This window comes from Cupressus sempervirens, chromosome 10 (assembly GCF_028749045.1).
Source record: "Cupressus sempervirens isolate cs-2001-9-10 chromosome 10, ASM2874904v1, whole genome shotgun sequence".
Taxonomy (NCBI): Eukaryota; Viridiplantae; Streptophyta; class Pinopsida; order Cupressales; family Cupressaceae; genus Cupressus; species Cupressus sempervirens.
In genome coordinates this window covers 14,359,637-14,647,994 of record NC_143127.1, presented here as the reverse complement: position 1 = coordinate 14,647,994, position 288,358 = coordinate 14,359,637, and the positions used below count along the sequence as shown (strand labels likewise).

Below are 288,358 nucleotides of genomic sequence, written 5' to 3'. Positions count from 1 at the left end.
AAATAAGATGCATGGATGGATGGAGTAATTAAGACCCTCAAATTACAACATACATCATGTATATACAATAGAGAAGTATGAGAAGGACAAAAACCCATGAGAGAAAAAAGTCCCACCCCCCCCCCCCCCCCCCAAATGTAGAATGTCGATCAATGATAGGTACTCCAAGATGAATGTAGAAGTTGATCCATAATTTTTGGATAATGTTCCTCCCTTTAGGAAGAAACAATTGCATAGGCACATATAAGATGCTTCCCCAATATGTACAAAGAATTTTGAAGATGAATGGTGTCTCTAAAACCTACTCAACTGTCCATCTATCGATACTGACAATCACTCCTTCCAACATTGCTGAAAAGAACAAGTTTGGATCTAGCAAGGATGGATGTAGAATATATCCCAAAGAACCAACTATCTCCTCAAATGATAAAGAGACCTCCTACAACTATTGTACATAAGGATCCACAATCATATCAACCTTGTAAGATTGATCATGTAGAGAATGGACAAGAGGGTCAGAGTGTTCCCTCGCAACAACTGAAGAAGGATATTCTTCAGTAAAGAGAGATGTATATCATCAATAATGTCTCCCAAATCTGCTATTAGGACCCCAAAAACAAGCCTAAAATATCTATTATGTAGTAATCCCTTGATTCTAGAACCAGAAGACAAGGTGTACCCAATTGTATTGAATTACATGGACCTATCACTATAGCAATGTATGCATGTGGAATGTGCTGATGTTGTGACCTTATCCTACATCTATCAATAGGATCCACGTATCTAAACTTATTGAATCACTATCACTATTGTCACTATTAGTTTCTACAATGTATGAAGTATGGAGAGGATTCGAGGATAAGCTAGGTGAACTTTCCTCAAAGTGAAAATTCCTCTCTATGAGTATCTCATGAGTCTCAAAATCCATAAGTCTATATGCCTTAACACTTTCATTATATCCAATGAAAGTACAAGGTCGTCGTCGTGGTGCCTTGTATTCCCTTGAAGATATGTGTGCCCATGCTGGATAACCAAAAACTCTAAAGTGTTTAACAACTAGCATTCTTCCATACCATGCCTCAAAAGGAGTCATTCCATTTTAGACATTATGAGGATACTTATTAAGGATGTGATTCGCACTACTTATAGTTTTGACTTCAAGTGATGGATCAAGAGACTTAGCTTGAATCATACAACTTGCCATTGACTTAAGAGTTATAATCCTCATTGTTGCAACACTTGTCTTTTGTGGAATAAATGCTACTAGATTCTAAAGATTAATACCCTCAAGTTCATAAAAGTCTCTAAGTCTTGAGTTCAAATATCTACTTTCATTGTCCATACAAAGAACTTTGATGGCTTTACTTGATTGCTTCTCAACATGACTCTTGAAGGCTAGAAACTTATCAAACACTTCATTCTTGTAATTAAGAAAGTAGACCCATGTGTAGCGTGAAAAGTCATCAATGAAAGTGAGGACATTAAGACTCATGCTAACTGATGTCACTGAAAAAGGGCCTGCTAGAACCGTGTGAACCAATTCAAGAAGAATTGATGCTCTCCAAGACTTCCCTTTGTCATACTTTTATTCTAGATGCATATCCATTGAACAAGTTGAATATTTACCATTAGGAAAGTTGATTGTAGGTAGACTTTTGACCATATTTTTTGAGCTAAGTTGATGAAGATAGTGGAAGGCAAGATGTCGATATGGCTCATGACATAATTTACTTTGTGATTGTGAATGTGTCAACAAGGCATGTGAGGGAGACTTATGAACAAAAGTTGGAGAAGTGTCATGATTGACTTTACCCACTGCAACTAGTGAATCATCCTTAAGATTTTGCACCATTACTAAATAAGGAAGGAACTCAACTTTATTGCCACCTCCATAGTGAGTGATTTAGTAAATTGAAAGGAGATTAATGCTAAGGTTAGGAACATAGAGAACATATTTGAACTCTCCATTTTCCATCTCAACTTTTCCTTTCCCTTCAACTTCCACTTGTGTATCATTCCCTACAAAGATGTGAGGTACCTTACACTGCTTCAATGAATAAAAGTGTCCTTTTGAAGAACCATATGATATGAGGCACCAAAGTCAAGAATCCATTACCCTGAAGAATTTGAACTTGCAATAAATGCTTGCCCTTTTCCCTTTGAAGTGGATGGATTTAAATTCTTGGAAGCATTTGGCACATTGATTTTGTTCTTCCTAAGTAAGTTTTCCAAATCATCTATTCTCTTAGTCTTTCAATGATGCTCATCATGATTTTGTTTCTTGCAATATGAACAAAATAGTTTATCCTTCTTGTTGTTTTTCCCTTCTTGTTGGAAGAAGAATTGCCTTGTTGTGAGAAGGAAAATTATTGTGTCTCTGATTGTGATTTTGGCTTCTACTACTTTTTCTTTTTGTTGGTAAAACTTTTGCCATCTTGATTTGTTTGGTTCTCATTACTAGCCACCAATGTTGTAGACTTGGATGAATTGAGAATTCTCATATCTATCAACTTAGATTGTTCCAACATCAAAATTTCTACAAATGCATCAAATGAAGGCTTAGTGAAGGCACTTCACATGGTCAACCTATGAGTTTTGTAACTTGAAACAAAAGATGCATACTTTGAAGGTAGCCTTTTCAAGATGTGACAAAACAATCTATCATCCTTCATGGAATTACCACAATCTTTAAGTAGTGTTTTCAATTCATTGGCTTTGCTAACATAGTCTTGAATTGTGTCAAAATTCTTAGGATCCAATAGAAGTATATCATCCTCAATTTGGAATCCCTTTTCCTCATCCACCTTACCAAAAAAACTTTCAAGTTTCTCCCAAGCACTCTTGGCATCCTTATAGCTAGAAATGTGGAAGAAGAGATCTCTATGAACACAACTCCTCATAATTCTTAAAGCTTGGTTATATTTAACTTGCCAATCAATTTGTGTAGCAACATTAGTGGGTTTTACACTTGTACCATCAACATATAGATTTAAACCTTTTTCCATTAGTCTACTCCATATAATATCTTTCCATGTAGTATAATTGTGTGAAGTTAAAAGTGAAGTTTTAGGTGAACCCGTTATGTAAACAATTAAAAGAGCACAAGAGAGAGAGAGAGAGAGAGAGAGAGAGAGAGAGAGAGAGAAGAACATAAGACATACACCTCGTATTCACTTAATCAAAGAAAACCCCAAAAATGGATGCTTTTGGCACTTTATATGTAGTGAATTTACAATAGACCACTTGTCAAAATGGACTTATGATTTTTCTACTTACAACCTCCTCTTGGAGTTCAAATCTGGTACTTAGCAATGTAGCTCAGATATACAGCAAATTTTAAGTTTAATCAAAGCAATACAATGCAAAAAAAAGGACTTTTTTCTAAAATTGATATTTCTATCTACACAAGCCTATAATCTAGTTATAGATCTAGAAAATAGACGAAAAAATATTCATTTTCAGAAAAAAGGAACTTGATTATGTGTCCAGATGAGCCCGTACTAAGCCTTTGAGGTTGAAAAATTAGGATTTTCAATTTGTAGAAAAAATTAGGAACTAAGATCTCAAACATCCTACACCAATGTGTAGATCACGAAATTCTACCCCAAAACAAAAAAGTTGCTCAAAAAAAGGATATTGTATGAGGGATATTTCGTTGTTTGAAAATCACCTTTGTAATTATTTTTCCTAAATCACTATTGTTGCACCTCCAAAAATCAATTGACTCTAGATTTCACCTTAGATGTCTAATTTTGATGAAAAAAAAGTTGATTTGGGGTTTTTTTGACCTTCTGAATATGATACCAATATCTAATTTGCACCAACAAGCTCCAATCTTGTCCAACAAAAAATCTCTCCTACTAGCCTAAAAGGCCAATTTTATCACAAAATTTTAGAAATAAAATGCAAATCTGAAAATTAAAAATGCAGAGACACAAAAATATTTAGATCTAAAAAATTAATTGCACAGATCTAAAAATTATCATACCAAATTCACAAATTAGGCCTTTGGGTTCCAGTTTGCAAAAAAAATGGCCTCAAATTTGACTATGGCCTATGGTAGGAAAATTTATAGCAAAAATTTACTAAATCGATCCTCTAGACACAATGGTGAGGTCTACTTTGGCTCTAGACACTCCCAATAACTATAGATTCATTGAATCTCAATCAAGGTCCTTTGAGAGGTGAGGCAAAAATGTTCTCCAATGGCTATGTGAAGAGAAGCTCCCTCAGCTCTAATAACATGTAAGAAATTGCCTTAGGAAAAAATCACCCAAGATCAAGAAGCTCAAGCACTAGCACAATATGGACCAGTAAAGTATGATCAGAATAACAATATGAAAATGAATTTATGTACATATACACTAGGAGTGTTTGTATATAAAGGCCTCTAGACTAACTAGGAGTTAGCAAAATGATAAGACTCACAACTAAGAACATGTCCACCAAGAGTGGATTATCCTCCATTGAGCACAGAAGTTAGTGTGATGATGAGAGGATAAGCTTACATAGGTGTGTCACATAAAAAGATGTTGTAAACACCATGTGGTTAATTAGAGTGTGAACAATTGTGTTGTCTACATGACAACTCAGATAAATATGAAAACTCCTATGTTATAGACACCATGTGTTAAAATAGAGTTGCTAACTCCTGTGTTGTCAACAAGACAACTCATATGAGTACGCATACTCCTAGGTGTCTAACTAATAAATAATAAACTAATTCATTAACATAAGTAAAATGTAATAATAATTAATTATTTACACTAACAATATGAAACTACGTATGGTGGGTCCAAATAGCTTAATGTCATTTCAAAAATATGATCATAGAAAACATCATTTTCTACAAAAAAAGCCATGGGATTATTAGTCCAAAACAAGTTATGTATAAGTAAACTACAATTACATTGTAAATAATAACAATTTTAAAGCACTTGGAAGCTTGGTAATTTTAAAAGAAATATATTTTTCTTGTTCAAAAATAATGTCCCTGCAAATGAACCAGTACTAGTCACATGGGTTGCTTTAGGAAATAGTTCAGCTTCACCAGTAGTGGTCTCTATTGTTCTATCAACTATAGGCATATCTATTAGTGCACAAAATAGGTCCATGAGTATAAATCCACCCAAAAAAAAAAAACAATGCATGATTAGCACATAAAAAAATATAGAAAAATAAGGTTTTACCAGTTATACTTGGTATAGTCAAAGATGTATGCAAGCTCCTTGTTCTCAAAAATGCAGTCAACAATATCAAAGCAGTGATCAAAGGAGGTGTCCACACTTCATCATGACCTAAAGAATACATTGTTAGCAAATATATTTGCAATGGATGAAGATCAAATGGGATACCAGCTAGAAGCATCTGAAAGGTTAAATGAATGGTTAAAGGTTTAAGGATTATTTACATGAAGGTTGTGTGCTATAACCCTCACCATATTGACCACGTAGTCTCACAGGTGTCAAAAAATCATGTAAGAAGAATACATAATATTTTAGATTATAATCCATAAGATAATATAAAATATAAACATCTATTAAACTTTTAGCATTGCTTAAATTAATTATTGTTTACCTTCAAAGAATTGAATTTAAGTATCAATTATTCTTTCAATGCCTTTGTCTCCTCAGTTATGTTTCAATCAAGGACAAGGTTAATAATTTCATCACTATATTTATTTTTAAGCTTACAGGCCATGAAGCCAGAGTCAATGCTATACACGATGTCATCTACAAATGTCGCCTGAGTTTTGGATCACATTTGATTTGCTATCATTTTCACTTTTCCCTATCAATAAGTATCAAGTTGTGACATCAATATCAGTAAAATTCCATCAAAATAAGTCCAAAGCAATAAAAAAAAGAACATAATAATATGACATTTGTTTCTATATAATTTATACAGTTACACTAATTAAGGTTTACCTTTGCTGAGGTAGGTGTGTAAGGTACATCCCTACCTATACCTTGTGGTGTATCCATGTCACCCTGTGAAAACGATTAGTAATTCTTAGCAATCAATAGTGAAATGAAACTAATAGGCTTACCAAAAAATTATAAAAATATACAAGTCAAAAAAAATCTATGAATAAATCACTCCATCAAACTTGATGTTGATCATATGCCAACACACATTTCATTGATCATCATCTTCATCCATGTCATCATCATCATCACCACCATCAGCATATTGTCACTTTGATCATTATCATCACCACCAACACCATATTAATCATTGTCATCATCATCTTCATCACCATTATCATGACCATCATCACCTTGATCATCATCATCTTTATCACCATGATCATGATCGTAATCATCATCACCATCATCATCAACATCACCAGAATCATCTTGTTCTTCTTCTTCATCACCATTGTGTAATAGTCATATGTGATCATCATTTACTTCATCATCTAATTATTTAGTATCTTCTTATTCTATCACATTACAGTTTACTGACCTTCCTCTTGGATCACGTCTAACAAAAAAGGACCAACCTAGTTTATGTGGAATGCTAAAGTAAAACACTTATTCACATTGGCTTGGAAGAACATAGGGCTCATCTACAATTGGCTCATGCGACCTTGTATTAATCATTGTAAATTCACTATCATGTTCAATAATAAACCTATCAGGATCATTTTGATTTAGTCGTAGACTGTATCATTTGATGACAAATAGAACTAATTTGAATGAATTAAAGTCACACTCAAGTATATCATCCAAAATGCCATAGTATCAATTTTCAAATTGTTGAGGATGTATTTCATTTCTAGATAAAATATTGGTGACCTAGAAGACTACACTTATACTAAAATTACAACTTTTCTTCATTTTGACTAACTTTTTTATGCAAAATTTATGGCCATGGTAGTACATAGCTTTGTCGTGTTTGATATGCAATTATTCAAACATGTCAAGATTATTTGCATTGATTCATGAGTTGATATTAAACTTATGGATCATGATTAGTGATCTTATATGTACCTTTCTATTTGTTAAGCCATATGCTAGATCAAGTACGATTGGCATAACATTAAGATCTTCATTATGATGAGCTTCTTTAACCAATGATGCAACATCATTCCATGTTAATGAGCGGCCATTTTCTTGAGACTTTTGAATCTATATCATCATCCAATCAAAGATTGTTTGCAATATACAAATGTAGTGCATCCCACTGACAACCAACTATAAAGAAAATAACTAGACCAGTCAGAAACAACTTATATTAACGATGGATAAGAATTAATTAACTAAAATAACATCTTATAATTATCTCTCACTTTCCTCAATCTACCTTTCACCATCAAGTACTCCCTTTTGAATTTGTTAATGGAGTTGGGATCCCAAATGCAATCTACATGGATCTTTGATGCAAACTTGGGAAGATATTTGCTAGTGTACACCATGGTCTGGTATACCATATATACCTCTACCATAGAACTCTTAGGATCTACTCTTTGTCAAACCAAGTCTTTCATAAATTTTAAGTGCCTCTCAACCATCCACATTGACCTAGTTTGTACAAGTTCACACAATTGAATCTTCTCAACTTGATGTATGAGGTAGTGTTCTTGAGTATTGAAAAAAATTGAAGGTAGATAATTTTTCATTTCACACATAAGATGGGAAATTTTTCTCTTATAATACTTTATATCTTTTTATGAATTTCTTTAGATGATAACCACCTAAAAAAGATTAAACATGCAAGAACATATAAATGATATTTTATATAAAAATATACAATAAATTACATAAAAAGTAAAGCAAGTCATAAATATAATATACGTACAATAAATCTAAGAAATAACACTTCTAACCTCATGTATTTTCCAAAATCATATATATAACTTATTAAATATTGTTGTCAAACTAGTGTGGGAGGGATAGAGGCAAGATGTACTGCAATCATTAAAAAATGATATTTTCAATATATTATAAAATGATACAATAGGTAGTACATGCAATTTTAAAAATATATTGTAAATAGAGAACATGATTTACCTTGATGAAGCTATGCCAATCATGTGTTTTCAACCTTGGTCCAAAATCACCTTTCTTTGATACAAAATGTTAGAAATGTTTTGGAATAACTGAGAGGGGGGCTGAATTAGTTATTCAAGGTCCAATATATCCAATTCAAACTTTTTCACTAAGTGTAGTGAGCTCATTCAACCATACATTCATCCAAGCTTTAATATTCCTATTCAACAAGTTATTGTAAATCAACATGCAAGCATAACACATAAAAGATCAACACATAGCACAATGATTTATGTGGAAACCCAATTTGGGAAAAACCACCGGTAACATGCTACTCAATTCTCACTCTTCTAAAGTGATGCCCTGTGAAAGGCTTGCCTTGTTAAAGGCTACAACACTCTATTAAATGTGACCTAGTTAAAAGATTTAACCACCCTGTTAGCAGTGAGTCTGGTTAGAGGACTTTAGAACATTCACTTGGAACGCCACCCTGTTAAAGGATTTACAAATGGCTATTAGGCCAACCTAAGTCCATAGGATTTTCCTTCTATCCTAACTAATACAATTGCTAGAGAGTAACAATTAGGGATTTTGACCTGATTACAGAATACAACTCAACTTGCAGATCTTAGATCACTTCTCAGCTCTTCTTCATCTACCTGGCATTTAGTCTCTACAACTCTTGATAGCTTGCCCTCCTTTCAAGCTTAGTCTCCTTGAGTCTCCATGTTCAATGTACTAGTACAATCATCTCTTCTTGAACACTTGTAGAAGCAGAGTCTTTGTACTCTTTTCTCCCTTCTCCTAGATGTTTTCTCCTTAACACCCTTCTAACCACTTTGCAATTTGGCACTCTAATAGCTCTTGCTTCTTGTTCTGTAACTTCTTAAATAGAAGTCTTAGAGTTCCTTTTTTCACTCAATTCTTCTCTCCTTTAATTTCAATTCATATGGATTAGGTAGGATTTATTGTATCTAACCCATGTTATGTTTCTTCTAGAAACATCATAAAGAATCTTCTTGAATTCACTCCAAAATGGTTTACATAGAATTTTGTGCCACCTGCCCATCATCCTTATCCTCCAAATGGTTCACAAAATTCTAGGTAACAACTATGTCATCTCAGATTTGATGAATCTTTGATTTTTCAATAATGCAGCATCTCGGCACTATTGAAATCCTAGTGCTTGGCACATACCGTGTTACTCAACATCAACTATATTTTTACTGATGCTCAGCACTTGAATTTCACTCGACACCAACTAAGATTTTCTAATGCTCGACACTTGATACTTTGCTCGGCACTTGAACTTCACTCGACATACACTAGATTTTCTTTTTGCTCGACTCTAACTAAAAATTTACTTGGCTTCAACTAGCTTGCTTGGCATCCACTGATGAACTTAGTTTAAGTTTTGTAGTCAACCTTGTTACAACTTATTCTTCTAATGTTTCTAAGTGTGACCAACATCTGTATCTTTGAGTATGTTATCAATACATCATTTAACCATTGTCTTGACAAATCCTTGCACTTCATTACAACATCATAAGTCAACTTTTCCCTTAGGTGCTTTTGTTACATCTTGTTGATCAAATACTTTTCATCAATGAAATAAGTGATAGTGCTTGGATCTTACAAGAAAATGTCATTCCTACAAATAGTAGGTTTGGTATCAATGACAAAACAATGATTGAAAACATTATGTTAACAAAAATCTCCCTCTTTGATCAATCTTCTTCATCTTCATCAATGATCTTTTCAATCAGATTTCCAACAATCTCCCTCTTTGGCATTGATGGCAAACCAAACTAATCAACCATTAGACCAAACTATTTAACCAATTTATCAACATGCTAACTAGGTTAGAACAGTAAGTCAAATTCCAAAAAATTCCAAAAATTAATTGTGTTACCATCAATTTTCACATCTCCCTCTTACTTTTTGTATCATTTTTCTTTCTTTTATGCCCTTCTTACATTTTCTCCCTCTGTATGCACTGCTCTTCTTCTGCTATTCTCTATTTTGATAAGCTTCTTCATCTTCTCCTGTCAACTATTGACCAGTTCTATTATTTCTCTCTCAATCTTTATTTGATTAATTTTTGCATTTACTCCCTCTTTCTTCATTCTTTATCTTCTCACTAGTTGATTTCTACATTTACTCCCTCTTTCTTCATTCTTTATCTTCTCAATAGTTGTTGATCAGTTTCTTGAAATTTCTCCCTCTTTGACAACAATGCCAAAGACATATTAGCATCTTATCATGCAAGTGTAGCATTTGCAAGTTCATTCAATTTCTCCCTTTGTCACCTTGCTTGTGACTGATTTGTAACTTCTACACTTTGATTACTTCAGGCATGAATCCTAAAGTAAAAATCCTTTGCATCAATGTGTAATATCTCAACAATCAACTCATTTTGATGTAGGGCAATCTTGCTTTTACCTCAAGTAGCCTTGGTTAGGGGTATCACCCTAACTTACCTCTAAGATACTCAAAAGCATCATTAGGTAGTGCTTTTGTGAAGATGTCTGCAATCTGTTCCTTTGAGCTAACATATTTCATCTTCACTTGTGTGTCTTCGACCAATTCTCTTACATACTAATACTTGATTGTAATGTGTTTGGTTTTAGCATGCATTGCAGGGTTCTTTGATATGTTGATAGCACTTTTATTATCACAATATAGTATCATAGGCTCATTTACTTCTTCCTTCATACCTTGCAACAAACATTTGATCCATACAATACTGTTACAATTGATAGCAGCTGCAACATATTCAGCTTTTGTAGTGAACTGTGAGGCACAACTTTACTTTTTGCTGGTCCATGTAATCAATCTTTTTCCCAAGAAAAGTGGTACTCCACTGGTGCTTTTTCTATCATCAATATTACCTCTCCAATCTACATTAGTGTAGGCTTTTAGTTCAAATTTTTCACTCCTCTTGTAGTACAAACCATAGTCATTAGTTCCTTTTAGATACCTCATTATTGTCTTCACTTCCATCAGACAATTTTCTCTTGGATTTGCAAAAAATCTTGCCACTATTCCAATAGCTAATGCAATGTCTGGTCTACTATGTACAACATATTGCAACTTTCCAATCATCGATCTATACAATGTCTAATTTACTTTAGTAGACTCATCATTCTTGGATAGCTTATGTCATATTGCCATTGGCGTGCTAATTGGTTTTGAGTCTTCTAATCCAAATGTTTTGAGTATCTCCTTGATGTATTTTGATTGGGTCACAAATATGCCATGCTTCAATTGATGTACTTGTAATCCAACAAAGAATTTTATTTCTCCAAACATTGACATCTCAAACTGATGCTTCATCGGATCAGAAAAATCTTTGCATAGAGCATCTTTTCCTCAAAATATTATATCATCAACAAAGATTTCTAATATCAAAATGTCTTTACCTTTTTCTGCCTTAATATACAAGTTGTTATTGTTATCTATTCTCTCAAATCCAATCTTCACAAGATATTTGTGCAATCTCTCATACCATGCTCTTGGTGCTTGCTTCAAACCATAAAGTGTCTTATGCAGTTTGCAAACCATATTTTTGTTCTTCTCATCAACAAATCCCTCTAGTTCTTCTATATAGACTTCCTCTTTCAGTATACCATTTAGAAAAGCAGACTTCACATCCATCTAGTAGACTTTGAAACCTTTGTATGCAGCATATGCAAGTAATATTCTTACTCCTTCCATTCTTTCAATAGGGACAAATGTTTCCCCATAATCAAGTCCTTCTTCTTGTGCATAGCCTTTACAAACTAGTATGGCTATGTTTCTAGTTATCTCACCATTCTCATTAAGTTTGTTCCTAAACACCCATTTGGTACAAATTACATTCTTATCAACTAGTCTAGGAACTAGGGTCTAGGTTTTGTTCTTCTCAATCTGGTCTATCTCTTCTTCCATATCCTTATACTAGTAATCATCGTGTAGTGCATCCTTCACTATTTTAGGCTCTACCTTGTTGAGCAGACATGGTTCATTTCTTAGTCTATTCCTTGTCATTGGTCTTGTATCCTTGTCACCAATTATTTTCATCTGTAGGGTGATGTCTTCTCACATACTTGGCTAATCTTGGTTCTATCCTTCTTTCCATATTTGATCCTTCAGCTTCAGAGTCATTTTGCTCTTCTTTATCTGGTGCTTCATCATTTCTTTCATGTATACTATTTTCAGAGTCAGAATGTGCATTTTTGACATTCTACAACTCAACTTCTAAATGTAGCTTGGCATTCACTAGCTATGACTCGGTTGATATTGAGTTTGTTGTTGATTCCCAACTTGATTGGCAACATTATCTTCAATAGTCATTCCTTCATAGAAGTATACAAAATATCTATAATCTTTTGATTGTTTAGTTCTATCAACCTGAACTTCTGCATGCTGATCAAAATTTACATTTGCACTCTCCACAATCTTGTTAGTGTTAGTATTCAAACACTTATATGCCTTACTTCTAGTGGAGTATCCCAAGAATATCCCTTCATCACTTTTTGCATCAAATTTTTCATTTCTAGTATCTTTAAGAATATAGCATTTACAACCAAATACTTTGAAATGTTTTACATTAGGTGATTGACCATACCACAATTCAAAAGGTGTTGCATTTGTACCTTTCTTGACTTGGACTCTATTCAAGGTGTAAACAACAGTACTTAGAGTTTCTCTCTAGTACTTTAGTGAAACATTTTTCTCCATCATCAAGGTCCTTGCACAATCTATCACTAATCTATTTCTTCTTTTAGCAATTTCATTCTATGGTGGAGTTCTTGGTGTTGATGTTTTCCTTTTGATACCTTTGTCATTGCAAAATACTTCAAATTCTTTTGATGTAAACTCACCTCCTCTATTTGATCTTAGGCACTTTAGACTCTTTCATGTTTCCTTCTCAACTCTGGCCAAGTACCACTTAAACATTTGAAATGTATCAGATTTTTACTTCAAGAACATTGAAGTCATCATCCTGGAATAGTCATCTACAAATAGCATTATGTATTTATCTCCTAGGTAACTTTGCACTTGTGTTGGACCACATAAGTCTGTATGGACTAACTCTAGTACTTCTTTGGAAGTGTATGTTTTTCTTTTCAAACTAGACTTAGTCATCTTACCTAGTTGACATTGTTTGCACATTGTGTTTTCAGGTTTCTTAAATTTGGGCAAACCTCTGACTTTATTATTTTTGTCGATGCTAATCAGATTGTCAAAGTTAACATGACACAATATTTTATGCCACAACCACACATCATAAAATCTAACAAAAAGACAATTTGTATCTTCCATATCTAGGTAAAACAAGTTACTCCTAGTTTTTTCACCTTTTCCCATCAAATTTCTATCAATGTCATAGATCTTGGCAATTTTGTTTCCAAATTCTACTTTGCAACCTACATTGCCTAACAGTGATACACTTAACAGGTTGTAGTTCAATCCTTCAACATAGTATGCATTATCACATGAAATTTCCTTTGTAATTTTAATTGAACCTTTCCCTTTGATTTGACATGGAGCATCATTACCAAATCTAACACTATTTCTGTTATATTGAGTAAAGGTAATGAACTTACTTTTGTCTCCTATCATGTGATGTGAGCATCCACTATCTATAATCCACTTGTCATTCTTGTTCACACAGGTTACCAATGTTGTTGCTTCATCTTCATCTTTATATGATTCATCCTTCATGGCCACATAGACTACTTCATCATCATTCTCATCAAAGTCTTCTTCAACAATGTAGCATTGTTTGTCTTTTTCTTTGTAATCTCTACTATCATCTTCTCTCTTGTTCTTGTACTTTTTTCCTTCTTTCTAGTTCTTCTTCTATGTACATCTTGCAGAAATATGACCTACTTCATTACAATTGAAATATATGATAGGGAGCTTACCTTTGAATTTTCCTTTGCCTCTATAGAATCTCCTAGCCGATAGTGCTACTAACTATTCCACATCTTCTTTATCTATACTGCTATCACTGGATGCATGTTTTCCTTTTCTTCTCTTCTTTTTTGATATCTCCTCCTTAATGTCTTTTATTGTCATCTTGTCCTTGAAAGTAGATTCAAGGTTCCTAGGTCTATAGTTGTTAAAGTTGGACAATTCAAATGCAGTAAGTCTTCTCACTATTCCTTCAAAAGTTAGTATGTTTCCTTGTACACACCTCAGCTCTTAGATGGCTAAAAATCTAATAGCATAGATAGGAAGTAGAGTTCTTAAGTATTTTTTGTTGACAATTTCTTCTTCCAATTGACCACCTGGACTTCTTATTGCACTTACCACTTCTTTCATTCTAGTAGCATATTGAGCAGCATTTTCTCATTCCTCCATTTTCATGTCATCAAACTTTCCTCTGAGGCTTTCTCTCTTTGATCTCTGGACATTATAATCACCTCCATAGATATCTATTAGGGCTTTCCACATCTTGAATGTAGTGTCACAATCTTTGATATTATCATATTCTGCATAGCTGAGTGTAGAAGCAATCTCCAATATTGTTTGATTGTGCTCCTTCCTTTTGTTCAAATCATCTATAGTAAGAGGTCCAGTTGGATCTACATGTTTTGTTCCAATTGAGTTTTTTCCATAATCACCTATTGATCCAAGGTGCAATTTTATTAGACTCTTCCATGCAACAAAATTGTCTTTGTTGAGCTTGAGAACTTCTCTCTTGGATATCTTAATCTTCTTGCTTCTAGTACCTTGAAACTAAATCAGTAGATGGCTCTGATACCAATTGTTAGAAATGCTTTAGAATAACTGAGAGGGGGAGTGAATTAGTTATTCAAGGTCCAACATGTCTAAAAGTTACTATAAATCAACATGCAAGCATAACACATAAAAAATCAATACATAACATGGTGATTTACATGGAAACCCAATTTGGGAAAAGCCACCAGTAACATGCTACTCAATTCTCACTCTTCTGAAGTGATGCCCTATGAAAGGCTTGCCCTATTAAAGGCTACAATACACTGTTAAATGTGACTCGGTTAAAGGATTTAAACATCCTGTTAGAAGTGAGCCTAGCTAGAGGACTTTAGAACATTCACTCAGAATGCCACCCTGTTAAAGGATTTACAAATGGCTATTAGGCCAACCTAAGTCCATAGAATTTTCCTTCTATCCTAACTAATACAATTGCTAGAGAGTAACAATTAGGGATTTTGACCTAATTATAGAATACAACTCAACTTGTAGATCTCAGATCACTTCTTAGCTCTTCTTCATCTGCCTGGCATTCAATCTCTGCAGCTCTTGACAACTTGCCCTCCTTTCAAGCTTAGTCTCCTTGAGTCTCCACTCTCAATGTACCGATGCAATCATCTCTTCTCGACCACTTGTAGAAGCAGAGTCTCTGTGATCTGTTCTAACTTGTTGATCAAATCCTCTTCATCAATCAACTAAGTGATAGTGCTTGGATCTTATAAGCAAATGTCATTCCTACAAATAACAGGTTTGACATCAATGACAAATAAATGATTGAAAACATTTTGTTAAAACCAATTTCCCTCTTTGATCAATCTTCTTCATCTTCATCAATGATCTTTTCAATCAGATTTCCAACACAAGACTACTTATATTCACAAAAAATCCTATGGGAAATTTTTTTTTTTGATGACTTCTTTTAATGCATCACTTTGTTGCTCCATTAATAACCAAGGAAGGGCACTCGCATTTACACGATCTCCATTGCTATTCGATTCAATGAAATTTTTTAGTGCATGATTGGATTCATGAATGTCATTACAAATGTTGGCAATTTTTCCTATGCCTTCCATCCAATATTTTCCATAGTGTCTTTATTACATTCTTTCTAATATGCATAGCATCAAATAAATCCATGATTAGGAGATCCTTTTAGTACGATAACCTACTAAATTAAGTAGGATAATTTTTTATTTCTCTAGTAAGTTGTTCATTGATTCCTTGATGACCTTCATAAGCATCAATTGCATCATTACTAAATAAAAGACAATATCAAAATATAAATTTCAAACTTTGGATCACAAACTAGACATTACCTCGACGATTTAGTTCATCGTAATTCAACTTCCATAGGCAAGGTGTCATTTTTCATGGCCTTGATGTAGTCTCTTCTTTCCCATAAAAAATGGGTTTTTTAGTAATTTGATACTTATTATTATTGTGGATAAAGTGCCTAAATTGATCGAACACCTACATTCCTAAATTTATTAAATGACCAGAATTTTTTGGACCACAAACTAGAGATGCAAATTTTCCCTCTGTTTGAATACCTAAAAGATCATGTATAAGTTAAACAAAAAATAATAATGTGTAAGCACTATAACAAACCAAAAATATGTGACCTTAACAATATAACATACCTTAAAAATGAGTTAGCCCAGGGGCATAATGTATTGTCCATACAAGCATTGCATAGAATTGAAATTATCTTTGTCCTATTAGTCTAGAGATGTTATACGTAGTGACCTCATTCCATAACTTCAAAAACTCGTCAATAAGGGACTCAATATACACATTCATATCTTTAACTTGGTACTTACCTAGTAATTGAATGAATAGAAACATTACATAATTATTATGACCATTTTGATGCATGATTTATAAATTAATTTAGATAACTATTAAATGAAAAATAACTTGGTCCAATTATTGACAACATTATGTGCCCCCTGTTTATGGACATCCAAGGAGGAATGTTATTGTTAATAACAAAAATAGGCCACACTAAGTAAACAGATCTCTTATCTCTAAATGGATTGATACCGCTCGCTGCCATTTTTTTTATGTCTTTAAATGTAGAATCATCCACAAGCATTTGTATAATGTCATGTTGACTTCTATTGCATGCATGGTAATCTATAAATTGTGCCAAGCTAGTGTACCTAAATAATCATTCAAGATGTGGAATAATGGGAATATACCAAAGAACCTTGCGAGGTACCATTTTTTGCATTTGGTCTTATTGATATCTACTAATATGACAATTAGGAAATTTTGTTACAAATTCATGTTGTTTATGACATAGAATGTGATCATTGGGACACACATGTATTGTTTGATACTTCATTCCAATTTGATTCATAATGGTAGATAATTCTTAGTATAAATGATGCAAAATGTTTGATGATGGTAACAAAAACTCACCTATCAACCTACAACAAAAAATATAAATTGTTAATATAATAAATAGTAATGGTATGCTAACATTGAAGATGATAGAAATGACATACCTTAGTGTTGTCACAAAACTTTTCACACTTGACTAAACTTTTTACCTGAAGGAAACCTTGTGAAACATGAAAACAACCTCCAAGTTGTGGGACTTGAATAACGAGGTTGAGTCTTCAGAGAAGGTCAACTTTCTTTGCTATTAGGATGCACCTAAACTACACTTGGAGAGGAAAAGGGAAGAAGGCATGTATGAAAAACTTACCTAATCTATCCTGGGTGATGCACCGAAATAGAGTGTTTGACCCTGTCTCCACCCATAAATGCATAGTTAACTATCATGACATCAAAATATACAGATTCAAACTTGTTCAATCAAAAAATCACATGCAGATCAAATAACTAGATAAATGACACAAGGAAGAAGAGTTTTATTATATATCATTCATAGGCCAAAAGAGATACAATCATGCAAATGACAGACAACCACAGTACATTGATTAGAGGAAAATGAATCCCACACAGTACATCAATGGCTAAAAGAGATAAAGTAGAATGTCATGAAGTTCAAAGGAAAAGAAAATTTACAACATGCATGCCAAAGAAATTCCAAAGAAAATAGAGAAGAATCAACCTTTTCAAAGGCTTCAAAATATGCTTTTATAGTTCAAGCATAACTCGTAGATTGCTTCACAACTTCATTCATGCATTTAAGACTGTCAAACGGTGACCAGCTCAGATCTGCATGATAGATTTAATCTAGTATAGTTCTAAAGGCATGAAAATCATCAATCGTAACTGAGAGAAACCCTAAGGGTGAAATGAAATGGTGCTATTAATGCTAGAACTCTTCAAATGGACAACCAATTGGCAAGAAGTGTGTCCTTCACATCTTTTTAGCATGGAATTCATTCAGGAGTGGTTGGGATTGATCATGGAGATTAGATCATGTATAAAAACTACTTGCTTCCTTCCCTGGCTTGGCAAATCATCAAGAATCAGTAGTCAATTGGGTCAAGAAACTAGGATGAGCCACGCAGACCAATGATACTATTTCCTTTTTCCATCTCGCAAAGTCTTCATGAATTGACCACACTATCCTTGTTGTAGCTTTGCCACCCTTCTACTTTTATTAACTATTCATGGTTGGCTTTGACTATCCATTGTTCATGACTTCAAAACTAAAAATCCTTATTAACCGTCTGACCCTGCGAAGCCATGACCTCATCATCTAACCTTGTGAATGATTCATCAAGACATTTACATCATCGCAACCATAACCCAAGGTAACCCTAAACTCTATGTGATATTGTGACCAAGGCATTTTTTAGTTTCACAAAATTAACCTTGGGTTATCCTTAATCACTTGCAATGATGTGAAGACAATCCTTTGACTATTTGATGCTTGAAGAAACTTAACTACTTTAAACTATGCAACATTGCAAATGCAGTTATCTTTACCTTATTACTCCATCAAAACCCCCAGTTGACTTACTCCATTAACCATTGTGAATGAGTAAAACCTCTATATAGATCATCATTGCATCATCATGACCTTAACTCTAGTTTACATTCAACTCCATGTAACACTGTGAACCAAGAGGATCACCACTTCATTGCTTTGACCCAGGGTTGAGATTAATCCTTTGTAATTATGCAATGAAGGAAATTTCACTAAGGCATATTGACTTTGCAACTTTAACTTTAAATCTTTTTTATGGAGAACATCAATTAAAATGATCCATCTTCATTCGATGAGATATTCTTGACCCTTGCAATGATGTGGATAAAGCGATTCACAACTTTTCCACATTGACCATTGGTTAGGCTTGATACATGCAAAGATGCAAATAATATTTAACTTTACCATTGTTGTAGATCTCTATAGCCTATAGCGATAAGATAATCTCCCGCTCATTCTGTAAAACTACCTGGCTAGCTTGAGCGGGAACAAAACTACACATTATTTTTTACCTACGAATGTCAAATGAGCAAAAAAGTATTTGTTCCATAGCAAACTCTTTCGACACATGAAACTCCATTATGTTCTTATGCACTTAAGGATGCCTAAAATTGCACAACTAATTTTTGGCCAAAATTGCAAAAAATGCATCATTGAGTGCCTAAAAACTACATAACTCATCCCATGGGAGATGTCTTTGATCGATTATCTATGATGGGATCAATGATGAAAAAAATTGTGAACATTTCTTGGTGACTTAGAGGGGATTCTTGCCTTCTAAGAATGGACTAGTGGCCTTAAGCAATCTATTGGGCTATAGAGTTACAAAAATGAACCTTATCATCTATCTACATTTTTCAAAAAGAAAACTCTGCCTCTTCTACAATTGCAAAACCTCAAAATTATGTTATTTCCAAGAAACAACTTTTGGTCATGCACTAATTGAAAAAACTAGAAAAAAGGGAAAGACACCTACTCTACTATATACAAGAATTTACACTTATAAAAGCTAAACAAACCCATTGACTGGCTTGTTGAAGTAGCTTCCTTTCCTTAACAACTAATTTTTTCTTTCATGTGCATGGAAAGCTGAAAATGGCAGCAAGCATGACAAGCATTTGGTTGCAACTTGAAGCATCTTCCTCCCAATGTTGAGGACAACAAAGCTCTCTAGCACTAGGACATTACTTTTTGGAGAGAAAAAACTTTCTCCTCTTTGTGATCTTCATCCTCATGCTTTGGAATGAGCATGACTGGGAGTAACACGCACTATTGTAGAGCTAGATACCTGATGGGGCATCCTGTTGATGGCACTGGGTCAAAAAATTCATCCTTGACTATGTTATACTCTACAATGGTAGCATCCAACTAGTTTGAAAGTGGCTCTCCTTCCTATGAAGAAAAAATCTCCACCTTTCTTCATGTTTTTCATGAACCACCTCCTCTAGAGCTACTAGTATGGTGTCATTCTCCACTTTTTGTGATTGTAGAACATGCTTTTCATATATAGGAGATGATAACCCAACATCTATGGAAGAGCAAATAGCATCAAACTCATCCAAGAGATCATCCTCATCATCAATCTCCTCCATTGTAGTTGTAATAACATGCATAGTTGAGGGGCAACATCATGCATGTTTTCATGTCCTTCCTCAAGGATAGATCTATCCTTGGGACTCTCTCTTTCATCCTTCACATCATAAAGGGTTTCCTGCAACATATGTTCCTCATTTGAGGAAGATGATCTATTAGATAGGCACGGGGCCTCAAGTTCATAGAAATTAATCTCCCTCATCCATTGTGATATCCTCATGTCATAATAGTTTCTATGATGGCTTGAAAAAGAGATAAAATCTTCTTCTTGGATGGTATTTTTTTTTGTGACATTGCATACAGGCTAGGAAGAAGCCTCATGCACATTGATGTGTTCCTCCTCAATGGCAGGGACTTCCTCCATTATTTCCTCTTCCTCAACCTCCTATTGTAGCACATGTTTTTCAATTGGTAGCTACTCATTTGTTGTCTCTAGTGTGGGTGAAGATATATCCACTTCTTTATTAATAGCAACGAAGGAACAATAATCCTTTTGGGGCTCACCATCATTGACATATAAAGGTGTATGAGCTGTAGGATGAGGTTCAAGGTAGCTTGGGTAGAAATCTAGGGAGGGTTGCTTTGTCTGAAGCTAGAAGAATTCCTCCTTGGAGGCTCTTGCACTTCAGCTCTCTACGCTTGGGAAAGCTTAACCTTTTCCTCCTCTTCAAACTTCTTTTATTTTATTCATCTTTACATTGTGACAACTGAGAGAACAGCTCCTAAGCCTTGCTAAAAATATCAAATACCTTAGACGCCATGGTGAAAACATGAGGATCATCCTCCCACATCTCCATCTCACCACATAGATCATTAAGCCAAGAGGACATAATGAGAATAACATAAGCAGAATATCCACCGGCTGTATCCTTATAAGGATTATGAATGAATTCAAAAATCTTGTTTATGTCAGAAAATCCTTGGCCCAAAAAATTTAGGCTATCATAAAGCTCGCTTACCTTTGACCTGAGATCACTATAAGGCTCTAAGGAAGATTGGACAGGTTGACGAAGAAGCTCTCCATAACATATCTGAAAGTAGGTATTTCTATGAGGGGGATCCATGATAAAGCTTTTAGGAAAACAACTTCACAGAAATACTGGGGAAACATAAAAACTAAAAATCATACCAATACTTGGTCTATTGAAACCAAAAGATGCATAGATTTTCCATCATCTTAGATGAACACCTCCAAAGTTTGATGGCATTAAGGAAAATACCCAATTTCTTAGTGAATGGAGATCAACTGGCTAACCAATGGACTTATAAAGTTGAATCTTCTTGTCCCACTGGGTGTGCCAAAAATTGTGGTATGATCGGTGGAGGTATTGAAATTGATATGAATCCTTGAATATTTGTCCCATCGGGCATGCCAAAAATTGTTGTCACAAAATTTTGCACCCTTGTATAAAGTTTTTAGCTAAAGGAAACTTTGTAAAAAAAGGAAACAATCTCCAAGTTATGGGACTTGAACAATGAGGTTGAGTCTCCAAAGAAGGTTTCCTTCCTTTTCTATTAGGATGCACCTACACTACACTTGGAGAGGAAAAGGGAAGAATGCATGCATGAAATTCTTACCTAATCTATCCTAAGGGGGTGATGCACCAAAATAGAGTGTTCATGATGCAGAAGCATCTAGAGGTATAAGGGCAATCCTGTGTCACCCAAAAAAATATACCTAGACATAGTTTCTATTTCATGTCTTTTCATTTCTAGATACCCATTTGGGTCAAATAAAGGTTCCAACTCTCACAGTTCCACTATTAGTATTCTGAGCTAGAGTTTTTAAGCACCTTGGGATATGTGTAAATGCCAAAAAAATAAGACTATGTAATTGAGCCATAATTATGGTGAGTTAGAAGGTGTAAATTGGATGGATGATTATAATTGTAATTTAGAACATTCCAAAAAAAGAATTAGGTTAAAAAGTTGCACGATTTGAAAGTTATCACAGTTTTTTAGTATCTGGAGACCTCTTAAGAATGCTTCAAAGTTAGGTTTGAGGCACTGAATGACCTCTATGGGCCTAAAAAATGGGGGATGAGAAAATCTACTCCATAGGGCTATAGAGCACTCTGAGAGCTTTTTGAAAATGTAAACGGTTTGTCAATTGGAGCTACGATTCAAAAGTTATGCCTCCCAGAAGTTCAGCTACCATTTTTGGATTCTTTTAATTTTGCACCGACTTCTAATTCAACTTCTAGAGCCTTCTATTTTGGTGGTGGATGCCAACTAGCACTTTCTAGAATGTATTCCTAATCCTTAACCCTTTGGGGTCTATTTAAGAACATTTTTGGCATTGTAAAAGGTAGTTCAGACTGGAGTTTGAGAGAAGGTACTAGGAGAAGAAATTATCTCTAGACTTATACTATTGTAAGCCCATAGGGCATGTTTTGGAGTTTGTTTTCTTTGTAGTAAGTGTATTGGCATATTTTCATAGTTAATAAAGTTTTCCCTTTCCTGTTGTGACCATTCTGTACTTGGGTTTTGTCTCCATCAGTTCAACCCTGCATTTGCCCATACATGCATAGTTAACTATCATGACATCAAAAAATATAGATTCAGACTTGTTTAATCAAACAATCACATACAAATTAGATAACCAGATAAATGACACAAGGAAGAATATTTTTACTATATATCATTCATAGGCCAAAAGAGATACAGTCATGCAAATGAAAGACAACCACAATACATTGATGAGAGGCAAATGAATCTCACAGAATACATCAATGGTTAAAAGAGATAAAGCAGAATGTCATAAAGTTCAAAGGTAAAGGGAATTTGTAATGTGCATGCCAAAGCAATGCCAAAGAAAATAGAGAAGAATTTATCTTTTCAAAGGCTTCAAAATGTGCCTTTATAGTTCAAGCATAACTCATAGATTGTTTCACAACTTCATTCATGTATTCAAGATTATCAAAGGGTGATTGGGTGAGATATAGATGATAGATTTTATCTAGTATACTTCCAAAGGCATGAAAATCATCAACCCTAATTGAGAGAAACCATGAAGGTGACATGAAATGGTGCCATTAATGATAAAACTCTTCAAATGGAAAACCAATCAGCAAGCAACATGTCCTTCACATCTTTTTAAGCATGGCATTCATTTGGGAGTGGTTGGGATTGATCATGGAGATTGGGTCATGCAATAAAACTACTCTCTTCCATCCCTAGCTTGGAAAATCATCAAGAATCAATAATCAACTAGTTCAAGCAACCAAGATGAGCCATGTGGACCAATGATATTATTTCATTTTTCCATATCGAAAAGACTCATGAATTGACTACCCTATCCTTGTCATAGCTTTTCCACCCTTCTACTTTTATTAACTATTCATGTTTCTCCTTGATTGCCCATTGTCCACAACTTTGCAACTAAAAATCCTTGTTAACTATCTAACCCTATGAAGCCCTAACCTCATCATCTAACCCTGCAAATGAGTGATCAAGACATTTTCATCATTGCAACCATAACCCAAGATAACCCTAAACTCCATGCATATTGTGAACAAGGCATTTTGTAGTTTCATAGCATTAACCCTGGGTCAACCTTACTCACTTGTAATGATGTGAAGACCATCATTTAAATTTTGATGCTCCATCACAACATCATAGCTTAAAGAAACTTAGCTTCATGAAACCATGTGACATTTCAAACATAGTTATCTTTACCTTATTACTCCATCAAAACTGCCAGTTGACTTCCTCCACTAATTGTTGTGAACTAGCAAAACTTCTATATTGACCGCCATCGTGACCTTAACTCTTGTTTGTATTCAACTCCATGCAATTCTCTAAACCAAGAGGATCATCGCTTCACTGCTCTGACCCAGGTTTGAGCTTAATCCTTTGTGATGAAGTGATGAAGGAACTTTGACTAAAGCCTGTTCACTTTGTAACTTTGTGACTTTAACTTTGAAGCTTTTTTATGGAGCATCAGTTGAAATGATCTGTCCTTATTTGATGGATATTCTTGACCCTTGTGATGATGTGCACAATGTGATTCATAACTTCACCACCTTGGCCATGGGTTAGGCTTCACTACATGTGAAGATGTAAAGAACATTTAACTTGACCACTGCTATAGATCTCTATAGCCTATAGTGATAAGCCAATATACCGCTCATTCTATAAAACTACCTAGCTAGCCTAAGCGGGAATGAAATTGCACAATGTTTTTGACCTGCTAATGTTAAATGAGAAAAAATGTGTTTATTCAATAGTAGACTCATTCAATGCATGAAACTTCATTGTGTTCTCATGCACCCAAGGATGCCCGAAACTGCACAAATGATTTTTGGCCAAAAATTGCAGAAATTACATTATTCAGTGCCTAAAAACCACATAACTCACCCATGAGAGATTTCTTTGATCGGTTATCTTCAATGGGATAAATGAAGACAAAATTATGAACACTTAGCATACGCAAAATTGCTACATTGGATGAACTACTCATAACCTTCAAGCTCACCAACAACATTATAGTAGAATAGATTTGTTTGGGAGCCCTTGTATAGGGGCATGTATTCCTTCTCAAGTATAAGCATATCAAGACCATCTTCATCATCATTATCAAATGCACTGGTACCATCATTTTGATCATCTTCATTAGTTGCACCAATACCTTCGTCTTCAATCATGTTCTCTGGAACATTATCATCTTTTGTGGGAACATTATCCTCAGCTTGGATATTCACACCTCCATGTTCCTCCAGTTGGAAATTCACATTCACCAGTCAATGAAAATCGTGGCCCCCTTCAACATGACCATGTTTCCTACAATGACTCTAGGTTTTTGTGATTATAATTCTTTGATTCTTTAAGCCATTACACTTTTTACAAGGACAATTACATTTATCAACTTTTCTTTGAAATTGAGACCACAATCTAGCAATTGTCTTGTTATTTTGTTCTAGGTTCATATTGCCAAGTGTGGTCTTTCTTCACAGGAAAATATATCTACAAAAATATTGGACATGTCTTACTTAATGTTTATATCTGCACATATAGTTTTGAAAGAATAATTTGGTGTAATTAATGTGTATATCTGCATAAATACTAGACATGTTGTACTTAATGTTTATATCTGCACATATGGTTTTGAAAGAAAAAATTGGTCCAATTAATTTGTATAATATTGGACATCTTGTACTTAATGTTTATATCTACACAATGACTCTGGGCTATTGTGATTATAATTCTTCGATTCTTTAAGCCCTTACACTTTTTGCAAGGACAATTACATTTATCATTTTTTCATTGGAACTAAGACGACAATCTAGCAATTGTCTCATTATTTTGTTCTAGGTTCATATATTTAGGCATAGTCTTTCTTCATAGGAAAATATATCTACAAAAATATTAGACATGTTGTACTTAATTTTTATATCTACGCATATGGTTTTGAAATAATAATTTGGTGTAGTTAATGTGTATATCTGCAAAAATATTGGACATGTTGTACTTAATGTTTATATCTGCACATATGGTTTTGAAAGAAAAATTCGGTCTACTTAATGTGTATATCTACAAAAATATTAGACATGTTGTACTTAATGTGTATTTTTTTAAAAAGAAAGACAAGTGAAGCAACATTAATTGATGGGAATAAAGAAGACAATTAAAAGAGGCATAAGGGTTAAAAGATAAAGAAGACAATTCAAAGAAGCAAGATTGAATGTCAAAGGCCTCAAGTAGATTGAACTTCTCTTAATCTGCATGCTATGGCTCAAGATGTTCCTAATGTTCTAGCCAAATAAACTTCTGACGTCACAAGCTCACAAAGTGTAAAGTACCTTGACAATTTTTGAAGTTTTATCCCTATTTTTCTACCTTAGGAATTCTGTCAAACACTTCCCTTGCAGCCTCATTTTGCTGATGTTTGTTGTTTTGCTATGATTTTTGAATGCCAATGATATTGATGAATACAAATGATTGCAAAATAACTAATTGGAAATCAAAGTGATATGCAACTTTTTTTATTATTTTCCAAATGCAAGTACATGAAATTCTGATGTAAAATGCACACCTACAACCAAGAGGTATTTTCACAAACACTTGGCATGCATCCTATGAATGACTATGCAATGAGACATTTTTACAAACATTTGGCCTACAAACTAAATAGCTTAATTAAGTTGATTTCCCTTCAATACTTCAATGTTTACAATGACTGAATACTTTGGTAACAAAAAGACATATATTATTTGTCAAATGTATCCATCTACAATTGCCAAATGTAAATACCAAAAGAACCTGGAATAAGTAGCTAAGATGACATGCTTTTTGGCTTTACTATTTTTGGATTTTCTTTTTCGAACTGCTTTTTCAGATCTGCTTTTTCAAACTGCTTTTTCGGGTCTTCTTTTTCGCTTTGCTTTTTCATATCTTCTTTTTTCGACTACTTTTTTGGCTCTGCTTTTTCAAATCCGCTGCAAAAACTAAAACCTTTCTCCTTGCCAACTGATGTCAAAAATTAGATGCACGAGCTAAACAAAAATCACTAAATATTATCTCCCAATTAATCACAAATGAATTGGCTAAATACCAATTCCTCCACTCCCAACTAGGGTTGATATCTCACAACCGAAATTGGCACCTTAGAGTCTTCAAACCCTCAGGAAAGTATGCAAGCACTAAGGCTCTTAGCACAATAGATGAATATGCAACTCAAGATGTGTAAAATGACCCCCCAAAGGCTCCTTATAAATATTTCACAAGCAACTCCAAGAAGCTTCTAGAGGAATCCAACACTTTATTCTTTTAAGTGACTTTTGATATTTTATTATCTTAGTCACTTTAATATTAAATCAATTAAATATAAAGTTACTCTTTAATATTTCATTTTTTAGTAACCTTATAAGTAATTAATTTAATATATCTTTTCCCCCTTATTTCTTCCTTTTTAGCCTCTGAGGAAAATAAAGGCTAAAATAAAATAAGTAATTAGTACCTATCAAAAAGGGGACATTACAATCCTCCCTTCCCGAAATTACTTGTCCTCAAGCAATTGCAAACTCGAATGCTGTAAAATCTACTCATTCTCCCATGTGGCGTCCTTTGCAGACAGATCCTTCCATCTCACCAAGTACTCTTTAATCACTCTATTTTGCAATTTCCTCTCTCTAACATCAATGATCTCTTCAGGCACCAAGACCAAATGTCCCTCCTCATCAAGTGTTGGAAGATCCATGGAAGAGATAACCTGCTGACCTAATACCTTCTTGAGGAATGAAACATGAAATACATTATGAATCTTGCTGCTCACAAGTAGCTCTAACTCATATGCTACCTCCCCAATCCTCTTGGTAACGCTGTATGGACTGTAAAACCTTGGTCTTAGTTTCTCTGCTCCACTCTTTTTAAGAGAGGACTGTCTATAGGGTTGCAATCATAGATATACCATATCACCAATCTCAAAGCTGTACTCAACCCTGTGTTTATCTGCATAAGTCTTCTGCTGATTTTGTGTTATTACTAGATTATCCTTGAGTGCCTTCAATATATCTTGGCTTTCTTGAATCCAATCTTTTGCTTTAGGTGCCCTACTCTCACCAAAAGCCATCTCCACGAATGAAGGTGCATCATACCCATACAAGGCTCTAAAAGGACTCATTCCAATGGACATATGGTGTGTGGTATTGTAACAATACTCTCCTAAATGCAGCCACCTGATCCAAGCTCATTGTTGTCCTGCCACATAATTACGCAAGTACCCCTCAACCCACTTATTAAAAATTTTTGTTTGCCCATTAGCTTGAGGGTGATAACTAGTATTGGGTGTTAACTCAGCACCTATCAGTCTAAACAGCTCCTACCAAAAAGCATTCATAAACTTGTTATCTCTGTCGCCGACTATGTTCTTAGGTAGCCCATGCAATCTGAAGATCTCCCTGAAAAATAGCTCAGCCACCTATGAAGCCCTATACTCTATCAAAATAGCAAAGAAATGTGTGTATTTTGTGAGCCGGTCTACCACAACAAAGATGTTGTCTCTCCCCTGTACCTTGGGTAGGCCTGTGATGAAGTCCATCGAAATGCTCTCCCACTTCCGCTTAGGACTTAGCTGGATGTGTATGCTCAGACTTATTCTACTGGCAAGTCACACACTCCTTCACATGCTTCAACACATCATCCTTGAGGCCTTTCCATGAAAACCTCTCTCTAATCTGTCTATAAGTTTTGAAGTAGCCTTGATGGCCTGTTAGGGGTGTATCATGGCAAGATTGTAGTATTTTCTCCTTCAATTTTGATTCTAGTACTAGGTAGATCCTATCCTTGTAGTAAATCACATCATCAACTATCCTATACATGTCATCCCAAATCAATCCATCCATCAACTCACAAGCAAATGTATTTTTGGAGTACTCCACCAATAAGATGGATTTCCAATCTATCGAAATCTCAAAGAGTGAGCAAGTTGAAGGCCTCCTAGAGAGGGCATCTGCAACAATGTTCTTCTTCCCCTTAACATACTCTATGTTGAAATCATATGCCAGTATCCTGCTAACCCACTTTTTCTATCTCTTGTTCAAGTCCTTCTGCTCTAAGAAGTATCTAAGACTATTATGATCTGTCCTCACCACAAATTTTCCCCCAACTAGATACTGTCTGAACTTCGCCAAGGCATGCATAATGATGAGCATCTCCTTATCATAGATGGAGTATAGTCTCTCAACTCCCCTCGACTTACGGCTCTCAAAGGCAATAGGTTGTCGATTATGCATCAATACTACACCAATACCTTCCCCTAAAGCATCACACCCTAGAATGAAAGGCTGCGTGAAATCAGGAAGTGCCAACACTAGATAGCTGCTCATCAACTCCTTGAGCTTATCAAAAGCTCGATGTGCCTCTGTTATCCAACAAAGTGCACCCTTCTTGGTCAAATCTGTCAAAGGTGTCCCTAACTATGAGAACCTCTTAACAAAATGCCTGTAGTAACTACACAGTCTAAAGAAGCCTCGTAGCTCTGTAAGTGACTGTGGTATGGGCCAATCTAGAATAGCCTATATTTTCTCTTGGTGCACTTGGACACCCTTTGCATTGATCACATATCCCAAATAAAGAATCTCTCTAAGGCCGAACTCACATTTCAAAGCCTTAGTGTACAAGGACTGCTCCTCCATGATGGTAAGGATCTCATCAAGCTACTCAAGTGATCTTCCCAAGTTTTACTGTATACAAGAAAATCATCAAAGAATACCAAGAGGAACTTATGCAACTGTTTGTTGAAGATATGATTCATACAAGACTGGAATGTGGTAGGTGCATTAGTTAATCCAAATGGCATCACCAAGAACTCATAGTGCCCATAGTGGCATCAAAAAGCAGTCTTATGCACATCTTGTTCCCTCACTCTAATCTGATGGTAACCCGATCGAAGATCAATCTTTGAAAAATATACTGCCCCATGTAACTCATCGAATAACTCATCGATCTTGGGTATCAGGTACCTGTTCTTGATTGTTTTCTTATTGAGGGCTTGGTAATCTATACACATTCTCATGGTCCCATCTTTCTTCTTCACCAAGACCACTGAAGAAGTGAAAGGGCTAGAGCTAGGACGAATGTATCCCATATCAAGCAATTCCTTGATTGCTTTCTCGATCTCATCCTTAAATTTCTTAGGATGGCGATAAGGGGTAGTAATCACTGGCTTGGCCCCTTCTTCCAACTCAATAGCATGCTTGAAGCCTCTGTCCAGTGGCCTCCCTGGGGGTATCTCACCAAAAACCTTGTCATGTTTTCCCAATAGCTCCTTGATGTCAATGTGGACTGGGTGTCCTAAATCTGTAGATTCCTTAGGAGTGATCACACACTCTGCTGCCCAAACTATGTCATCATGCCTGAAAATACTCTCCATATGTCTAGTTGAAACAATATTAGGTGCTTTAGATGCCATGCCTCTAAGCACCACTCTACATCCATTAGCATCTCTGAACCTGAGTTCCATGATTTGGAAGTTCTGTGAGTACTTCCCTAATGACTGCAACCATTGGACCCTAAGTATGGCATGGATATCACCCAAGTCAACCACATAGAAATCATCTATAACTGTGTGGTTTCCCATCATAATAAACAACTGTGGAATCCACTAAGTATAAGCTATCTTACGCCCATCAACCACCATCACATTGAATCTCTCAAAATCCTTTAGAGGAATTTGTCACTTGTTCACCAATGATGCATCAATGAAGTTATAATTAGATCCACTATCAATCAATATTGTTATTTGATGACCTTGTAGGACCCCATGAACTTTGAAAGAGTTGAACTTAGGAGCACTAGAGATAGAAGCAATGATCTCATCATGATTTTCCCCATCTGAACTATTATTGTCTTCCCTTTGAGGTTCCTCTTCCTCAAAACTACTCTCATCATCTGATATCACCTCAATTAAGTGAGCCTTGTCTTTTCCTAGGCAACAGTGTCCACTAGACCATTTCTCCTTGCAATGATAGCAAATCCCCTTAAGCTGACACTCCTGTCTATAGGCTTCATCAAAGTTCTCCTTATTACTTTTTTTTTGGAATGGCTTCTTCCCCTTATCCTTATGGGATGTGAAAGGCTTGTTAGGAGCCCTAATGCTAGATGTAGAATATTCCATGTCTCTAGTCTTCATGATAGCATCCTAGAGAGAATCTAGTTTGAAGGCCTTAACCCAACCACGAAGAGGCTTTGTCAATCCCTCAATGAAGAGCATAACCAACCATTGTTCTGAAATATCTATCACCATAACTGCCAATCGTTGGAACTCTGTGATGTAAGCATCCACTAAATTAGTCTGCCTAAGTTGTGCTAACTCCCTAAAGTGGAGTTCAAGATCCTTACGATCAAATTTGTCAATGAGCTTCTGGGTGAATTCCAAATATGAAGTAATGTTGGCATAACCCAAGGTGACAAGTCCATAGTACCACCATTCATGTGCTTTTTCGGATCCAAAAACTAAAACCTTTCTCCTTGCCAACTGATGTCAAAAATTAGATGCACAAGCTAAACAAAAATCACTAAATATTATCTCCCAATTAATCACAAATGAATTGGTTGAATACCAATTCCTCCACTCTCAACTAGGGTTGATATCTCACAACCAAAATTGGCACCTTAGAGTCTTCAAAGCCTCAGGCAAGTATGCAAGCACTAAGGCTCTCAGCACAATAGATGAATATGCAACTCAAGATGTGTAAAATGACCCCCCAAAGGCTCCTTATAAAGATTTCACATGCAACTCCAAGAAGCTTCTAGAGGAATCCAGCACTTTATTCTTTTAAGTGATTTTTGATATTTTATTATCTTAGTCACTTTAATATTAAATCAATTAAATATAAAGTTACTCTTTAATATTTCATTGTTTAGTAACCTTATAAGTAATTAATTTAATATATCTCCCCCTTATTTTTTCCTTTTTAGCCTCCGGGGGAAATAAAGGCTAAAATAAAATAAGTAGCTGGTGCCTATCAAAAAGGGGACATTACACAAAGTTGAGAACAAGGCCCAACATATAGAATATATAAGTATCATTCCTCAACCTAAGTTGGTGTGGTGCAGGGAACCTATACCTATATCCTTTTTCAAGAGTTTTCTTTTCATTTTTTGTTGGTGTAATAATGATTTGATGTGTTGAAACTATTCATTGTGTGTTGGTTTTATCCTTTTGTGTGGACAAGGATCTTTGTGGTCATCTTATAAACCAAAAGAATCCTTAGTCCACTAGGATGTGTTTTGTTGTTTTGTGTGTTTTGGAGTCTAATAATTGCAAACAAGTTGTTTTTCCTTAGATATGTATTTTTCACAATTCCTAAGGGTTTGGAATCATTTGGTATCAATTAGGAGTCAAAATGCAAAATGTTGTCATATTTGGCAAAAATTGCTAATGCAACTTTTTGAAAAGTTGTCATGAAAATGTATTTTAACTTTCCAACATTCATAACCACCAAGAGTTGGTTTGAATTAGTTGGTTGAAGATATTTAAGGCATAAAACATCTTTCCATAAGCATATCATCAAATTGTATGGACTGTAGCAACATTTTATGAAAGAAAAATCTATTTTCTGGAAGGAACTTGTTTTGTACAAAATTTTATAAATTGGTTGAAGAAAATAAAGTTTATGTGAATTTGGAGCTGTAAATCAGATTTAAATTTCATCTAGTCCTGATCAATTTGGTTTTGCATAGAGGAAGTTACAATATTTTGTGTGATTGTAGGTCTAAAACCCTCAAATGTAGGGTTTGAAATGGAGATGTGGCCCTAACATGCAAGATGAACATTGGAATTGAAAGCCACTTGGTGAAATTCAAGTTAGGGAAATATAATTAATAATTCCAAAAGGTTGGGATAGGGGAATCTTTTTTGTTGGTTGTAATTTGATGCCCTAGGCTAAATAAGCCCATGTATTTAGCCTGAAAATGAACTATTTGAGCGTGGTAATAGCATAAGGAGGTTGTGAGTCTTAATATTTTGATGTATTAGATCAAACTAAGTCTTTAGAAGGCAACAAAACCATTGAATCAATCTCATGCACCCAACTTGAAGAATTTATATCAAGCCATAGTCTAACTTGATCAATTAAGCTAAAGTGTTGTTTGCAAGTGTTTTGTGTTGTAGGAGTAAGATTGGTACTTAGTGTTTGGGGAAGTGAAAGTGTTACATTTGAGTAGACTAAATCCATCTCAAAATTTCCTAAGTACATTGTCTTACCCTTTTTCTAGAGGAAAATTGCTAGGAGAGACCTAGTTTGCAAGAAGGCTAAAAGCCATAAAATTATAGTTTGTGTGTCCAACTTAATAAAGTATTTTGATTGTTGATATTTAGGATAAATACATCATTTGAACAATTCTAGAGTGCCCTAGGACTTGAATCATCACCTTGTGAGTTCTATCTTCAAAGGAAGGTAAACCTAGGAGTAAGGAGTAAACTTAGAAAAGGAAGAGTGAAAGATTGAATCAGTATTGAACAACATATTAGTGCATATTGGAAGATTTACCAAGGTCACCCAAGTTTTTGTTGTGTGTACTTTGCATCATGATGAAAGAAGATAACCTAAGAAGATGATTTTAAAGAAATGAATGGAATTGTGTTTTGAACTTTTCCCCTTTTAGAAATATCCTCCAACAAGGTCATAGAGTCTTTGTTCAACCCTTTTGAGTTGAAAATTCATACAAATTTTGGATTTCTCTTTCACTCGTTGTGAATTTTGGTTATATTTTTATTAGATGTAGAGTAAGTTTCTTCTTCATGCACAAAATACAACCAAATGACCAAGTGCCTGAATATGACTAGAATATAAGTTATGCTCTAGAATTAAACCTTACATGTATATCAACTTCCATTAGATTTTTATTTATTTGCATCTTCTAGAATGTACTGGAGAAATGATTTCATAGAAATTCAATGTTATCATGCATATTTGTGTACCTCTTTGTATGCTCAGAGTGAAACCACAATATAAACATGACTTTACAATATTGAAGTGACATAACACTTAAAAGGAAGCCAAACAAATCTACACGCTCTGACTTTTTGTCATATTGGTTACCATGATGAAGGTTTTCCTTATATTGTCTTCATAATCTAGGTTCACTTTGTTGCTAAACCTTCTTAGCTAGGGTTTAGGAATCTCATACCCCTTCCCACTAACCAAAAGTGACACCTTTAAACCTACATGTGACTTTTATGACAACTTCTTGTGACCTTGTATGCCCATAATTGACATTTGGTTATGATGATAAAATACAAATAAAAACATGGTATTCCAGGTATAAACTTGTAATAATGTGGGGAGAGAAATAAAGTCTTGACTAGAGCAAGTTCTCAATTATGTGAAGTACTTGAAAAACAATTGAATCCATTTAATGAGATTTCTAATGTTATAGAAAGAACAAGAATAAAACTCTACCTGCATGAATAGACAATAATACTAAAGAAATGTGCACCAAATGTGTGAAGGGAAACATCTTCAAACTCATGTCACTCATAGACCTAGCTACAAAGTACACATTCATGTCGTCTCTATTGGGATTAACACATTTGAATCTCACACTCACAGACCTCCAAAGCATGCATTCACTTCTTCTCTGTTGAGATTGATTAACATAGTTGAATCTCACACTCTTCGATACATGAACAATAATCCAAATCTGATGGAATATTTTGGCATCAATGTGATTATGGGTGAAACATTAGAAATTCACCCCAACGAGGCCAAAATTCCCCATGGCCCATCAACTTCTTCACCACCCCACCCCCCTCACAAGCACTAGAAACTCCCCTCCCTCCCCCCCAGAATCAAAATACCTCCCCTATCTCCAAGTTTAGTTCCCTAGAATGCAAACCTCCAAAGTGCGCAGACCTCCAAATTATCTCTTGCCCAAATTGTGAAATAAATCTCACTTGCTCCTTCTTCTTCTTTTTATGAGCTTTATTTGGTTGAAATTTTGACCAAATCAGGCTCATAGACCAAAAAAAAGAATTGAGAAAGCAAAAAAAAGGCCTTGGTTGAAATTAAAGGTCAAAATTTGACCTCAAATATAGTAGTGAGAAGAGATGATTAATGAAAGACAAGAAGGAGAGTAAAATTAAGCATGACTAGGTGATAGTTTTACTAGGTCAATGAAGAAGTTGAAGCATAATCTAAAGGAACTTAAGAGATATCTAAGGAAAATAGCACAAGATGAGTGTTAGTAACAGTCGCGCAAGATGGAGAGGAAAATGAAGAAGCGACCAAGTGCAATGAAGACCAAGCAAGCTAGTATAAGCCAAGTGAGATTGAATAGTAGATACTGGGATATCCAATGATGATCAGGATGAAGAACATATTAATGACCGAGTATAAGAAAAATAATAGTTTTTCAAAAAATCTAGATTTGAGGCCAATGTAGTTGAATTTATGAATTGGTCAAAATATGTGAATGATAAGGATAGATGATCTAGCATATTTAATTCATGAATTAAGAAATCTAACGTGTGGATTCAAGGAGAATTTTCTAGAAGTTTCAAGGAAGGAGTAGAAGGATAAAATGATGGACAGATTCAATGAATATGATCAAACCCTAAGATCTACCATGATGTTTAAGAGACAAAATATCAAAGCTACCTATTTAAGGAGGGATAAGAGATATTTTATTGTTGTTGATTGGAAAAATTATGAAGAACTTGTGAAGAAAAAAGTAGCTAAAAAAAATTGAGAATATTGGTGAAGAGTGAGTGCTTGAAAGTTTGCCAAGTAGATCAGAGATGAGGTATATGATGGAATCTAGTCAATGAGCTAGGAATGAGCTAGATGGAGATCTGAATAGGCAAAGTGAGTTGTATTTTATTAGATCAACCTAGTTGTTACTTTCTAACAATTGTGGTACTAAAATCCTTTAATCAATGCTGACCTAACAATCATATTGTAAATCCTAATATGATGATTTAAATCCTTTAACATGGTCACATCTAACAATGTGTTTTGTAACCTTTAACAGGGTTTAATCTTAATCAAGCTCACTTCAGAAGAGTGAAAAAGTGGTAGCATGTTACTTGGTGATTTTTCCCAAATTGGGTTTCTACATTAAATCCTGGTGCTATACATGTGTGAATGTTGTTTTCATGTTTCATGTCATTTATTGTTTTATATTTCTATTATTCAACATATACTAGACAAAGAACTAATTGTTGGATGAATAAGTTGAATGGTTGATGAGTTTCTATATTGGTTGAGTGAAATATGAGTTTGAATAAGTTATTTTAAATAGCTAAATGTTGAATTGGTACATCTAAACTTGAGGATAATTGATTCAACCCCCACCCCATCCCACTCACCCTCTCATTTATTATAATCATTCTAACAATTGGTATCAAAGCTATTAGTGCTTTTAAGAAAAGTTTGAAGGGACTTAAAGCTTAATATCAAGATGTACAAGAGAGAGGTACTCAAGATGAACAAAGAGAACTTTCTAGCATGGTAATACCTAATGAGATTGCATCTATTTGGAATTATAGATTCTACATTATACTACTTGGATAATGAATACATTAAAGTTCCTAGACCCATGACTATTGAGAAAATAAAGAAAAAGTAGGAGCACAATCACATGTTGAAAGATTTGTCATCTTCCCTAAGTTATGCTAAATTTGATGATATAAATGATTGCACTACTACAAAATAAATGTGGGATAAGTTGGCACAAATCCGTTGAGGAGACAAAATTGTGTTGAGTGCTAAAGCAAAAAGTTTGATAGCACGAGAATGAAAAAAGGAGAAATTTTTGCATAATATTGTGGCCAAATCAAAGGGGTTGTAAATGCAATTAACGGAACTAGAGGATACATATCTTATGAGACTATGATCAGCAAGGTACTGAGAAATTTACTTCCTATATATGTTATCAGAGTATTTGTAATTCAAGAACTTAGATGTACACCTAGTAATGATCTAACCTTGGATAGTCTAATTAGTAGACTAATTGCATTTGAATTGTCAAATTTTGATAATTATAAACCTTCTAGTGTTGAATGTGTTTTCAAGTCTCAACTAACCCTTGATGATTCCAAAAGAAGAAAAAATTCAAAGAATAAGCCTATGGACAGTGATAGTGAATTAGTGATGATCTCGATGCATTATTGGAAAGAAGGCTACAAAGAGGAAAAGGAAAATACAAAGGTAAAATTCCTATTATCATTTTTATTTGTAATAAAGTTGGTCATATTATTGCAAGACGTCCTCATAGAGATGAGCGGGAGGAAAGGAAATATAGCAAATGAGAGACAAATGAGAGACAATAAAGACAACTGAGGTGATAGAGACTACAAAAGGAAAAGGTCCAAATTATTGTTATATTGTTGAAGAAGATGGTTCTGATAGTGATTCCGATGATCATGATGAAAAAGTTGTTTATGTTGTAATGAATGATGAATATGATGATGATGGAAAACTTGAGAAAGCTTCTCTAATCTTGCATGTTAGTAAGAATGATAAATGGATGATTAATTGTAGGTGGTCACACCATATGACTAGTGATACAAGTAAGTTTAAGAAGATAGAACACTAAAACGGTAGTTGTGTTAAGTTTGGAAATGATGCACCATGTTATGTGAAAGGTAAAGGATCAATTATATTGAATGATAAGATCAAATGTGACAATGCATATCCGGTTGATGGTTTGAAATATAATATGTTGATTGTGGCACTGTTGAACAATTTAGGCTACCAAGTTGAATTCCAAAACAAGAAGGCAAAAATATATGTTGATACTAGTGAACTAATTGGGAGTGGGAAGAAAACAATAGGTAACTTGTTCTATCTAGACCTATACAAAGATAATTGTCTATTTGCACAATTTGAAGATATTTGATTATGTGAATTTTTATAATTTGGTGAACATTAGCAAGATGAAAGGAGTTAGAGGAATACCAAGATTGAGAAAAGTTGATAAAGCGATGTGCAAACAATGTCAAATGGGAAAAATGACAAAGCCCATTTTCAAGAGAAAGACTTATTTTTCTGACGATGTTTTGGATTTAGTGCATAGTGATTTATGTGGTCCTATTGGAGTGCAACATTATTATTGTGTCATATATTTTATTCTATTTATTAATGATTTCTCTAGAATGATGACTAGTATGTTTCTTAAAGAAAAATTTGATGTTTTTCAAATGTTTAAGTGGTATTTGGATAGAGTTAAAAAAGAAACATGTAAGAATTTGAAATTTTTACGATTCGACAGAGGAGATGAATTCATATCAAATGAGTTCAACATATTCTACAATGACAAAGGAATTAAGAAACAAATGTTTGCACAAAAAATGGGACAACATCAAGAAGAAATAGATCAATTAGGGATTGTGCAAGAACACTATCATGGAAAAGAATGTTTCACAAAAATATTGGAGAGAAGTTGTAAGTATTGTTGTTTATACAACAAATTGAGTTCATGTCAAGAAAGATATTTAAAAAAACCTTTTGAGTTATGGTATGGTTATGCACCTAATATCAACTATTTAAAGTTTTTTGGGAGAAAATGTTATATATTGAAGGATGCAAGGAAAGGAAAAATTGATGTAAAAAGTGATGAAGGTGTATTCCTAGGATATTCCACTAGAAGCAAGGCATACAAGTGTTTGAATTCTAACACTAACAAAATTGTGGAAAGTGTAAATATTAGAGTTGATTAATTTGCAGAAAAGAATAAAGAAGATTGCAAAAGGAAACCAAAAGATTACATAAACCTTTTATACATCTATGAAGGAGAACCTGGTACATTACCTGAACTTGAGAAGGACACTTTTCAGCACTAGGAGACTAGCATTGATGAGCATCAGTAGACAAGCTCTGTTGAGTCTCAGCATGCTACCAATCATCAAGTTGTAGGAGTTGAGTCACATAGAGAGGAAGTTGAACACCAAATAGAGAATGTTGAGTTGCAATAGGAGACGCATGTAGAAGATGAGAAAGGTTGACCAAGTGGACTACCATAAGAATAAAGAAGATCTGAACCTATATTAGCAAAATATGTGAGAATACACCATACACCAAATCCAATCATTGGAGACAAAGATTTAGGATTCATGACAACAAACAAGTTGAAGAAAAATACATGTTTACTATGTGAGTTTGATCCAAGAATAGTCAAAGATGCATTGGAGAATGAATATTGGATTAAATCAATGAATGAGGAGATTGATCAAATAGAGAAGAAAAAGAAATGGACACGGATACCTAGACCAAAATACAAGAATGTGATTGGAACAAAGTGGGTACTCAAAAACAAGTTGAATGTGAAAGGTGAAATCATAAGGAATAAAGAAAAAGTAGTTTATAAGGGATATGCACAAGAAGAAGGAATTGACTATGGAGAGACTTTCGCCCCAACTGCAAGGTTGGAAGGAGTAAGAACCTTACTTGTATATATTGCTTACAAAAATTTTAATGTATATCAAATGGATGTCAATTTTGTATTTTTAAATGGAATCTTGGAAAAAGAAGTTTATATTGAACAACCTTAAGGATTTGGTGAACCTGGAAAGAGAAACATGGTATGTAAGTTACACAAAGAATTATATGGTTTGAAGCATGCTTCTAGAGAATGGTATGAAAGGTTACACACATATTTGGTAAAAATTGGTTTTGCAAGAACTAATGACAAGAACAATTTGTATTTGAAGAGTGTATATGAGAATAAGGTATTGCTAGCTGAAATTTTGGTTGATTATATCATATTTGGAGGACATTATTTATTGGGTAAATCATTTGCTAGTGACATGAAGAAAGAATTTAGGATGTAAATGTTTGGAGAGATTAAATTTTGTGTTGGTTTATAATTTTATCAAATGAAAGGAGGTATATACATTACACAATCAAAGTATATCAAGGAGATATTGAAGACCTTTAGAATGGAATATTCAAGACCAATTGGAACACATATGGCTACTATACATAAAATTTCAAAGAATTATGCTTCTGCAAAATTCAATCAAACATTGTATAGGTCAATGATTGGAAAATTGCAATATGTTGTTCATAGAAAACCTGACATTGCATTAGTTGTTCATATTGTTGAAAGATTTTCTCCTAATCCTAGGAAAAATCACCTAATGCTTTTGAAAATAAGACTATGGCATATGGTACAAGAAGAATGACAAATTTGAGCTGAAAGTTTATACATATGTTGATTGGGTTGGAAACATCGATAATTGAAAAAGTACGAGTGGAGTATCTTTCTTTCTAGGAAAGAGATTGATTTCATGGACAAGAAACAAGCAAAAATATATTTTTTAATCTACGATAGAGGTCAAATATGTTGCAGCAGCAATCAGTTGTTCAAACATTGTGTGGATCAAGAAATTGTTGGAAGGTATGAAGGAAGAGATTATTGAACTTGTAGTGATATATTGTGATAACATAAGTGTTATAAACATATCTAAAAATCTTGTGATGCATACAAAGACCAAAAATATTTCTATTAAGTACCACTGCTTGAGAGAATCAGTACAAGACAAAGAAGTGAGACTGGGTTATGTGAATACAAAGGAACAAATAGCTAATATATTCACTAAGGCATTACCTAAGGATGCATTTGAGTATCTAAGAGGTAAGTTAGGGGTCATTCCCTTATCTAAAGAAAACTAAGAAGAGATGCACCATTGCATCAATTGTTATGAACACAATATCTTACATATTGATGGAAACAGTCACACTTTAGGAGCTTCTTAAATGTATAAAAAAAGATGTGAATAGAAGGAGAAAAGCATGAGTGGATAAGGCTACAAGTAGAAGATGAAAAAATTATTCAGTACAAAAGTTGATGAAGAAAGAGAATGTATACATGATGTGTATAAAGGATGATAGCTTTGGCATTATTGTCAAAGAGGGAGATGTGTGCTTCAAGTTACCATCCAATATGTGGAGACCAAAGAGGAAGATGTATGATAGTTACCATCCATTATTATGAGGAGAAGATGAATATCTGAAGATGTGTAAGGGAGAAGTATGTCAAGATACATGAAGATATATGAAAAAGGGAGCTATTACAATTATATTCAACATGAAGAATCATAATTGGAATCTTAGAAGGAGAAGTGCAAATGATGTTATAGATTGCATGGATGCTCAAATCAAAATGAAACTAGGGATATTTATGAAGATTTGATATAGACTACAAAGGGCTTTTATAGTGAAAATCATGAGAAATGTTTTTCCATTGTATTTTAAATAAAGGTGTTTCCATCAATGCCAAAGAGGGAGATTCTGGAAATTATAATTGGAACAATTGTTATGTTGTCATTATTGTCAAACCTTACAAGTAAGACATTTACTAATAGTTTAGAGTTCTATATCAGTTGATTGATGAAGAGGATTTGAAAAGAAGAGATAGCAAGTTGAGCTAGTAGAGTTGTTGAGTAAAGAAGAGTAAGTATGATGAAATTATAATGGGCACTTTATCAATTAGTCTTTAACAAGATAATGTGTTGTTTTATCATTGTATTAAGTGGAGAAGACAATTGAGTTAACATCTAGAAGAGATGATTGATGAAAGATAATAAGGAGAATAAACCACTAAGTATGACCGAGTGACATTTTTATGAGGTCAGTGAAGGAGTTGAAGCATAATATTAAGGAACTTAAGAGATAGTTAAGAAAAATGGTACAAGCCAAGTATTAGTAATGGTTGAGCAAGATGGATGGGAAAATGATGAAGACCAAGTGAGATGGTGTAAGCCAGGTGAGATAAAATAGTAGAGATTGAGCTACCCAGCGATGAGTGAGTTGAAGAACATAGTTATGGTTGAGTATCAACAAAATAACAATTTGTGGAAGACTCTAGATTTGAGGTCAACATAGTTGAATTTATGAATTGGTCAAAATGTGTAATGATAAGAATTGATGAGCTGGTGTATTTAATGCATGAATTGAGTTTGTTAAGCAATCTAAGGGATGGTTTCAAGGAGAAGTTTCAAGGAAGAAGTAGAAAGACAAAATAATAGACAAATTCAATGAATCTGATCAAACCCTAAGATCTATGGTGATTTTTAAGCATAAAAAGATCAAAGCTACCTATTTAAGGAGGAACAAGAGATGCTTTTGTTAGAAATAGATAATACTGAGAGGGGGGGGTGAATCAGTATTCTACAAACTTTTGCCCACAACTAGATATTATTAATTGCTTTACAACATGGAAATGAAAGTAAACCAATAATGCTAAACAATAAATAAAACCATACACAAAGAGAACTCATAACACCATTATTTGTTAACTAGGGAAACCCTGGCCAAGGGGGATGGTACCCACAAAATGATCCACTAAATAAAAGAATCATGTTAAGGATATTGACCTTGTTAGAAGTCTGTCAAACACATATTTGTCTTGATTCCTTGCTAGAGGACTAGGCCCTATTAAAATCCTCAACCCTATTAGGAGTTGGTAGAATAATGACAATGTATGCAAGAAGAGTGCACTACCCTAGCATGCATTATACAAATAGGTTTCTTTGCAAGTATAGATATACATATAATATTGTCTCACTGTTGTACTTCACACTTTCTCTAATTATTTATCAGATTTCACATCACACATAGCTCACATATCAAATATACTTCCTTTACAATAGTTTACATCACATGTTTCATTCTCTTTAATTGTGCAAGATATGATCTTTACATATACCTTGTAAATTATCAAGACTCTTGATTAGTCAGCTTTGAAGCTTCCACACACTTGGCTAATTATTAAAATAGTTTGGGTTAACATCTAGGATGTCAACCCATCATAGTTAAGTAATTATTTTGTTACCAAAATAATTCCTTAAGCTGTACAATTTATTTTAATCTTGTGCTTTGTTCTACTAAGTCAATTACCTATACTGGTAATTCCTCTATAACAATCATTGTATTGTCTATATAGATCTACACATTGACATATGTCATCATGACACTATCAACTATCAATCCTTAACTATGCATGTGTTAACTTGGACTCTATCATTTGTACATACCGAATCTATCTCTATGTTGTTGCAAACTATCCAATACTTAGACAATTTTATGTCTCTAATTCATAATAAAATAATAGAATATATATGTTTCCATAAATGACAACATCACTCATCTTCCTAGCCATATTTTCAAAAATCTCCCCCTTTGGCATTGATGGAAATATTTGGGAAAATTGGCTAAGTCCCAAAATCATGTCATACAAAAATAATAATAAATACAAAAAGATACTACTCAAAACTGGCCTTCAAAGCTTGAAAATTGTATTCATGTCTTGATGGATCATTACATTCCTTATCTCTCATTTTAAAATGATTTCCTATATACATGTCTAAGCTCCCCCTTACATATATATACATTCTTATAAAAATTTCCTTTACATTCTTCTCCCCCTTTGACATCAATGACAAAGGTGTCCAAAATTATATAGTCAAAACAAAATTTTGTTACCTTACTCTATTCTAACTTGAGATTCTTGGATGCAATCTACAAAACCAAGTTTCAGCTTCTCAAGATCCTTCTTCCAAGTCTCTTTTATTGTATCATATATATTGATAAGTGTGCACAATGCATATGATGCAACTTCTACTTTGCTCAAATCTGTGTAGGCAATTTTGTCATAGGATGTCTTTGTCGCAAGACATTCCTCCAATTGCCTCTGCAAAATGATAACTTTAGGGGATAAATATTCTCTTAGGATAGAGAATATATTGATTACCTTCTGCTTTTCAAATTTCATGCCTTTGATAGAATTGTGAAATGTCTCCATCTCAGCTTCAATATCTTCAATGCTCGTATCTAGCTACTGTAATCTGATAGTGAGTGTTTGAAGCTCGCTCAATTTTCCTTTTATCAAGTTATCAAACTCTGATAAGTAATTGTATGACATTACACATTGTCCATACAATTTCTTTCCTTCATCTATTCTCTTCCTCAACTCCTTTATGCAAACATTTAGAGGTTGCAAGTCATTTCTGACATTTGTGCATACTATGTCAAACCATGATGCTTCATGCTTAGTTTGAGCTTGCATTGAAGAAATATTAGAAAAAGTAGTGAAATATTCATCAAATGAACTTATCATTTCCTTTTCCTTCTAAATTTTAGGCTCTACAATAGTAGTATGTATTGTCTTTTGCATTCTTTCTGAAACTCCTGCCAAAGTTCTCTCTAAAGTCTTAACAAACTTGTTCTTCTCCAAAAAAATTCTTAAAGAAGTCATCAACCCCTTTTGATCATCATCCTCATTAGATACTATAGGAAATTTTTCTATTGGGGCAGTTGTTGTAATAGGTGTAACTACTTGAAGTTCAGTAATTTTCTTCTTTTCTTCTTTCATCTCTTTCTCCTTCTTTTTGTCTTTCATTATTTCTTCCTCCTTTCTCTTCTCATCTCTAATCCTCTTCATTTATTTTTCTTGCTCTTTTCTTTTCTTTTCCTCTTCTCCAACCATCTTCTTTTTAAAATTATTCTCCTCATCATCCTCTTCATCTAAACTAGAATAGGCAATAATATTGCCAACAATCTTAATCCCATACTCTACAAAAGGATTTTCTTTATCATCTACAGTTATATGAGTACTATCCACTTGCATGGATTCAGTCCCAATAACTATATGTGGAGGTGAGTCAATTTTTTGAGTTTCCTCAATCTCTTCTTCACCATCAGTAGGTGTACTAGCCTCAACATACACTGGGCTTTCTCTTTCTAGCTGCACACTCTCGTTAGTGGCTTTTGGCATAGAAGTCATATAGCTAACTATGGATCCTTTAGTTTCCTTGTTTATCTCTTCATAATTTCCTCCCATAAGAAGAATTTCTCTTCTCTTTTTTCTTAACAAAGGTTTGATACCTTTCAAAATACTTTCTACATCATCATTTGTGCTCGCTTCCCATAATTTCTTAATCAAATTTGTTCTTAACTTCATATCTTCTTCTACAACTCTTCTCTTTCTGTTCAATAGCCTATTATACAAGTCTTCAGGGATCTTATTATGAATACTATCAAATCTCTTATTTCTTAGAATTGTATTCCTTACTATGGAATTCTTTAACTACCTTCTATCCATGTTACTATTAAACTATAATATTTATTTAATTGAACAAAACTGTCATTCTCAATGATCTGCATATTCAGATTTTCAACCTTAGGTTTCCAAGATTTCTTACCAATTGATGTCCTACCTTCACCAACTACTTTTTCCATGACCTTTTCTTCAATCTCTTCCTCAGACTCGTTAGATTCACTGATCTACAGTGTTTTCCTTCTCTTTCTTGGACCACTAGTCATTTTCTTGGTCCTCTTCTAGGGGATGGTGTAGGTTCTTTCTTTATCTTCATCAACCTTCCAAATTTCCTGTGCACATATGCTATGACTACCACATCTTCATCAGGTTTCTTCTTTTGTCCAGATTGCTCTCTGATAGGTTGCACTTTTGCAACTATGAGATAGGGTGTAGTAGGTATCTATGTAATAGATCCTTCTACTATCACTCCCTTTGAAGGTGTTGCAATGGTAATAGGAGTAGTTTCCAATACCTTTGTTTGACCCTTGGCCTTCATTTCCAAGGCTATACCCTTTATCTCATTAAATTCTTTTCTTCTCATCCTAATTCCTTGAGAATAGATTCTATCGTTTTCTCAACATTCTTTTTTATTTCCTTGTTGTGAAGTTTGGAGTGAACTTCCTTCATATTTTATTCATATGTTCCCCATCTAGAAAATTTAGTGTCTCTTTCTAATTGAAGTATAATCTTTGCATAACCTTCAATCAGTTCTTCACTCATTTCATAACCCATAGGTTCTATGAATTTAACTCTCGGTTTGACTGTCTCCATAGAGGCTATATCAGTTTCTACCAGGAAACACATTTCATTCTTGTAATTTTCTAACATAATAGGAGGGATTATGTGTCTTTGTTTCATTTCCAACTGAAAATTCTTCATCATTTTGTCTATGTCTGTGTCTCTAACATCTTCAAGTCTGGCCCTATAACACTGAGTGATCATCTTCATGGTGCACTCATTGCTATCCCAACTTGTCATTCCAGGGAATTACTTGGTTGCATGTAAAAAAAATAGGTCATTAAAGACTTAAATCTAAAAATTGCATTCTTAGATTTCTTCATCTTTGCAATGTTATCCAACAATTACACTCTGACAATTTTGCACATGGTCACCTTTTCTTTTCAACAACCATCACATATGTTGCATGTAGAGATCATGTTGGCACATAATTTACCCTTGAACTATAATTGAGCTTGTATCCAATAATCTTGTTCAAAAATCTAACTCCAATATCCTTAATTAGGTCAACTCTTATATTTCTACCACCAGATTTAGTCTTCAAATTAGTTTCAATAATCTTCCTAATGTTTCTGTCATTTATTGGATTACAACCTTCATTGCTTAGTTCAACGACCTTATGAATTAGGTCATTATCAAATTACAATGGGTATACCTTCTACCCAAAACATTTCTTCATTTACTCTACTCAAAATAATCCTATTCCATTCGTGATTCTTTAATTTTGTACAAAACATATACTTGATTAGGTTCAATTGATTCAAGTATGAAAACTCGAATTTCAAAGTTAGGTTTCCATTGCACATTATAACTAAATCCTTTTGAATGTCTTCATCTCCAATACTCCCAAATTTAAAGTGAATGTAACTTCTAACATCTTCTACATGAAGTACATTAGGTGGGATTTGTGAAAATGCTCCGAAAGGATCATCAATAAGAGAAAAAAATAAGTATTTCTTAAATTTGTATGTTGGTCTCTCACTAACATCACATATAGAATGGATTACCATTATGATAACTAACTATGCTCAAAATTCCAACTAAAAGCTTCGTAAAATACCTTGATTATTGTGTATTAGGGCTTCTACAACTTCGCACTTCAGATGCTTCAATTTACTCTTAATTCTCTATCAAATCACTCATAAATACTCCAAATTATTTACATGAACAAATGATGCTAAAAATATTGTTCACTATCCTTAAATCATTTCAAATTTTACTCCACATTAAATGTGTATCTACTTCATCTTCAAAAGTTGTTCCTGGTTACTAGTAAGATTGCTTACTTCCGTACAACTTATTATGATCACAAAAAAGCATGTGCACTTAACCATAGCTTCCTTACTATGTCCTCTACCTTCTGTTGACTGCACAACTTCTGATTTTCTTTCTACCATCAATTTTGATCAACTGATGCTTTGCTTCTACTAGAAATGCTTAATTCAAATAGGATGAGGCACAAATAATTGTTGACTTCAATCTTCCATCAGATGCATCATAATACTACTCTTCTAAAATTGTATGAGAACTTTCTAGATTAATAACTTTCACAAATGCTTCTTTGAATTCATCAACATGCTCTTTAATTTCTTCCTTCTAACTATTATCATTACCAATATCTTTTTTTTTGTCATTTTTGTTGTTGTTCCTTCTGAAATTAAGATTTATGTTGAAATTCCTTCTATCCATTCTATAAAATCTTGTTTTGTGTCCAAAATTATTGCATAAATGACACACATGTGCATTCCTTCTCTGATTGGTTCCATTTTGACTATTAACTGCTCTATAATTCTTTGCATTATGTTCAAGGTTGTTACATTTGTAACATACAATCTGATTCCTTCCTCCATTAGGTATTTCTCCATCATTGGATTTTCTTTGTGATCTCCCTCTTTCATTACCTGCAAGGTTAGTATTCATAAACATTCTACTATTTCCATTACTACTATCAAACTTAGGTTTCTTACAATCTACTACTTTATGACCATAACCATGACAATTATAACAATAGAAATTAGTGAGGAGTTTAAAGGACTTACCTGTGTAATATCTCTTCATATGACCAACTTCATTGCATCTAAAACATCTACCTCTGAATTCATGTCCAACTTCCTTAGGTGACTGTTATGTTTGCTTTGGTTCATCATGTTTCTCAGATGGATTAATTTTATTTGTTTCCTTAGGTTTGTCATGTTTCTTAGACAAATCAACAACTCAATTTCTTTAGATACTTCAGTAGATATGCTTGATCCTATCCTACTCTGATCAATTTATTTAGGCTTAGGGGTCTCAACAATTGGATCTGGTTCTTTCCTAACTTAAATTTTCTTGGCTGACTTTTCTCCAATAAGATATACAAGGCCTATCTTATCATAAGAAGATCTCTGGTAAAATAGTTTTTCATCTATTTTCTCACTACTGGAATAAAGCTTCTTTAACTGTTATTTGGCTTGTGCGAATTCTCCTTTCACAATAGTATTGTAGTTTTCTAGTTTTGCATGCTCTATCTTAAAATAATCTAATTCAGGTGTTACTTCAGACAACTAGGATCTTAGGTTTGCATTTTTAGATTTTAGATCTTGTTCAATCTTACTATCATCCTTCTTCATACTTAACATAAGTTCAACAATTTTCAATTCATGTTTCAAGATCTCACTTTATTTCTTGAGAGTTTCTACTTCATCATTATCACTAATCTTCTCTTTTGGTTCCTTCCTAGATTTCATATCATCAATCTTATCTTTCAATTTTCCAATGTAAAATTTCGCATCTTCGTGCCTATCTTTTAGGTTATCTCTTTCTTTAGTAAGAAGATCAATTTGCTTGAGAGCTTCTTCAATATTTCTCTTTAACTGTTCCATATCCATAGGGATCTTACTCAAGTTGTTAAGCCTCTTCTACGTAACTAGGCTCTGATACCAATTGTTAGAAATAAATAATACTGAGTGGGGGGGCGAATCAGTATTCTAAAAACTTTTTCCCACAATAGGATATTATTAATTACTTTGCAACATGCATATGAAAGTAAACCAATAATGTTGAGCAGTAAATAGACCATACATAGAGAAAACTCATAACACCATTATTTGTTAACTAGAGAAACCCTGGCCAAGGGAAAATCTCGGTGGGGATGGTACCCACAAAATGATCCACTAAACAAAAGAATTTTGTTAAGGATATTGACCTTGTTAGAGTCTATCAAATATATATAGTAGGCACTATTAAAATCCTTAACCTTGTTAGGAGTTGCTTCAACCCTATTAGGAGTTGGTAGAACAATTACAATGTATGCAAGAGGAGCCATAGGCCCTAACATGCAATATACTTGTAAATAAGTTTCTTCACAAGTATAGATATACATACAATATTGTCTCACTGTTGTACTTTGCACTTTCTCTAATCATTCAATAGATTTTGCATCACACAAAGCTCACATATCACATATACTTCCTTCACAATAGTTTGCATCACATGTTCCCTTCTCTTTAGCTGTGCAATATATGATATTCACTTATACCTTGCAAATTATCAAAACTCTTGATCAGTCACCTTTGAAACTTCCACATGCTTGACTAATTATTAAAATAACCTGAGGTTAACATCTAGGATGTCAGCCCATCACAGTTAAGTAATTATTTTGTTACCAAAATTATTCCTTAAGTCATACAATGTATTTTATTGTTGTGCTCTATTCTACTCTCTTAATTACATGTATTGTTAATTCCTCTGTAACTATCAGTGTACTATCCATACAGATATGTGCATTGACATACATCATCATGACATTGTCAACTATCAGTCCTCAATTGCACATGTGTTAACTCAGACTCTATCATCCGTACATACCGAATCTATCTCTATGTTGTTGTAAACTATCCAATACTTGAAAATTTTATGTCTCTGATTTCATAATGAAATACTAGAATATATATGTTTCCATAAATGACAATACTCACTCATCTTCCTAGCTATATTGCCAACAATTTTATGGTTGTTGATTGGAAAACTTATGAAGAACCTATGAAGAACAGAGTAGCAGAACAAAACTGACAAGATTGGCGAAGAGTAATTGCTTGAAGGGTTGCTAAGAAGATTAGAGATGAGGTATATAATGAAGAATCAATGAACTAGGAATGAGTCGAGTGGAGATCTGAACATGCAAAGTGATTTGTATTTTATCAAATCAACCTATCTCTTATGTTCCAACCATTGTGGAAATAAAATCCTTTGATAAAGTTGACCTAACAGTCATATTGTAAATCATTTAATCAAGGTGGCATTCTAATGGAATGATCTAAAGTCCTCTAACAAGGCCATTCCTAATAGGGTGAATAAAATTCTTTAATAGTGTCACACCTAATAATGTGTTTTGTAACCTTTAACAAGGTTGGCTCTTAATCAAGCTCAACTCAAAAGAGTGAAAAAGTGGTAGCATGTTACTTGGTGGTTTTTCCCAAATTGGATTTCTACATTAAATCTTGGTGTTATACATGTTTGAATTTTTGTTTTCATGTTTACTATTATTTACTATTTTATATTTTTGTCATTCGGCATATACTAGACATAGAACTAAGTGTTGGATGAATAAGTTGAATGGTTGATGAGTTGTTATATTGGTCAAGTGAGTTTAAGAGTTTGAGTAAGTTTTTTAAGTGGTTAAATGTTGAATTGGCACATCTTGACCTAAGGATAACTGATTCACCTCCCCCCCCCCCCAGTTATTCTAATCATTCTAACACATATAGTTGTATCGAATCAGCAAAAGATCTTGAGAGTGGATTGAAGACTGAAGTGTTTCATAATTTCAGAGGTGGAATCAAACATCAAAGGATGGAGTAGGTTGACAATTATAGTGATTGCAGAGGCAAAGATAAGTGGATGTGTAAGATTCATCATAGAAGGGATAGTGGGACACTTGATGGGGGAGGTTATTCTATGGAGGATCTATTGAAAAATTGCATCAATAGAAGTGGTAGAAGTAATGGAAAGAATCAAACAGTAGTGGTTCTTCAAATGAAGAAGACAAGTGGGCGAAGAATGTTTATGGCATCTACATTTTGAGCATTGTCAAATATTCATAGATTACTTTTCCAAAACATAGGTTCTATTCACCTTGGGCATCTAATGCAAAAGTGTCCTTGGGTCGTTGGCAATCTTGCATCACCCAAAAATATTTCCTTTAAGCTTGTCTATTTCATTCTTCACTGGGACAATTTCCTTTTATTTCAGCTTGTGATTGATCCAGTTGGATTATTTCCTTATGTGACCCTTATGGGATGACCTAGGCATCATGGACTTTTTATATCTAGGTTCACCATCATGATCTAATATGTTCATGTGAAGATGTATTAAGATTGGTTTGGTCCTATTATGTCTTTCATGTTCCAATGGCTAGATTGATGAGATTTGTCTTGTGATGGATATTTACAACTTCCAATGAACACAGTGAATTATTATATATCTTAACACATTTAATGAACCCTCTTATATGTTCACAAGGCATGGTATATTCAGATGGGGGTTATTCTTATATTTGGGTCCTGACCTATATGTTTGTAATACATTTCCTTTGTCTTGGAGATTATTGATCGAATAAGCCAACTTGTGGTCGGCGATCTTGTATATATGTGGGGTAGGAGCTCATTTTAGTGGTGCAATGATGGAATTCAAGTGCAAGATAGAGCTTGGAAGTGCAAGGCTATAACACGAGTTGTGTGACAAAAGTGATGGATTATTGAATTTAGTTTGAAAGCAATTGGAAGGTTGGGTATATAATTTTGAGGGATAATCAACACTAGACTTGCGTCAATTGTATATGACAATGGTGATGTAATGAAGCTACTCTCGGCAGACCAGCTTGATGATATTTCAATGAATTTCTTCCATATTATGTACTTTGTTCTAAGTTTGTTATATATTTTTGTCGTTGTTTACTCTCGGTGCAAGATTAGACATATCCCTTAGGGATTCTATAATCTTGGTTGTGTCATATTATATTAATATAAATCAACATACAAATGAGATATTTTAGAAAAATCATTAAAAAAATATAAGATATGATGAAATATATGTCAGAATATTTATAGTGGCATGATGTGATAGTTAAGTTGTTGTGTTATTATTAATGTCATCAAGGTTCAATTCACATTGGGGATGAAGTCCCCATTAGACTAGAATTGCATTTCTTTACTTTGTTGTATGCATTTAGTATTGCATTACTGATGAATATTTTTCAAAACTCTATTTAATAGATGTCTTGCCTCTTGTTCTATAAGAGAATTTAAAACTATTTTGTGATCGACCTATCATCATTATTGTTATTCAAGTGTGTTCCTACACATAAAAAATAATAAAGAAAAACTTTTACATTTATTATATATCTTACCATTCTTTATTTTCAAATGAATCTAATTGCTTTACAAAAGAACATTATTTACTCTCCCATTAACATCCTTTTAATGTGCTTTTCAAAAATTATAAATTAGGTTCAAATTCATGGTTATAGTGACACAAAGGCCATGCATGATATATTTTAAAGTTGACAAGAGGTGACATAAGTAAAAGTTAAAGAATTCAATTTTTTTTTAGGATCAAATGATCAAGCTTGTTGGAATATTTATTATTGTCACATGTTACACTTTTCTAAATACTTGAAAAGTTTAGTATTTGTTACATACACATTAAGTATTTTAATTAGATTATTGATGAATATAATTGCATATCATAATGTCACACATTTTCAATTTTACTTAATATATATCTAGCCTCTTATTCTATTAAGATAATTTGAAAAATTATGTATAATATATTATTTTGTGTTTAACCTATCATCATTACTATTTATTTGTCCACCCACAAATGTAATAAAGAAATCCTTTATATTTATTATATTTCTTACCATTGTTGAATTTCAAATAAATATAAATGTTCTTCCTAATATAAAAGGAATGTAAGTAAAAATTCTTTGAAACCATCAAATCTATGTTGGGAATAGAAAGGCTTTGTATGTTCTATTTCAATAGGTCACCCGAGTACTACCTAATGATTATCATGTCTAAAACGTGCAACTAATTTATTGAACATTATATACGGGTAAAACTGTTCATCCGCCGTCAAATTTGAAATGTGCCCAAGATCCGTTGCGTAACGGATAGTCAAGTGAAGATGCGGGGCGGACCACATGTATATATTTTTTATATTTTTTATTCTGTCTCGTTGCTTTATACCTGGCCTGTTATCATGGCATTAACTTTCTCGTGAAGAATATATTACTTCAATATTTATCTTCACATGGAACTTGGTGCGCCCTTTTATTTTTCCGTTTTTTTAAAGGAAAAAAATGGTGGTACCCTTCTTTTTTCTTTTATTTTCGCCGGGTGCCGCGGAGTGATTTTGCACCTAGCACGCAGCGAAGCGAGTGATTCTGATTATATATGGAATTTCGCCCACACAAGAGAAATGCACGGAAAGAGCACTGGTATAAAATAATAATAATTTTTTTTGAAAAGGGCAGTCCATACCTACCCAGAGAAAACAAAAGGCAAGACAAGAGGACAAAGGAGCCGAAAGTGCCCTACAATTTAATCTACTCGGGGGACCCAGTAGCGAATAGTCTTAAGAATATGGAGTTTGGAATTATTGAAAGTTCTTTAGTTTTGAACTCTCGTCTTGAGTTATTTACTTTCAATTAAAACATTAACTAGCAATTGCACATTGGCATCCAATGGGTATGAAGAAGTGTGAAAGGTCAAATAGAAATATAATCTATGAATGATGATGAAGTTCAATTGCCAATATGCCCAGGTTATGTTTGTAATAGTGAAAGAGAAAGGTGACATAAGAAATGTAGAGGGAGATATAGAGAGGAAAAAAGATGTAGATATAAAGATCTAAGTGAAGGTAGAAATGAAGAAAGAGCAAAGGAGGAAGAGGGAAAAATATGAAATGAGATAGAGAGGTAGAGGGAGATGTATAAAGAGAGGGAAGAGGGAAAAAGAGTTCTTGGATGGAGGAGTTCTTCAGATTTTGTGAAGTTGTATTTACCAACTTCTATAAGGTGAATATATGGAGAGCGGGTGAGGGGAAGGAGTGAGAATGAGAGGTTGTGTGTGTGTGTGTGTGTGTGTGTGTGCGCGCGTGTGAGAGAGAGAGAGAGAGAGAGAGATTTATATCTTCTCTTCATCTTTGCATTTGCATTTCTCATTATCTCTCAATCTTTCTTTCTCTCTCTTAGCAAGATATAGAGGATTGAGACACCTCATATGTCATTGGGGTAACTTTTTTAGACCCATATGCCCATTATATCCATCTTAAATATTAAATTAATTAATATTTTATGTTCATCATTAAAGATAGTTCTTTTAAGATTTTCAAAGTGCTTGATTTTCACATGACAAATGAGATTAATATCTTTGTGGTTTGTTGTATCAACATAAATTATTCATCAACAATATCAGTTTTCCATAAATTGCAATTGTTTAAGCCTTTAATATCATCAATTTTATTATATGATTAGAGGTTTTTAATTTTTTTAATAATTTATCAACAATAAAAAAAGTTGAATTGAAAAATTAATCAACCAAAGATAAAACCTAGACTTAAATCTAGTCCAAAGTATGTGTGTTGTGACTATGAATGAGAAATGACTCGTTACAAACCTAAATATTGGATGGGTCATTATGATTGGACTTATAACTTGGACACATGGATTTACTAGGTCATAAGTGTGAATTGGTGTCATGGTTAATAAGGGTGAATATTACTTAGATGTAAGATGAATCTAACATATAGGGCTAAGTATATCTATGATTAATTATGAACTAGGGTTAAGTAAATTTAAGATTGCTTGACTATGATTAAAAGGGATATGTTTGTGTTAAATAAGGTTGAGTTAAATCAAGGTCAAATGATCCTAGGGTTAGTTTTAGCCATGGGCTAAATGGAATATGGTTAAGTCAAACTTAGGTTTAACAAAACTTACTTGAATTAACATACAATTAGATAAACTAAGGTTAAGTAAAACTTGGGTTGATTTAAAGTAAGATTGTGTAAGCTTGAGGTTATTTGTTTATGGTTGAAATGGACTATGGTTACATTAGACTATGACTGAGTTTACTTGTATTGTATTGACTTGAGTCAAACTAATGTTGTAGAGAAAAGCTAGGGTTAGTTGATTATGGGTTTGATAAACTACACTTAAGTTGAATCAAGGTTGTCTTGATCTATGACTAAGCTTACTTGAGTTAAACTAATTTGAGAAGAGTAAAGTTATTATTAGTCTGCTATGGGTTGAATGATCTAAAGTAAAATTTGGGGTTTGAGTTAAATGAAGGTCAAGTTAATATAAGGTTAGTTGACTAAGAATTGGATGAATTGTGTTTATGAATTTAGTTATGGACTTGGTTTGTGGTCCTATTGTTTTTAAGTTTGGATTGAGGTCATGCTTGTTGACCAATATGTCAATCATTGCCTACACTCAAAATGGATGATATTCCCCTTTGGATTAGTTTGAAGCGGGGAAGGTTTATTTAAACATTAAAAGACACATAATACATATTATACTTGAAATATGGACCAAATATTTATGATTAAAAAAATCCAATTAGAGATGCAAAGATCATTCATAACAATCAAATCCAGAAAATAGATACTTTTATTTGATAAAACAACAAAGATATGAAATAAATGTTTCACTAATCTAAAATGGTAGATGAATTGCACTCGTTCTTTTTATAGATTTATTCAGGCCCACCAACATTTTTTAACACAATATTTCTTGTACTAACAAAATATTTAGGTAAATAACAAAGAACTAATGATCTACTCTTTTGACCCCCAAAAAAAGTGATATTAACTTTAAAATTCAAATATGATTTGAAGAATGAGATATAAACCTTGAATAAGATGAAGGGATCACAATAAATTAAAAAAGAACGTGGAGAAATACATCTATTACTACTGTGAGTGTTATGGGTCCTATTTATTGAATAAATTTTCTACATAGGAACCTTTCTTATATATCATAATCTACAATATTTATGGCTCGACTATTTGTTAAAGATATGCACAACCTTGGAATGCCTAGATTGTTATATTTGAGCATAACAGGTTCATTTGAAAATCTTCAAGTTTCACTTTATGCACCAACACTTTCATGACCAGTCTATATTTTGAATGAATGGATGAAGAAATGAAGGAAATTTAATGATGTCCATGAGAACAATGGTCTAAGGGACCAAGAAAAAATTGATTATTATGCATTTTGAATCTTATCTATTGTTTACCCTTTTGTTGTTGATTTGAAGTCATAAATATATTATTTTTTGTAATCTTGCATCTTTAAAGAGTCCATTAAAATTGTTCACTATTAAGTTGTCTTTGTATTGACTGCAAGTATCTTCGTATGATGCACATTCTTTAATCTCCATGCCTCCCAACTTAGTGTAGGGCCCATTTGCCGTTGCACCAAAAGCCATGACTGTTAGTGAACATGGAACACCACATAATTAACCACCTGTAGGCAGGGGAGCGCATCACATCACCCAACAATCTCCCCCTCGACGCGCATACCAGGTGCTTATGTGGGTCAGGAAGGCACTGGGGAGATTTGAACCCATGACCAGGCCAAAACCAAGCTCTAATACCAATTGTAGGGCCCATTTGTCGTTGCACCAAAAGCCATGATTGTTAGTGAACATGGAACACCACATAATTAACCACCTATGGGCAGGGGAGTGCGTCACATCACCCAACACTTAGTCTATTGTAGAAATCAATTATTAGATATTTGGACTCATCCATAATATCTAAAGAGCTTCCCTCAAATATAAAAGTATTTTGTTACTATTTATTTTTCATAGAAAATATTATGACTTTTGTCTCAGTGGTATTAGCTTGAATCTCAACTTCTTGGCAGAAGAGCTTCAAACATTTAAAATGTTCTCTCAGACCCTAACTAGAATTATCAATAAGAATAAGTGCAAAACAATATTCTAGAGATTGATTGTGAGGATATTTTTATCATCATTAATTTTGATCTGAAACATTGATGATGACAAAAATATCTCCACATTCAATCTCCAAAAAACTATTTTGAATTTCTAATGGATTGTGGAAATTTTATTATGATAATAAGAATAAGGTCATCATTATATAAAAGTAGTTTCATCACATACCCTACCCAAAGGCTTCCTTCTCCATTAGCCTTGTTTAACTACTCTTCTACTTTATCGGTGTAAATAATAAACAACGTAGGGGATAAAGGTGATAAAGGGTGTTCCCCTTAATACCACAACATGCGAAAGAAACATAGAAACAACACAAATTGAGGGAAAATAATATGGGCTTCTTATCATCCTCACAAATGTATAATTATAGAATTACAATATGCAAGCCCACATGGGTGCCTTCCTTATAATAGTGTACAAGATAGAGCTACCACTATCACCCAAAAATATGATAGATAACCTATGAGGCTACCTTATATAGGCACTTTTACTGCCCAAGAAGGTTCTAGACACTAAGCCTTAGCCCTTGAAGCTGACCAACCTCATATTATACTATTTCATTACACTTTATTATGTAGTATCGACTCAAGACAATTTAAAATTTACATTTTTAGATAGGTCCCCTTCTGGAGACCATAACTAGCAAATCATTGACCCAAAGGACTATTATAACCCCATTATAGAATCCTCAAATAGAAATCTATAGTTTTTTTTATTGTGCAAGCATTCATTAGTTGGGGTTTTGCCTCATTTTGAAGCTATTTAGGCCTTCATCGTTGGACCTGAAGTTTGATAGCCAAAATTCTTATAAAAAATCTACAATAATTGCACTAATATATATGATATGACAGTGAAATATATCTGGTAGGCTAATTTCTAAGATGAATCTCCACATATGAGATTGGAACAATCCAAGCACATAATACCAACTTACTAAAATTAGAAATCTCCCTCAAATAGCAACTCTGCACAGGAATAACCCTTATTAAAAACATAAAACTAGAAAACTAGAAATAGAAATATTTTGGGTGATGCAAGATTGCCCATATACCCCGGATGCTCTTACATCAAACACCTAGGGTAATTTGAGAAGTGACCCTACTACATCTTAGGAAATTAGAGGAAAACCAAGATGATAAAACTCCTCATGCACTAGCCATGATGAATCCTCCACTTGCTTCCCTTTCCATTTCACCAGATACTCTTCGTATGTTATGTTCCTTGTGTTTCTTTCCACATGATTGTCCAATATCTCCTCAATCTCCTTTGTAGCTAAAGTAGATGCTAAAATATTGCATTGTGTATCCACAACCCCATCTCCATCTCATCCTTCATAATATTTTGTCAAATCTCAAATAATAAATACTAGTGAGATATTTAGTTCAGTAGGCAACTCTACTTCATAAACATTTCTAGAATCATGCCTTTTCACTATCTTGCATGGTCCAAACTTCTTCATTTTTAGCTTATTATATGTACCCACTAGAAACCTCTCCTTCCTTAAATTAACCATGACTTCATCTCCAATCTAAAATTCCTCTTAACTTCTTTTCACATATGCCCTAGCCTTATACTGTGCATTCACCTGTGTAATTTTTTCCCTCTCCTCCTTATGGATGTCCTTTAAATGTTCAGAAAAATCTTCTACTTCAGCACTACTTATCTCTGCTTTATCCAATTGCCTCAATTTGGAAGCATTTCTGGGATTGCTCCCATACACAATCTAGAATGGTGATTTACGAGTACTCCTGTTGGCAGAATTATTATATGCAAATTATGCCTATGGTAAAATCACATCCCAACCTTTTGGCTTATCTCCAACCAAGCACCTCATTAAATTCCCCAAGCTCTGGTTTACCACCTCTATTTGTCCATTAGTCTTTGGATGATGCGATGAACTAAACTTCAAAATTTTCTTCAATTTCTTCCACAATGTATGCCAGAATTAACAAACTTGGTATCTTGATAAAATAAAATAAAATGTTCTTCGATACCATGTAATTTCACTACTTCTATGAAAAACAACTCTACCACATGAACAACATTAGCAATCTTCTTGCAGGGAATGAAATGTGTCATTTTAAAAAATCTGTCAACCACCACAAATATTGAATCATGCCCTCATTGTGTCCTTGGTAAACAGAGAATGAAATCCATTCTAACATCTTCCCATGGCTTCTCAAGTAAAATTAATGACCTATATAACCCTATATTTTGCTTCACTCCTTTCACCATTTGACATACTCTTCAACTCTACACAAAATTCTTCACATCTTGTTGCAACTGTGGCCAATAATAATTCTCAGCAATCAAAGAAATTGCTTTATCTCTACCAAAATGTCCAACCAATCCTCCACTATGCTTCTTCTTGATGAGATTCTCTCTTATAGAACTTATCTGAATGCACAACTAACTTCCCTTGAACAACGTGCCATCTTAGATTATGAAATCCAACCACTTTATCCTATCAAGTGTAACAAGTTTTGTACAAACTTTCCAAGCTTCACCAAAATTAGGATCCTCTAGATACAAATTCTTGAGTTTCTTGAACCCAACCATCTTACTTTGAATATTTGTCAGCAAATGTTGTCTTCTACTAAGAGAATATGCAACTCTATTAGACTTCTCAATCCTATATTTCAAAACAAATGTATAACTCTGCAAAAAATCAACCCATTTCAAATGCCTTTGGTTCAATTTTTCTTGACTATTCAAATATTGCAAAACTTGATGATTAGTATACAAAACAAACTTCTTATGAAGAAGGTAGTGTCTCCACTTATGCAATGCCCAATTTATAGCATAACATTTATGATCATAAACATAATACTTTCTTTTGGCATCATTCAATTTCTCACTGAAATAAGAAACATGTCTACCTTCTTGGCTCAAAATAGATCCTATTGTAGTACCACTAGCATCACAGTCTACTTGAAACACCTTATTAAAATCTAGAAGTGCTAAACTAAGTTGCTTTGTAACTTTCTATTTCAACATATTAGAACTCTTATTTTCTCCTACGGTCCACTTAAATTATTTCTTATCCCCTCTCATTATTTCAATCAAGGTTCCATAAATACTGTTAAAACCTCTAATAAACTTTTTGTAAAAACTAGCCAAACCATGAAAATATCTTACCTTTGTTGCACTCCTTGGAGTGGTTCATTCGAGCATAGCCTTCACTTTCTCAAAATCCATTTCCAGACCTTCTTCTTATAATACAAATCCCAAGTACACCAACTCCTTCAAAAAACTACACTTCTTCGAATTTATCAGCAACTTTCCCTCCCTCAACTTATCAAGAACCTTATGAATGTGTATCAAATGCTCCTCCAATGTCTTACTAAAGATCAAAATATCATCTAGGTAAATGATGACAAACTTACCCATAAAATCCTTTAGTGCCTCATTCATGAGCCTCATGAAAGTTTTAGTGTATTAATTAGCCCAATAGGCATGACTAACCACTGGTACAATCCTTCCCTTATCTACAAGTCAGTCTTCCACTCATCTCCTTCTCTTATGTGAATATGATGGTACCCACTCTTCAGATCTATCTTTGTGAAATACACAACTCCACTTAAACAATATATAATATCATCCATCTATAGCAATGGAAATTAGTACTTGATTGATCTTGTTGACAGCACAAGAATATATACACTTCCTTCATTCTCCATTCTTCTTGTATGCTAATACTTCTAGTACAACACATGGACTCAAACTTTCTCAAATTAACCCCTTTTGCAAAAACTCGTGAACTTGTTTGTTCAAATCTTCACTTTCAGCTAGTGTTATTTGGTGTGTTGCCTTGTTTGGAAAACTGGCTTTGGGAATCAAGTCCATCTAGTGACTAATCTTCCTTCCTAGGGGTAAACCATGAGGTATATAATATATGGAAACTCTTCCAACAAATCTGAAACTTATGCAGGTGTCTCCTCTACTTCTTCTTTGCCATATTTTAGAATTACAACAAAACACATATGCTCACACCTCATACCCTATAGGAAATTATTCCATCAAAAAAAATGCCCTAGTAGCACTACATACCTTTTCATCTACATAATTCAATGGATCCATATTATGTTTCACTCCATCCTTTGTTAGAGTATAAGTATTTGTATGCTCATCATGTACAACATGCCTATAAAAATGACATAATGTACCCAACAACATATGACATATGTCCATAGGTATGATATCACAAAGCACCTCATATTGGTAGCTTCCAATCTTGAACTTCACTAGGCACTACTCATTGATTGTGACCTTGTGGTCATGCTCATGCACCCAGATAATACGATATGGATGTGAGTGTTTCTTCCTCTTGAGGTTAAACTTCATGACTATTGTTTCTAACACCAGATTGTCAATACTTCCACCATCAATAATCACATCACAACACTTATCTTCATATTTTCACATTGTGCAAAACAAACTCCTCCTTTGATCAAGTTCATTCTCACAACTTAGCAAAATTGTTTTGTTAACTAGGACTTTTCCTCTTTTAGCATCTTTAGATTGTGAGGATTTGGCATCTTCATCAATATACATAACTCTGGCATGGCCTTCAATTCTTCTATGAATCCTCCCTTGGCACTGAGGATACTTAAATGCTCTATGCCCTTCTTCTCCACAGTGAAAATAGGTTCCACAAAAACCTCCTCTGACATATCCTTGCCCTCTTCCCCTTCCTCTCTAATATCTATTATTATGTTCATGGAAATGATTATTTACCCTTTGATTCTAATATCTACTACCAACCTCATCCTTCTTATTTTGATCATCATTTTAGCCTCCATAAGACCATTTGCTAGATCTTCCAGCATGACCTCTATCATTATTTTTGTTATCAAAATTTTTGTTCAACTTTTCCTCAACTCTTAGGGAAATTGGATATGCTTCCTCAATACTCGTCATTCAAACTAGACTCAACTCCTTCTAAATGCTTGGCCTCAACCCATCAAGATAACATGCAACTTTCTCCTTATCAACTTCTGCATGGTCAGTTCTAATGAGAACTCAGTAGAACTCTTTGATATAATCTTGAACATATCTTCCCACTTGATTCAATCCTTGAATTTTCTTTATTATATCAAGCTTATATTCCATAGGACTTAATTTTCACCTCATTTTATCCATCACGTGATCCCATCTGGTGATTTATCTTTCCCTCTCCTATTTTACTCAAATTGAATATCTTGCCACCCGATCTTTGTATGACCTTTCAGTTTGGCCTTTACAAATTTGACCCTATTTGGATCTTCAATATCCTCATACTCAAAGTATTCTTCTAATCCATTGATCTAATCATTCAATTCTTCCAAGTTCATATTTTTTGAAATGTGGGAACCTCAAATCTGGGTCTTTTCTAAAGCTTGGAAATTGCCCTAAAAAGCTTTTCTTCATCTGAGTTCAAAACTTGCTCTTCTCATTGATTAATATGTTCTTCTCATGCCAAGGTAAGATAAAATTATCTACCTAAGGATTATGAAATCCAACTACATAGGGGGAGACAAATTTTAAGACAAAAGGAGCTAGATGTCACATCCTATACTGAAGAATTCCAAAAAATTGAATGTAAGGGAAAAACAAAGTAAAAGTGAAAGTGTGAAAGTTGCTAGATACCTCAATGGATTGACGTTGAACATTCAAGAAGGAATTATTTTTTTGTTTCCTAATACAATTCATAAATGTTATCAATTAGCATTGAAGATGGAAGCCAAATTGAAGAGAAGACAAGAGAAAAACAATAGAGGAAGAGGTAGAAATCAAAGGGGAAGAGGAAACTTCCAAGGAAGAGGGTAGAACCATGAAGAATATAAAGACACCAAGAAAGAAAATAGTTAGAATGAAACAAATTTTAGAGGTAATTCCAGTTACTTCAAGAGGTAGATTTAGTGGTAGAAGGGTAGGCTCAATAACTTGCTTCAATTGTAACAAGGAGGGACACTATGCATCTAGATGTCCAGATAGAGCTAGTACAAGTTCAAAAGGTGAAAGAAGAGCATATTTGGTACAAGATGATGAATACTAAGAGAAGGAGACAAATGATTAAGATAGTGTTCCTGAAAGAGGAGGAAATTTGATGATGAGAAGAACATTTTTGAAGGTACGTAGTACCATGGAGCCACCATAAAGTAAGACCATATTTAGGACTGCTTGTAAATTAAGAGGCAAGGTATCTAAGGTCATTATTGATTTAAGATCTACTGAAAATTTAGTTTCTCTTAAGATGGTTCGAAAATTAAAACTTAGGAGAGTTCCTCATCCTTTTCCCTATAAAGCTTCATTGCTAACAAAGGGTCAACATACTCTTGTAAATGAGCAAGCATGGGTTGATTTTCATATTAGTAAGTATAAGGATAAAATGTTGTTTGATATTGTTGATATGGATGCATACCACCTTTATTTTGGCTTGGCAATTTGATTTTCAAGCACAACATGATGGAAGATTGAATGTGTACACCATCAAGAAGGATGAAAAGGTGATTAGATTAATTCCATTTGCTGATCATGAAGAAGTGGAAAGGAACAAAGAGAAGGAAGCCAAAATTACGATGGTAGGTAGGAAGAATTTTTTGCAAGATATGAAGGATGAACTTAGGCCTTGTTTTTTTTTTTTTTATCCAAATCACAACAACAAGAACCAATTGAACATGAGAAGAAGAAGGCTAAAAAAAAGAAGGCAATTCCTAGTGAAGTGAAAGCACTCTTGGACATGTATGAAGGTCTGATTTCCAAAGGTGTGCCCCATTCTTTACTACCTATAAGAGACATTAGTCATTGCATTGATTTCATTCCAACAGCTACTTTACCAAATAAGGTTGCATACAAGATGACACCTTAGCAAAATGAGGAGATTGCTAGACAAGTGAAGGAGTTTCAAGATTTTGGTTTAATTGCAAAAAAATTAATTCAATGCATTATACTTGCTATTTTGGCACCCAAGAATGAAGGAACATGGAGGTTGTTCACTGACTTAAGGGCCTTTAATAAGATTGCAATTAGATACAGGTTTCCAATGCCAAGAATTCAAGATTTTTTTGATTTCTTGGGAGGTGAAAAGTATTTCTCCGAAATTGACTTAAAATAAGGATAAGGGTTGGAGATGCGTGGAAGAACTTTTTCAAAACCAATGATGGATTGTATGAGTAGAAGGTAATTCCATTTGGACTCTCTAATGCTCCTAGTACCTTCATGATACTTATGAATAAAGTGCTCAAAAACTTCAATGGTAAGTTCATCATAGTATATTTGGATGACATATTAATTTTCAGCAAGATAAAGGAAGAAAACCTTAAACACATTAACATGGTTTCGGGAAGACTTCACGAGGAGAAGTTGGCAATAAACTTGGAAAACTGCTTGTTCATGCAAGGGGAGTTGACATATATTGGTTTTGTGATCTCCCAAGGTATCTTGAAGATCGATAAAGATAAGGTAAGTGCTATACTATCTTGGCCACCTTCTAAAAATAGTTGGAGATGTTAGAAGTTTTCATGGTCTTGCTACATTTTATAGGAAAATTATAAGAAGTTTCAATCATATATGTGCTCCTATGTTAGACACTATTAAAGGTGGAAAGAAATGTAAGTTTGTTTGGAGTCAATTAGCTAATGAAGCTTTTGAATTTCTTAAGAAAAAGGTTAGTGAGCAATCAATTCTTGTGTTACCTTATTTCAACAAAGTTTTTCAAGTAGAGTGTGATGCTAGCAAAGTTTCTATAGGTGTTGTTCTTAGTCAAGAAGGAAAACCAGTGACCTTCTCAAGTGAAAAACTAAATGAAGCCAAGAAGAAGTACTCTTCAGATGACTTAGAAATGTATGCTTTGGTTCAAGCCATCAAAAGGTGGAGACATTACTTGTTTCCAAAGGAGTTTTTTTGTGTATACAAACAACCAAGCACTTAATTTCCTAAATAGCCGAGATAGGCTAAGACATAGGCATATGAAATGGGGAGATTCTTTCCAAGCCTATACCTTCACCATCAAACACAAGAAGGGAATAACCAACAAAATAGCTAATGTACTTAGTAGAAGGAACATGATTGTCTCCCAAATTCAACTAGAAAGTGTAGGAATTGAAGCACTAAAGTACATGTATGCAAAAAATCTAAATTTTGGTGAAATCTACAAGGTATGTATGTTAAGTTATTTGATTTTATGATATAGGACAAACTTCTCTTTAAAGGAGGGAAACTATGTGTGTCTAGATGTTTTATGAGGTCAAATATTATCAAAGAGAAGCATGGTGGAACCATGGGTGGACACTTTGATTTGGATAAAACCTTAGAGTTGGTTAGAAGATATTACTATTGGCCTAAACTTTAGACCGATGTTAGAAACTTTGTGGAAACATGTATTTTTTGTCAAAGAGCCAAAGGGAGGATTACAAATACAGGGCTCTATCAACCTTTACCAGTACCATCTAGACCATGGGAAAGCATAACAATGGATTTTGTGATGGGGCTGCCAAGAACACAAAGATGGAATGATAGTGTATTTATTATAGTTGGTACTTTCTGAAAGATGGCTCATTTCTTTCCATGCAAATCAACTAATGATGCTTCACATACAACATATTTGTTTTTCAAAGAAGTCACAAGGATTCATGGACTACCTCTCAACATAGTTTCAAACAAGGATGTGAAGTTTGTGGGACACTTTTGGAGGAATTTGTGAAGAAAACTTGGCACACATTTATCCTTCTCATCATCCTATCACCCTAAAATGGATCAGCAAATAGAGGTAGTTAATAAAACATTGGGAAATTTGTTGAGTTCGCTAACAAGGCAACATGGAGAAAAGTGGGATGCAGTCATACCTCAAGTTGAATTTGCATATATGACTCCATCAATAGGAGTATAGGAAAGTCACCATTTCAAGTAGTGTATGGAATTCATCCTTAAGGGATCCTAGAACTGAGAGACACGAGTTCACAAGAAAAAGTAAGTGCACAAGGAGAGGAGTTTGTTGTAGCGACCAGAGAAATCCATGATTAAGTCAAGGCACAACTTCAACAAAATTTTGAGAAGTATAAGAAGCATGCAGATTAGAAAATGAGACACTTGGAATTTGAAGTTGGAGACTTATTTTGGCTAACATTAAGAAGGAAAGGCTGCCAAAAGGTAAGCATACCAAGCTCATGTTAACAAAACTAGGTCCTTGTCAAATAGTGAAGAAGTTTGGAAGCAATGCCTATGAGATCCAATTGCCACCTAAAATTGGAATCTCTCCCATATTCAACATAGCATACCTCACTCCATTCAAAGTAGAAAATTAACAAGTTGATATAGGCCAGATTGCAAATGAGTAAGACATCAAATATCTACTAGTAAAGGAAGCATGAAAACTAGAGAGAATCCTTGACACAAAAGTGGTGAAGAAGATAAGGAAAATAGTATAAGCAATATATGGTCAAAATTAGAGGATATTCAGATGTATATGTTGTATGGATGACAGAGGAGGACATCAAGAAGCATGGTACCACTCTACAAGAGCTCATCTCAAGTGGGCTCAAGATAAATTTGCCCGGGGTGTATGGTGCAGGGGCATGTACATGAAGAATTTATCTAATATTTTAATTTCTACATGTAAATAGGCCCATATTTCATTAGGATATATCATTTTCATATTCATGCATATTTAGTCTGGCCATGTCAAGTTTTCAAGTCATTTTGTTTTCATTAAATGTAATAAAGGCCTAGTTTGTAGGACATTTCCATGATTCAACACACCTATAAGCCTTAATGTTAAAGTTATCATTGAGTCTATGAGTTTGAATTTAATTCATCTAAAGGTTTTTAAAAAGTCACACAAGTAGGTATGCATAGTAGTTTTCATATTGAGTGCATTTTGAAAAACAATTTACACTTTTGGCAACAAGGCAACATTGCCAAATTTGGAATCCTAAGAGTCTTTTGTGTATGCAAGGCCTTAAAATCCAAAAGTGACATTTAAATAGGAATTTTGGATCATGCAAGATGAGAAGAGAAAAAGGTGAACAACTACAAAGAGATTTGGGTTAAATTTAGATATAGAAAAGAAAAGAAAACTCTATTTTTTTCCATAAATATTGTTACTTTTTTGCTTCCCACTTGTATGTATGGAATGATTAACATCTAAAACCACCATGGATGTTTATATGGTCAAGATAGACTTAAAATGAATCTGTTTTGAGTCTTTTTTATGGAAATTGAGTGAGTTATGTAGATTTTTCTGATAGTGCCCCATTTAGAAAAGTATTTCCAGAATAAGCGGTTAGAAGAAATTTTAGCATAGCTTTGTATGATCATCTATAGACCTAAGTTTTTTTAAGAAGATAGATTATTATGTTAGGAAAAATTTCCTTATTTTCATAAAAAAATTATATTATCGTTTGAGGGGTCAAATATATAAATCTTAAAAAAGTGTTTTGTATTAGTGGTTTCTTGTCATAGTTGCTAGAGGAAATAGGCCCGTAATGAAGGAAAATTTTATGGTTGGCTTGAGAAAACAAATTTAATGTTTGAAACATGTTATATGAGATTATTTGATACCAAAAATAAATTTTTAAAACCCTACATGCAGCTGAAGGTGTATTTTACTACTTGGAATAGTAACCGACAAGGTGTTCTTGAAGCAAACTTAGAACTAGTGGTTTGAAAATTAATAGCTTTGCATCAATAAATCTCATCTCTTATAGTGACATTCATTCCTCTATGCATCTATTCTTTCAATGCTTGAATTTTCCTCTAGAGGGCTCAAACCTTTGGTTTAACACCTCTAACACAACACTCTCATCATGAAGGCATTTTTTGCGCTTTTGCTAAAATTTAGTCCAAATTGACTCACAATCGTCAATTTGTCCACACACTCAGCCTAAACCAAAGCCTTGGTGCAAATTGCCTCCTAGTTGGTGTTTTGTTTACACATAGAGGAACTCCTATTCTAATACCACTTAATGAAAGGGTGCTCTCTTTAGTATCACAACACACAACACAAACATAAAAACATCACAAATTTAGTGAACAAAATAGGGCTTCTTATTATCTCTACAAATGCAAAATTATATAATTACAATATGAAAACCCACATGGGCGACCTCCTTACAATAGTCTGCAAGATAGAGCTATGACTATCATCTAGAACTATCCTAGACAACCTACGTGCCTACCTTATATTGACACTTTTACCACCCAAGAAGGTTCTAGACACTAAGCTCTAACCCTCGAGGTCGATAACTTCATATTATATTATTCCATTACACTTTATTACATAGAATCGACTCAAGACAATTTACAAATTATATTTTTAGATGAGTCTACTTCTGGAGACCATAACTAGAAAATTATTGACCCGATGGGCTATTATTATCAGGGATTGGGTTAAACACATCAAATCTTTGTGTTTTGTGTTCTCTTCTTGTGTGGTTTATTATTTTATTATATTTGATTATATTTGTATGTAATTGTTATTTCTGTCTCATTAATCCTAACACTTTCATACTTCCTTGATGTGATATTGAGTTTAGTATTAGCATCTCTTTATCTCCTTGAGTTTTGCTAATCTAACTTGAATTGTATTGAGAGTTATGTTTGGAAACTCCTCTTTCTCTTGTATTGAATGACTTAGTGTGAAAGTGGATAGTTAATGAATTCATCTCATCTAATTAACATTGTTAATGCCATTGCATCTATTTTCCCCTAAATAGAACTAAAGAATACATGAATCACATAAATGAACATACAAATAAAATTTAGACTTGAGGTTAAAATGCAAAAATATAAGAATGAAATGAAATCATAGCAAACCCTTAAGGAGGGATACAAGTTAATAGTTAACTCTAAAATTTTGCACCCTTCTCAAGTCACAAAAGACTTGACATCTCAAAGCAACACAGGATCTTTCGTAGGCAATGTGTCACCTAAAAAATGGAAAGAACCTCTAGGTTCTAGGCTGATTCCTATTTGATACTGAATGATGCTCTACCTAAACTCTAAAAAACTTTAAAACTTGGTAGGAAAAGGGATGAAGGCTGAAAATAATCTAAAAATGCTTAAATGGAAAAGAGGTGATGCACCAAAATAAGATTAAGGACTTGATATTTAAGTAACACAATGATGGAATTATAACAACAAACTGTAAGACACAACTTTGATGAAAATTCTTTGCATAAAACTGTTTCAAAAGATGGCTTTAATAAATATACCAAAAGGATATACATTGCAATCAATATATTTTCGTTAACCTGCACAACTTATGATCTATGCACAATAATTTACTAACTTAGACATGTGTATAAATGAGACATAAAATTCAAGGTTCTTAAGGAAACACAAAAAATAAACATCTATCACCAATTATACACACAAAAAAGAGTCACAAAGTAGACCAACACTAGTTGTATTATACTCTCAAAGGCTAAAGAACATCAACTCCCATAATACAGTCATTTAATAAGCACAATGCATAAAGTAGTCTCCTTCAAAGGCTCTTCTCTCAAAGATCCCTTTTATTTCATCAATTGATAAGTAGGAGATATTTTCAATAGTAATTGAAATTTTGATATAGCTACGAGGATTTAACTAAGTAGTTTTTGAAGCATACTCATTGCCCCATGTTTCATGAGTAGTGAGTGGTTCACAAGAACCCATCTTTAGTGAGAATGAATGAAACACTTCGCATTAATTGCCTCAATGTGATACTTATAGAGGTGAAGCATTGGGCCTTCATGGGAGGTCACTCATCTTAATACTACTTCAATTCAAGTGTGCTTAACCATGATTGATCCATAAGGTACAACACTTGTTGAAGGTTTTGCAAATGGGGTAGCAAGCTAAGTGGACTTAACTTGGGAGGAAACTCCGTAGCTAATCACACTTGACTTAGAGTAGTACTAGAAATGACAACCTCTTGGAAAGGGCTAGTGCTCAACCTTCACCTTTATGAGCATCACTTAGATGCAATGAGTATTAAGTGTTCCATTCATTCACTTAAGAGATGGATTCTTTTGAACTACTACTCACGAAACATGGGACAATGAGGTTGACTCAAAAACCCTAATTATTTGAATCTAATAGAAATATTACAATTTGACTTAGTGTAGAAAATATCTCCTACTTATCAAGAAAATATATTTTAGAAAAAATTAATTTGATTCATAATCAATTCAAAATCTTTAATTCTAAAATTCTAAAATTATATATTTATAACATTAATAAAATAATTTATTTTTAATATAAATAATATTTATTAGTCTCACCAATAAATAGGTAGGATAACTATAACATCAATAGAGTTATATTTTCTTTTTCTTTTTATCTAATCATCTTTGTGAAGTTTGCTCAAAACTTTATTTTTACTAATGTTTCACTTATTTAGTAATTTAAACAATTTCTTAAAAAATATTTATTCCATTATCTATTGATTGGTTCTTCTTTGAACATGCATAATTATTCTATCTGTATGCTTTATGCTTTTCATTGCATGACAAGAATGTTGATAATATATAATAAAGAGAACCCCACAACAAATCTATAACCAATACAGACATATCTTTTTCATATTGAATGTCAATTGTTATATATCTTAAATGTATTATATATTGATTTATGAAGTCTTCCAACACTAACATGATATTAAAAAAAGTAGCAAAGAAAAAAAAAATCATAATAAAGAAAGATACATGTTGGAGTGGTCAATAAATTATATGATATGATATAATTTAATGTCACATATTAGTTGAAATGGAAAATAATTATTCACCAACAATGCATTATTTTCAAACTTCCACATTTTTCTTACATGCTTCCTCACCTATCCACCATTAATAGTCCATCAATTTTTTTTGATCAACAACAACTTTGAATTTAGTATGCATTATGTTATAAAAAATATGAAGGTAATACGAAGGGGACGTGGGGATCTATAAAGAAGGGGAAAAAATGAGAAATATCTAGAGAAGTAGATACCAAGAAGATTAAGGTTTTGTAAAATCATTTTAAAGTTCCAAGCATCTTTATCTCATCTCTTAGTTCTCATGATTTTGTTGTCCCTTGATGCAATTATTATATTTATATTTATTAATTCTGACTCATTTGTTCTTTTACACTTCTTAGAAACAAGATTATCTCTGTCCTTAGAATGTTGTTTAGAAGTCTTGATATAGTTTCCCTTATCATTACACAACCCGATAAGAAAGTCATTTTCCTCTTCATTAAAACCCCTAGTGGTAAGCATCTTTTTCTTTTGTACGGATTTTGGAGCATTATGCTGCTCTTTAATGTGAGTGGCCAACCTGAGATAGGGTTATGGTCGGACTTTAGTTCAATGGGCATTCCTCTAAAAACATGATCTTTACCTCGTGTTATTATAAACATGGATTAAGGGGCAATCATAAAACTCCGTAGACCAAAAAGAAAAATTTCTTAATTTACGCGAACGGTTTAAAGTGAAAATTTGGCGTCATTAACAAACTGTTTCCTGGAGACAGCTGGCCGTCAAATTTAAGCAGGATCGTGAACGTTTTTCTTATGATGAACCGCGTAACTGCGCGCCGCAAAAGAAAGATAAAAAACAGCGGCCATTGTTGAGGACAAATTGCCAGGCTGGAGCTTCCGTCTTGGAAGGAGAATCTTTAGTTTAATAGGACTTCCGTCGTCCGGAGGTTACCGGTTCGAATTCCGCTGTTATTGTCACGACGGTAGCGCTGTCCTCGCCACCACACAGAGTCAAAATGAAATAGAAATAATTGGAAAATTATCAGCCATCGTTTTCCAACACCAATTGACATAACACGCCGACATCGTCAGATACTCCTTAACATGCATCTATCCTAATCCTGAAATATTGCGGAGGGCCATGGCCAGTTAGTAGTTGCAGTAGCAGCAGTAGGAAGATAAAACTGCAAGTGGAAAAGAGCGGCATTAATGGCGACCTTGGGAGACATTACGGTTTCTGCAGTGATAAATCTTCTGGCATCGTTTGCATTTCTAGTGGCGTTTGCATTTCTGAGATTGCAGCCCATAAACGATCGAGTGTATTTCCCGAAATGGTATCTGAAAGGCGAGAGGCAGAGCACCTCGAACGCGGCCAGAGGAATTGTGAGCAAGTTTGTCAATTTAGACTTCAAGGCTTATGTTCGATTTCTCAGTTGGATGCCTCAGGCGCTCAAAATGCCGGAGGATGAGCTCATTGATCATGCCGGCCTTGATTCGGTTGTTTACCTTCGCATTTATCTCCTCGGGTAACCATTTAGAACATCCTTTATGTATCTATTTATCCTGATGTTCGTGAATTTTCTGTGGATTTGGTTGGTTGTCTTGGTATTTATCTCCTCGGTCATGTATATTATATTTATGTTGCTTTGGGTACATTTTCGATGGAGCAGCTCGGACTTGCTGTTCTGGCGAGTGTGATTGTAATCTTCAAACTGTCTTGGAGTCTGGACAAAACGATTTATGTTTGAACTCGACTTAAGTCTTTTTTTTTAAAGCAAAATTCTTTGCTCAGCTGTTCTAGGATGTAATGTATTCAAATGATCTCAGCCATATACTTTTTGTCAATCTAAGTATTCAGACGGTGAAATCCTTTGTGGTGGAACCAGTTTAGTCAATTAGAGGGGCCAAGCTTCCACAGTTCATCAAATTGTTAAGAAATATGTTTCTTTATGAAAACCACACGGGAATGTTTGAGAGCTATCTTACCATGTACTGGCCTAGTGCAGTTGATACCCGTAACATGGCCCAAATAAAATGACGAAAATGTGACACAGTGTAAGGCGGGAGAAACCCCAAAGGAGATGTCCAAGCTCCCAGCAAACACCCACACAGCGGAAACAACACAACAATACAAGAACAATGCAAGATCTGATACCAATCACAACTCTTTATTCATATAATAACTGATTACATGCAATATGCCCAGCTGTAAGGCCTTCAGAGTTAGGGCCGAATACAAACAACAATTACAAAATCAGTTATGCAAGATCCAACAAGATCCACTTACAAATCCAATCCCAGCTAGTCCAGATACACAACTGGATAAGAACACCAAGAAGAATCCACACTTATACCCTCAGGCTATGTCACAGAGTTTGGCGAATTTCAGCTATCAGGTTCGAAATTCCGTGAACTTCAAAACAGCACAAAAAATTCGTTAAAGTTCGCCTAATATTCGGACGGATATATCAGGTAGTCTTTAATAAAATGTCATCAAGGGTTTTCCGTATTTTCTTCCGTGCCCGCAGAGGCATTAATCCATGATTTGTCCTTGCCCGCGTTTTAATCGTTTGTTAGAGCGCCGGGTTTTTGTCCGTGTTCTTATCTTAATTTCAGTCGGGTATATCTTATATTTTTTATGTTATTCAATTCATATATCTGAAGCACACTTCGAATTAAAATATAATTAAAAGTGGTAAATATTATTTATTTATATTATAGTTTTATATGTTTAGATAATATTATTAGTTTTATTTGTGATATTTGTAGTAGACTTTAGTTTTTAAATTTTTTTATTACAACATTATTATTATTATTTATATAGTGTTTTTATAAATAGATAATATTATTAGGCTTTAGTTTTTTAATTTTTTATTACAACATTATTATTATTATTTATATAGTGTTTTTATATTTCGATAATATTATTATTTTATATGATAAATAGTAGTATATATAATTTATCAATTTAAATTACAATATTTTCTTGTATAATATTTATCTAAATTTAAATTTATTATTTATAATTTTTAAAAATTAATTTTATAAGCGAATTTAATGTCAAATTTTTTCGATTTTTTTGAGGTCTCGAATTTTATCCTAATTTCATAGTTGCCGAACTCGAATTTGAATTCGAACCTTGTGACTTAGCCCTCAGGTCCACCAAGCAATCCTCTGGTTCTCACGCGACAGCCCTAGCTCTTTAAATTTTGCATCTACCCTTCATCCCGTTCTCAAAGTTGGAATGAGACTACTACCTAAAGACTCCACAAAACCCCTTACTTATACAATTAACATCGTCAGATTTCCACAATCCATTTGTGAAAATGAAATTATCTGGATTCGATTGTGTATGCTTTTTTACCATCAACGTTTCGAATCATACTACATGATCCATCATCAAGATGTGAAAGAGTAGGATAATAGAGATTGAAAGAGCAGGATAATAGAGATTGATCTCTATTATCCTGCTCTTTCACATCCTGATGATGGATCATGTAGTATGATCCGAAACGTTGATGGTAAAAAAGCATACACAATCGAATCCAGATAATTTCATTTTCCCTTACTTATACCCAACTAAACCACAATTTGACCTAGCTCATTACAAACTAAATTAAATCCCTTACATTAAATATAGGTTGAGCCACAAGTCGGCTACAACAATAAATTAAATACCCATACATAAATTAAATGCTAAAGTCGGCTCATAGACAACTCGGCACCAACAGAAACCAAGACCAAGCCAAGCATAAGTAAATTTCTAAGCAAAGCCGAGCTCCATAGACTATGTTGAGTTCTAGACCATGCCAAGAAACCACAGACCATGCCGAACTCCCAGACTATGCCGAACACCAGTATCTGCCAAGCTCCACAACACTTAACCAAAATCCCTCCAAACATGCAAGATTGCAAGCAAACCCAAGATGCTCCTGCATCAGACACCCTAGGTTTGAAAAGATGTTCTCAGTAGCTGGAAGAACATCTTCTGGGATTTAACACATAAATCCCAAACTGGTTCTTCACATACATATCCGCGAAGTTTGCAACTTGTACACTCTTTCCCTTGTTCTTCTTCGGCTTCTATACATTCATCTTGGGTGTGCTACAAGTATGCTTTCCATGCTACTCTCCAACCTTCTCAAAATTTGCCAATGCAACTCGCTTGCCAATACTCAAGTTCCTCCTACTGAGTTCTTCATTCTGCAAAGGAATCAGGGAAAACTTCCTGCCACCTTTCTCAATAGTAAATACATTCTTGACACAATCATGCACAACCTAGCAATTATACTGCCAAGGTCTACCAAGCAACACATAATAATTGTTCATGTCCACAATATCACACAACACTTGATCTTTATACTGCCCAATCTGGAAATCAACAAGGTATTGCTCCCTCACTTCCAAAGCATGTTCACCTTGCAACCAACGAATCCTATAATGATAAGGATGTTTCGCTCTCTTCAAACCAAGTTTCTGAACCATCTCCTCAGCAACAAGGTTATCAATACGACCACCATCCACAATCATCTTGCAGACTTTACCACCAGACTTACAAGTCGTGGAAAAACTAGTCCTCTGACAAGAATCCAATGTCCTCTCACCAACCAGTACTCACTAAGCCAACAAACTTTCTACTTACTCAGGTTTACTGTCTTGAACTACAACCTCACTTACAATAGCAATTGTCCTACCAAGTGGACATTCAAAGGATCTATGTCCTTCTTTTCCACATCTAAAACAATTACCTCTGAAGCCACCTCCACCTGTTCGCCTTTTTTGATCAACAGGTTTTGGTTCACCCTCTGCACTCAGTTTAGCTTGTGCCAAGCTATCCTGCTTTTCCTTCCCTCTAGCATTACCTTGACTTTTCCTTTTCAACTTATGCTCTGCCTTTAGGGCATACTGATAAGCATCCTCAACTGAAGAAATATTCAGCATACCAACCTCATCCTAAATATTGAATCTCAAGCCGTTAATGTACCGAGCTACCTCTTCCTTTGACAATTCCCTATGACCAGACCGAATGGTCAATTTGTAGAACTCCTCGGTATAATCTTTCATAGTCATATCTTTCTATTTCAGATTCTGCAATCTCTTAAACAACTCAAGTTCATAATCAGCTGGAATGAACTTAGCCTTCAATTTAGTCACCATCAATCTCCATCTAGAAATCTTCATTTCACCTTCCTCTTCTCTATCTCTTTGCAGTTCCTTCCACCAAAGAGCAACATGTCCTTTCAACTTAGTTTGTGCCAACCTCACTTTGAGTGGATCCTCAATATCCTCGAGCTCAAAGTAGTCTTCCAATTCACTAGTCCAATCAATTAGGTCTTCAGGAGTCAAAGTACCTGAGAAATTAGAAACCTCCATCTTATGCTTCAATTTCAACTAAGATCCAAGTCTAGCAAACTGACTAGCCCTAGTTCCAATAGGTCTCTCCACATGATCAGTTCTATCCCCACCACTAGATCCAACAACTTCAAAATCTTCGGCAACTTCCTCATAACTACCTTCAGTACCCACATGCCTAGGTACACCACCTAAAGCACTTACAATTTCAGCGATCATGTCACTCTTCATCAATGCAATCTCAGATTTGAACTCTGCTCTTATCTTCTCTGAGATCCTTTCTTCCACAACATTACTAAGATAATCAATTGCCCTAGGGTCCAATCTTCTTGGAGGCATCTTCCAAAATTTTAGCAAACCCTAAGCAACATATCCGCCAATCCAGAAGATCAATCAGCCACAAGATCAACCTTCTTTGCAAGTCTTGGTGCAAATTGCCTCAGTTTCGACGATTTGTCTACACACTCAGGAAAACCTTCGCTCTGATACCACCTGACGCAGTGCAAGGCAGGAGAATCCCCAAAGGAGATGTCCAAGGCCCTAGCAAACAACCACACAGGGGAAACAACACAACAAGACAAGAATAATGCAAGTTTTGATACCATTAACAACTCTTTATTCATATAATAACTGATTACATGCAATATGCCCGATTGTAAGGCCCTTCGAGTTAGGGCCAAATACAAACAACAATTACAAAATCAGTTCTGCAAGATCCAACAAGATCCACTTACAAATCCAATCCCAGCTAGTCCAGATACACAACTGGATAAGAACACCAAGAAGAATCCACACTTATACCCTTAGGTCCACCAAGCAATCCTTTGGTTCTCATGCCGCAGCCCCCTAGCTTTTTAAATTTCGCATCTACCCTTCATCCCCTTCTTAAAGCTAGAATGATCACTACTACCTAAAGACTCCACAAAACCCCTTACTTATACCCAACTAAGCCACAAGTCGGCCCAACTCATTACAAACTAAATTAAATCCCTTACATTAAATATAGGTCGAGCCACAAGTCAGCTACAACGCTAAATTAAATACCCATACATAAATTAAATGCCAAAAATCAGCTCATAAACAACTCGGCAGAAATAGAAACCAAGACCAAGCTGAGCACCCATAAATTCCTAAGCAAAGCCGAGCTCCATAGACCATGCCGAGTTCCATACTATGACGAGACAGACCACGCCGAGCACCCAGACTATGCCAAACACCAGTATCTGCCAAGCTCTACAACACTTAACCAAAATCCCTCCAAACATGTAGGATTGCAAACAAACCCAAGATGCTCCTGCATCAACATGACACCTCTACCTTAACACAGACCTATTACCCACCTATACACAAAGTTACAAACTGTATGAATAATTTACTTTGAGAACTCTGATCTGTCACACTTCGTGATTTGTCATCGAGATGAATGATCTATAGGTTTGATCTGGAAGTTAGGTGTTCTGCATTTATCCAGAAACAATTTCTTGTTATCTATTCATCCAGTAAATGGTTTCTTGTTATCGCCACATTTTGGTGTGCTTTTGTTGTCCTTAAATTGACCAAAGCCACATACAAGGAGTTGATACTCTCTAAAGATTCACGTGAGACTTGAACCCCTCCTTACAAATAGCTAAGAGTACTGTTTTAAAATGACATACTAACTGTATAAACAAGAGGATCATATCGAGCAGTGATTTAGCATAGGTATAACTGTCATGGTTTCCTTCGACTGATATTTCAGAAAATACTCTTCTTACAAATGGCCGAGAGTACTGCTGTAACATGACATATTGGCTCTATAAACAATAGGGTCATATCTAGCAGTGTTTAAGCATGGGGGTAAATTTCAGGGTTTCCTTTGATTAATGTTTCCAAAAAATACTAAGAGTTGACAGGATGATAGAGAAATTGCTTTGCTATTTTCTGTTATCCAATACCCTAGGAATTCTATTTAAGTTCACTCTAAACCATAGTAACGTGAATCGGAATCGTATCGGAATCGGCACGGCCGAATCGAATCGTGAATCGGGGGTGAATCGCCGGTGAATCGGCAAATTTGAAAAAACCCTTTAAATGTAAAGATTTTAACAATTTAAGACTTATTTCATGCACCCTTTATTGAATATAACTTAAAAACACTATAACATCATCAAATAGAATCTAACATACATAAACATGAAACATAAAATCCATCACATACGTAACTATGTTATCATTATGTACTAAAATGTAAATTGTATGCTAGCTGAAGTAAATAAAAATCAAATGATCATAATGATTCAAATCATAGAATCAGTAAGATGAAATCATGAAGATCTATAAGACATCAAATCATAAATGTATGTATAAATCTAAGATGAAGATCCATGAAAGTTTGAAACATATGTCTATCAGTGATTTAGTATCACTATCAATATCTATACAGTGTAAACAAAATATAAAAACAAGGCTCCAGCTCAAGCCTCATCATCCTCATCATCATCTTCTAGCTCTGCTGCAGCCTCAACCTTAGCCTCTGAGTATCCAGTTTGCCTATGAGAAAGGCGTGTAAGGTAGGTCCTAGAGGACCGCCGAGCCATGTCCCCTGCATGGGCGATGGGCTCATGAATAACGTCGCTAGGGCCTGTGTCTGTGCGTGCGCGTGTGCGTCTACCAATGCCTGAACGTGCTCTAGCTGCCTCCTCTGCCCTAGCCACAGCCTCAGCCTCTACATCCACCTGGTCAATCCACACGCGGTCTTCCTCAGTGAAGACTGGGTCCACGGTCTCTGTGATCTACTCTGATTCTGGATCAATCTCCTCTAGAATGATCAGAGAGGAGTCAGTGCCCAAAATCTGTCTAATCCTAAGACGAAGGTTGTAATGAACAAAGACAAGATCATTCAACCTCTGCACTGTCAACCTGTTTCTCCTCTTCGAGTGGATGTGCTCGAACATGGACCAACTGTGCTCACATCCAGAAGCGCTGCTCGGCTGACTCAGAATGCGGATGGCAATTTTTTGAAGGTTTGGGGTTGTGGCCCCAAACATTTGCCACCATCTATCTGAAATAAGGAAAAAACCTATGCTCCACGGGGACGCGTTTCCTGCCTCTGTACCCTAGTACCCGTACCGGGTACGAAACGGGGACGCGGGTACGGATTTTGGCCGTACCCTGCGACGTCCCTTTTTTGAAGAATTCAGAAACGTCCCCGAAACGGCCAATTTTTTTGGGCAGGAAACTTGGGGACGGCCAGCAGTATCGGGGACAGTTTTGCCGTCCCCTATCCGTCCCCGAAACTGCTGGCCGTCCCCTTTTTTCCAATCAATCTGGTAAAGGCAAACCATCCCCAAAAAAATATTTTTTCCTAATTTTTGTTGTTCGTGTGGCCCCTAGTCATCTTAAAGACATAATAACAATATGCAACCCATATTTGGTCCATTAAAACACTAACTCTTCTACTTATTTTTCGATTTAACATACTTGCTAAGAGGAAGGAAAAAAACATAAGAGCAGTAGCAGCAATGAGCAAAGATTGTGTTTAGTGAGGCAAGACTGCGTTCGGTATTTACTATTTACCAACTATTTTAGTTGGACTTCTCTTTATTTCATTCTGATTTCAGCATGATACTTGAAGCCTTTAGGCATTTTAATTTTTGCTATATATGTATGTGATATTGTTATAATGGAAGCACTTAGTATTTGCCATTTGATAATATTCCATGTATTTATCTTCTAAAATGTCTATGGTGAATGGTTTATCAATGTTATGATATACATATTTGAATTTTGTCTCTATAGTAAAAAAAATCCCCTATGTTTTTAATCGCCGTCCCCTGATGTCCCGTCCCCTAAATTTTGGCTTCGACCCGTACCCGTACCGGAAACACGTCCCCGTCCCCTAAAACGTCCCCGTCCCGGAAACTCCGTGGAACATAGGAAAAAACAAAAACAATTAGTCTCATTTACAAATTACAACTCTAAAATTAATGCATTATATAATCAACTTTAAGTTTAGAATCTAGATTCATGAACATTGAATATATTATTTAATTTTTACCTGGCTGTAGTGTTGTCTGAGCATTTATGGCCATCCTGCCAGAGAAAAGTGGCCCCTCCTTATTGTTGAACTGGTCTAGCTCAACAATCGCAGCAGTGCTATTTTCATCGCTACTCAATCTCTGAATCACTGTGTATAAGCCAGTGAGAACCTCCGCATCCGCCTTGAACTCAGGATGGAAACGAAATGCCGGATTCAGATAGTAAGTTGCTGCATGGATAGGTCGATGGAGCTGATTCTGCCATCTCCTATCGATGATGTCCCAAATAGGGCCATACCTCTCCTGCACTCCTGCATATTGGGCTTTGATGGCCTCCTTGGCCCTATCCATGCCCTCATAAATGTAGCCCATAGAAGGCTTCTCCCCATCAGCAGTTCGTAGCAAAGCTACAAGGGGTTCAGTGACCTACATATAAAGTAAAACAAAAAATTTGAGTCAAAACTTAAATATAAAATAATATAACTTAAAGTAAAAGCAAAATACTAAATGTTAAATTGCAATAAATTTACCTTAAGGATTTCTCTAGCGGGTTTCCAAAAACCATCCTCATCAAATATGCAATCCGCCACATCTAACCCTACAGTGGTCGTAGCATAGGAAGAGCAAATCCACTCCTGCCCAACAAACATGCTCCTCAATCCATCCCTTGATGTCAACAAGGACTGCAAGGTGATGAAATTCGAGGCAAACCTCGTGATACCTGGGCGAGCTAACTCCTTGCCTTTTGTGTACTTCCTCATTGTGCTAAGGACAAATGCATGATTATAAATGAATTTGCATATATTTTTTGCCCTTTCCACACATGACTTGACAAACTCAAGTTTGCCAATTTCCTCCAACATGAGGTCAATGCAGTGTGCCGCACAAGGGGACCAAAATATGGTGGGGTGCCTCTCCATCAAAAGTTTACCTACAACAATTTTAAGTCAATTAGAAACTCAAATTTCAAAATTCAAATAAATTTATTTTCAAAACTTGCAAAGTTAAAAGTTTACCTGCTGCAACATAATTTGCTGCATTATCCGTCACCACCTGGATCACATTTTGTTCTCCCACCTCTGCTATAACTTCCTCAATAGCCTCACATAAATATGTGGCATTTTTCACATGTGCGGAAGCATCAATGAATTTTATGAACATGGTATATCCTACAAGTAACAAAACAACAAATTATAATATTAAATGGATCATGAACGAATTAGCATTCAACAAATCAAAATTTACAATGTATGTAGGAAAGTAGAATGATCAATCACCTCCACAGGATACAAGAAAATTGAGGAGTGTTCTATTCCTCCTATCGGTCCAACCATCAGTCATGATGGTGCAACCCTTTGCAATCCATTTCTTTCGGTTCTCCTCGAGGTCAACCCTCATGTCCTTTACCATCTCATCCAGGAGGTATCCGCTCAACTCAGCCTTAGTTGGGCCTTTAAACCCCGGACCATAAACCCCGGACCACAAATAGCAACCGCATCTATCATATTCTGCCAATAAGGAGCCATGTCACAAATAAAAGTTTAGATGTCAAAGACTCAAATTATAAAACAAGTAGATATAATTAAAGTTTTACTTTTACTTTTAATTTTAGCTTTAAAGAAAACAAAGAAAAAAGAATCAATTACTTGGCTGCAATAAATGAAATGTTGCAAAAGTACCAAAATTTGCATATCTCCTTTCTGGCAGCATCGTGAATCTCCTTGTTCAAACCCATGCCCTCAAGCGTGGGTTGGGAACCAGGAGTAGTGCGGGGCACAAAGTAACTATCCATTCTGTTTTTCCGCACTCTAGGCTGCAATAGGTTGGTGTGGGACTCCATCTCAGTATGTGACCGACTAGCACTAGCACTAGCACGAGCAGAAGAACTAGGATAAAAAGGAGGCCTAGAAGAACCCTCTCCAACACAACCTGTGGATGCGGAAGCTGATGCAGATGCAGATGTGGATGCGGCTGCGGATGCGGGAACATGGGAGCCAATACCCCTTAACCTTTCAACTTGCATTTTCCTATTTGCTTTGTCTTTTTCAATTTTTTCTAATGCCATTAAGCAAGTGCGTTTTGCCTCAGGAGTTTGGTGAGTGCAAACTGTAACATCATGTCCAAGTATAGCAGCAATGTGGAATTTCAATCTATAAATACCCCCGGAAGTTATTTTTTCTTTACAAAACATGCATTTTGTTTGATATTTGGTTCTTCCAGGAAACTCTTCATTATATTTCCAACATTCATCTTTTTTATCCATTGGAATTTGCGAAAAATGAGAGCAAAGGCTGCTGCAATAATTTTTTTTATGTAAAATATCAAAGTTTGAAGCTAATAAAAATTAGAAAACAACAAACCCTAGCTTGCAACTTAGTAAAAATAAAGAGCATTCAAGATTTACACTAAAATTCTTGAAAACTATAGAAATTTAACAAAAAACGCATAATACACTAAAATTTTAACAAAAAATGCATAATACACTAACATGCAAGAAAAAAAAAAGCACTTACCTCTTGCAAATGAGTTGAGGAGTGTTGATATTGGCTCCTTAATGCTCCCAAAGCAATTAATGGGCTCCCCAAATGGCTTGCTAATCTCTTTGGTGCTCCTCCTTCTTGTCGGTTGGAAACCTATGGCTTTTCTTTTCTCTTCTTCTCTCTCACTTTTCCTCTCTTCTACTCATGCTTCACAAATAGAAGGCCCTTTAGGGTTATAACAAAGAGAATAGGTCAAAAACAAAGTGAAAAAAACAAGTGATTTTAAAAAAAATTTCAACTTCCCTTTTTACATGCCGCGGGCGATTCATAGCCGATTTTTTAAGGCGATTTTGGCGATTTTTACATGAATCGCCTGAATCGGCGATTCAGGCGATTCATGGCCCAGAAATCGGTGATACCGATTCACGATTCAAAAAAAATCGCGCAGGATGAATCGGGTCGCGGAATCACCGATTCAGGCGATTCTCGTTACTATGCTCTAAACTGCTTTCAAATGATAAATAGGATTACAGGTATTTCACCTGTGGAATTCAATTTAGTTTCAGTGAAATCTGTTTGTTGAAGCTAATGGTGACATTGCCCTTGGATTTTTTCAGCCTTCTGTCCAATTATTCCAGACTTAACTCGTGGTTAAATATAAGCAGTATTGTCAACTCAATTTAGATGCCTTCTACAGTAAAATGATCTAGGAAAATATGAAAATATCAGCTCCACTACATCATTATGGGATTTTATTTGTGGAGTTATATGTTTTGAGGAAAGTTTATTAAAAATTTGAGATTGCAGTTCTTGCATTTACAGATTTCATCCATTCAATAGGATTACTGAGGCCAAGATAATTGGAGCAGTCTCCCCATCAGGCTCTCAACCATTAATATTGTCTTAGTTAACTTGTCATTAGCCCATGATTTAAGAAAGGGGCTATAGGTAAGGGCCAATAAAGATCATTGCCAAGGATACATATGGCATTGGAAGTACCAAAAGTTGATATTCCTGGAGAACAGATTGCCCTTTTTTGACTAAATACATTGACTATAGTGTTGGCAATAGCTATGATTCCTATATAGTTCAACTTTAAATAACCCTTCATTGAAAAATGTGGTTGCGGTATTTCTTACTGTGGAATGAAATTTCCAGAGTTCAATGTTGAAAAGTAGTATTATGTTTGCCTTGGTAATTTATTTTGCTTTCTGTCATAGCTATACCAGAGTTAATATAGTCATGCTGTACTGTCAAAGATGATGGTTGCAGTATCTAATTTCCATTTTAAAACTGGTCAGTCTTTAGTAGAATGAAAGCATCCATTTTCTCTGTTGATATTAGCTATTGTAAGTGAGGATGGTTATGATGATTATTTTTTCCAAATATTTTCTAGATAAAATGTGTATGATTACTTTTTCCAGGGTGTAATTGTATGTCCCAGTCCAAATGTTGTGGTGTGGATTCCCACTAGGCGTGTATTAAAGACAAGGAGCCACACCCAATCGGGCAACCACATGTCTACGAGAGGCCCTTACTCTTAACATTGGTGGGCACCATTCAACATCAACACAGGCTTTTGGTGAAGTGGTTGCCTTGCTTGGTATTAGAGCGGAGGTCTCGAGGTTTAGCTTTGTTAGTCTGAATAGGCACTGGGGGGGGGGGGGGGTGAATTAGTGCAGCAATAAATTTGATAACTGAGCTCAAGAGCTTCCAAAACAACCAACATGCAAAACATAAAGGCACTGGGTTGGTGGGGGCGGGGGTGAATTAGTTCAGTGATAAATTTGATAACTGAACTCAAGAGCTTCCAAAACGACCAATATGCAAAATAGAAAATAATGTAGATGTAACATCCACTTTTTCAGGGTCTAAATTAACATCAAACATACTCAAAGAATACAGTTTCTACTTCGTTTCAGAGGAAGATAGTTATATTAATCATGGTCATGTGAATAAGATTTACCGTTAAAATCAGTTAGACAAAATTTCTTAACTTAAAAACTTGAAATATCATCAAATGAAATTATTGCAGAATTTTTTTTTTTGATGAATAGTCTTGTTCTATTAAAAAAAATATACTTAGAATACAATTCACAAAAAAGGGGTCGGGAGATACAAGATCACCTTGCGAGAGAGTTCAAATGGCCTAAGCTGGACCTAAACACATGGCATCAGCCGGAAATAGCAACTATTCATAAAAAAAAAAAACATATATAGCAACCTCAGGCTGCCAAAGCAGTGGCAGCTGAGGGGGGAGGATCATCTTTGTCATTGAAACCCCAATCATTGGTGGGATTGAGGGGCGGGTTGGGCACAGACCAGCCGTCATCGGGAGCAGCAGTAGCAGGGGGATCAGTGGCAAGCTCCGCATCTTTGACCTCAGGCCGCGGAGGAGAGATCGCCAGTGCTAGGCGGGGCCATTTGCTAGCATTATCTTGACGAGTGCCAGGAGGAGGAGCCGAGGACTAGCCAGAGCCACCACGGGGTGGGGAGGCAGAGTGGTGCCTCCAGCTACTAGCCCACCACTGGGAGAGCGGTGGTAGGAAGCCTGCGAGTGCGGAGTGTGCGAGTGGCGGCCTGAGGAGTGGCGTCGCTAGCGGCAGCCACGAGGCGTCGAGGTGTTTGCCAAGGCATCTGGAGATACTCGAGCCACAGTGCAAGGGGCATTGCCCCAGTGGTTGAGCAGCTCCTGCAGGTGAGCAACTTCCAGGGCAACTTTGTTAGCTTGCACCTATATTTGCATAATAACATTGTTACAAATAAAAGCTTTAGTGTACATTGCAATGTTAACATCCAAAAAGCTGTGTGTGAATAAAACAACATTTCTATCTTTCCATAGAGTAAACAAAATTTCCATCCTGAATGTATGCAAGATCTGGGAGTACTTTCTGGGAATTTTAGGGAAATCACCTAGCAAGATCATGTGCTGTGAAAATGGTTCGGGCCTAAAGGGCTTGAAAAAATCATGAATCCAGTGCCAGTAATTTTGTGCACGTTGAGAAAACCAGAAATTATGTAGAAAGGACTCAGGCTGACCGCAAAAGGGGCACCTCGGATCAGGAACCCCAAAGTGCTTGAGCCGAGGCCCCGGGGGAAGACCTTGGAAGGCAAGGCACCAAGCAAAGTGAGCGATCTTGGGCTCAGTAATAGTGCACCAGATGGTATCAAAGCATTTTCGCCATTGAGAGAGCGAAGATTGCAAATACCATCTCTTGTTGAGCATGTCTAACATTGGAAGATGGGGCGGAAGCCATCGGTATCCCTTATTGGGCTTGTAGTTGGCAAATGGAGTGTTAGGATACCACTTCTAGTCATGCCACCAAGGACAACCAGACTGAATTCTTTCCTTGTGCACCAAATGTAAAGGGATGGAGGAAAGCAATAGGTCAAAAGTCTGCCGATCTGCACGGACAAGGCGGTACTAAACCTGCATGTCTTCCCAAGTCCTGAAACTCATAGTGACTCTGGAAAAGAGATCTTTGGTAGTTCCGATGCCACGTTTGAAAAAACGAAGAGCACTGACACCTTGGGTCTTGGCAAGAGGAATACCTTGAATGGCAAACAGGGGAGACCACCAAATATTCTGTTGATTCAAGGAGAGGCCATTACGAAATTCATCCCCAGCCCAATGAAGCCAAGGCTTGATAGCCTCCCAAGCTTTCTAGATGCTCTTGATAAAAAATGAGCCCTGTATGACAACAGGTTCACGCATGATGAGAAGGGTTTGAAAACCAATCCCCTTCCATGCAGGTCTATTGACAGGGAAGCCAGAAGAAATGCAATGGCGAACCAGAATCTTCCAAGCTTCGTCTCCAGTAATAGCTCGAATGATCCACTTGGCACAAAGAGCAAGGCCTTGTTTTTGAGTGGAAAGCAAACCGAGGCCACCAGATTCTTTTGGGAGGCAACAAAAATCCCAAGCAACTCTGTGGAATCCATGATGATCGATACCAGAAGCCCAGAGGAAATCTTTGAGCAGGCGTTCCAATTTAAGATAGGAAGCTTTGGAAGGAGCCCAGCAGGAAGAATAATAAACATGGGTGGCCACCAGAATCTTAGAACAAATCTGGAATTTACCAGCAAGAGAGAGCGGCTTGGTAATCCAGTAATCAAGTTTTTTTGTAATCTTAGCAAGGACAACATTCCAAAGCTCCAGAGGTGAAGCCTGAAAGGCAAAAGGGATGCCAAGAAAGCAAAATTTTTTACCATGAGTGACCCATTTCCACTCAAATTGGCTGAGCCAGAGTGGCTGAGCCAGGGTGGAGCTGGCGAAAAAGACTGGCGGTACTGGCGGTAGTAGAGCGTTTTATGCCATTGAATGGCAGAGCCAAAGGCTTGACAAAAAGTCTCCAGACAAGATAGTGCATTGTTGATGCTTTCCTCCTCTTCAAGAAGAGTAAGGAAGGAATCATCAGCAAAATGACCATTGACAAGCTGGGATGTAGAATCAGGCAAGGCAATACCACAAACCAGTCCTGAGGGAACAGAATGAGCAAGCAGGTACCCAAACCCTTCAGTAGCAAGAACATAAAGCGCTGGAGCTAAAGGGCAACCTTGCCTGATGGAGCGAAAGAGCCCAAAAGCCTCAGACTGCGAATTATTAATGGTAATGCAAGCATTAGCATCACCAATTATTGTAGAAATTGAAAACTACAAACCTCGGAAAACTAAGATCGAGATCAAACTAGGGATGCTTGTACAACCACACAGGTTAGTCCACAAATACACTATAATAGTTTCACATGACGACTATCATCTAAAAACTGTTATCTTAAAATCAAATGATAAGTACAATTAAATATCGCTATATTTTAAATTAGGGCATCACATACCACTGTATCAATTAGGGCATCATTTACCACGGATTCAATTAGGGCTTTCAATACCACTGATTCAAATAGGGCTTCCAATACCACGGATTCAATTAGGGCTTCCAATACCATAGATTCAATTAGGGCTTCTAATTCCTTTCCTTCAGATTACTTAACTGTTTTTCGATAAACAAATAAATGTATGACTCATCTTTGTTTGTTGCACGTCTGGCACATAAGGAGAGGTGAAACATTGTCAGGGGCTTAACCACTCAACCTCGGACCACAACTTATCCCCACATGATCTCTAACGAGAAGGGCCCTCCCTACTCGGAATAGGCAGGGATCATCTTGCCATTCACTGGGCTTCCTGGTAATTAACTCACCATACGACTTGGTAGCAGGAGAATCACAATACCAGGAATATGCATGAGCTATTAATTAATTCACATTAAAAATGATAAATGTTGTTCTATCACATTTGATGCTGATTCATATTATTGATGATTCATTTCTCTCACCTCATCACCCATCTTCTTGGCCACATAGCCAGGTGAGTCCCAGGCATTCAAAATTCTCAGAGTAGACGGTTCTATCAATTATTCAAGATGATTACTTACATCCATCATTTCACATTTTGTGATTACATGATTATGTTCCTTAGAGATTTTAGAATTGATGTTTAATTAATTAAATAATCATAATTGATTTCTCTCTAACTCCACCTCTTCACCATTGATGGCATCATTGTCGATGAATTCCTTGGTGTTTGGACTTCATGATAATATTTACATTTCAGTATGATGAATAAAAGATAGATTAGAAATAAATTTGACAGGATCTTTAATTAATGGCTATCATTATTATTCCATCTTCCTTATCCATGGCTGTGAAATTCTATTAATTAACTATCAGCAAGTGACATGATTATCAGAGCCTATGGATCTCGTCTAAGAAGCCATGTTTAAATATCTATCTACAAATTAAGAAGCTATATTAAAATATCTATTAGTATATTTTATTCAGACTCTATATAACATGCAATAGTGTTAATCTTTAACTTGGAGAGATGAATAAAACTGAGCACAGATTGGCATATCAAAAAGGAAGTAATGGATGTATCATGTCCATAAGACATTTCTTACCAAAAACGTTCCAAAACATTTACATGAGCTGTGGATGATCATATCTGTTATCCCTGTGTGAGTTTCAACTAAGCTATGACATATGAAACGACATTTCTCTTTCTCTTCTAATAATATAACTAAATTAACACAGAGGCCTTCAAAATATCTCGGTTCATTCAACTCTATATAAACTTAACATAATTACACCTGACCCGTTAATGAGTTGAATTGAATTTGAATTTCCAAATTTCATCGAAAAGATGCTTCTAGAACAATAAAGACAAGAAGATCAACAATTGGCACAACATTTGGTGGTCTGGTATCAGGATGCACAATGTAGAGTTCGTGGTACAAGACTATTGCACAAATCAAATTCACGATGTACATAAGCAATTGCAAACAGAGCAAGAAAAGTAAAACACCTTACGTGACCCCTTTAGACAATTCTGAATGGCTTGCGCTTGGGAAAGACTCCAGATCATGATCTGAAACCCACGACAAGGTGTGCTGAGGAAAGGTTCGGGCAGTAAAATATAAAATAATTCAAAGTCTGAGCTCAGTTGTTGGGTTACCGATAGCAATGAGTTTGAAGCTGAGAAGAAAAAGAATGCGTGATATGATTATGAGAGTCTAAGAAATAGAAACGAGCCTGACTTTACGGCTCCTTTTAGTTACAAGAAGCCATTCGAATGCCTCAAAAAAATTCAAATTAAAGATAAGGAAGAGAAGTTGGAAAGATTAAAACTCAAATTGCCAAATGTTTAAATCGATTAATTATGCCAAGTGCTATCAAAAAGCAAATAATATTAAATTGAAAAGAATAGGGTTGGAAGGTTGTAATTCAAAAATAATTCGAATATTATTAAAATCTTATATGTACTCATAAACATCACTTTATTAAAATATAAAAATGCCAAAACATTTTTATATTTAAATGCACGTATATAAATAGTTATTAAAAATAATACGACGAAAGATAATTTAAAATCCTTTGATACATTTTATATTTTAACTCAATTATTTTAAATTAAATTATTTATTAAATAACTCATGCGGGTCCCGTAGATGTATTTTGTTCCAAGTCGCTAGGTCCTCTACCCATTTGCCTAGTGATGGTGATGCTCCTGCCTAATTCTTTTCTGACAATACTTCAACCCCTTCGACATGCTTCCTACAAGGAATTTCTCCGTGATTAAATTATAAATTATTTAATCATAAATATTCATAATAGTTAACCTACATCTTAATTCCATGAATTCATGATTAACAATCAACTAACATGTCATATTCACTTGAAATGATTGACGACTATCTTACCATTTTGCCAGATTATAACAAATTAAACTACCAACTGACTTCATGCGAACCTCAACGGCTATATTTCAAGCTAGGTCAAAAATTGGGATGTAATAGTAGAGTACTATAACATTTGATATCCGCACAATTTAACACAAGACACCAAGATTTTTGGTATCATAGAAATCTTTGTTGGAGAGATAAATCACAATAGGGATGGAAACCACAATATTTCACTAAGCTCCATGAAATATGGCTCGTTAGGACTGATTGCAATCACCTTGTTAAAGGCATACCCTGTTAGGAGTATCTTAGCCCTATTAGGAGCTACAAAGTCCTATTAAAGACTACTCTGCTAAGAGATTCAAAACACAAGCTAATGTATTACCCTATTTAAGGATTTAGCCTTCATATCTCATTAAAGATTCTACTCACACTATTGAGCATGACTTAGTTAAGGGATCTAGCTTGTTGCAATTGTTAGGGAACAACAAGAAGAATGATCTGACAAATAGAAACAATGTCTCACTTGTACATATCCAATTAAGCTCACTTCTTCCTCGTGTGCAAATTAACTCCTCTCCCAAATCACACTCCTTGTTTCAAATTTTGTTATCACTGCACATATGATTTCTATCTATCTTCAATTCAACACACACTTACTCTTAATGCATTAATTGTTATTAATACATTCCCTCAATTAGGGTTTTCAATTGCCTTAACACTTAGTAAGAAATTCAAATTTCCCTCCTTACAAGTCCTCCAAGCAAGTTGGAAACAATCTCCAACTCACACTGATAATAGAATCCAATCGTGCATCGATTTGACAAGAAAGTCAAAATGTGTAACATTTTTCGTAGGTTCATGCACCTCTTCATGAACCTTCGATTAGCTTGACCAATCCAAGTCATGCCTAACTTTTTGCACAACATTGACATGTCATCACATATCCTACTACATCGATCAATTCCACAAACCAATTTGTCTTTATCGATTGATGATCCATTTGATTGTTCTTCATTGTTCTCTCTGTTAGACATCATAATCCAATAACTTTATTATCGATTACCAAGTAATGCGTGGTTGCAACAACTCACTAACATCATCAGGATTCTATCTCTCCAATCACACAACTTGATTACATTACTGTTGAGTACATTGATCAAATTATCTGCTCTATTCCTACTTTTCTTCGCACACTGTGAACCAGCTTCCTGTGTTCACCAAACTATCCATAGGGTGTACCATACTTATGATTATTATGTGGGATCATAGAGGTGGCACACACATGTCTAGACATCGTGTCCATGACTATGTACCGTAATGCACACCAGAGCATGCACTGATCCTATTCTATCATGACTTGGTGAATTAAGAACTTAATTACGAATTCATAAAATTAACTTAGTCCATTTAGCCTTGTTGTGATGTCACACACATGTTGCATTACCTTGTTGCCAGCAATGACAACACCATGTTATTACCAATTTCCCCATCATCTTCATCAAATGCCAACAACCTCCCCCTTTGGCATTGATGAAACCACTTGAACAAAATTTGCAAATTACATTCAAAAGCATTAAATGCCAAGTATAATACATGGTAGCATAAACATGTTGATTTTTGGTGTTCGTTTACCACGGGCAATGACCCAATCTTGTTGCCCTCCCAACCATAGATGATAAATGCTTATCATCCTCCCTGAGCACCGCCACTTCTTTATAAAACAGATTGTATATTTCATCTCTTCAGAGAGGAAGATCAAGCTTACCCTATACCAAGAAAATAGGACCCAAGGAGGGGACACACCCATTCCAAAGTTCGTGCCCTCAAATTTATAATAATAATTATAAGATAATATAACCACACCAGCCCATAAAAGACATAATAATTATTATATAATAATAATATAATAAAGTAATTATCACAAAATATAATTACATCGACTCACAAAAATTTAAAAATTATATTATCAATATAATATAATATAATAATTATACGATCAATATAATTATTATACCAAAATAATTATATTAATACTTATTACAATCATTATTATATATGAGCCGGCCAAGAAGGGATCTGACCTAGCTACCAAAAAATCAACACTCCCTCTTAGCTAGGGAGGATTCCTTCTGAACAACCAACTCACATGTTGTCAACCATAACAATTGTTGGTCCATCATGAATTACTACCATTGGTGGAAAATAAAAAACCACAAGTACCTGTTGTCATACATAGCTACTCCCAAAGGAAGAAGAAGCACAAACATGAATGACATGCACCATACTTACTCATAGAGAGTGGTTTTACCATACCTACTCGCAGAGGGTGGATAAAGAGAGCTAGCGCCTCAAACTTCTCCCTCTTGGAGAAAAATTCATACCTAAAACTTCTCCCTCTAAAGATACCTAAAAGCTAGGACTCCCTCTTAGCCAAGCCTCCCTCTCAATCTGAAATCAACCTTCTGATTTTGTCATCTAAGGTTGAATAGTTAGACTCCCTCTAAATGGAGTCTCCCTCTTAGTGGGGACAACATACTCACAACATATGCTAGAATCCAATCTAGCTGATTTCAACACTCCCTCTTAGCTAGGGAGGATTCAAAAGACTACACATCATCACCATGACACTCTCAGAGGGTGATCAAGGACATCATGGACTCTTTCCATGATACCCATCTTGCATACTTGTAGAGTATGGACCCACCTTGCTTTGCCCGCAAAGGGTAGGATAGGTCTTGCATCTCAAAATCTTCTCCCAAAGAAGACTACAACACTACCTTGCATTGCCTGCAGAGGGTGGTTCCACCGTACATTGCCTGCAGAGGGTGGAAGAGGTCTTACACCTCAAATCTGAAGAAAGCACTACCACATTGCATTGCCCGCAGAGGGTGGGAGATACAACTAAGTGTATCATACAGTCAACATAATCTCTCATCATCTTTACATCCTGCAACCAAGAGAGATTAAAAGTCAGACCATTATAAAGATCAATGCAAAAGTATTACACTATTAAAAAATTCACAATCATGGAATACTTATCTCTTGCGAAAAGGAACTGCTCCTTGGGTGAATAGATGGGTCCAATTGCACATGCTTGGACTTAGACATTGTAAATTGCATTGAATTTCACATTCAGCAGCAACAGAGCTATTTCAGAAAATTGATACACTGCCATACATCTTTTGTAAAACATTTTGACATAATGTCTGAGACACACTTATGAAGAAGGTAGACCCGGTAATATATTTAGCAGCTCCAATAATAGCCTTCTGCAGAGATCATATTATCACACAAACTATCGCTGGTAATACAACACTTGCAACATAAGCTTAGCACATTCAACTGTCAATCTACATGCAGACAGGCAACATTGTCAAAGAGATACGCATCGGAAGCAAGAAAGATTGCCGTTACTGATATTCTTGTGTAATTTCTCCAACAAAATTTCGAACATACTCAGTACTCACGATAAGAGAGGGAGATCAGAACCATTGCAGACAATCACAGGTATTGATCTCCCCCATAACTGCATAACTTCAACACAAGGGAGGTTAGAATCCAGCCTTCCCTTAGGCTCAAATCGAAGGTGACACCGCTTCCAATTAATGTGTTTGTATTTCATTGATGATATTCAGATTTTGCTCACACACCTTCAACTCAGTATTACTTGATTTCACATGCTTAACCAATAAGAGTTTTAAGGCTAATCAGATCATCATGAAATTAATAACTTTCACGCAATGTTTAGCCGAAATACTCAAATGTATGATGCCTTTTCCTAGACAGTTGTTGCTGATGCTGATGGAGCTGCTGTGTCCTTATGTCCATCCTCGTTTACATCAACTATAGCTGAATCACTCTCTTTGATTTCACTAGAAATCATCTTTTCAACGATTCCATCCTCTAACAATTTCAATAAATGCTTTGTGTAGTGATCTTGCACTATACTTGGGATTATTGCCTTCATTTGCAACTCTGCCTGTGAGGCGATATATTACTTTAAGCTCAATTTCTTTGATTTTTAAGGCAGTCAGAGACTTCTTTTAGCATTATAGCTGTGATATTTTCCTTTCTTCTTCTTCAAAAATTAAAACGAGAATCTAAGGGGAGAACCTTACCAGTAAATTGTCAGACCCCTGAATGGAGGAATTAAGAAATGTGATGTTGGTTTTAGGTATGTCAGGCACTCCAGATGCGCTAATTCAAAGAGACAGAAGACCGATATGGAATTTAGTGTAAACTGTGAGTTTTATCATCTTTTTGTACTTCCACATCTTGCAATTAATGCAAGAGTGTTTTGGCAAGGATTTAAGGAAAAAATAAGGTTTATTCTTCACCATTCGAGCTAAGAGATTGAGCAAAGAGCCTAGAAAGTGATTGTAAGAAGATATAGAAGCATTTGCAAAGATTTCGTTGATGCCCTAGAGTATGTGCAAGATCACAAGGGACTAAACTATGCCCTTAAGTGGCAGTGTAAAATTAGCAAATCAGGGTTATGTGAACTTGACCTGCAGTTCTTAACTACTTATGAACTTTATATTAAAAATTTGTAAGGATAGAATCTGTAGGAAATTGATTGTAGTTTCTAAATTGCTAGACCTTATCTAGAAAAAAATAATATTGGACAAAAATTCGGATTTTAATGCAATACTATGAAAATTTCAGAACAAAAATAAATAGCTGTATTTTTGACCACCTTACTCACATTCAAATGATAATATTTTTTTATAAGATTCTAGATATAAGAAGTAGACTCATGCCTAGATGTGATGCATTTTTTTGGGTATTTTTATTCTAAGAAAATAATTAATTATTATTATTTTGCTACAATGTTTTCAGAATAAAAAATGCTCATATTTGACCACCTTAACTAATTGAAAACATTACCATATTGAATTTTTTTTTTTTGTTGTAGTAGTCGAAGCATAGAATTTGACGCATCTTGGATTTCAAAAATGTTTTACCATTTGAAAGTTATAGCTATTTTTCAACTAGTAAGTCAATCGACACTTTATAGGTATGTCCGTTTAAAAGTATGTAATAATCACTTATCTAACTCATATATTGACAGATATTATATTAACGGAAATATGAGAATGTCCTTAAGAAACCCTTTTCATTTTAGTGAATTCGGTTAGATTAAAAGTCATCAGATACATGCTCGAAGTTTGGAACTCAAATAAACTGGGTAAAATCACGTTTTTTGAGTTGACCAAGTACGCTTCATAAATATTGAGCCTAATCAAGTACCCTTTAATCGGATCTGCTATATTGGGTACCCGATTTCTGGTGTATGAATTCAAAAATTTCAACTTTTCCCTCTTATTCTCTAACATTTCCCTCTTATTCCCTATTAGCTTATCAATTGTCCTATTGAACATATTTAATAACAACATATTAATTATCTTTTTAGCTTATATATTAAATAGAATTGATAATTTTAGATAATATAATTTTTAATAATATATCATAATGTTATAATGTGTATTAATATATAATATATTATATTATCTAAAATTATATAATGTTCTAATTAATATAAATTTTCTAATATCACATAATACATATGATTAAATATTATATAAATAAGTATGCTATTTAAATTTTCTATAGGGTCTCACCCCATTTTGAATCACTTCACTGCCAACATTATAATTCATGATCAAGAGAAGTATTCTTGAAGTCCATAGTTGTAGCTATGTTGTTTGTCAGTCTTCTGACTTCAAGGATTTGAAGCATCAAGATGAACCTTTTCAATTTCATTAAAGAGGATAATTCTGTAAGGGTGTCTCCTAACAGACTTAGTCAACTGCCCCCCTTCAATGTATCCAAAATATCCTACGGTAGAACCAATCAGATTGGACACTATGTGCCTCACCTATATTATAATAAGGCTCAGAAACCTCAAAACTATTTTCACTTCACACAACTCTCTCTTTAAGGTGACTGCTACCATTCTTACTCTTAGTATGATCCATAATTGGATAAAGTTGCCTTGTGATTGTGTTGCCAAGGGCAACCATTTAACTCCTGCCAATGACTGCACTAACTTCAGTTCTATTATAGCCAACATTTGCATTACCACTATTTTCCACATTTGAACAAACCTTGCCTGTGCCGACTCACCAAAACTTGCTCTAGCAGTTTCTGCATAAACTGATAGCCCATCCCTTTCATTGTAGCTAATATGCTCTGTGCTACCTTGGATTCTGGCCCATCTCTCTGTACAAACAGGCTCAAGGCCCCCATTGTCTAAGCTTCCAAAAACCAATCCTGGCATCGGGTCATCGCATGAAGAATCCAAATGTTTAGTCTAGCCAAACTTATCAGACTGCCGCTAAAAACCTAAAGACAACCTTGATTGCCATCTGCCTAATGAAACCTTGCCCACAATACTTGCTTGAGCAAACCTTGATGCGACAAACTCTCCATGCCTTAACGATGAAGGTAAGTTCTCATTTATACCAGATGAATCTGTTACTCGGCAAATTCCCCAAGCATTTGGCAGTAGGGTAGAAGCAAGGACAGCTGCATGTCCAAATTGTTGACCAGACTGTCCACTAGCTGACTATTTAGAGGAGCAAGAACCTGATTAGCAAATAAGACGGTTAAATCCATGATCCTAATTGCCAACCAATTCAAAATCACGTTGCGATGAGGCGCAGTTGCTACCAAGCTATCCCTAATCCAACAGATTCAGATTTTATCTTTGATTGTGCAGGCACAACCTAATCTTTTCTGAGAGCATAAAAAAGATTTGATATCTCCATTCATTTCAGCAAGATGATGATGATTGTTCCGACTAGCACCAACCACAAAAATGATGTTCCTCGACATTGTAAATATCTATATTTCTGGAGCAACAAAGCATTCAAAGGTGCTAATTGATTTACCATATCACTGCCCAAAGCACCACTCTCAATCTATTGCAAAGAAAGCATGCTTCTATTTGGAGAAACCACAGACAATTGCTTTGGATGTTGAAGATGATGCCAAAGAAAACAAGAACACCCGTGCCTTATGTATCTGTAAGAAGGCACATAGGGGTGCATCTAAGATGAATGATTGCTTGTACTCATGACTGGCATGAACAAATCTTCATGCAACCTCTTCTTTTGCTTTTACATCCTCAGCCATTGTAATGTCCCCGTTTTTGGCAGGTCTATGTAGTTGATGGAGTTAGCTCATCATAGCGACCCTTGTGAGCAAAGAGTGTGTTTTGGGGGTCCCAGCTGTAGATTTACTATTTTTAGTATGTCTATTTTTGACAGTTGCTATTTTTGGCGGTGCAGTGGGTGGCTTCGGCAGTTGGTCATCACCTACAATAAATAAAGTTAATATTTGCTTGAGCTCTTATTTATTCATTAATTATTAAGTTGCATTATTATAATAATGTTTATATTATTATAATAATGACATTAAGGGATATTTCTAAAAAGTGTGTTGGAAAGTTTCTAGTGTTGAGTTTTTTTAGGAAACTTATACAATTTTTGAAGTGGAGTTTTTAAGGAAACTTTGGCCAACAAAGGATTATAAATGAGAACTCATTTCATTGGGAAAAGCACGCTTGAAATTATATATTTTTTTGTTGCCTTTGTGGCTTTTTCCTGAGTTCTGATTTGTGAGCCTTTGCTGAAGTATAAAGGTCTCCGAGTTCCGATGTTTGAAGTCACTGCTGATGTATAGTGGTTTCACTGGTCAAATCTCCTATCTGTCATTATTTGTGTTTGGGAGATTGGTGTTATAGTTCTGGGATCCATCTCTAAGTATTGTGGCAAATTGTTGCTGTTGTATGGCAATTTGCTTGGTCTCCTACTGTATTCTTGTGACTAAGGAGAGACGGATTATGAGCATCTGATATTGTGGTGATCTGAATTTTTTGGTAACGTACGAAATTTTGAAAGAGGGGGACGCTATTAATTTTTTGAGGTCTGTGTTTTGACTGGCAACGTTTTGAGCTTGGGCATTGTGCTATATTAAGGCCAGCGTTTCATCTTGGGACTGCAGGCAATTGTCAATATGTCCTGTGTTTATTCTTCTACATCTTGGAAGCTGAATTGACACGTGTGGCAACATATTCAAAGGCCACATGTTAGTAGTGAGAACCCTCACTTGCGATTGACCTGTTTTTTCCAAACTTTGGGCTTCTAATTGATGACTGGAAGGAGCACGATTTCATATTGGAGAGAAACCAATATCAGTGGCTGTAGGTTGGCAAAGAAGAGCTAACGTTGATTGATAAAAAGGACATGAGTGTGGTGTTGATGCGAGTTTTGTATCACTTACATAACATATTAGGATTTGAATATTCAATATGGGATATCAAACATGCAACTCCTCTCTTGAAAAGTTATTACCTATGAAGACATTAGCAATAGCTCCAATGTTCCTTACACCGTTGGATACTCGCTCAGTTTTATCGATGTGAATTGCTGATAATCACGTAGGCGGCCTTACGCTATTCTTTCGAGGATGACTTGGACTTTGATGGGATGAAGGTGATGGTGGCTTGGTTTGTGAAATGTGTGGAGGCAAATAATGTTGATGGTGGTGGTGATGAAGGGTGTGTCTGCTGATGATGATGTTGATGGGAAAGTGATGGTGGTGGAAAGTGAATGGATGTGTTCTAATGCTTGACCTACTCCTTCTAACTTCCCTCTCTAAGCTTCGACTACCCAGCTACTCACTATTCTACTCCTACTCCTATGAATGGAAGGTTAGCAAATGGATGGGGATCGAACCTAATGAGAGCTGACCAGCGGCCTCACTTCCATAGGTGCAATGATTCAAAGGAATAATAAACTATTTTACCACACAAAGCTTCCCAACCAGCCGCTAGGATGCTAGTGGCCTAGTATTGATCCCTATCAAACATTTACCAATGCTACCATACAACTATCCATCTACTTCACTCCTACTTAGCAACTTGAAATGAAACCAACTTTAACAACTTGAAAGGAAATCTAACTATGTGGAAGTAGAAAACATGCAATAACACCCAATGTTCTTAATCAACATGCAAATCGCAACAATGAAAAAGAGAGCAATTTTGGTATTATCTTCGCAACAATTTCTCCAACCCCTTTACAAATGAGAGCAAATGGCCTTTTATAGGGGCCAGAAATACAACGGACGGTGGAGATCAAAACAAGATCAACGATCCAGATTGGATCCTCAAAACCCTAATTAGGGTTGCCACCCCATCGGCCAATGAGAAGCTGCCACCTCATCAATGGACCAATGAAAAAAGTGCAAAAAGTGGCAACCAATGAGAAGGCACCAAAATGGTGGCCAATCAGAAATAGACACTTGTCCTATTCTAGAAGAAAGGGAAAGTGCCACTTGGGCTTACATCAAATGATCTTCTAATATAAATCTTCCCTTTTCTTTTATCTTCTTAGCTAAGGCAATGAACTTAGCTAGCCTTTCATTAACGTCTTCCATAGGAGGACATGGTGTGTGCTTTGCCCTGAGTTCCGCTGACTTCGCCACGTTGCTTGCTGCTTGAGAAGTATCTTTTCATGATCCTTCTCATATTCTTTTGCAAATCCAATAAAAGCATTGAGAGAGGAAAGGGTGCCCAAGTGCTTCTTCTTGATAGCAACCTTTCCCAACTCATCCAACCTCGATCCAAAATCTGTCTCATTGATATCCTCTTCTCTAATATCCTCAAAATCAAGTGCCACCCCAACTTCGCTCATCATGGTTGAAATAAAAGTGTCGACGCTTGGACTGTGTCGTGTAATCTCATTGTGTATTTCCTCGAGTGTTCTAAATCTGGTAGTTAATGCAACAAACCAAGATTCAACTATACTCAATCCTCTCTCATCAAACAACTTGGCCCTTTGCAAATATGCCTCTAGTAGCCCAATGAATGCTTGTAGCCTAGGAATAGCCAAATCTTTGATGGGAAGAAAACCTTTCCACTCTTCTTTGAATAATCTGAACTTGTCTCTAACGGCCACTAATGACTGGAATGTCGAGATGAAGGAAGGCAAGAAATTTCGCCCATCTTGGATTGTATCATGGATCCAATCCTTGACTTTGTGTAGATGAGCTGATATCTCTTCTAAATTGCTTCCGCTGTCTTGAGGAAGGGTTGCCTGGTGCAGCTGTTGGATGGGCTGGTAATCTCTCCAATATTTATTCTCGGCCTCCAACTTTACTATCCTTTCATTTGCCTTCCTTAACCTTTCTCTGATTGATGCCATACCTTCCTAGACCTCCTCACACTCCATATCATTTGTATTCCTTCCCAAGTTATGTTCCATTATCTCATATTCTTGGGCCACAATCTCATTCACTACCTTGTTGATTGTTGGAATAGCAATCTGAACCTTTCGGTGACCATCATTGTCGCTCCTGATTACCTTTGCCACCGTTCTTGCCATTTGTTTTTGGTTCTTGCTATCACCCTTTTCCATTAACCCCTGGATGTCCTCAGCTGTATGGGCCGTTACCACCTCGCCTTTTGGCATAAGCATTTGTCTTAACCATAGTGGTGCAGTGCATCTCCCCAAATCTGGATTTGGTTCAACTAACAAAGCATCACCAACGGCCTCAGGTTCCTGACTTATTGCCTCGATGTCAATTGGTCCATCTTCTTCTCTACTAGTTTCTTCCATATCATTTCCTTGCTGGTTCTCCAAGAGAGGGGAGTACTCGGTGCTTTCACTATAGCCACTTGATTCCGAATTAGAGCTCACCTCCACTGCGGCCCCTTTATCATTTGAATTGACCTCTTGGCTTCTAGCCTCAATTATACTCTCTCTTGATGGTGCTGCATGCTGTCTCTTGGCTGGAGGCTTTGGATGTTCTTTGCCCTTCTCTACCTCCAAAACTTTCTTCTTGCTATTTCTAATCATTTCCTGTTGCCGGCTATTTCCTTCATTCCTTTGTCCAACTGATTCTGTTTGTCTCTCTTTTGGCTTCATCATCTCTTGTCTTTGTAGCTTCCTTAGTCCTTCATTATACCACGACTCGGTATGTAAATCCACTGCCCTTGTGATTGCTTCCAAGGAAGGATCCTGATGGTCATCCCAATCCACTGGATTTAATTCTGTTCCTTCTACTGTATCATAGTCTTCTCTCAACACATTTCCATCATCCTCTAGTTGATTCGGAATATCGAGGCCTCTCCATCTAATAGCCCTCATCATGTTCACCGACAGCCTTGAGAAAGCTAGCTTTCTCACATGAAAGTCATCTTTGGCGTTGGCCCAAAAGTCTTCTGTGGTGGGAACATGCTTTAATTCATTTCCATGAGATACCTTGATAAGACCATTAGGATCGAATCCTTGCCTTGCTTTGTACCATCCTAGATGATACCATTCCAATTCCTTCTCTGTGGCTTCAAAGGAGGCCCGATTTGGGCAACTATCATTGCCAATTACAATTGAGAACGAAATGCCTGTTTTCCCTTCATTTCTCATCATTCTATCATAGTGCTCAAGTTGCCTAGCCAATTCTAACAAAACTACCTTGTCGGGTGGGTACCTTGGAAGCCTCTTAGGACAAACTGTACTTCCTGCCACTCTAATGTATGTAAACTGTGGAAATTGGATGAACCAACTCCCATATTTCTTTATCTTTGCTTCTGCTTCTGGTGAAAGTCTCTTAGCAGGTGTTCCTTGTAGTACCCTTACTGTTTTCATAGCGAAGGCATCAAAAAATATCTTGTAATCCTTGTTGTTATGCAAATGGAGCTGCGGATAGCATTCATGTACCAAATATTGTCCCGGTCTTCTACCAACTTCTCCTAAGGCCTTAAGTCTCGGACTCTTGTACAATCTGGCAATTAGGTAGAACAGATAGGAGCCCATGTAGAATTGCCTTTGGTTTTGCACGGTTCTGAGTTGCAATTCTAAGTTCTCGCTTATGATCTTGGCCCAATCAAACATTCTTTTCCCTTTCTCGATCTCATCAATGAAGAAGTACATTCAGTTTTCAAATTGCATCCCTTGAGCTAGGCCCATGATTCGGCTGAGCAGAACAACAAGATCACCATATTCTGGTTTGAAATCTGCCATTGTGAGCCTCAATGATCTGTTAACTCCTTTCTTTCCCTCGCATATCCAATTCTGCTTTAGATGCGTGTAATAGGCCTTTTGGTTATCTTGAAATGATTTAGTTGCTTGGTCCATCATCACAACCGTCATGCCCTTGTATTGGGGAATGTTGAATGTTTCTTCAATTGTTTGTTCGCCAATGCTGGCCAACACTCTCTTCCCTTCATCGAAAATGATGGATTTACTATTTAGATCAAATCTGGATGCACATTCCATAATCAATTCTGGACAAGGCAATGTGGGAGGAAAATCCGCCGCATGTACAATTCCGTTCTTGTATATCCTTTTTGCCAAGGGGGATTGTCCTTCCTTTAGTCTTTCCCTCATCCGTATCATGTCCATTGTACCGATATTGGTGTCAGTTATTCTCTTCATTTTCGAGAAGAAGGGAGTTTTGGGCATCATATCCTCTTTGTCTTTCTTAGTGTTTGCCCGCTTGGGATTCTTACTTGCACTACCATCCTCCATGCTCGTCGCCTTATTATGGGATGGTAGAGTGGTGGACCAGAAGGCAAGAAGAACCAAGAAGAGCAATCCTTAGACTAGAACGAAAGATGGATGTCAGCTTAAGGACCCCTTGCAACTCTAGATGATGAAAATTCACCTTAACCAATAATCTTACAGCGACTTTTTGGAACCTAGGACAAGACCTTAAGAACTCCAAATCCCTTTGCAAATTAGAAATTTAAACCTCTAAAACTATCCAACACTTGCTCAACCAAACAAAAATCAAACTTTCATATGCATCCCTTCTCCCAACAAAATTGCCAAGTCTGATATAAAAATGCAGTCCTAAATAGGGAAAAATCAGACCTTCACCATGAATTGTCCATGTCACAAAATCAGATCTACCTCAAGAAAATGCCAAGAGTGGAAGGTTCTGGCCTTGTCTTAATTCGCCCAAGCATGGAAGTCCTCAATTTGCCCAAAAATGTCACCTAGGGCACAAATCGCAGCCCACAAAAGGAGAACAAATCTCTAAAGTCTGAAAAAATCTGCCCTCAAAGGAAATCGCCCAGGCCTGAAAATGGCTGAATGCAAGCAAAATCACCCAACAAATGCAAGAAAACTGCCTTCCACAAAATCGCCAAGTCTGGAAAAATCTGCTCCTCAAGGAAATTCGCCCAACAAAGGAGAGGAAGAAATGAATTGTGAAAAAGAAATGGGGAAGAGGTCTCTTTTATACCCAATTTCTTTTCCCTCTAAGCTGGCCGACCTGGTCCTGGAGGAGAGAAAAAACCAAAAATTAACTCCAAGTCATGGCCCATAATGAAGTACTTAGCTTAAAAATTTAATTTTGCCAAAAGAAAATTGCATTTTAAATTTGCCAATTAACTCCAAATTGCAAAAAGAAATTAAATAATGCCTCGAGGGTGTTAAATATTTCCATTTAATGAGGGTTTAGTAATTAATACGTCATTAAATTTGGATTTTGGCTAACCAAAAGCCATTTTTTCAATATTAAATTACCAAATTCATAAAAAACTAAAAAGTTTTCAAGGCAAATTAATCCAATTAAAACCAATTTTTTGCAACTTTCTACCAAATCGATTTTGCCAAGCTATTTAAAATTTTATGACAATAAAATTGCTCCCTAGAGTCAGAAATCGATTTTGCAATTTAACTTCATCCTACAAAATTAAATCCCCTTTTTCACCAAAAAAAAAGATTTTCCAAAAACTTAAGTCTAATTAAAATTTCCCTTTTGAAAATCATCCAAATTTACACAATTAAAACCAAATTTTCAAAAGAAATCGTCTAAGTACAAAATTCACAATTTTATCCTGCCAAGTTGAAATTAACTTTTAAAATTGTTAGGCCTAGGGATAGAATTGATAGCTTTGGAAAATCAAGTTGAAACCGGGTGAAAATAAGCTAAGCCTCCTCACATTTGTCCTAAAGGTGCCAAGGCGTGAAATTTTCAAAACTCAAAAATTCTGGGCAATCCAAAAATTTGCTGAGGCAATTAAAAAAAAAGGGGGGTCCCCAAGATTTGGGGCGATGTGTGAAAACCTCACAACAAGTGGGACGGCTAGTCAAATTCTATCACAATCCAGGTGTTAATTAATATGTAAATCTGGTTTATGTTTAAAGCAAATAAAGAGCAATGTGGTTACAATTTGATTTCCATTTATCAGCATTTTAAATTTCTTGAAGTTGCTGAAATGAATTAAAATCGTGAGTGGTTGTGCAACTTTTGATATGGTGACTAAGATTTATAACATTATTAATAGAGTGTTAATAGTTGTCTGCCTAGTGTTTGACAAAATGTCAAAACTGCTGATTAGTTAAGGCAATTGATGTGTAATGGTTTAATTGTTGAACTATACCAGCTAGGGGTTTTTATGGTGGTATGAGAGCGGTTTCTTATTACCCTGATCAACATCTTTGCATTCAACCTTGTTCTGATGTCACACACGTTGCATAACCTTGTTGTCGACAATGACAACAACATGCCATTACCAGTTTCCCCATCATCTTCATCAAATGCCACCAAGCTCTACAGAGCATGGTGGGTTGTGATGTCTTAGCCTAAATGTGCAACAGTGTGGATTTTGACTAGGCGTGTACCCAAGACTGGAACCCACCCACGATTGGGCAACCATGTGTCCTCAAGTGGGTCTGCTTTTGTTAGAAATTTGGCAGAATGGAAACCCCACTCATAATGCTAGTGAGTGTTATTCACTATCAACCCAAACTTTTGGAGTAGTAGTTGCCTTGCTTGGTACCACTACACAAAAAGCCCAAGTTGATGTTGAATAACACCCTCTAATGTTAAGTGGGTTTTCGTCTCATCAGAGTGCTAGTAGAGGCCAACCCCTTTATAAACATGTTTTTTTCTAATCGTGTGTGGGTCCAATGTTTGCCGTACTGGGGTAAAGAAATTAATGCACTATAGAACTCCTTATATTATTCGCATATGCCAATACAAATGATGATTACAATGATCCCAGAAGGTGTATAAATACATCCCGAAGAACCTTCCTGAAGAGGTCTGTCGGCCACATACATGTCGGCTACATAATAAGAACCTTCCCGATATCAACGAGAACCTTCCTGATACTGATGAGAACCTTCTTGATACCGACGACATACATCCTGACACATACCTTGTCGGCTACACAATGTTTACCGATGACATCATCCCCCTCAAAAAGAAAAGTCGTCTCCGGATGACCACACAACAAAACTCAAACAAACAACTAATTACATTTATTCATAAAAACAACATAGACATCAAGAACCAGAAGGTTGTGTTTCAGACTATGAAGACCAGTTGCATCGAAGTTGATACACTTGTTCCGTCTGGACCTTCAAATCAGCTATGATCTGAGAGTTCTCCTCTACTACTTTTAGCATCAATGCAACCTCTTGGCACTCGGCTTCTTTCTGATCACGAGCCCTCTTTGCTGAGTCCTCTTGAAGTGCTGCTACCAAACACTGCTTCGTTGCTGTTCCGCCTGCTACTTCCTTCGTGCACTTTCTTCGAGTTGTGCTAACAGGGCTGTCCGCTCTGCTTCCCATGCAATCTGCTGAGTGGCAAGTCGATCGGCCATCTTCTCCCAAGCCTTCTTGGCCGTCTCTCAAGCTTCCTGCCCAGCCTCTGCCCATCTTCTCTCTGTAAGCACCAACTCTGCTAGGGACTTGCTTCGCTCTGTGATCTCTCCACCTCTGGCACACTATGCTTGCAATAGCTCCAGGTCTCATCAATTGGTCACATTTTTCATGACTGATAACCGCACCGACTGGGGGTCTAGGGGGCTGGGGGGTAGCGCCCTCGCGGGGTCTTGGGGCAGTGCCTCTCACCGCCAAGACCAAATTAGTACTTTCGAAGCCACAAAAGACACCATTTTTGTGATTTTCTTTTGATCCAACACTCTTTCTAACAACCACTTATGTTTTCTACCTGATTATGTATTTCTCTTCCCTTTGACATCATGCGTTACTCATTCTGAACATTTTTGATTTGTCGTCATTTTTTTTTAGAAAACCTCCTATCACCCTTCTTTTGTATCTGTTTCTGGACACTGTGTGGCTGCCCTCCTCTACTTGCCTTCCTGATTGCATCAATTCACAACTTCTAGTGTATGCATTCTTAATCCACTAGGTGCCTTTCACAATATGCTTGTTTAAAACCTTCTGTGCCACGCTAATTTGCCAGATACTCACGCAATGGTAACAACTAAATTCCTTCCCCATACACCTCCAGCTAGGCTTCAAATGAAATCACTGATTTTATAGCTTACTACTCCTGGTATCGTACGAAGCATTCCAATAGCACTCTTATATTGTGTCCTTGCTCACCATATGGTGCATGGTACAAATGCTGGTACTTAGGTATGGCCCTTCTGTGTTTTCTGCTTGCCAAATGGTGCTTGCATATTGGTGAATTCTTCAATCAGTCTGTACGATATTTGTTACTCACGTGCTTCTTTCTTGTGTTTCACAGTGAACTGTACAGTGATGAAATGAATGTATCCTGCTATTTGATGATGTTGTATGGTACTCTCCATATCCCAGATGTTGTTCCAAGATGGCCGTACGATAGCATTTTAAAGTACCATACGGTGACATTGAAAACACCGTACGGTATGAAGCCGTACAATCTCCTCTTGATGTTGTACAGTGGTACCCAAGGTTATGCCAATCACATGTCGTACAGTGTCCTTCAGGTACCAAAGCCTCCAAACCGAATGCCTCTAGAACGAATGCTTGAGCGCTGTACGTAGCTTCTTTATATTCCTGACACTACCTTTGGACGTCCATACGGTGCTTGGTGTGATACAACTAATGCCATACGGTGGCCACTTAAAAACACCGTACGGTGTTCATACCCATCGTACGGTTCCTCCAAGATGTCATACGGCCACTTGACCGTATGGTACCTTTTCTCTCTCAATTTAAAAATAAAATAAAATAATTTATTTATTTTTTGACTGTCCTTACTGATCTTACATATGTATGATATTTACATATATACAGTATTTATAGTCGTTCTTTTCTCAGTTGTTCGTCCACGGAGGTGCGTTATTTCTTTCATGGTAGACATTCAACTTCGACATATGCACTGCGTCGGCCACTTCCTTTCTGTCTAGCGTCCATAGTTTTATTGCTCTGTTATCACCCACTTCCCAAATTTGGTACGGCCTAACCCATGGCCTAACCCATTTCATGTGAAACTTGCTTGGTTTGATCTCGTTCCGTCCGTCATACTTCAACACTATCCCAGTTAAAGCTTGTTCAATTTCAGATGTCTATCATGCCATGCTTTGCGCTTATTTTGGGTCACCTCCGTAGCCCATTGTGCTTGCAATTGTTGCTCATCAAGTTTATTTAAGGTACACGATCTCTCCCTCCGGTTTTTCATATCGCCCAGTTTGTTCTCGAAGCTCAATACCATGAATTCCGTTGACTGCCCCTTCTTGCCGTCAATAACACCTCCACTCCGTACTGCTACAACTTTTATTAAACCCTTCCTCTTTGTTTCCTGTGTAGACTGTACGATGTGTTTTCCTTGCTGCCGACACCTTTTTGCTATATCTGCGGTTCGCGTAACATTTCCTTTTTGCGCGGTCATACGGTGGAATCTTTCTTTTTTGTGGGTTCGTACTGTATATTCTAGTCCCAAATGCCTTTCCTTCTCTGCTTCTCTGTATTCCTTTGGACATTTATTTTCCTCTTTTTTCTCACCTCTGTTGACCCTTAACAGATTACAACTCGAAAAGAGTTCGTAGTCTTTTATCTGTTAGTGGAAAAGACCGTTCATTGAATCCAAATCGTCGTCTCCTTCCAACCGTAGGACTCCCTCCTGATCTGGTTCCATATGCTGCCTCCCTTCATCCTCCTCTTCGGAATTTGATGACTGAGCTTCTTCTCCTACCATTTGGGTGTGTAAATCAATGATGAATTTCTGCCTTTTGCTTTCAAGTGAGAGTGTTTTTCTTCCAGTTGTGTTTAACTTTGGCTTGTATGAGCCACCCTTGGCTCAGGATGGCATCATACCCTTTCTTCTTCAGCGGGATCACGACAAAGTTAAGCAGGAATGGCTATGTTCCAATCGTCACTGGTTGCGCCGTGAGGACTCCCAATGGTTTGATTCTATGTTGGTCGGCTGTTAGCAACTGGAATGTAGGTGGCCACAATGTCGGTTGTCCCAACCTTCGCCAGGTGTCCTCTAGTAAAACATTGACACTGGATCCTTTGTCCACAATTGTGTCCGACAAAACAGTCCCAAGAATTCCCATTTCGAAGATTGCCGGATGCCGTTCGGATGAGAGAGCTAGCAGCATCGGGTCTTCTGCACTTGTTCCACCTTCTTTCTCCCTTCCTTATTCTGTTGGTAACTTAGCAATTGGAGCAATGTTCGTGAGTGCTGTACGGAGTTGAGGCATAGTGAGCAGTAGATCATTTATCTTGATGGGTACCTCGGTTTGTAATATTTGCCGTATGATGTTCTGTTCTGCGCAGTTCCATGCGGAGGTACCAGTAGTGTCCTTCAGGTGTGCTTTTTCCCCCTGCGTTGCTTTCTGGATCTCTGCCCGCGCTTCCTCCAATCTCGTCTTTTCCTCCGTCAGGTCGGGATACACTCTCGCTTGCTTCCTTGTGATGGCTAGAACCTCCTCTTTGTCCGTCCCGACGGTGATCAAATTTACTCTTGACTTCGGGCACTTAGCATCTTCATGATCGCCACGTCCGTACCATTTGCATAACAATTTCGGTGTGTTCGCTGTGGTACAGTCACGGGCAAAGTGGCTCCATAAATTACATGCTCGGCATTGAACTATGGGCCGACTGTTCGTATCGTATTGAATTTGACTCCTGTTACCATTATTGTTGTTGCCATTGTTGTTTTGACCTCGCCGATTATTTCTGTATCCTCTTGACGTGGCACCCTCCGTACTGGTGTTCCCACTCCCTCCTGACGCGGAAGCCTCCTGTGTCAAGAACACTTGCTGAGGACCTCATATTTTCAGATTGAACGGGCATTCCTTTGTAGAATGTCCCATGATCTGGCAAATCTCACAAAACTGGTCCTTCGGACAGGATCCCTTTGTATGGCCTTCTTTCTTGCATTCGGTGCACCATAGCTCATTTCCCTTGGTCTCCTTCTGCATGTTCTTGAATTCTTTCATCATCCGAATCATATCTTTTTGAAGGGCGCGGACCTTCTTGCTGTCCTTTTCGTCTTCACTGCTTTCTTCTTTTGAAGATGCATCGTCATCTGAATCAAACGAGCTACTCTTCTTTTTTTTCATCTTCTGCTCACTTTCCAGGTTCATTGCCCAGTTGTACGCTTTAGTGTATGACAATGGTGGCACGATCTTCATTTTCTTGCGCAACTTCGGGTGTAGGCCTTCAATGTACCATCTTTTTTGCAACCCATTAGCCGGCTTATTCTCCATTTTATTTATCAAGTCTTTTAATTTCGTGGCATAGATTCGAACTGTTTCATTTTTCCCTTGTTTTGTATTGTATATCTCCGTTACGATTTCGTTGTCGTCGCGCAACAGTTAAAATTCGACAGTGAACTCCTTAAGGTTGTCCCAAGTGGTTAATTTATGGGGATCTGCATTGGTGAACCAATCAATTACAACACCCCGCAGGGTGGCCGGAAACTGCCGGACCCATTCGTTTGTATTTGTTATGCCATTTTCTCTCCAAATCATTTCGCATGTTTTACAATGTCGGATTGGATCGGCTGCTCCATCACCATCAAATTTTGGCAATTTTTCTTTTGGTCCTGCCATTACTATTCAAAGTTGAGGGGTTTGTGGTGTACCTGCGTTGTTTTGCACTCTCGCGCTGTTCTGGACTCCTGCGCTTTTTGTACACCTGTGCTGTTCTGCACACCCGCACTACTCTTGAAAGTCATGCTATTTGGTGAAGAAGGGTTTTTCGTCAACCGAAGCTGTCCATTTCGGAAGTGTATCTTGGACGAAGAGTTCACTCCACGCTCGTGCTCCCTCGGCACTCCGAGCTGTGTGAGTCAATCCTCTTCCATCTAGATTCTCTTCCCTCGGCGTACGCAGGTTCAGAAACTCCTCCCTTGCTTCTTCCACCAATTCCACCTGCTGTCGAGTCTCCTCCAACGATTCTTCTGTGCTACGGTATCTGTCAGTAATTTGCTGAAACCTTCGTCTGCACTCGGCCTACTATGCCAAAATTAAGTTTTCTTGCACGGTGCATATTTCGTCCTTTTCCTTTAGCTTATTCTTATTCTTGTTCAGCTGATTTGGCATTAGTTTTCATCCGTCTGCCTGTGTACTAGGTCCATCGGGCAACGACGCCAAATTTTTGTCGTATTGGGGTAAAGAAATTAATGCATACAGGCAATAGATAAGAACAACAAAACTCCTTGTATTATTCGCATATGCCAAAAGATTACATACAGATGATGATTACAATGATCCCGGAGGGTGTATAAATACATCCCAAAGAACCTTCCCGAAGGGGTCCGACGGCCACATACAACATGTCGGCTACATAATAAGAACCTTCCTGATACCGACGAGAACCTTCTCGATACCGACGATATACATCCTGACACATACCCTGTCAGCAACATAGTATTTATCGACGACATCCGAATCCTGGATACACACATAGTGAGAGTTTGCACTGGTGCAATGTTTATGTTGGGACATCATAGCCTACCATGCTTCGTAGGACTTGACCTCAAGACTTTGACTTTGATACCAAGAAAGACCACCACTACACGAAAAACCTAGACCGATGGTGAATGACACCTGCTAGTGTTAAGAGTAGGGTTTTTGTCCCCACAGAGTGCCAACACAAGCTAACCCCCTTGCGGTCATGCAATTGTCCAATCATGGGTTGGTCTTGGCCTTGGGTTTATACCAAGTCAGAATCGATACTGCTTTAACATTTATGCTGAGACATCACAACAATTTTTGGTGTTAAGGTAAAAAAATTCATCTTCAGTGTTAAAGCTATAGTTAGAGAGAGGTCAAATGAGATTGGATGTTAACTGCAATTTTGTTGCATAGCAAGATACATATCTGGATAGGTTAGGTACCATTTCTATTACAACAATTCTCTAAGAAGCTTAGCAGTGAGGGGATTCTCATTGCTGGTTTTGTGAAGTGTTACCCATTGCAACTTAGATCTTTATGTAGATCACTACCTACATTTTATATGCTAGCCATGTTTGAAACCTCTCAAAATGTTATATAAAATGCATCAGTCAAGTGGCAATAAACAACCCCTTCACGAGAATTACCTTGCAACAGTACATGGTCAATCAATCTTAGTCTTATTACAATATCCATCTCCACATAGATGATGGAATTTCTATCAATTTGATGTATATTAACTTTTCCCATGCTAGAGTATGCATTTATGTTGGTTCATACATAGTTTTGCTGCATTAGGCACATTTGGTTTTGTTGCATAAATAATTGTGCATATGTGCAAAAGAATATGCTCATGCATATTCACATGCATATTTGAGCACATGTTTGCACATGAATACCTAGCTTAGTTCACTTAGTTGTATCTAATTGAGTATAGTTCGTTCTAGTTGGGCTCTAGTTTGCCTTTTTACCTCTAGTTTGCATATCATGTTCTAGTTTGCATGTCTAAGCTTTTTAGCTTTTTCTCCAATTTTAGAAACATGTTTTTTAAAAAAGCATCACATTGTATTCATTGTAATTCATTCCTTGAGAAATATAGCCATTTGTTTCTTGCCAATTTGATGCATGTAATTCAACATGGTATTAGAGCATCGATTTAGCAAATCCCTTCTTGAGCTTTAAGAGTTTCTTTTCTCAACAGCATTATGGGGTCTCCAAATTTTCCCTCTTTAGAATTGGATTTTTTTGTTTTTCAGCATTTTTTCGGAGCTTCACAGACCTCACGCTCATGTTCTTAGGTTCCCAAAACGCAATGTCTCTTCAAGCTCTTCACATTTATTTGTGCACTTTTCCATATATAACTCCAAGTATATTTTGTTAAGTTTTTGGTGTTTTTACACCCTGGATGATTACATGGTTGCTTTGGCTTCTAGATTTCTTTTGTTTCCATCGGATTGACTTGACTTGGGCTGTTCTACATGTATTTCCAGCACTCTGCCCTTTTTGGACATTTTGAGCATCTTTTACATGTACTAGTTTGTTTGTAGACACAATGAGATAAAGTGCCACCCTTGTGTATTTTTGGGGGGATTTTGCACATTTTGTTGTGCATTATTTTGTACATTCATTTTATTATAAAATTTTATGGGGGGTTGTGTAGTGCCTTTTGTTTTTCTATCACACATTTGTCCATTAAGTGTCTCTCTATGACAATATCAAATTTTAGTAATTCTTGCCCCATGCATGTATGCATTGGGTGCGTACCTGTTTTTTGGTTACTGATACATTCTTGTGCACATTCAGACTCTCCTTCATGCACTATTTAGTTACACACAACTTAGTGGAACTGTCATGCTTCTCCCTGGTCAGCAACACGGGAGTTTCTATTGTTCATGCTAATGCTTCCTTTGTTTCACCTAGGTGGGCTATATATTTAGTATTTGTTCCTATAAACTAGTTGGATGGAGTAACTGTATTTCCATGATATGGAGCTTTACCATATAGACACTCTTTCACTCTGATTTTTTGGAGGTGACCTATCCTTAGTTGATAAGTTCCTTCTAGACTATCGGCACTTCTATTTTTGACTAGCAATGTTGTTCTATAACTTCCACTTACATACGTTTTACCTTTGTTTGCCATATATTCATCATTCAAAAAGTATCGTTGGGTTGCTTATGTAGAATCTTGTCTTCTTGATCTTGGTCATCATCTTTGTTTCAGAGGAGTCCCCTCAAACACTATAACAATTATCACTCAACAAACATCTACAACTTCTTTGTGTTTTGAGGATGTTCTTAATGTTTGTATTTTTTGGGACATTTTTGTTGGAGGCTTCTTAGTCCTTCCTTCTACATTTCATGTTTCTTTCATGTAGTGCATCTCTTGTCCTTGGAGAAGGTTTTTTTTTCCCATGCAGTTGTCTCCTTTTTGTTTGCTTTGAGATGATTTTAGTGCACATGTGTAGCTTATTAGGCCTTTTGTTACAAGACCCACTCATGTGTTTCATGCTTAGAGCTTTTCTTCTCCCTAAGTTTCACTTAAGGGGGGTGGTAAGGTATGCATTTATGCTGCTTTGTACATATTTTTGTTGTATTTGGCACATTGTTGCATGATTATATTCATGCTCAAAGAATATTCTCATGCATATTTGAATACATGTTTGTACATGCACGTCTAGTTTAGTCTTATTTAATTTTGTTAAGTTGAGTTGGGATCTAGTTTCCTTTTCTAGCTCTAGTTTGCATACTTTATTTATATAGTTTTTTCTCTAATTTTAGAGACATGCATTTGTTAGATAACTGAGTGGGTGAGAGGGGGGGTGAATCAGTTATGTCTAGTGATCATGCAATCCCTTCAAATAATTTTAGTACCAATAAAACTTCATAAACTTTAACTACAATCACTCGGTGTAATCATTCATTCATCATTTAACTCTTTCAGTCACTTTATTCCAGATTGTTAACTTATTGTTCTTTGCCAGTAAAATAACTTAGTTATTACCTTGCGATTACTTAGTTTATATCGAATTGTAGTAAACTATAAAACATGTAAAAAAAGTTGCAACACAAATAACATTCACACATTTGACACCTTGACTGTAACGTGGAAACCCTATGAAGGGAAAAATCACCTGGGACCGACAATCCAAAATAGTCACTCTTTTGAAGTGAGCTCTGCTAGGAGCCGACTTTGTTAAAGGTTACATACACATTGTTAATGAGACTTTGTTAGAGGATTTCACCAAAAGATCATCTAGACTTTATCACTCCTTGATCTTGTCTAAAGAGTGGTGTGCTCTAAAGGACTTACAAACACCACTAACCAATGTTACCATATAGGATTTCACAAATTTGTTAGGTCCACTCAGCTTTGCAAGATTTTCTGCTACAATGGTTAAAAAGTAATAGTAGAAAATGATCTGTTAAGAATAACAACTACTTTTGCTTGTCCAAATTTTTGTTCTTTGCTCTTGTTTGTCTGATCTTTCACTCTGTACTTTTGATTGGCTGATTTACACCACCTCTTTCTCCTTCCTTTGCTTTGTTCACCTGGCTTAGTTATCTTCTTTCACCTTCTTCAACTTTGCATTCACAACAACTTCAGCAGCATAACAAACCAGCAATATGATCAGCTTTGAACCAACAACATAACGAAATCAGCTTTGAATTGGCAACCTAAAACTATCTTGACTACCTCCTTAAATAGTCATCTCCAAGCTTCCAGATCCTTCCATCTTTTGTCGCTTAATCACAATCCTCAATCTTAGGTTCATACCAAATTTCTAGATTCAAAACTCCATACAATGAATTTAGACACTCGAAAAATATATCTTGCATAGAACTTTGTCTTCATCCTTATCCTTCTCCAATCTCCATCATTAGATCCTTATTGAATTTTCCCAGCCGTTGATCTTGTAACAAACTTTGACTCGTGCCTTAGACCATCTTAAACTTTCCCTATTTCCACCAAAAGTCGGCCTTAGATTCCAATTCTCCAAATTTGTTTGTTCTCCTGTTACTCGGTAAACATAACATTTACTTGGGTAATATAGAACTCGGTTATTACTAGACTTTCTCGGGCAATACTGTGTTTCCCTTTGGCTTTACCAATCACTTGGGCAATACTATAGTCACTCAGTGAATACAGTCTCCCTTCATTAACCTTGTCACTCGGTTAAGCTTGTGTTCTTCAATACATTGCAACAATATATAATTGTGAAACAATCAAATCAATATTACATTATCACTGTCCAACTCATTCAAGTACCCATTGAATACCATATTTATCATTTCTATCTTCATCATACTTTTACCAAATCCTCTTCATCAATCAAATGATATGACACTCTACTGAGTTAGCATAATGTCTAGCCAACTAAAACTTTGACATCAATGACAATATAACAACTGATATGACTCTTTTACATACATTCATAGCATTAACTATTACATTATCAGTTGGGGCTAACAACTTTTTCTAAAAGCATCACATTGTATTGATTATAATGCATTCTGTATTTACTATTATTTGTTATGAGAAATATAACAAATCTTTTCTCGCAACTCTTCTTTGTGGAAGGTTGTCTTGTTTTGCTGTTTCATCTTGTAAGTGCTTTTGTTGTGAGAATCAACATATTTGAGCTCCCTAACTTCAACAACCTACACTCCGAGTTTCCTTTAGTGTCAGACTCAAGTTTTCTTGCATTTATAAGAATCTAAATTGACCTGTCAAACATTTTTGCTTGGAACCATAGATACTGTACCACTTCAGCTTCAGATGCAGGTGAACCTTCAGATTTATGGCTGTGACTATTGCATGCCTAGAGTTTCAGAGAGTTCCTTTTCAGCCTTGTTTTGTATTATAGATGAAATAGTATTAGGCTATTAGCTCTCTTCATCCATGGGATGTCTTAGCACATGATGAACATCTTAGCAACAAAAATGCTCAAAAGTTTATTAACATGCTCGTCATGAACATCCTTCTCAAAAAGAACAACCTATAATTACATTCTTATCTATCCTGATATTGGCTTTGTATGTGATTCTAGTTGGAAAAAATTACTTTTCCTAAAATGGGCCTTATGTCTATTGCTTAGCATTTCATCTGCTACTTGCCTGCTTACTAGTTTGATGTTATGGGGAGGTGAGTTATGGCTTTAACCATTTTCCTGCCTTGGGCTTGAAGAAAATATAGGTTTTTTTGCACATTTCCATGTTCTTTACTACAAATGCTAATTCATAATTCTATCAATCAGTTAGATGCTAGTGGACATTAATTCTCTTTCTATTTTAATTCCTTGTTTTCAAATAGTCCATTGCAAGAAGGTGTCAATGGGATTGTTCAAGTGTCAGGGTGTATAAATGGACAACGTGTTTTCAAAACATCATGCATAGATAATTGGAACTAATCGTTTGTTACTATCTGTGTGTTGATCCTGGTGACCATAAACTGTATAAGTTATGTGGGTTAATGCACAAGGAATATCCTGATAAGTTGATAATTAAACATGAGAAACTGAGATTACTATGTCTGTGCCTTCTTATCCCTTAGAGACTAGCTGAGTAGTTATTGTTGGAGTTTGTGTTGGTATAAGCAATTAATAGTATGTAAATGGGGTATTGCTCACCAGAAACTATGAGAATTTTCCATTTTTATTTTAAATAGAATATCATCATAAAGCTGAACTTCAAAATGCTTTCAAATATATCTTTTGTAGTTTCATTTTTTTCAATGTTGAATATCTCAAGAACTGAAAACTATATGGATTCTTTACTGATTTTGCTTGGCTTGTCTAATCTGCATGCACTGTTGCCTTGCTTAGTCTTCAGGCATGTCTATTTCATTTGGGCCTTGATCATATCCTATGCTAATGTAATTACTTTCTGTGGTGCAGTCTGAAAATCTTTGTTCCATTGGCGATCCTTGCTTTTGCTGTCCTTGTGCCTGTAAATGTAACAGATGGGACTTTAGTAAACTTGAAGAAAGATCTCGTATTTAGTGATATTGATAAACTTTCAATATCAAATGTGAAGACTGGTTCTCAAAGGTTAGTTTGGGTAGTTAAATCTAATTGTATCTTGCAATGCACATGGTCTGAGAAATGATGTTCAGAAGAAATATTGAACTCATGTACTATGTCAACAATGATATTCAGAAAGGCTATTAAACTCATGAACTTTGTCAATGACCTATCTTTATTTTTTATTTTCTTTCTGGCAATTATTTCTACTATATGAAGCATACATTACTTTTGAATCTGGACATAGACATGGACATGGAGGAGTCTAGCATTTGGAAAATCTGGTAGCTATCGGACATGCAAATTAAAATTGGTTCGTTATCTTTTAATTCACCTATGATACGAGTCATATTTGTTCTGTTTTCAGTTTTGGTATTGACGTTTGCTCATATGATTTCATGCATCTCTTTTTGGCATCCTGATGATGGATCATAGAGTGTGATCCGAAATGTTGATGATAAAAAAATCATACACAATCTGAACCAGAAGCTATTTTCAAAAAAATCCTTTGGTTTACTTATCGTTTATATGAAACATTGTTGGATCTTGGAGCTTGTGCTTGTGTACATCATGCCACTTTCCATGTCGAGCGGATTCATATTAGAGGATGCTTGTGTCAAAGTGTTTGTCATAGCCAAACTTAATGTCATTATTATTGTAGTAGTTTCTTTCCTCCATTATTATTAAAAATCTTTTTTTCTCCATATATATTAAAAATCTTATTTCCTCTTTGACCATATAATGATGAACTTTTCCCAATGTCTTGAATCTTGAAGAATTCTATTTACTCTTTGGTTAGTATCACATTTATAGGAGATTGGTAAAGGATGGAGACGGTGTTTGTGTAATCGACGTCCTTGGATGTTCTTATCTCCATAACAAGAATGGATATGAGTTCAGTGTGCTCGGGGATCCCAGTGATGATAGGGTTAGCATTGTAGATCGGGCAGGTTTCATTGATTGGCTTCACCACTTTGGGCACAGTGACGTTGAGTTTGTTGGATGGATATTTTGCAACTGACAGTTTTGGGTAAAAATTCAGTTGCGAAATAAGATGACTAGCCATAGCATGTGAGACAGGGTCTCTCCTACCTTAAAGGGAAGGCTCCCCCTTTTCACCGTTCCTTGGATCAACTCAAGGTAAGCAAGAAGTCAAGAGATTTTATAAAAAAGGTGTTACCAATATCCTTTCTTCTTATCTTTCAAGAAAGAATCCACTTACTCCTGGAGTGAATAATGGGCAAGGTGAATCTCTAACTACACTTCTATCAAGAGCTGGAAACAGTGATACTGATAAACTTTCACTAACTCAAAGGCTAGCTGAAAATGTACCAATTTGGCTCTAAATCCAGTTGTACTTCTAAATGAAAAGCTTTATAATTAGGGCACAAAGACTCCTAAAAGTAAGAATACTTAACTATTTTGCGAATTAAGAAAGAAGTATCAGCTACAGACAAAGCTTCTAGCTATATATTTCCACAACCACTCCCAGTCAAAGCTTTGGCTCCGATTGCTTCTTAAATCACTATGCTCTTTTATTGAACACGAAATAATAATATGAATCAAGAAAATAGGCACAAATTACAGTCAAAGCTTCTAATTTGCTCTATCACAATTGCTTCTAGTCAAAGCTTCGAACCCAATTGCTTCTTTTATTCACTTTTCTCTCAAATTCATACTACACAATCAAAGTTATGCTTGCACAAATGTGGCAGAGCTTTCTTGCATACAACAAAAGATGATTTTTACAATGAGGGGGCACTCCTTTATATAGGCACAGAAGTTGAGAAAAAAGTGGGAGCAACTCAACCAACTTTGACCTAGTCTTAACTAAAAGCAAAAATATAGGGTTACATGCAACTGCACATGCAACTCACATTCCATCACATTACATGTAATTACATTTTTTTCATGTAATACATCATCTCCAATTACAAACTTGAAAGAAGAAGAAGAAGAAGAAAGACAAAAGAGAATTGAAATGCAATCCCGGATGATCACAAGATCGGAAGTTCCTGTACTTTGTACCACTGCATTCACCTTGATAACCATGGTGTTGTGTCTTTTGATGACCTCTGGCTTTGATGAATTTTTCGTTGTCATGTGGAAACTTGGTGTGATTAGCTTTTCTTGCTCAAGTTGTCGTAAATTCTCCTTTGTAGATCAGCACAAACAAGACTCTTTGACACCTTGAAAACTTTCTTGACAATGTTCGGATGTAAACTTAGAACAACTTTCCATCAGCACGTTTACCTTTTTTTTTTTGAAGTAAAGTGCTTAGCGCATGGGAATGCATGCAAATGGAGATTGCTGATTTCCAAAATGTGACTTGGGCTTTCAAGATGTCATTGCACGGAAAATGGATTACATGTAAATGCAACATGCAACAAGGGATGAAAGATGAGATTGAAAGCGAAGGAAAATGGTGGATGAGCTTTTACATGTAAGTGCAAATGGAAGAGATGCAAAACATGTAATGATATGGGAAGTGGAAAAATATGTATTTGCTCATGGAGGCGCAAATGCATATGGAGAGGCGAGAATGAAATAAAGTTTGAGGGAAAATGAACTTTATAGTCGTCTTAGGTGAAAAGGTGAAGTCAAAGTGCATGGGAAAACATGCATATGACATTTTTGACTTTTCAAAAAGTGACTTTTAGTCAAAATTGGACCTTTTGGATGCTATTACATGTGAGACTTTTTGTGTAATCATGTCATGCGAGTGAATACGGAAAATGAGATAAGTGAAAATGGAAGCAAAAAATGGGATTACATGCATGTGCGGATGGTGAATGAGATGGAAAACATGTAATCGCATTTGTCAGATGAGATGTAAAGTGTTGTGGCAAGGAAAGATGGAAATGAAATGTGACGATGCTTTCGCATGAAATAGAAAGTGGAGTGAAGTGAAACATGCTCAAGTTCTTGGGAAAGAACTTGCAATTTCTTCCAAAATGGAGAAAAAACACAAAAACAAGCACAAAACAAACACATGCCTTTGGCAAAAGACTCAAACATGTAAAGATGCAATGCACTTCAACACTCAAATTCGAATTTAGAGTTTAGGGAAATTCCAAAAGTGTGAAAATAAGAGTTTTCATCATTTTTAAAGGCAAAATGCACTTTTCATGACATATATATGGACAATTGTGCAATTTCAAGCTAAAAATATAGGAAGATAAGCATGAATTGATGAGCAAATTTGAAAATGTCCACTTACTTGATGGTTAAAGAGCCAAAATAGCAAGAATCATAGAATTTGAAGAACAATTCTTTCTCAAATCCGGATTTTCACACAATTTTTTGACTTTTTCCATACTTGCATTTAACAAAAAATAATGAGCAATGAAGGGTCGAATTTGACATGAAAGTGCCAAATACATGGTCTCCAAAGACAATATCATGCATTTAAAATTCAAAATCAATCCCTCTTGATCAAAGGTATGGGCTGGAAATGCTTTTTTTTGAGTTTTTTAACAAAAACATGAATTTTTAATGTAAAAATCTGGGCCGTTTTTGCAAAAACGTGGCAAAAAAATTCATGTTTTTGAATCATTTTGACCCGTGAATGCAAAAATGACTTCCCCAAATGTATATACATGGATCAAAATGCAAAAAAATGGCTTCAAAACACAAAAAAGTGGATTAAAACCCTAATTTTCTGGGCATTTTTAGCAAAAACGTGATTCATAAAAGGCATGAAATGAATTCATTTTTGGCTTCTAAGTGCAAAAATGTGAGCCAAGATGTATTGCAAATTATTGAAAATGCCAAAACTCCTCTTTCCCTTGCAAAAACATGATTTAAATCACTCAAAATGGATTTAGTTGAAGATTTTTTCAAAAATGTGCCCTTGGAAGGAGTTTGAAAAAATCACTTTCTAACAAGATAAATCCATTTTCAATGTTGGAAAATCCATGGCTAAGCAAAAACGACCCTATTAGAAAAGATTTCATGCAAAATCATCAAGTAAATTTCTCACAATTTCCAAAATCGGGTTCTTGAAGGGCAAAGACATGTTCTTCAAAAACTGACTTTTAGAGTGTTATTGCATATATTAGAACATGTTTTTTGATTAAAAAACGAATATTTTAAAATGTGCATCTCTTCAAAATCACACTTTTTGGGTGCTCTTACATGTTCTAAAGTATGCTCATAGGCAAAAACGGACCTTTTGAGGGAGGATGCATGTTTTAAAATGCATCTCACTTTTAAGATGTAAAAGTATTAAAACTTCACTTTTGATGCAGTAGCATCATAAAGGTCCACTTTTGATAACCTTTTGATGTAATGACATCAAAAAGGTCCACCAAAGTAAACTTTATATGTAGTGACATGTAAAATGTCCACTTTTGATGGATTTTACATGTTTAATTCATTTAAAATTATAAAAATGTTACAAAATGAGCCATAAACAATATTTATTTATCATATTTAGAAATATAACATATAAACATTCTTTAAAAAGTAACATTTAAATAAATATTTGATTTTTAAAACCAAAAATTAAACTAAAACTATATAGTTATATAATTACTTTAAGTGAAAAATAAAAAACTAACTCAACTTAAAATTATAACATAAAGTGCACTATTGTCACTTTAAGTTAAAAATTTAAAGTTAAAGTAACTTAAAAACATAATAAAAAGTGAATATAAGTTATATTTATCAAAAAGTGAAAGTCAAATTAAAAATATAAAATCATATTTTTAATTCATGTTGTTGCATCAAAAAGGTCCACTTTTTGGGCACTAAAATGGCCATATTTCTTGATTGACAACTTCGATTGAACTCTAGGTTAGACCGAATCAAAGGGAAAAGCAAAAGACAACATGAGCAAAACCAAACAACTAAAAACCAACAAACGCAAATTCAAAACCAAAGAAAATGACGATGAAGGCTTCAAAAATCAAACAAAGACTTAACAGAAAGCAAAACGAAAAAGACTTGACAAATGCCTTTAATAAAAGGATTCATTATATCAATTTGTGGTGTTTGATTAATCAATACAAACCAATTAAATAATGAAATAAGCTTAGAGAAATGCGAAACTAGTTTGAAAAAGTTTCGTACTGTTACCTACATTTTGTGGTGACAAAATGTAGGCTAACAAAGTTCATTGTTGAGAAACAAAAGTCTGAGGATGTTCTTCCTAGCAGGTGTTTGTTCAGATTCTGGGATCCTTCTAGTGCATCAGGATTTCAAATAGATCTCATTGAGGAGTTTATAGGATTTTACATAGTGAGGAGTGCTTACACCTTTTCTTTTGATCCTCTTGTGCATGCCCCCTTTTTGATGCACAACTAGTTACACATGTGTTGGATAGTGTATTTGACAACTCACTTTGACCATTTTTTTGAAGCAAGTTTTGTCAGCCTTTTGAGTTGCTTCCCTATGATATGTTCACTCCTGTGACATGTACTGTTAGATTCGTTTTGATTTGGTAGGTTTTATTAGTTAGATTGGTGATGATGTTACAAGAGCTAGTTGGTGAATATAGGGATACTAAAAAACTCTACCCTTAGGATCCGGGTGGAATGATGTGTTTTTGTTTTTGAGATTGCTTGGTGACAAACAATTTCAGAAGGGTGGACTATAATGTCCCCTTTTTCCTAAGTATCGTCTTTTAGAGGATTAGCCTATTTCCTTGTCCTCATAGGCTAATGGAGTTGTACAAAGGATCCAGTTGGTAGAGTTGGAGGCCAATTCCCACTCCAAAGGTTAGAGATGTTCAAGATTGCTCTTCATTTGAATTGATTGGGACACTAACTATTTATAGTAAGTGTTTATTTTGGGTAAGCCAGAGTTTCTAGCTTTAGCAAAGGACTTGAGCAGTTTTCTAGCAGTATGGAGTTGTGATATTGACAGAGTTTCCAATTTGGGACTTCCTATTTATAGCAAGTCAAATAATGGTTAGTTTTATTATTGATAAGGGCACGTGGACTCATGGTATGCACAATAATTGAATCGTTCGTCAATGACTTAATTTCAGGGGCTTACTATTTATAGTAAGTGGATGTTCGATGAAGACCTTTACTAGTTTTAGTAAGGCGGCTGAATGCACGATGGCTATGATGGTTTACTCACAAGTTTCGTCAAAGTCAAGAAATAATGAGTATCTTGCAGTTATGACATTTTATTTATTAATCAATAAGTAAGAAGTGCACATTGCTAAATGTTATTTGACTTTATTATTAAAACGGGATTATTTAATGATTATAAAGTCAGAGTATAAGTGCATATGTAGAATAATATAAAGTGCCAATTGAAAGGGAGACATAAGTGATTATTAAAATGACTTTATGTTATTTTGTTGTGCACATGGAGGGAAATATAATAAAGTATTATATTTCAAATTTATTACAAAAGCTCATATGATATGTTATATGGAGTGCAAGCTTGTGTTAGCTGACTGGATGGGTCCAGCGGTGTTTCTGTAGCCGACGAGTAAATAGTTTGTAGTGGATGTAATGTTGTGGCCAACGGACTCCTTCGGGAAGGTTCGGCGGTAGTATTTATATCCCGTCTGGGATCATTGTAAAGCATCATCATCTACTATTGCAAATATTATTCTGCTATTATATTCCATTGTCTGTATGCATTGATTTCTTTACCACTACGGTAAACATTTTGGCGCCGTTGCCTTATGAATCTGGAGGGTGGGAAGAATGATGATTAATGCCAAATCAGCTTAACAAGGATCGGAATAAGGTGAAGGGAAAAAATGGAATCCGTACTGCACACGAACATTTAATTCTGGCACAGCAGGTAGATCGCCGAAGGAGATTCCAGAAGCTTGCCAACGGAAACAGGAGTGCGGAGGAACTGTTGGAGGAGAGTCGGCAGCGGGTGGAATTGGTGGAAGAAGCACGAGAGGAGTTCTTGAATTTGTGTTCGCCGACGGAAGAAAATTCAGACAGAAGAGCATCAACTCGCACGGCTCGCAGTGCCGAGGGAGCACCAGCGTGGAGTGACGTCTTCGTCCGGGATATACTTCCACGGGAAACAACTTCAGAAGATCCTTCTTCTTCATCAAAGTTCGCAGCTGTCGACATCTTCGGTGTGGGAGAGCAGTCCGCCGGTGTGGGAGTACAGACTGCCGGTGTGGAAGTGCAGACCTCCGGTGTGGGAGTTCCGACCGCCGGTGCAAGAGTGTAGACCTCCACTGTGACAGTACAGACCTCTAGTGTTGTGATGGCGGGACCCAAAGAAAGCTGCCGAAGTTTGAGGGCGATGGTATAGCCGACCCCATCCGACATTGTAAGACATGTGAGACGATCTAGCGGGCAAACGGAATCACAGATGCCAACGAATGGGTTAGGCAATTTCTGGCAACCCTACGGGCTGTGGCGATTGACTGGTTTTCGGATACGGATCCACAAAAGCTAAATACCTGGGATAACATTAAAAAGGAGTTTTTGGCGGAGTTTAAACTCTTGTGGGATGATAATGAAATCGTAGTGAAAATTTTCAATACCAAGCAGGGGAAGCACGAAACTGTCCGTGTCTATGCCAGGAGATTAAAAGACTTAATAAACAAAATGGAAAGCAAGACGGCGGACGGATTGCAGAAAAGATGGTTCGTGGACGGCCTACGATTGGAATTGCGGAGGAAAATGAAAATTGTGCCACCATCGTCATATGTGGACGCGTATAATAGAGCACTGGATCTTGAAAGTGAACAGAAGACAAAGAAGAAGAAAACTAGCTCATCTGATTTTGATGACGACGAACCTGTCGGAGATGATAGCAGCAATGACGAAGGCAGTAGCAAGAAAATTCGGGCCCTACAAAAGGATATGGTTCGCATGATGGAGTTTAAAAATATGCAGAAGGAGCCAAAAGGAAGTGAATTGTGGTGTACGGAGTGTAAGACCGATGGCCATACTAAAGGATCGTGTCCAAAAAACCAATTTTGTGACATTTGTTAGATCATGGGCCATTCGACAAAAGACTGCCCCTTTAACATGAAGACAAGAGGATCTTCGTAGGTGCTTCTGACACAGGAGGCTTCCCCGTCGGGTAGTAGCGGAAACACAAATACCGCCGGTGCTACATCCGGAGGATACAGGAATAATCGGCGTGGACAGAACAATAACAACAATAATAATACCAATACGAGTAGAAGCCGGATCCAGTATGATGCAAACGGACGGCCGATTATTCAGTGCCGCGCATGTAACTTGTGGGGGCATTTTGCGCGGGAGTGTCCAACAACGAATACACCTCAACTATTGTGCCGATGGTGTGGACCCGGCGATCATGACGACTCAAAATGTCCAAAATCTGGAGTGAACTTGATCACTATCGGAGCGGATGAGGAAGAAGTTCTGGCAATTACGTGGCAACAAGCAAAAGAATACTCGGACCCCGCCGAAGAAAAGAGGAAATTTGCGGCAGCGCGGGCGGAGGTTGGAAAAGTATCCCAAGCAGTAACACCTCCGGACACCACTGGCACTTCAGCGAAGAGTTCCGTAGAACAAAACATAGTACGAATTTTTTTGCAAATGGAGGTGCAATTAAAGGTAAATGATTTTCTTCTCACCATGCCTCAACTACGATCTGCTCTTTCAAATATGGCAGGAGAATCAAGTCTCGAGAAGGAAAAGTCACCGAGAGAACCGAGTCCACGGAAAGAAAAGGAAATTGTTATGGGAGGAGAAGATCAGATGTTGCTGGCGCTGACATCCGGACGACACCCTGCAGTTGTCGAGATGGGCATACTTGGACATGTTCTCACAGACACCATAGTTGACGGAGGGTCCGGCGTAAATGTATTGCCAGAAGAAACCTGGAGGAAACTTGGACAGCTGACATTGTGGCCTCCGAGATTTCAGCTGCTGACCGCCGATCAACATGGCATTAAACCACTGGGCATTCTCATGGCATAGCCGGTAACCATTGGCACCCAACTGTTCCTGATGGATTTCGCGGTGATTCCGTTGAAGAGGAAAGGCTATGATGCCATCCTGGGCCGCGGGTGGCTTATCGAAGCAAGAGCTCGACACGACTGGAAGAACACCACTTTATCACTGAAAAATAAAGGCCGCCGATTCGTCATTGATCTGCATACCCAAATGGTAGGAGAAGAGGCCCTGTCGTCAGATTCTGAGGGAGAGGAGGACGAAGGCAGACAACGAATGGAACCAGATCAGGAGGGCGTCCTCCGATTGGACGGGGGAACAATGGATGACGACTTGGATTCCGTCAACGGTCTCTACCACTGGCAAATGGAGGACTATGAATTATTTCACAGTTGCAATGTTCTATCAATTGAGAACGAATATCCGAAGGAGTTTAGTGAAGTAATGGAGGGGGAGGCACCGTTGGATGTTACACCCGCCCATGCATTCAGTGAAGGAGAGACAATCAAGTATAATGAAGCTACGCTGCAAACGATGAATTTGGGGGACGAGGCAGAGCTAAAGAACATACTAGTCGGAGATAATTGGGATCCAGTACTCAAGGCCGCGGCATTCAAGATATTTATGGACTACAAGGATGTGTTTGCATGGACATACAAGGACCTCAAAGGAGTACCGTCGGAATTATGTGTGCACCGCATCTCGCTGGTGGAAGGAGCTGTACCTGTACGAAAGCGACCCTACAGGATGAATAAGAACTATGCCGCACGGGTTATGGAGGAAATCAACCGGATGCTGGAAGCTGGCATTATCTTCAAGGTATAGACTAGCGAATGGGTGTCACCGATAGTCATCTCATTGAAGAAGGATACTACTCAGATCCGGATATGCGTCGATTTCAGATGCCTGAATGCAGTGACGATCAAGGATCCATTTCCAATTCCATTCACAGATAGCATTTTGGAGGAGGTCGCGGGACATGAAATCTACTCCTTTATGGACGGGTTCTCCGGATACAATTAGATTTCTATAGCGGAGGAGGATAAGTTGAAGACAACGTTTGTTGTTGAAGATGGGGTCTACGTGTACAACCGGATGCCTTTTGGGTTGTGTAACGCGCCGGCCACATTCCAACAGATTATACTGCATATCTTCGACAGGATGTCTGTGGGAAATTTCAAAGCCTTCTTGGATGATTGGTCAATCTTTAGCACGGAGGATGGACACCTGGCAGCACTTGGTGAGTGTATGGAGAGATGTCGCAGAGCCCGGCTAGCATTGAATCCCAAAAAGTGCAGATTCATGGTTTCGCAACATTGTATGTAAGGAAGGATTAAAGACGGATCCCGACAAGGTGAGAGTCATTCTTGAAATGCAGCCATCTACTTATGTGACGGAGGTAAAATCTTTTCTCGGGCATATAGGTTATTATCGGAGATTTATTAAAAATTTTGCCAAGGTGTCCCAACCGTTAGATAAGTTAACCTGCAAGTATTTGAAGGGCTAAAGGTATGAATGGCTACGGCACCCATCCTAGCATATTCGGACTGGAATAAAGAATTTCATGTTCATGTGGATGCCTTTAACTATGCAATCGGCGCGACCCTAGCACAGATAGGTAATCACGGATTGGATCATCCAATATACTTTGCCAACCGGTTGCTATCAAAGGCCGATCATAACTATAGCATGACTGAAAGAGAAGCGTTGGGAATGGTTTATGCTATGCAAAAATTCCATCATTATCTGCTTGCTACACCGTTTGTGTTTTATGTTGATCACCAAGCCCTGTTGTACATGATTAATAAACCCGTCATCCAAGGGAGGATCAGCAAATGGCTACTACTGTTGCAGGAGTTCACTTTCAAAATCATTGTCCAGCCAGGAAAGAAACATGTCAGTGCCAACCACCTGTCGCGGATCAAAATAGGGGTACCAGCGGAGGGTGTGAATGACAACTTCCCTGACGCACAGCTGTTTCAGATTGGGGTATTGCCGGAATGGTACAGGAGTATTGGTGAGTACCTGTCAACAGGACAATTTCCCCCGGGGATGTCACCGAATGATAGGCGCAAGTTGATAATCAGGAGTCGTACATTTCAATTGGTCAATGGATTGCTTTAGAAAATGGTGCCAGATCATATTCTTCGGCGGTGTGTGTTGCAAGAGGAGATACCACAGGTGTTAAAAGAAGCACATGAGGGTCCCGCGGGAGGGCACATGGGGCCCGACACCACTACACGGAAGATATTGCTGGCAGGTCTCTGGTGGCCAACGGTGTATAATGATGCGCGGGAATGGGTCGTTGGATGCGACACTTGCCGACGGGTCGGGAAGCCGCTGAAGAGAGATTTCATGCCACTTCATCCCTCACACGCGCAGGAACTTTTTGAGAGATGGGGACTAGATTTCATTGGACCACTGAGTGTGAGCAAGAGTCGACGGTGCCGGTACATCATTGTTGCAACTGAGTACTTGACCAAGTGGGTGGAGGCACGTGCGTTACCAGATAACTCGGCCGTCAGCATTGCGAAATTTATTTATGAACAGATCATCACCAGGCAGAGGCCACCAATAAAATTCTAGTGTCCATCATCTACAAATCCTGCGCGGTGGAAGGTGCTGATTGAGAGGAAAACTTACCCGCTACCCTGTGGGCTTACCGCACGGCGTACAAGGTGACGACAGGGCACACACCATTCCAGTTAATGTTTGGACAGGAAGCAGTGGTCCCAGCGGAATTCATAATTCCGAGTCTCTGAATAGTGTTGGAAAACAAATTGGATGACGATGGAAGCTTACAAGAGCGGTTGAATAATTTGAATAAGCTGGAGGAGAAGCGGTTGTTGGCACAGTGGGCGACGGAAGTGGCACAGAAGAGACGCAAGGTCTGGCATGATAAGCATTTGAAACGTAGCAGATTCCAGCCGGGACAGTTAGTACTGAAGTATGATGGCCGCAACGAAATCAAGCCGGGAAAATTCAAAGTGAGGTGGGTTGGACCATACTAGATCCGAGAGGTTGGCGACAATGGAGCAATCAAACTGGCGACCTTGGATGGATAGGAGATGGCTCAGTCAGTTAATGGATCTAAGTTGAAACTATATCGCGCAAGAAAGTTCTTGCCGTCGTTGAATCCTCCGTCATCGTCATTACACGATTCTCTCGTGGCGACACCATTTGGAGGTACCTCTGTTATTTGATTTTTTTAGAAAAAAAAAAATGAAAAATTTGAAAAAGAAAAAAAAAATTGAAAGAAACAAAAAACTAAAAATAAAAATTGGGGGCCCTGTGGATAGAAAGGCCCGCGGACTGAAAAGCCCCGCGGGCAACAGCCTGTCCGCGGGCGAAGTCAAAGGCCCCGCGGGCAGCAGCCTGTCCGCGGGCTTGAAATGAATGGCCCCGTGGACAGTTTGTCCGCGGGTTGATAAAAGTCTCGTTGGTAGCCTGTCCGCGGGCATAAAACTTGTAAAGTTCTCCGCCAAGGAAAGCCCCACGGGCTTAGAAACATTTTTCTCTAAAACTTCTAAATCTTTTCGCCAGAAAGACTCCGCGGGCAATGGTGAATGGTTGCCTTGACTGCTGCAACATCATGGGTTCAAAATCAGACGTGGGCACCTGTGTGATTAGACACCACGAAATTGCCAGTGTCGAGCAACGCTGCCTTAGATACATTTAGACCTCCAGAGGGACTTGCGGTCCACAGCGGCGTTCTTTTGGAATCCAACAACTGAAGTCCCGCTGCAGAGAGCTGCAGAGTAGACCCTTCTTCAGCTGTCGACTATTCTCCTTCCCTTCTGCGAGCTTTGGAGGACATTCTCGCCTAGCTCCACAGTCTATTCTCCACGGCTTCACCCTGTTCCAACAAAACGCTATATCTTGTGTGGGTTGCTTGCAAGTTCGGGGGGTTGTGTTGCCTTTGTTGCAGAGCCGGTGTGTGGTGTGGGGTTCCTACGGCTTTACCTTCATCTTCAGAAACGTCTCCTATTTCCCTCGGATTGAAGCTCTCCCCCGGCTAGTTTTTCCTCTTCCACGCATGGTATTGTGCGGAGTGTTTTTAATTCTTCCGTGGATGGTTATTTAGCTAGCACTTCAATTGTTCGGCCTGCATGCAATAGGAGGAACCATATACTATATAAGGAGAAATAAACCATTTTTGCATAGAGTCAGCGGGCAAGCGGAAGCCGTGGAAGAGTTAGTTGGCAGCTAACATGGATAAGAATTCAAGAGTTTTGGCATCGGAAATTCAAGTTGCAGGCCCCTCCGGTTCGAGTAGCAAGAAACAGAAGACCAAGGAGGAACTCACCTATCTCACTGTCCAATTTGAGAGTCTTAGTGGGAGCGAATGCCGGAAGTGGTGGCAGGAGACCCCAGAGGCAGACCAGATTAAACAGATTTTGATGCGGGCATAGGTGCATTGGGCCATTCAGCTTCCCATCTTTTCCATCTGGTTGTTTGAATCAGTATTGCGCACTATGATAAAGACATATAGCGCTCGGAGCAGAACGAGTACATTCCTGTACAAGCAGCATCAGATGATAGTGTCTTTTAAACCTAAAGATTTCACTAGGGTTTTCGGCATCCCTGGTCTCGATGGGAGGAATGTGGAAATCAAGAATCATAAACTGTCACGGGAACGGAAGGAGCATTGGATAGATCTAGTGTGCAGGGACCTTACACCCATGGAGAGGGAGACAGCGGTTCAGGGGACAAAGTGTAGAGGGCTTCGCAGGGACTTTATTCAGGAGGGTCATTGTCGGTGTATCATGGACGTCATCAAGAGCAGGTTGACAGGCGCCACTCAAGCTTCGGATATAGCATTGCCGCAGATTGTGTTTATGAATGGTATCATGCAGGGAGTGGTATATGATTGGGCCTCAGTGCTTGCCGACAGGATGGAGGAATTCATGACGCTTCAGCACCGAACATTTTTTATGCCGCACCATGCCATCGGGCTATTTTTGGAGGCTGCTGCTAGCCAGATCCCACTAGATGGTTTTGAGGCTCCTCCAAGGGGCAAGTTGGCAGATGGGGAGCTTCCCATATTATATTGGCGACACTTGGATACAAGAGGATCAGTAGCAGGTCACAAGAAAGTACTCCGCGGATTGGCTGCTTTCGGAGAGACAGATAGCGGACGGGAGGGCACTTCGATGAGTGACGGGGCTGAGTTCGTGGAAGAAGAGGTGAGCACATCGGCTGAAGTTGACGGTGAGGCAGCGGGTAGTGGGCCCACATTCTTTACCCCTCCTCGGTTGTCAACTTCGGCGCACTTGACTACCTTTCTGACAGCCATTCCGGCATTTGGTCAGCGCCATGCCCCGGTCCTTATGACTCCTCCAGTGGAGGCAGATGTCCCACGGACAATGACGGAGATGGTCCCACAGGCAACGACAGATGTTGTCCCACGGACAGTCGCCGAGTGATTGTCGACAGCTGTAGCGGAGGTGATTCTAGTTGTACTAGCAGATGTCACCGTCGCAGTCCCACCGAGAGCACAATTGCCACCACCAGAGTTTGAGCCGCAGGTTTGGTTGGAGGTCATTGATTGTGATGCAGTGGTCACCGTTTCATCATCTGTTTTAGCAGAGGCCGAGTCAGCTCCGCCAGTACTGGAGGAGAACATGGAGCTCGCGCAGTTTGACCAACCGGAGGTGATGGATAGAGCTAGTGAGTTTTTGAGGTAGCAGTTCCGACTTACTCCTGCCAAGCGGGGTCCGTCCATTCAGCCTCCTAGGCATTCAGGAACATCACTAGCAGTACCAGAGCCTCAGCTTCAGGAGGAGGGAATGCCACATGCTATGGTTGCGCCAGCAGCAGAGAAGGCGGCACCGGATGTGGGCATGACTCCCGTTGATGAGGAGGAGAACACTGATGCGGAATGGTCATTTGAGGACTTCGCCAAGGAGGACTATGGGTCAGATGAGGACAGGTGCCGGGATTACCTTAAGACTATGAAGTCTGCATTGAAGAAGGGACATGATGTGGCAATTCAGGCCCTGACTCGGCAGAGGGAGTGGCAATTGATCAGAGCGTATATCTGTGGGATTTGTCCTCGACGATTTCAGACTTGCTTTGTAGACAAGGGCTGGCCGGCGGTGGAGACAGCGGAGATGTTGGCAGATTGGGCTACTGAGCCGGAGTTGGGACCCAGTGACACCCCTATGATGAAGCTAGCACATGAGATTGTGGGATTGTACAAGGAGGTTTACTATGGTCGTCGACGTGCGGAGGCAGGCAGGGTTGCAGCAGAGCGCTCATTGGCAGCACAGAGTGCGGCTAGACAGAAGATAGCCGCCGACTTGGCCGATCAGCAGGCAGCATGGGCCGCAGAGCGGGCCACACTACTGGCAGATTTGGCAGCAGCGATGCAGGAGAGGGACGTGGCTGGGCAAGGTAGAGAGGCGGCGGTCCGAGATAAGGATGCGGCTGAGCACGAGATGCAGTTAACTAGGAGGCAGGTTATGGATGCGGCGCTTCTTCTAAAGGAGGCCGTCGAGGTTAATTCTCAGATTCAGACAGACCTCTGCATCAGGACAGAGTAGGTGTATGAGTTACGTCACCAGCAGCACACTTCTGGGACGCCCCCTTCTCTCTAGTATTTCTTCTGTGTTTGTAAGTTGTCTCCTAATTTTGTTAGTCATCAGGAGACGACTGTTTTTTTGGGGGGGATGGTGTTAGCCGACTGGATGGGTCCGGCGGTGTTTCTGTAGCCGACGGATTGATTGTCGTCGGTGTTTTGTATTTTGTAGCCGACGGGTAAATAGTTTGTAGCGGATGTAATGTTGTGGCCGACGGACTCCTTCGGGAAGGTTCGACGGTAGTATTTATATCTCGTCTGGGATCATTGTAAAGCATCATCATCTACTATTGCGAATATTATTCTGCTATTATATTCCATTGTCTGTATGCATTGATTTCTTTACCACTACAATAAACAGCTTGAAGCTTTAGGTTCAATTTGTATTTGGGATTTATATACACCTTCAAAGAGAGTGGTGGAATTAATTCTATGGTGCATTGGTTTTTTATTAATTTTTTTGAAGGAGTATTTGAAACAAGGGTTTCAGGTTATCAGCTTGAGGAATTGTAAATCCTTCACTGGTATAGCACTTTGAATTGGTTGCAAAATACCAATGAATTGTGCAAGTGCTTTGGCTTCATACAGAGGTCAAGATTGGTTCAACTGTAGTAGAAATTTGTGATTAGAAGTTCTATTTCATTGAATTGATTGCAAGGGCACAAGGCCAGCATTTGATGCAGATCACAAACTTTTAGAGGTATGCGTCTGGGTTTAGAGAGCTGCCATTCATCTTTAGGATGCAGAAAACTCAGTAGGGGCACTGGCCATTGTTAGAAGGCCTGCATTTAGGAGAAAGAAGACGCAATTTGGGTCTGATGTGCCGTACACAACCATTTCCAGCTTTGGCGTCATTGTTACAATTATTTGGCGAGTACTATAGGCCATGTGACTAGATGGCACGTTCCAGTGTCTTAAATTAGTTGTGTAACAACATTATTCTTGTTTTTGCATCTTAAGAAGAGATACAAGGTTGCATGTCACATGTTTGTCTAAATGTCTATTGGTTGTGTCTTTGCTGTACCTTCATATTGGATTGATGCATGCAAAGTGTTTGCTAATTTGTTAGGTGGCTGTAGTTAATATTCTCGGCCACTTATATGTATTTAAAAGTCATAAAACAGTTAGCATATTATTTCGATGACATTATTGTAAAGATTTTAGAAGCAATAACCGAGTTTGAACAAATCACAAGCTATGCTTCAAAAAAAAGAAGAGTGATGGATGCACAAAGATTGCTGCTCTGTTATCCAACCACGCAGTGAAGATAAACTCAATTGGAGACAATACCAAAAGAGCTGGAATATGCAAGATATCTTCTTGCTTTCTATTTAATTCTATAACAAACTAATTTAATGCTGAAACTTCTCTGCTGCAACAGAGTACAAAAACAAACTATTTGCTGCTGCAGATACAACTTCTGTTGTCTTCTATCACATTCTCTGTTCCGAGCTCTGAACTTGGTTGCATTCGCTTACTCAAGCTAAAACCATTCTCTCTTCTATTCATAATGCTGGAACCTTAATTGCTAAGTTATTGTACCAGCTTGGAAACTTAATCACTAAGCAAAGGGAGGAGCTTCAAAAATTATAATTGCTAAGTTATTGAAAGGATGATATAAGATTGAACTGATTGAGTAACTATTAAAGTTCAGCTGCTGACAACTACATGAAGCTCCTTGAAATTAAAGAGGAACTTTATGGAGGTTCAGACAATCTGATTTATTTTATAAATTCCAACACTCCCTCTTTGTCCTGAGCACATAACAAACACACATGATCATGCTTGATCAACTACGTCTAAATTTTTCCTTAGTCGCTGAAAAATCCCAATATTTGAAGCTTGGTGAAAATGTCTGCTAGCTGCTGTTCAGACTTGCAAAATTCCACATGTATTTCACCATTTTCAACCTGCTCACGAATAAAATGATATATGATTTCTATATGCTTAGTTCTACCATGAAAACCAAGCTTTTTAGTTAAAGCAATTGAAGAAACATTATCACAGACTATAGTAGTTTCCTCCACTTGTTCTTCCTTCAAATGAGCCAAGATCCTTCTCAGCCAAACTACTTGACATGCTACTATATACTCAGCCTCAGCTGTAGATGCTAAACTATAGGTTGCTTTTTGGAAGCCCAAGAAATTACACTAGAACCCATATAAAAACATAAGTGGAAGTTGTAAGATCCATTTCCAGATATTTTACCCAAAAAACCCATGATATAAAGTGCAGATTTAAACCCAAACAGAAAACCAATTGTAATATTCTAACTGGAAATTAGATGGAACAGCAGACTCATACCAGGCTGGTGTAATTTCGTCAAACACTTGATGTGCAACCCAAAATCTTAGACCAAGGTAAGACTACAATAAATTTTACTAAATCTTAATGTCAAGACAACACTACAACATTAAGTGTGATGATTATTCTACTCCCAAATGACAGTCACGTATTTCAGTAGCAGTTTTTAAAATAAAAACAGAACCAGACCTCAGTTCAATTAATTCTGGAACTACTAATGAAATGAGTGTATTCATTCTAACAGTACACAAATATTATGCAAACACATGAGATACAATCCGTACCTGGTTACAACTAAGAGCCTGTTGGATATGATGCCTTGACCTTCTTAATTGAACACTTCTTTTGGTGATAGTTGGATGATATACGTATTCAAAAATCCTGCCCTTGTATGACTGCTCCAGGAGTTTACACATGATGCAATGATGTTAGTACCTCTTCCCTGAGCTGTATATCACTGCTAATATCAACGGCAAGAATGTGTTCTGAAATTCCCCATACACCAGTCGGTTGCTATAGTGCGGAGTGACAACAAAATTTGCTTATGATAATCTCTTGCTTGTACGCCGTAGATGCCCTGGAAAACATCACACGTCTATCAACACCAAGAAGATGCAGTGTGATGTCTTCTTCCCAACCCGCTAATGACTATTCTAGCCGGCATGTCTAAATGGAGGGTCTTTCGCTCAAATTTGGTCTCTGCACTGTGCCGTGGTCCAAACTTGCGGTCGCAACCTTTTGCCAAACTTCCGCTTTTCCACATGTGGTAAGGTGAATCCGTCCAAGGTTTAAACTGGTTCGGAATGTTGAATGGTTCTAGTCGGTTTAAACCCAATCATGTGAATACTTCTTGTTACCAGTTTAACAGTCCAGACAACTTGATCCTAACTGCCATATTTCACTCTCAGACCATTACCAAGAGCTTGCATACCAATATCGATTGCCTAAAGGAAATGCAGATGTATTCAACTCCCGATGTAAAATGATAATGATAATGAAACTTACTTAATGTCTGAACTGGAATCCACTATTGCCGATTTCTGCCCACAATCAATCAGCTGCAAATTAAAGGAAGCATGGAGTATCGTTCAACTCCTTAGTGTTTTTAGACTAGAGGGTTTTCGTCCTCAAAGCCTCAGACTACTCACATGAAAGCAACTAGAACTTTGGTATATTTGTTTTCATAAATTTCTTGTGTGTTTTTAATCCCAATGCAAACCCGTATATATAGCCTCGGAATGAGGGAAAGTACAAGTAGCAAGGAATGTGGGATTAAATGACATTTTCGTCCTGTAGTCACTTAAAGCTATTCATAAAATAAATAACTTTAAAACATTAAAAATGACTTAGCTTTGCACACTTTAATTAAGTTCTGGAATAAATTAAATTAAATCCCATTGTGACTGGAAAGCATCCTGTTATAAATAGTTATTAATCTTCCGGATGTGAAGATAGATTAATCCTGTCACTCGGAACTAAAATTGAGAAGGGGACATGACAGTCCTCCCTTCTCGGGATTGCTTGCCCTCAAGCAATCTCAATGCTGGGTGCTGCAAAATGGACTCAACTTCCCAAGTGGCATCTTCATAAGGTAAGTCTTTCCAACAGATCAAGTATTCCCTGATGGTTCTATTGCGCAGCCTCCTCTCTCGGGTTTCAATCACTTCTGCTGGCACCAAAATAAGCTTACCCACTTCATCAAGCGGGGGCAGACTCACTGAAGGTACAACTTGTTGACTGACAGCCTTCTTGAGGCACGAGACATGAAAAAATTGTGAATTCTGTTGTCACCCGGCAAATCCAGCTCATAAGAAACTTCTCCTACCCTCCTGGTGATATAATAAGGTCCATACAATCTGGGTTTGAGTTTTTGAGACCCACTTTTCTTCAAGGAACTCTGTCTATAGGGCTGAAGACGAAGAAAAACTCTATCACCCACCTCAAAACTTCGTTCGGTGCGATGTCGATCAGCGTATAGCATCTGCTGATTCTATGCTTGCTGAATATTATCCTTGAGAGCTCTGAGGATATCCTATTGGTCCATTATCCAGTCTTTTGCCAAGGGTGCCCGACTATCTGGTAATGCCAAATCAATAAAAGAGAGAGCCTCATAACCATACAGAGCACGGAAGGGTGTCATCCGAATGGACATATGATAGGTGGTGTTATAGCAATACTCTCCCAAATACAGCCACTTGACCCACGCCCTCTACTGTCCTGCAATGTAGTTCCTCAAGTAACTTTCCACCCACTTATTCACTATCTCGGTCTAGCCATTAGTCTGTGGATGATAACTCATGCTAGGCGTCAATGTTGTACCTATTAATCTAAAAATCTCCTGCCAAAAGGTACTGAGAAACTTGCTGTCTCTGTCACTCATAATGGTTTTGGGTAGCCCGTGGAGCCGGAAAACCTCTCGGAAAAACAATTCAGCTACTTGGGATGCTGACCAGTCTACAGCTATCGCGAAGAAATGTGCATATTTGGTCAATCTGTCCACCACTGCAAAGATGCAATTCTTGCCCTGGACCCTCGGCAACCCGGTGATAAAATCCATGGAAATACTCTCCCATCTCTGAGCTGGTATAGGGAGAGGCTGAAGTAATGCTGCAGGAATGCCCTGTTCCGACTTGTTCTGCCGACATGTCTGGCACTCTCTTGCATGCTGTAATACATCATCCTTAAGCCCCTTCCACGAGAATCTCTCTTGGATCTGCCTATAGGTTTTGGAAAACCCTGGGTGCCCTGCTGTTGGTGCATCATGTACAATGCGCATAATGTCCTCCTTCAGTTTAGATTCGGGTACTAGGTAAATTCTGTTTTTTGTAATAAATAACATCATTCATTACCTTGTACCGCTCGTCCTAAAGTATACCATCCAAAATTTGACAAGCATGAGTATTTTTGGAATACTGCACTAATAATTGAGGTCTCCAATCAGCAGAAATCTCTAAAATAGAATAAAATGCAAGCATTGGGGATTGACGGGAAAGAGCATCGGCAACTATATTATTCTTCCCTTTGACATATTCGATGTCAAAATTGTAAGCCTGTATTTTACTGAGCCATTTCTACTGCCTTTCGTTCAACTCTTTCTGCTCTAGGAAGTAACGCAAACCATTATGATTCGTCTTAACTGTAAATTTACTTCCCACTAAATACTGCCTGAATTTGGTTAAGGCGTGCATGATAGCTAGCATCTCCTTATCATAGGTGGAATATAACAACTCGCTGCCCTTAAGTTTCCTGCTCTCGAAAGCAATGGGATGGCGGTCTTGCATCAATACTGCCCCTATTCCGCTGCCCAAAGCATCGCACTCTAAAACAAAGTGCCTAGAAAAGTCAGGAAGTGCTAGCACTAGACATGAACTCATCACCTGTTTCAGCCTATCAAAAGCTGCATCCGCATCCTCTGTCCAAGAAAATGCCCCTTTCCATGTCAAATCGGTAAGGGGAGCTGCTACTTGTGAAAACCCCTTGGCGAACCGTCGGTAATAGGAACAGAGACCAAGGAAACCTTGTAGCTCCGACACATCCCTAGGTGGTGGCCGATTCAGAATTGCCTGTATCTTCTCCTGATGCACCTTAACCCCCTCAACACTAATCACATTCCCCAAGTAAAGAATCTCTGTTAACTCAAACCTGCATTTGGACTCCTTTGCAAATAAGGATTGCTCCTCCATGAGACTAAGGACCTCATTCAAATGTTGTAAATGCTCTTCCGAAGTCCTGCTGAAAATTAAAATGCCATAAAAAAAAACTAGAACACTTTTCTTGAGCTATTTCTTGAAAATATGGTTCATGCATGATTGGAAAGCGACAGGGGCATTGGTGAGCCCAAATTGCATCACTAGGAACTCATAATGTCCGTAATGGCATCTGAAAGTTGTTTTGTGCACGTCCTCCTCACGGACTCGAATCTGGTGGTATCCTGATTGAAGGTCTATCTTTGAAAAGTAAACTGCCTCATGAACCTCATCCAACAACTCATCAATGCAGGGAATTGGATACCTGTTCTTGATGGTCCTCTTGTTCAGTGCGCAGTAGTCTATACACATCCGAAGGGTGCCATCCTTCTTCTTAAACAACACTACTGAAGAAGCAAAGGGGCTAGAGCTGAGTCTGATATGCCCCATAACCAAAAGCTCCCTTATCGTCTTCTCTATTTCCTCCTTGTAATGCCTGGGATGACAATAAGGCGTAGTAATAACGGGTTTCGCTCCCTCCTCAAGCTCAATAATATGCTCAAACCCTCTATTTGGTGGAATGCCAAGAGGTATATCCTCAAGCACTCTCCTGTGCTTATCTATAACTGTTTGAATGTCACAATGATATCACTGCCCTGGATCCTGTCTCCTTGGAGGAGATGAAACACTGAGTGGCCCACTCTATATCATCATGCTTCAATATAGCCTCCATCCTGTAAGCTGAAATCAATCTGGGTCCACTATCTGGTATGGCTTTGAGGACTACCAATTGATCACCCTGTAGGAACTCCAATTGCATAGTCTCATGGTCAAAGGTGTACCTGCGGAGAGTCAACCATTGTCTACCCAAAATGGCATCCAACCCATCCAGGTCTACAACGTAGAAATCAGTCTCCAAAAGATAATCATCAAACTGTATTTGAAGTCCAACTACCTTCCCTGTACACCCCAAAACTTCACCGCCTGCTACCTTCACCTCAAACTCAGGAATATCAACTATTGGTAAACCCCTCCTAGCTACCATCCGTGTGCTGATGAAGTTATGTGAAGCCACTATATCCAAAAGGCATACTATGCGCTGTCCCTTAACCACGCCTTTCACTCTGAAAGGATGACATGCCGGATCACTGGAAAGAGTGGCTATGACTGGAGGCTATTCTGTGAGTTCTTCTTGTTATCTTCTAGAGCCTGCTGTTTAACTTCTTCCTCTTTGCTGACCTCACCCTCCTCACCTCCTTGCTGCTCCCCTCCATCCTCGGATTGAACCTCTACATAATGTATCTTGCCTTTCCCAAGGCACCTGTGATTTGGGATCCACGGCTTCTTGCAAGTAAAGCACAATTTCTTCCTTCTGAGCTCATTCCGTGTTTCAAAATCCAACCTGGGAGGAGTGGCTTGCTGCTGTTTTTTATTCCCTTGATTTGATGTAGATCCCTTGTATGGTTTCTTCGGAGGCTGTAATATAGATGAGGGTGAATCCAAGTCATGAGCTATCTTGATTGCATCATCTAGAGTGTTTGGTTTAAGTACCTTAACCAAACTCCTAAATCTATCCTGTAAACCTTCTGTAAATAGCATCACCTTTCACTACTCCGTCATGTCTGGCACCATAACTGATATACGCTAAAACTCATCAATGTACTTATCTAATGATTCACTTTGACGTAACTGAGCCAAGTCCCTGTAATAGACTTCAACATCTGTCATGTCTGGCACCATAACTGATATACGCTAAAACTCATCAATGTACTTATCTAATGATTCACTCTGACGTAACTGAGCCAAGTCCCTGTAATAGACTTCAACATCCTTCTTGTCAAAGTGGGTGATCAGCTTAGAGCTGAAAATCTCATATGAACTTATGAGGCCATGATTATGCGTAACTAGCACATGATGCCACCAATCGTATGCGGCTCCCTCTAGATGCATAGTCACAAATCTAATAGCTTTTGCTTCAGCCATAGGCTCAAGTGTCAAATAAGTATCTAGCTTGTGAATCCAAGCTCTAGCGGAATTCTGACCACTACCATCAAATGTGGGAAGAGTAAGCTTGTTCATTACATGTTTTAAGTCCCTGTTAGGTGCTCTGGGTCTCCAGTCTTGCTGCTGCCTATCAGCCTCTCTTTTCTGATTTAAATACTGCACAAAGGACAGATTTTGTTTAATTTCATTTGAAAACAAATCCCACTCATCAAATGTTGCCATAACATTATCTGGTAACAAATTTGGGGCTGCAAGTGGTACAACGTCCTCTTCTTCAGCATTAAAAACTGGCATCAAAGGTCTGTCTGTGTTATGTGTGTGAGCTCTAGTTGTCCGAGGAGACCCAACTATACTTCCACAACCGCTGTGATGGCTAGTGTTAGCCGACTGGACGGTTTCGGCGGTATTTTGTATTTTGTAGCCAACGGTCCGGCGATGTTTCTGTAGCCGACGGTCCAGCGGTGTTCCTGTAGCCGACGGTCCGCCGATGTTTCTGTAGCCGACGGTCTGGCGGTGTTCTTGTAGCCGACGGTCCAACGGTGTTTCGGTATTCCGTAGCCGACGGTCCGGCGGTAAATAGTTTGTAACGGATAGAATAATTGTGGCCGACGGACTCCTTCGGAAAGGTTTGGCAGTAATATTTATATCCTGTTTGAGATCATTGTAAAGAATCATTAATCTATTATTGCGAATATAATTCTGCTGTTCGTGTTCATTGTTTGTATGTGTTCATTTTCTTTATCTGTACGGTAAACATTTGGCGCCGTTGCCTTATGAATCTGGAAGGTGGGAGGAATGAAGATTAATGACAAATCAGCTTAACAAGGATCGGAATAAAGCGAAGGGAAAAGATGGCATCCGTATTGCGCAAGAGAATTTAATTCTGGCACAGCAAGCCGAATGCTGACGGAGATTCCAGCAGATTGCTGACGGAAACCGAAGTGCGGAGGAATTGTTGGAGGAGATTCGACAGCGGGTGGAATTGGTTGAAGAAGCACGGGAGTTCTTGAATTTGTGTTCGCCGAGGGAAGAAAATTCAGACGGGAGAGCATCAACTCGCACGGCTCGCAGTGCCGACGGAGCACGAGCGTGGAGTGACCTCTTCGTCCAAGATAGACTTCCGCGGGAAACAATTTCAGAGGATCCTTCATCTTCACCAAGGTTCGCAGCTGTCGACACCTCCGGTGTAGGAGTGCAGACCGCCAGTGTGGGAGACCAGTCCGCCGGTGTGGGAGTACAGATTGTCGGTGTGGGAGTCTAGACTGCCGGTGTGGGAGTGCCGACCACTGTAGGAGTGCAGACCTCTAGAGTTATGGCGGGACCCAAAGAAAAATTACCGAAATTTGAAGGCGATGGTACAACCGACCCTCTCCGACATTGTAAGACATGTGAGACAATCTGGCGGGCAAATGGAATCACAGATGCCGACGAATGGGCCAGGCAATTTCCGGCAACCCTACGGGGTGTCGCGATTGATTGGTTTTCGGATATGGATCCGCAGAAGCTGGATACATGGGATAACATTAAAAAGGAGTTCTTGGCGGAATTTAAACTCTTGCGGGGTGATAATGAAATCGTAGCGAAAATTTTCAATACCAAGCAAGGGAAGCACGAAACTGTCCGTGTCTACGCCAGGAGATTGAAAGACTTAATAAACAAAATGGAAAGCAAGCCAGCAGACGGATTGCAGAAAAGGTGGTTTGTGGACGGCCTACGCTCGAAGTTGCGTAGGAAAATGAAAATTGTGCCATCGTCATCATATGTGGGCGCGTATAACAGAGCACTAGACCTTGAAAGTGAGCAGAAGACAAAGAAGAAGAAAACTAGCTCCTCTGATTCTGATGACGACGAGCCTATCGGAGATGATAGTAGCGACGACGAAGGCAGCAGCAAGAAGGTTCGTGCCCTACAGAAGGATATGGTTCGCATGATGAAGGAATTTAAAAACATGCAGAAGGAGCCAAAAGGCAGTGAGCTGTGGTGCACGGAGTGTAAGACAGACGGGCATACTAAAGGATCGTGTCCAAAGAACCAATTCTGTGACATTTGTCAGATCATGGGCCATTCGACAAAGGAGTGCCCCTTTAACATGAAGACAAGAGGATCTCCGCAGGTGTTTCTCACACAGGAGGCTTCCCCGTCGGGTAGTAGCGGAAACACGAATACCGCCGGTGCTACATCTGGAGGATACAGGAATAATAACAGAGGGCAAAATAATAACAATAATAACAATAATAATGGGAGCCGAAGTCGAACTCAGTATGATGCAAACAGACGGCCGATCGTTCAATGCCGAGCATGTAATTTGTGGGGTCATTTTGCGCGGGATTGTACATTGGCAAACACACCGAAATTATTATGTAGATGGTGCGAACCCGGCGATCACGAAGATTCCAAGTGTCCAAAGGCTGGAGTAAACTTGATCACTGTTGGCACGGATGTAGAGGAGGTTCTGGCAATTACACGGAGGCAAGCGGAGGAAAAGAGAAAAGTGGGGGAAGCACAGGCGGACATTGCAAAGGCATCGTCGGCGGGGACATCTCAGTTGAAAGATATCACCAGCACCTTGGCAAAGAACTTTGCAGAACAAAACATTGTACGACAGATCTTACAAACGAAGATACTGGTCAAGATAAGTGACCTCCTTCTCACAATGCCCCAGTTACGGACGGCCATTCTAAATCATACACCGTTTCCGAAAGCAACGGAGGACACAGGAAGGGACAGTAGGGAAGCGACGGCAACAGACCCAATGTTGTTGGCACTCACCTCCGGACGGCATCCAGCGGTCGTCGAGATGGGGATTTTGGGAAATGTTTTGACAGAGACAATTGTTGACGGAGGGTCCGGCGTGAATGTCTTGCCTGAGGATACTTGGAAGAAGTTGGGAAAGCCAACGCTGTGGCCACCTACATTCCAGTTACTCACGGCGGACCAGCACGGGATCAAATCGTTGGGAACCTTAAGGGCACAAACGGTAACTATTGGTATGCAACCATTTTTATTGGATTTTGTGGTTATTCCATTGAAAAGAAAAGGATATGATGCTATTTTGGGACGAGATTGGTTGGTGCAAGCAAAAGTAAAAAATGATTGGAAACGCAATACCCTATCAATGGAGCGCGGAGGCAAAAGATTCATAATTGACCTACACACGCAAATGGTTGGCGAGGAGGCAGCATTGTCAGATTCTGACAGTGAAGGCGAGTGATGATGAAGGAAAGAGGAGAATGGAACCGGATGAAGGAGTATTGAGACTTGATGGAAGATCGAATGACGACGACCTGAACTCAGTGAATGGCCTTTACCACTGGCAGATAGAAGACTACGAACTCTTTCTGAGCTGCAATATGTTAACGGTCGACGAAGATGAGAAAAAGGAGGAAAACGAATGTCCGGAGGAATGTAGGGAAGCGGAAGAAGGACAAGCTACCAAGGCTGAAGCTGAGGGGAAGAACATACAGTTTGAACACAGAAAAACAAAAGATCTCACTATTCGGTACATGGTGAATAGACCGCGTGGAAAGAAAAGGTTACACCGCAGCGTAAGATTAGTGGAAGGGCACCGACAGCAAAGAAATAATCCAGTTGCGCGACGACCACAGGCACAGTGGGCGACGGGGGTGGCACAGAACAAACGTAAGGCGTACGACGGTCAGAATGAAATCAAAGTGGAAAAGTTCAAGGGCAGATGGGTTGGACCATATCAAATTCGGAAGGTCGGCGACAATGGAGCGATCAGATTATCAACTTTGGACGGGCAGAAAGTACCTCCGGCAGTCAACAGATCCAAATTCAAAATATATGGTGCTAGGAAGACTCCGTCGCTGTCACAAGATGGCCAGCTGACTCCGTCGTCGTTGTAGAATGGCGACACCTGGAGGCAAAATGGAGGTACCTTTTTTATTTGATTTCTTTTAGGAGGAAGAAAAAAAAACAAACAAAAAAAAAAAAAAAAAAAAAAAATTGGAAAAAATCCCGCAGGCAGAGTCTATCCGCGGGTGGAAAGAGGACCCCGCGGGCAGAGTCTGTCCGCGGGTGGAAAAAGCCCCGTGGGCAGGGAAGCGGAGGTCCCCACGAACAGTGTGTTCGCGGGTTATTAAAAGTCCCACGGGCATAACATTTTAGAAAATCCTCGCCAGAAAGCCACCGGTGGAAGAATGGTCCACGGGCACAAAATTTTTTCGCATCCTCCGCCAACGATAGCCGCAGGCTTACAATCATTTCCGCCAGAATTTTTAGCAGCCTCCGACGGTAAGAGAAAAGACCGCGGGCGACGACAGGAAGGCCGCGGGTAGGAGAAGATAGGCCGCGGGGAGGAGAAGAAAGGCCGCGGGTAAGGAAAGAAAGGCCGTGGGTAAAAAACCATTCCCTCCAGACTCCATTCCCTCCTCCAGCCAGACTTCCGTGGGAAACAAAGACATAAAGAAGAGTGCTTGTTCTGCCAGAAGGAGAAGAATTTCTGTACAGAGGGATTTGTAGTGGATTGTAGAGGAAGCAAAAAAAAAAAAAACGACGACAGAATCAAGTTGTTCAGAATGAGTGACAGATGATGCCAAAGGGAAGGGGACGCATCCATGGTTGCCAGAAAGAGTGCAGAATCGGCAAATAATGACAGAAATGGTGTGTTCCGTGCATTTCTGTGTGGGTTGCCCCAGGACCCCGCGGGGGCGCTGCCCCTCGACCCCGCCAGGGGCGTTGCCCCTTGGACCCCCAGTCGTGGCGGATATCAATCATGGGAGTCTGACCAGTTGAGAAGAGTTGAAGTTGCTGCAGGCATGGACTTTCTGTGTACCAGAGGCAGTGGGAGCAGGTGTTGGCTGTGAGGCTGTCTTGGTGGATGCGTAGAGAGCTCGGGAGGAGCTGATCATTCAGTTGGAGGCAGTGCAGCGACACTTGGCTCAGGGTACCGAGGAATTGAAAATAGAGAAAGCAGCACAGGTGGCTATCAAGGTCAGCTTGAGGAGACAGTGTTGTGTTAGCAGAGGCTATAGGCACGGGACGAAGGTGACAGTGATGTGTCGGAAGCAGATTTCTCTTGTTGTAGTCACTCTGTAAATGTATTTTTTACTAATTTGTCTCAGATATTGTCAGTCCTCAGGAGACGACTTTTCTTTTTGGGGGGGATGGTGTTGGCCGACTGGATGGTTTCGGCGGTATTTTGTATTCTGTAGCCGACGGTCCGGCGATGTTTCTGTAGCCGACGGTCCGGCGGTGTTCCTGTAGCCGACGGTCCGCCAATGTTTTTGTAGCCGACGGTCTGGCGGTGTTCCTGTAGCCGACGGTCCGGCGATGTTTCTGTAGCTGACGGTCCGGTGGTGTTTCTGTAGCCGACGGTTCGGCGATGTTTCTGTAGCCGACGGTCCGGCGGTGTTTCGGTATTCCGTAGCCGACGGTCCGGCAGTAAATAGTTTGTAACGGATAGAATAATTGTGGCCGATGGACTCCTTCGGGAAGGTTCGGCAGTAGTATTTATATCCCGTTTGGGATCATTGTAAAGAATCATTAATCTACTATTGCGAATATAATTCTGCTGTTCGTGTTCATTGTCTGTATGTGTTCATTTTCTTTACCTATACGGTAAACAGCTAGGAGCCCTTCTTTAGATTGGAAGCAACCGCTGCATAGCACCTATTAACTACTGAATAGCATTTGCGATGTTGTTTTTTCCATCTCTAATAGCCTGTAAAGTTTCTCGTACTTCTCTATCCTGTTCATCCCCGTTATGTGCCATATGATTATTGTTTTCTGGTTCAACCTGTTGAGTAATATCAGTGTGCTCACCTGTTTCCATGATTATTCTCTCATCAACCGAGAAACTATCTTCAATGTCAACGTGTACTAAGGAATCTGCTTGTTCCTGCTGTAGGTGACTGAATTTGTGCGGTTTTCTACTCATTCTTGGCTCATTTTCAGAATGAAAGAGTTTTGCACAAATTTAATTTTTCCCACAAGATGGCAGGTCTTGTGGCTCTGATACTACTGTAATATTCTAACTGGAAATTAGATGGAACAGTAGACTCATACCAGGCTGGTGTAATTTCGTCAAACACTTGATGTGCAACCCAAAATCTCAGACCAGGGTAAGACTACAATAAATTTTACTAAATCTTAATGTCAAGACAACACTACAACATTAACTGTGATGATTATTATACTCCCAAATGACAGTCATGTATTTCAGTAGCAATTTTAAAAATAAAAACAGAACCAGACCTCAGTTCAATTAATTCTGGAACTACTAATGAAATGAGTGTATTCATTCTAACAGTACACAAATATTATGCAAACACATGAGATAGAATCCGTACCCGGTTACAACTAAGAGCTTGCTGGATATGATGCCTTGACCTTCTTAATTGAACACTTCTCTTGGTGACAATTGGATGACATATGTATTCAAAAATCCTGCCCTTCTACGACTGCTCTAGGAGTTTACACATGATGCAATGATGTCAGTACCTCTTCCTCGAGCTGTATATGACTGCTAATATCAACGGCAAGAATGTAATGTCCCCTCTTTAGTTCGACATGGCATTGATCATGGATTTGCCTATTCTAGACTCTCGTAGGCAAATGGTGTGGAAAGAGAGTCAATTCTGCGGATCAGATAGTCATATCTTGCTCTTGAAGAAGTGTTAAGAGGTTATATTTTATCATTATGTGATATTGGGGCCCACATGTTATAATTTTAATTTGAGTTGCACTTTTTATTTTATAAAATTACTTTATTATAAAAAAGTGCATTATAATGAGAAATTATAAAGGATGTTTCTAGAAGTTCTAGCAACTTCTTAGAAAAGTGAATAAATAGAGGGCTGGGCCTCTCATTTGGACATGCTTGGATTGGAGAACTCTTCTACTTCTTCATTGTGAAGACATTTGTGGACTTTGGATCTGCAAATTATTCGATATTTGGGAACGAATCACTCCCTTGGATTGGCGACTTTGAGGGTGTGAAATATCACCTGAATTGTTGCATAATTGGAGTTGGTATTCAGCCATCTCATTGGAGCTTATTGAGAATTCGTTGTTAGGGTTTGTTTTTGGTTGGAATAAGGATTTCAGATTTGCCCTATCATTGGAGAAGCATTTGACAAGAGTTTGAAGACAGAATAAGTGCATTTTCAGAATTGGCAAAGCAGGGTTCGGAACCACATAATTGCTCATATCTCCTCAACCCCTTGGAGTTATTTTTTATGGTTTTACAGGGTTACTACCTAACCCTAGGCGCCCATTTTCCTTGCATTTGGGGGTCCCAAAATCCTAATATTATTTTATTTCAGCAGCCGTACAGGTACGGCCTGGTACGGCCCTGCTAGTTTGGGCAGCAGCAGCAAATTAAGGACAGTTTAGGGGTGCGGTTGGAGGTCTTCATCAACGATCTGCAGCAAAACGTGGTGTTCTTCCATAGTTCTTCAAACCAGGTTCTTGCATTCTGAAATATATGTCAATTTTTGGGTAAATTTGCTGTCATACAGTCATTGTAATAATCAGTCCAGAATTGGTAATAAAATAATTTCAGAATTTATTGCATTGTAATTGAAATATAGTTCAATGGCTTTATATATATTGTAATTCTGTGATTATATTCTGAAAGTATCAAATCTGAAATTACCATATTCTGAATATTGTTACTGTTACACGCCAAGTGTTTGACAAAATTCCTAAGTTCAGTTTGAGGGTTTCTGTGGCCTTTATAGAGAGGGTCATTACAGTGGTATCAGAGCTATAAGTCCTGCCATCCTGTGGAGGTCTTATAGGGAATTTGGAACAGCTGAATAGGAGGGAAAGTGTTGTCAAAACACTAAAATCAGAGCATGCGACAAAGGCCTTATAATTTCCGCAATACCAAAGCAAGACAAGATAGGATTTCTGACCTGCAGAGCGAACAGTCTAGCTCATCTATCCAGGTGGACATAGAATCCAGTCATACAGACACAGAGGAGGTATTTTTTGATCAAGACTACGACTACAATATGGATAGAGGCGGGAATGCCGGTCCAGATCCGCAAGAGGAAAGATTTTTACAGTTATTAGACACCCTGGCACAGGGACAGCGATTAGCCGAACAAAGAGCACAAGAACAGAATCAGAGAATGGAGCTTATGATGCAGATGATGGCTCGACAAATGGGGTTGAACGCTAACATAGGTGGAGGAAATAATCAGAATGGTCACAATCAGAATGGGAATAATCAGGATGAGAGACATAATGGAGGCGAACAAATTGGGAACAATTTCGGTCATGCCCCCCAGCAAGCTCGGACAGTAAGTTCGAGGCCTATGATTCCTACGTTCCTTCCTAGAGCTCCAGAGCAGCCGGTACCAGAACCCCAGATCACTGACATACAGGATCAGCTGAGGAGAGATTGGGAAGCAAGAGGACCAGATTTTACAGCTGCAATCACCTTTAGAGAGTATATGGATGTGCGGATGAAGCATATGCCCCGTGGACAAGACAGGACTCAGAACTATGAGCTACGAAAGAAAGTAGGAAAACTACAGTTACCATATTATGATGGCTCGGGGAAGTCTACAGCAAGAGCTTGGGTTCAAAAGCTTGACACATACTTTCAATTGAATCCTATGTCTGAGGAAGAAGCTATTAAGTATGCAGCAATTCACCTGGATGGGTTAGCACACGAATGGTGGCATCATGGTATGATCACTATGGGTCATGCACACATTACCTCATATGTGGAGTTTACGGAGAGACTGATTGAACGTTTTGATAAGAAAGATCCAGAACTCCATTTCAAGGAATTAGCCCAGCTTAAACAGTGGGGCTCATTGGAAACATACATTTCAGAGTTTCAGAAACTTGCAGTGTTAGTAACAGATGGATCTGAACGAAGGCTATTGGTTTTATTTATGGATGGGTTAGTTGATCCGTTGAGAGGGTGGATTAAAGCTCTCAACCCTCCCACTTTGCAGGAAGCCATTAAGAAAGCTCGTGACATGGATTCCTCTTCAGCTTCTAAAAATAAATTTCAGGCAAAGAGTTTCCCTTCAGGAAAAGATAAGGACAGGAAACCCTTTCATAGAGAGGCACAGCTACCTAAGGAAGAAAGTAAGAGGCTGGACAAGGAGACACTTAATGACTTGCGTAGGAAGAAGCTATGCTTCTATTGCAAAGGCCCGTATGAGTACGGCCATGACTGTCCTATGAGGCCAAAAGGGAAGGCCAACCGGGCAATGTGGGCTTATTACGAAGGCTCAGATTCAGATGGTTCAGAACATCATGATGAGGATCCTGATGAAGCAGAGGGAGAGCAGGAGATAGACAGTGCAGGGCAAAGGCAGGAAACAGAGCTACATTTACAGGAAGCATGACTGTCTAGTATCCAGAGAGAGGGATCTTTTAGACTTCGGGGAGTCTTGGCTGGACAGAAGGTTATTACATTGTTGGACACAGGTGCCACGCATAATTTCATTGATGCACGATTTGTAGAGAAGCGTGGACTCATTACTGAGGAGTTCGAAGGACTAAGAGTCAAGGTAGCTGATGGATACACTCTTCGTTGTGACAGGATGGTACGAGACTTACCTTTGCGCTTGAACAACTATGAGTTTAAGGCGGATTATCATGTGGTCAACATGGGTGACATGGACATAGTACTTGGGATGCAATGGCTACATTCATTGAAGGTGGTTACCCTGAGATTAGAGGATGTGGAGATACAATTCGAAATGAATGGTAGGATTCATGTGCTAAAGGCTATCCGTAATGGAGACATCAGGACTATCTCATTTAGGCGGCTGGAGAGATTAACTAGGCATAATGATATAGAGTGGGCAGCAGTTTGTACTTTGATACCTACACAGGAGGAGCAACATAAGGTGGAATATCATCCTGATATTCAGAAGTTAAGGATTAAGTACGAAAAGGTATTCAGTGAGATTCCACCAGGCAGGCCACCAGACAGAGGTATTGAGCATATTATTGAACTGGAGGAAGGTGCTAAACCTATCATGATCACACCATATCGACATCCAAAGCGACTCAAGGATGAGATCGAAAGGACCATTGAGGAGTTGCTAGCTATGGGGCACATCCGACCTAGTAAGTCACCTTTTGCATCTTCTGTTGTTTTGGTAAAAAAGAAGGATGGAACGCTTCGGATGTGTATTGATTACAAGGCATTAAATAAGAGAACCATTAAGAACAGGTATCCTATTCCTCGCATTGATGAGTTGATAGATGAATTGCATGGGGCCTGTTATTTCACGAAAATTGATTTGAGATCAGGATATCACCAGATCAGAGTCCGTGAACAGGATATTGAGAAAACTGCTTTCAGATGTCATTGTGGGCACTTTGAGTTTGTAGTCATGCCTTTTGGCCTGACCAATGCACCTGCCACTTTCCAGTCCACTATGAACAGAGTTTTCCACCATCAGTTGAGGAAATTCGTGCTGGTGTTTTTTGATGACATTTTGATCTATAGCCGATCATGGCAGGAGCATCTAGAGCATTTGGAGACGGTGTTGAGCATTCTACAGAAGGAGTCCTTGTATGCAAAGGAGTCCAAATGTGACTTAGGGATGACCGAGCTGTTATATTTAGGACACATCATTAGTGCAGAGGGAGTGCGGATGGATCCTGAAAAGATTTGCGCTATTGTTGATTGGCCTCCACCAGAGAACCTTACACAGTTAAGGGGGTTCCTTGGTTTATGTGGTTTTTATCGCAGGTTTGTCAGTGGCTACTCACGACATGCAGCTCCCATGACAGATTTACTAAAAAAAGGGGAATTTGTGTGGACTCAGAAGGCACAGGACTGTTTTATGAGATTTAAGGAGATAATGACTACGTGCCCAGTTCTAGCATTACCTGATTTCACGAAGCCATTTGAGCTTCAATGTGATGCATCTGGAGAGGGAGTAGGTGCTGTACTTATGCAGAATAAGCACCCCATAGCTTATGAGAGCAGGAAGCTCAGAGGCCCTGAGCGTTCATTCAGTATATATGATAAGGAAATGTTGGCCATCATGCATGCTTTGGCCAAATTCAGACAATATCTTGTGGGTAGCAAGTTTTGTATTAAAACTGATCATAACAGTCTGAGGCATTTGTTGGGACAGCAGGACCTGAATGATCGCCAACAAAAGTGGGTAAGTAAGTTGCAGGCATATGATTTTGACATCTCATATGTCAAGGGAACTCAGAATGTTGTTGCAGATGCTTTATCTCGAAGGCCACACCTCACTCTTATGGTTCAGATATCAGAGGATTGGCGACACTTGATTATAGCAGAGTATGCCAGGGATACATGGGCCTCCGATATAGTAGAGGGAACAGTGATTGATACCAGATACACACTTGTGGATGATTTGATCATTTACAAGAACAGGATTTACCTAGTCCTAGGATCGAAGGTTAAGCAACTGATTATGAGAGCACTTCACGACTCACCGACAGCAGGCCATCCCGGGTACTTCAAGACTTACAAGTCAGTTCGAGAGCGGTTCACTTGGAAAGGGCTGAAAGCTGATGTTTTGCAGTATGTTCGAGAGTGTCTTATTTGCCAGCAAAACAAACAAGAACACAGCTATCCGGCAGGGCTCCTACAGCCGCTTCCGATTTCCGACAGGAAGTGGGAATGCATCTCCATGGACTTTATCACAGGTTTGCCCAAGGTACAAGGACGAGATTGTATTTATGTGGTGGTAGATAGATTAACGAAATATGCTCATTTCTTTCTTATCACCACTACACATTCAGCAGCTCAGGTGGCAGAGGTTTTCTTTCGGGAGGTTTTCAGATTGCACGGCTTGCCTCAGAACATTGTGAGTGATAGGGATAGCCGTTTCATGAGTCACTTTTGGCAGGAGGTATTCCGGTTATGTGGCACGGAGCTTACACCCAGCACTAGCTATCACCCACAAACCGATGGTCAGACAGAAATTGTGAACAAATGGGTGGAAGGGTATTTAAGGAATTATGTGGCAGCTCAGCAGCGAGCTTGGGTCAGATGGATATATCTCTGCGAGTATTGTTACAATATTACATATCATATGACTATACAGATGACACCCTTCATGGCACTTTACGGTTATGAAGCACCTAGTTTCTTGGATTTGTTGTTGAGCGACAGCCGGGTACCCAATGCAGGTGAATTATTACAGGAGAGTAAGGATATAGTTGCTACCCTCAAAGACAATATTGCAAGAGCTCAGAACCAGCAGAAGCAGTATGCAGACCAGAAGAGAACTGAGCGTAGTTTTGAGGTAGATGATATGGTTTACCTCATGTTGCAGCCATACAGGCAATCTACTCTTAAGAAGAGTGGGGCAGAGAAACTTAAGCCACGCTATTATGGACCATTCAGGATTATCAGGCGAGTTGGTGAAGTGGCTTATGAGTTGGAGCTTCCCGCAGACAGCAGAGTGCACAATGTGTTTCATGTGTCACGCCTCAAGAAGGCGTTGGGTCAGAATGTGGTGCCTTCTGCAGTATTACCTCCTTTAGACGATGAGGGAAAATTGATTTTAGTACCAGAATCCATCCTAGAGAGCAGAGAAAAGCAGCTTCGTAGAAGGGTGATCAGAGAATACTTGGTTAAGTGGAAAGATTTACCTGTTGAGGATGCTACTTGGGAGGGGGAGGCTATTTTGCAGCACCCGGCGTTGAGATTGCTTGAGGCCAAGCAATTTCAGGAGGGGCGGACTGTAATGTCCCCTCTTTAGTTCGACATGGCATTGATCATGGATTTGCCTATTCCAGACTCTCGTAGGCAAATGGTGTGGAAAGAGAGTCAATTCTGCGGATCAGATAGTCATATCTTGCTCTTGAAGAAGTGTTAAGAGGTTATATTTTATCATTATGTGATATTGGGGCCCACATGTTATAATTTTAATTTGAGTTGCACTTTTTATTTTATAAAATTACTTTATTATAAAAAAGTGCATTATAATGAGAAATTATAAAGGATGTTTCTAGAAGTTCTAGCAACTTCTTAGAAAAGTGAATAAATAGAGGGCTGGGCCTCTCATTTGGACATGCTTGGATTGGAGAACTCTTCTACTTCTTCATTGTGAAGACATTTGTGGACTTTGGATCTGCAAATTATTCGATCTTTGGGAACGAATCACTCCCTTGGATTGGCGACTTTGAGGGTGTGAAATATCACCTGAATTGTTGCATAATTGGAGTTGGTATTCAGCCATCTCATTGGAACTTATTGAGAATTCGTTGTTAGGGTTTGTTTTTGGTTGGAATAAGGATTTCAGATTTGCCCTATCATTGGAGAAGCATTTGACAAGAGTTTGAAGACAGAATAAGTGCATTTTCAGAATTGGCAAAGCAGGGTTCGAAACCACATAATTGCTCATATCTCCTCAACCCCTTGGAGTTATTTTTTATGGTTTTACAGGGTTACTACCTAACCCTAGGCGCCCATTTTCCTTGCATTTGGGGGTCCCAAAACCCTAATATTATTTTATTTCAGCAGCCGTACAGGTACGGCCTAGTACGGCCCTGCTAGTTTGGGCAGCAGCAGCAAATTAAGGACAGTTTAGGGGTGTGGTTGGAGGTCTTCATCAACGATCTGCAGCAAAACGTGGTGTTCTTCCATAGTTCTTCAAACCAGGTTCTTGCATTTTGAAATATATATCAATTTTTGGGTAAATTTGCTGTCATACAGTCATTGTAATAATCAGTCCAGAATTGGTAATAAAATAATTTCAGAATTTATTGCATTGTAATTGAAATATAGTTCAATGGCTTTATATATATTGTAATTCTGTGATTATATTCTGAAAGTATCAAATCTGAAATTACCATATTCTGAATATTGTTACTGTTACACGCCAAGTGTTTGACAAAATTCCTAAGTTCAGTTTGAGGGTTTCTGTGGCCTTTATAGAGAGGGTCATTACAAAGAATGTGTTCTAAAATTCGGATAATGACGCTCAGTACTTCCCCATACACCAGTCGGCTGCTATAGTGCAGAGTGACAACAAAATTTGCTTATGATAATCTCTTGCTTGTACGCCGCAAATGCCCTAGAAAATGTCACATGTCTACCAACACCAAGAAGATGCACTGTGATGTCTTCTTCCCAACCCGATAATGACTATTCTGGTTGGCATGTCTAAATGGAGGGTCTTTCACTCATATTTGGTCTCTGCATTGTGCCGTGGTCCAAACTTGTGGATGCAACCTTTTGCTAAACTTCCGCTTTTCCACACGTGGTAAGGTGAATCCGTCCAAGGTTTAAACTGGGTCGGAATGTTGAATGGTTAAGTTTCGCTAGTCGGTTTAAACCCAATCGTGTGAATACTTCTTGTTACCAGTTTAACAGTCCAGACAACCTGATCCTAATTGCCGCATTTCACTCTCAAACCATTACCAAGAGTTTGCATACCAATATCGATTGCCTGAAGGAAATGCAGATGTATTCAACTCCCAATGTAAAATGATAATGATAATGAAACTTACTTAATGTCTGAACTAGAATCCACTATTGCCAATTTCTGCCCACAATCAATTAGCTACAAATTAAAGGAAGCATGGGGTATCGTTCAGCTCCTTATTGTTTTTAGACTAGAGCGTTTTCGTCCTCAAAGCCTCAGACCAGTCACATCAAAGCAACCAGAACTTTGGTATATTTGTTTTCATAAATTTCTTGTGTGTTGTTAATCCCAATGCAAACCCGTATATATAGCCTCGGAATGAGGGAAAGTACAAGGAGCAAGGAATGTGGGATTAAATGACATTTTCATCCTGTAGTCACTTAAAGCTATTCATAAAATAAATAACTTTAAAATGTTAAAAATGACTTAGCTTTGCACTCTTCAATTAAGTTTTGGATTAAATTAAATTAAATCCCATTGTGACTGTAAAGCGTCCTATTATAAACAGTTATTAATCTATCTGGATGTGGAGACAATTTATTCCTGTCACCCGAAACTAAAATTGAGAAGGGGACATGACACCAATATTCAATATAAATTCCAGAACTTTAATCGATTTCTAACCAACAGATTTACATACAAGAAAACTCAGAAAAGCTTGTTTTATTCCTCCAATATTCAAATAGTACATATATAAACCGGGAGTTAACTCAGATATCCACTAAAGACGTTATTGTGTTATATATCAGCAATACAATAACATGCAATAATCCAAATAATCCAATCTTATAAACAAAAATAACAGTCAGATTGGCAAATGTAGATAAAACCTGTAAGAAGGCTAGGTTTGCGTCCAACCTCCAAAAGTTTCTTCAAGGGTTTGCGTCCTCGAAAAGATAACCAGTAACTGTTTCTAGCTCTCAGATTAATATTTGTTTTAAATACTATATTCTTCATAACTTCCCATGTGGAGCTTGTTGTACCTTTATCCCTTTTCCCAATGTGATGCACGCTCTTTTAAGCAGATAAAGCACCTTTTTGTCCTTTAGTCACTTAAGTGAACACCCAGTACCTATTTAGAAATAAAGTGACCATTAAATGAACATTAATAGTCACTTAGTAAACCATATAATCATCGGGCAATAAAATAACTAATCAAACGAACTCAGATAAGCACGTGCAATAGCTTGTTGGAAAGCTCTCGGTGAGACGCTTCCAAACCAACATTGGGATATCAAGAATACTGAGCTCTATTTACTTACTAAAAATAGTAAGTATTCGATCAACCTGCCAAAACTGCTATGATGAGTCTGAAATTGGAAATGTCTAGGCCAAACCTCGAACTGAACCCCGTAAAGAACCTTCTCGCCCCCGAAACCTAGGCAAAGTGTACTGGCAACACAAAATTATAATGTCCCAGAAAAAGGGGACATAGCAAAGCCCCCCTTCTCAAAGATTGTTTGCCCTCAAGCAATCTGCTCATACCTGCAGAAACCAAATGCCAGGATCCCATACTTGCCTTGAGAACGAGATTCTACTCTTTAGCCGATGTAACCTGGCATGCATTATCCCAAATCCGGAATGGTGAAACAATACAATAGGAGTTGATGTGCCAAATAACTAAATGCTAGGATCCCAAGTCTCACCATAAGCGGACACCAACTACCATGTGCTGCTGTCCTGTGTGCCAATACCCTTAGTCAGCATGAATGCCTCACTCCCTGAGTGACTCTGCAAGTCTCTACTGTCAAGTGAAGATGGGAGGTCAACAATATACCAATATTCACCCCAAGATGATAGCAACCAAACTCTCCAACAAGCTCCCTGATAAAAAGCAATACATAGGGAAGCTCCACGTGGATCCCAAGTGAGAACTAGTGCACTGTCTGAGATACCCCTGACCAGCTCCTAAAATATCTGTACCATTGTACCACTCCTTTAATATCTGTATTGATGACAACGATAGATTTGGCTAATCTGACTCCACCATCATATCACCCTGGTGGGAATGGAGTAATCTTAATCTCTGGAACTTTGATGTGTCAAAAGGCTGAAACACCCAGATCATAATCATGTGACTATGTAACAACACAGTATAATCCTCCAGATGTAAGATACTATTAACACCTGGATTCCAGATTACCCAATCAACATGATCCTAGGTAAAGGAAAGAGTGGGTGGTGAATCACCAACATCATGAGTGCTAACACTGTCTTCAATATCCCGCTGAATAAAAAATGTAAACACCTCATGTGAAACAGAGGGTAATGTGTGTTCTCCCCACTCATCTGCAAATAACTCATTGACCCTTGAAGGCCAAATAGAATCAACGAATATATTACCAATATACACAGGCAAATCACTGATAGCTAGAATATACCAACAAGAAAAATCACCAATCAACAAGTAGGCCGTGGCCATCTCATAAGAGCTAGGTGATAAATCTTTGGATAAGCTGAACACCCCTTCAAAGAAAGCCAAGGATAAATCTGAACTTCCTACTCCACCATAGGTATCCTCGCTCATGTCAAAGTCTTCATAAAAGGAAGGTTCACCATTAATTGTGATCTCTGAATTATCTTCACTTGTGGTATCACTAACCATGTGCTTATGTGAAAATGTACGACTGCTGTCATAAAATTCAGAATTTCCAGACTCATCAACTTGCTGGTTCATAGAATATTTGTCATCATGGAAAGTCTCAAACGGAAGACACGTGATTGAATTACATTGTTTGCCTTCACATCTACTCACATTATGAATTTCTTTAATGATTTGTGTGATTTTTTGTACCCTTGAACCACAATTGTCTTCTTCATAAGTGGTTGCCCCACTCATTTGATTTTCAGCTTAGTGGATGGTGTAATGTGTTAAGCTCAATTGAAGGCATAGCGCATCTACCTCACTCTCCTTGTCCCTTCCAAATTTTATTGCTAGATCTCTATCCATTAATAGTTGCAAGTACTCATATTTTATCATTTTCAAAGTTTCAAAGATAGTATGTAAAAGAGGATTTGTGACACCACATACATTCCCATGCCTCTTTTCTATCACAATCTTCTGTATCAGATCCTCAATCAAATTGGAAGAATCATCTATCCTCGTCAACACTTGGACAATCTTGTCCTCTTTTTGACCAAAATCATATCCAATAACTCAAGGAGTGATAATGGTTTTTGATCATCTCCTTCAAACACAAGTGGGCTGTCCTCCATAGAATTTTCTGATTTTTCATCACCTAGGGGAACAACATTTTCAGATATGTCCTCTAACTCAACGTGTGTTGGATCATCTATCCTGCCAACATTGCGGTCCATTTGCTTCTCCTCAATATTTGACATAATTTCCAGCCTAGTATCACCATAAAATTTATCCAAGTTAATTTCCATGTCACCAAATAAGATGCTGGTGTTTTCCACGTCAAAATAAGATGGAGAGTTGCCAATGTTGGTGGTTTGGTCAACTCTTCTACCCGGGCCATCAATATGCTCATCAGGAGGACTAGTGTAAACAGTTCCATAAGTTACTTCTGTCTCTCAATTACCCATTAGTATACTTGTTCCATCATTAGTATTTTGCATATTATCATGTGAAGGTTGCTCTTCTTTTTTTGTACTACTATCAAGTTGATTGATATCTTCCCTATGCAAATTTCTGTAACTGTCCTTTGCAAGGAGATTTCGAGCCAATTCATAATATTTGTTTCCTATCATATCCGTCTTGTTTTGTAGCTCTAGCTGAAGGTCCACATAATCAATGAAAGGAAATTCTTTTTGAAGCTTCGACAGGAATTTGTTATAATCATCGTACAGTCTCTTTACTTCAATCCTACATTCATAAGGATCTTTGACTTGCCTTGGGCTCTTCACTTCTTCCATCATTACGGATATATATCTTTCTAGCATGTCAAGCTACTGTAATATACTTTACTAAAACCGACCAGAGAATGCTGTTTTGAAACTGAGATATTTTGATGAATACTTATCATGCAAACAATAGTATTCTTTGCTGGAATGAAACAATAATGGAGTACTACGCTGATGGGAATTTTGTGAAACACTTGCAGTGTAATCAATACTTCTTTGGGCAAACATAATACAGTACCAAACACATTTTACTGTCTGCTCCAAATGGCTTGACCTCTGTAATAATCTAACTAAAATTGACCATTGAGTATCTGTTTCGCAACTGAGGCATTTAATCAAACAATTACCACGCACCCATACTCCTTCAGTTATATAAGTATTCTATGAAAAAGATCTGTACCACTGTCTGTTTAAGTGTTATGAATTGAGAAGTTTAACCAGTAATAATGCCTATAAAATCCGCCAAACTAAATCAGACTGACCTCGATGTTAAGTATTCATATCAATATAGCTGACAGTGAGACAAGGAAAACTTCTAGTAATTTATTTCATACTTGATTTGTTACTCCTCCATACTGGCATTACCCTCTTATTTTGGGGGTTCACCTTAATTATAGTCAAATACCAACAAATCGCAAGCAATGTGCAATATTTCTCTTTCCTTTTATTCTCTCAATAATACCTATTCAAATATTTGAAATTGAATTTCAGACCACATTTATAATATGGCCATCTTGACTTGGAACCACAGTGACAATATTTGGGCTGCATTGTAAATATTGGCTTGCCATTTTTATCTCATACCCTTTTACATGTACCCACAGTTTCATCACTATCTCTTCACATTTACATGTCTCTACAAAAAATTCTTTCTGTCCTAAGTTGACATCCTTTAGATAGTGTAGTGCATAGAGGGTGTATGTTGGGAATTTAGACACCTTTATTTTGGGTGGTTCCTCCAAAACATGTACTTCCTGAACTGGTCAGGAGCCGAGTTTTGTTTGCTACGTGGCCAGCCACTAGTTGAACTATTCCCTGTATGCGATGTATAGTGGGGTCAATATTTGGTGGTGAAGGTGCTTCCTTACCGTGACTCGTGCTGTGTGAAACCACTGCCCTTCACGTGCATCAAATTGGCCCAATTATGGAAAGATAAAGCCATGAATGGCTTCCGGCCTGTCCAAGGTAATAACTGATGTCTACGTAACCACACAAACTTGACCTGTAGCTATTCCTTGACCCATTAGGAGACCTCTCTCATGCCGCGGTTAAGGCCCTTTTGCTGCTGAGAATGTCTTAACTACAATGCCAAGAAACAAACTGTGTATTTTCTTTATCAAGCTCAACACCAGGCTTCCAACTGACCCACTTCTACGATTGGGAAAACTAACTAAAATATGTGAGGAATGTAAAAACGTCCAACCTGAATATACTGGACAAGATTGAAGACCTTCCACAAAATCTGATGCTATCCAACAAAACCTCTGATAACTCGAATAAAGACTTCTCTTGATTAGCTGACAAGCTCGTCTCCTTAATTTTCAATACCATTTTGGTTGAGAAAATCTTTTTGAGCTCAACCTTCGCAACTAGTGAATATAATGAGTCTTCCGTAGCCGTGTCCCCACTCACAACGAACTTTCGTGAGACTGAAGCAAGGCCTATCTTCCTTCTTCACTGTCTGAAACGTAGAAACAAGACACCCGACTGATATCTTTGAATGCTTCTAATGAGAGCACAAGCCGAATGCCAATCACTTCCAAACAATATCAGTTATACTTACTTCTCTTTGTCATGGATTCAACTCACTAAGATAACTACTTGCATTCTCTAAAGAATTCCAGTTATCCCATCACCTGTGATAATATATTGTAATACTGATTTTCAGACCATGTACAAAGCTGGGCTACATCTAGACTTCTTGCACATATCCCAAGGGTTTTTTGTCCTTGAGCTTGCCCAGTCACAATAAGCCACCGGAGTTTTAAATATTTTTGGATTCATAAAACTTCTTGTTAAAATCTCATGCCTTCCAAATTGGATAGAAATTACTTTTGATGCTGCAATCTCTATTAAATTTGTTACTAGGAAATCACATAGGCTAGCAGGAAGACCAGCTCTGATACCACTATAATATCCCTTTCTAGATATTTTACCCAAAAAATCCGTGATATAAAGTGCAGATTTAAACCCGAACAGAAAACCAATATTCAATGTAAATTTCAGAACTTCAATCAATTTCTAACCAGCAGATTCACATACAAGAAAACTCAGAAAAGCTTGTTTTATTCCTCCAATATTTAGATAGTACATGTATAAACTAGGAGTTAACTCAGATATCCGCCAAAGATGTTACTGTATTATATATCAATAATACAATAACATGCAATAATCCAAATAATCCAATCTTATAAACATAAATAATAGTTAGATTGGCAAATGTAGATAAAACCTGCAAGAAGGCTAGGTTTGTGTCCAACCTCCAAAAGTTTCTTCAAGGGTTTGCGTCCTCGAAGAGATAACCAGTAACTATTTCCAGCGCCCAAATTAATATTTGTTTTAAATATTATATTTTTCATAACTTCCCATGTGGAGCTTGTTGTACCTTTATCCCTTTTCTCAATGTGATACACGCTCTTTTAAGCAATGTGGGATAAAACACCTTTTTGTCCTTTAGTCACTTAAGTGAATATAGTACCTTTTTAAAAATAAAGTGACAAGTTAAATGAACTTTAATAGTCACTAGTCAGTAAACCATATAATCATTAGGCATTAAAATAATTGATCAAACGAACTCAGATAAGCACGTGCAATAGCTCGATGGAAAGCTCTCGGCGAGACACTTCCAAACCAACACTGGGATATCAAGAATATTGAGCTCTGTTTACTTACTAAAAATAGTAAGTATCCTATCAACCTGCCAAAACTGCTCTGATGGGTCTGAAATTGGAAATGTCTAGGCCAAACCTCAAACTGAACCCCGTAAAGAACCTTTTTGCCCCCTAAACCTAGGTGAAGTGAGCTGACGACACAAAATTCTAATGTCCTAGAAAAAGGGGACATTACACGGGAGCTTTCTGGAGCCATCTATATCTTCAAACTCATCATCTTCATCAATAATAGACACTTTACTTGAAGTGTTTGATGATGTATCCACCGAGCTATCCCAAGACCCATTCTCTATAAACTCAACATCTCTTGAAATGATGATCTTCTTGGTAACAGGGTTATACAATTTATATGCCATAGATTTTGAACTACAACCCGTGAAGATACACTTCACACCCTTATCATCAAATTTTGTCTTTGCTCCTTTGGTACGTGTTGGTGAACATATTTGTCTTCTTAAAAATACCTCATTAACAAGACTTTGTTACCCTATATTTGAAGAAAGAAAAGGTTCACAACAGTTGGGTAGGTTCAATGATTCACCTCCCTTTGAATTTTATGAGGTACAATTCTCTCGTTTGATGTTCAATGAATCAACTAATTTAAATATATGCAATTTCTTTTAAAAAGAAAACATGAAGGCTGCACACCTTACTCTTAGATAAGGGGCTAAAATATATTAAGTTCAACAGATATCACTAAAACAAGAAAAGACCTAAACTTCTCACGTTTCCATGAATAAAGATTATAAAAAATTTACATAGTAGCACATGAATTAATCACAATAATATACTTCAAGATAGCAAGATAGTATAGGAAAAGAAAGTGAGCATTCACAAATAAATCTTCATTTCTACAATCCAAATAACATAGATTCAGATCATTCCCATAAACCATCTCCTATTATCTCGATTCAAAGCTTAAGACAAAAACTATCTTAACAACATTCATCAAAAATCAATCAATTCAAATGCTACCAAAAAAAACGTTCTAAGTCTTCTTTCCACTTCCTTTTTCTAACGCCTATTTTATCTTAAAGTAGTTTCAAATCGCCTTAGGGTCTCCCTGAAAACCCAATCCTCAGGCATTCAACAGTAATAGTTATTACAACTAAGCAATCAAATAGGTAACACGTGTCCCCAAATGTTCTAAACAACATAAGAGGGAATTAAAAGAAACTTCAAGTAAGTAGATTAACTATGTCCATGATCTTCCATTTGCTCATCTTGGTTGGTAGGACCATGTGCTAATTCCCCAATGGGAAAGGCGCACAAAAATTCTTGCAAAGCGTTAGAAGTAGGGTTCTTGAAACTCATGAGCTTAATTCTCCATATATCCTTGAAACATTACATCTTCATGACCTATTCAACATATCTTCGGGGAGGTGATCCATGCACAAGGCTAACATAGCTTCTATCTAGGCGACCTTAGTGAAATCCGTAGCTGTGGGATTCACCCCTTCTTTCACCATCTCCATTTCCTCTTTGAATGTCTTGATTAGAGTCTCCAAGTCCAAACTTCCTTCTTCATACGACAGAGCACTGGCAGTATTCATGATTTTCATGTCCTTAGTGAGACTAATATGCATATCCTCATTTTCTCCCTCGATGTCCTGTGCTTTCATGATAGTCGACTTGGTTACAGAGCATCTCTATGTCGTATTCTCTTTGAGGACATATAGCATGCTAGGATTCACAATTTTCAGGTGGTTTTCAACTAGAAACTTGTTGACACCATATTGTTCCACTTCGCTGATCTAGGTGACCACAACGGACCACTTGGTTTCTTCAGCCTCCCATGCAGGCAATTGAGTTTTCTCTTCTTCGAGTAGGGCCTCAACATCATTGAAGACCATACTAGATTCTCGAATGAACTTTCCCCTCCTCAATTATGTTGCCGATCCAATTATCCATTGCCAAGGCCACCAATTTACTTCTCTGTAGACGGTTTAGGAGTTTCTTACTCTCAAGGGAGTTCGGATCAAAGTTCTATGGTGCTTGAACCAGTGGAAGCGCTCTGAGTCTGCTGAGAGAATCAATGTATTCCACTATTAAATTAATTATTTGTTTCAATTCCCTATTCTCTTTGCCATCTTTCTGCGATTGAACTAGTATTTCCTGGGTTGAATACTGCAGCAAATGTTCTTTAGTTTCGTGGTTTAGTACCCCAAGATCAACTTTTGGTAACTTCAAAGTCACCAACATTTAAATCAGTGGAACGTTTCTTTGGCTTGTAAAGCACAACTTTTGTAGTAACTCTTGTCTTATAATCTGTGACCATATGAGCCACACTCTTCATTTTCTTCAGTTTGAGAGTGTCTTGAAATTGTACTTACTAACCGTATCCTGAATGGACACCACTGTAGGAACCAAGATTCATTTTTGTTGACTAAACTAGTAATTGATGGCAATGGCTTGGTTTTACCTGAATCCTTTGTTGAGGTTGTTAATTCACTCACCACTTGAGTTACACTATCCATTGCCGCTTGAACCTGTTGCTCACTATCCATAGACTCTGTGCTTTGTTCTTTGTCCAAGTTCATTTTGACAGCGTCTTAAGTAGCCATCTTGCCTTGTTTCTTAGATTTGGTCTTCGACCTGGTTCTTTGCACAATGGGTTGGTTTTCGCTAGTTCAGAGATTGATTGGTTCAACCCCCTTTTATTACCTACACAATCAATGGAAACAAAAATTTAATCAATTGGGGGACATTGTGTTCCTTTGATTGAACCTGGACTGTCCCCTGTTTTCTTTTTTGTTTCAATCATACTACTCAAAGAGTTGCCTACTCCCTCATGGCCAACTGCTTTTGCTCAGCTTTCTCCTTCAACATTTCGCTGTGAGGAGTTGTCACGTCCTCTTCATTTAGAAATTAGAACCACCTCCAGAGTTATTTCTTCCTCTCCCCCTACCTCTTGCATGGGCTTGAGCTTTGAAAGCTAGCTCGTGAGATAAGATAATAATATTAATGTCCAATGAAAAACCACAAAGTTTATGGGAAGAAGTTGCAGACCTATTAATGTGATGCTCGTAAGTATGGAAAGAACCCATCAACTCATCAACTATTAAGTTGGACAAATCTTTTGACTCTTCCATGGCAATCACAAGTGTATCAAATTTTTGAGGTAAACTCTTCAAGATTTTCTCCACTATTCTTTGTTCGTAAATCTCTTCTCCATTAGTTTTCAACCGTTTTATCAAACTAGAGACTCTAGAGTTGAACTCTAAAACAAATTCATTTTCTTTTATAAGAAGAGACTCAAACTCTCTTCGAAGCATCTGCAACTTCACAACACGAACTTGATTTGTCCCTTTGAATGTAGTTTGAAGAATATCCCAAGCTTCCTTGGAATAACTAGCTGCTTCTATTCTTGGAAATAAAGCCTCTATCAAGGCTGCTTCAATCAGACTCATTGCCTTAGCACCTTTCCTTCTTGTTTCTCTCAACCAAGTCTTTAGATTATTTGTGAGGGCAGCAAACTGAGCAGCGTCAGTAGTATTTGTGAAACCACTTTTCACAAGGTGCCACAAATCATTTGCTATCATCTTAGTTATCGATTCCTGAAACGAATCCGATTCAAGCACGTGAATCGGATCCATAGATTCGTAATTTTTGTCCCCAATTATGATTCATGGAGGATTTGTGTGTGTGTGTGTGTGTGTATATATATATATATAGTATTATATACTAAAAATTGAGAGAAATATACATATTTCTAAAACTAAATCATTTCAAACTATGAACCTATGATTCTAAATCATTTTATAGTATGAATCTATGGATCAAATCCACTATGATTATAAGAAAATAATCGAAAAAAATTTCAAAATTTCAAAAAAAAAGAATCTGGAAGAATCCGGATGAATCTAGCCACGAATCCGGATCCAGCCTCTAGGGCACGAATCCGGTAACTAAGGCTATCATAATGGTCTTCATTTTTCTTGCCCAAACATGATAGTTTTGTCCATTAAAGGATGGTGATTTCTGCCAAACATATCTTTCATCTCCAGCCATGTGTCTTGCACAATAACTTCAAATACCCAACAAACACAAGTGCCCAAACTCACTAGGATTAAGTGTTTAATAGCTCTGATACCATGTAAAGATTTTAGAAGCAAAAACTGATTCCAAACAAATCACAATTTATGCTTCAAACAAAAAAACAGAGTGATGGATGCACAAAGATTGCTACTCTATTTTCCAATCATGCAGTGGAGATAAACTCAAATGGAGATAATAACAAAAGAGCTGGAGTATGCAAGATATCTCCTTGCTTTCTATTTAATTCTGAAACAAACTAATACATTTAGAAATCTGAATGAAAAAACATACAACACTACAGGGCTGGAAACAAACTGTCTTTGCTTGGAGCAATCACTGCTCTACAAGGCAACACAATCAAGCAATTTAATGCTGAAACTTCTCTGCTGAAACATAGTACAAAAACAGACTATTTGCTGTTGCAGATACAACTGATGTTGTTTTCTGGCACATACTCTGTTCTAAGCTCTGAACTTGGTTGCATTTGCTTACTCCTCAAACGAAAACCATTCTCTTCTATTTATAATGCTGGAACCTTGATTGCTAAGTTATTGGACCAGCTTGGAAACTTAATCACTAACCAAAGGGAGGAGCTTCAAAAAATTTAACAGCTAAGTTATTGAAAGGATGAGATAAGATTACTGAGCAGCTATTAAAGTTCAGCTGCTGACAACTACAGGAAGCTCCTTGAAATTAAAGAGTAACTTAATGGAGTTTCAGACAATCTGATTTATTTATAAATTCCAACAATTATTAGTCAACTTAACATTATTAGAAGCATTCAAAAAACATCAATTGCAACATACCGAACCATAACAAGACAAACAGGAACTCAAATCAGCAAGATCATTCGCTAAGTGTTTGATGAAATGTCATGGCACTGTTAAATCAGAAAATGCAGTGGTAAAGTTAGAACTGGTAGGGTTTCTTACATCATCCTTATCCTGCAGATTTATTTAAGAACATGTGCTTTGAATCATGGCTTGTGTAATGTGTCTGTGGAAACTGCAAACATTTCTTTCTCAATTGTTAGAGGTAACTTTGATGAAGAAAATCTTGATACTCAACTTTGCTAACTTTGACGAACTCTTCTGAAACTATCCATTTTCTGAAAGTTTTTCCTCATGGCCCCACCTTGCACTTGCATCTTGGATTTGAATTGCATTTGATTTTTATGAAGAGGCCTTTATGCAATTGGAATTGCCTTTATGTACTTTGATCTTGCATGCTTATTTTGATCTCCATCTGGAATTTGTTTGGATGACCTTGATGTTGAATTCTCCCTGGAGCTTGAGTTTGAAGTCAGCCCTTGTAGCATCCTCTTAGAGTCTTGAGCATTACCTTTTCTTCCAACTTCTTCATCTTGCAAACATGGCTAAATTGGAAACCTAACAATCATTCTGAATCCACGACCAAAATCAATGCCAAGAAATATCCGAGAAAACTAGGCAGCACGCAAAATGATGCGATGCAAAACTCGCTCAGAAACGAAGGTTCGAAAAAATTGTTGAAATTAAAACCCATTATCCAAATGGTTTCCAAACTCTCAAAAGTCAAATAAAAATCAAGTTCTAAGGTTGTATGCAAAATCGACCAGTATAATGGCTCGAAACTTATAAATTTCAAAGTCACAAACTCCAATTTGCTTGCATATGCCCAACTGGACCAAATAAAAATATGGAAGCGGAGGGGAACACTAGTTCTCAACCTCCAATCCTAAAGCAATAAAAAATAGAAGTTGAAACGGGCCAAAACTATTAAAATGGAAATGCCCTGCTTCACAGCCAAAAGGGCAGAAACGGAAATGGATGCCAAAATATAATGGAAGTGCCAACGTTGACCAAAAGCTCAACAAAGGAAGAGTTTTCTGCTCCGAATGCAATGAGCCTATTCTCACAGTGATCCCATGAGCACAACTCACCCAACGAACAAAACACTGAAAAGCTCACAAGGGGTTTGGGAGGATTTGCTCCAAAAATCCTAAATTAAAATGTGAGAAGTGAGAATAAACTCACTTATTCTCACTTCTAACCAATATATGCACTTTCTACAAAGTGAAATATAAATTAGACCATTTAAACAAAATAATCTAATTAGGTCCCTTAACCCAAATAAATTTGGCAACCCCAATTGCTTGGGATTTAACTATGACAAATTAGCCAGTAATAGAAATTAATTTAAATCAAATATAAAATTCCATTTAAATGTTTAAATCACAATACTTTAATAACTTCCACGACCACTGTGGATTCCTAAATGCATAAACATGCTCACAAGTCTAAAAAAAATGCATAATGAATCTAGATTTACCAATTGACGGAGGGTTAATATAACAATAAAGGATATATTGCCCATACAGGGATGACATTGGCTCAACATGAAAGGTCTGATCAATATCTCCTTGTGCTATTGTTGAGGATACAGGTCCTGCACAATAAACAACCCGATCAAGTGTAGATGCACAATAATAATATAGTTGAAGCAATAGTGCGCGAAATCGTGTAAATAATCATTTAGTTAATTTCATTAAAATAATCTATTTAAACCATTCATTTGCCCCATGATAAAAGTTAACTGCAAGAGCGATGTAAATACCCATAGCATAAGCACATCACAATAAATTCAACAATATCCATCGATAATCCTGAACCATAATCTCATCGATCAGGCATAAGCATAAACAGTCTACCAAAACCATATCATAAATCCAATCACACCAAGGGTGTAGACCACTCATGAGTCTCAACATGATCAAATGGGAGAGACATTACATATGATACTTACCTTTTAAAGCTTTCCAATTAAAAGCATGCATGGAGTTTATTCTTTGAATATTATTAGAAGGTAGCTGCGCCTTGTAAAATAAGCAGAGAGTAGGTGTAAACCTGGCTCAATTGTTAGTTTCAATTGTCACCTTTGTGGGCGAAAGAATATAGAGTTAGGTGACAAATCTGTTTACCAACACTATCTTTTCTCTTAAATGATTAACTTGTCCTGATTCTAATTTTCCTCTAGACAGTGGTGAAGACAAGGTGGTTCACACATTTGTTTTGCAAATTTAATGAAGTATACATGTCTTTTTATTGTCTTAAAAACTATAATAAATTATATTCCAATAGGCCAACCCATTTTCTACTTCACGGCATCCATTCTTCCATAAGAACAGAGGGATATTGAAATTCAGTTGTACCTTAAAGGTGACATATGCTTGAACGATTCAATTGATTAGGAAGTGGATGCCACAAACACAAATTATGAAGGTATTAGCTCATCCTAGTCTTCAACTTCCTTTAGGGTGCTTTGTAGGCATTATGATTACTGCCAGTTTTTGACATCAGGAGCAACAAAACAAAATGCAAATTATAAATGCAGCTATTATTGTAATAATTACGAGTTCTACTTAGGAAAAATAGTGTAGAAGGTTTAACTCTCATAGGACGAGATTTCTTGGAGTGTTTCATTGCTTAAGGAGTATTTTATTGTATAACTGTATGTTCTTTCCTGACAGAGAACTGGGGGTTGAAAATAAATCCCTTGAACATTAGTACACAAATAGAGGCCTTTTCCCAGGCTTGTTCCTACATATATTGTTTGCCTGCTTGAACTGAACAATGTTGAAGCAAGCCTGATGGTTTTATGGTAAAGGTATTATATTATGAGTATACTGAAGCAAGTTTGATGCTTCCATGGTTGAAATTTGAACTCACTAGCCTGGTGCAGCACTATGCTAAAGGTATTATATTATGAGTTTATTGAAGATTAGGGCATCTTGTGTTATGCATTTTGTTGATAATTAAAATTTATTATACATATATGTATCTTCAGAGTTCAGGATCGGACTATTGTAAGCTTTCTGGAACCAAAAATAATAAATGATCTGAAGGATAATTGATGGTTGCTTCTAATTTCAAGAAAGAGATCAACTGGGGAGTCCTACATTGGCCAAGTCTGCTTGAGGGATTGTGATTCAGTAACATCTTAATTGCCAATAAAAGATTGTAAAGTAATAAATCAAGCAGATTTAGTGGCACAAACACATATTGAATCTTCCAAGAAGGAGATACGATTGTAACTGTTTTCTAAATTAATAAAATTGTTCTATTTTAATCTTCTGTATTTTGTATGCTGTAGTCGTATTGTTTTATTGAAGTTAATTTCAAAATATCCTAAATAGAAAACTCTAAAAGCTGAGACTGTAGTTAACAAATGCTTTGCTGCACATTATTAAGTTCATTATTCAAGTCTGTTTTAGTCATGTTACTTATGGTAGAGTTTGCATCGTAATCCTTTGGATCTGATGTTGGCTATTTCTTGTTTGGTGAAATAGGTTTTGGGCTCATCTAGCAATGGCATACGTTTTTGCAATATGGACATGCTTTGTTCTCTACACAGAATATGATAAAATAGCATCCATGAGAATACGGTTTATGGCTTCACAACAGCGTCGTGCAGATCAATTCACTGTAGGTTTGATTTTGAGTGGTGCAAACTATTTTTTTTATCTAGTTATATGTTGGTAAAAGAAATTACAATTGATTTACTTCTCTTTTTATATATTTGAATATTTCTGTGTTCTTTCACTGTGTGGCATGTTTGAGCAGAAAGATTTGAACTTGTATTTTTTTTGGCTTCAGTGAATTGTTTCTCATTTAAATTTCTTCATTTCTTGAATGCCTTTGTACAATTGTTTCGATTCTGAAAATGACATTGCTGGTGAGTTAATTTGTTCAAAGTTGCATGGATACAGGAATGGATACAAATACAGATATGGTATTGGGTATGGATACGACCATTTTTAAAACCTTCAATATGAATACGGCTGGATACAACATTAATAAATAACACATACACTTGTATTTAACAGTGTTCTAAGTTATTTGACACAGAAATGCTACATAAATATTTATAAGTTAATTTAACACTTAATAATATGCAAAAATAGTAGTTGCATTAGAAAAGAACCCAGAAAAATAAAGTCGCAAAATAGAAAAATATTTTACTTGTCTTTCTCATTTGGTGCAGAAATGTTTTATACCAGTTGTTTTAAAAAATTGCATTAATAAAGTTTTTAAAAGTTAAATTTGGGAAGATTTATGTCGGATCTTTAAAAAATTCAAATCACGTAGCATTTGGCACAGTTGGAAAATCAAGTTTTATTAAGGTAGACAAGGGTACAACATTTGATGTGTGGGCACTATCCGATACATTTCCAAATTGGATACAGGGATACACGTGCCCAAGGAGGGGCAGAGGAGTTTCTGGCAACTCTAGATTTGTTTGGCTCCAAGTCTGTGAAATTTCAAAATGCTGTGATAGTTTTTCAATTTAAAACTATGTCTGTCTACTTTTGTTAAGTTCATTATTACAGGGATGAACGGGGATAAGTCACTATGCTTTTTCCAGCTGTCTCTGTTTCCATAATGTTTTTGGTGTGCCTCTGAAACATGCCTGCTGCTGTCCTTGACCCCTAGACTGGAAATGGCTCAAAAAAGACAGAAAATGTTTGTAACATCCTTGGCCATCCGGGCCAATTGTCCTTGGACATTGCAGTTTTGAAACAGAAAAAAGGACAAAACAAACAAAGCAAAATGCAAAATTTATAAAATCTTTGCAAGAATTGACTGCATTAGAAAACATGTAACCATTAGAATGAATACCAAAAATGGATCCATAAATTCAAAATGATTAAACAAACTGAGCATAAGTATCATAGTGACTAAACAAGTGTTGTGGTTTGTTCTCACACACATCCTAATTTCATGAGAAACTTGGAAAATCTTAATTTTGTTTTTCATGAGTTACCCTGTTTTCTTGTTCTTTCATTACAGTCTAGGCCTGTTTTGTTTTTGTTCCAATTTAAATAACAGTGTAACCTGTAGATTTGTATAGAAGGAATCTTGAGCGAACAATAATTAGATAACTGAGTATATTCCGAGGAAGTCTGGTTTATCCTTAAGTCTAGCTTACCAGTTTGAATCCAGGTGTGGATGTGGGTGTAGGTGCGAGAACCTTGTACGTGGATAAATGAATTTTTGTTGGGGGGTTGGATGCATTTGGGTACGTACATACGTGTGTGTGTATTATATACATATTAAAGAAAAATACAAAATTAAATCATTTGATAGTATGATAAGACAAGTACAACCTAACATTCTTGTGGTTGGAGAAAATGACGGAATAATCATATTGTATGTCATACTCCAAGAAAACAGATTTAAACGATAATCAAAATGGAAGAGTTAGATCAAACAACTGCAAATAAAATGGACAGGATACTAATACTAGATAAACTTGATGTGAAATGCTCAGAGGCATAATAGCATCAATGGAAATCTCCAATAACCAATATCCCAATATTTTGAATATGCATTATATGCCATTATGCACTAAGCATTATACCTTATGCCAAAATACAAGCAAGGTAGCCTATTTATATAGGCAAGAGCTAGTAGGGAGAATGGACAAGGTTGAGACAAGTGTCTCAACCTGGAGAAAGTAGAGTCTTGATAGAACTCAATGATATCCTCTAGAAGATTTAGCATCCAAATTGACTCAACCATATCATACGAGAAGTTAGACTTCAAATTGTACTCAATAGTTAGAGTTCAAATTGGTTACAACCTTCTCAAAGGATGAGTTAGAGTCCAAGTGGAACTCAACAATATCGACCTAATAAAATAAATAAGTTCACCCATGTAATCTAAGCCGAGTTTTAAATGGTAAGAGATCATTTGCTCCAACGTTAAACTCTTATATTAGCTTTTAAAATATCATTATAGTCAAATGGCAATGCTGTCAGACTCCATTTGATAATTTGAAGAAGAATATCACATAATTATTAATGTTGTTAGACCTTCATTGAGCTTGACTTTAACTAAATGATCCAGGTTTCTTTTGATAATCAAGTGAAATATTGAATAAACAGTAGCTGAAGCACAAGGAATTTCAGCATTATGTCATGAAATAAAGTGGAGCTTTTCAAGCAGAAGGTTTTGGCTTTTATTTTAGCCTTTTTCATGGGTTTATTTTAGCATATCCTCTATGCTTCATTCTTTATTTCTGAATGTTTAAATTGAAAAACAACAATGAATACTGAAGACTGTCAGGATATTATTATCTTATTCTATATATTTCATTTCATTCTTTGTGAACACTTAACTAGAAACACAACAGTGAGCATTGAAAACTGACAGCATGTTAGTGATTCTTGCAGGTCTTAGTTAGAAATGTGCCACCTGATTCTCATGAGTCTGTAACTGAGCATATCGAACATTTTTTTCGAGTTAACCATCCTGATCACTATTTGTCTCATCAGGTAAGGATTTGCAAAAAGAATGGCTGTGTTCTCATGTATTGTTTATGGATTCACATGAGGTTGATGGGGCAAATTCTGAACATAATCTAGATAATTGGAACTGGGGTTGAAAATGTCATTCTGTAGGTAAAGAAAGAGTGCAAATTTGTAGAATACGTTGATGCTGATTATTTGTTGGAAGTTCCATGTTTTCCATTACTTGCATTCAAGATCCACATTCAAATATAAGGATAAAATTTTTTTTTCTGACTATCCAATCCAGGTTATCTATAATGCGAATAAACTTGCCAAGCTTGTGAAGCATAAGGAAGGTCTCAAGAACTGGCTGGATTATTATCAGAACAAATATACAAGACATCCTCATAAGAGGCCAACTAGAAAGGTTGATTTTTATTCCATAAATCTCTAAAATTGATCTCATGTTCCTCATAGATTCTTATGTTTTCTGTTATTTTTTCCTCGGAATAAGTAAAAGGTGTGTAGTTTGTATGTTTGTTTCGATGAATATCCTTTTCTGTAGTAGTATGAAAATGTTTTGATTCTATGATGCTTCATTGATGCTGTAGCAGATTATTGACATTCTGAATCCTGTTTTCATATTTTAGAAAGGTTTTCTTGGCCTTTGGGGTGCGAGAGTGGATGCTATTGACTTCTATGTTGCACACATCGATGCCTTAGCAAAGCAAGTATGTGCCTCCTCCCTCTAAGAACATTCTCTTGTAAGTTATACAAGATGTGTTGATTCCAAATGTTCAAAATAAAATATAAAATATACTGTGTATGCTTCAAGCATTGCGATCTGTCCTTTATTTAGTGTTTCTAACTATACGGTGTTGAGAACCACAATAATGAGTTAAATTCATCCGTAGCAAGTTACATCGATTCATCTTCTGTATAATACCTCTCTTACTTATGGTAATAGTTAGCTAATTGAATTTGGGTAATAATTAATTATTAAATGTAAAGTTTAGTTCGCCAATTTAGTAAGTTTTAATTTGGTGAAATTATATAATCATGATGATGTATTAAACAAGGAAATCATTGTATGCATATTTAGTTTGAGTGAGTTTATGTCAAATGATCAAACATTGATTTATGAAATTAGTACACAATGAAAATATTTGACCTTATAAAGTATGGATCCACACACATGAACACATGTAAATGATCTTGTTTACAAGTTCAATTTACACTTCATAGGATTCTTACAGTACCACAAACGCGTGAGCACACACACACACACACGCACACGCACGCACGCACACGCGCACACACACACACACAGATGATATGCTTGCAATTATAGCTTATTAAATGTCTTCAAATTGATATTAAGGCACAAAGCTTTTGAAGTTTTTAATACAAGAAGATAATTTTTTTGTCAAAGGGAAGTGCTAACAGGGAGCTATGAGATGTAAAGCATCCTTGCAATGTGGTGAAACATAGTGAGTTTGATTGTTACTTTCAGGATCTTTCCATCATTGGAAGTAGTGCTATTCAAATTGAACAAGGGAAACTTGCTATATGTTATAGTTTTGAAATGTCATCGCTAAATCTTCTTCAATAATGTTTCGGTGTACAATTTTGGCAAAATGTGTAATGTTCCCGTCATAAAATAAATCATTAATCAAACTATTGTTAATGGGTAGATTGATTTAATATATATCGGATCCATTTTTGTTTTGTTTCCATAGTTTGTGTCGTCATCGGCTATCTTTGTACACCTCAGAAAGTTTTCCCCAATGGGTAATTAAGCACGGATTGTAAGTAGTCTTTAGGTATGCAATTTGGATTATTTTCTATGTACTGCGAATTCCTGTTGGAGTTCTTTGTTGTTCGCCATTTTAGAAGTGAAAGACCTTCCCTATTTGGTTTGTTCGGTTTCGGTGGGATTCAACCCTCACCCTATTCCAATGCCTATAAACATTTCGCTCGGATCTGGCAAATTGGTGCATCATCTTATGGCATATATTAATTAAAGGTTATTTGTGTTCCAATCTCTATTTTGGTTGTTTTCTTTCATAAGTTCGGATCTATAAGTTTATGATTGCATCTTCCCTCCATCCGTACACCATCCATGTCCCACGGAGCGCATCACTCTTACTGTGCGGACTCTACAATTGTTGTGGCTTCACCATCCCTATCGTACGGTTTGGTTGCTCACTGTACACCATCTTATCCCCCCCACCGTACGACATATATTGTGTCCAACAACACACCATACGACTTGTACCGTACAGCCTTCCTCCTTGACCATACACCTTGTTTGGCACCCATACATACTGTACGACCTCCTCATTGTCCGTATGTTGGCAATTGACATCCGTACGCGATCTCAACTCAATCGTACTAGCCTCCAAATCATCGTACGTATTCCATTTGATTGCCAAATTGTTTGGAGAAAGATTGTTTTTGAATTGTGTACGGAAATGGATCATTATAGTGGTATCAAAGCTTTGATCCTACCAGCCTGTGGACAGTGAATGAGAGTTTATAGCCAGAAGAGAAGAAGAACCCATTCTATTGATAGAATGGCTGCCAAATCGAAACCTATAGTTGCCGAACTTGTGGCACTACTGAGAGAACTTGCCAGGAATCATGCACAAATCAATGATACTCAGTGACTCATGGAAGAGACTTTCAAGAAGTTGGTAGACAATAAAATATCCAGAGAACAAAATGGTCATAGTGCGGACTCGGTATCGGGTAAAACACACTCATCCAACACGCTCTCGACCTTCCATGTCGTCCTTTCCCCATGGACAGAGGCACCACCTGGAGGGAAGTAACCGACCTTTGAAGAAATGCAAGAATAGTTGAGAGAAGACTGAAAGAATGCCAATCTTGAGAAAGATATATCCTACAAAGATTATGCAGATTTGAGAATGAGATATTCGGGAGGCGGAAATAGAGGATATTTTATTAATGATCTAAGAAGGAAGTTGAGTAAAGTAAATCTGTCACCATTTGACGGATTTGGATCTATATTTGCGCAAGCGTGGGTAATGAAGGTAGATATTTCTAGTTTAATCCCGTGCCAAAAGAAGTAATTATATTTGCGGCCTTATACTTGAAGGGAGTTGCGCACAAATGATGGCATCATGACACCACCACACTAGGGCATGTTCAAATAAAGAACTATGTGGAATTCATTGAGAGATTGATAGATCTTTTTGACGATAAAGATCCAGAACTCAATTTCAAAGATTTGGCACAACTGAGGCAAACTGGATTGATTGACCAGTACATTGCAGAATTTTAGAAACTCTTTGTTTTGGTCATGGATATTTCTGAAAGAAGATGGATAGTAGTCTTCATGGACAGATTGACAGAACCTCTGAAAGGTTGGGTAAAGGGATTCAATCCTGTCACCCTGTTAGAGGCTATGAAGAAGGCAAGGAGTATGGTATCATCAACAACATCATCCTCACGAAGTTACTCACATTCCAAACTGCAAGTTTTTCCAAGGGATAGATAGCAAACCTCCACCGAGGAAGCCATACATGGATGAAGCTACCAGACAAGAGCTTCGACGGGAGAAACTATGTTTCAACTACAAAGGACCATGGGAACCTGGGTACAGATGCCTCGGAAAAGGAAAGATCCACTATATTGAGGTCGTGTATGATGATGAGGACAAACAAGAAGAAATATCCTCCGGAGACAACCAACAACACGACGATACCAAAATGGCTAGTTTGAACTGTACAGAAAGAATTGCAGCATTGGTACGGTGCGGAGGAACTATTTCCCTAGCCGGTAGCCCAAGGTGCACGGTGTTTTGTGTGCGGGGAACCCTTCAAGGACAAAGGGTTATGGTAATGCTTGATAGTGGAGCCACTCTAAACTTCATAAACTCTTCTTTGATGAAATGAAGAGGTCTACCTAAAGAGATGCACGCAGGATTTCAGGTCAAGGTTGCCGGAGGGACTCTTCTACCTTGCACACACCTTGTTCCTCAACTAAGTATCACAATGGAAAATTACACGGTGATCGAGGATTTCTTCACAGTGGACCTTGATGACATGGAGGTTATTTTGGGCATACAGTGGATGGAGACACTTGATGAATACACTCAAAGCTTCAAATGGATGGATTTCACTTTTGTTGTCGATGGAAAGAAGGTTGTTCTCCGTGAAATGGCAAATGAGAGTCCGAAGGAAGTTTTTGCACATCAGGTAATTTTTCGGCATAATGACATTGCTTGGACTGCACATTGTTTTGTCTTGGCAAAACCTATAAAAGGGCAACAGACACCTCCCCAAGATGATGATCTTCAGAATATTTTGAGTAAACATGATAAAGTTTTTATAGACATTCCTCCTGGCATACCACCTCATCGAGGGTTTGAACATCCTATCAAGTTGGAAGCAGAAACCAAGCTAGTCATAACCACACCCTACCACCATCCCAAGAAATTCAAATATGAGATTGAAAAGACGATTCAGGAACTACTAGAGAAAGGATGGGTCTATTCCAGTTCTAGCCCTTTCGCCTCATCAGTGGTATTGGTCAAAAAGGACGGGACGATGCGCATGTGTGTGGACTACCATGCGTTGAACAAAAAAACAATAAAGAATATATATCTTATTTCAAGGATAGATGAGTTGTTAGATGAATTGCACGACGCAATCTACTTTTCAAAAATAGATCTATGTTCCGGATACCATCAGATCCGCATGAGGAAGGAAGACGTGGAAAAGACGGCTCGTTGTCACTACGGGCATTATGAGTTCCTAGTCATGCCGTTCCGATTAACAAATGCACTTGCTACATTCCAATCATGCATGAATCACATCTTCAACAAACAATTGAATAAGTACTTATTGGTATTTTTTGATGATCTTATTTATAGCAGGACATGGGAGGAGCACCTGAAGCATCTGGATGAAGGCCTAAGGATCATGGAGCAGTCTTTGTTCACCAAGCAATCCAAGTGTGAATTCGGTATGACAGAAATATTGTACCTGGGGCATGTTGTTAGCAAATATGAAGTTCAAGTTCATCAAGAGAAGATTCAGGCTATCCTTGATTGGCCTCCCCCAAATTCACTCATGGATTTGCGAGGGTTTTTCTGATTGTACAATTATTACTAGAGGTTCGTTAAATGATTCTCTAAGTTTAGCACACTCTTAATGGATCTGACAAGGAAGGGATCTTTCCAGTGGAATGAAAAGGCACAACTCACTTTTGATAAGTTGAAAGAAGCAATGAGTACTTGTCCCGTACTTGCATGACCTGATTTTACTTGATCGTTCATTTTGGAGTACGACGCATCTTGAGAAGGCATTGGTGCGGTACTGATGCAAGATAGGCAACCCATAGCTTATGAGAGTAGGAAGCTTATGCAAATAGAATGCTTTCATCTATGACGAAGAGATGTTGGCCATCATACATGCACTAACCAAGTTTCGACAGTATCTAGTGGGTGCCAAGTTTGTCGTTCGTATGGATCACAATAGTTTGAGATATTTTCTGGAGCAACGAGACTTAAACGAAAGGCAACAAAAATGGGTCAGCAACATTTAGGCTTTTCATTTTGACATTGAATATGTGAAAGGAAAGAACAATGTGGTTGCAGATGCCTTGTCCAGGAAACCTGCCATCTGCTCACTAAACCAGATTTCAGTTGACTGGAAGGCACATTTGTTGGTAGAATATTTCAAAAACATATTTGCCTATGAGCTAATTATAACAACACCCAAGATGATCGATACAAAGTGGTGGATGACATCATTTATGTTACATCCCAATTTTTGACCTCGCTTGAAATATAGCCATTGAGGTTCGCATGAAGTCAGTTGGTAGTTTAATTTGATATAATTTGGCAAAATGGTAAAATAGTTGGTCGTTATGATTTCAAGTGAAGATGACATGTTAGTTGATCGTTAATTGCGAATTCATGGAATTAAGATGAAAGGTTAACTGTTATGATTATTTATGATTAAATAATATATAAATTATTTACGAAGAATTTCCTTTTAGGAAGCATATCGAAGTGGTGAAAGCATTGTTAGAAAAGAATTAGGCAGGGCATCAGCATCACTGGGCAGACGGGTAAAGGACCTAGCCAGAATACATTTGTGGGACTCGCATGAGTTATTTGATAATTTAATTAAAATAGTTGAGTTAAAATATAAAACGTATCTTAAAAGATTTTAATTTATCAATAATTTATATTCGTGCTTACAATATAAAATGATTTAGTATCATTATAAATTAATAATAAAGTGATGTTTGCATGTAAATATAAATATAAGATTATAATAATATTCGAAATATAATATTCGAATTATTATTTTTTCCAACTCTACTCTTCGTTTTTAATATCTTTTCTTTTTAACACTTGGCATGGTTAATTGATTTTATTTTCCGGCATTCGAACTATCTTTTCAACTCCTTATTCTTTTCCTCTTTATTTTTCTTTTTCATATATTATTGTATTTTTGCATTTGATGCCTTCTTGATAACAGAAGGTAGCCGAAGAGCTTAAGGCCGGCCAAATTAAATAGAATATCTTGGATCGTTTTTGGGGACAACCTTTCTATATACTCTATAGTTAGATCAAGAACTTCTACACCGTCCATTATCATGAACCACCTTCGAGCCTATTGGTGCTGGAATGCACTAAATTTTGGGGATAATTATAGGCAGGAAATTGGGTTTGGGAGTGTTATATTCTACAAACAGAAGCTATGCCAGGGGATGCCGCAGCAGGGAAGATTCTGAAGCAGTGGGTATGTAGTCTGGTATGTAGCATTTGGGAAGAATTGTTGGATTGCGGTCTATTTTAAATCTTTGGCAAACGTCTTATTAATTTTTGCCTCTGTATTTCTTGGTGTTCTTTGAGGCGGATTTGCATATATACTTTTGTGTTTGTTAATGTATATTTTGTGTTTACACAAGTCTTAAGTTTTATGTGTACATTAGGATTCATTTATTCTGGGGTATACATCACTGGATCTAGTGGTTGAAGGAGTAGAGCATAGGGTTCACCTAGTTGATAATATTGTTCCAGGCGGATAATATTGGGTTTCGTGTTTGGAAGATACCTTGACAGCTTGCAGAAGAAATAAATAATTGTATTCTTTGTGTAATTATACTTCTGAATAGCATTTTGACTTGTTTTTCTTTTCAGAAGTCACTGTAGTCCTTTGTAGAATATTAGAGGTGTAACATGTTTGAGGTTTTTCGCATTGTGTGCCTATTTGTCAATATTCTTTTGGATGTGTCTTTGTATTTTTAGTTATGAACGTATGAAGCAAACTTCTTGATCCTTCTTTAGGGTATTTTTCGCTGTGTTTAAGAGTTGTTTCACTAATTTAAGACTGCGGATACCAAGTTGCTTACTCTACGTAAGAGATTTGCACTATTTATGTTTCTTGTTTTTGTTACTTTTGAATAGATTGATAGAGATAACTTACTAATTGATTACTCTTTCTGGGTTGTCTCTATGATGAGGTGTAAATTAAGAGAAAATAGTGTATGCGTTACATAGGCATTATGAGACTTTGGCTTGATGAAACATATATACAAATAAGTATCTTTGATCTGGCGATTATTTTGAGTAGAGAAATGAATAGAAGTGTAGATGGATATGTAACTCCCAACCACAGTCGGTTTTTACAAAACAGTCCAATGTCTTGTTCTTGATTTACATTTGATTAACCATGAGAATACTTAGATATTGGATTTGGAGGATAGAGAAATTAATTGAGTAGCATATATTAAAAATCAATATCTATGCATATGTATTTTCCATCCTTTATTTTATTCTTTCTCTATCTGATTCAACATATTTTTCTCAGCTGATTAAGATTGATTAGTAGAGATAATTGATAATGCTATCTGTTGATATCTGAGGTGTTCTATGAATCCAATCATTTAAATGATCCTAAGCTTACACCAATTATACAGTCCATCAAAACTGAGATAATCTTGATTATTGGAATGAATCCATATGATTGCAAAGCTTTAACACATTACTAGGCATAAAATTAGAATATATTGATACCGAGGAATTCACTCGGTAGAGAGGCCAATGGAATGGTGAAGAGGTGGAGATAATCTGTAAGAACGCAGAAGAGAATTCAATTTATTAAACATTCGAATTTGAAATCCTTAAAGAACATAATTATGTAATCACATAGTGTGAAATGTTGGATGTATGTATTCTTCATGGATAACTGACAGAGTCGTCTACTCTGAGAATACCGAATACCTGGGACTCACCCGGTTGTGTAGCCAAGAAGATGTGTGAGGAGCCGAGAGTAAGGAACCATCAATTATATGAATCAGTAACAAATTGACTGAACAACATTTATAAGAATTAAATTAATAGCGCATGCATATTCCTGATATTGTGATCTCGTGTTGCCAAGTTGTATGGTGATTTAATTACCAGGAAGCCTAGTGAATGGCAAGATGACCCCTGTCTATTTTGGGCAGGGAGGGCCTTTCTCATTAGAGATTGTGAGGGGACAAGATTTGGTCTGAGGTTGGGTGGTTAAGCCCTTGACAATGTTTCACCTCTTCCGAAGATAACAGTCGTGCGTTAGATAGAGATAAGCTATTTAGTCAATTATTTCTTAGAACAGGTAATATCACTTTTATTTATGAGGCGGTAAGATTAAATTGAGTGATTTCATTCTTACTGTTATTTACATCTAGATCTAAGAGATAGATTCATGGATTGCTTTTCATTTATATGAATATCGAATATGAGTATAATTCTAATCTTGAGTTACTGCCATAGTTAAGCAATCAGAAGGAAAGGAATCTGAAGCCCTATTTGATTCCGTTGTCACAAAATCCCTAAATTAAATCCGTCGTCGTAGAAGCCCTAAATTAAATCTGTCACAGTGGAAGACCTAATTGAATCCATCGTTGCGGAAGCCCTATTTGATTCCATCGCCGTGGAAGCCCTAAATTGAATCTGTGGTATTGGAAGCCCTATTTGAATCCGTGGTATTGCAAGCCCTATTTGAATTAGTGGTATCAGAAGCCCTAAATGAACTGGAGGTAAACAATGCCCTAATTGATACTGTGGTATATGTTGCCCTAATTTAAAATATAATGGTATTTAATTGTAATTATCATTTGATTTTGAGATAGCAGTTTTTAAATGTTAGCCATCATGTGAAATTGTTTGTGTGTATTTGTGGACTAACCTAGGTGGTTGCAGAAACATCCCTAGTTTGAATTCGGTCTTAGTTTTCCAAGGTATGTGATTTTCAATTTCTGCAGTAATTTCATTTGATGGTATTTCAAGTTAAGAAATTTTGTTTAACTGATTTTAACGGTAAATCTTATTCACATGAACATGAATGATATAACTGTCTTCCTATGAAATGAAGTAATATCTATATTCTTTGAGTATGTTAGATGTTAATTTAGACCCAAGAAATCGGGATGTTACAATTTACTATGAGTCAAATATTTTTAGTGCTAGAATCCAAATTGAAGCAGAAAATCTTGAAGGAGATACACGACTCATCCTTGGAAGGACACTTGGGCTTCCGCAAAACTTACAGACATCTCAGGGAGAGGTTTTTATGGAAAGGACTTAAAGGAGATGTATTGCAGTATGTAAGAGAGTGTGGGGTTTGCCAGTAGAACCAATCCGAACATACTCTACCTGTTGGGTTAGTGCAACCTCTGCCAATTCCCGAACATAAGTGGGAAAGTATCTCGATGGATTTCATCACTGGAGTTCCCAAGGTGAATGAAAAAGATTGTATCTTTGTGGTGGTTGACAGATTGACAAAGTATGCACATTTCTTCACCATCCCCTTAGATTTTCAGGCTGTACAAGTTGTCGATCTATTTTTTAGAGAACTCTTTTGTCTGCACGGGTTACCTCAAAACATTGTCAGTGATCGGGATGGGTAATTCATCAGTTTTTTCTAGACATAATTGTTTTAGTTGGTATGGACAAAATTGTCACCAAGTACTAGTTACCACCCTCAGACAGACGGACAAACGGAGATTGTGAACAAGTGGCTCAAAGGTTAGCTTCGAAACTACGTTTTGGCACAACAACGGGCGTGGGTCAAATGGATACACCTAGGGGAATATGGTTACAATACCACATACCACATGTCCATCGGAATGGCACCATTCAAAGCTCTATATGAGTACGAACCCCTTTCCTTCATTAACATAGTTCTGGGTGACAGTCGCGCACCGAGGGCGAGGGACTGGCTCTAGGAGGGACAGACAAAATCAACAGAAGATGTACATCAACAGACACAAAATGGAGAGGATTTTCGAAGTAGGAGACTTGGTTTATATCAGGCTCCAACCATATCGACAATCCTCATTAAAGGAAAAGGGAAAAGAAAAATTGAAGCCACGATTTTATGGTCCCTATCATGTAGTTCGTCGCATGGGTGAGATTGCCTATGAGCTGGAACTTCCAGAGGGGAGCCGTATTCATCACGTCTTTCATGATTCATGCCTAAAGAAGGCCGTAGGACAGAACGTCACGATAGCCACAAACCTTCCACCGCTCAATGAAGAACGAAAACTCATCTTGGAACTAGCTGAGATCATCAAAGTACGTAAGAAGGCTCTGCGGAACCACAAAATGAAGGAATATTTGGTGTGTTGAAAACATTTGTTGTTGGACGACGTGACTTGGGAGGGTGAGTACATTCTTCAGCACCTAGCATTGCATTTGCTTGAGGACAAGCAAAATTTGGAACGGGACGACTGTAATGTTACTGTTATAAAATAAATCATTAATCAAACTATTGTTAATGGGCCAATTGATTTAATATAACTTGGACCCATTTTGTTTTGTTTCCATAGTTTGTGTCGCCACCGGCTATCTTTGTACACCCTCGGAAAGTTTTCCTTGACAAATATTCAAGCGTGACTTGTAGGTAGTCTTTAGGTATGCAATTTGGATTATTTTCTCTGTACGGCGAATTCCTATTGAAGTTCTCTGTTGTTTGCCATTTCGGAGGTGCAAGACCTTCTCTCTTTGGTTCGTCCGATTTTGGTGGGATTCAACCTTCACCTGATTTCGTCACCTATAACACTTCGCTCAGATTTGGCAAATCAGAGCATCATCTTACGACATATATTAATTAAAGGTTATTTGTGTTCCAATCTCTATTCTTGTTGATTTCTTTCATAAGTTTGGATCTATAAGTTTATGACTGCATCTTCCCTCCATCCATACACCATCCATGTCCCACAAAGTGCATCGTTTTTACTGTATGAACTCTGCAATTGCTATGGCTTCACCATCCCTATTGTATAGCTTGGTTGTTCACTATACACCATCTTATGCCCCCCATCGTACGACATATATTGTGTCCAATAGCACACCGTACGACCTGTATCGTACAACCTTCCTCCTTGACTATACACCTTGTTCGGCACCCATACATACTGTATTGCCTATACCGTATGACCTCCCCATTGTCCATACGTTGGCAATTGACATCCGTACGCCATCTCAACTCAATCGTACTAGCCTCCAGATCATTGTACGTATTCCATTTGATTGCCAAATTGTCTAGAGAAAGATTGTTTGTGAATCGTGTACGAAAACAGATCATTAAAAAATGATCATAATTTTTTTTCATCCCAAATTGAGTATGCCAAATTAATTTAAAAAAAGAATATCGAATTGTTAAATATAATCCTATATCTACAGATATGGATGTTAGGAATAAGATTTCAACTAACATTGTTATATCATTGGTCAATGAAAAAATGTATCATACTATCAAGTTCAACAATTGGTTGGTAACTTTTTATCATCTTACTACCACTAGATTGGATCCTTGGTTTGCAATCAGTTGCTTTTCTTAATTCATGTCTAAGCCTCAAGAGGAATATTCCCAAGCTACAAAGAGAGTTCCTTGATACATCAAAGGATCCCTCGACTTTGGCATCCCATATCAACATTTTTTTGACTTCATGCTAACTAGATGTACTGACTCTATTTGGTGTTAATGTTTGGTAGCTTCAGTTAGTTAAACCTATGAGACAAGTATGTATGTATATATCATAATAACGTGAATCGGAATCGTATCGGAATCGGCACGGCCGAATCGAATCGTGAATCGGGGGTGAATCGCCGGTGAATCGGCAAATTTGGAAAAACCCTTTAAATGTAAAGATTTTAACAATTTAAGACTTATTTCATGCACCCTTTATTGAATATAACTTAAAAACACTATAACATCATCAAATAGAATCTAACATACATAAACATGAAACATAAAATCCATCACATACGTAACTATGTTATCATTATGTACTAAAATGTAAATTGTATGCTAGCTGAAGTAAATAAAAATCAAATGATCATAATGATTCAAATCATAGAATCAGTAAGATGAAATCATGAAGATCTATAAGACATCAAATCATAAATGTATGTATAAATCTAAGATGAAGATCCATGAAAGTTTGAAACATATGTCTATCAGTGATTCAGTATCACTATCAATATCTATACAATGTAAACAAAATATAAAAACAAGGCTCCAGCTCAAGCCTCATCATCCTCATCATCATCCTCTAGCTCTGCTGTAGCCTCAACCTCAGCCTCTGAGTATCCAGTTTGCCTATGAGAAAGGCGTGTAAGGTAGGTTCTAGAGGACCGCTGAGCCATGTCCCCTGCATGGGCGATGGGCTCATGAATAACGTCGCTAGGGCCTGTGTCTGTGCGTGCGCGTGTGCGTCTACCAATGCCTGAACGTGCTCTAGCTGCCTCCTCTGCCCTAGCCACAGCCTCAGCCTCTACATCCACCTGGTCAATCCACGCGCGGTCTTCCTCAATGAAGACTGGGTCCACGGTCTCTGTGATCCACTCTGATTCTGGATCAATCTCCTCTAGAATGATTAGAGAGGAGTTAGCGCCCAAAATCTGTCTAATCCTAAGACGAAGGTTGTAATGAACAAAGACAAGATAATTCAACTTCTGCACTGTCAACCTGTTTCTCCTCTTCGAGTGGATGTGCTCGAACATGGACCAACTGCGCTCACATCCAGAAGCGTTGCTCGGCTGACTCAGAATGCGGATGGCAATTTTTTGAAGGTTTGGGGTTGTGGCCCCAAACATTTGCCACCATCTATCTGAAATAAGGAAAAAACAAAAACAATTAGTCTCATTTACAAATTACAACTCTAAAATTAATGCATTATATAATCAACTTTAAGTTTAGAATCTAGATTCACGAACATTGAATATATTATTTAATTTTTACCTAGCTGTAGTGTTGTCTGAGCATTTATGGCCATCCTGCCAGAGAAAAGTGGCCCCTCCTTATTGTTGAACTGATCTAGCTCAACAATCGCAGCAGCGCTATTTTCATCGCTACTCAATCTCTGAATCATTGTGTATAAGCCAGTGAGAACCTCCGCATCCGCCTTGAACTCAGGATGGAAACGAAATGCCGGATTCAGATAGTAAGCTGCTGCGTGCATGGGTCGATGGAGCTGATTCTGCCATCTCCTATCGATGATGTCCCAAATAGGGCCATACCTCTCCTGCACTCTTGCATATTGGGCTTTGATGGCTTCCTTGGCCCTATCCATGCCCTCATAAATGTAGCCCATAGAGGGCTTCTCCCCATCAGCAGTTCGTAGCAAAGCTACAAGGGGCTCAGTGACCTACATATAAAGTAAAACAAAAAATTTGAGTCAAAACTTAAATATAAAATAATATAACTTAAAGTAAAAGCAAAATACTAAATGTTAAATTGCAATAAATTTACCTTAAGAATTTCTCTAGCGGGTTTCCAAAAACCATCCTCATCAAATATGCAATCCGCCACATCTAACCCTACAGTGGTCGTAGCATAGGAAGAGCAAATCCACTCCTGCCCAACAAACATGCTCCTCAATCCATCCCTTGATGTCAACAAGGACTGCAAGGTGATGAAATTCGAGGCAAACCTCGTGATACCTGGGCGAGCTAACTCCTTGCCTTTTGTGTACTTCCTCATTGTGCTAAGGACAAATGCATGATTATAAATGAATTTGCATATATTTTTTGCCCTTTCCACACATGACTTGACAAACTCAAGTTTGCCAATTTCCTCCAACATGAGGTCAATGCAGTGTGCCGCACAAGGGAATCAAAATATGGTGGGGTGCCTCTCTATCAAAAGTTTACCTACAACAATTTTAAGTCAATTAGAAACTCAAATTTCAAAATTCAAATAAATTTATTTTCAAAACTTGCAAAGTTAAAAGTTTACCTGCTGCAACATAATTTGCTGCTTTATCCATCACCACCTGGATCACATTTTGTTCTCCCACCTCTGCTATAACTTCCTCAATAGCCTCACATAAACATGTGGCATTTTTCACATGTGCGGAAGCATCAATGGATTTTATGAACATGGTATATCCTACAAGTAACAAAACAACGAATTATAATATTAAATGGATCATTAACGAATTAGCATTCAACAAATCAAAATTTACAATGTATGTAGGAAAGTAGAATGATCAATCACCTCCACAGGATACAAGAAAATTGAGGAGTGTTCTATTCCTCCTATCGGTCCAACCATCAGTCATGATGGTGCAACCCTTTGCAATCCATTCCTTTCGGTTCTCCTCGAGGTCAACCCTCATGTCCTCTACCATCTCATCCAGGAGGTATCCGCTCAACTCAGCCTCAGTTGGGGCTTTAAACCCCGGACCACAAATAGCAACCGCATCTATCATATTCTGCCAATAAGGAGCCATGTCACAAATAAAAGTTTAGATGTCAAAGACTCAAATTATAAAACAAGTAGATATAATTAAAGTTTTACTTTTACTTTTAATTTTAGCTTTAAAGAAAACAAAGAAAAAAGAATCAATTACCTGGCTGCAATAAATAGAATGTTGCAAAAGTACCAAAATTTGCATATCTCCTTTCTGGCAGCATCGTGAATCTCCTTATTCAAACCCATGCCCTCAAGCGTGGGTTGGGAACCAGGAGTAGTGCAGGGCACAAAGTAACTATCCATTCTGTTTTTCCGCACTCTAGGTTGCAATAGGTTGGTGTGGGACTCCGTCTCAGTATGTGACCGACTAGCACTAGCACTAGCACGAGCAGAAGAACTAGGATAAAAAGGAGGCCTAGAAGAACCCTCTCCAACACAACCTACGGATGCGGAAGCTGATGCAGATGCAGATGTGGATGCGGCTGCGGATGCGGGAACATGGGAGCCAATACCCCTTAACCCTTCAACTTGCATTTTCCTATTTGCTTTGTCTTTTTCAATTTTTTCTAATGCCATTAAGCAAGTGCGTTTTGCCTCAGGAGTTTGGTGAGTGCAAACTGTAACATCATGTCCAAGTATAGCAGCAATGTGGAATTTCAATCTATAAATACCCCCGGAAGTTATTTTTTCTTTACAAAACATGCATTTTGTTTGATATTTGGTTCTTCTAGGAAACTCTTCATTATATTTCCAACATTCATCTTTTTTACCCATTGGAATTTGCGAAAAATGAGAGCAAAGGCTGCTGCAATAATTTTTTTTATGTAAAATATCAAAGTTTGAAGCTAATAAAAATTAGAAAACAACAAACCCTAGCTTGCAACTTAGTAAAAATAAAGAGCATTCAAAATTTACACTAAAATTCTTGAAAACTATAGAAATTTAACAAAAAATGCATAATACACTAAAAATTTAACAAAAAATGCATAATACACTAACATGCAAGAAAAAAAAAAAGCACTTACCTCTTGCAAATGAGTTGAGGAGTGTTGATATTGGCTCCTTAATGCTCCCAAAGCAATTGATGGGCTCCCCAAATGGCCTGCTGATCTCTTTGGTGCTCCTCCTTCTTGCCGGTTGGAAACCTATGGCTTTTCTTTTCTCTTCTTCTCTCTCACTTTTCCTCTCTTCTACTCATGCTTCACAAATAGAAGGCCCTTTAGGGTTATAACAAAGAGAATAGGTCAAAAACAAAGTGAAAAAAACAAGTGATTTTTTAAAAAATTTCAACTTCCCTTTTTAAATGCCGTGGGCGATTCATAGCCGATTTTTTAAGGCGATTTTGGCAATTTTTACATGAATCGGCTGAATCGCCGATTCAGGCGATTCATGGCCCAGAAATCGGCGATACCGATTCAAGATTCAAAAAAATTCTCGTAGGATGAATCAGGTCGCGGAATCGTCGATTCAGGTGATTTTTGGGCGATTCTTGTTACTATGGTATATATATATGTATGTATGTATGTATGTGTGTATATATTTATATATTTAATATATGAGATATTATATATATTTAGTATTTTATTAATTATAATGGATAAACATGTCTCATGAGGAGACATGTCTCTCCATGTGTCATTTGCAATACATATAAGAGGAGATTGGTGCATTTGAAAAGTATATACCAAGATGGCAATGCAACTACATCTGCAATCGATCCTATGAAAACAACCTAGTATCAGAGCTAGATGCAAATGTATATTATTTTTAGAAGGAAAGTTGAAATCCATAGAAAGCATTGGACATGGAGGAGTTTTGATCCATTGCAAAATAAAAATTTGGCAATATCGATTTGCAATATGTGAATACAGTCACTGCATATATATATTATAGACGATTATACTTATACTAAAGAAACTTATGATAGAGAACGATACAATCCACGTTAGACAAGAATGGCTGAGTGAGAATATTTCCCATTCACATTGAGCATAACACAAGTTTTTGTACATGAAAGTAGTGGCGATTTAGAAATAAAAGAAAGGTATTCGTCACCATACCATGATCACCTTGGAAATAAAATAAAATAAAATAGTTATGAAAGAGTCCGAGCCCATTTACGAATGAAAATAGTTGAATATATATTCATTTGGAAAAGGGTTATTAAATCATAAAGGATTAATCTCTACACTCGATTCGTGCCTTATTTATCTTACATTTCAAATTACTGACTTATATAGCCAGCATACAAGCCTCCAACTGGAATTTGATAGCACCTTGAATGGTAAGCAGTGACAATTAATGAATTGATAATATTCAATAAGGATATTAAGTGTTGGAAATACAAAGGAATACGCACACTATAGTAAATGAGAACCGATAGAGGAAAGATAAGGTAGGTAACATCCAAAGCCATTGAGTTATCAAGACAGCGATAAGAACAACAAATAAGATATAAATATAAAAGTGACCAAGCCCACTCACCTCTACATGGCACACGTAAAGGAGTAAATCGATAGTCAAGGGCAATTCATAGACCACGTCACCGTGTGGCAGTAGGATGGATAACCTGCTTCAAAGGTTAAGCAAGTTACACAGAACTAATATTTAAGGCAGGCAATCAACCATCAAAGGGCCCACTCATAATCACAGCACATCATACCCTATAAAAACTTTGTGCCAACCAAGACACAAGGGGAATAAAGGAGGTATGAAAAATTAGTATTTGAAAGTAGTTTTACTTTATGAAAAGGTTATATATATATATATATATATATATATATAGTTTTAATAAATTGATCACATTAAATTTTTATATGTGATAATGTTATGTTGAAAATATTAAGATATATACATATGGAATGCATATATTTATATGTTCAATGTTTATATATAAACTAGATATCTAACTATATTAGGAATAATGAGGATTATTTTCAATATAAGTAAGAGGGAATGACATTAGTTTGTAATTATCTACATTTTATTGGAAAAATCTTATATTGAGTATTATATTAGTCTCTATTTTGTTTATATTTTCAATGCATACTATAAGAGATATTTGCCTTGATCTTTTCCTTCGAGAATGTTCTTGTACGAAAAAGAGGGAGTGACATTTTATTAGAGACAACCTTGAAAGAGAGGGAGCAGATAGAGGATATGATCAAGAGGGACAACCTTTGGTGATCTCAGACGTATTGATTAAGAGGGAGTAGCCCATGTTGAAGATGGATTCTCCAATAATCAAATTTAGTAGTCAAGAGGATTGTGATTCCTAAATATTCCTCTAAACTATATGGGCCTTCCCGTGTATGTCATGAGGAAGTGACGACTTCCAAATGATTATCGCTTGTATTTATAGAAGTTATTGAAAGGTGACGATCTTTCAATACTTTAATCTATTATGATGAATATCTTACGATGTCTATGCAATTCATGATAGATTATACTTTGCATGGTGGATGTTTATATGGTACACATTATGAGAATGTGGGTGCACATACCTTATAAACACTTTGAGTACATGGTGAATGGTATGCAAATTGATGTTCAGGAGGCCATTACTCACAGTACTTGGTGAATATCTTGCAACTTAACATTCAAGAGGCCATTACTCAAAAGCACCTAGTGAATGTCAAATGAGTTGACATTCACGAACATCAAAAGATTTGGCATTCTAATATCAAATGAGTTGACATTCAAAGTCAAATTATTTGACTTTCAAATGTCAAATGAGTTGGAATTCTATAAACTAGGAAGTCAAATGAGTTGACATTCTAGAAACCATTTTTTACATTGAGGTAATATGTTATTCAAATTCTTGTTTATCCTTCCTAGCTAAGAGGGAGTGTTAATGTTTGATGCTTTACTCGGTTAAAACTATGAGACTAGTGTGTGTGTGTGTGTGTATATATATATATATATATATATATGTAATATATGAGATATTATATATATTTATTATTTTATTAATTATAATGGATAGACATTTCTCATGAGGAGACATGTCTCTCCATGTGTCATTTGCAATACATATAAGAGGAGATTGGTGCATTTGAAAAGCATATACCAAGATGGCAATGCAACTACATCTGCTATTGATCTTAAGAAAACAACAATTGGGCTGGTTAAGTCGGCAATAGAAACTCTATAATAGGTTTTGTTCTTAGTTTAGGAGTGATTATCTATTACAGGTTGTAAGGCAGACATTCCTGTTGAATCAAACTCCATTGAGGTCACATTTTTGTGACAATCAGTGTTCTTAAAACGAAAAAGAACCTAAACCATACTGAAGCTAAGCATATTGAAGCTCATCATTATTACATTTTCTAGTTGGTTGATGATAATGAAGATGTTTGAGACTTGAGTTTATTTTTATCCTATAGGATAATATATTGTAGGCATAACAACTAAACCATTTGGTTAAGATAAATCGTTATGTTTAGAGATAAGCTTAGAATTGCATCTAATTTAATTATTAAGGAGGAGGTTTGGGATTAATTGATTAATATATGCTTTTTAATAGAAAAGTTAGCATTAGTGTTGTTGGGAGTTTGTTCCTAAATCACAAGCTATTTTGTTTGATTCCTTGGCTTATATAATATGCAATTCTACCATGTAATGCCATCTAGATAAATGAGGTCATACGTTGACAAGCCAGTGATCATTAACATACTTGATGCAGTACCATTTAACATCTTCCCATCTTTCCAAGGCTTTTTCCTTTGAGATATCCATTACGACAGTGACAATACCTCGATCTCTGATAGTTCTAGAACCTTAATCAAATTTCCTAGCACATGCTAACACAAATTCAGGCTCCAAGGCAGTAAGAGGAAAAGTTGAAACCATGAGAATGTAATTCTATTTGATATAAACCATGTTATCAATTGTAGGAGTTTCAACTTTTTATCTCAAATTTCTTCACAATATGAGGTGACTTGTGAAGGACGATTGGAGTTATGATAGCTATCATATTGGTACTGCATCTTTTTCTTCTCTTTGCCTTTCGATGGAATAGCTTCTCCTGACATCACAAGCCTGCAAGTAACTGATACATGAAAGTCCCAAAGAGTGAGTACATCTTCATAGGATGGACCCATAGAAAGCTATTTGATGCACAAATGGGTAGATTTGAAAGCATGCAAGTGGGGAAAATGATTGGAAATCTTTGGGGAAGAAAAAGGCATTTTGTTTTGGATAAACTCAGCTCTTAAAATGGAGAGAGAACCAAAAACAGGTTTCTGTGGGAGCAGTGCATATATGGACAACAAGCTCTAGGTAGAAAAATGGAGCAAGAATGGATAATTATACATGTGGCAAGGCATTTTTCTCATAAATGGGGTTTTAATATCCCGTTACAAGTCAACCAACGAGCATCTAGATACCACAAACAGGAATTTTAAGTCCCTTTGCAGCCTTGAAAAAAGTGTGGAAAAGGTATGCAAAATGCATGAAAGTGGGTAAATAACCTGCTTTCTTGGAATAATTCATAATCTTAGAACGGGTTTTTTTAATCCTGACTACATATGCAAGTGAATGAAACTCTTACATATGCAACTATGAGAATTTAGATAGAAGTAGAAGGATCAACAACAAAATAAAAAAACATACAAATCTGAAAAAGAAATAGAAGACTTGCATTTATATACATGAACAAAAATAAACACAAGAAAAGAGGCCCAAAAATTGCACAAGAAAACTTACCTCTTTTGAGAAAACAAGAGAAAATTTCTTCCCAAAATCTTTGAGAAAATCTGAAGGCAAATCCAAATGATTTTTTGATTTAAAGAAAGATCCTCAAAATGATGTTATATAGGTAAAGATTTTGAATCAATATTAATGAGAAATGAATGCATGTTCAAGATTGAATACTTGACAAATGTAGATGATGGAGACACAAAACGCACAAATTTAGCAACAAGATTAAATGATTCAAACCTACAAATGCTTGTGAAGTTGCAGTGATATAATAGGGAACAAAAACAGTGCTTTAGATGAGAAAACGTGGTTTTGGATGATGAACAGAAGCTGTAAATGCCATTTTTATGCCCTAGACGGGTTTCCAACTCCAAGTTGCAAGTTTGAATGCTTGCATTTGCTCATTCAAAAGACGTTTTAATGAAAGGGTTCCCTAGACAGTCTGTGTGAAGCTAAACATAGGCATATACACGTGTTTTGATAAATTTAAGGGCTTGGAAAATTGCTGCTCAGCAGACTATAATCAATACATAGTATATAAATAAGTAATGATGGGTTTCTAATAGCTGTTCCCATGCCTTTAAACACATGCGAACTCTTAAAAAATTTGCACCATAAGTGTTTGATGCAAAACACAGATGTTGGAGGAGTAAAGAGGTATTTCTAATAATCATTTACATGCATTATGTTTACTTTACAATATGCAAATAGCTCCGATATCGCCACCCAGCATAAAAATAGGATATTTTGGGTAATTGACATATATTTCAAGCAAATGAATAACATGCACTCAATATAAAAATTGCCACCCAAGCTTTTAGCAAGTAAAACACAGCTATATATGTCTCAAAATGTGCTTTAGGAGGAGGAAAACATATATTTAGAATCATAACGTGCTTTTGAGACTTGTGGAATTATTTGTGCTGTTATAAGGAGTCTCACATCTGATTTTGAAAAGACTTTGTGTTATGATTGTCAATCTAAGTTAGTTAAGAGTAAATACACAGACTTTGAGTTGTGGTTCATAGTGATATTAGAAGTAGAAAAGAAGTTTCATGTATTCAAGTCTTTGGACTTATCATTTTGTTGCTTCATAGTTTAAATATATTTCAGGGTAATGTATAAGTCAATCCTTACTTTATAGTCAACAAGTACACTCTACAATTAATCTTTTGGTTAATTCTGAGTTTGTTAGCATGATTGCTCCAACTAGTACATAAAGTTGAAATTATAAAAGGTCATCAGTTTGTAAGGTGCATTTTAATGGAAGTGAAATCCTTCTTGAAGAAAGAGGGAGTGATATGTGAAACACCCAAACACCCAATTATAGATTAAAATTTGAGTTTCTTGTTAAGTTCTAGTTGAATTATTAGCAATAAGAAGGGTGCCTTCCCTAAGGTGAGAGGAGTGAGTCTACTGATACTGACAAAATATTTAGCCAACAGCGCTCAAACTTCAAAGTGCATAAATGATGTGTTTTTCTGTGATCCATATGCAACTCCTCAAGATATGCCTTATTTTTTACAGCACCTTCATGCAGAAACATGATGTTTAATATAGATTACAGTTAGTGTTATGTTATTAGTTGTGAAGAATACCTTTCTTCATTCCATTAAGCATTAAAATATTAGCCTTCCAATAAAATGTCGATGTATCGACATGTCTAAAACTGAGTTGTGTAAAAGAAAATTCATTTACCATTATAAATTGTGGCAAAATAGCAGTAGCGCAAGTCTGAAAAATCATTGGTGCATCCCTTTTCCCAGCAAGTAGTAGATTAGGTGAGTACCAAGATGAAGCCATCCTTCTCTGAAGGTCCATCTCCATTACTGGTTACCCACAACCTGGAAGTGTTCCCATCTATCAAAGACAGGTTAGTTGTAAGCTCAACAGGGTGCAAGCTTATGTGATAACAAGAAGAATGAATGTATAAAGATTAAGAGAAAATGTGTCATATATTTCAATGTTTTTACACTGCATTTATAATAGATGGTTGGAATTTGCGCTGTATAAGTTACACTTTTAGACATATCATCTTAAGCAATCATTAACTATGCGCACACATTAGACTGAATATTATATTATATACAATAAATGTGTAAAATCTGAAAGAGCAAAATGTGTAAACATGCTTTTGGTTGATGCTTCAATGGTTTGAGAAGCAAAAGATCTGCATTTTTTCTGTGACAACAAGAGAACATTACAAAGATCAGAGATTTGTATGGGGACGTTCAGTGAATATAATTTAATACAGTGCAAATTTGAATTGATTGAATTGAAATCTGGTACTAATTTTTTTGCTTTGCATGTACTTCCAGATAACAGAAGAGCGTTCACGGGTACTGAAGGACCCAAAGTCAATTGTGCCAGTTGCATTTGTTTCGTTTAATACACGCTGGGGAGCTGCTGTATGTGCACAAACACAACAAACCAAAAATCCAACAATCTGGTTAACAGAATGGGCTCCTGAGCCTTGTGATGTGTATTGGCGCAATCTGTCTATTCCATTTGTTGCACTTGCAATTAGGAGACTAATGATGGCTGTTGCACTCTTTTTCCTTGTATTTTTCTTCATGATTCCAATTGCATTTGTTCAATCATTGGCCAATCTTGAGGGGATTGAGAAAGTTGCACCTTTCTTGAGGCCTGTAATAGAAGTGTAAGTATAAAGTATCTTGTGGACATTTTTCATATTTATTTATTAGTTCAGCTTTATCTTCATGTAATTTTGTCAAACAAAATATGGGAAGATTATATGTTAAATAGTCCTTAGCTCCTACTTCCCTGTTTTAAAAAAGAAAAGTGAACAAATTTAAACTCAAGAGTTGGGGAGGAGGAGCCATTCTTTATTATTGGCTGTCCAAGATCCTTGAGCTTTGGTTTGAGTCAAATTCAAAAGAGTTTGGTTTTGAATGCTGCAACGGTTGCACCCAAAATAGGCACTGTCCAAAATGACAATATAGTCAATTTACTCATGTTGTGCAAATATATTCAATTGAAGGATAAGGAGAGTCATTGCATCTGGCATTTCCCAACATAATGGAGAGGTATATAGCTATAAGTTAGATGGGGTAGGAGCTATTTGGCATTCAAGTTTCCTATCAGATAATTGTTTTCTGCTACTTGGGACATTGAAATTCATGGGATTTACATCTTTGGAACTTTTTCTCTTTGGTAATTAATGTTAATATTTTTGTCAGGCTTTGAAATCATGATACCATTCTTTGTATTTCCTACTTCTTTATCATGTTTTTTTCTCTGTACTGCATCCTATTAATGATAACAGTAATTGAAATGTTGCCTCAAGTGAGGTTAATTTATCTGAACTTTTCCATTCAACTGATGATTAAAATTTCTCTATGTATCACAATTGTCAGTTGACTTTTGCTATTCTTGATGTGCATAAAACTCTGAATTCTTAACTGTCTTGATACTTCTTTCTTGTAGCTAGAAAGCCAGAACACTCTGGCTTTCTAGTGAATACCTAGTAGGATGTTGTGTATTACAAATAGATTGAAGAAACAATGGCTCTAGTTGTAAACATTGTCTTGACTGTGCCATGCAAGTGTTATACAAAGCATTTAATTTTCCTCAGCATTGGGGGCTCCAAAAGAAAACCTTTTGCACTTTTCTTGGAATTCATGTAATCTGATGCTTTTGTCAAACTGTTTAATGTTGGCATGCAGGAAAGTTATCAAGTCATTTCTTCAAGGTTTTCTACCAGGATTGGCTTTAAAGATATTCCTTATTGTGCTGCCAACCATCTTGATGATCATGTCCAGAATTGAAGGTCATCAAGCTTTATCTGTACTTGAGAGGAGGGCTGCCGCAAAATATTATTACTTTATGTTGGTGAATGTATTTCTTGGAAGTATAATTGCTGGAACAGCATTTCAGCAACTTCATTCGTTTCTGCATCAATCTCCAACACAGTAATCTTTCTTGCTCATTTTCTGTTTCAAAAGTAGAATTTTTATATATTGGCAAATTCATTTCTGAGAAGGTCAGTGTAGCAATTATCGAAATCTAACCCTGACAAGAAAAACCTTATTTTAAGTGAGAAAGTATACACATTAATGCCTTAATTTTTGTTAGTACGTTGATTTGTACTTTTTAGTACAGCACAAAACATGATAGTGTATGGTAAGCCAACTAAACTTCTCCCACTCTTGTGACTATAACTAACTCTAGAAGCTAAGCTATGCACAAGATCTACAAGTACTCACACCATGTGCAATAACTCCCAGAGGTTCTTAAAGAAAAGTGAAATGAACCAAGGTAAGCACCCAATCATTAAATACTCTTAGGTGTGAACAAGACTGAAATCAGCTACTTTTTTCAGATTCAAAGATTTAGACATATGTAAATCAACAACTAAGCTAAAATAGAGCAGTCACTTATATTCTTATACCATTGGCTAAAGGCAGAACTGGCAAGTCAGTATAGATGAAAATTTGAGCAAAAAACTACTTTATAACTCAGATAACAAAAAAAATTCATCAATAAAAAAGCCAAAGCTACAACCTAGATGAACAGTGACACCAATGCAAACCTTGACATGAATTGATGAAATTTGAAAGAAAGTGGTATGAACACAAAAAATATAAATTCAACATACACTTGAACAATAATTTAAATTTTAAGCAACTCAATTGTATCATATATTATCAGTAGGAAAATCTTGTGGATAAATACAAGCTAAGTTTAGAACATGCTATTTTTGTGGTGCAGGATAATTATAAAATGATCCCAAAAATCAAGCTGTCAAAGTTACCTTGCTTAAAGTTGCTGGTAAAGTAGAAAATAAAGTACTTTAAACAATAAAGACAGACACTTTAAGGTAAAAACCTACCAAAAATAAGAGCTCCAAACTCTGTCCCAAAAGTAAATCTCCCAGTCCAAACATAGAGTTAGCTAAAAATAGCTGATCTGGAATCTTCTCCAGTTTTTGTAAATCTTTTTAGTAATACTTCCCTTTCTAGAGCTGAAATCTTTATAGCAATGCCTGCCAAATTATACATTTTGACAAAATTGGTGGATGCACCATTGAGCTTTAGACTCAATAATCAATCAAATTCAGCCACCTCATTGTTCATATTATCTTCAACAAATCTGGGATTAACAAAACAAAAGAGAGATATACTTTTTACTCATTCTGACTGCAAGAACCCAAAATTCTTTCCCTAACTTGTATTTCACCATTCACTAAAATATGTTTTTTTTCCCGGATTAACAATTACACACCACCTGGTTAGTGTATGCCCAAGGATATTGTAAAGTACCAAGCATGCCCTTGAAATGTTAGTGGTCAACAAATTGATGATTTTTGTTTTGTGATTGCAACACTTTCGTGTCACAACTAGATTCCCAATCTCTAGGATTCTCATGACCCAACAAAAAATGCATAGAGCATAGTCAATGCACATGCATGATCACGCAAGTGGAAGTCTTACTTGGTTGCATGAAGAAATCATTGTGACAGATTTGCTAGGTAAAGTTACCTCTAGCTTTGATGGTTGGATCGACGAATCTAATCATGCACACTTGCAAATGGAAGAACATAGTGAGAAAGATTTTATCCCAACCCTCAAACCCTAGAAACATCACTTTTATTTCACTCAATAGGTGGTATGAATGGGAGATCCACCATCTTGCCTAGATATACCCTTGAGTGGTCATTGTTAACAACATGACTCTCAACACAAACAATGCAAGGTTGTCTAAACATAAAATGTAAAGTTTCTACAAATTCTGAACAACCAAGCTTACAATGCTTTGAATATACCTGCTAGATATTATCTTCTATATATCAGAGTTATATGAAGTGTCTTTAGTGGTATAATATCAATTCTGGAAATGTTCTTAGTCTGCAATAATTCGTATAAGGCAGTAATGTAGAGTAGCAGACTTTATTTTGTATTGTGTGCTCTCTATCCTCATACTTACCCTATGTTTATATTGAACCCAAGAGGCATGTCCTTAAAAAGGACATGACTCTTCTAGGTCGGCCCTTATGATAAACATATAATAATCCTCCAAGATCGGCGTCTAGTAGAAGATCAAATTAGATAGCAAACATACTTAACAACTATGCAAACTAAACGTTATTTAAATGCTCCTAAATGAGACGCTGATAAGGTTATTTATATAGGGTTATAAAGAGGCAAATCCTACATAAGGATATCCATGCTTTACCTGATCTTGTACAATTTGCTGTTCAGATCAGTATGTTATCGTAGCTACACAGAATTAACACTCTCTCTTAACTTGATAATCGCACTGAGAAATAATATATCTAGCAACATCAATCAAGATGAATAAATATAGATTGATACTCCATATCTATCTAAATTTTCTAAGCATGTGGTATTATAGAACACATGATACTATGTCATATTACTATCCTGTGATATGACTTATCACTCACACTAGTGATAACAGTATTGCATGGAATGCAACATATAGGATAAAATATGAAGAATGATTAAATTCTTCATTTATTCAAGTTGTGACTCATAAGTACTTGCAGTCCTATATCACAACATGATCCTGAGTTAAGATCTACCAAAACATAAGATAAAATCCAGAGAATGATTAAATTCTTCCTTTATCTAAGTTGTGACTCATAGGCATAGAAATGTTTCCATCACAATATGATCTTGAACTCATCTAGATTTGACAGTAATTCTCTACTGTTCAACACATTATCTAAGAGATCGTCATCTCTCATAATGTCTTTTATACAAGTGTTCATTATCTTAGAGATTGTCACCTCTTAAGTAATGAATACAAATGGTGAAGCCAATGAATTCAAAATTATTAATAATTAAAGAATACAAATTGTTGATGTCAGTTTTTTACCACTACATAACATATAACAATTGAACACTTGATATAGGATATCAAACACTCAATTCCTCTCTTGAAAAGTTAATACTCATGAAGACATGAGAACAACTCCAATGTTCCTTACACTTGTGGATACTAACTCAGTTACGATGTGATTTTTTGGTAATCATGTAGGCAGCCTTACGTTGTTCGTTCAAGGATGACTTGGATTTTGGGATGATGGTGATGATAATGGGTTTGTAAAATATACGAATGCCAGATAATGTTGATGGTGGTGATGATGGGGGTGTGTTTACCAGTGATGCTTTTCCTTACTTCCTTTCTCAAAGCTCCAAATACTAAACTACTCACTGCTCTACTCCTACTCCTATGATGGAAAGATTGGCAAATGGATGGGGATCGAATCTAATGAAAGCTGACCAGTGGCCCTACCTTGTTCGGTCTTCTTGTGCTGCCAGTTGTTCTTTACGGGTGTGAATTATGGGCCAGCAACACTACTATAGCACAATGGAAACAAATCGAAGGAATCCAAAAGCGCCTGATCACAAGCAAGTTTAAAATCAAAAGCACTGTTCCATATGATATCATGCTAAGTGAAATGGGGGCTGCTCCTATTGAGGCACTTGCTATGGTTCGCCTTCTAAGTTATCTAAAAAGAATCGAAAAAATGGAAGAGGATAGATGGCCTAAAGTGGTCTTTAGTGACACACTATGTCAGCGAAAAAGGACATGGATGCAACAAAACATCAAATGGATGAGTAAATGGAATATTCAATTCAATATATGCTCCACAAATAATAAAGAAATAAAGGTCTTTGTCATGGAGAAATTCTACAAGAGAAATTGGAGAAGCGAGATCGGAAGGAAGAAATTATATTATATAAATGAGTTCAACCCTGCTTGTGATCAACTCCAAAAAGCATACATAGGAGCCAACATTTCTTGGAGGGCTAAAATTCTTATTGCTCAGTTGAGAACCAACTCTCACCAACTTCGTTGCGAGACCGGACATTGGAAGAGGCCAAAGGAGGCTTGGGAAGAAAGAATTTGCAGATTTTGCAATTCTAGGAAAGTGGAAACTGAACAACACTTTATTTTAGAATGTGAAGCCTACAAGAGTAGTAGAGATAAATTTGCGGACACTATATGTGACAGTTCTTGGCATAACCTATTCAACGAAGAGTACATTGAGCAATTGGGTGGACTCATCATCATCCTACGCAAGCAATGAACATTGTTACTTAAGTCTGCTTGAGTTGTCTTGGTGTCCCATAGGCTATTTTTAGCCTCGTGGACGTTAAAATTTTATCTATCTATCTATCTAGATGCAATGATTCAAGGGAAAGTGACTAGATTACCACACAAGGCTTCCTAACCAACCGCTAGGATGCTAGTGGCCTAGTTTATAGATCCCTATCAAACATCCACTAATATCACCATGCAATTATCCATCTACTTCTTACTCTTACTTAGCAACCTTTTCAAAATAAAATCTACTTTAACAACTTCAAAGGAAATGTACCTTTAACTATTGGAAGTAGAAACCAAGGAAGAACACCAAATGTTCTTAATCACCATGCAAGTCACAACAATGATAAAGAGAAGCGATTTTCGTTTTATCTTAGCAACAATTTTCTCTGACCCTTTACAAATGAGAGCGAATGGCCTTATATAGAGGCCAAAATTACAACCAACGGTAGAGATTAAGAGGCAAAACCAACGATCCAGATTGTTTCTTAGAAACCCTAATTAGGGTTGCCACCCCATCGGCCAATGAGAAGACGCCACCTCATCAATGGATCAAATAAATAAAAAGAAAAGTGACAACCAATGAGAAGGCACCAAAATGGGAGACAATCAGAATCAGACACCTATCCTACCCAAGAAGAAGGAGAAATTGCCACTTGGGCTCACATCAAATGATCTTCTAATATAAATCTACCTTTTTTCTTTCATCTATTTAGCCAAGGCAATGAACTTGGCTAGCTTGTCGTTGACTTCCTTCATGTGAGGGTAAAGTGTATGCTTCATCTTGAGCTCAGCCAAATTCATCACGCTGCTTGCTACTTGCAGTGTCTTCTTATGATCCTTCTCATATTCTTTTGCATATCTGATAAAAGCATTGAGGGAGGCAAGGGTGCCCAGGTGTTTCTTCTTGATGGTAACCTTCCCCAACTCATCCAATCTCAATCCAAATTCTGTCTCATTGACATTCTCCTCTTTGATATCCTCAAAATCAAGCGTAGCCCCAACATCACTCATCATGGTTGAAATGGAAGTGTCAACACCTGGGCTATGCTGTGCAATCTTGTTTCGTACCTCTTCAAGTATTCTCAATCTGATAGTCAAGGCAACAAACCAAGACTCCATTGTACTCAATTCTCCTCCATCTACTAACTTGGTTCCCTTAACCATCCTGGTCTTTTCTAACCTTCCTATTCAAATTTGGTTTGCATGAATAGCCAAGCCTGACCTAGCCTCAAATATTTTCAAATCACTTCCTCCAAATTTGCTCTTCCTTAAAATTCACTCTTCCTTGAGATTCATTTTTCAATTTTCACCGCCTCTAAATCAAATAAAAGAGGTAGGACCCCATATAGAGTTGCTTTTGATTTTATACTGTCCTAAGTTGCAATTCTAAATTCTCGCTTATAATCCTAGCCCAATCAAATCTTCTCTTTCCATTTTTAATTTCATCAATAAAATAATACATCCAGTTTTCGAATTGCATACCTTGAGCTAAGCCCATGATCCGATTGAGAAGCACAATGAGATCGCTATACTCTGATTTGAAGTCTGACTTAGTGAGCTTTGATGACTTGGTGACTCTCTTCTTGCCTTTGTGTAACTAATTTTTCTCTAGGTGAATGGAGAAAGCTTTTTGATTATCCTGAAATAACCTAGCCGCCCGATCCATCATTACTATTGTCATGCTTTTTACTGGGGAATATTAAATGCTTCTTCGACCACTTGTCCACTGATGTTGGCTAACACTCTCTTCCCTTTATAAAAAATGGACTTACTAACCAAATCAAACCAGGGTGCACACTCCATGACCAATTTCGGACAAGGCAAGGTAGGAGGGAAAACCGCCTCGTGTACAATTCTACTCTTGTAGATTTTTTTGCCATGGGGGATTGTCCTTCTTTCAATTTGTCCTTCAACTGTATCATGTTCACTGTACCGATATTGGTGTCACTTATTCGCCTTACTTTCGAGAAGAAGGTGGTCTTAGGCATCATGTCTTCTTTGTCTTTTTTGATATTTGCTCCCTTTTGGTTCTTGCTTGCACTAACATCTACCATCCTAAACGCTTATTTTTGCCCCTTCGTTCTAAATATTATGGACTACACTTATCAATCTCCAACCTTCTTTCTATCGATGGAATCTAGCTTATTTCTGCCTTGCCAAGTCCTATCTCTACACTTATCAATCTCCAACCTTCAACCTAGGGGTGGGACTACCACTTGTTTCTGCCTCTTCATTACCTTAGGATGGACTACACTTATATCTCCCAACTTCAACCTAGGGTGGTCTAGTTTATTTCTGCCTCACTAAGTGTCATATCATGAAATCTACACTTATCTCTCCAAACTCCAACCTATCAATGGGATGATGAAGTGGTGGATGATGAATGCAAGAAGAATATAAGGGAAATGAAACCAAGCAAAAACAAGAAGTGGAATCCGCCTTTAACAATCTTCACCTCTAAAATGAATAGAATCTACCTTAATTTTGCCTTTACCAATAATCGGGCCCTCTTCAAATTCGGATCAGATTTTGGAAATTTCAAGCCTCCTTGCAAATAATGATGACCTAGCAAAAATCAGATTTTTGACTTCAAATTGCCCACATTTGCCCAAAAAATCAGACCTTAGATCACACAGCCTCTTCACCAAATAAAATCACCCAATTTTGAAATTTGCTGCCAAGAAAATGGAAGAAATCTGCCTTAACAAAAATTGCCCCAAGCAAGAAAATTCAGATCTGCCTCAAAAATCGCCAAGGGCAGAAATTCCCCCAAGATGGAAGAAGAAAAATGCCACCAAGCAAGGAAAAATCTGCCCAAAAAAAATCACTCAACACATGAGGAGGAGAAAGATGGAATGAGGAAATGAGAGAGGGAGGAGCCCCTCTTATACCAAAATTTCCTTGTCGCTCCAAGCTGGCCGACTTGCCCTGGAGGAAAGCAAAATTAAATTAGTGCTTTATTAATGGTCTAGATTTAAATGCCATGCTAATTTTATTTAGCTTAAAGTGAAATTAACCCATTTAATTGCTGGTTGTGATAAAATATTGCAAAATAAAATGAAGAAAGCCTAGGAGATGCCCAAATTTTTCATTTAAAACCGTTTTAGCAATTAAAATATCATTAAAATCAACTCTAGCAAGCCAAAATCGATTTTCACTTTTAATTTACCAATTTCTTTTAAAAGTTAAAAAAAATCTCCTAAGCAATATTTCAACAAATTTAATGAAATTTTGCAATTTAATCCACTTTCAATTTTGCAATGCAATTTTAATTTGTAACCAAAATAAATCCTTTCTTAGGCATTCAAAATCGATTTTCCAATTTTAATTTCACTATCAAAAATTTCTCTCTTCACCAAAAAAATTTAAGATTTTCCAAAACAATTAAATCTAAAAAAAATTCATTTTGAAAATGTTCAAGTCTATACAATTATTTCCAATTTCCAAAATCCCTCTAAGTTCCAAAAATTTGCAAATTTATCCTATTGAATATTGTTCTAACTATCGAAAAAAATGTTGTTTTTGAAATTCATTTGGCCTAAGGATAAAATTACATGCTTTGGAAAATCAAGTTAACATTGGGTGAAAAAACAAATCCAACCACATCCCTCTTGGCCCAAAGGCGTCCTAAGTGTAAAAATTTCAAATTGAAAACCTTTGGACAATTTCAAAAAATTTGCTAAGGCAATCGAAAGAAAGGGGGTCCCCAAAGTTTTTGGGGCGATGATGTGAAAACCTCACAACACGAATGTATTACAATTCAATCATACCAAGTCTTTTCCTAAAGTGATCTATCTTCACTCGAGAGAGGTTTGGTAAGAATATCTGTTGTTTGATCTATAGTGCAAATGTATTCTAATTTTATAGTATTCTTATCTACCATATCTTTTACATAATGGTAAGAAATTTCAATATGCTTGGACCTGTCATGAAAAAATGGATTCACAGAAAGCTTGATGGAATTCTGATTATCACAATGAATAATAGTAGTATTCATGGGTTGACCAAATAATCTCACAAGTAACTTTTTGAGCCAAATTGCTTCCTGAGAGGCCATTGCTACGGCAATGTATTTAGCTTCTATGAAACTCTGTGCTATTGATGCCAACTTTCTACATATCCAAGATATCATTGCTGAGCCTAAACTGAAACAACATTTTGAAGTGTTTTTCCTATTAGTAACACATCCAGCCCAATTTGAGTCTATGTACCCATATAAGTCCAAATTAACTTTCTCATACTTGAGCTCAAGATTAAGAGTGCCTTGTAAGTATTTCATGATTTTTTTGACTACAGCTAGGTGAATCTCCTTTGGCTCACAAATAAACTGACTTAAAGGATTAATAGCATGGCAAATATGGTCATGTATCTACCAAGTACATAAAAGACCCAATCATCTTTGTATAAAGAGTAGAATTTATGGAAGTTGATTCTGTTGCTGCTTCTTTAAGTTTGTGTAGATTAGTCTCCATTGGAGAAGACATAGGTCTGTATTTCCACATTTCAAATCTCTTCAAGATGTCTAATGTATATTTTCCTTGATTAAGTATGATGCTATCAAAATTCTGCCATACTTTCAGTCCTACGAAGTAATGAAGGAGTCCTAAATATTTCATTTCAAATTCTTTGATTAGATCTTTCTTGCATTGATCTATAAGATGATCATCACCTGTTATTAGTAAATCATCAACATAAAGTATCAAAATTATCATATCCTCTTTATCTTTTTTGTAAAAGAGTTTTGGATCAACTTCATTCTTGGAGAATCCTAAATTGGAGAGATATTTATCAATTCTTTCATATCATGCCCTTGGAGCTCGTTTAAGCCCATAGAGAGCTTTCTTGAGCCTGCAAACAAAGATTTTAGGGTTATGACTTTAAAATCCTTCAGCTTGTTCCAAATATACCTCTTCTGTAATCTTTCCATTCAGAAATGTTGTTTTCACATCCATCTAATGTACCTTCGATCCTTTCGATGCTGTAATAGCTAGGACTACTCTTACAGAGGTGTATCTAGCAACTAGAGCAAAGGTTTCTTCATAATCAATTCCCTTCTTCTGAAAGAATCCCTTGGCTACAAATCTGGCCTTATATTTTAGTCGAAGGAATTGGGAATTACCCATGCTTTGCTTGATACTTCATTTGATAGTGCAGAATAGAATACACGATTCTCAGGATCATAGATTTCTTCTTTGCTAGTAACGTTTGTACAGTTTACTTGCTACTTTGTATTCTCAGGGCAATTAGATCTATAGTGTCCAAACTTTTCACATTTGAAGCATTTTATTTTGGATAAAACTTTCTTAGGTTTGTCATTTCTTTGATTACCCATCTTCTTGAAGTGCTTCTTCTTACTTTTATAGGAATTTGTGTTGAGAACATGAAGTTCTTTATCTTTAGTTTTCAATTTTCCTCCTTTCTTAAGTTTTCTAGATTCTTCTTGAAGGCAATCTCCTTTGTCATCGGTAAATATTGTGTAGCCGACAGGTTGATGTCGTCAATAATTGTTATGTAGCCAACAGACCCCTTCAGAAAGGTTCTTCAGAAAGTATATATACACCATCCGAGATCATTGTAAGTATTATGTAATCTCTTTGGCATATGCGAATAATAAAAGGAGTACTACTGTTACATGTTTCTGTTTATTGTCTATATGCATTAATCTATTTACCCATATGGTAAACAGCCTTTAAGTCTATTGAAGTCTGAGAGATTGTCTCTGGCACTCACTCCTTGTGAGAATGTTTCCCATGAATTCGGTAACCCAAGTATAGCCAGAAGTGTTAACTCTTTGTCTTCAATTATGATCCCTATGCTTGCAAGTTCATCTCTTAGACTAACCACCCTTAGGAAGTATGAATTCATAGATTCTCCCTTCTTTATTTGTATATGATTCAGTTGCCTTTTTAGTGCAAGGGTTCCAGTTGCATTGTTAACCTCATATGCATTTAGTAATGCATTCATCATATGAAATGTTGTTTGATGTTTCATGAGCATAGGTACTATATCATTTTTGACTCCATCTAATATGATTTGCATGGCTTTCCTGTTTCCTTTACTCCAGACAGTTTTATAAGGATCAACATTAGGTTGCTTGGATTCTTTATCAACAAATTGTTTCACATAATTGTCTTCAAGAATCATCATAATTCTGAACTTCCAAGCAATGAAGTGTTCCTTTCCATCAAACCTATCTTTGGGTCTGATTGTGCTAGTCATTGAATGTAGAAAGATGTTGCTAGATATTTAAATCTGATTGTCAATTTGCAGAACCTAGGTTTGACTACCAGAGCTCTGATACCATGTAAAGTGTCTACCAATTTTGAACAACCAAGCTTACAATGCTTTGAATATACTTGCTAGATATTATCTTCTATATATCAGAGTTATATGAAGTGTCTTCAATGGTATAATATCAATTCTGGAAAATGTTCTTAGTCTGCAATAATTCATATAAGGCAGTAATGTAGAGGAGCAGACTTTATTTTGTATAATGTGCTCTCTATCCTCATACTTACCCTATGTTTATATTGAACCCAAGAGGCATGTCCTTACAAAGGACATGACTCTTCTAGGTCGGCCCTTAATCATAAACATATAATAATCCTTCAAGATCGGCGTCTATTAGAAGATCAAATTAGATAGCGAACATACTTAACAACTATGCAAAGTAAACATTATTTAAGTGCTCCTAAATGAGATGTCGATAAGGTTATTTATATAGGGTTATAAACAGGCAAATCCTACATAAGGATATCCATGCTTTACCTGATCTTGTATGATCTGTTGTTCAGATCAGTATGTTATCGTAGTTGCATAGAATTAACACAAAGTACCATCCAAAGTCAAGTGACAAGAAAGCAAGGTAGTCCTTAACAACTTTAGTTTGGAACTTCTTTTGAAAATATTTTACAAGGCCTAGGATGTTTAGTGAGATTTTGGAAGTTTAGAAATTGGTTATGTGGTTATCCACAAAATCCTCAACAATTTGAAAACCATAATTCATGCTCGACACTTTGCTACCACCACCTTCCAACACAAGACTTAAGGGCACAAAGCTTGAGACAAATGAGGCTCTAGGCTTAGACAAGCTGCTAGCAGTCTAAACTAGCAAAGGTATAACTTGTGTTTAAAGAGCTTTTTCAAATGAGTGCAACTAATTAAATTTTTAATGCCTACAGCTAATGTTGTAGTTAAATATTCACTAACTACATAGTACTTAATCTTGTTGAGGGTAATGCATTGCATAGTAGTTTACATATGAGACACCTAGGAGTTTGCACCTTATTTGCACATGTTGTAGGACAAATTCCACCCACTTTAGGTGGCGATAGTTGTTATCACATTCGACTTCGTGTTAGATCCACTTTTAGTGCACTTAGATCGCTCGACTAAGAATGATGATGCACACAGAACACTGACATTAGTGAACACCGTTACACTTGACATAGTTTGCATATAGTTAGGAGCGGTGCATATAAAAATAATGCAGCTAAACCCTCATCAATGTGGGACTAAAACTAGTCCCAAGTCTTGTCATTTCCTTTATACACATGGTGCAAACCTGGAGGCCCATGCAACAAACACCACAGTGTGCATAGTCTTAGATAGTTGCAATTAGTGACATATCAGCACAGTATACATCCTGTAAACGGTACATACACCACATTAGTGTCCCACGTCATCAGCCGATCGACAAGTGATGTCATTATACATAGGCATAGTTTTGACGCCCTAAAATTGGTAGTCGTATTGTTGTGAAAATAGGGGTAATTGGCTTTTTGGTGATGATTGGATGACTGCCAAAATTAATCATTTATTATATTGATGTTAGGGCCTAGTTGAATGCTTTATTTGAGTTTTTGATTTTGCTATTCAACTTTATAGGCATCTTGCTCTATTTAACTTCTTTATTTCTAACATTGTTTTAAAATCTGGGGTAGAGTTTTGTGAACATTCAAATGGAGGTATTATTTTCTGATTTTGGTTGCTAGATTGATCAGAAATTGCAGTTTTTCATTATTGAACCTGTCCAATCCTCATTTGTGCAACTTCCTATTTAGGCTCATATGTACACATTTTTTCAGGCGTCGTTTTTTAATTAGCTATCAATTTGTAGCCATTACAAGTGGACATATCACTTTCAGCATATGGTCCATTTTGGCCTATTTGGCACTTGTGTTTGCTTGGAACTTTGTGGGTTCTTATATTGTTCATTAGTCTTCTATAGCCTAATTTGGATAGTTTTAATCATTAAAATCAGAAGTCGACTTTGACTTGTTTTGCAAAGTGTTTGTGGGGGTTAATCAATTGTTGATCTCATTTTGATGTGAGAAGTGTATCATTGATGTAATCATTAGATATAGAACACATCCTTCTGTAATAACTATGGTAATTATGAGTCACAGGCAAAAGGAATCATCACACAATATAAATGGCTTAATCTCTTGCCTCATCTTTATGGACTCATCCTTGAGCCAAAGGCTGTGGAAGAAAGTAGTTTGGGAAGATAGAAATGGTCATATTAGAGGATTGCTTGGTTTTTAGTATTAGTTCACATTTACGCCATGCATTCTACTCCAAGATCATGGGTATTTACTGCCCACACACGAGTTGTACCATTATTTGGGAGCATTTTGGACATCCACATGTTCCTTCTTTTTTAGATGTTCCTACTATAGATTGTCTCCTTCCACTTGATGATGCGAATAACATTCCCTACAATGATGGTACTTTAGAGGTGATTGGATATTATGCAAAACTTGAGAGGTATGATGATCCACTGACTCCACCTATAACTCCTACTTCTCCAGTTGAGATTGCACATTCATCTCTTGTTGGTGTCATTGAAAGATATATGTATTTGCCAGATATTGGTTCATTGTTTGTAGCCATGACTCATCAAATTGTTGTAGGAGTTTTCCAACATGTTATATCCCTTACAAGATGGCGTCTAAAATATACATAGTAATATCAATATATGGAAACAAATTAGATCTTAGTCCAGGCATACAGTATGCCCACAACATCACAACAATTTTAAATAAGGATCAAGCCTCCAATGTACGAGATTTCTAATAAACAAAAATGGAAAGATGCAAGTAAAATGATGCCACAAGACATAACATGCCCCTCCATGAGCATTTCGAAGAGTCCTTTTGGCCCAATCATTGTCAACATTACCCAACCATGTGGAATGTTTAGATCCATCTCTTTTACTAGGAAATTGATAGATTATTTGACAATACTTGTGCCAAACAAGTGGTCAACACACATGCTAACCAAAACACTTATACACATGCCAAGAAAGCACAAGGGTTCTACCAACACCATATCATTGTACTAGCAAGGATTACACTATGACAATTGAATACAAAATTTGATGGAGCAAAAAAGGAGAGCACCAAGACTAAAACAGTCTAGTATCATCACAATGGCCTCGAGACCATGCAGACTTGAGGTGTATGCCCTCCTATTTTTATAGGAGACCCTCACTAGCTTTACACTGATTGAGTCCACCCTATTTTGCATGCATCTTTTTGGGTCTTCGTTCACTATTATTATGTTGAACACTTGGCTTTTTTTGGTAGAAATGTATCCTTTGTTTTCATAGATAAAGGTTTTCAGATTTTCAATAACTTACTCATGTTGGTTTTGAGCCCATAAATTAGATAGACAACAAAAATGAATAACTAGAAAGATGCAAGAGACACACAAAAATATCCTAGGAAAACCCTACAAGACTGAAGGGAAAAAATCAGCCACACACAACAAAAGATCATTTTATTGATATTGAAATTCAAGTGTACAATGTCTTTCGCTTGATGCGATATATAACATAAAGAGACTCTTCACATACCAACTAAAGGTCTCTTCAATAACTCTTTATTACAAATACAACTCTACATATTTCCATGCCTTAATGCGTGATGAATGACACATGTCATTATATTGAATATTACAATTTAATCATAAGTGTCCTTTTTAGTTGAAGGTGACTATAATAGAATTAATGCTCAGAGATAAAGATTTCTATCGCAGCTACAAACTCCAACACTCTCTCTTAGCGAGAGAAATTTTTAGCTAAACAGCCACACAAGACTACAACCAAAATGTTAACGATAAAATCTAATCACATAGATCCTATAAAATTTCATGAAATCGCTCAACATAAAAACCTGCAAGAAACACAACCAGCTTTCATGATGTTGTCGTGGAATCTCTCTACATGACAGTAAGAGAACAATTCACTCATTGTTAATAATCATAGAATCACTCAACCTAATAAATTTATAAGAATCCCAGCTAAGCCTTTAATCACAAAGTCTCTCCGCGTGAAGTTTCATGGAATCACTCAACATGACATCCAACTTCCATCATGGATTCTCTTCACGTGATGTCATCATTGATTCTCTCCACATGATGATCACTCCTAACACGAAAGAGTTATCATAGTTGATTCTTACAATCTCATTTATTCACACAATAATAGAAATAGGCATAACAAAACAAGACTTAGTTCCATTTAAGTCTCAAATTTTACAAATACCACAAGCGTCACAAGCATATATGAGAATGAAGTGGATTTCATTAGTGCTCTCTCTTAATTATGAAGCCTCCCTCTAAAGTTAAAACTTCCCTTTAAAGCTTGACAACTTCCTCTTAATTAAAGCAGTGTATTGCCTTTCTTGTTGCATTCTGCAACGATGAGAGATAAAAGATCAATTTATTGATGAATAAATTCATATCTGAACACAAATATGTATCATTTCCTAAATAACATCCTCCTGCAGTCTGCATCATCTCATCCTCCAATTAAATAACTCATAAAAAAACAAATAGAGATCAATGATCTATACTATTTCCAATAATGAAATAAGATTCAATAAAACAAAAGACTTATCTCATCTTGTCTGAATATTATGAGCATCACATGCAATAATCAGAAACACCTGGGAAAAACCGGCTAACAGAAGTGGCATCTTGGTCTAACTCCAGCTGCATACATAATTTACAGGAACTTTCCTTAACAGTTCAAGAAGGCTTTCCTTCTTTCCCTTTGTCCTGCACCTATTTAGAACTCTACAAGAATGATCACAAAAAAAACTGTAGCGGAACACCTTTGCAACCTCAATATCATTCAATCACACACACAGATGATATAAAACAACACCATAAACCTGAACAGTGAATTCAACCATATGAACAGAACAAGCATAAGTGAAGGATATATTCAAACTAATGTAAATACCAACATTCTGCAATCAATATGCTTCCTTATAAACTCACACAGGCATACACTTGCTTAGTCAAGAGTAATCTGAATGTTAAGACTCTACACTACAGACACACTGAGATTCAGACTCTCATGATAACAGGAGACCAATCTGAAAATACGCTTCATCCACATGAGTACCCATAGACTTATTAAAAAATAATATTGATGCTTTATCTCATCCACGCAAGAAGCCGTTTTAACTTTTTACCCAAGGGAAAGTGGTGGCACATTAATACAAGTAAATGCATGACAAAATAAGCTCTCTTTAGAGTGTCGGTACAAAATGAAATGTTGATTACACATGAAAAGTCCAACCAATACAAGAAAAATGCCAAGTCATTGAGAGAAAGAGTCATGTCAACACACACTCCAGCCAAACAGAAAAGGTAAATCTGGAACAAAACGATATGCAGAGGATTCACAAACAGGGGATGAACAGGTTGAGTTTTCAAAAAGCAAGAGCCCAGCTTCCATCAACCATAATGATAGGATCGCACCCCCAGCCAACATGTCTATCAGACTTCTACTCACAGTGACCTTTGCAGGCTTAAAATAAAAAAATAACTCTCAAGAGGAGAGACATGAAAATAAACAAATTAAGGAGCCTCAGATTACGCTAGGAAATGTACAAAAAAAGTCTCTTTGAAGCAAAGTATGTGTCGCTATGCAGAGGTCAAGCATAACACGAACACTTGATAAACCAGAATGGCAAGGGATAAGACTTAAAATATGCATACCAATACTGAGAAAAACATGACATGAAACACAAAAGCTGCTTCTAGAAAACAAAATATCTGAGATATATATGACTCTGACTTACTTGAAACGCGGCATAACTATTTAACATTTAGCAGACTTTAGAAGGGTATGAAGTCAAATGCAGCTATCAAAATCCAAGGTTTAGAGATAGTCTGAAATACATTTGAAATCTGCATTAGAAAAGAATGAACTAGAGGAAAATAAATATTCCTTAAATGCTGTAATAAAACCTGCCTCTGATACCATGTAGGTTTTGAGCCCAGAAATCAGATAAATAACAAAAATGAATAACTAGAAGATGCAAGACACACAGAAATATCCTGGGAAAACCCTCCGAGAATGAAGGGGAAACCAAGCCACACACAACAAAAGATCATTTTATTGATATTGAAATTCAAGTGTACAGTGTCTTCCGCTTGATGCAATATATATAACATAAAAGAGACTCTTCACATACCAACCGAAGGTCTCTTCAATAACTCTTTATTACAAATACGACTCTACCTATTTCTATGCCTTTACACATGATGGATGCCACATGTCATTATATTTAGTATTACAATTTAATCATAAGTGTTCTTTTCAGCTGAGGGTGACTATAACGGAATTAACACCCAGAGATAAAGATTTCTATCGCAGCTACAAACTTCAACAACACAATAGTAGTTTATAATATTAAATGATTCATACAAGTTGGACTGAATTCTTTGTTCATTTTCAGATTGCAATGCTTGGAATGTTTATAACAATACTCAGAAATTTCAACAAGCATTAATACAGAAATACAGAGAAATTCAATATATGTACAGTACACTGCTCAATTACTGAGAAATTTGAATGGAACATTCTGACCTTCAATGCAGAGTTCAGCCTCCTTTTCTAAACATTATTTTCAAACCATAAGATTCGCAAAATGGAGCTGTTTGCTCTTTCCAGCCAGCAACCCTTTACCAGAACAGAGGGAAAGCAATCATCCACAGGTTCAAATACTCTACCTATGTGAATATTCATTTCCCAAAATGCACAGGCCCAATAGACACCCCGGAAAATTAAAGGAAGAAAGTCCATGTAATGCACTGGAACACAACAAGATCACTTTCATGCAAAAACTCTGAGATAGAGTCGCTCTCAGTAGAAGCTTCCATAGGCATCCAGAAAAGGTTATTAATCTTCCTTGGAGTGTCTAAAGGCTCACGACCTTCCATTATCTGCTCCTACATTGAATACAATGACATTATGGATTGTAAAGCCTATAGGCTTAGATGACTAAGAAAATAGTAGCACTGACCTCTTTGAAAGTAATTTAACTGCTTAACTTGCCATGTGTGCATGAGGAGATTCGCTGGCAGCCCAAACTTCAAATTCATTCCACCTTTTGTCTTAAGCTATTTTTTTTCCTAGTGCCGAATCATACCAATACCAAGCTCTCACAACTTTCCAAGACTATTCCTTCTTGCAAAGGATTCCATGTAGTGCTCGGAAAATACTTTTCAAAGTCCAATTTCCTTTTCAACTAACTCATTGTTCTAAGTGCAAATCTGAATTTAGTTTATTCCGAGCTTTGACCACCATCTCTCCTTATTTTTGCGCTTCAGTTTTTCTCTTGTTTAAATTTTAAGGAAGGTGTGCAATGGTCTTCCTTTCCATCTTAGCCAGCATTTCCCTTTAGAAAATCAATGCTTCAATCTGTAATTAAAAATTCAAGTTAGCAATCATGAAACTCATGCCTCATTATTATTTTTTGATGAATAGGGGATATGGAACACCCCTTGAGAGTTAGATGGGCGATGCTTGGAAAAACATGACAATGAAAACACAGGCGATGCTTGGAAATCAAAACATCACATAAAAAGCTAGTAAGTGGCTAGAGCAATGGTTGAGGGTGGTGGAGTACCTTTATCATCTTGGGACCTCATAAATCAGCAAGGTTTGGGTTATCATTCGGAAGGGACCACCCTTCTTTTGTCGCAACTTCTTCATTTTCTTTCTCCTTCCTAGTAGGAGAGTTACCTAGAGCTATCCCTAAAAGCCGTTTGGAAGAGCTCAGCCAACTATTGTTGTTGCTGCTGTCCAGCCAGCCAGAGCCACCACCCATAGAAGAGCTTGCAGCTCATTGCCTCACCTAGAGTTTGAGATTCCACATGGGAGGGAGGTGTAGTGTTGCCTTTGAAAATCCTTTCAACTAATAGATTGGCAGCAAGGAGCTTGAGATCAGGGGGTTTTCAAAATGCGAGTAGAGGAGTTGCAGTCACATTGCTAGCCATTAAGCAAAGAACAATCACGGGAAGTAGCTGGAGGTACCTTAGCAGCTGTACAAGAGGCATTTCCCTAATGCTCTAAAAGATCCAGCAAGTCGGCCACCTCCAGTGCAACCTTGTTGGCTTGCACTTGACTTTGAAGCATCATATTATTACAAATAGAGGTTTTAGTAAAAAGAGAAATAGGTATATCAATAGAGTTGTGAGAGAATAAACAACATTTCTATTTCTCCATAATGTGAAGAGCTCTTTCACCCTAAAAGCACATCATACTTGTGTAAATTTGAAGGGAATCCGAGGAGAATCCCTAAGAAGAAACATATGCTAGAAGAAAGGTTTAGGTTAAAAAGGCCGAAAGAAATCATGTATCTAATTACACAAGTGATGGGCTAGACGACAAAACCAGAATAGGTGTGAAAGTTTTTGGCTGCCCACAAAAAGGGCAATGAGGATTTGGAACTCCCGAGTGTTGTGGGTTCCTAGTGACAAGCCTTGGAAAATAATACAATAGGAAATATGAGCCAACTTAGACTCAATAGTGGCAGATTAGATGGTTTGAAACTTATGATGCTAGACAATCTAAGAAGACTGCAAGTGTTACCTGAGATTTAAGGTTAGAACCATAGGCAAATGAGTCAAAACCCAATATAGCCCGACTTGGGGTTTTAGGTGCAAAAGAAAGTGTTGTGAAACCAATGCTAATCCTTCTATCATGGACAATATAGATGCTCAACTTATGAAGCACATTTAGAGGCAATACTAACGTGACTAAGTTAAACATCTATCCATCTGGCCAGATGTGGTGTAACTAGGCTTGCATATCCTCCCAGGGATGATTATAAATGCCACACTTATGAAAGTGTAAAGTATGAACCCGTATTACGAACCCTAGGGATATGGGTTAAAGGAAGCCCTTGAATCTGAATGAGCAACAAACACAAAATATTTTGTTGGTTGAAAGAAAGACCATTCTTGAATCTAAAACCATCACAGTGGAGCCAAGGTTTGATAACTTCCCAGGCCTACCAAATGCTTTTTGGCAACAAAAGTGCCTTGTGTATTGCCTCTTTCATAATAAGAAGGATTTGAAAGCCAATCCCCTTCTAGGAGGGCCTATTGGTCGAATCTCCTAAAGAAATACAATGCCCAAGGAGAAATTTCCAGGCTTCATTGCTAGTAATGACTTGAATAATCCATGTTGCACATAGAGGAAGACCTTGCTTCTCCGTAGAAAGAAGTCCAAGCCCTTCATACCCTCTCGAAAGCAACTACATTCCTAGAAAATCCTACGGAAGCCATTATGGTCAGCTCCTGAAGCCCACAAAATATCGGAAAGGAGCTTCTTAAGCTTGTTATAGGAAGCTTTCAAATGTGCACAACACGAAGGATAATACACATGGGTCATTACAAGAATCTTTGGGCAAATATAAAATTTAGCAACCAAAGAAACTAGCTTAGCAATCCAGTAAGACAACTTCTTAATTTTGACAAGGACCACATTCAAATGATCCATAGGGAACCTTTGTAAAGAAAAAGGATTGTCCAAAAATCGAAAGATTTCCCCATGCCTAATCCACTTGCACCCATCCTAGAGAATTAAAGGTGGAGTTGGGAGAAAGGATTGCTTGTATCATTAGGTTTTGTGTCATTGAATAATCGATCCAAAAGCTAAAAAAAAAGAATCAAGGCACTAGAGTGCCTCTTGGACATTGTGCTCATCCTCAAGTAGGGTGAGGAATGAATCATCTGCAAAGTGACTATTGACAAGTTGAGAAGGTGACTCAAGAAAGGAAATGCCCATGACTCGATTAGTTGAAATAGAAACAATCAGAAGGTAACTAAGGCTTCAATGGCCAAAATATACAAAGGGGCCAACGGACAACTTTGGTGAATGAATCAAAAAATTCCAACAGTTGAGGATTGACGATCCTTCATAGTAATACAAGTTGAAGCATCTGCAAAAGGCATTTGCATAGATTTAACTACCAAACCCTAGGGCACCAAGTGTAGCAAGAATGAAAGGCCATTCAATTCAATCATAGGCTTTAACAAAGTCAATCTTGACAAAAATAAGAATATGTTTCAAGCAGTGAGCCTACTCCATGCCTTCCCATAATGCAATGGTATTATCTAGAATAAATTTAAATTTTATGAAGCTAGCTTGCATAAGGAAGACAATATATGAAAGGAGGTAGCAAACATTAAGAGCCTACACTTCGGCGATGATCTTATAGGAGATATTGAGCAAAGTTATGGATTTCTAGTTGCAAATATCTTTAGGGTCCCAAGTTTAGGTATGAATTTAATATTTCCCTTTTTAATAATGATCAAGAGATTACAAATGAAAAACTTCAAGGTAGACATTATGCAGTTCGGAACCACCACAAGGCTGCAAGGCATTGTAAAATTCACAAGGAAAGTCATTGTGACTAGAGCTTTGTCATCATCCATGGAGAAAATGGCATCTTTAGGGTCCTTAAGGGTAAGGCTTTAATTAGAAAAAACCTTTTAAGACTTAGAAAGCTGAGAGGGAACAACAAGGCATTCCCTCAAGGGCCAATCTTGCTCAAGAGAATTTCCTTGCATAGTGAACACCCTGTAATGTTTGATAAAAGCTTGTAAGATGTATGGTAGTTGAGAGAGCATCGTTTGGCCTTCTTTAATCAAGCACCTTGAGTAGACAAAAGGGATTAAATTGGCAAGAGAATCGTATCGGCCTTCTTTGCATAGACCTATTTGAATATCAATATGTTAGAAACAATAGTCCACCAAGATAATTGAGAGAGGGGGGGATGTGAATCATTTATCTGACAATTAAAACATTTATCTTCTTTAAATAAGCTTAACCATTCAACCAAAGTAAACAGCAACCATAATAAGATGCAAATAGACAATTACACTAGATATGATGACTAGGGAAACCCTTGATCAAAGGCAAAACCCTGGTGGGAATGATACCCACAAGATGATGTACTAATATAAATATTCCTTGTTAGAGGATGGACCCAGTTAGGAGTCTATTATAACATTTAGTACATAGAGTCCCTATTAAGAGACTTTGAATCCCTGTTAGGAGATTCCAACCCTGTTAGGAGTTGTAGTACAATGTATGCAAGATGAGCTAATTGCCCAAACATGCAATTTCAACTACAAGAAGAGCTCACTGCTCAAATATGCAATTTACTATTATGATCTTCTTTCCTTGGTTCTGTCAACCGAACCAATCACTGTCAAACCTTGTCGACCAGGTCACGAACTTCGGATCCAAATATCAAAGCTCAGATCACTCAGCAAAACCTTGGCAATGAAGTTTCCTTCACTTCCACTCTGCTCTGTTTAACTTCACATTCCGCACTTTTATTGCTTCCACAATTACTATTTCATATCATACCTGATAAAGGAAAATGTCCTTCCTTTATACCGAGTCCTCAAAACAATTCCCTGAGTCGACTATTAGACCTTCTCAATTAATTATTATAGGACCATATTAAGAACATGTTACACTTAGCAATAATATAAATCTTTTGTCTTGCAACTTGAATAACTCTCCATACACAATATTATGACAAGTGAACTTAGCCACGTCATCATCAATATGTCTTCTTCATGTCCTCAACCTCAATTCTCAGAATAACAACTCTGCTAAGAGATATAACAAGTTTACCTGAACATGCCTTTGTAAACTCTATCTTAGAACAGACATCACCAAAATGTACATAACTTCTTCCAGACTTATCATTTCTTCTTCTGGTGTTAACTACATATACCAGATGCTCAGATGTATCTCCCATGACCTTAGATAGTTATAATGCTCAACTAGCTGTCTGTACCAACTTGATCTTTCCGTTGTTCTTCTATCAGATACCACAGAAAATTGCTATGTTGAGATCAATGACAAACTCAATCATAAGTGTAACATATCATTATAGTAACATATCTACAATACTCCCCCATAGGAATATCATCAACATTTATGCTTGCAACAATCTCCCCCTTTGGCATTGATGGCAACATAGATGAAAAACATCTAGTTCCAAGAATACCAACAAAAGATTGTTCATCATCTTTTCAAATCCTCTTCATCAATTATTCTCCCTTATTGATATACCTCGATGTGCTTCCTATCAAACTATCATTCCATGTTGTGCTCTTGCTGAACTTCTCCAATTGTCATGTTGTTCATGATGTTCTTCCTCATGATCTTCTCCCCCATGATGTCATGATGTTTTTCATGCAATACTTCTCCCCCATTGACATCAATGTCAAAGGTTTCAGCAACTAACTATACTGCATCAAATTCTATAACAATTGATTCTTACTTAGCTTAAGTGTCGAAAGACACTGTTCAAAATAACATCCAAGAAGAGTCGTAGATGACTTTGACCATCATAGATACTCCCCCATATAGGAAGCATCAACATTCAATCTAGACAACAACGATGCTTTGTTACACTGGACTGATGCATTCTTGCATCTTCTACTCTGATGTAGGAAGGGGCATAACCCCAAGCATACCTCGCAAATACTCAAAAGTCTGTTTGGGAAGAGGCTTCGTGAATATATCTACAATCTGCTCTTTAGTGCTCACGTACTCCAGTCTAATTTCTTTTTCTGCAACTTTCTCTCTTAATATGTGATACTTAACTCAAATGTGCTTAGTCTTCAAATGCAATACTAGATTCTTAGACATATTTACCGTGCTTGTGTTGTCACAATGTATGACAACAGGTTCATTGATTTCTATCCTTATCTCCTTCAGCATCTGCTTCATCCAAACAACTTGATTGCAATTGTTTGCTGCCACCACATATTTTGCTTCCGCTGTACTTTGTGATGTGCAATCTTGCTTCTTGCCTAGCCAAGAAACCAATCTTCCTCCAAGAAAGAAAGCTCCACCACTGGTGCTCTTTTTGTCATCCATACTGCTTGCCCAATCAGCATCAATATATGCACTTAGAGTGAAATTATTAGATTTTTTATACCACAATCCGAACTTAGATGTTCCCTTCAAATATCTAAATATCCTTTTAACTAATGTGCTTCTCTAGGATCAACTTGGAATCTTGCAACAATTCCAATTGCATTTGCTATATCTAGTCTTGTGTGAGTCAAATATTGTAATCCTCCAATCATAGATCTGTACTTTTTCTGTTCAATAGTAGGTGTCTCATCCTTTGTAGATAACTTGTGTCCAGTTACCATAGGTGTTCCAATGGGTTTGCATGTTTCCAAACCAAACCTTTTCAGTAAATCCTTCAAGTACTTAGTTTGAGAAATAAAGATTCCTTCTTTATTCTGTACAATTTGCAGTCCTAGAAAATATTTCATCTCTCCTATCATATGCATTTCAAATTCTTTCTTCATCTCTTCTGTAAACTTCTCACTTTCCTTATCATTTCTTCCAAATATGACATCATCAACAAATATTACCAAAATCATCAAACCATCATCAATTTCTTTCCAATAGAGATTACTATCTGCCATACCTTTGCTATGTCCAAGCTTTGTCAAATGCTTGTCCAACTTTGCATACCAGGTTCCAGGTGCTTGCTTCAAGCCATACAATGCTTTCTTGAGTCTGCATATTATGTCCTTGTCTTCTGTCAAAGGACATCCTTTAGGCTGCTCAATGTACCCTTATTCTCCAAGTTCTCCATTCAAAATGCTGACTTGACATCCATCTGATATACTTTGAATTTCTTTTGTGCTGCATAGGCTAAGAATAATCTTACTGCTTCTATTCTAGCCACTAGAGCATAGGTTCCTTCATAATCTATCCCTTCTTGCTGTGAGTAACCTTTACATACCAATCTTGCTTTGTTCCTTACAATTTCACCTTGTTCATTCATCTTGTTTCTGAATACCCATTTAGTTCCTATCACATTCTTGTCTGCTAGTTTGGGAACCAATTACCATGTCTCATTCTTTATTATCTGATCCAATTCTTCTTTCATAGCTTGTTTCCAATAATCATCTTTGCATGCTTCATCTGCATTCTTGAGTTCAATTTGAGATATCAAACATAGTTCTTCATTGATTCTACTTCTTTTCATCATAACTTTGTCTTTGCTTTCGATGATCTGTTCAGATGGGTGATTCTTTATCATATTCTTTCCTGAAGTAGGAGTTGCTATCTCAACTCTTGGCTCCACTAAAGGTTTTGAGCTTTGTTCTTGCCTTGGCTCTCCCTCATTCTACAAATCATTATTAGTCTCAATAAATACCTCATCATTCCTTGGATGGCTTGGTAACAACATCATCATTTGAATTGTAATCAACTATTCTCTCTTGTATCTTAAATTTCTCATCAATTCTCACTTTTGCACTTTCCATAGTAGTTTTAGTTCTCTATTATAACATTTATAAGCCTTTCTTTTCAATGAAGAACCAAGAAACATACCTTCATCACTTCTAGCATCAAACTTACCAATATCATCATCTCTTTTGATATAACACTTACTCCCAAAATATTTTGAAATACTTAACTATAGGTGAATGACCAAACCACAGTTCATAAGGGGTCTTTTTTGTGTCTTTCCTGACTTGCACTTTGTTCATAGTGTAAATCGTTGTATTCATAGCTTCTTTCCAAAATGTCTTGGATATGTCATTCTCAGCTAACATAGCTCTTGCAGCTTCTGTAACTGACCTGTTCCTTCTTTCTGCAATACCATTTTGTTTAGGGGTTCTTGGAGCTGATAACTGTCTTTTGATTCCATTTTTTTCACAAAACATGTTAAACTCATTTGAAGTAAATTCTCCTCCTCTATTTGATCTTAAACATTTAATCTTCATACCGGATTCATTCTCAACTGTATTCTTGAATATCTTAAACTTATCAAATGCCTTAGATTTCTCTTTAAGAAATGCAACCCACATCATTTTAGAAAAGTCATCAACCAAAATCATAAAATACCTTTCACCATAGAATCCTTTAGTCTTTGTAGAACTGCTGAGATTTGTGAGTACAATCTCCAACTATGCTATAGTAGTAAACTTCTTGCAGGAAAAAGAAGTTTTGTTATGCTTTGCCAAGACACACTCCTTGCAAGTTGTGTTAGTAGGTTTTACAATCTTAGGAAAATCTCTAATTGCAAACACATTACTAGTCTTCACAATACTGTCAAATTTTATATGACAAAATCTCTTATGCCATAACCAACTATCATCTACCTTTGCAACCAAACATGTCATTTTAGTAGGATTCAACTGAAATACGTTACCTCTAGATTTGGTTCCTGATTCAATTACCTTTCCATCTATGTCTTTGATTATGCATTTCTTCTCTATGAACTACAACTGATAACCTTTGTCTACTAGTTGTCCAACACTCAAAAGATTGTGCTTCAAACTATCAACAAAATATACATCCTCAATATTAGTTCTACCATCAAGAGTGACAGATCTAATACCTTTAACTTGGCATGTTGCATTATTCTCAACTTTGACAATGCCTCTATCCTGACTAGTTGTCCAACACTCAAAAGATTGTGCTTCAAACCATCAACAAAATATACATCCTCAGTATTAGTTTTACCATCAAGAGTTATAGATCCAATACCTTTAACTTGTTCATCATCACTTGCATTTAATGCTTGTTTATTAGAATCATTATCTTCATTTGCATACAGATACTCTCTATCTTTTCTAGGCTTGTAATTTCTTTTATACATTTTCTCTCTTTTAGGACACTTAGATGCATAATGACCATATTCATCACAAGTCCAACATTTAAAGATTTTCTTAACTCATTTCTCTTTTCTTACCAGAAGGGCTACTCCTTCAATCTTTCTGTCCTCCTCAAATCTGTTGCTGCTAGCAAAATCTTCTCTAGCACTTGTGCTTCTTGATAAATTAGGTCGATTATTTAAGGCACTGAAGGTTGTCTTTATTCTGGTCAATTCTCAGGATTGTCTAAGTTCATTTTCAACTGCTTCAAGTCTTCCAAGCAATGTTTCCTTTGTGAAATCTTTGGTACAAGATATCAACAACTGTACCATCTGAACTGCTGACTTTAATGGTGGTGTTAGAGTCTTCAATATTTTCCATATAACCTCATCTTCTTTGGTTCCTCCTTGAGATCTAATTCCTGCAGTAATTTTTGATATCCTGCCTATATATGTTCTTACAGATTCATCTTTCATCATTTTAGCATCTTGAAATGCACAAATCCAACTATGTAACCTCAACTTCTTAAAATGTGCATCAACTTCAAAACTAGTTCCAAATCAAATGTGAAGTAGCAAGTGGTTTTACCTGGTTGTATTCAATTTCAGGAAGTGCAGTCAATATTGCTTCTTTAACTCTCATGTCGCACATAAAAAGATCTCTTTCTGTCTTGGTGCAAGTTTCCAAATCCTTTTAAGCAATGATTGTCTTCACTAATTTTGTCAAGTCCAATATCCCAAACCCATACACAACAAATGTGTCTTCATCTTTTCCTTCCAGTTGTCATAATTTGTTCCATCGAACTTCGGACTATCTTCTCTGAACATGCTTGCCATGGATCTCCCAAAGTTGTTAAACTTTATCTTCAAGGACCTGATGCTCTGATAGCAATTGTTAGAAACAATAGTCCACCAAGATAACTGAGGGGGAGGGGGGGGGGAAGGTAATCAGTTATCTGACAATTAAAACATTTATCTTCTTTAAATAAGCTTAACCATTCAACCAAAGTAAACAACAACAATAATAAGATGCACATAGAAATTACACCAGATATGTTGACTTGGGAAACCCTTGATCAGAGGGAAAACCTCGGTGGGAATGATGCCCACAAGATGATGTACTAATATAAATATTCCTTGTTAGAGGATGGACCCAGTTAGGAGTCTATTACAATATTTAGTACATAGAGTCCCTGTTAGGAGACTTTGAATCCATGTTAGGAGATTCCAACCTTGTTAGGAGTTGTAGTACAATGTATGCAAGATGAGCTCATTACCCAAACATGCAATTTCAACTACAAGAAGAGCTCATTGCTCAAACATTGAATTTACTGTTATGTTCTTCTTTCCTTTGTTTTGTCAACTGAACCAATCACTGTCAGACCCTGTAGACTAGGTCGCGAACCTCAGATCCAAATATCAAACCTTGGATCACTCAACAAAACCTCGGCAATGAAGTTTCCTTCACTTCCACTTTGCTTTGTTTAACTTCGCATTCTGCACTTGTACTGCTTGCACAATTACTTTTTCATATCATACCTGATAAAGGAAAATGTCCTTCCTTTTTACCGAGTCCTCAAAACAATTCCTTGAGTCGGCTGTTAGACCTTCTCAATTAATTATTATAGGACCACATTAAGAACATTTTACACTTAGCGATAACATAAATCTTTCGTCTTGCAACTTGAATAACTTTCTATACACGTAATATTATGACGAGCGAACTTAGCCACATCATCACCAACATGTGTTCTTCATGTCCTCAACCTCAATTCTCAGAATAACAACTCTGCTAAGAGATATAATGAGTTTAACAGAACATGCCTCTGCAAACTCTATCTCTAAACAGACATCACCAAAACTTACGTAACTTCTTCCAGACTTATCATTTCTTCTTCCGATGTTAACTGCATATACCAGATACTCAGATGTATCTCCTATAACCTTAGATAGTTATAATGCTTAACTAGCCATCTGTACCAACTTGATATTTCTGTTATTCTTTTGTTAGATACTACAGAAAACTGCTATGTTGACATCAATGACAAACTCAATCATGAATGTAACATATCATTATAATAACATATCTACAATACTCGCCCATAGGAATATCATTAGCATTCATGCTTGCAACGCAATAATCTCATTAGGGTCTTGAGACAAATCCACTTCCACACATACCTTACCAATTTAATCCCTTTTGCTTGCTAGCCCTTAAATAATCACTTAATAATTTTGTTGAGTATCCCCTAAGGAATAATTCCTAGCAAATTCGTTAAGACCTTAGACAGTCCATTACATTTCATGAATCAAACTGCTTGTATTTCATCCTTGTCCTCAAGAGAGAAGATGTTTTGCTAGAAATCTAATGTCGGATAGAAGCCGGGGTAAGAGAGGCCAATGGAATCACCCTATGTTTTTGTTGAGTCTTAGAAGGGTTACAAGAGTAGCATAAAGAAGTTGATTGTGTGGTAGGTAGGTTGAGGGGTGCATGCCCACACAAGACGGGAGGTATCATCACTAGCCATATTTGTCTCCTGAGAAGTTGGGTATGAAACAGGCTACGATTGTGTCTACAATCAAACTTGCGGTTGCAGCTGATACTAGGATTGTGACAACACAACAATACAATTATCCTTCTTTTGTGAAGTAGATGAGGAGCCCTTCCCTTTGCGGGAAACTATAGTCCGATCATCCTCAGTTTTTGAAGCTTTGAAAGAGTGCAGAAGGGCAGATTACTTGGGATGAATTTTAACTCTTGGAGCAGCCTAAGGTAAAGTTCAAAGCCTTAATTTTATGTTTTGAAGATAGGCATTGATAACAAGTATTGGGCAAATTCAAATAGAGCACTTGTTGAGAATAGCACAAACCTCTTATCTAAATATCAATAGTCTCTTTGAGGTCTCAAGACAAATCCATTGCCACTCATACCCTCTCCAATTCAATGCCTTTTTTCTACTAGCCCTTCACTTTCCCTTCACTTTGGACTTGAGAGTTCCTACATCTGTTTTGTCTTATTTGCACTCCTTTTTTGGCTGGCTCACATCAGCATAAAATCTTTGATCACTTGTTTCTATTTTTCCCTACTTCAACTCCAAAAACAATCTATATTTACAAACTCAATGAAAGCTTCAATACCAAGAAACATTTATGTACAAATCCTATAAAACTCGTAGCTAGAAATCCTATAGCTATGTCCAAGTTGAGACTCATGGTGAATCTCACTCCCTTAATAGGAAGATCTCTTTCCACCATAGCCAAACTTCTTTGAGAGAATTTATGTCCTTCGTATGGTTGAGACAAAATGTGTTCAATGTCCAAAACCCAAGGGTTTCACTAAATACCAAATGAGTGTCTCAACTCCCTTTTATACCTTTTTCTCGCCATCTTCTAGAAAACACCAATTAAAATTTTACTTTTAAAATTAAACTCTATTTAGCTCTAAAAACACCTTTTCATTAAATAATGAGAATTTGACACACAAGGTCCCACTTTTATGTACCTACTATCTAATTTTTTCAGCTATCCAAGCCTTGGTTATGAATAGAAAAGGATCCCACCTCTAAACGATCAGTAGAGGTAGAAAATCACAGAGAGGAAGTAACAATCAACTCCAAAATTAGGCAATCACAATATAGAACAACCCACAAAGTTCCCCCGTAACTCCCCTCCCAAGAGCCACCTTTTGCCTCCATAAGAAAGGTTGTCACCTCGATAAGACAAAGGAGGGAGGAAAAAGGAAGGAGAGTGAGCCAAAACCGTATTGATCTCACACAAAAAAGCCTCACCTCAATAGTGGTGTGTTCACCTTTCAAAGCCACATCTAGCCACTAACAACACCAACCCATATGAAGGAAAAAAAATTAAGAATTTGGGCACCAACAAGGCCAAGCACAGTCATAAACCTGCACAACCTTAACCAAAAGCAAGAAACAACCACAACATGCCCTTGAAAACTGCCAACAACCACCTGGCCATTAGGAAAAAAATGCCTTCAAAGGACTCAACACTAACCACAAACAAAGTGCTTCCGAGGGGCAACACAGAAAGCACACTTTGCTTACAATAACGGATGGTAAAACATAGTGAAAGATCCAACATAGCATCCAAAAAAGCGAAAAAGTCAGAAGCCCACAATAGGGACTAGCAGTAAAAAGAGGCAGAGAGAACCCCACCATACTAGATTAGACTCCCCTAAGGGATCCTACAATCCAAAAAATAGTCTCTGCAGTTAGATCATGATCATTGAAAACCACAGTCATTGAGAAATCTTCTGAACAAGGGAAGAAAATAGGCGTTAGCAAACAAAGGATCCGACAAAAGTCACTTTTCACAAAAAAACAATGATGAAGCATTGTTGCTCCATCAAAGTCGCTTTTCATAAAAAAACAATGATGAAGGAGCACTGCTGCTCCACCAATATCTGCAGAAGCAAGGAACCAGAAACAAGCTTAGTGACAACCCACACAAGAACATGCCAAGCCAAAACCCTGTCAGCCACCACACCAGAAAGCATAGGCACTCCAAGCTCTAGCCAATGATAGTCTAGGATCCTTGCAACAACAACACCCCTGGCAAGACAAACAACCAACAAATTGAGCCGTACATTGAGTACTTCCCAAAGAAGCACCACCCAAAGGATGAGTCCAAATTTGGAACAGAACCCAAAAGGCATTGATGACAGGAAAAACATCCAATAGAAGTCTCAAAAGGACAAACAAATGATACCCCAACACCAAATGGCCATCTCCACCAACAAGACAAAAAACCCCATCCTAAGTAGCCAGTGGGCTAGGAACAACCCATCCTTGTCTTTGCCTTCATTTTTCTCTACATTGAAATCATTCCTTGCAACACATCCACCTATAGAAGACCTTGCCCATCCTAGCTCTCTCCTACTGCTTTGCATTTCAATTTCAATGATATTACATAAATATAAGAAAGATTCTAGGGACGAGAGGAGGAAAGTACATAGTTAGTTTTAGATGTTTATAAGATGCACTCCATTAAAGGTCTAACAAATTTTTGATTTTCTCGTTTCCACTTTAGCCTATTTGTACACTCAAACCATTGGTTAAGCTTATAATATTGTTTATTACACTAGTAGCTACTCCTAGTGATTTTTTTTTTATGTTTCTAAATTCTAGTTGTTTGATATAGAATGTGTTTTCCTATGCAAAAAATAGTGATGTCGTTAATCCCTACTTGTGCTATTATAACCATTTTGCCTTGAAAATTAATTTCCTTTAGGCCTTTGACCTTGAATTACAATCATTTCTCCATGATTTGAAATATTATGGAGTTGCAATGTACATAACTGATCCTAGATATAATATTTTGATAAAACAAACAGCTATGATTTTGGTTGCTTAATTGAATGCATACCTTGCATCTTTTGACCTATCTGGAAATTTAAAATGTTGGTAATTGCATTTGTGATCCTATGTTATTTGTTCAAAAATGCACTTTGCAATATCCCCTTTTGGCAATATACCTGATTCTAGCATTACACTTTAAAATAAATTACATAATAGGGTGCATGGGGATGCATCACCCAACCCCCAAACCACTGCATTCTTGGGATAGGGATATCCGTAAGATAAGGGGACAGGGACGAGGCATGGCCCCCACTACTACCTTATGCCACTATTGCTTCGCCGGTAAGTGAAGACGACATAGTTTCCCTAAAATGGACGTGAAGATGCATAGGCATCTCTCAATCGTCTCAGAGACATCTACACATCCCCCATCAACAAACAACCATAAAAGTGATCTTTGTTTTTATAAAGTTGCATTGCCCCTTGACCCTTCTATTGGCTGCTGCCCCCAGATCCCTACTTTCGAATTTAAAAACAGAAAAAGAAATTGATACATAAATTGCGTTGAATCAAGTTGATCTTTTTATACCCATTTTTGCAGAGTTCTAGTGAGGAGCGTTTGTTTTTAGGGATGATTAGAGGCCTCCCTTTACTACATTGACATTTTGTACTTGTTTTGATATCATGCTTCCTCATTGTAATCATGTATGATGGTTTCGATATAATAGAAATCTTCCATTTGGCGATTCGACAAATTTATTAAGTATTCTGATTTCTAATAGTAATTAGTAGTTCGATATTTAATGTTCATTGTTTATTGGTTCAATGTTTGAGTATTTAGTATTTGGTATTTGCAATTTTCTATTTACTTATTATATTGTTATGCATCTTTTCATAACTACCGCCTCGAGTACTAATGAATGATATATAGTATATAAATTACCAAACCCTTGCCACCATTCCTCCACCATCCCCAAATCGAGGCCCACTTTCCCCCTTTCCAAAAACATGTCCTATTGTCCACTTGTTCCCCAGAGTCGGTTTAATCTTAGAGAGAATTGTAATTAATTAACACCAAGTTTTATGATAAATATGAATCCATTTCTTTGCTTATTTCCATCAGCCAAGCATATTGGGAATGCAATGGGAAAGCATGACAAGGTGTCGAGGGACTGTCTTCCTCAATCAAGTCCATTGCACGAAACAAGCCTTTGAGTCATTTGGTCCCTTGGCCACGAGCAACCAACTTGAGGTGGGGTACTTGATGAGGGAATTGGTACTAATGCATCTCCCTAGCAAACATTTCACATGGATTCTAGAGATGATTGTTTGATGACAATCAGATAAACTTTTACTAATCCTATAATTCTGGATTGATTGGCAGGTCAGGTAATAAATCATTAAAGCTTATCTTTACATTATAGACTGCTGTTATTTTATTTCTGATTCTTTTCTAATTTAAACTTAACTATTTGATTTCCTTTATGTTTGGATTTCTTATTCTTTATTTCCAATTGATCATTTGATGCTTTCTCCAAATGCATTTGTTCTCCCTCTTATATCTTCAAATGAAGAGTTGCACCTCTTCATCACAATAGTGGCTTTCCAAGAGTTACAACCCTTCGTTGCTGCGCCTGGGAGAATAATAACTTAATTATAATTGAATCTCTTTCATTGTAGGAAATCACCATTTCTTGATAAAAATTTTAATTTATAACCTGCTGCCCCTATGGATCTAGCATATTTTATTTTAATTAGCCAAAGTTATACTTTTAAGGGCTGCGACCATGTAATAACCCCAACCTGGCTATAGCTTCAAACATATATCTTATGCACACAATTTCCTATGCTAATCAGAGGTTTGACATTTTGTCAAACAGTTTGCAAGCCAGCTCTCCAACAAGACAATAAACGGTTGCGATTTCAAGCTTTGTAGTTGCTAACTAAAACGGTTTCTAAATTGTAAATAATTTTCAAAAGGAAGAGCCAACTAAATGTCTAATGAAAAAACAGCTAAATGTATTTTAAATTTCAACAGCTTCACTTATTTCTCAAAACCTTCAGCACTTATTACATTCACAAAATTAATGCTTTATCTAAAGCACAAGTATCAACACTGGAATAACAATTGGAACCTGATTTAAGCAATTGAATGACTTGACTTAGTGTTATGAATTCCACCTTGAATCGATCAGCAACCTCTCTTCAGTCTGATCACAGCCCTTCCACATCCACATTGGCCAATGTTTGTAGAATGATAGCTGGAGATACACTTGGCAATATCAGATTTAAGACAACTCCTCCCAAAAATGCAGATGCTGATATCCAGGCTCAGCTTGCCCACCTCTAAATCCCAAACGCAGGGCTGGTGTCATTCATGTGCAAGCTTGAATGTGGTTCGCAGACCAAAAAGAAATGGTGCAAGCCTATTTGGAGTGATCGTAGGCCACTATCAATGCCCAACGCTGTCTTAAATGAACAACAACAATTATTCTACCAGATCGCAAGTCAAGAGTGTAATGTTCCCATTATAAAATAAATAATTAATCAAACTATTGTTAACGGGCCGATGGATTTAATGTATCTCGGACCCATTTATGTTTTTTTTCCATAGTTTGTGTTGCCGTCAGCTATCTTTGGACACCCTCGAAAATTTTTCCCAATGGGTATTTAAGCACGGCTTGTAAGTAGTCATTAGGTATGCAATTTGGATTATTTCTTTGTATTGCAAATTCCTGTTGGGATTCTCTGTTGTTTGCCATTTCGGAAGTGGAAAACCTTCCTTATTTGGCTATTTCCAGTTTCGGTGGGATTCAACCCTCACCCTATTCTGTCACCTATAACACTTTGCTCGGATCTAGCAAATCGGAGCACCATCTTTTGGCAAACCCAATTGAAGGTTATTTGTGTTCTAATCTCCAATTTTTATTCTATCTTATGAATTTGGGTGTCTTCTTTATTGCATGTTTGAGCACTTCCTCTACCTGTACCCTGTCCACTTCTCCCAACAAGAAGTTCATCTTTCTATGTGGCTACATTGCCCTACTGTACGAACAATGTTTCAACTCCCTCATTCCATCACCATACGGCCATTGGGCCTTCACCTTCTTGCTACCGTATGGCCAGTATTGGTCACCACACCGTACTACTGCTTGATTCCACACCGTACGGCCAACAATATGGCTGCTTGCTGGACATGATACTGTACAAACCTTCTAGCCTTCACACCGTACGACCTCCTTGGTCACTGTACAACCGAAGTTGTTCAACACACATCACTCTCCCACCCTCACCATATGGAAAACCTGTAGCCTAACACTATACCGTGCGACCTCCCATTTCGCCCATACTTTGGTCAAATCACCTAGCTGTAGTGCCCTCTAGAACACCATACTTGTTCCATCTAATTGACATTGTGTAGGAGAAAGGATTGTCTGAAAGTAGTTGTAGGTACGAAACATTATAGTGGTATCAGAGCTTCGAACCTACTACCCTATGAACAGTGAATGAGAGTTTATAGCCGAAAGAGAAAAATGACCCATTCTCTTGGTAAAATGGCTGCTGAACTAGAACCCACAGCTGTCGAATTCATGGCACTACTAAGAGAGCTTGCAAGGAATCAAACACAGATTAATGATACTCAGCGACTCATGGAAGAGACTCTCAAGAAGTTGGCAAAGAGGTCTACCTATAGAGACTCATCTTTGGTGAAGCAAAGAGGTCTACCTATAGAGACGCACACATGATTCCAAGTCAAGGTTGCCGGAGGAACTCTTCTGCCCTACACACACCTTGTTCCTTAGCTAAGTATCGCAATGGCAAATGACACAGTGACCGAGGATTTCTTCATAGTGGACCTTGATGACATGGAGGTTATTCTGGGGATACAGTGGATGGAGACACTTGATGAATACACTTAGAGCTTCAAACGGATGGACTTCACTTTTATTGTCGATGGAAAGAAGGTTGTTCTTAGTAGAATGGCAAATGAGAGTCTGAAAGAATTTTCCACACATCAGATGGAGGCAATTTTTCGGCATGATGACATTGCTTGGGCTGCGCATTGTTTTGTCTTGGTAGAACCTATAAAAGGGCAACAGATACTTCCCCAGGATGATGATCTCTAGAATATTTTGATTGATCATAACAGAGTTTTTATAGACATTCCTCCTAGCATACCGCCTCATCGAGGGTTTGAACACACTATTGAGTTGGAAGTAGGAGCCAAGTTGGTCATAACCACATCCTACCGCCATCTCAAGAAATTCAAAGATGAGATAGAAAGGACGATTCAGGAACTACTGGAGAAAGGATGGATTCGTTCCAGTTTTAACCCTTTTGCATCATTAGTGGTATTGGTCAAAAAGGACAAGACGATGTGCATGTGTGTGGACTATCGTGCGTTGAACAAAAAAACAATAAAAAATAGATATCCCATTCCAAGGATAGATGAGTTGCTGGATGAATTACATAGCACAGTCTATTTTTTGAAAATAGATCTCTATTCTGGATACCACCAAATCCACATGAGGGAAGAAGACATGTAAAAAACAGCCTTTCGTTGTCACTACAAGCATTATGAGTTCCTGGTTATGCTATTCGGATTAACAAATGCACCTGCTATATTCCAATCATGCATGAATCGCATCTTCAACAAACAATTGCGTAAGTACTTACTAGTATTTTTTAATGATATTATTATTTATAGTAGGACATGGCAAGAGCACCTGAAGCATCTAGATGAAGTCCTAAGGATCATGAAGGATCAGTCCTTGTTTGCCAAGCAAACCAAGTGTGAATTTGGTATGATAGAAATATTGTATGTGGGGCATGTTGTTAGTAAATATGGATTTCAAGTTCATCAAGAGAAGATTCACGCTATCCTTGATTGGCCTCCCCCAAAATCACTCATGGAATTGTGAGAATTTTTCAGCTTGTGCAGTTATTACCGGAGGTTCGTGAAAGGATTCTTTCAGCTTAGTGCACCCTTAACAAATTTGACAAGGAAGGGTTCCTTCCAGTGGAATGAAAAGGTGCAACTCACTTTTGATAAGCTGAAAGAGGCAATGAGCACTTGTTTCATACTTGCATTACTTGATTTCACTCGACCGTTCATTTTGGAGTGCAACGCATCTGGAGAAGGCATTGGCACGATACTAATGCAAGATAGCCACCCCATAGCCTATGAAAGCAGGAAGCTTACGCAAATAGAATGCTTATATTCCATTTATGAAAAAGAGATCTTGGCCATCATACATGCACTAACCAAGTTTTGGCAGCATCTGGTGGGTGCCAAGTTTGTCATTTGTACGGATCACAATAATTTGAGATATTTTCTAGAGCAATAGGACTTGAACGAGAGGCAACAAAAATGCATAAGGAAAGTTCAGGGTTTTGATTTTGACATTGAATATGTGAAAGGAAAGAACAATGTGGTTGCAGATGCTTTGTCCAAGAAACCCACCATTTGCTTACTAACCCAAATTTCAGCTGAGTAGAAAGCCTATTTGTTGGTAGAATATTCCAAAAACACATTTGCCTATGAGCTAATGGATGGCAACACCTAGGATAATCAGTAGAAAATGGTGGATGACATCATTTACTATAGAAATCGGGTATTTTTAGTGCTGGAATCCAAATTGAAGCAGAAAATCTTGAAGGAGGTAAATGACTCACCCTTGGCAGGACACCCGACCTTCCTCAAAACTTACAGATGTCTCAAGGAGAGGTTTTCATGGAAAGGTCTTAAAGGAGACGTATTGTAGTATCTAAAAGAGTGTGCGGTCTGCTAGCAGAACAAATCTGAACATAATCTACCTTCTAGGTTATTGTAGCCTCTGCCAATTCCAGAATAGAAGTGGGAAAGTATCTCAATGGATTTCATTACTGGACTTCCCAAGGTGAACGAAGAGGATTGTATTTTCGTGGTGGTTGACAGACTAAGTACACACATTTCTTTGCCGTCCCTCAGATTTTCACGCTGCATAGGTAGCCGATCTATTTGTTAGAGAAGTTTTTTGTCTACACGAGCTACTCCGAAACATTGTCAGTGATCAGGATGGACGCTTTATCACTATCTTCTGGACAGAACTATTTTGACTAGTAGGGACAAAATTGTCACCAAGCACTAGTTACCACCCTCAGACAGATGGGGAATATTGTTACAATACCTCATACCACATGTCCATCGGGATGGCACCATTCAAAGCTCTATACGGGTATGAACCCCTTTCCTTCATCGACATAGTTCTGGGTGATAGTTGCGCACCAAGGGTGAGGGATTGGCTTCAGGAGGGACGGGACATCCTAAGATGCCTAAAGAAAAACTTACAACAGGCACAGAATCAATAGAAGATGTACGCCGATAGACATCGAATAGAGAGGAGTTTTGAAGTAGGAGACTTAGTCTACCTCAAACTCCAGCCATATCAACAATCCTCATTGAAGGAAAAGGCAAAAGAAAAACTAAAGCCTCTATTTTATGGCCCCTATTGTATAGTTTGCCGCATCAGTGAAGTCGCCTATGAGCTGGAACTTCCGGACGGGAGCCATATTCATAACGTTTTTCATGTTTTGTGCCTGAAAAAATCTGTGGGATAGAATGTCACTGTAGCCATAGACCTTTTGCCGCTTAATGAAGAAGGAAAGCTAATATTGGAACCAACCGAGATCATTGAAGTACGTGAGAAGACCCCAGCGGAACCACATGGTGAAGGAATATTTGGTACATTGAAAACATTTGCCGTTGGACGACGCAACGTGGGAGGGCAAGCAAATTCTTTAGCATCTGACATTACATTTGCTTGAGGACAAGCAAAATCTGGGATGGGAGGACTGTAATGTTTCTATTATAAAATAAATAATTAATCAAACTATTATTATTGGGCTGATTGATTTAATATATTTCAGACCCATTTACGTTTTGTTTTCGTAGTTTGTATTGTTGTCGGCTATCTTTGTACACCCTCGAAAAGTTTTCTCTATGGGTATTTAAGAACGGCTTGTAGGTAGTCATTAGGTATGCAATTTGGATTATTTCTTTGTACTACGAATTCTTGTTGGAATTCTTTGTTGTTCACCATTTCGGAAGTGGAAGACCTTTCTTGATTGGCTATTTCTGATTTCAGTGGGATTCAACCCTCACCCTATTCTGTTGCCTGTAACACCTCGCTTGGATTTGGCAAATCGGAGCACCATCTTTTGGCAAATCTAATTGAAGGTTATTTGTGTTCTAATCTCCATTTTTTATTCTATCTTATGAATTTGGGTCTTTGCGCTATTGCATGTCTGAGCACTTCTGCTCTACCCATACACCATCCACTTCTCCTGATACGAAGTTCATCTTTCCATGTAGCTACATTGCCCTACTGTATGGCCAACATCGCAACTCCATTCCATCACCGTACGACTATTGGGCTTTCACCTTCCTGCTACCGTACAGCCAGTGTTGGTCACCACACCGTATGGCCAACAGTATGACTACTTGCTCGACATCATACTGTACGACCCTTCTAGTCTTCACACTGTACGACCTCCTTGGTCACTGTACGGCTGAAGTTGTTCACCACACATCACTCTCCCACCCTCACCGTATGACAAACCTATAGCCTAACACTATACCATACAACTTACCATTTTGCCTGTACTTTGGTCAAATCACCTGGCCATACTGCCCTCCAAAACACCATACTTGTTCCATTTAACTGACATTGTGCAAGAGAAAGGATTGTCTAAAAGTAATTGTTGGAACAAAACATTACAAAGAGTGGGATTTGAGCATTTAATTCCACCAAATTCTAGCTTTAGATTTATCAAATGAAATCAGAACTTCTCACAACAGATCCAATACAAACTTCAACAAATGAATCCTCTTTAGTCACAATAGATACTGTAGGAGAGAGAAACTCACAAACCACTTAAAAGTCCCAGCCATAGTAAAAACAGAAGGGAAAAGAACAATTGCAATACCTCAGCTGCAGATGAATTACTAACCCTCAGATCAAACCACTATACCTCAGCAGTGGAATGCACAATTAGCTACAAACACTTATACTTCAGCACGGGCACAAAAAATCAGAACTCATAAAAGCCACAAAGGCATCAAAAGCAAATAAAATATCCAAGCATGCTTTTCTCAACAAATGGGCTTGTATTTATAACCTTCGGTTTCCCTTTTGTTCCCAAAATGTAATTTCACTCAAGAAGCTTCACCACACAACATTAATTAGAAGCTTCCAATAGATTCTCTCACTTGACTTGGCTTAACTAATTAATAAATGACACTTTTCAATGATAGCTGAACTCTCAACTTAAGTGAAATTATAAAGTTAAATTATAACTTTATAATAAGCCATTTAATAATTAATAATAATTTAGCCACAAAAAATACAATAACTCCCAAAATACTCATCATTTAAATATGTCATCTGAAATAGGAGTCATAAGTATTATTTCTCCATGTGACCAAATGCACTTTCCAAAAATAGAAAGGGTCCATCTCGATCAACATCAACTTACCACAAATAGTAAGTACACAAAAACTAAGCCCAAACGAAGTCCAATCCGAGTCAAATGAAGACCAACCTGTAGCTTGCTGAGATGTGGAGAAGATAAGATCCTCCCAAGCCAAGCCACTGCCACAGAATACCCTCTATCCATAATAATTAGCCTACGAGGATCACAATAATAGGCTAATCCCTAAAACTCCAATGCTGGGAAAAATGGGGACATTACAGTTCTCCTTCCTTGAGATTGCTTGTCCTCAAGCAATCCGGCAACACAGTGAACTCCAACCTCCACCTGGATCTCAAATGAGGAAGTGTGTGACATCTCTGTCAACACTAAACCAACTACACACTAGCATCATCAGGACCAACTGCATTTGTTGCAACCTAACACCAAAAACTTGTGCAGATGATGTAGAAGTCAGAATGTTACCAAAAGGCAACTCCGTAGAAGATCTATGCAACCTCTTCTTCCTTGTATACACCCACAATATATATTGGATTGGAATCTAATCATCACCAACATGTGTTGAAAAAGATGTAGCTACAGGCAAACCATATGCACTCATGCCAATTGTATCAACAATAGATGTAGCCACCTCAAAATATATGGACACAAGAACAACACTAACTGACGCAACATAAAATTGAACCAAATCTGCAATTGATGAAAACTCATAATCATCAATATGTGCGCCGTCATCAGAACACACATCAACTGCATGCATGTTGCTAAATTCCTCCATAGATGACTCAATTGGCGTAGAAGTAGTTGCCAATATCGATATGATTGTATCATTGCATGCTCCTACTCCCACTATCATCGCATCACCATCGAATGCATAATCCTGGGGACTCATTCCAACAACTGCATCATCCAACTGTTTTACAATACTTTGTTTCTCAGATTCTCGATCCCTAGGCAGAGAAGCACATACTCTGCGAGTATAATATCTACCTGGAATGAATCTCCTACCACCATCCATGTCACTATACCAATCACAAAAATAATCTGACAATCTGTAATGTCCCTCTTAGGAACATAATTAATTCAATCAATAACTCAAGATTAATGTTTTGATTTTGAGTCCTCCATGTACTCTGAGTCCCTTATTTTATATTTATATTTATATCTTATTCATTGCTCCATATTTGATACTTCTTTCTAAGTTTCTCTGAACGGATATGATTGATCTCCTACTAGTGATTACCTAAAAATGGTCATTTATTCTTGTTAGAGTACAAATACAATATTCTATGTATAGTATCTAATGTATTTTATATTCTCTGATTCTTCTGTATAATTGGAACTCTCTATATTCATACAATCTCTTACTGATCCTTCTCCCTCGTTCTCATAGCTTCTCATGAAATGAGTTTAATAGCTTCCTTTTCAAATATGATTGTAGTGATTTCTTTGCAAAGTAAACCACGTCCTTAATTCTCATTCCCTACTTACTCTTTATAACCTCCTCATACTGAGTCAGACACTGGCTTTGGCTCTATTCTTTACTATCCTCTCTGTTCTGTGTAATTGCTCTTTGATTGGGTAATATGTTTGAAGGATATATCACCAATACAATATGCGCATGCACTTCAAATGATGACTACGATTATATTATTTTCATCTCTTTGTTCTTTCCCCACGCTGATTGGAATTGGAGATACCTCTATCAGTTTTCGTTTATGAATTAGAAATATTGTCTTTAACCAGCTGTGTGTTACTATGGTTTGCAGAGATTATAATTGGTTGCAGGATTACTCTGTCAATATATTCCTTCCTATATGCTCTCCCTGCGATAAACCTCTGAATGCTACCCTCAGTGCTATTTGGTTGTAAGAAGATAATTGCCTATAAAAAATTGTTGAATCTCATATCTGATGTTGGTGTACATCAACTCTTCAGATATCTCCGTCTACACTGTCTGTTCCTTATTGGTTCTCTTGCAATGGTTTGCAAAAATAGTTTTATTTAAATCTTGATCCTGTTTGTTTCTCCATTGGTTAATATCTCTCTCCCCTCCCCACCATCTTGTCTATACTCTTTTGTTATATATATTCTTCAACATATGTCTAATGGATGAGACACAACTCTTGAATATAATTTCATAATTAAATTTTGTTATATTTAACATATGGATTATATTCTTAGATTATATTATTATTATATTAATAATACAAATTTTATTGTTTTATTATTATTATTATTATTAACATATTTATTTTAAAATCATTTGTCTGTTTATATTATATTATAGCAATATATTCTAATATTGAAGACTTATATTATTGTTTTCCTTATTTAATATTATTTAATATCTTATTAATTTATTATTATCTCAATAACAAGAAGTCATTTATAAGCTTTATTATATTGTTTATTAAATTTCATTATATGAAAGTAGGGGACATGACAATCCACCCTTCCTCAAATTGCTTGTCCTCAAGCAATTAGATCCCTCATTGCACCTATCTTGAAATGACAATTTCAACAAAAGGTTAGAAGTGTAATATATTTACGAATAAACTTATCATCAAAATATTCCATATAAGAACAATTTGAAAAGATCAACTTATCTTGACTTGTAGCACTTTGGATATGTGTTTCTTGCCTCGAATGAATAAGTCTCTTAAATATAGAATCTCCAAAAATACTCTTTGCCAGTAAGTGCAACATTCTATAATAATGTCCTCTACCCATAATGGCGACATTCTATAAGAATACCCTCTGCCACAAATGGTTATGTTCACTGACAACGTCCTCTGCCAATGGGTGGTGATGCTTACCGAGAATGCCCTTTTGCCAACCCTGGTGACGCTTCACTGAGAATGATCTCTGTCCATAATGGCAGTGCTCACTAAGAGCACTCTCTACTAATAATGGGGATGTTCACTACAAGCGCCCTCTACCAGGCATGGCGATGTTCACTAAGAACACCCTCTATGGCCGACATCCAGGAATGTCCTCTATAGCTAACATTCACACGATGTCCTCTGTGGCCAACACTTGAGGATGCCCTCTATGGCCAACACTCAAGAATGCCCTCTATGACCGACATTCACATGATGTCCTCTATGGTTGGCATTCAAGGGTGCCCTCTATGGCCGACATGCATAAAGAATGCCCTCTAGAAAATCTCTTGGGTCTCTAGATTCCCTTTAGGAATCGTGACATCCATTATGAATGCCCTCTTGTTAAATCTTGTACATAACTCATACTTATTTAATCAAATATCTTCTTTGAATGATGTTAATACGATTCTTATGCCTTTATGACTTTACTTATGTTTGCTTGCCTTCAATTTCATGTAATTCTCTTGTTTACTTCAATCTTCCATACTCGTAGGTTCTTCATAAAATGTTCATATAAATCTTTTATTGGTCTTATCAAATATTTTTTCTAATTCACTTCATAAGTATGCCTCAATGATAATTTTGTTTTCTATGTTTGTTCTTCCTTCAATATTTTACTTCCCCAAATTGACACATATTAACTCTTTTGACTTTGAATCCACTCTATAATAATCATTTTTTTCATTACACCATTCCCTTTTGTTTCATTCTCGAGTATTGTCCTTAATCGATTATCACACTGCAATAATAGATTATGCTTGAAATAGCTAGTTTAACTAAATACTTTGATGCTTGATAAAATTCCTCTCGTATCATTTTTCTCTGTAGTCCCAAAATGACGTCCAATAGCAGAAAATTTAGTGTTCATTGGATGCAGATTTGACATACCATAGAAGCAGATCAAAATCACTCCTTGTAACAGGCCATTGAAGCATCTAATAGGGCTGGAATACGATGCCCAAATTCAGATCCGAATACTGCCCAGACCAAGGAAATGTGTACAGCCGGATAGGCAATCCTGTTCACCTTATATATGCAAATCGAACCACACTGAAAGCTTGCCCAAATGTGCAGCAATTTGACATTTAGCTCGCAGGGATTTGATTACCAAACATAGGACAGAAATCATGCCAATCAGAAAGGATATTAAGCATTTGTAATTGCAGATAACATTCACGCTAATCTAAGGACGATGGATGCCAAACTTCAATGAGATCTGTCATGCCCAAAATAATGGGGCAAAACACAACAACAATTGTTTTTTTAATGAGGTACAATTTTGTTAACGATCAACCATGTTTACAATTTTCAAGGTTGTCTAACTAGGTTACAAAGTGTTTAGGTTAAAGGTTCAAAGTTAACACATTCCAATATGGGTGATAGTCTGATGATGAGGCTAATGCACAATGTAAGGTTTCATTTTCAATATCTAGGTTTAAACATATCATCAAATTCAATTTTACATTTCATTATAATTCACATGTCATTTGTGAAGACATTCTTTAGTAAGCTTAATAGGCCATAAATGTATCGGGTTAAAATGTTTCATTGTTTAATGTCTTAAATAATCCACATAGTAAAATTGTAATAAGATACACATAATGAATTCACAATGTTCTTGCATAGCTATAATAAGTTGGAAAATATATAAAATGATATATTGTATGTAATTCAAATTATATATTAAATAACATAAAGTATCTTATGAGTCGTGGAATACTTTATATTACTCAACATCTTTTTTAATTAATAAATATAAAATAATATATGTTATGAAATATATTAATTATAGAAGTTAAATTAAAATAATCACTAAATTACTAACCTACACTTACCAACTTAGTTCACTAAGTCAATTAATTCACTTGTTTACTAACTAGATAATTACACTTACTATCCAATAAAATAAATCCACTTATAAAATTAATTACATGCATTAACTTACTAATTTACTAACAAGTAAATACTAACCAAATAAACCAATTTACTAAACAACCATTATCTTAATTTTTATTTTTATTTTTACTATTTTTTTTCTTTTAAAAAAATGCATGCTAACTAACTTTCATTATACTTACAAGCGATGCAAAACTATAACAAGCTTAGCTTATTAAAATTACTAACTTATTAATCATACTTGCAAACTAAATTACTTTACTTTTACAACCAACTAATTTATTGACAACTAATCTAATTTAAAACTACTAACAATTAATTTAAAATTACTTTACTAATTTAGTCCATAGACTATCAAATTTAATTACATCTAATTCACTTATTTACTAGCAATTGGAATTATTATTTTTGTGACAATATGTATTATCTAATATCTACACTACCTATTCCTTAATCACTTATTTTTTTTACCATCCCATTTACTTTTCAATTATCTTTATCTCTTACTAACAATACTAACACTCGAATAAATTAAAACATATTAAAAATTAATTTATCACAAGTACATTACTTTTTTAAACTATCTACCCAATTCTTTTTATGAAATCATACTCAACTAATACCATTTTTTTAAAAAACAAATACTTATTGACAAATTTTCTTTTTAAAAAAATAAAAAATATAAACTGAAATGATAACAAATTACATCTAAAACTAACATACAAAAGCTAACTTTAAATTCTAATACATATCCTAACACTTAACTATACTACACTTTAATTAAGACAAATCTAAAAAAAAACAAATACTATACCAATAAAATCATACTAATATACTAACTCACCTAACTCCTAATCTAAGCAAAGCCTACACTAACTTGTGCACTCATCCTACGTAGGCACAAAGACTTTTTTTTTCTAAAAATGCAGCCCAAGTTAAATGCTGACCTAACAAGGGGCACGTGATTCCAAGGAAGGCTCAAAGGAATGTGCGCCAGTTTGGAGAGAGAATGAAAAAGGAGTATAAAAAAACAACTTTATAAGGACCATTTTCACCTTTTAAAAAAATCTGCCATTACTCCACTTCCCTCCAATTCCAACTTGGCGTCCAGGGAGGTGGTACTATGTACAGAAGTAATGATTTTTTTTTTTTTGGTGCTAGAACATGTAGAAGGTAGTTATGTTAAAAAGTAAAGTAGTTAGGATTTTCTTTTGGAGACATTTATTTAGGATATTTACCTTATGCTTATATATTAATTTCAAGGATAATAAAAGATTCTTAGAATATTCTCTGTTGCAAGGTGGGGAATTAATATTTTCTCCCATACAAAAATCAGAGAGTTTTTGTTCTCTTGGGACAAGAAATTTTTTTTTTAGTCTTTATTTTTCAAGTGTTGAAATTTTAAGAACAAAAGGCATAAAGATAAATTTTTGTCTCAACATATATGAAAATTGAATTTTGTCTAAAACATCATCATCATTTCATCTTATTTCTGATATGCATCCATATAACCGAAAAATTACAACGAAAACTCATGAGAAGCAATAATACTCAACCACCATTTTATTGGCAACCTGATTCAAAGGCTCGGCCGGGAAAGAACCAAGAAGAAAACCTGGTGTCGTTGCCATTACAACAAAGTTATTAAAAACAATTTTCATAGGATTTCAATCCCAAATTTTCATCAATCAAATAAATTTACTCCATATCATTTTCTGTAATACATTGCTAAAATCGTGGAGGGAACAGAATCTAATCAGGTGTCAACCAAGCATGACCAAGAGACAAAATCAAACATGCATATTCATACTAGGTTTTCACAACAGGATTCACAATGAATCAAAACTAGGGAAAGGTGGATTTTTCCAATAGGAGATATGAGACACAACACCAAACCAGGTGCCCAATTGGGGCTATAACTCAAGAACTTCCGTTCTTCCATTCTTACATGCCAAAACTCATATGTGGTTTGTGCTGACAGGTAGGGGCCCATAACACCCTACCCTCTCTCCCTCTTCTTGTCCTGAGAAGAGACTCTACACTGTTGGAGTCCAACTAAAAAGACCTTTTCCAAAATTGGCCACTTCTGCCCTCTCCAAGGGTGAGTAATGCCAAAACACCCATACAAGAAAACTTCAAAAATTCAAACAAAAAAACATGAAAGAAAAACATTCAAGAAAAGATATTTTCAATCCTTCCCAACATACCCAACATACATACAAGTATACAAATAACAACATAATAGCATAAGCATGAAACAAGCATGTACAAACTGAGCAAAGGAGATGAAGAACTCTTACCTTCACAAAGAAGTTATGGTAAATGATCAAATTGAGAAGAGCTTTCCTTCCTTGCCTTCAATCTTCTAAGACTCCTCTCTAAAAGTAGAGATTGGGCAACAACCAAAACTACTCCAAGAAGAGCCTCTAAATAAGACCCAAACTCAACCACCAAAAAAAGCAATAACTTCCGCCACTCACATAAAAATCTAGAAGTTTTTAACTCAACCAATCCTAAGGCTAACCACTAAGTGGAGTTGAGGTTATGCAACTCATGGTAACCAATTTCAATTTTCGCACAAAGGCAAAAATAGACTTTTTGAGTGACCTCAAAAGTCAACAAAAGGGGCTTAGGGGGTGGAAAATGCCCCCAACACATACCCATACCCCTTGGGTATAAAGATTTCATGTTTTAAGGCCTTAGGAATTAATTTGGGACCAAACAAATGCTAGGAATATTTTTGACCAACTAACAACTCCAAAATGTAGATTAAGCACTAATCCGGATTAGGGGTGACTAAACTCGATTAAGGAACAAATTAGCAAAAGGGTCACTAACTTAACCCAATTTAGGCCCAAGGGTTACACAGTTAACCCTAGCTAGTATGCTAAAAAGCATAACCAATTCACGAGTGTCAAGTGACACTATAAGAACACAATTACGAACATTAACATTTACTGATCACGGAAAGATACATTTATACATCTCACAATATAATTTAGTTATGAACAACAAGGTTTCCACAAATAGCACATAGGGATCAGTTCCGTTCCTCCGTCGGATTTCTCGGCTAAAATATCTTGCACACTCATTGCACACATCAGTAGTCCCATAAAATCACATGCACATATGTATATACGTATCAGGGAATCACATAAATTAAAACATACATCTATAAATCAATCAGGGTTTCTCTCATCCTATTCATATTCTTAATCATTAAAATCTCTTAATCAAAGTGTTAATCCTGCATTTACTTATTTCGTCAACATACATGTTTATAAAGCATTAAATGACAAACTAAAATATCTGAAAGTAACATCACACAACATGAAATAATATAATATGTTTAAGTATCTGATAATGTCTCGACATCTCGAGTCGTGAGTATTAAAATAATAATGTATCAACTATGGCTACGAAGGGTCGGGGTGAGGCCTCACAAGATCAAACTCCCAAATGCAAATAAGAATTATCACAAACTTCCAGCACAGTAGTTCTCTTTCAAGGTACAACAGGAGCAGAAATGGAAGACTCCCAAATTAATTCACAAGACTCAAATTCCAAACTACTATACCTCAGCAGTAGGTTGGAAAATAATCAGCTCCAACAATTAATCTTCTCCTTAGCCACAGTAAAACAGTAGGAGAAATTAACAAATAGTTTTAAATCAACAACTATTTGTAAAGCAATCCCAAAATTAAATCTCAATTTTGATTCTACAATACTTCAGCTGTAGATCCAATGAAACAACCAAAAATTCAAACCCTTATACTTCCGCAAGGGCATGAAAATCTGAACTTAGAAAAAGCCACAAAGGCAACAAAAATAAATAAATATCCAAGCATTTTTAACCTCCAAATTCCCTTTTGTTGCCAAAACGTAACTTCACTCAAGAAGCTTTACCACACGACATTAATTAGAAGCTTCCAATAGATTCTCTCACTTGACTTGGCTTAACTAATTAATAAATGACACTTTCCAATGATAACTCTCAACTTAAGTGAAATTATAAAGTTAAATTATAACTTTATAATAAGCCATTTAATAATTAATAATAATTTGGCCACCAAAAATATAATAACTTCCAATATACTCATCATTTAAATATGCCGTATGAAATAGGAGTCATACCTATTATTTCTCCATGTGACCAAATGTACTTTCCAAAAATAGAAAGGGTCCATCTCGATCAACACCAACTTACCACAAATAGTAAGTACACAAAACTAAGCCCAAACGAATTTCGATCTGAGCCAAACAAAGACCAACCTGTAGCTTACTAAAATGTGGAGAAGATAAGACCCTCCCAAGCCAAGCCACTGCCATAGAAGACCCTCTATCCACAATAATTAGCCTACGAGGATCACAATAATAGGCTAATCCTTGAAACTCTAATGCCGACAAAATTGGGGACATTATAGTCTTCCATCCCCGAGATTGCTTTTCCTCAAGCAATCCGGCAGTACAGTGAACTCCAACCTCCACCTGGATCCCAAATGAAGAAGCGTGTGACATCTTTGCAGGCACTAAACCAATTGCAAACCAACATCATCAGGGCCAACCACATGTCCTGAAGCCTCACACCCAAAACTTGTGCAAATGATGTAGAAATTAGAATGTCACCAGAAGGCAACTCCATAGAAGATCTATGCATCCTCTTCTTCCCTGTATCCACCCATATGATATATATTGAACAGGAATCTTGATCATCACCAATAACCACTGAAAAAGATGTAGCTATAGGCGAACCATATGCACTCATGCCAACTGTATCAACAATAGGTGTAGGCACATCAGAATACGTAGACATAGGAACAATAGTAACTGCCACCACATAAAACTGAACTAAAACTGTTGTTGATGAAAACTCATAATCATCAACGTGTGCCATCATCAGAACACACATCAACAACTACATGCATATTGCTAAGTTCCTCCATAGATGGCTCAATCAGTGCAGAAGTAGGCACCAACGCTGATATGACTGTATCATTGCATGCTCTTACTCCCACTATCATCACATCACCATCAAATGCATAATCCTGGGAACTCATGCCAACAACTGCATCATCCGACTGTTTTATAATACCTTGTATCTCAAATTCTCCATCCCTAGGCAAAGAAGTACATCCTCTGCGAGTATAATATCTACTTGGAATGAATCTCTTGTCATCATCCATGTCACTATAGCAATCACAAAGTTAATCTGACAATCTCAGAAGTAAGCACCGACCAAAATAATAACTAAGCCCAATTCCTGCAGGCTGGTAGGAAACCGCTTTGATACCATTTTAATAACCCCAACCTGGCTATAGCTTCAAACATATACCTTAAGCACACAATTTCCTAAGCAAATCAGAGGTTTGACATTTTGTCAAACGGTTTGCAAGCCAGCTCTCCAACAAGACAATAAACGGTTCCGATTTCAAGCTTTTTAGTTGCGAACTGAAACATTTTCTTAATTGTAAATAGTTTTCAAAAGAAAGAGCCAACCAAATGTCTAATGAAAAACCAGCTCAATATATTTTAAATTTCAACAACTTTACTTATTTCTCAAAACCTTCAGCGCTTATTACATTCACAAAATTTAATGCTTTATCTGAAGCACAAGATTCAACATTGGAATAACAAATGGAACTTGATTTAAGAAAATGAATAACTTGACTTAGTGTTATGAATTCCACCTTGAATTGATCAACAACCTCTCTTCAGTCTGATCATAGCCCTTCCACAACCACGTTGGCCAATGTTTGTAGAATGATAGCTAGAGATACACTTGGCAATGTCAAATTTAAGACAACTCCCAAAAATGCAGACACTGATATCTAGGTTCAACTACCCACCTCTAAATCCCAAACGCAGGGCTAGTGTCATTCACGTGCAAGCTTGAATATGGTACGCAGGCCAAAAAGAAACGGTGCAGGCCTATTTGGAGTGATCGCAGGCCACTATCAATGCCCAACGCTGCCTTAAATGAGCAACGACAATTATTCTTCCAGATCGCAGGTCAAGAGTGGGATTTGAGCATTTAATTCCACCAAATTCTAGCTTCAGATTTATCAAATGAAATCAAAACTTCTCACAACAGATCCAATATAAACTTCAGCCTATGACTCCTAAATCACAATAGATACAGTAGGAGAGAGAAACTCACAAACTCCCAGCCACAGTAAAAACAAAAGGGAAAAGAACGACTACAATACCTCAACTGAAGATGAATTACTGACCCTTAGATCAAACCACTATACCTTAGTAGTGGAATGAACAATCAGTTACAAACCCTAATACTTTAGCAAGGGCACAAAAAATCAGAACTCAGAAAAACCACAAAGGCATTAAAAGCAAATAAAATATCCAAGCATGCTTTTCTCAACAAATGGGCTTGTATTTATAACCTCCAGATTCCCTTTTGTTGCCAAAAATGTAACTTCACTCAAGAAGCTTCACCATACAACATTAATTCGAAGCTTCCAATAGATTCTCTCACTTGACTTGGCTTAACTAATTAATAAATGACACTTTCCAATGATAACTCAACTCTCAACTTAAGTGAAATTATAACTTTATAATAAGCCATTTAACAATTAATAATAATTTGGCCACTAAAAATATAATAACTCCCAAAATATTCATTATTTAAATATGTCATCTGAAATAAGAGTCATAGCTATTATTTCTCTATGTGACCAAATGCACTTACCAAAAATAGAAAGGGTCCATCTTAATCAATACCAACTTACCACAAATAGTAAGTACACAAAAACTAAGCCCAAACGAAGTCCGATCTGAGCCAAACGAAGACCAACTTATAGCTTACTAAGATGTGGAGAAGATAAGACCCTCCCAAGCCAAGCCACTGCCACAAAAGACCCTCTATCCACAATAATTAGCCTATGAGGATCACAATAATAGACTAATCCTTGAAACTTCAATGCTAGAAAAAATGGGGACATTACATACCATGATTCAATATAGACTGATTTCTTGCAATTGCTGTCATATAAATTATATGAAAGCTGCCATCTGGTAGCCTTTTTGGCGGGGGATGACACTTTGACATGAAAGTAATCTATTGGAAACCCGTCTTTGAAATATAATACAGAAAATTTGGTTCCCTTTTGTAAAATTGCCACTCTTAATGTCTCTCTGTTCAGGATAATGGCAGTGATCTAAAGTTAATATTCCTGTGATTTCTGCTACTGGCATTGGCATATTTGATGGTTAAGTTGGGTTATTGTGCATGCCATTAAAATTCGAACCCTGTTGGGGATGAGGTTACTCATTTGTGGCTTCATGATTTATAGCTCCGGGACAAAGTGTTTACCCCTCTTTAAAAGAAAATGCTGCAATTTATCCTCACATGGTAAATGCTCATTGGAATCGACAACTAATCTTTATCTTTGCCATGGATGAAGTATGCTGAACGTCAGCTCTTGTCAATATCAAAACAAGCCCTAACCCCAATGCAGGTCCTTGGATAATAACACTATCCTGCCAGGAAGAAACGACTGCCTTGGAAATGAGAATGGCAGCCCAAAATGATGACATTGGCTGCTGTAGACAATAATGGCGGCCCAATGCAAATCACAGAACCTTGGAATGCAGATTGCAGCCTTGCAATGTAGAATAATAACCACCAAAGTGCATCCAAATGCTGGCCAAAACAATAGACACAATTCACCAACTCAATGCTGGCTCAAAGTGCTCAAACACCAACAACAATTCCCAATAGCTGCAAGACGATCTCCTTAAAACCCTTGCAATTTCCTCACCACACAAATTCAATAATATCAAATGCACAATAGATTGTTGCATTGAATGCATTTATAAATCTCAAATGCAAATTGAGCTTGAATCTTCTAGTACACACCTCACATAACTTACATGCGTGCCTCTTTGGTTACAAAGTTCAAAATATAATGATTTATTATATCTCCCTCCAAGAACAACTTTAAGTTATAATTTAAAGTTGACATATAAGAAAGTCACTTTATTAATTTAAACTCCTCCATTGCTCTAAAAATGACATTTTCATTAATATAATGATATTTTGACACACAAGGTCCTTGTTTCATGTGCCAATGATTTAAATCTTTTCAGCCTAGTTCCAATGAGCTATAACACTAAGGTGTTGTTTAAACAATTTTAATAGAAATGACAACCTTAGTGCACATAATTGAAATTAACCAATAATGTATCTAACTTTGCAATAATGGCCCAACCACGCTGAGATGAAATCTTACAACATAGGAGCGATTGTTATGATGAAATGTGATGAACGATCCCAACTGGTTGACTTTCTAAAAATGGGCGCTCCCTCCAAGAATCTTGGAGCCCAATTCAAAAGTTAGAAATACCATCTAAAAGCATCATATAACTCCTTTAAATCATCTAATCTCATTAGAATCATCCATTGACTTCTATAAATAGAAAGTCTCAAAACGGAGCCAAAACCCACTGAACCACCTAGCTTTAAAATAAATGGAGAGTTGGAGAGATACACACTCACAATTGTTCTTTGGTGAGCTAAATATCTCCACAATGAGGTCCTCTAATCACTAGTATTAGCCTACAAGGACCTAGTGATAGGCTATATGCATTGACTATGATGCTTACTCAAAATGGGGGCATTGCAGCAATGGTTCTAGTTATATCTTATGTCTCTTATTGTACAAGAACCACTTTTAGTACCATAACTGTTATTTTTGTGTGCTCGTTTAACCACGGGCAATGACGCTATCATTGTTGCCCTCCCAACCATAGACAATAGATGCTTATTGTCTTCCCCTACCACTCCTCTAAAGCATATCTGCATGTATATTAATTGCCAAGAGAGGAAGATTCAATCTTCCTTTATAACTATTGGTGTTGCCCCTTCACCAAGGGTTACCACTCTTCAAATATGGCACCATTAATTTATTGATTATATTATTATTATAATAGAATTATTATATTTTCAGTTTAATTATTATATCACAATAATTATAATATCCCAACCTTTATGTTATCTATGTCGGTGTTACATCCCAAATTTTTGACCTAATTTTAAACTTGTTCATAACCGTTGGATTTAACGAATTATCCTTTCATGATCATGTGAATATAGGTAGTTATTTATAGATGTTGTATTAACTGTTAATGAAGATGGTCATTAACCATTAACTGTTATTAGATGATAAGCGGTTGCTTGATTTAAAATAACGATTATTATGTTTATATGAAAATATTATTATGGCGAAAGTGTTTTCATGGGTGATTGCAGGGGAAGATGTACAGGGGGGAAGCATTGCTAAATGAGATTATTGGAATGAGATGTTCACTTAGTTCAGTCATCACGATCGACAGGTATGATTGTAAACTTCCTTGGAAAGGACGCAACAACTTGATCACAGGATACATTTTTGGGACCGCATGAGCTATTAAGAAAATAATCTAAGTCAACATAAAATAATCTAATTTGAAATATAAAACATACCTCAAGAGATTTTTAATTGATCTTCATCATATTATTATAATAAATAGTTACATACGTACATATAAATATAAAAATGAAATGGCACCAATAAATTATAATAATGTAATTTAATGATGTCACCCCATTGATATACTTACATGAACGTATATGAGTAAATATTATAATATTGAAAATTATAATCCTTCCAACTCTTCTTTTCAACTTTTTATTTCATTTTTATTTCCCTCTCTTTTCATAATCGATTTAATACTTGGAATTTTGAATCAGCTTTAATCTTTTGTAACCGAAGGAAGCCAAGGAGTCTTGATCACTCTCCATATATGGAAGACGTGAGGGAGAGACGGGATCACCTTTTTCCTTGGTGCCCGAACTTCTTACCGTGCTACGTTTCAGATTTCCCTTGTCTCATTAACCAATTCGACCTTGCATTATACGTCTACATCTTGCCATTGATAAATCTGTGATCTGCCATTGAAACGTCTGCAATTACCTTTGATACGTCTGCAATCTGCCATTGATACATCTACAATTTACCTTTGTTAAAACCTTGTTCAGTTTGTGTGATTTTCAACTCAACCGAGCAAGTATTTCCGGCTAGGACACTGAGGATTAAGCACTAAAGAAACGAGAGGGAGCCGATCAAATTGCAAGTTCTCCAGAGAATACATATCAGGGCATGAGTTACCTTTCTATCCTTTTGAATGCATATTCCACTACAGCCGGCTAAGCTTAGGAGTCTTTTCCTCTATGACTGTGATTATATTATGCAATTTGCTGACTGTTCCCTAAGAATTATATTGAGTTATTTTTTTTCTTCTTTTATTCTCATTATGTCCAAAATCATCTTTAAAAAAAGTTGAGTAATATCTCTTTAAAAGGAGTCTCAAAATGTGTAAAAACCTCCATGAAGTTACTTGATAACAATAACAAGTCTTATGTGGTCTCAAATTATGATAAAAGATATTAAGAGCAAATTGCTCATAACCTTTCCAAAACACTTAGGATTCACTGGCAATATAGCCATGATATGGTGAAGAGGTGTAAAAGAGAAGAGTGCTCATAATTTTAAAGCAACTAGGACTCACCGGCTGGTAGCCATGAAATGGTGAAGAGGTGGAATAAATCTACAAGAAAACAAAAGAGAAATTAGACAAGAATACCTTAAATGAAATATCTTTAATAGTTCATGCTCATCTTTGTTATGAATCCTAATGTCAAGTTGAGTGGTAGTGATCGCATCATTGAACCCAATTGGAAATCCTTGGCCAAGGTAGTTTATAGGCATGTTTGCCATCTGATGATCACTTGATGTCAGTAGTGCCAGTTATGTAAGCATGTCCATTTCATAACTGAGCAGACACTCAAAACACTAGGATGCTCAGGTGGCTGGACTGAAGAACATCCCAAGCCCGATCCTGAGGTAGGGAGGGCCATTCTAATTTGATAGAATGTGTGGGGATAAGTATGGTCCAAGGTTGGGAGGTCAAGCCTATGTCAATGCTTCTCCTCTCACCAAAGCCAAGGCTTGCACAACCAACTAAAGATCCTCCATAGATACTTGTATGTTCCTTTCCTTCTTTCTTTTCTTGTTAAGCATTTACTTTACTTGTATACAATTATGCTTGTTAATCATTAATCTCTTATTTCAGTTGAACATGAATACAGTTATGAATAGTTAATCATTAATCTAGTTATTATAGTTGATCATGAATACAGTTATGCTAGTTAATCGTTAATCTATTTATTTCAGCTGAATATGAATACAGTAGTGAATAGTTAATTGTTGATTTAGTTATTTCAATTGAATGTGATTTTAGTTATTTTTTGTTAACTGTTAAAAGCAGTTAATGTCATGTGAAAAGGATTTAGTTATCCATATAAATGCTGGGAGTTATAGTTTAAACCGTCTTTAATTTAGATATGAAAATCTGTTTGTTACAGTCGACCTAAAGAAATTTGATTATAGCTACAACAACATTAACACTCTTTCTTAGCCACTAGGGCTACTCCTAGAAGGTGGGTCTATCATGGCTACTCCCATGAATGGAAATGCAAATGAACACGTGTTCATCACAAAATCACTCAACGTGATGTCATCATCATCTCATCATGACGTTCACCATGGCTACTCCCAGAGGGTGGTTCCATCGTGGCTACTCCCATGAATGGTAATGTAAATGAACATAAGTGCTCATCATAGAATCATTCAATGTGATGTCGTCATCTCATCATGATGTTCACCATGGCTACTCCCAAAGGGTGAATGATCACAAGTGCAAAGTCTTGGATTCTCTCATATGACATCCCCCATGGTTACTCTCAGAGGGTGGATCCATCATGGCTACTCCAATGTATGGAAATGCAAATGAGCACAATTGTGCATCACGGAATCACTCAATGTGATGTCATCATTGACATTCACCATGGCTACTCGAGAGGCTGAATAAACATTGTGCTAAGTCATGGAGTCTCTCACATGACATCTACCATGGTTGCTCCCAGAGGGTGGAACAAAGGCTTTACCTCAAACTTCTCTCTCACAGAGAAGAATGCATTAACAAGGGCTTGCATCTCAAATTTCTCCGTCACAAAGAAGAATGCAGTAACAAGGGCTTGCACCTCGAACGTTTCTCTCACAGAGAAGAATGCATTATAGCACATCTTAAAAAATCACGATGTTGAGATCCCTCTCAGCAAGGGCTTCATTCTCCACAATTTCAAACTTGTCTCGAAAATGCATAATCTTTACTTTGGCAACGGGCTTGGTGAGAATATCGTCCATCTAATCATCATTGCTAATGTACCTCAACTAAACAACATTTTTTACCATATCTCTAATATAGTTATATTTGATCTCCACATGCTTTGAACTATCATGAAATACAAGGTTGGGATCAACATCACTCTTGGTGAATCCCAACCTCACCAAGTATCCATCTATCCAGGAATATCACAACCTAGGTATCAACATAAAGGTCTTCCAGCCTAAAGCCATGGAACTCCATCCTGTGAACTCTAGTTCTCTCGCTGCTACAACTTTCCGATTGCTAGAGAAACCATCTTGACATTGTCTACTCCCTCTGAACCAATATGAATTGATCCTCGGATGTCTACTAAAGTTTCTTCCTTTGACACAGAAGCATATCTTGCTCCAAGAATGCAGTCATTGCTCCTTTAACACTAATAATGATTGTATCAAAAAACTAATGATGTTGACCCATAAGATCCTCTTCAATCTGATGTTTCATCTGCATATCTTGAGTAAAATGCTGGTGATGGTTACCATGCCAAATATGTATGTGCTCAGTGGAGTCCTTTGTTAAACTTGCATTCATGTTTAGTCTGTCAATGTGCAAAACTTTCTTTCCCAGATACCTACAACATCATCTCCTATAGTTGTAATGCCAAGAAAGTCTACATCTTCAATCTCCACATAGTTTGCAGCATTTTTCTTATATGATACAAGAATTCCCACAGGCACCCCGTTCATATCAACTCTTTCACTCTTCTACTTCAGTTCGAAGTCGCACTTCAATTCACAATTTATGTGGAATGCTAGTGAAGTATGCCACAATAAAGATGACCCATTCTTGTCTTGTTCCCTCATGCAGATGCAAACAACATCCAGTGCTCCACCAAATTTAGCTCTAAATGTTTGTTGATAAGCCGACAGTGGGCAATAATGATTCAAAACATTAGTTGTAGACAAAAATACCTTAGGAATATTTTTAGCATGGACTCGAGCCTCAAAAGCATTCCCAATACAGGAAACTTGGGACTGCCAAGTGGAAGGTGGGGCTCCTCATTTGCGACCCAAATCTACCACTCCACAAGGTCTTGGTCTATTATCATTTTTGTTGCAGGGTGTTCCATCTGAAGTCGAGTGTTCATCTCTAAGAAAAAGAATTCATCCAATTGAGTATCCGTTATGAATTCCACAATAACGACACTGTTATTTGAATCGATGCTAGTGTTGTGCACGGAGATATTCAAATCATTGTTTTAGACATGATTTCATCTGGTAGTAATAAAAGCACACAACTTATTGTATTCATCTTCACACGACTTATTGTATTCAGCTTCAATATTTTGATACCATTAAGAGTACATCTTTAATTTTGGCAGAGACCCACAAATGCCAACTTGATTCAATGTATATTCTATTTCTTAATGCCACATATATGACCAAGTTCGGTAGTTTTCAAACCTAATATGTGTGCTGAATTTGTCAAGGGATGCAAGAATGAGTCTTGTAAACAAAGTTTTACCTAGATCCAAGGTGTCCAAAGTGCAGTAATCTCCAAGCTGGTAGGTAATTCACCACCCAACAGATTTCAACTCAAATCTAGATGATTCAGAGCCTTCAATTTGCCAAATTCTATTGAATGAATATGTATAGTGCAATCCATATGTATGTGATTGGGCTGCAATTTCAAGCAGATAAAGGATTTTGATGAATCATAATCTTAATGTCAATAAATGGCAGGAAGTCCCAATTCTTTGCATAATTAAGTGTGATCTGGAATTGATCTTAAATCTGGAATGAATATCGATCTTCAGTGTGAAGTCTCTGTGCACAATTTGCAATGTATATTTTCAATGAAATGATGGATCGCCATGTGTATCGCCTTTGCCTTATTGCCAATCCTTGTATAAGATGTTTCATGATATGTATATCACCTTTCCATAACACCATCAACAATACTTGAATGATCGCAGCCTCTCAATGATATTGCCATAGCCTCTAAATGATATTGCAAGTGTTAAACTCAAATGAAAAGGATGTGATCGATCTTCAATATTAATACTTCTATTTGTAAGAATCTCTGCTTATTCTGGATTAGAGTCATTGTCTTTATGAAGTCTCGTATGCCTAGGACACAGTCTAATACCATTTTGTTTTTGTGTGCTCATTTGACCACGGCTAGTGAGTCAATCATTGTTGCCCTCCCAACCATAGACAATAAACACTTATCATCTTCCCCCCCCCACTCTAAAGCAGATCTGCATGTACATTAATTGCCAAGAGAGGAAGATTCAATCCTCCTTTACACCTATTGGTGGTGCCCCTTCACCAAGGGTCACCACTCTTCATATGTGGCCCCATTAATTTATTTAATTGTATTATTATTATAAATAGTTATATAATGACAATAATAATATAATAATAATATTATCAATATAATTATTATATCACAATAATTATATTATTACAACCTTTATGTTATCTATGTTGGCCTGAAGGATTCTGACCAAAGCTACAATAACATTAATAATAACCTTGAGATATAGCTTCTATTATGGGATGAGAAATTGCATATGTTCAACAAAGTCACCTTTTAGTGGGGATGCAGAAACATGTAAAGAGCACACCCTAAAAAATCCCCATAATTATATAAGCAATTTTGATTAGGAAAATTGCATGGGTAAAGGGTTGGGGGCACAGGAACAGGGATAGTGAACTATGAGGACAACTCAAGGGTGGGTATGTGTACTCATGGAACATAGGATTTTCTTGGGTAACTTCATATTTCAAACAATGAACAAGCTTTAACTGATCTTATTTGGTACAAAATAAATTGTATATGCTATTTTCTGGCATAGAAATTGTTCCAGCTCTCTGCATTGAAATTTCTGGTAGGACTATTATTTCATTATTTGGATTTTTAGTAGGACTACTGCTGTAGTAGTTGGCTTCTTTAATCTTGAAACTGAATTAAAAGAGTTAGATTCCTTTCCTAGATTATGTAGTAACATGTGTATATTCCTTTTTTATGTGTTCTCCAAAAATGTCAATGAACCATGAATAATTTGTTTAAACTCCTTTCCATTGGGTACTATGTATAGGCAAAAATATTGCCATAACTTTTAGGGTTGTTTACAAATTATTATCAGTTAAAGACTAAGTCTTTCATTTGCAGAATTCCAAAGACTATTGGAGTCTCTATCCCAATGAAAGCAACATTTTTTATAACTTATATCATGGTTGATGGATGGGCTGGTATTGCTGGTGAAATTCTTCGATTAAAACCGTTGATCATTTACCATCTGAAGAACATGCTATTAGTAAAAACTGAAAAGGATAGGGAGAAGGCAATGGATCCTGGTAGTGTGGGCTTCCCAGAAGCCCTGCCTCAACTGCAACTATACTTTCTGCTTGGGCTTGTCTATGCAGTGATTACACCGATACTTCTTCCTTTTGTTATCATCTTCTTTGGTTTTGCATATCTTGTGTATCGACATCAGGTCAGTACTTTTAAAAATTTGTCTATTCAATATAGATTTCAATTGAATTTTTATGAGGCTTTGAAGAGAATAATTATATATCATATCTAGCAGAATATAATGTCAATTGTGTGATGCAAATTCTACCGTGCATAGTGGATTATGCATGTTTCTTTCATCAAGATATGAATTTTTCTTGCTATTTGTTATTATATTTTTATGGTTATAAATTTATGATTAGTGTTCTATGCCTTTTACAGATAATCAATGTGTACAACCAGCAGTACGAGAGTGTGGCAGCATTTTGGCCTCATGTTCATGGCCGTATAATTGCTGCCATGGTGATTTCTCAACTGCTGCTGCTTGGGCTACTAAGCACAAAAGAAGCAGCAAACTCTACGCCTCTACTTCTTGCTCTTCCAGTATTGACAATTTGGTTTCACAAGTATTGCAAATCTCGTTTTGAACCTGCCTTCCGAAGATATCCACTGGAGGTGAGTTAAGTAATTTTGAATAATATAGTTACCAACTTACCATAGCCAGGATCACAACTGACAAGTAGCAAAAAAATAAATGAAGTATTCTGCTCTATTATTTTGGTAGATTATATCTTCTTGATTTAGCTAAGCACACCTCTCACACTTTTATTATCCACCACTGTATAGAGAATATGAGATCCACCCCTTGGAACCTGTTTTTTCCTACAAACATCTTGGACCTCTTTAGAATTAGTATTTAAAGAGAACTTGCACGTTGGAAGACCTATGGCTATAATGGTTTAGAAAAGAACTACAAGAATGCTGAGCGTTGGAATTGGGAATAAAAAGTAAACAACTTTGTCTTGCTGACACTGAACATCCTTAATAACTGCAGAGTTTGAAGCAAAAGCATATCTCAGGAAATATAGAACAAAAATGGGTTGATTCAGAAACACTTTATTGTTGACAACATTAAAATGATTAAAATACATGCAAACTTATTCTATTAAAGCCTGGGACGGACAGTAAAGGAGTAATCAATAACGACTATTGCAGGATCAATTCTACTAAAGCCTGCATCACTGTAATAAGACTGTCAAAACAGTGATGTCTCTTTTACCATATCACAATTTAGTGAGCACATTGCTACAGAACAGGGAACCCAAAATCTTCCCATCGACTCTATAGCCAGTGAAGAAATAACATTAAGGGAAGGCTCACGTGTTGGCATCAATATAAACTCTATTCGATAGCCTTCACTAGTACCACCGATAGTTTGGGAACAAGAAATTTCTGGCATATGTCACCAATAATAGAGATTGATATTAATACTATAACCTCTTGCATATACCTATAACTTTATCTAAGAAACTTGCAAAATATACACCGTCTATCATTGGTCTGAGAAAAAGCATTTGATAAGTAAGAAGGCATTATTCCTAACCTCTCAAGTTACCCAAGGAAGGATCATCACATATCAGACAACTATTACCCTTGATAATACATAACAATTGATAGATCAAATAATTTCTCCAAATATATTATTGATTGAGTTGAAGAAGTAAGTGGTCTGGTGCATATCTTCTGTTATTTAGCTCATGCACAATAATTTGAAAGTAAGAAAATAAGAAAAATGTGTCAATTGTAAGTTATCCAAGAAGAGGGGACATTACACTTGTAGACAAACATAAGCTAACCAAGTAGGTACATAATATTACTCTTGTCATTCCTCAACAATTGTGTTTTAGATTTTTTTATTTTACTAATCTGCCATTAAGGAGATTGGGAAAAAGACTTCGGTAAATTGTTTAAGCATTAGGACACTGTGAAGATATAATATTGAAACATTAGAACAGCTGAAGTCAACAGTCCAAACTAGAATCAACCATAATCATTGGAACAATGACATAGTTGATGACAATAGATAACTTCTGTGCTACAAAAATATAATCAACAAAATGAGGTAGGAAGGGTCCAAAAAGAAAAGCATGGTTGTAAAACAAGAATGAGCCCACACAAATAACACAATGAAACACTTTTGTGGACTCACCTAAAGACACCTTAGGACTGGAAAATCTGGAAGGCTTGTGAAGGAATGGAGTTTTGGATATAGTACGATTACATTCATTTGCAATTGTAACTTATAACCTGAAATCTTAAATGAAGACAAACAAAAAGTATTGCAGATTAATTAAGAGTAGATCTAAATGAATAAAATACACTCGTATATTGTAGAAATCAATTGACCTGAAGGTCCAAACCTTGCATACATAAATACACATCCATAACAATGCATCACATACACACGTGGACATGCACATGAATGCATAATACTTACATACATACATTTCTCCATGACAAAGAGGATGTGCATCTCATCATCCAATATTATTGCCTTTTCTTCACTTACGTTGTTTAGTAGCATTTAATTTTTTATTATTTGTTTTGCTGACCAACTATTTCCCATAGTTGGAAAACAATATAGACCAATTGCTCATATAAAATGATCTATTATAGCAGAAATTGTCTCTTCTGGACATGGTTTAACTAAATGAACATGCCCTTCATAATTCTAAAAACTAGTTTTTGTGTCCATGGAAGATGGCTACTGTGCAAGTCTCAATGGTTCCTTTGAGGCCCCAATATTCAAGTGCTAGTTATGATGCTTTCATGTTGAACTAGACTTTATAAACACATGGTGAAGATGTAGGTACCCCACTATTCTCCTTTGTTTCTGACAAATTTTTTACACATTGCATATAAATCATGATATTGATTGCATTTTGTGTGCTTTCAGAGTTTATATTTTCATTCTCTTGATGATTGTGTGTTGGTTCCCTTGTTTCTTTAATTATCTTATGGTAAAAACAACAATCAATCTCCTCATAAGTAGTTCATCAGTGGTTTTTAATTTTGTAGTAAGTTTTGTTTGCTTTTAGGCATTATAGCCACAAAAAAGGAAGTTCATGGTTGGGTGCACAAATCTATATGCTGGAGTTCTCCCATTTTGAGAAAGAAGCGAGGCAATAAATTATCAAATTGTAGAGAATAATTTTGGAGTAATGTCTTTGTCATGGCCTTCACTTTCTAAGTTTCTTGTGATTGCAATCTTTAGATGAAAATTATGCCTTGGAATGAGAATGTATATCTTGTTACCATCATAAGTATTAGCTTTGAATATTTCTGGAGTATCTCGTTGTTGTGTATCTTGTATGAGCCTAGTTGAAGTTCATCTTTAGGTAAAACTTCGATTCTTCTTTGGTTCTGCTGATCTTGTACTTTCTCCCAATAGAAATATTAAACAGTTTACATCTATAATTATAGTTTCTCATTAGCAACCATTCATTGATCTGTAGTTTCTAATGGACAATTTGATTGAGACTGAAAACCACTGAAAATTTCGGATAAATTGCTGTCTATTTCTTTGTTTATATTTAATTGTATTCTTTGAGGCATGTTTTATTTATCACTTGTTGGCTGTACAAGCCCCAGGATGGAGACCATAAAACATAATATTAAAACTATTAACATGTTATTGTCGTATTTTAGGAAGCCATGGCAAAGGATACATTGGAGCGAGCTACAGAAGCAAATTTAAACATCAGAAGATACCTTAAAAATGCATATTTGCACCCTATATTTAAGACAGAAGAGGATGACGATACTGAAATGGGAGAATGGAGAGATGATGATAGTGTGGTTCCAACAAAGCGACAATCACAAGTACATACCCCCGTGACTAGTGAGCACAGCTACCATGCTTCGCCCGTCTATGAAGCAGAAGAGTACTATCACTATGATGTTTGATTATTCTTTTGTACATAGAGGCTTCAAAAAAGGACCTTACCATACTAACAATGTGAGGGAGGGAATACTGTGTTTTATAGTCTTTATGACTAAGACTGCAATTTGTAATACTCCACACTTTGTTGTTATCCCATTGTACAATGCTGTGGTTTTCTAACTGAATTTGTCTAGAATTGTATGGGGTGGGAATCAGCAGACAAAAGCATAAAAATCCATTGTAAAATAATTTAAATATGCTTATAAAACAGGGAAAAAAGATCACATTAATTTAGTTTCCATTTTTCTCTAAGAGTTAAGAGTTGTTTTCTGTATTAGACTTGCAGCTTTCTATAAGTTGTAGGAAATTTCTGCAACACCAGAAGGTTGCATGTTCCTTGATATGTATTTCTGTACACTATAAAGTAGTCTCAACAAAGCAGACTTTTTAAAATGGAAGTTAGCATAGGTTGAGCCATTTTGAAGACTAGAAATGTACAACTTATAGAATTTATTCTTTGCTTTAAAGTTTTGATGTCGAAGACTGTAAATTTATAAGTATAGAACATACATTGTGCTTTGAAGTTGTGAGATAAACATTAATATTGGTATCATCTTGGTAGTTAGATCGGAACATTAAACTCAACTTACAAAGAGTCAACTGTTGAAAATGTCAAAATTTTATGTTACGTTCCAATGTAGTAAGATATCTAGTACGTGAAGCACGACATGGAGGTTGAAGATTTGATCCATACTTGTAGATATCAACATGTATCCTTGATTTGCATGTCAAAGCTACTCGTATGTGTTGGAGAAATGTAATATCTAATGGGTGGATATTTGATCCATACTTGTAGATATCAACATGTATCCTTGATTTGCATGTCAAAGCTACTCGTATGTGTTGGAGAAATGTAATATCTAATGGGTGGATATTTGATCCATACTTGAAATAATCAACATGTATCCTTAAATTGATTTGCATGCCAAAGCTAGTTGTATCTGTTGGAGAAAATGAACTGCACTCAAATTGTAATAACCATAAACCTCAGCCACAAGGAGTGTGTGGTAGAGCATGTCCGCATGCAAATGGGGGCTTAGGTTTGAGTTCAACCTGGTCTTGATAAATATAATATGAGTAGACACAATTTAGGATTCTAGGGCAACAAAGTGTGACTTAAGGGTGTGATGGGGAGTTAAGTGTATGGGAAAGTGAAAAAAATATAGTATTGGATTGGATTTACATGGATATTCTAAGAGGGATATACTTATAGAAACAAAAGTTTGATAAATGGAAAGTAACCTAAATATTGACTTATTTCAAATAATTTTGCAAATTACTTTACTCATTTTATACTTTTTTCATTTGTATGATCTAGTTCAAAGCTTAGATATTTTGATCATCTTTCTTAGGGAGCAGGTAAGGTGATTGTTTGGTTGTTGCTACCTAGCTGCATATACCTAGTCACAAAACTTTGCACTCATGCTTAGGTGAGCATGAATGACCTAGACAACCATGTGAAACATGGAAACAACCTCTCAATTGTGGGACTTGAAATGTGAGGTTGACTCTCTAGACAAGGTTGAATTCTTTACAATCTAGATGCACCTAGACTACTAACTTGAGAGGAAAAGAGAAGAAGGATTGCAAAAAACTTTAAAAGGGGGGTGATGCACCATATTGAAACTATAGTTGCTTCTCGCCTCTAGCCACATACACAACTAACAAAGCCTCCCAAGCATAGACCTCTAATCTACTAATGAAATATTGTCAAGAAAGAGACATTTACACTACAACACTAATGAGTAAATTAGGTGCATGTCATTGGCATAACTAATGCAAATGTCTTGAAGCACATGTTTGATGATGATTGGATTAGTTGTTGTGTTGTCATTGATATCAACTTGATAGTTAGTAATGAACTATTTATGAGGAAGTCAAGTTATTTACTATTCAAGCGATAAATCAAGTGTGTGGTTGATTTGTGTGACAAGTTAGAGTGCACAATTGGTATGGAAGACTCAAAGTTGTCTCTAATCTAGTTACTGTATAAATAATTTCATGTAATGCACAATAATATTGGATGAGTTATGATTGATTGAAGTGAGATAGCGTAATCGGATTGGTCAGTTTATGACAAGCAATGAATGATTGATTGATCTATCAAATATGTTTCATTTCAAGAGATGAAATCCAAGATTTATGATGGTTACTAAGTTGTTGGATAATGGTTAGAGTTGTGTATGGTTTAGTTTATAGGAAGAAATGTTTTGGATTGGTTGATGAGTTTAGGAAGAAAAATGAAGAACATATTGAATGTTTATATTTAATCTTGAACTATTAAATATATTAAGGATAGTCTTCACTTTCTTGGGGTCCATTTTTAGACCTTTTGTTGAAACTACAAATCCCACGTAGACCAACTCCTTCACAAAATTGCACTTCTTCATATTTATCAACATTTTTTCCCCTCAACTTCTCGAACACATTAGGAATATGCATCATATGCTTCTCCAATGTATCACTAAAGATCAACATATCATTAGGTAAGCAATGACAAACTTATCCATAAATTCTTTCAGTACCTCATTCATGAGCCGCATGAAAGTGCTCAGTGCATTGGTTAGCTCAAAAGGCATGACTAACCACTCATACAATCCTTCCGTTGTCTTAAAGGCAATCTTTTATTCATCTCCTTCTTTGAAGCAAATTTGGTGGTACCCACTCTTCATATCTATCTTTGTAAAATACACAACTTCACCCAAACATTCCATGATATCATCCATGCGAGGTAACGGAAATTTGTACTTGATTGTGATCTTGTTGATACCTCAAGAATTTGTACACATCCTCCATTCTCCATTTTTCTTTGGTGTTAATATTGTTGGTACAACACATGGACTTAAACTCTCAAATCAACCCATTATGCAACAATTCATGTACTTGTATGTTTAACTCTTCACTTTTTGCTAGTGTCATTTTGTGTGCTATAATATTTGGAAAAATGCCTCCAAGAATTAAATACTTTGTTTGCATAGGCATGTGTGTAGAATGTGAAGAAGATGGATTACACTCAAATGCACTTTAACATTGAAATTTTTTTTAGTGACTATGGAATGGGCCTCCTTGAAAACACAAAAGAATAGAGAGTGTGTTTCAGGTATTTTGGATTGATGTACTTTAGTCAACATGCATGTTGTGTAATCACAAAGAAGACATTCAATTATTTGATCAAAAGATTTGAAGAGACTTATTCTCACTAAAAGAAACATAATGATTTAAGGTTTGCAATATGTGGATCCGTAGATAGAATCTTAACCAATATTGTTAATACTTTGGTTATACAAACTCATGTGGAATAAAAGACAACACCCTAAGATAAGTTGGTCTCATGGTTTGCAATGTCATAAAAGACATGTATGCAAAATATGAAATCATAGATGGTGTGCTTGAAATGTTTCTTAAATTTTGCAAAGAAATGTAATCTCAAAGTCTAATGAAATGAAAGAATTACAAAATGTGCATAAATTGGATTATGTAAGGATGCACTCAAAGTCTTAAAATAATGAGACACACTCAAACATATTCTAGCATTCACTCATACATGTGGGTATCCTTTCAATATTCAAAATTTTGCATCAAAGACACCCGAGCTCAATTGTTCCATATAATTATGGGCCTACAAACACATCATCTAGGGAAGGACTTGAATGATGTGGAATGTGCATAAAGTAAATTCTACAAGAACTTTGTCAAAAAAATTGAACTGGTAGAGCACATGTGACTCGTCTAAGTATGTCAAAGCGAGTGCACCAAGAAAATATGATTCGATAAGTGAGAGGATTCAAAGAGATAGTTCATGCTAAGTTTTCATATCAAATGATCAACAAAGTAGTAAAAATGTTGTTCGACATTTGTGCATTTGAAGGAAACATGATGCTCACACCAACAAAATGGAAAAATTTCTCTTTCCTTCAGAGTTAAAAGATTTTAGGTTTTTCTTATGTAAAAAATGACTATGTCACTCATTTCAAAAGAAGAGTTAGCTTTTAGGCTTAACTTTTGTAAAAGTTGGGCAAATCTTAACTTTCTTGTAAATGGGTAGTTACTCTAAGTGATTACTTGTGTAGTTATCCTAAGTGGTTACATTGGGTAGTTATATTAAGTAGTTAGGAAAGAGGTTGAGTGGTTATGCTAAGTAGTTACAAGTTCGTTATTCCTTGAGAATATATATACAAGGCCATTTGTGATGTAAAAGGGAGACACTTAATAGCAAAGGAGGAAACTCTAGAGAAATTTTAGAGATAACTTTCAATAAATTTTAGTTTCATATGATGTATAAGGGTTTTCGAGTTTGTATATTCTCAAAAGGATAATGAAGAATGCATTTGTTCATATGTCCAATTTGTCCTTTTGAATTATGATCACTTGTTTATCATATGCTAAATTAGGGACTCTTTTATGCATTCAAGTAGAGCATTTAACTTGGTGCAAAGAAACACATTCATTTCATGGTATCTTGATTTGGATGTACTCATATAGCTTATCACTTTGCATGTTGGGATTCATAAGATTGCTTTCACCATCATTACATCTATATTCTCAAAACCCCCTTGTAAATTGTAATCTTTTGTGAATCTAAGTTAGTAGTTGTATGTCTTCTATTGGGGTTGATATTCCTATCATCTTTAGTTGTGTATCCTTTTTGTGCTTTCAGGTGAAAAGTAATAAAAAACACAAATACCCTAATCATACGAGGGAGCTACCCATCTTAAATGCAGAGGAAGGTTGCAATTTGATAGTGATCAAAGTCTAATCTATCCAACTCTTGGTGCTATTGTCACTGCTCCTTGGGTGAATAGGGTCATTTTTAAAGAAACACTCGCAATGACACATCTATTCTCCAATGTGTAATTATATTTTTTTCCTAAATATTCCTAACACCCCACCCATAGACATATTAGCTCAATACATGCAATATTTGTATCAATATGTCAAAAACTTAAGAATAGGAGGAATGGAGAAAACATACACATTTGAGGACATTTATCCCTATCCATTTGCCACTAACATACCTATGCCATCCTTTCCTCATAGTTATGCGATGCCAAATTTTTAAAAAAAAAAATCAAAGGGAAAGGTGATCCAAGAGAAACATTAGAAAATTGTAAATAACATGTTTAGAGGTTCTTACAATGACACATATACCATTCACCTCTTTCCATGTAGTCTAGTTGGACAAGCTATTGAATGGTTCTCACATCTCCCACATGACATCGAAATATGCTTGGACATAGCACAAAAGTTTATTAAGTATTTTTCTTACACCATAGAACACAAAATATCCATGATTAGTTTTTACACACTAAGCCAAGAGAACTATGAACCCTTTATCTCTTTCTAGTAGAGATAGAGAAATATAGCTAGTAGATACCCATGTCACATACTTGAAAAATAACTAGTTCAAATTTTCATGCAAAACCTTACCCAATATTTGATATTTCACTTATAGTCCAATGCTCTAACACATTTAATTTGAGATTGTTGAAAAGAGTGTTTCCATTGGAGAAATACTTATTTCTATAAGACTTGTCAAATATTCAAAGAAAACAAAGGCAATATGAACACATCTAATGAAAAATCTAAATTCTAGTCCAAAAAAAGAATATGGTCAATGATAGTATGATAGACACTAAAATAGTATACAATGCACAAACCATGGTCAGCCTTAAAGGACCTTTCATATCAAACACTAAAACATTAAAAAATGTTCAAACATCAAGTGTCGTTCAAAACAATAAAGGGTCCTTCATGGCAATTTTCCAAGTGAACCAATGAGCATCTAGGGGTTTATTTCCTCCAGAAAGGGGTCATGAAAGAAATTTTTATACCAATGTCCAACCTTCAAAAATTGATTAAGACAAGCAATAAATAATTTCCAATTATATTTAGGAGGAAACCTCATCATGTTAAAATCAACCCCCAAATTCCACTCCAAAGGAAAAGTTCTATCAATAAATGATTTTGGAGCATAAAACCCCCAAGTGTGCTAGTAGTACACACACAATGTTGTTGAAATTTGAATTTAATAGCCACAATATGCTTTGGTAACCAAGAGGCAAGCCCCAAAACCACAAAAATACATTAATAAATATTACATTGAATTTCATTTCTTTGAGGACCATGATAATTATTTTGGATAAAATGTTTGACATCATATTTACAAGGAGTATTAATCCTTGCACATCCGAAGACAATTTTTGCACTTCATTGGGAAGAACTAAGTAATTTTTTTCACTTGACTATAGCACATTACATTGATTCATAGGTGAAAAATTATGATCCGCCCATGATGAGATATTTGTCGTGGGTTCCATAATGGAATCTTAACCCAAAGTCTTCCGAGAAACATATTAGGATTTATTTATTTTAGGGTTGTTATGTTGAGATAGAGGGGTTGTTTCAAAAGAATAGTCCTTGTTGATGAGACAAGGTCTCTTCTTTAAATTTCAAGATTCTACATTGAGGCACAATTACAAAATATTTCTAAGACTTGATTTTGAACATAGCATATGGTTGATAGGGAGACATAGGTGTTGGAGCCAAAAGAAGGCGATTTGGTGCAAGATGGGAATGTATATTAAGAGAAAGGGTGGAAGAGCATGATAAAGTTTACAAATCTTCATTAGATGTCATAGCAATAATGTGAATGCTATTTGAGAGTGGCTAAAATGTTTGAGATTTGTATAAAGGATACTCATGGACGAGGTCACCTTACCTACAATAATAAAACAAGCATTAGGTTTATCATGGTAATTAGTATGTTGATACAATTAATTTTTTTTAAAGGAATTTAATAGAGATAAAAGGGATTGAGTAAGATCCATCTTTGTACAAACCCTAGGGAGAGATCACAAGCTAGCACATTCACAAAAGCACTATTTGTGCCACTAATTTTTCCAATAATTTTTCCACTTGGGTTGTAATTTCTTGAAATAAAGGGAAAAAGGCTAGGTTGAGGAAAACATATTAAAATAACATTGATGATCTCACTACGTAGTTCAAATACAATTACTTTCATTATGGTTGTCTTGTATTTCAATGATTGTTGAGCATTGTATTGGTGCAATTGAAATAGAGTTTTTTTAATGCTACATGACTTTGTTGGATGAACAATGGACTAGGGAAGACCAAGACACACACATGTATAAGAGAAGGTATTCATGACTTCCACATCAATCATATAATTAGATGCAGTATACAATATCTTACCTTCTCTTACTCTGTCTATTTCTTTATCACAATGATCCTTATTTTGTTGTTTGATTCTTTGTATGAATAAGACTCCAAAGATGTCGTAATCAAAATGTTTTAACATCTTATACTCTTTATAATGTTGTTTCCTAAGAAAGTACAAAGAAATGAAATTTCAGTGTCAATAAATGAATAAAATTAAAATTTCAAATTAGATGACGTGTGCCATTTTTTCCCCTCCAAATCTTAATTATAAGTAAATAAATAAATATCCATTCATATCACATTTCTTCTAAAGTCTTGTACAATTTCGTTTATTAGTTCCTACCAAGACATGATACTATTGCATTCATGATACAATTTTTCAATTAGATTAACCAATCAAATCAAAGAATTTAAAAGTTTATATGGAACTTACAATGTGTAAATTTATTTTTTCATTTTTCTTTATTTTATAAATGACATTTTGTGTTCATTCTATTGATTCATACTATTTTTGGTAGGGGGAAAAATCAATTTTCATTAACAAAAATACACATATTTTTCCAACAACAATAATGACATGCATTAATGATTCTCACAATTATCTTCCACCTCACTACCTAAGACATAAATGCATGTCTAATCAATAATAACTAAATCATTTTTCTTACCAAAGATTGTAAATATATCAATCTAGGTTGTTTTTTTGAGTTTAAGTTTATTTAAAATCTTACTAAAAAGCTAATTATCATATCATTTAACAATACATTTACTTAATTTTTTCTTCACAATAATTTAAAATTATTTAATTTTAATTTTAAAATTAAATTTTTATTCTAAATTATAATTAAATTAATTAATAACAAAAGTAAATGTTTAAGAATATAATATTTGATAAATTTTTACTAAAAATATTTATAAATTTTGTTACAAAAAAATTTAAATTTAGTTTTTAATGTTTTCTATTTTCTATTTTAAATATATTTATTAGTTTTACATTGTCCCTTACTTTTGTCAATTGTAAATGCTAACTTTTTTCACACTATGTTTAACTAGCTATTTTTTTTCAATCTTATCTTAATTCTTTTTCACATTTTAAAATTTGTAAAACTAATATTATTCTTCAAACTTACTAACTCTTTTGTTGGTTTGGATCAGATAGTCAACAATTTATATTTTAAAATTTAAAATTTATATTTATATTGGAAAAGGTAGAAACAAATACTTCATTGATTTAACTAAATTTTATAATTGTTATTTAAATATTTCTTAAAATATCATAATCCTTAAATTTTTTTAAAAAATTCTCTTTCAACTATCTCTACTCATTGTCCCTATAATAACATATCATTCTCTCTTTTTAAAATCTCTTTGTATCCTTCATTTCTATCTGTAAATCTCTATTATCATTATCTCTCTTTTCAATTTGTCTTCATATATATAAATCTTCATCTTCCTTCTTTTCTAACTATTACGAGTAATATATCTCTTTAACTCTCTCTTCAACGTGTCTTTAAAATACAAATAATAATGGCTTTTTTTTAAAGATATACATGGCTCAACAAAAGAATCACACAGGGTCCAACAACTTTGTTATTGCTCCTTTGTCACTGCAACGTACTTCCATCGATGTACTTATAAATTTTAGTGGCCAACACTCAAACAATGTTGTGGCTAGCCTTGGGGCATGAAGTCCCCGTGCATTTGGCTATTAACTAGCAATAGGATCACTACTCCATGTTCATCAATGCACATCTATTATTATTTTTCTTACTTACTTTAGATTTTATTTTTTCCATCTTACTTCTACTTTTTATTTTTCCAGTCCACAACAGTGCAACCACAACAGTGCAACCTTTATACATATTGTAGGAACTATGACGCTTGCATCTCTTATTACAAGTTACAAAATTAATCTATCCCATTTTTAAAAAAATTCCTCAAAACTAGAGCAATTAATTGATCTAAGGCAAAGCTTACCCGCAAGACCAATAGCGTGTAGCTCGGATCGTATACTTGTCTAGCCGTAATCAGGACTAATTCGCGCAGAATCAATTTCTTTTACCGAGCCTATATAGGCCTTTATTTTAAGACTTAGGGTTAGGGTTTCAACTGGTTCATGTTTCGCGAATCTTCTTCTAACATTGATTGGGCGTTTCATATCTATAAATTTAGGACGCAATCAAGCAACATTGTGAGATAAGGGTTCGAATTGGTTGTCGGGACGAACGCGGAGTAACAAAGACTCTTGGCATCTGTCGAGGTCATCTACAAAGGATTTGTTGAGCCATTCTGGATGATCTCGAAGACGCTCAAGAGTCTGTTATTTTGCAGGCAGGTTCAGATGTGTGTACTTCTAGAAGACCGTTAGTTTGATTGGCAGAGTAATAGATCCTTGACATCTGTCAAGGTCATCTACAAAGATCTGTTTTTAAATCTTTGTGGATGATCTAGAAGATGTTCAAGAATCTGTTATTTTGCAGGCAGATTCAGAAGTCTGTTTCTACGAAGACATCATTTCTGGTTAACAGGTTTGATTGCCAGGGTTGGATTGTATCATATAAGGAAAGCGTTGTTATATGTTGTAATATTGGTACTTATAGTTATCATGTGTTACAAATGATCACGGATGATCTTCTACTAGAATCTGTATTAGAATTGGTATTGCTTTGAGTTCATCTTTGTTTCTAGCGTTTCCATTGTTCTTTTCAAATTCTAATCTTAGATTTGTGTAGCTGCTTTAGTATCCTGATATCAGATCTGGTAGTTTTAGTTTTGGGATGGCTATAAATATTATAAGAAATGAATTGTCTGTTCTGTACTCATTGTCGTCTCTATTACTGTAATCGAGTAAGAAAAATGAAAATTTCTCGTACTTAATATACCTCAGGTTTCGAGATTTGGAGTTATTTTTTACTGGGAATGAGGGTTTTTACTGCGTTTTGATGGCGAGATGATTCCAAAACCTTTTATAAACCCATTCATTTGCTCCATTTGTATTTGTTTTATTGAAGATCAAGGATTCAACATGCAAGAAATTGAAGGAGTTTATGCAAGTACATTCAAGATCTTCTGTTGCATCTTTTTCTTTCATTCCTAAGACAAATTTCAAATTTCAAGCACAACTCAAACTTTGCTGATCTGTCGAGTCTGATTTGTGCTCTCTAATCAATCAGGTTCTCTGTGAGTAATTATTATGTAAGAAATATGCCCACTTTTACTCATCTATCCACGAGCCGTTTCTTGTGACTGTGATTGAGGTTGTAACGTAATGGCTTACTTCGGTTGCTAGTGGATACTAGTGCAGTTTTAATCTTCTGCATATAGAGATTTGCACCTCTGTCAAAATGTTATGTCCTCAATTCCGATTTGATTTAAAAGAAGATTAGATCTAACCCATTGTATATTGTTCTAATTAGAATAGGAAAAAGTGGACTAGGATTAATGAGGATCATCATCAACAGCCACAATAACAGATTAACTCCTTCATACTTCAATAGCAATTCAACTCATGATCAAATTGGGCTTGGTCGATCTTAACCACAGTAATCATTATTGCTAAAAAAACAAATTAACAATAATAGGCCACAGAGAAGCCATCACTTGTTTACTAATCCTACGTGCCAAGAAAGCTGCTTGTTGCTCTATCGAATATATAGCTTCTGTAGAAGCTGTTAAAATAACAGGTCATTGAAGCTCAAATGCAATCCCTTTGTGGAATATGTGGAATTTTACATTGCTGGATGGGGGGTTTTGGTGCACAAAAGCTGTGGGAAGCCTCAGGGTTTTCTGTCTACCATTCTCTAGTGCCAAACTAGTAAGATGTTCTAATTGGGAGGGAGTCCATTCATACAACCAGGGTATCATCATTGCCCGTTGACTTCAGTTTGAGTAGGCTGCTTTTGAGCAATAGTTTCTGTCAAAACAATTCAAATTCCTTACCATTCCCTCTCAAAGAATCCTGCTCACAAACCCTTCGAATGTCATCCTTATTGCCATCATTATATACACTTGATTAAAAACACATGCTTAAGCAGAAGGTACTTCTGTAGCATTATTTCAAATTTTGAACGAGCAGGATTAAGAAGCCTCGTGTCTTTCAGAGGTCCCTCTGTATGAGCATTATGAATGTCTTGCATACTGAAGTTCTTGTATGTATGATTGCAGGCTTAAGCACTAGGGGAGAGGATTCAGTAGTTGTGCACCCTAACTTTGCGCTTTTCAAAATCCTATGTGAAAATTTCAAATCACTCTCATTTTTTGATAGTAGCTTACTTGGCAAGTGCCCTGCTTATAACTAAGGTTTCAGAGCCACATCATCAAATATGATGCCACATTAGCATGCTTTTTGTCAAGGTGTCCAAAACAGCTCAAAAAAAAAGTGAGACCAATCATAGTGCATTGGAGACCCCGATACTTGTGCAGCTCATGTGGCATCACACTATTGGTTTTTTTTTGGGAAAAGGGACACTTTTCATTCACTTATGGGTAATCATCATTAACAAGAATAACTTTAAAGTCACATCTATTGGTACAATCTTGTCAAAAATGTTAAATATTAAATCAACTAGTGTGGGTATTAAGTTAACAACTACTATCACAACTATTGCAACACGCTCAACTATAAGGTCCTCTCCCCTATATGCTTGTACATCATGGTTCCAACAACCGGGATTAAGAATTTGAAGTTGCATGATCTCGTCCGTGATTGTAAAATTACATATTCCTTCACACTTTGTTCTTATGAAGTGCATGTCCATTATCTATGGTTTAAAGCTTGTTTATTTGTTGTTCTGGAACTTTGTTGTGTTTTTATTGGTCATTTCTCTTATGCATCTATGGTGTAGTGGATTGAGATAGAAGAATGCACTGAGATGATAGAAGGGGGCTTACGAGCTCTTGCTCATTTGTCAATCTCTGATGATCCACAAGCTATTACATGACCATGCATTGGAGAGTGACAATTTCTATAGTATCAATGCAATGAGTGGACTTGAGAAGACACAACCTATGGACATCATTTGAAAAAGTTTTGAGGTAGCTTTATGCTATAGTGCTACCCTTGCATGCTCTTGGATTGAAGGAATTGACAAAATATATGGAGCATTGTTCTAGTTTCTTTTGCAAATTAGAGTGGAAGCCTTCCTCATTCCCCACCAACATACACCTCATCAGGGAGGATTGACATATGATTTAACTTCAAGCCAATGAAGCAAGGCAAGAACTGATTGCAAAGTGGTTTTGAAAGACAAACCCCCTTATCAAATTGGATATGAAATGAATGAGAGGATGCTTTTAGATAGGGTTTCCCAAGCTATTCATAAATTTTGGTGACCTTATGGTCATGAAAATATTGCCATCAAATTACAAATGGCAGCAACTTACATGAATGACAATATTTTAAAATTTGGGCTTATTGAAAGGAAATGAGAGCACCTCAAAAATTCTTTGAACAACTTATAATAAGCAAATATAAGTGCATACTACTATGCCATAAAAGCGGAAACATACATAGTTGATTTCGCACAATTAAAAATTTAAAATATAGTGATTGTAATTTATTGATCTAAATAAATTCCAGATAAAAGCAAAAACATACATAGTTGATTTCACACAATTAAAACCTTAAAGGAAAGTGATAGTAATTTATTGATCTAAATAAATTCTAGTAGTATTACGACATATTGATTATTATTTTAAAAATTCATTTGAGATCAGTATGCACATCTTGTATCCTATAGTTCTTTGAACAACTTATAATAAGCAAATATAAGTGCATACTACTATGCCATAAAAGTGGAAACATACATAGTTGATTTTGCACAATTAAAAATTTAAAAGAAAGTGATTGTAATTTATTGATCAAAATAAATTCCAGATAAAAGCAGAAACATACATAGTTGATTTCACACAATTAAAACCTTAAAGGAAAGTGATAGTAATTTATTGATCTAAATAAATTCTAGTAGTATTACGACATATTGATTATTATTCTACAATCATAAAACTAGAAGAATGAGACAAAATAAACAACATAGATATATGTGGGGAAAACCTTTTGATGTAAAAATTGCACCTTCCAAATCATCAAGCTAATGTATTATTCAACAAGTTACAATACATTTTCAGCCTTCTCATGGAGATTTATATCTTGCTCCATTATAGAGAAAATTTGACAGCATAACCTTGTGCAAATAACTTCTCATCTCTCTTTTAATTCTCTACAACAATACTTTGTATTTATAGAGTTTTCATTCAAGAGGAAACAATTTCTAAAGTGTCTACATTCAATGCATCTACAAATTATTTTAGAAACTTTCTTATGTACAACCTTTGAATAAAAACAAAGTATAAAAGAATAAATCACCAAAAAACAAAAGCTTCATTTAGCAACTTTTCAAGAAAGCACAAATAAATCAATAAATTGTGGTAACGCTGAGTCATCTTATCCAAACAATCTCCCACTTGACGAAAACCTTACAAGATTCAAATTGATGAAACTATATCATCACAGTCATTTATGAAATCACATAAGTCTTAACACATGTTCTCGTGCTCCAACTAGACCCTTGTCCAAATAACACAAGCATAAGATCCTAGTGATAACAAAGGCTAAACAACAATGCCACCACTCTACTACACTCATGAGCTACATAGAAGCATAAAAAAAATCAACTTCTTAGCCCAACAAAACTGTGAAGTCATCCTCCAGAAAACTTGATAAAACATTAGCCAAAACAACAACCAAACTGATTTGTCTAATCCAATTGATAAACCCACGAGATTGAAAATAACATCCACAATAAATGCTAACCCATCCAATCACCCATACCTCAAAGGTATCCAACACTAGAAAGCTTATGCCAGGAACATAACCAACCCATAAACTGCAACTTCAAGCTCTATGTGCAAATTAGTCAATGAAGACCAAACACATACAAAAACTCCCATTGCATGGGTGATGTCGAATCTGAAAAATTAAAAGCATACTGAGTCTATTGATAACAACATAAAGAAAGTGAAACCATGTAGTACCAAAAACCATCCACAAAGATATGCCAATCCTGTAGCAAAAACACTGCAAGAAACATCTCTCTCATCCAGTCTCCACAACTCTCCCATGTTCTCCACATCCAACAAAGAAAAGAGATAAAGGAGCCACCATATCACCACCAAAAAATAATGAAGTATAAGTGTTAACAAATGACCACAAAAGAGTGACCACCATAGCTCCAATAAATCTCAAAAACAATGTTATGTGAACCAAAACATCCAAGAATATAACCAAGACCAATGAAAGAAATTGCAAATCATAAGCATGTAACATGTCCTTCTATAAACACTTCTAAATGTCAACTGTGCCAAGTATGATCTTCAAAACCCCAAGAGAAAAGCCACAACAACATTCAAAACTATTCAATCTCAAGAGATCAAACATAACATGATATCATGAATCTACATGGATGTAAGCCTCTCAAAAAAGATCAAACAACTCCATTCTCATTATAGGAAATCAACCCACTACCATCTCTTATTGTCATCATAAATGAAAATACACCTCAAGGAGATAATCATGTTATCCATCTCTCATAATGAATCCTCCAGAACCATCCTAACTGCAACTCAAGATCCATGAATATGAAAGAAAACATAAAGCACCTGAAAGTAACATTGGGCAATACCTCTAAAGTGATAAACTACCAAGTAGACCAAGAGCGAGGAATGAGAATGCTCTTCCAAAATATGCAAGTCGCCTTGTGACTTATCCAAGAATAATCTCCTCATAGGTCTATATTGAACTCATGTCCAACAAAGGTGTAGGCTCCTCAGATTTTCTGTTGAAAACTCATCAAGACTATACATCTCAACAACATGTCTCATCTCAAGAGAACTCTAACCTCACCTAAGTCTCCAAGTATCCACAAGCACCTGTAATCAATCACTCCATGCAAAACACCACTGCAACATAGCACTGTCATGAAGTATCAAGCAAATGATCAAAGTATATCAAGAAACTAAACCAAGATCAATGTCAAAGCTCCAACCATGGAATTAGGAACATAAACATGACATCATGATCTAAACCATCTCCTCTAAAGAGATAACATGCTTCATGTGATCATATCAAATAACTCTATCATGTCAATGTACACTCGAAAAGTGCACTCCTTTAAAACCTTCTATCCAAAGTTTTCCATAGATTGGAAAGCTTGAATGACGGCTTAGAGCTCCCTAGTCATGGAGTGGAAGAGGCATACAAATGAGCATAAAGAAAGCTCTCAATTGAGTCTTAGAAACATAGCTCTTGCTAGTAAACCATGAGATGAGAAATTCTTTGAGCAAGAGCAAGAATGCCAGTGTCAAAGAACTCTTGAATATGCAATGCAAGAATGAGAGTAAATTAAGATGAAATGCACAATGCAACTAAACAAAACAAATGAAAGTGTTACATCCATGCTAATTAAACTATGTGAGCTAAATTATTGCAAAAGACATACAACTAGACTAGAATGCCATGAATGAAAGAAATGTAGATAAGAAATAGAAGTTCTCCACAAAAGCTCTCAAGAATTAGAATAAAAAATCTGCAGCATAACAATACTTAAGAGTGTAGATCCTTTGAGGGGGAAGCTCTCTCCCTTTTAAAGTCATACAGATGGTAGAGATTAAAATGAAGATGGTGGATGATCACCGATGAGATTCGAAAAGAGGAGTGATCTATGTGCACACACAAGTCAACCAATAGAATATAAGTTGACTTGTCATATAAGACAAAAGTCTCACAAGTCTTTTCTTTTAATTGCAAAATAGAAAAATGACTTTATGTATGCACTTTAAGTGGGTTAGAAATGGGGTCTTTTATTTAATTAGAAGGGGACATGTTCTTTTATTTTAAATAATGAACTTAGGATAGCATAGTCAAACTATAGGTTATAATCAAATTAATTGATTATTAGCAATTTGGTTTAGGTAAATGATTAATTAAATTAGCCAAAATGCTGAGAAGGGGGCTAATAGTCTAGAGGACCATTTTTAGGTGATTACATTTGCCCTTCTTTGACTAATGTGTGATTGATCTGGGAACACATTATGTCAAAGAAAATAGAAGCCAAGTAGGCAGTGATAGATATAGATGTTTGATTTCGGAGAGCAAAATGTAGAAAGAGATAGCACATCTTCAGTGTACAGCCTAATAGTGGTAGTACTAAACACTATGAAAAATATGATGTCAAAATTGAAGAATGCTAACACCTAGCAAAGTAGATAGATCAAGAGCAAATAAAAGGATCAAACAAATGCTCCTGAGGAATAAATGGCTGTAGTAAGCGATGATAGAGTATTTCTGCCCCCTCGAGATCAAAATCAAAATGAGGTAAGGGGATGCAGAAACAAGTGAGATATGAGTAAATCGGAAAATAGAAATGTCCAAGATGATGGATAGGTGATTAGAACCAAAGAGTGACTATGAAGGAGTGACAGAATGCCTCAATTTGAGTAGAGTTGACCATGAAGGATACAACATAAAAATTAGGTCAAATTGAATAGAAAGAATATTTTAGATATGAAATGGTGAATTTGAGTAGATATGAAGCATGAAAATGATGAAGACATGAAGAAATGAAGATGCCCCAGCGATGATTTGGAGATTAGACTTTAGAAGGTTAGCTAACTGCTTAGAAGAAGGTAGCATTTTAAAATGCAATTTTGACCATCAAGATGAACTCAAATTTCAATTTCGATCTTGAAAATGGATCCAGGACGTCAAAATTAGCCAGGGGTGCAATTTTTGCAAAATCTTGAGGAGTTTGAAAATTGGGTCAAAATTAGGTCGGAAGCTATAAAAGGGGCCCAATTGTCATTTTCAAAATCATTTGTCTTTTGTAATTTTGTGAGAGCTTGTGAGTGGTCTAGAAAGCATCATGGCTTTGGCAAACATTTCAACTCACCGACACCGTTTCGAGCACAACTGGTTGCACAACCAGCTAGAACACTACAGGGCACCGGTAAGTGACTACTTTTTTTGTCATTTTTTGAGCTTTTTTGGTGTTTTTTGCACGCTTTTAGGTTTTAAATGTAAAATATCACATGATATTTTAAAAGTATCTCACAAGTAGTTCACAAAATATCACGCAATATTTCATAGTAGAAAAAGTGTCGCATGAGTAGTTTTAGGTTTGTCATATGGACCATACCCAATTGTCGCCTTCACCGGTGCAAAAATATCATACAACAGAATTGTATCACATGGCTTTACAAAAAGTATCGCACGACATCTTTCCAACATATTGTATCACCTCTATGTGGAAAAAGTATCATACAACTTGTTTTTGAGCATTTTTTTCGACTATTTTTGCATTGTGATCATGTTGGTAATGTGTTACTAATGTGTACATGTTGTGTGCTTACAAGAGGTATTTCCAACACTTCTCATTAGAGCCCCCAAAGTGGTGGGGTTGTGAGTTATAGAGCATTTGACAAATGATGAGCATGCTGTGATAACAACCATGGGTTCGAGATGGGTTATTTAGATGCCCCATATACGAGCAAGCCATGGTTCGCTAACTGCATTGGCTGAGTGATGGCATAGTGAGCATAACATCTTTCATCTACCGACCGGAGAGGCCTCAATTACATTAGAAGATGTGTATCGCATTCTTCGAGTACCATGCTATGGTGATCTGGTAAGTTGTACATTTGGTTTATTTTGTCATGGTTTGATATTGATGCGAGGGATACTAATGTTAAGCTTGTTTATGTCACAGGTGTACTATGATCAGGCCCAGACAGAGGGGCGAGCTGTATTGCAATAGTTGTTCTAGGATGTCACTATCTTGGACCATCATTTGAGTTGGGAGCGGCTCATTGATGAGTATGGTGTTGATTACCCCCTACCAAGTTTGCTATGCTCTTTGGTAGCCCAAGCCTTGGTGATAGACAAGGGCCAGAAGGGCTTCCCACTAGGATGGGGTCAATTAGTGGTGGATTTGATCGCATGACCTCACAAGATGGCATGGGGGTCAACTATTCTAGTCGACATGTATCATGAGCTCCTTGAGGTGGTATACCATAGTGGTCATTCCTGGGCATGCAGGGTAGTGTTGGCACAGATTTGGGCGTGGGAGAAAATTGTTGTGATCCAACCATGGGTGCAGCCACTGGAGTGGAGCCAACCCTACATTTTTGGTTACAGAGGACTTATCCCACAGACTCATGGTGGGGATGTTACCTATTACTGATGTATTTTTGATGAGCTGACTGCTTTCACACGGTGACCTTACCAAGAGTGTCAGAGATGGTCTGATGCCTAGGAATTGGGTTATATGAGGTATAGCAGGCCATTGGTAGGCAGGCATGCAGAGATTGTTGAGCGGTTTGTGATTAGTCGAGTATGGTAGCAATTTGTAGAGCGATAGGCATGGGGCTGGTTGCCTATGTTAGATTACCATACAACAGTGTGGGAGACAACGGCTCTAGTTCGAGCTCCTTGGGATTATCACCTAGACATTGCAGATGTAGGGGGTGGATCCAAGTATTTGTATGAGATGTAGAGACACTTGTTTCCTCTGTTTACAGAGCCTAATGCATTGCTCACAAAAGGGGGACACGGAGGAGGTGGAGGTGGAGGAGGAGGCAGGGGGGGTGGAGGTTGGAGAGAGCTCTCGCTCTGGGAGGAGGAGGACACGAGCACATGCCACCAAAGAGGACGAGGAGGAGGTGCCACTGAGGTGGTGAAGAGTGGGGCAAGCAGAGCGAGCAGAGGTGCAGGAATAGCAGCTAGCCCATGGAGATGATGACCGAGATGCACAGATTCATACCTTAGAGGCAGAGCTATAGAGGCTCGGGTCACTATAGCAGCACAGGATCAACAACTTATGAATGAGCAGACTCGAGGGGATGAGCTCCGTAGGGAGCAAGATGTGGTGAGACGAGAGGCCTCTTATCATGGTGCAGGGGTTGCCTATTATTATGCTACCTACAAGGGTGTGGTGCCACCAGGACAGGGACTTCCAACTACTCAGAGCAGGAAGGTAGATCAGAGGGTGCGGTATACCTACCGAATAGGAGATAGGCTCCACCACCAGGGCCACCACTTGCTGCAAAGGGTGGGAGTGATAGGTTGATTATGACAGTTTTGATATTTTTGATTGTACATCATGTATTTTTGAGATAGATATCCAAATTTTGGATCTCACATTTGTATATGTACTATGACACATTGATATATATATGAGATACTAGATTCAATTGGGAGTTTTGTGTACTTGTCTCAAATGGATGTTTCAACATTTTCAATTTTTATGTGATGTTTCAGTTTCTATTTTTTTGTTGATGGATACTTATGTGTATATGCTCATGTAGCTCTCTCATGTATGATGTTTTTAGCTCTCATGTGTATGATATAGGCTTATATTTATGAAAATATGTGACACTTGGATAGATTGAATGTAATGTTTAGATTAACCCCTTATGATGACAGGATAACAAAGGATGAAGCGAAAGATCAAGAAGATGAAAGACATGATAAAGAAGAAGGATGCAAAAGCAGTTAGCTGACATGTCTGCAAAAGATGAAGAGAGAGCTCTCCCCATATATAAGAATGCAAGACTAAGCTAAAAAATGAACCTATAATGCAAGCTAACATGCAAAGTGGTTTACCAGCAAGGGACGCATAACATTTAGACTCTCATTTCATCATTGAGCATTTATTAGGGACATCATGAGATCATATAATCATCACTAGTATAACTATGAGGATATGAATATGATTTGTATCAAATAGAAATGTGGGAATCTAACCTTTGCATCAAAGACAAATAGGTCAAGATGACTATGCAATTAGATTCTCTAAGTTTAATATAGCAAGATTACACTTATATCAAGGCATAAGCGCCAGGATAACCTCTAAGTGCAATTTTGCGAAAAAAAGAGTCAAGGATGATACGTTTATAAGTCAAAGTGTCAAATAGGACAAGCATGGATGCTTTCAACAGTATAGACCAATAAAGTATACCCAAAAGCAGAAATCAAGAAGACATGCCCCATGCCCCCAGTCTTCTAGTCCATGACATCCTTGAGAGACTATTAGGGAGGGAACATATAGCAAAGAAATTATCATAGACATCACACAAAGTAGATAAAAATCAGCATAGCTCAGTCGTTTAAGTGATTAAGTGTGTGTGTATGTTACTTGGCACTTTCTTGATTCTGATAGTGAGAAATATCGCGACATCGGAGATTGTAGGTAGACTATTTGAAAAGTGTTGAGAAACACTTGATGTCAAGTTGGGGGGAGTAGTGTTTAGAAACATTGTTTTGTGAGTTACCAAAGAAACCCTAATGCATAAGGATACCTTAATAGGTTAAGTAGCTATGCCCCCGAGATGAGGATAAGAAACAATCCCAAGCTAGGAAGTGTGTAGCGAAATGGGTGATTGGGACTGATAGACATAGGTGCAAGGGTCTCAAGCAGTGCCCATTTTTAGGTTTTCAGCAGTTGTTAGATTTTTTCAGGACTTTTTTTCAATTTGTTTTGATTTTTTTGGTGATACATCAAAGTGCCTATTGCTAGGTTTTCACTAAGATGATATTTTTTAGGACATTTTTCACCTTTTAGGATTTTTTTTTAGGATCATAGATATTTACAAGATAATTGAGCGGTAAGCCTTTAAGTATAGAACTTCTTTAAGTGTAGGACATCAATAGACTCTACAAGTTCTTCACCTTTAGGAGTTTATAGTTGATAAACACCAGACCCAAATGTTGTTGTGATAATGTATGGGCCTAACCAGTTAGGTTCAAACTTTCCCTTCTACTCTCTATGCTGTTGATTTTTCAAATTTTCTCTAAGTACGAGGTCACCAACTTGAAACTCACATGGATGAACCTTCTTATTATATTGAGTAGACATGCACTTCTGATAAGCCCTGATGTGATCAAAAGCTGCCTTACAACGCTTATCAAGAGTCTCTAATTCTTGTATTCGCATAGCTCTATGGTCTTCATCAGTTATCAACCCATATAAGGAGACTCACAAGGAGGGTATCTCTACTTCTAATGGGAGAATGGCCTCGGATCCATAGACTAAAGAAAATGGTGTGGTCCCTGTAGGAGTATAGATGGTAGTTCTATAGGCCCAAAGTGTTGGATTTATCTGTAGGTGCCAATCTCTCCTAGACTTATGAACTGTGCAATGCACGATTTTTAATAATATTTTGTCGGAGGCCTTTTCTTGGCCATTCCCTTGAGGGTAGTAAATAGAAGACCAATGTTGTTTGATTCAAAACTTCTTGCATAGCTACTCAAGGTCCTTATTTTTGAATTTTCCTCCATTATCAGTGACAATAGAGGAAGGAATACCATACCAACAAATGATGTGATTTAGTATAAATAGGGCAACATGTTTTCCTGTAGCAACAGATAGTGGCACAACTTCAACGCATTTGGTGAAATAATCAGTTGCTATAATGATGAACTTGTGACCACTAGATGAACTTGGGTGAATTTTGCCTACCAAGTCAAAGGCCCATTGTTGAAATAGCCAATATAACAAAAGGAATTGTCTCACGTCCAGGAGCATGAATTAAGTTACCATGGAGTTGGCATTTTTGACAAGACTTGGCATAACGAACAACATTAGCTTGCATAGTTGGCCAGTAATAGCTCGCCTTAAGTAGCTTTTGAGCAAGTGCAAGGCCATTAGAATGTGCCCCAAAAATGTCATCATGGACTTCGGCAAGTGCCTTTTCGAACTCTTCTAGCTCTAAACACCTAAGTAATGTTCCATCTAGACCCTTCCTATACAAGTCACCAAAGACCAAAGTGTAATGTGAGACACTGACGAGGAATTAGCATTTTTGGTTGCGCGTGAGGTTCTTAGGAATAATTTGATCACATGGGTAAGAGAAGATGGCCACATAGCAGGAGGAATCATGACCTGCAATGATGCAGATCACTTGATTATCAAAGGAATCATAGGCAAGATGACAAAGTTCTTCCACCAGGAACTCAAATCAGGATTCATGTTCTTGTAGTTGGAGAATAGATGCTAGAGTGGCCATAGCATCAACAACCTTGTTCTATGCTCTAGGAATTTGTTGAAATGTCGCAAAGTGAAGTAGTTCCTATATCACCTAATCTAGTAGTGTAAAATGAATACTAATCTAATAATGAAAGTATTAACATGACCAAAGAAATTAACACTTATGATAGGACGGGGTTATTACCACAAAAGGAAACAAACCAAGAATGGTAGACTCTTTATGGTATAACCTATGATGACATAGTTGTTTCCTTGATGGATGGAGATGTGTGCTTAAGCTTCTAATGGATGGGGGTTTTATCAAGTGTTTAGATGGGTGGGGGTTTTAGCAATGGAGGTGTGGATGTATTTGAGCATGGTGATGGTGTAAAAATAGCTTTGATATGTTAATCAGTGGGGCATTATAAGTTTGCATAAAAAGTGGATGATATTTGTGAAGGGAGAGGATTTCATTTACAAGCCAAGGGGTAGATAGATGGATGGTCAGGATGTAAGGATGGAAGAATGGTGAGGGAGGGTTAAGATGCATTCAAAGGAGAGCACATGGATTGTGCTTGTTTGGAGCCAATAGGGGAGTGACACTTGTCACAAGAAGGATGAGTGTGAGGGGATGAGATAAGGGTTGGTCAAGGGAGTAATGAGGAAGGTTGAGTATGTAAGAGGGATGTAAGAGTCATAAAGGAGACTTGTTGACTTTGGCTTGGTTTAGCAAGTCTTAACCCTTGCTTAAAGTTGTGCACATGTTTAGGAGGGGGATTAAACTTAGCTTAGAAAGGGGGTTAAGGGTTAAGTGGCTTAGCTTTGATGGGATGGGTTAGTTAGGAGGCTAAATGAGGTTAGTATGGGTGAATGGGTTGGATTATGGATAAATGTAGGTTTTAGGGATGTTTTAGGTGTTTAGATATTTAATTAAATAATTTATTTAATAAAATGGGGATATGGGATTAAATTAAATAGATTTGCAGATTTATTTAATTTAATAGAGGAATAGGGATGTAATTGATAATTTGATTTTGGGTTATCATTTGATTTTATCAATTAGACTATAGTTAATTAAATTAATTAATTAACTAGGGGATGATGATTTATTAATTAAATAATAAATATTTAATTAGTAATGCCCTAGGAGATGACTAAATACAATTACATATTGTGTAATCAGATTTAGGTGTCTACAATTCCTTAGACCATCTATCAACTTTTTGTAAGGTATCAACTTGTCATCTTTCGTTTAATAGTCATTATTCACTTTGTTAATAACAAGTTGAGAATCTCCATAGACATGCAATTCATTTATTCTCCATTCAAGAGCCATCTTGATCCCATTTGTTAAGGCCTCATATTCTGCCATGTTGTTTATACAAGTGAACAAGAGTTTATAAGATTTGGGGATCGTATATCCATGAGGGGAAACAAAAAAGATACTTGCTTTAGCTCCATTTTGTGTATGAGAACCATCAAAGAACACTTTGCAAGTTCTCTTAGTGATGTACACAATTGAGGCATCTAGAAATTTAGCTTGTATGGGTGTTATATCCTCTAGCAGAAAATTAGCTAATTAGTCAGCTATAGCTTGTCCTTTGATGGCTTTATGTTCGACATACTGAATGTCAAATTCTAAAAGAATCATCATCCATTTAGCTAGATGACCACTAAGCACAGCTTTGCTCAACAACTATTGTAAAGGATCAATTTTAGCAACTAGGTGAACTGTATGTGCCGACATGTAATGTTGAAGTTTTTGAGAAGCAAAGACCACTGCAAGACATGCTTTCTTGATGTTGGTATAGTTCACCTCATAAGAAACCAAAGTTTGACTAATGTAATATATAGCCTGTTCTTTACTAGTCTCATCACTTTGGGCTAATAGCGCTCCTAGAGAAGAAGTTGTAGCTGAGATGTACAAGATCAAAGGTTTGCCTGGAATAGGTGGCATCAAAACTGGAGGTTTTGCCAAGTAACCTTTAATTTGGTCTAGACTTTGTTGACACTCGTCGTTCTAGATATGAGTAGAACCTTTATGCAAATTCTTGTTAAAAGGTTGAGCTTTATCAACCAATTGAGAAATAAACCTCCCTATGGATTGTAGACAGCCTTGTAGACTTCTAAGTTGACTGATATTTCTTCAAGGAGGCATATCCATGATAGCCTAGACCTTTTCAGGATCAACCTCAATACCTTTTGCTGAGATAATGTAGCCTAGCAATTTTCCAGAAGTGACACCAAAGGCACACTTTTTTGGGTTTAGCCTAAGTTGAAATTGTTCCATGCGGTCCAATATCAAACTAAGGTCTTCAAGATGTGTATCTTGTTTTCTAGATTTTGCTAGTGTGTCATCAACATAGTCTTCCATATTTTTATGCATCATATCATGGAATACGGTGGTCATTGCTCTTTGATAAGTAGCACCAACATTCTTGAGCCCCAAAGGCATGATGTTTCAACAAAAAGTACCCCATGCACATGTAAAGGCTATCTTCTCTTGATTAGTTGGAGCTATCTTAATTTGATTATACCTAGAAAACCCATCCATAAGGGAGTACATTTCATAACCCGCGGTCATGTCCACTATCATATCGATGTTTGGTAGTGGAAAGTCATCCTTGGGGCATGATTTGTTAAGGTCTCTAAAATTAGTACAAACTCGGATGGTTTTGTCATGTTTGGATACAGGTACGAGTTGGAAATCCATTCTGCATAGTCAATAGCTCTGATAAAATTTGCACTAAAGAGTTTTTCCAATTATGCCTTCACCAACAAGGCTACATGTGGATGCATCTTTCTCAACTTTTGTTTAACATGCTTGATATCAAGAGAAATAGACAAATGATGCATGATAAAATCTGTGCACTAGTACATTTGTGCCCATTTTTTGACCATTATTGGTCAAAATTTTGACCCAAGTTGGTCATAATTTGGACCAACTAATTGGTCAAAATTTTGACCAACATACTAGTTGGTCAAAATTCTGACCAATCTATTGGTTGAAAACCTTCCAGAGCCATTGTGCAAGTTCTACCAGGCAGTGGTCAAAATTTTGACCAATGCTTGGTCGAAAACTACTAGGCATTGGTCAAAATTTTGACCACTGCTTTGTAGAAAACACCCAGGCATTGGTCAAAATTTTGACCAACGACTCGGTGTAATTTTTTTTAGGCATTCTATAAAACAGTTCACATGCCTTGCATATGATTTGACATTTTGCATGCATCTCGCACTCTCTTATTCGACTAATGATGGATTACAGAGAGTGATCTGAAATGATGGTGCTAAAAAACACACACAATCATTTCCAGAATGAACTTGCATTACAAATGGATTGTGGAAATCTGATATTGTTAATTTTGCATGCATGTCTACCAAGACAATCACAATATGTTTAGGTTGTGATTGTCCTGGTAGACATGCATGCAAAATTAACAATATCAGATTTCCACAATCCATTTGTAATGCAAGTTCATTTTGGATTTGATTGTGTGTTTTTTTAGCATCATCGTTTCAGATCAGTCTCTGTAATCCATCATTAGTCGAATGAGAGAGTGCGGGATGCATGCAAAATGTCAAAACATATGCAAGGCATGTGAACTGTTTTATAGAATGCCTAAAAAACATGACAATAACTAATCAAACTATCTTAAACACTTATAGTAACTGATATGCTTCTTCATTAATATGCCCAATACAATAAGTGAACTCAACAACTATGCACAACTATGCTTCTTCATAGCATGATTGCACATGCAAGTCTATTTCTTAGGATGCAAATTGTATACTCCAGTGCATAGCATAAGATGTGTTTATTCTAAAAAGAAAAAGAAAACACACCTTATGATATGATCAAACTTCTGAATTGCATTCACCCCTTCAAGTGCAGAGATTAGCATGTTCAAAGGAAAACTATTCACAAAAAAAAAATATAAGCAGGAAATACAACAAAGACATTATAGAAACCTAAACTATTGATCTATTTTAGAAAATTAATGCATCAGATGAAGTAAATAGAATGTGGAACAATTAAACCAAGCATCCAAAGCTACCTATGTACCTCCCCATCTCTTGTCACAACAAGACAGTGACTGTCTCCACATGTTATTTGCTTGATCTTGAGTCCATATAATAACTTGATTGAATGTGGAATAAATAAATCAGTGGAGTTTCCATGTCCAAGTCTTCCAAAATCTCCCTTGAAGACAAGGTACAAAATCAAAATATTTATCCAAACCACTACTTGATTCTTGATTGCATGCACTATTAGTTGGCACAAAAATTGTTTACTTCTCAACTAAAAAACTAAAATACCCAATTGTTATTTACTATTCTCTAGCAAAAGATCTTAGAAGTTAAAATACATGCAATTATAGTAGATACCTACAAGCAATACAATTAAAAAAAAAAAGGATAGTAACATGAATACTCACAACTCTTTTGAACGTGATAAAAGTCCACAAAAATGAATGGAAGAGCAAAACTTAAAGTGAGTGTAGGCTCAACTCTCCATTCACTAAATATCAAACTTTGAAAAATGTTGCAAAAATTGTAAAATAGACTACAAATGAGTTGACATATTGATAATTAGGTAATGAGGCATCTTCTTCCATGCCTCTTTTAAAGATAGATTATTCATCCAGAAATAAAAAACTCTAAGTCAACAATTGGAAAATTAAGACCAATGGACATTATAATTTTGAGTAAGGAGATAAATTTATGAAATAATGTTACAATTAATTCATAGGTCAAATTTAGTTTGGCTGAAGGCACTCATGAATTGATTTAAATTTATTTGTCATATTCTACTAATTACATTTTTAGTCAAAATCCTTACCAACCCCAATTGTAAACAACTAAATTTTCAATGGGTGAATTTTACCAAATAATGATACAATTAATTCATATATCATGTGTTCAGCCTGGCTGAAGACACTCATGACTTGATTCAAAGGTATTTATCATATTCTAGCAACTATATTTCCCGTCTAAAGCCTTACCAACCCTAACTATAAACCACCAGCCTGGTATCCGAATATGTTGTTGTATGATCAGCGCTGCAAATTACAGATGTTATTTCACAACCATGAAGATCACTTATTATTGTTGGCTTATGGCGATCCTCTGCATCCCCATGGCCTAACTGTCCATCTTCTCCATGACCCCAAGAGCATACAACATTTCCAGCTACATCTCCATAAAATGAAATAGCATAGTAAGAGCAAAATTCCACATGAAAATCTAACATAAGAAAGACATTGAATCTAATTAAAGTACAAGGTTCATTAGGGAATCTCTCGACAATTTACACAAAATGTGGTATAGAAGAAAAAGTAACTATTGCTCAATATCAGAGCATTCAACTTTACATATATCTAGATTATACAGTAATAGTTCAACATTTCTAATTGTTAACAATTATTTTCTTATCCCAAGCATCAAAATAACATGATTTGAAACTATTTTCATTGCAAGCCTCAAAAGAATAATCATTCATAAAAAAAGTAGAGAAAATATTTAAAGAATCACATAAAGTACACCAAAAGGCTATACAAGGTTTCACGTACTTGAAAAGAACTAAATGTGACATAATTTCTCTTAAACAAGTAACTTGTATGGTAAATTGAAAGAAGCTTTGAGAAAACACCTAACCAAACCGTTCAAATTATTTTCCAATGCAGTTTCTCTAGAAAACATTAAACATTGTTTCATGAGA

General features: G+C 36.7%; 4 protein-coding genes across 4 annotated transcripts; 1 reads left to right on the top strand and 3 right to left on the bottom strand.

Annotated features, from left to right (window-relative positions):
- Positions 1-71,059: 71,059 nt before the first annotated feature.
- On the top strand, positions 71,060-260,692 carry LOC149532328 (hyperosmolality-gated Ca2+ permeable channel 1.5-like). Its single transcript, XM_089807485.1, has 11 exons — positions 71,060-71,740; positions 115,864-116,016; positions 168,911-169,046; positions 171,797-171,898; positions 172,161-172,280; positions 172,504-172,584; positions 194,601-194,941; positions 195,969-196,214; positions 256,315-256,639; positions 256,879-257,112; positions 260,146-260,692. The coding sequence occupies exons 1-11, from the start codon at positions 71,424-71,426 to the stop codon at positions 260,401-260,403; spliced, it is 2,313 nt and encodes a 770-aa protein (XP_089663611.1). The 5' UTR covers positions 71,060-71,423; the 3' UTR covers positions 260,404-260,692.
- LOC149532331 (uncharacterized) lies at positions 80,047-82,086 on the bottom strand. The gene is made up of 3 exons (XM_089804213.1): positions 80,860-82,086; positions 80,599-80,751; positions 80,047-80,513 (listed from the first exon to the last, which is right to left on the bottom strand). Exons 1-3 carry the CDS (start codon positions 80,990-80,992, stop codon positions 80,086-80,088), a joined length of 714 nt encoding a protein of 237 aa, XP_089660339.1. The 5' UTR covers positions 80,993-82,086; the 3' UTR covers positions 80,047-80,085.
- On the bottom strand, positions 179,921-186,619 carry LOC149532330 (uncharacterized). The gene is made up of 4 exons (XM_089803222.1): positions 186,385-186,619; positions 186,124-186,276; positions 180,120-180,207; positions 179,921-179,966 (listed from the first exon to the last, which is right to left on the bottom strand). The coding sequence occupies exons 1-4, from the start codon at positions 186,617-186,619 to the stop codon at positions 179,921-179,923; spliced, it is 522 nt and encodes a 173-aa protein (XP_089659348.1).
- On the bottom strand, positions 186,736-187,847 carry LOC149532329 (uncharacterized). The gene is made up of 2 exons (XM_089803218.1): positions 187,608-187,847; positions 186,736-187,384 (listed from the first exon to the last, which is right to left on the bottom strand). The coding sequence occupies exon 2, from the start codon at positions 187,354-187,356 to the stop codon at positions 186,736-186,738; it is 621 nt and encodes a 206-aa protein (XP_089659344.1). The 5' UTR covers positions 187,357-187,384; positions 187,608-187,847.
- Positions 260,693-288,358: the final 27,666 nt, after the last annotated feature.

Excerpts from the sequence above, each read along its gene's own strand:
- LOC149532329 (XM_089803218.1), bottom strand. The coding sequence starts at position 187,356 with ATGGGTAAAAAAGATGAATGTTGGAAATATAATGAAGAGTTTCCTAGA.
- LOC149532331 (XM_089804213.1), bottom strand. The coding sequence starts at position 80,992 with ATGGTAAAGGACATGAGGGTTGACCTCGAGGAGAACCGAAAGAAATGG. Across the intron at positions 80,752-80,859 it reads TTTTCTTGTATCCTGTGGAG|GATATACCATGTTCATAAAA; the intron begins GTGATTGATCAT and ends TGTTACTTGTAG. Across the intron at positions 80,514-80,598 it reads AGCAAATTATGTTGCAGCAG|GTAAACTTTTGATGGAGAGG; the intron begins GTAAACTTTTAA and ends AAATTGTTGTAG.
- LOC149532330 (XM_089803222.1), bottom strand. The coding sequence starts at position 186,619 with ATGGCTCCTTATTGGCAGAATATGATAGATGCGGTTGCTATTTGTGGT. Across the intron at positions 186,277-186,384 it reads TTTTCTTGTATCCTGTGGAG|GATATACCATGTTCATAAAA; the intron begins GTGATTGATCAT and ends TGTTACTTGTAG. Across the intron at positions 179,967-180,119 it reads CACAACCGGGTGAGTCCCAG|ATTATCTCCACCTCTTCACC; the intron begins GTATTCGGTATT and ends GCGTTCTTACAG.
- LOC149532328 (XM_089807485.1), top strand. The coding sequence starts at position 71,424 with ATGGCGACCTTGGGAGACATTACGGTTTCTGCAGTGATAAATCTTCTG. Across the intron at positions 71,741-115,863 it reads CTTCGCATTTATCTCCTCGG|TCTGAAAATCTTTGTTCCAT; the intron begins GTAACCATTTAG and ends TCTGTGGTGCAG. Across the intron at positions 116,017-168,910 it reads GTGAAGACTGGTTCTCAAAG|GTTTTGGGCTCATCTAGCAA; the intron begins GTTAGTTTGGGT and ends TTGGTGAAATAG.